A 284,042-nucleotide genomic window follows, 5' to 3' on the forward strand; every position below is an offset into this window, starting at 1 on the left:
AAAGCTGAGTGCCGAAGAATTGATGCTTTTGAACTGTGGTATTGGAGAAGACTCTTGAGAGTCCCTTGGACTGCAAGGAGATCCAACCAGTCCATCCTAAAGGAAATCAATCCTGAATATTCATTGGAAGGACTGATGCTGAAGCTGAAGCTCCAATACTTTGGCCACCTGATGTGAAGAACTGACTCATCTGAAAAGACCCTGATGCTGGGAAAGATTGAAGGCAGGAGGAGAAGGGGATGACAGGGGATGAGATGGCTGGATGGCATCACTGACTCGATGGACATGAGTTTGAGTAAGCTCTGGGAGTTGGTGATGGACAGAGTGCTGCGGTCCATGGGATCTCAAAGAGTCAGACACAACTGAGTGACTGAACTGAACTGGACTGAACCAGTTTCCCTGGAGCACAGAGTGCCTCATTCTCCAGTCTGAATTCCCCTCAGGCGGTGCCAAAGGTCAACAGCTGCAATAGCACAGGGCTCAGTCTCTGCAGAGGCAGATGGCAAACGTCCTTGCTATTGTTCAGTCACTGGCAGATGCTCTTGGCAAGTGCCAATGTGTAGTTGACACTTGTTCACCTCGGGATCTCAGCATCTAGCACCATGCAAAGAGCATGAAAAAAAAAAAAAATGTTGAATGAATTAGTCAGTGAAGAAAGAATTTACTGTCCAGGAAGAAAGGTAGATAGATAAGCTGGTGAATTTCAAAAGAAATGATGATGCTGTCTGTGATTCAATGCTGCACAATGTTCTCTAGGAACCACGGGAGAGTTTGGAAGGGAGGATGGAGGAAAGTTTTTGTGAGTTGTTGACATAGGTCATAGGTACAGAGGGTGAAGTCTCTGCAGATGCAGAACAGGGCACAGCATCCCTAGCAGAAGGATATTTGGTTCCTACTGTGAATCCACATGTAGCAGATACTGGGGGTGCCCAGCCCACCTCCCTTCGCGCCCACCCTCCTATTTTCACTGTTCCTTCCATCCCCCATCTGAATGCACCTGAGGTGCTTCACCTGAGGGCTCCCTCTAGGCCCACGTGCCCCCACCAGTGGTGGTGGGAGGTGGAAGATGAAAGCTGCAGCTTCCTGGCCCTCAGTCGCAAGGACTCAGATTCTTGTCCAGAGGTCTGATGGAGCCATTGCCCTCAGCAGGAACATGCTTATTAAGCTGCCCTTTCATTATTGGCTGCCTTCCCATCTCTGTCTCACTCCTCCACACCCCAATGGTATTTCCTTCCATCTTCGCCTAAATATGTTGTTTGCACTCAAATTCATGTCTCAGGGTCTGCTTCTGGGAAAACCCAACCTGGGGAAAAAATACAAGCAAGAGGGGAGAAGCCCTCACAGAAGCATGAGGCTGTGTTATGTAACTCAGGCTGCTGTAAGGAAATTCCACAGGCTGGGGGGCTTAAACAATAGACATTTTAATTTTCTCGTGATTCGGGATGTGGGGACTCCAAGGTGTCAGCAGGATTGGTTTCTCCAGGGCCTCTGTCCTCGGCTTGTAGATGGCCATCTTTTCCTGGTGTCCTCTGACCATCTTGTCTCTGTACACACACATCCCTGGTGTCTCCTCCTCTTCTTTTTTAAAAATAATCTTATTTACTTAATTTTATTTTTGACTACATGGGGTCTTTGTTGCTGCATGCGGACTTTCTCTAGTTGTGGTGAGTGGGGACTCTTCTTCTTTGTGGCCCTCAGGCTTCTCGCTGTGATGGTTTCTCTTGTTGTGGAGCACAGGCTCTAGACATGTGGGTTCAGTAGTCGCACTGTGATGGTTTATCTTGTTGTGGAGCACAGGCTGTAGACATATGGGTTCAGTAGTTGTGGGGTGTGGGCTTAGTTGCTCTGCCGTGTGTGGAATCTTCTTGGACCAGGGATTGAACCCATGTCCCCTGCATTAGCAGGTGGACTCTTATCCACTGGGTCACCAGGGAAGTCCTCCTCCTCCTCTTATAAGGACGCTAATCCTGTTGGATCAGGGCCCCACCCTTACGACCTCATTTGACCTTAACTACCTCTTTGAAGACCCTTATCCTCAAATATAGTTACACTGGGGAGTAGGGCTTCAACATATGAATAAAATTCAGGGGAATAAAATTCAGTCCATGAAGAGGGGAACTGGGGAAAAGCAACTCAGCTAAGGAAAGTTGGGCTTAGAGAGGCAGGTCAGTTGTCAAAGCTCAGTGCCCAAGATGACAGAACAGTAGGTCTGATTCCAAAAGAGTGTCCATAGCGATGGAAATGCAGATTTGACAGTTCAGAACTTGGGAACCACACAGGATGGGGGTTCTGAGATACCCCTATATATGTGCTGGGAGCCTAGCTGGCAGGTTGGAGGGGAGGGGGCAGGGCTTCAGCCATAGGGAAGGGTCTGGGAGGAAGAGTGGGATCCCGGGCCACCAGCCATGGACTGGCATTAAGGACACACTCAAGGCCCTGGCCAGATGGGCCTATTACACAAGTACCAAGAAGAAGAGGTTTCAGCAGAAGTCTATTTACAGACATGCTCCTTGTCTGGAGAGACCCAACTGCCTCACAGATACATAATTATTAGCCATAAGAGGGGAAAGTTGATAATTAGGACTACCCTGAAATTTGGAATTTATATTCACTAGAAGACACCAATAAGGGAGTGAAAAAGCAAGAGATTTTTGCAATACATCTAGAACGGCTGAATTGCACCCCTGCCCCAAATTCATATCCACTCAGAACCTCAAAATGAGGCCTTATCTGAAAACAGGGATTTTGCATATATAATTATTTAAGCTAGGAAGAGGTCTTCACTTGGACTCTGGGGGTGCTCCAGATCCAGGAATTATGGCCACTGAGACAAACTCTGGAGGGCAAGTAGGAGCCTGGACGTTGAAGTTGGGCATGATGCCTAGCATAGACTGCCAGGTTGAGGAGAGGCAGGACTTGGAAGAAGGAGGTTGAAACAGTGCAAACACATGTGACCTGAACCAGACTTGTAGACATACCAGGGGAAGGAGAGAGTTGATGAGTTGATGGATTGCGAGAGTGGAACGTGTGAAATAGCTAGCTAGTGGGAAGTTGTTATATAACACAGGGAGTTCAGCCCGATGCTTTGTGATGACCTAGAGAGGGATGGGAGGGAAATTCAAGAGGCAGGGGGCATATGAATACTTAATGGCTGATTCACGCTGTTGTGCGGCAGAAACCAACACAACATTGTAAAGCAATTATCCTCCAATTAAAAAATTTAAAAACAAAACAAATTAAAAAAAAAAAATGTGTGGGCTGATGTGACAGCCAGCCAGAACTTTTCCCTAAAATGAGAAAACATTCTCAATACTAAAGGAGGAGGAGGAAAGAAGGGAAATGAGAAGGTCATGACACTGATAAAACATTAACTGCAGAGGGATGTGTTTTATTTACCATTTCCTTTCCCTTCACTAATTTATCAGATCATATTTATTGAAATATAATACATAAATCCTACGGATACAGCTCAATGAATTTTCACAAGGATAAAAGGGTCCTCTAGCATGCAGATCACTCTGGTACTCTTGCCTGGAAAATCCCATGGACAGAGGAGCCTGGTAGGCTGCAGTCCATGGGGTCATGAAGAGTTGGACATGACTGAGTGACTTCACTTTCATGCACTGGAGAAGGAAATGGCAACCCACTCCAGTGTTCTTGCCTGGAGAATCCCAGGGATGGGGGAGCCTGGTGGGCTGCCGTCTATGGGGTCGCACAGAGTTGGACACGACTGGAGTGACTTAGCAGCAGCAGCAGCAGCAGCATGCAGATCACGGAATAGAGCCACTTACCAGTCCCCCAGGCCCCCAGCTTGGCCCTTCCTTCCTTCCAGTCACTATGCCCAAGGGGTGACCCTATTCTGATTTCCATCGTAAAGGGTTAGTTTTGCTTATTTGGTACTTTATATATAAGGAACCCTACAATGTTTCTCGTTCATGTCTGGCTTCTTTCCTTCAACACTGGTCATAAGATACTTTTCCACACGTGCTGGTTTAGTCCCTCAGTAGTGTCATCTTCAAAAGCAGAGACAGTACTTTGCCAACAAAGGTCCGTCTAGTCAAGGCTATGGTTTTTCCTGTGGTCACGTATGGATGTGAGAGTTGGACTGTGAAGAAGGCTGAGCACCGAAGAATTGATGCTTTTGAACTGTGGTGTTGGAGAAGACTCTTGAGAGTCCCTTGGACTGTAAGGACATCCAACCAGTCCATTCTGAAGGAGATCAGCTCTGGGATTTCTTTGGAGGGAATGATGCTAAAGCTGAAACTCCAGTACTTTGGCCACCTCATGCGAAGAGTTGATTCATTGGAAAAGACTCTGGTGCTGGGAGGGATTGGGGGCAAGAGGAGAAGGGGACGACAGAGGATGAGATGGCTGGATGGCATCACTGACTCGATGGATGTGAGTTTGACTGAACTTTGGGAGATGATGATGTACAGGGAGGCGTGGCATGCTGCGATCCATGGGGTCGCAGAGAGTCAGACACGACTGAGCGACTGAACTGAACTGAGTGTCAGACTCTGTGGCCCCATGGACTGTAACCCACCAGGCTCCTCTGTCCATGAGATTTCCCAGGCAAGACTACTGGAGTGGGTTGCCATTTCCTTCTCCAGGGGATCTTCCCAACCCAGGGATTGAACATGCCTCTCTGGAATTGCAGGTGGATTCTTCACCACTGAGCCAGCAGCCCTCATTGGTTATGTGTAATTCTCATTGTTGTATGGTATTATATTACATTCATAAACCATGATTTATTTTCCATTCCATGTTGATGGATACTTTTGGTAGTTTCCAGCTTGAGGCAATTACAAGCAATGTCTTTAGGTGCATGGATGTACACTTTTCTGATGGATATACACCCAGGAGTAGAATCTGTGTATGCTCATTTTTAGCAAATACTGCCAAGAATTTTCAGTCCCACTGGCAATACTTGAGTTTCCAGTGCACCATATTTTCATACTGAGTATATTCCATCTTTTTCATTTTAGTCATTCTGATAGGGGTGTGATAGCCCGTTCTCATTCTAGTTTGTTTGCATTTCACTAATGACTCACTTAAACAGCCCCTTTTCCTTCGCCATTAGGGTTTCCTCTTTTATAAAGAGTTTCCATCAGTTTTTTCTATTGGGTTATCTGTGTCTTCCTTATTGATTTATAGTGTTCCTTAGAAATTCTGAATTCTAGACCTTACAGATACAAGTTGCATTTGTTTCTCAGGGCTTCTGGAACAAATTATCACAAACCATATGGCTGAAAACAACAGAAATTTTTCCCTCATGGTTCTGGAGGCTAGAAGTTCAAAGTCAAGATGTCAAGAGGGTCATACACGCCCCTGAAATTTCTAGTGGAGAATCTTTCCCTGTTTCTTCTTATCTTTTGGAGGATCCTGGGTGTTCCTGGGCTTGTAATGGCATCATTCTGATTTTTGCCTTTGTCCTCATGTGGCCTTCTTCCCTGTATGTCTCTCTACCTCTTCATGTGGAACTTCTTAACAGGATACCAATCATTGATTTAGAGCTGAAAGGGGAAAAGAATCTTTGTTTCCTGTCTACTCAGTGAAACACTGTATTCTGCATACTTTACTTCTGATGAGGATGTGGGAGAGTTTTCCTCACACCCAGCGATTCTCAGACACCAGCTGAGTTCCTACAATTTACTCAGTTCTGACTGTCTACCTGGAGATCGTTTCAGATCCCACAGGCTAAGGGCTCAGTCCCACAAGATTGCACCCACACTTCAGATGCCCATTACAAGCCCAGGCTACCACCTTGTAACTGGACAGGACCCTATGAGGTCTTCCCCAGACAGACCCACCCCACCTCCATCCTTTGTCTGCCTCTTTTTAATTATTATTATTTATTTTTGGCTGCTCTGGGGCTTCACTGCTGCTCAGGCTTTTCTACATTTGCGGTGAGTGGGGTCTGCTCTCCAGTTGCGGGGGTGTGGGCTTCTCATCGCTGTGGCTTCTCCTGTTGCGGAGCACAGGCTCTAGACCTCGCAGGCTTCCGTAGTTGCAGCACATGAGCTCAGTAGCCGCGGTTCCTGGGCTCTAGATCACAGGCTCAGTAGTTGTGGTCCACAGGCTTAGCTGCCCCACAACATGTGGAATCTTCCAGAAGCAGGGATCAAACCTATGTCCCCTGCATTGGCAGGCAGATTCTTAACCACTGGACCACCAGGGAAGTCCTCTTTGGAGATGTTTATAGAGGCTTTACTGTGCAGGCATAATTCATTAAATCACTGGCCACTGGGGATTATTTCAACATTCCAGATGGTTGTGATGTTCTAACAGACTTTGAGACCCTCTAAACTGGATGAGATACCCCTAAGTGCCCCCCTCAAGCAGCCCTGGCACATCACCTATGTGAAGCACTGGGACGCTAGGAAGGGCACATCCCTGGAGCATCATTCTTGAACACCCATTGTGTAATCACACTGCTCTACGCTCCTTGCCTGAGACTGTCCAGACCTCCTTGAGAACAATCAACACTTCAGAAACCATAAAAGCTTTGGCCAAGAACCAGACATCTATCTGGAACAGTCATTGATTTATAAAAACAATTGAGGTCAATTCACTAGAATTCTTACTTCATTTCCTCTGTATTTGCTTCTAAAATCATCAGTGTTGATTCCAACCATTCCACTGGCTGAGAGACTTTCCTAGTGTGCTGGCTCCTCCCCTCCCATGATACCTCCTGACTTTCTAGTCTCCTTTTCACAGATATAAGGTTACTTCCCACTGAAGGGTCAAAAGAGCTGCTTTTGTGCTGAACCATAAAATTCTCTGGAACTACCTCCAGGGTCAGCTCAGCCCCATAAAAGAGGGTTCCTGACAAGACAGAGGAATTAAAAGGAAGGCTCTGAAGGACCCAGCTTGCAGCACGATGAAGAACTTCCCTATGGCTTCCCTTCTTTTCCTGGTTCTTATCTTGAGTGTCGATCTCGGAGCTGCCACACGTACGGAACTGCCCCACTCCCTTCCCAGGCTGACCAGGGATGGAAGCAAAGGGCCAGCTCCAAGACCCTTCCTCTCTCTGTGTTTTTTCCTCTAAGGTGGCAGCGATGTGGCCAAGTTCTGCTGTTTCCAGTACAGCCAAAAAACCCTTCCCTGGAAGCAGGTGCATAGTTATGAATTCACCAGGAACATCTGCTCCCTGAAGGCTGTGATGTGAGTATTTCTCCTTTGGGTTTTTGGGGTCCCTTACGAGTTATGTAGTTAGAGAGGTGCTGAGCAGACCACACCCCCCACCTCAGGGCCAGGATGAACCTCAGGCTGGAAACCTGGTCAGTCGGTTATTGTTTAACCTCGGGCATTAACAAGCGTGACCCTGAGCTTGCTTTCCTGGCTTGCAGACCATGATCCAGGGATCTGCCAGGCACTGTGCTAAGTGCTAGGTATAAAAGAATAAACAGCCCTTACAGACCCAGGTGGCACTAGTTGTAAAGAACCACCTGCCAATGAAGAAGAATGTGGGTTTGATCCCTGGGTTGGGAAGATCCCCTGGAGGAGGGCATGGCAACCCACTCCAGTATTCTTGCCTGGAGAATCCCCATGGACAGGGGAGCCTGGAGAGCTACAGTGCACAGGGTCCCATGACTGAAGCAACTTAGCACGCCTTCATAGATCTTACATCTAGCATCAGAAAGAGGGCATTAAAAGACACTTGCACAAAATAGGTAATCTCAATTGTATGAGTGCTTGAAAAAGGCAGAAGGAGAAAAGAGCAGGAGGGAGCATGTCATTGGAGAGGAGGTAAAACTTAATCTCTTCCCTCCTCGGGGCTCTGGCTGAGCCTGAGGATTAAATGAACATAAAACAGATTATTAGGAGGAAAGCATACAGATTTTTTCATGCACATGGAGCCCCCACAGGAAGATGAAGCCCCAAGGAAGTAGCAAAATCTACATGCTTTTGTCCAAAGCCTACATGCTTTTGAACAAAGAGGGAATTGTGGGAAAGTAATTAATATATATGGGGGTGAAGAAAGCCAAAGACTGATAAGGGTTATCTTAATAATGTTTGTTTGTACAGAGTTTTCTTGGCCTTGACTAACTCTGACGTTAAGAATAATTTTTCCTCCAGGTACAAGGAGGACATTTTTCACATGGGAATTTTATCTCCTGCTTTCAGGAGGCAAAGGGGAGGTCAGAATGCCCTTCTTGCACTTGCTGGTGTTTGGGTTTTTTTGTTTTGTTTTTTTGGGTTTTTTGTTTTTTGAGTTTTTTAGTGTCTTTAGCTCAAAATAATCCTTTTGTCAAAGTGGCATATTTGGGGGCAGCATATTTGAGTACCCTTCATCATAGTCACAGGAGGACCTCACTTAGCGTTGGGAGGCTTTCCTGGAGGAAGTGACATTTACACTGAGAACCCCCAAGGGCAAGTGGGAGCGGCCCAGGTGAAGGGGGCTGGCAGGAGCATGGTGGATGGGGGAAGGGTGAACATATTTCTGACAAGGGAGGCAGGTGGACAAGAGGCAGGTCACAACAAGCCCATCGGCAACAGGCGAGATGACACGTACCGGGAAGGGCCCCTGGAAGGACTAAACGAGGTTAACATATGCAAAGCACAGAGCTCTGAGCCTGCGTACAGTCAACGTTCAGCAGATGGAAGTGATGCTAAGTCGCCTCAGTTGTGCCCAACTTTTGGTGACCCCCATGGACCGTAGCCCGCCAGGCTTCTCTGTCCCTGGGATTCTCCAGGCAAGAATACTGGAGTGAGTAATGGAAGCGATCTTGAAGTGTAAATACACAAGTAGGGGCCGTCACTGCTCTCCAGGACTTGGGGTTCCTGAGCATGAGAGAATGTGCAGAAAGGTAGATGACAGGCTCCAAGGACAAACCCAAATATTGTCACAGTTAAGGGCAGGCAAGAGGCACCCCAGTGCCCAGGTACCCAGGGGGATGCTCCTGGGCTCAGGATGCGCTCCCTGGCTCTTCTCCTTTGTGACTTGATTGACTTTTTGGAGCTTTAGAGACATTAACACTTAACCAACAGCTGGCAAAAAGCCCCAAGCTAAGCTCAAAGCAGCGGCTCTGTCCCAAGTTGTATGACCTTGGACACAAGTCATTTGTAAAAGGAAGGTGAGGGGTCTAGATCAGCCATCTGTTGCTGCATAACAAATCACTCAAAGTCTAGTGGCTTAATCCAACAGTGATAGTCTTCTTATCTCTCATGGCTTCCCTGGGTCAGGAATTCCAGAAGGGCTCGGCTGCAAGGCTCTGGCTTGACATCTCTTATGTGGTTATGGCCAGATAGCGGCTTCCCTGGTGGCTCTCCAGTAAAGAATCCACCTGCACCGCAGGAGACACATGCAGGAGATGCAGGTCCGACCCCTGGGTCATGAAGATCCCCTGGAGAGGGAAATGGCAACCCACTCTAGTGTTCTTGCCTGGAAAATTCCATAGACAGAGGAGACTGGCAGGCTATAGTCCACGAGCTCACAAAAGAGCTGGATACAACCTAGCAACTCAACAACGGTAGACTGATGGTGCTGGAGCTGGGTCAGCTTGGGGGGCTGCAGGCATCTCTCTGCCTCCAGGGCATCTTTGTGTGATCTCTGTTGGGCTAATTTGGGCCTCCCCACGGAGTGGTGACCTGGGGTGGCAGGACTCCTTACAAGGAGGTCCAAAGCTCCTGCATGGGTGCTCAGTGAACCAGGCAGAAATTCTACAACCTCCTATGGCCTAGCTACCAAGTCACATAGCATCACTTCTGCCGTTCCTATTGGTCAGCCACCCCTAGGACTGGCCTGAATTCAAGGGGAGGAGACATAGATCCCCATTTCTTAATGGGAACAATGTCAAATGGATGTGCAAACATCCGTGAAGCCCTTTTTCTCCCTTATTTTCCCATCCTTTGGGCTCTTCTCCCCTGCACGTGCCAGGGCAGGAACCCCAGTAAGTACATGGTGCCCCAGCTTAGAGCACCCTTGACTTAGGCTCTTGTCACTTCTGAATGCTCTCAAGGAGCAACAGGTGAAAACAATTCAGGGACATCAACCACAACCCCCAGTCTTTTTTTTTTTTTTTTCATATTTATTTATTTGGCTGCTCCAGTTTTTATTTGCAGCATGTGGGATCTAGTTCCCTGACCAGGGATTGAGCCCAGTCCCCACTGCATGGGGAGTGCAGAGTCTTAGACACTGGACCACCAGGGAAGTCCTACAACCCCTGGTCTTAAGGAGCTCACAGTGTGGTAAGGAACATGGGAATCTTCTCCCCATGAACAGCTGTGGCAAACAGCCCACGGTAACGTGATTAAGAATTAAGTGGCACCACGTGTATGAGGTTCCTTTGTGCGGTGATGCAAATGTTCTAAAATTGATCGTGGCAATGGCTGTATCATCTACAGATATAGGAAAACCCTTGAATTCTAATTATAACTTGAAGTGGGCCAATTATACGGTGTGTGAATTATATCCCAATAAAGCTGTTATATTAAAACAGAAGAATTTCGAGGCATGGTGCAGGTTGCCTGCTTCAAACCAGAGCTGTTGGGACATGTTTCCTGACAAACGTGGGCGAGGAAGCATGGCTTCCAGTGGAAAACAGGCTACGGGAGAGGAGGGAAGGCAGGGCCGGAAGAGGGAGCTGGGAGGCTTCCCTGGTGGGTCCAGTGGTTAAGAATGCGCCTGCCAATGCAGGGGACACGGGTTCGATATCTGGTCAGGGAACTAAGATCCCACAGGCCTCGGGGCAGCTGAGAGCTCATGCCCTGGAGCCTGAGCTGGAGCCGGAACACCACAACTAGAGAGGGGCCCACATGCTGCAATAAAGACTCGACCCAACGCAGCCAGAAAGAAGGAAGAGGGCACAGGGACGGGGGTACAGCAAAGGGGGAGCGATCAGGAGATCATCTGGGGGGCGGGGGCTGCCCCTCAACTCCATCCTTTTCCAGGAGGCCAAAGTTCTTAGTATTGACTCTCAGCATCTCTTTTCCGCAGATTCACCACCAAGAGAGGCCGGAAAGTGTGTGCCCAGCCAAAGGAAGAATGGGTGCAAAGACACATTTCAAAACTCAGAGCCCAGCAACAACTGTGACCTGACCGCTGAATTTTCGCTCCAAGACTCCTGGATCCGGCTCTGCACTTGGCTCTGCTGTCCTTTGATGGAGCCTGAAGAACTTTTCCAACTGAAGGTTCTACGGGTCTGGTAGGGTGGAGAGGAGAGTTTTCAACCAGTCTTTTTTTGTTTTTAATAACGATTTGATTTGCTCAATAAACATTCTTATTCAATTAAAACCTGAATTTTCTTCAAAGAAAATAAAGGAGTCAATATTTGCAGCTGACTGCCTGGCCAGTCCCGAGTCCCTGATTGGACCATGGTATTGAATTCTCTGTTATGTTTTTGTTTGTAGGGGAAAAAAAAAAAAGCAGGGACAATGTTGATATATTTTGGCAAAATGCCCATGAACTGTTTTAACATTATATAGAGGGAAAAGTTTATGTTATATGGAAAATTAAACTGTACAGTACCTCGTGGCCTGTTTTTGCGGGATAAATGAAGTACATCCATATTGGGCAGGGTTTTCTCATAAGGTATTAATTAATAAGCTTCCCTGGTGGCTCAGCAGTAAAGCATCTGCCTGCCAGTGCAGGAGATGTGGGTTCGATCCCTGGGTAGGGAAGATCCCCTGGAGACGGAAATGACTATCCACTCCAGTATTCTTGCCTGGGAAATCCCCTGGACAGAGGAGCCTGGTAGGCTGTAGTCCACGGGGATCACAAAAGAATCGAACACGACTGAGAGAATAACATTTTCACTTCATATAGCATAAACAACCTAAAAAAAAATTACAGATTCACGGGAAGTTGCAAAAATAATATAGAGAAGTCAGGTGTACCCTCTAACCCAGTGTTCCGCGACAGTCACATCTTACACAATTATGGTGAAATAGCACACCCAGGAAATCGACAGTGGTGTAAGTGTCTGTATGAGTCTGTCGTTCTATCCCGTGCGAGATTCCTGAAGCCACTCGTGCAAACGAGAGCCAAACCTATTCTGTCACCACAAAGATCTTACGAGTGTCTTCTCTTCTCAGTCACTTCTCCCTTCCCCCACCATCCTTAACCCCTAGCAACTCCTAATCTGTTCCCCTTCAAAATGTTGTCATTTCGAGAATGTTATACACATAGAATCATATCATATGTGACATTTTGAGGTTGTTTTTTCAAAAAAAAACTTCACATAATGCCCTTGAAATACATCCAAGTTGTTGTGGGTTCCCACAATTTATTTTTTTTTTTACCAATGACTAACTAGTATTTCATGGAGCGATACGCTGCAGTTCATTTAAACTACCCTCTCATAGGTTTTTAGTTTGAGGTTACTACAGACAAAGCTCATAAGAACAATCACGTACCCACAAGGGTTTTTACATGGACATGGGTTTTCATTTCTCCGAGATAAATGCCCAGGCATGCAATTAATTGCTGGGTCATAAAATAAATGTATGCTTAGTTTTTTAAAGAAAATGCCAAGGGTCTTCTCTGGTGGTCCAGTGGGTAAGACTCTGTGCTTCCACTGAAGGGGGCATGAGTGCAATCCTTGGTCCACTGGTTGGGAAACGAAGATCCTGCATGCCTCCCGGTGCAGAGAAAAGAAACTGCCACGCTATTTTCCAGAGGGACTGTTGTTTTTACCTTCCCACCAATACTAAGGATCCAGGTTTCTGTGCCTCTGAGCTAGCATTTGGTGTGATCACTTACTTTTAATATTAGCTGTTCCAAAATTAAATCACTAATGAGTGTGTGCTGTTGTTCAGTCTCTAAGTCATGTCTGATTCTTTTGCGACCCTATGGACTGTAGCTTGCCAGGCTCCTCTGTCCATGGAATTTTCCAGGCAATAATATTAGAGTGAGGGGCTTCCCTGGTGGCTCAGAGGGTAAAGAACCTGCCTGCAATGCAGGAGACCAGGGTTCGATCGCTGGGCAGGGAAGAGCCCTTGGAGGAGGGCATGGCAATCCACTCCAGCATTCTTGCCTGGAGAATTCCATGGACAAAGGAGCCTGGAGGGCTATGGTCCGTGCGGTTGCAAAGAGTCAGACACGACTAAAGCCACTTAGCACAATATTAGAGTGAGTTGACATTTCCTCCTCCAGGGGATCTTCCCAATCCAGGGATCGGACTCATGTCGCTTGTCTCTTCTGCATTGGCGAGCTGATTCTCTACCACTGCACCACTGGGAAGCCAAGGCATCTTACTGTGGTCAGCTATGTGATATGGCTATCACTATGCAATATCTTCTCATGTGCCTATTTGCCATCCACATATCCTCTTTGGTGAACTAGCTCTCTTGTTTTCTCTCCACTTTCTAACTAGAGTGTTTGTTTTTTTCACTGTTGAGTCACCAGATATGAGTCCTTTGTCAGATATGTGGCTTGCAAATATTTTTTCTCGGTCTGTAACTTGTCTTTTCATCTTCTTAACAGCTTCTTTCACAGAGTTAAAGATTTAATTTTGATGAAGTTGAGGTTAATTCATACACCATAAAATTCACCATTGAGAAGTGTACAATTCATTGATTCCTTTGTACTGCAACCATCATCACTACTAACTCCAGAATATTTTCGACACCCCCAAAAGAAACCCCATCCCTGTTAGTATTCACTCCCTAACAGCCCTAGCAACCCCTTCTCCCAATTCTTTTCCATCTGAGTTTTGTTTTATGGCTCAGAATACGCAGTGTTCCTTGTTGTACGTTTCTCAGGCATTTGAAAGGAATGTGGATTTTGCTACGGCTGGTGGGTGGAGCCTCTTATAAACATCAGTTAGGTTCTATTGGTTGATGATGGTGTTGAATTCTTCTATATCTTTGCCGATTTCCCGAATCGCTGTTCTATCGGTTTTTGAGACAGGGGTCTTGAGATCTCCAAGTATGGTTGTGGATTTGTCTATTTCTCCTTTCATTCCTATCAGTTTTTGCTTCATATATTTGCCAGCTCTGTTACTTGGTGCATACATTTTGCAGAACTGCTGTTTATGACTGCTACACCTTCTTAAGCGTCTGTCTACAATGCAGAAGACCCAGGTTCAATCCCTGGGTTGGGAAGATCCCCTGGAGAAGGAAACGGCAATCCACTCCAGTACTCTTGCCTGGAAAATCCCATGGACAGAGGAGCCTGGTAGGCTACAGTCCATGGGGTGGCAGAGTCGGACACGACTGAGCGACTTCACTTCACTTCACACATTCTTGGTGGATTGACTTCTTTATTATTATCTAATGCCTCTCTCTGTCCCTGGTAATTTTTCTGCCCTGAAGTCTACTTTATCTGATGTTAAATATAGACCTGGCTGCTATCTTTTGATTAATATTTGCATGCTATATCTTTTTCCCATCCCTTTACTTTTCACATACCAGTGTTATTATATTTGAGTTGAATTTCCTATAGACAGTATATATTTTGGTTATTAAAAAAACATCTATTCTCGGGAGTTGCCTGGTCGTTCGGTGGTTAGGACTCAGTGCTTTCATCGCCATGGGCTGGGTTCAATGTCTGGTCCAAGTGCTAAGATCTCGAAAACCACGTGGTGCAGCCAAAAAAAATTTTTATCCTGCCCAATCTTTGTCTTTTGACTGGTACGTGTAATCCATTTATAGTAGGGAGTGATATCTAATTACCTGGGTGGGGATGAAAGTCTTGCCTTGGCCTTAAAAAAATGGCTAAAGGAAGTTCTTTAAACAGAAAGGAAAAGATAAAAGAAGGAATCTTGGAAATCTCACAGAAGGAAATCTGTGAGTAATAGTAGATGCAAAAACTCAGCCTTCCATAAGGCTTGGGCTTCCCTGGTGGCTCAGAATCCGCCTGCAATACAGGAGACCTGGATTCAGTCCCTGGGTTGGGAAGATCCCCTAGAGAAGCAAAGGGCTACCCACTCCAGTATTCTTGCCTGGAGAATTCCACAGACAGAGGAGCCTGGTGGGTTACAGTCCATGAGATTGCAAAGAGTTGGACACAACTGAAGTGACTTAGCACACACTCACACACATAGCAATATGTACCAGCTAGGAGCAGACTGGCTGGGAGATCCCCACACCACAAGAGAAAATGTCAGAAGGATGGCAGTTCATAAGACACCATCTGCAAATAACGTTCAGGATCTAACGGGAGAAGTGACACGCCAACAAATCATCATGGTGCGATTTGTACTGCACCATGAGATAAGAATTGTCAGAATAACCAACATTTATATCATGACTTTGGGGCTTCCCTGGTGGCTCAGATGGTAAAGCATCTGCCTGCAATGCAGGAGACCTGGGTTTGAGCCCTGGGTCGGGAAGATCCCCTGGAGAAAGGAATGGCAACCCACTCCAATATTCTTGCTTGGAGAATTCCATGGACAGAGGAGCCTGGCGAGCTACAGTCCATGGGGTTACAAAAAGTCGGACACAACTGAGCGACTAACACACAAATATTATGACTTAGTGTGAAGGAAGCCTTTCTGCTGGAAGTCCAATCTTCTTAACTTAGCATCCCAGGTCTTCCATGATGTTTTAGATTTACTTTCACTGGAAACAGACCTTGAGATTTTAAAAAACCTGAGTGTAGGACTTCCCTGGTGGTCCAGTGATTAGGAGTCCGCCTGCCAGTGGGAGGGACACGAGTTTGAACCCCGGTCCAGGAAGATGCCACGGGGCAGCTGAGCCGGTGCACCACAACTGCTGAGCCCGCGCTCCAGAGTTGAGCGCTGCGACAGGAGAAGCCACTGCAGCAAGAAGCCCGAGCACGGCCACTAGGGAAAGTCTGAGCACAGCAGCAAAGACCCCGTGCAGCCAAAAATAAAAACTGAGTGTACATAATATATTTTGGAAGTGATCAGAGGAGATACCAGTAAGAAATGGGGAAGTGAGACAGGAAAGGGAAGGCAAAGAATAAGGGTGTATTATTAGGCAAGTTGTCACTCTGGGCAGCTGAGCTTAGTCTTGTTGGGGACCTCTGGGAGGCAATGACTGAACAGCAGGTGTCTCAGAGTTAACCCGACTCAAGGGGAAGAGAGCAAGGCTGTTTATAAACCAATTCCAGTCGGTCAGAGGCTAATAGATGCTGGCGTCCAGGAGACATACGCATCCTATCTGCTGTGTATGAAGCCACAGTGGGTCATCAGAGAGAGCCCTCAAAGAGATGCAGATGCTGGCGGGCTGGGATACCAAGGTGAGGCCCGAGGGCTTATGCGCAGGGCACTGACAGCATTAGCTTCACTGGGCAAGGCTGCAGCCTACTTTTCCAGCTGACTTACCTAAGCAAACACACTGGGCCACTCGGTGCTTTCCTGAATAACGTGAGACAATCCCTAGCTCACTTCAGGCCAACCAGTGGTCATTTCCTCCATCTCCTGAAAGCTATTTCCTCCACCAGAACATCCCCTCTCCAGTTCCGTTCTCTCCCTGCCAAAATTCTATCTGCCAAACAAGATCCCCCCAAATGTCAAAATGCTTCTTCCATTTGCTGAGAACATTGAAAGTTTTCCATGAGCTCTTGGTGATTTTGCTCCATGCCCCCAAACAGTGTGTGCTCGCGTCATCGTGTCTGACTCTTCAAAATCCCTAGACTGTAGACAGCCAGGCTCCTGTGTCCATGAGATTTTCCTGGCAAGAATACTGAAGGGAGTTGCCACGCTCTCCTTCAGGGGATCTTCCCGACCCGGGGATCGAACCCGTGTCTCCTGCGGCTCCTGCATTGCAGGCAGATTCTTTACTGCTGAGCCACCTGGGAAGCCCCCTCCCAAACAGTTAGCAGATCTCTTGTGCCTTGGGAAGATGCTGGCATCTTTTGCTCATTTTCTATGGTACTCCTTGACAATTATAATTTTTTTAAAGATTTTTTTTGATGTAAGCCATTTTTAAAGTATTTATTGAATTTGTTACAATACTGCTTCTGTTTTATGTTTTGGATTTTTTGACAAGGTTTGTGGGATCTTAGCTCCCCAACCAGGAATCAAACCCACACCCCCTGCACTGGAAGGTGGCGTCTTAACCATTGGACCACTGGCGATGTCCCTACAATTGTAATATATTTAATGATGCTCTTGGATTTCTACCAGACTGTAGGTTCCTGGAGGTCAGGAGTTAAGTATAAATATCTTTGCAGAAATGAAGGACTTCTAAAACATTTGTGGACCATGCCAAAATGCTCCCAGACATTTTTTGCCCAGGCTCCAGTAAGAGTGGTATATATACACGCAAGCCTGCAAGACCAAGGTCATGTTGATGGGTCTAGTAGAAGGACAGAGTTTTGTGGAATTCCTTGGCGATCCAGGGGTTAGGACTCCCCATGCTTTCACTACTGAGGGTTTGTATTCAGTCTCTAGTTCAGTCTCTAGTGGGGGAACTAAGTTGGTCCCACAAGCATCGCATTCATTGCTCAGTTGTGTCGATTCTTTGCAACCCCATGGACTGTAGCCCACCAGGCTCCTCTGCCCATGGGATTTCCCAGGCAAGAATACTGGAGTGGGTTGCCATTCCCTTTTCCAGGGGATCTTCCTGACCCAGGGATTGAACCCCGGTCTCCAGTTTTGCAGGCAGATTCTTTAGGGTCTGAGCCACCAGGGAAGCCCAAATACAAGAAACGAAAGGGGAAAACACACACACACACACACACACACACACACACACACACACACACACACACACACACACACACACACACACACACACACACACACACACACACACACACACACACACACACACACACACTTTTGTCTGTAGTTCCACACATCGACCAGCAGATGGCAACCGTCACTTACCATATGTCAAGGACTCTTGTTCCCTCTCCCTGGACAATTCTCAGATAATGAGAAGTCCATTCTCTGAGTCTTTACTGAGGATCTACCTGAGGTCCTGGATCACATGCAGGCAGCTAAGAAGGAAGGCAGAGGAGAGACAGGAGAAAAAGGAAGACAGTTAAATTTTCAGGGATTGAGGGTCTTGGGGAGAGGGGAGCAATGAAATACAAAGTAATTAAGACCCCCTACAAAACACCCCACTCCAGTACTCTTGCCTGGAAAATTCCATGGACAGAAGACCCTGGTAGGCTGCAGTCCATGGGGTTGCTACGAGTCGGACACAACTGAGCGACTTCACTTTCACTTTCATGCGTTGGAGAAGGAAATGGCAACCCACTCCAGTGTTCTTGCCTGGAGAATCCCAGGGACGGGGGAGCCTGGTGGGCTGCCGTCTCTGGGGTCCCACAGAGTTGGACACGACTGAAGCGACTTACGGAGGAGGCAATGGCACCCCACTCCAGTACTCTTGCCTGGAAATCATGGATGGAGGAGCCTGGTAGGCTGTAGTCCATGGGGTCGCTAAGAGTCGGACATGACTGAGCAACTTCACTTTCACTTTTTACTTTCATGCATTGGAGAAGGAAATGGCAAGCCACTTCAGTATTCTTGCCTGGAGAATCCCAGGGACGGGGGAGCCTGGTGGGCTGCCATCTATGGGGTTGCACAGAGTCGGACACGACTGAAGTGACTTAGCAGCAGAAGCAGCAGCAGCATGAGATAAGAGTTGTCAAATACCTAACACTGATGTACCTATTGCCTTATCATTTATAAAACACATCAAAAGTATTTCTCAATCTGGCAAGGTGAAGAAGAAGAAAATGATTCCCATTTTCAAGGAAGCAGAGGTAGAGACAAGAGGTGGTAGGGTCAAGGTCACACTTCCGCCCGCAGTGGTGCATCGTCAGCTAACACCAGTTCCTCCAAATCCACGTCCTGTGGTTTTGTCCACTTCCTCATCCTGCTTACAAAAATATGACCCTGCTGATCAGCTACAGAATTGAAAAATATTGGTCCTCAGAGAATTGGTCCGCAGAGCTTCAGAAAAATCCTTTACTCTTTAATAATAAGGGAATATTCATTAGAAGGACTGATGCTGAAACTGAAGTTCCAATCGCCACCTGATGTGAAAAGCTGACTCATTGGAAAAGACCCTGATGCTGGGAAAGATTGAGGGCAGGAGAAGGGGGTGACAGAGGATGAGATGGTTGGATCGCATCAACAACTCAGCAGACATGAGTTTGAGCAAACTCCGGGAGAGAGTGAAAGACAGGGAAGCCTGGTGTGCTGCAGTGTATGGGCCACAAAGAGTCAAACATGACTGAGCGACTGAACAATTCTGGAATAAACAGATCTCTTGGTTTCTTGAGGGAAATCTGGGGCTATTGGGGTAGGATATGCTCCCAAAGCGACTGCCAGGAGCTGGTGTTCTTGCTCTGTCTCACGGTTACTGGCTCTCCAGAGCCCCTCAGACTCATCCCAGGTTGATGGGAATCTCATGAGACACTTGTCCTTCCCTGCTGAGCCCCGGAGGTCCGCAGGGAGTCACTCGGTCTCCAATTCCATTTGGTTAAAAAAGGAGCATACAGACTTCCCTGGTGGTCCAGGGGTTAGAAATTCACCCGCCAATGCAGAGGACATAGATTCTATTCCTAGTCTGGGATTATCCCACATGATGCTGGGCAGCTAAGCTCATGCCCACAACTATGGAGCCTGCCCCTAGAACACGCGCTCTGCAGCAGGAGAAGCCACTGCGATGAGAAGCTCACGCGACGCAACTAGAGAGCAGCCGCTGCTTGCTGCAACTAGAGACAGCCCGTGTGCAGCAACAGAGATCCAATGCAGCCAAAAATAAAATAAAATACATTTTTATAAAGGAGCATGCTCATGTAGGACCCTGGAGATCCATGTGGCTGATGCCCCCATGGAGATTTCCAGAAAGACTTCTCAGGATCCCTTCAGCTCTGGACAATTAAATCTCAAAATCCCAAGCTTTATACCTGGTTTGAGCTCAGTCACTCCATCTTTCTGAAAGTCGCTCAGTCGTGTCCGACTCTTTGCAACCCCGTGGACTATACAGTCCATGGAGTTCTCCAGGCCAGAATATTGCAGTGGGTAGCCTTTCCCTTCTCCAGGAGATCTTCCCAACCCAGGAATCAAACCCAGGTCTCCTGCATTGCAGGCAAATTCTTTGCCAGCTGAACCACCAGAGAACTCCATCTTTGGGGGCCTTTAATTTCTAATTTAGGGGTTTTTTTTTTTTTTCATTTATAATAATCCCTTTCATTTGCAGGTAATTTAAAAACTGATAAAGTCTTCCCACATCCTCATGATTGCTTTTATTCTTTACAACATTGTTAGGAAATTTTTTCCTCTAATTCAGAGATTAAAAATAATATCTATGGCTCCAACGGACATGAATTTGAGTAAACTCTGGGAGATGGTGAAGGACGGGGAAGCTGGGCATGCTGCATTTCATGGGGTCACAAAGAGCCGGACCTGACTTAGCGACTGAACAACAGGCTCCAAACATTTATTAGTAGCTCAAGTGGCAGAGTTTGAATTCAATAAGCCATGCCTTCAGCTCCCCTGCAACCTGCCCGTGGTGCTGTGTGCCTTCTCCAAACACACCCTCCCCTTCCCAGCTCCCGAAATTTCTGCATGTGCTCGCCTCTGCTTGCCAAGACCCAGCGTGAACACCAGCTTTCTTCAATCCTGACAGTGAATTAATCCTACTCTCTGCCATGTCCTGAGTTTTGCAAACTGCAGTGGAAAGAACACAGAAGGGATCGGAATTCCCACCTCTGCCAGTTGTTAGTTGGGTGACTTTGGGCAAGTTTCTTAACCTCTCTGAACCTCTTTCCTCATCTCTAAAGTATACTATTGAGAGATCATTTTCAGAAAAGGCAAAACCATGAATTCATACAGGCATGAAAAAGAACACTCGGTAAAGATTTTATTTTACTCATCACGAGGGAACCAGGAAAATGTTACGGCTGGTTCAAAAGAGAATCTGAGAAACAGACACCTTTATGGATCAAGAATATTGAAATGAATCAAATCTGTTTTTTAGAAAAGTGTGTCTGACATTTGTATGGAGAACAGGCTGGAAACACCATCAAAAGCAGGGACGTATCCATGTTCCTAACAACATCTTTCACAATGGCCAAAAGGTGGAAATGACCCAGATGGCCATCAACCAACGAATGGATACCCCAGATGTGAAGTGTATATACAATAGAATATTATTCAGCCTTAAAAGGAACACAGGCTGATACATGCTACATGAGTGAACCTTGAGAACATTATGCCAAATGAAAGAAGCCAGAAACAAAAGGATAAATATTGTATGGTCCACTTATAGGAGGTACCTAGAAGAGGCAAATTCATAGAGACGGAAAGAAGCGGAGAGGTTACTGGGGACCAGGAAGGAGGGTGGTGAGTTATTATTTAGTGGATTCGGAGTTTCTGTTTGACTTGATAGAGAAGTTCTGGCAATGGATAGAGGTGGTGGTTGTGCGACATTGCAAATGTACTTAACATCACTGAATTGTATACTTAAAAAATGGTGAAAAGGATACACTTTATGTTACTATATTTTAACCACAATGAAAAACAGCTTTTTAAAAAAGCTGTGGGGAGGCTGCTGTAGAGTTCCTATTGAGAAAGGCTGAGGGCCTCATGGAGGCAGGACAGGAGAGATGGGAGAGAGAAACTCCTGAGTTACCCAGGGCTTAAACCCAGAGGCTTTCGTTCCCCCCTGGGTACTCTCCTGGGCTCACATGCTTTGATTCTATTCTAAAATTGCCTGCATCTGTTATACTACCTCTATGAATTATCTAATACATCTTTGATATTGTGCCTGGGCTAATGTCTGACGCATAGTAAATTCTTAATACCAATGTACTGGATGAAGGAAGAAAGGAATAAAACAAAAGCAGTAGAACTCCACAGCAATGGCTCTCAGGGGACACAGAAGAGACAGGAGCATCTTAGAATCACAGGGAAGCTTTTCTTAAATGAATCCTGCCCAAGGGCCACACCCAAATACCAATACCCGGGGTCAGCTGGGACGCAGGCAGGGGATTAAGGAACCCAGGTGAGGCGGACTCCTGCCAGGAGTCCCAGACGTATAGATGGAAGAGGGTCTCAGCAAACACTGGGACCCTGACACAGAGGAGAGAGAAGCTGTGGGCGTAGAGACAGGAGCCGAGAATTGGCCAGAATGGGCTTGGATCCTTAGAAGCCAATCACAGCGTGTCCATTTCCCTGCTCTGGTCCTTAATGACCTTGCCTCCTCCATTATTAGTCCGGTGTTTCAGCTGAAGTTGTGACTCTGCGGATCCATTAAGGCTCTCCTGGGGCTGTCTGGCTTCCACCAAGTGCATTAGAGCGGAGAAGGCACAGGCGTAGAGGCAGCACTCAGCCCCCACCGCGCCCATCCGTTGGGCCCCTCCCCTCTCCTCCCCTCTCCCCAGCCATCAACCCCAACAAATTCAAGGTGCTTGATTAAGAGCATCGCTGCACTGAGCATGTTACTGGACCCTCCCACGTGTGAAGCAGTTCTCCCGTTAGGGGACTTTTGCACGTGATCGAAACATTGCAAGGGGCGGGGGTGGGGGCGGGGAGGCTGAGAGCGCCGGCTTGGACTCTGGCTGCCTGGGCTGGGAGCCCAGGGCCACCACTTATCGCTTTGGGGATCTAAGATAAGTTCCTGAACCTGAACTCGATCATTAATCCCGGTTTCCTTACCGGCAAAGTGGAGATTATAGTGATACCAAGCTCCAGGGGTCGCCCTGAGGTTTAAATGAGGTAATTGCATTAAAAGCTGAGAGCGCAGGGCCGGCTCTGTAGTCAGTGATTAACTCTGGGCGGTTGCTGCAGCGGCTTCTTCTGTTGTCTTTATTATTGTTACAGTGAGAAGGTTGGACAAGATAGTCTCAGGGTCCTCTCAGGGGCTAATGTTCTGTTCATTAAGTAAATGTTTATGGAGCGTGTATACTAGGCAAAGTCCTCTTCTAATAGAAGCGAGGACATAGGCATGAAAGAGAAAAATCTCTGACTTCACATTTCCGGGAAGGGTGGGGGGAGAGTGCAGATACGTGATAAAGGAATAAACATAATAAATAAGTAAACTAGATAGTGCATTAGAAGGTAAGAACTTTGGGAAGTCCACGTCGGTCCAGCGCTTAGGGGGCCTCCCAGATGGCACTGGTGGTAAAGAATTGGACTTACAATGCAGGAGATGTAAGAGACAAGGGTTGGATCCCTGGGTCGGGAAGATCCCCTGGAGGAGGGCATGGCAACCCACTCCAGTATTCTTGTCTGGAGACTTCCATGGACAGAAGAACCAGGCGGGCTACAGTTCATAGGGCTGCAAAAAGACAAGACTGAAGCGACTTAGCATGCATGCACGCCAATGGTCAGGACTCTGAGCTTTCACTGCAGAGGGTTCAAGTTCTATCCCTGGTCTGGGAACTAAAATCCCACAAGCCCTGTGGTGTGGCCAAAAAAAAAAAAAGGTAAGAGCTCTAAAAAAGTAGAAATGGTAGGAGATGCTCAGGAAGAGTCTCACTGAGAAGGTGACCTCTGAGCAAAGACTTGAAGGAGGCGAGGGCATGAGCCCTGCAGGTGTCTGAAGGAATAATATTCCAGGGAGTGACAATAGCCAGTGCAAAGGGCCTGAGGTAGAAGTGTGCCTGGCTTTGGTAGAGGACACAGTCTAATGAATGAGAAGTGAATGAAATGAAAAATAGCAGGTGAACCAGAGATAATGGGGTCAAAGCATGTAGGGTCTGTGACTTATTGTCAAGACCTTGGCTCTTAATGTGCACTGGTTATGACACTGAATTGCACAGGCAGTTTGGGGTGAAGTATCAGTGGGAAAGAATAGCTTTATTCCTTTGCCAGGCAAAGGGGGCCACAGCTGGCTAATGCCCTCAAAACTGTGTGTCCCGATCTGGAGTGGGGTTGGGGGTGGAGGAGTCTTACAGTCCAGGGGTGGGGTTGTTGATAAGGATTTGTGTGTGTGTGTGTGTGTGTGTGTGTGTGCTGGGCGTTCCTTCAATCCAGAGATCACCTGCCATCAAGTGGTGATGGGGTGAACTGTGATGTGGACAGATGATTTACGTGCAAATGGAAATCACCAGGAATTAAGACAGGAGTAATGTTGGCACAAGTGACAGTGAGCTGGAATCGTAAATATTTTAAAATGTAGGTTTTGAGACTTCCCGGGTGGTCCAGTGGCTAAGACTCCATGCTCCCAGTACCGGGGGCCTGGGTTCAATCGCTGGTGGAGGAACTTGATCCTACATGCTGCAACTAAGACCTGCAAAATATTTATTTAAATAAAATTTATTTAAACAAAAAAAATAAAGTGCAGGTTTTATTATTACTCAGGTGTGGTGAGGCCACCAGATCGGGAGATGACTGCCATTGAAAAGGTAGTTTGTTATACTCGCAGATCCCAAGAGCAGGGTCGTGTCACCCCACACAGAACCACACAGGGGAGCAGTGGGGTGGATCAGGAGACAGAGGGAGAAGGAAAACTATGAAAGCCTTTGCTGTGGTTTTAATGGGCGACGCAGGGTCAGCAGGCCTAGGGTTGGCTCCTTTAGATAACTTCAGCGGGTTCTGGGGTGTAGGGCCACCCCTAGTTGTCTGGTACCGGCCCGGGGGCTGATTATGGAAGGTGGGTTGCCCCCTGAAATGAGAGCTCCATAAAGGAGGAGTTAAGGTGTGAACCCCGGGGTCGGGGGGGGTGGGGGTGGGGGGGTTTGCATATGAAAGATACACTCCAGGGAAGTTGCGGTCTCTAAGAGTTAGTCGACCTAGGAAGGATAGTCCCAAGAGAAGATTTCAGACCCAATGTTTCCTTCGCTGTTGCCTGAAAATCCTTGAAGAGAGGTCGGAACCTCCCACCCCACAGTGATCAGGAAGGGCAGGAGAGGAGAAAGGGAGAGGGAAGGAAGGGATGGGAGGAGACACGATGAGAGGGAGGAAAGGAAAAGGAGGAGAGAGAAGGAGGCTGATTCTTTTGGTTTATTCTCTTTGATTTTTAAAACTCTAAACATCATAACTTTGATAAAATTTTTTTTTAATTTAAAGAAAAAGAAAGATAATTCCAGTATTATTTCCTTGGACCTAACAGTTTGCCGTGGCAGGAATTAGTTAAATCCTTATTTTACAGATGAGGAAGTTGAAGGTCAAAGAGGTTAAGTGATGAGTACATAGTTAGCAAGTGGGTCTGGCACTTGGCCCTGGTTAGGGCCGATCCCAAAGCCTGTGCTTTCCCCAGCTGCGCGGGCTCACTGTCTAAGGAAGAAATGACCAGGCACCTGATGCATGGTCGCTGGGAACGTTCCAGACCCACCGTCTCCTTCTTTGTCTGCCAAGGATGCTGGAAACTCCTCTAAGAGAGGACAGAACCTCCCACCCTACAGCCATCGAGAAAGCAAGGAGCTCGCCCTTGGTGCTCACCGGCCACTTATATTGTGACTCTTCCTTCTTGTCTTAAGAATCCGGGTTCCCTAAGTCGAACCAGCAGACACCTCTTGTACCTGGATCCTTTTCCCTTCCCCACAGCACCCCTCCCCCGATAGGGACAGCCTCAGAGAGGGTAAACCAAAGGACCTGCCCATCAAGACAGAAAATTGTCAAAGGGACACCTTTGAAACCCTTCCTCTAACTGTCCTACTCAGCCTGGCCTGAGCTCAGATCCTCTTGCCTTTTGAATCTTGACTGAACCTGAAAGCCCCATAGAAATCCTCTCCCAATCTCACTCCTCTCTAGACACAACCTGAGTGTCTTCCACCTGTCTTCTCTCTCATGGCCTGGGACCCCACTGTGCGCGCCCTCGTGGCAGCCTGCCTCTCTGCAGCCCTGTAGCCCCCTCTTCCTCTTTCTATTTTTCTTCTCATCCCATTTCTCCACCCTCGCTTTTCCTGACACATGATTTGGATTAGTGCCATAGAGCATAGTGACAGCTTCTCCTGCCTGTGTTTAATTCACTTCTCAACACACTGCAATTTAGCATCTGTATAGTAAAGCATTGACCTCACCTAAGGAGAGGGCTGGCTTTGCCTGCAGCTCCTGGGCGATGATCTCAAAGCCCTTCGAATATCCTGCCTGATAAGAGCATCTCTTTACCTGGGGGCCTCCAGGTCTGACAGTGTTCTCCTGCCTGGGCTCTAATGACACTGAGATCTGTTAGCCTCCCCTCCCTTTGACTTCTCAGTCCTCATTTTCCTTGACCATTTCTTGTGGCTACTTCTTAACACTTGCTCAAGTGATAAGCACAGTGAGGCTTAAGCTCAGACCCAGATCCCCACTGTGGTAAATCCCTAACTTGGTTCCCTACACTGTCCCCTTGCTCCTTAGTCATCGTGACTGGTGTGAAGGATTTAAAGTCAAACCCGAGAGCTGTGACGCTCCGAGGGCTTTAATGTCCGTCGCTCCAAATCTTTGTTGTGACGAGACAAAGAACCGAGGAACATACACTTGCGTGACATCTATGGTGCTGTGACTCAGGTTTAACCTGGCTGAAACAACCTCTGCGCAGAAGAGGCCAAGCACAGCAGGAGCCCAACTCAGAGAAGCTCCCTCGCTAGAAGGAAGGCAAAGAAACCCAGCACAGGGGAAGGCCCATTGTGCTGGAAACCGGGACAGCGAAAAATGAACTCAGCAGAAAGCTCACATGGCCCAGTCTCAGATTCCAGAAGACCTCTGGTTAAGGTAAGAGGTCCTTGCTCCTATGGCTGGAGAGACCTTTACAATCTCTCGTTTCTTGTTTCCTAGAACCTCCCGCAAACAGGCGGGTGGCAGGGGGCACACTTGAGGGACTCTGGAGAGGCCACTCCTCAGCATGTCCCAAAGGCGCTATCTGCTGAGCCCCAGTAGCTGTTACCCAAGCCGGTGGGGGTTCTTCTGTCCTTTCTGTTCTCTGTGTCAAGGATCAGAACAATGAAACTGTGAGCACCGGTCAGATATTTAGCAAATTTTCTGGCGGGCTATGAAGGGGATTCCTTGGCACATTTTTCCCATTGCTTTTTCCTCCTGTCCTTCAGCTCTCTCCTGGGATTCAAGCCCGGCCAAAACTAATGAAACTCAGGCTCTGATGTCTCATTGCAAAAATTCATTGAGAGACAAAGCGATAAGAGGTGGATTTGTTAGGATCCAGAGAGAAGCCACTCTTCTGGGTGTGAACCATTTGCGAGGGCAAGGGATGGGGCCATGGAATTAGGCCTGGCTAGATTTTGTGAGGACCCCACTCCAGTACTCTTGCCTGGAAAATCCCATGGACGGAAGAGCCTGGTAGGCTGAAGTCCATGGGGTCACTAGAGTCGGACACGACTGAGCGACTTCACTTTCACTTTTCACTTTCATGCATTGGAGAAGGAAATGGCAACCCACTCCAGCGTTCTTGCCTGGAGAATCCCAGGGACAGGGGAGCCTGGTGGGCTGCCGTCTATGGGGTCACACAGAGTTGGACACAACTGAAGCGACTTAGCAACAGCAGCAGGTACATGTCCTAGTGTGTCCACAGGTGAACTCATCACCTTTCCCTGAACGTATTCCTCATCTAGATCAATGGCATTGTTTGGCCCTGCAGACCCTAGACCCTGGTGCATCACTGGGATCAATCCAGTGCTATCTCCCCACTCCTGGCTTGTAGTCTGCTTGTCCAACTTTGGTTCCCGTTCCCATTTGGGCTTAGTTCCTGTCTCCTTGGTTCCTGACTTGACACAGCCCCTGGCTCCAGTTTCAGATTTTGCCTTAGGCTCCTGAGTCAACCAGGAGAGGTGTCCCCTTCCAGTTTAACTGGCCTAGTCAGGTGCGGGGCATCCTAGACCATTCCTGGTAGGTCTCTGCTGTCTTCTTACTGGTCACCACACTTCTCTTCAATCTATCCTGACTCCCTACAACTCACACACACACACGTACAAAATTAACATTCTGAGTACTGGCTTGAACATTTCAAGATCTGTCAAAGCCTTTAGACAATAAAGTATAAGTCATTGCTACATAACTAAGGGAAGCTTGCCATCTTGGAGCTTCTATTATGCACCAGCTAGTAATAAACTGAGAATCTGTTTTAACCAACATAAAAAGCACTTATTGGGATATGTTTTGTTGTTTCTATATTTATCAAATATTATGTTTACATTTTCTTAATTTTATTTTCTAAATTAAAAGATCCATAAGGGTGTTAGGGTTAGGGTTTTCTTACTGAAAAAAAGACAAGAATACATCTGGTATGATTCCATTTATATAAAATTCTAGAAAATTCAACTAATTTATGGTGGCAGCAAGCAGATCAGTAATTGCCTAGGCACAGGGGTTTGGGAGGAGGAAAGACCAGACTGGACTTCCCTGGTGGCTCAGTGGTAAAGAACCTGCCTGTCAATGCAGGTACGCAGGTTCGATCTCCGGGTTGGGAAGATCCCCTAGAGAAAGAAGTGACAACTCACTCCAGTATTCTTGCCTGGAAAATCCCATGGACAGAGGAACCTGGCAGGCTGCCCTCTATAGGGTCGCAAAGAGTCGGACATGACTTAGCTACTGAACACGCACGCAGGACTAGATTACAAAGAGACATGAGGAACTCTTTGAGGGTAATGAATATGTTCTTGATGTGGTGATGTTTTCATGAGTGTATATTTGTATGTCAAAACTCATCAAATTGTATACTTTAAATAGATGCTGTTTCAGATCAGATCAGTTGCTCAGTCGTGTCCGACTCTTTGCGACCCCATGAATCGCAGCACGCCAGGCCTCCCTGTCCATCACCAACTCCCGGAGTTCACTGAGACTCACGTCCATTGAGTCAGTGATGCCATCCCAGCCATCTCATCCTCTGTCATCCCCTTCTCCTCTTGCCCCCAATCCCTCCCAGCATCAGAGTCTTTTCCATGAGTCAACTCTTCGCATGAGGTGGCCAAAGTACTGGAGTTTCAGCTTTAGCATCACTCCCTCCAAAGAAATCCCAGGGCTGATCTCCTTCAGAATGGACTGGTTGGATCTCCTTGCAGTCCAAGGGACTCTCAAGAGTCTTCTCCAACACCACAGTTCAAAAGCATCAATTCTTTGGTGCTCAGCCTTCTTCACAGTCCAACTCTCACATCCATACATGACCACAGGGAAAACCATAGCCTTGACTAGACGAACCTTTGTTGGCAAAGTAATGTCTCTGCTTTTGAAGATGCTATCTAGGTTGGTCATAACTTTCCTTCCAAGGAGTAAGCGTCTTTTAATTTCAGGGCTGCAGTCACCATCTGCAGTGATTTTGGATGTTGTTTAATGTTGATTAATTATATCTCATTAAGCTATCAAAATATGTATACTTGGGCTCCAGGATCCTGTAGGAATAATGTGGTCAGCTTATGTGTTCTATAGTATTTGGAGAAGGAAATGGTAGCCCACTCCAGTATTCTTGCCTGGAGAATCCCATGGACAGAGGACCCTGGCAGGCTACAATGCATGGGGTTGCAACAGTCGAACATGACTTAGTGACTAAACCACCATCAACAACCACCACCACCACAAGGTATTAAATCAAATTCAAACTAGATGTGGGGTGGGGAAGATTTCATCAGTTACAGAGAGGCAGGTAATAAGACAACTATGACTCCCACAATGGGTTTCCCAGAGATAGATTCCGTATCTGGAAACCAGGCATCCCCAGAACATATAAAACAAGTGGTCCCAACATTGCTTGGAGAGACTGGAGGAACTGAAAGCAGCGAGCAGAGTCTTATCATCTACATCCTGGGGGAGGGTTTCCCTCAACCCTTGGCAAAGGGTTTTGCTGCTGCGGCAAGTGGGAAATCTTATTTTTAACTCACTCTTGAGTTTCACGGAGGAAGGTAACTCACTTGAGTCTTTCTCCACAGGGTGCCTCCAAACCACAAATTCCCGATTCCTTCTCTGATTTATTCTAATAAGAAGTAGGCTGATCCCTTAATCCCTGTTTAAAGGGCCCCTGTTTACTGAAGCTATAAACTCTGGGCTAAGGCTCACAAATCACTCTTTAGCTGGGTCCGGAGCAGGAGGTGGGCAGAATGGACAGAAGGAGGTGACACTGGTATGCAGCCTGTTTGTTTTCCTGGTAGGTACACTCTGGTGAGGGCCCCCTCCACCCCCGTCCCATGCTGGGAGCTCTAGATCTAGCCTCCACTCATATCTACTCTGCTCTGAGCCTGGAAGGAGGGCGGTACCTGACCCATCACCTTAGCCCTCTTCTTCCAGCTGGGTTTGGCCAGTAGGAGGCGCTAGTAGGAAGTGAAAGGATGGGAGGGGTGGAGGTTGGGGTCTTCGGTAACTGATCTTCTACCTTAGGCCACAGTTCTTGTCAGGTGCCTCGTCTCCATGACTAGAGCAAAGCCTGGAAAACTAGGTGCCAGCTAATCTCATCCCAGAGAAAGCCAAGGGGAGCCACTCCAAGGCCTCCCCTCCAAACACAGTCTAAGAGAAGGCAAAACCAATGTGCTTGCGATGCAACTGTAGCCTCAGTGCAGATCCCTCCACCATGGTGGTGGTTTAGTCCCCAAGTCGTGTCCGACTCTTGCGACCCCATGGACTGTAACCTGCCAGACTCCTCTGGCCATGGGATTTCCCAGGCAAGAATACTGGAGTGGGTTGCCGTTCTCTTCTCCAGGGGATCCTCTCAACCCAGAGGTTGAACCTACATTTCCTGCATTGGCCGGTGGATTCTTTACCACTGAGCCCCAGGGAAGAGCCTTCCATCATATGCCAATCCTTCTTCTATAGAAATTCTAGGGCTTCCCTGCTGGTCCAGTAACTAAGACTCAGTGCTCCCAATGCAGGGGGCCCTGATTTGACCCCTTGTCAGGGAACTAGATCCCACATGCCGAAACTAAAGGATCCCGAATGCTGCAACTGAGACCTGGTGCAATCAAATAAAGGAATATTTTTTAGAAAGAAAAAAAAATTCTAATTCTGGCCCCAACACTGCCTCCTCCCTCCTCCTCATTTCCTTTGTCCAAACCTATTCACAGAACCCATCACTTCATGGCAAACAGATGGGGAAACAATGGAAACAGTGACAGACTTTATTTTCTTGGGCTCCAAAATCACTGCAGAGGGTGACTGCAGCCATGAAATGAAAGACGCTTGCTCCTTGGAGGAAAAGCTATGACCAACCTAGACAGCATATTAAAAAGCAGAGACATTACTTTGCCAACAAAGGTCCATCTAGTCAAGGCTATGATTTTTCCAGTAGTCACGTATGGATGTGAGAGTTGGACTATAAAGAAAGCTGAGCATCGAAGAATTGATGCTTTTGAACTGTGGTGTTGGAGAAGACTCTTGAGAGTCCCTTGGACTGCAAGGAGCTCCAACCAGTCCATCCTAAGGGAAATCAGTCCTGAATATTCATTGGAAGAACTGATGCTGAAGCTGAAACTTCAATACTTTGGCCACTTGATACGTAGAACTGATTCATTTGAAAAGACCCTGATGCTGGAAAAGATTGAAGGCAGGAGGAGAAGGGGACGACAGAGAATATTGTTGGATGACATCACCAACTCGATGGACCTGAGTTTGACTAAGCTCTGGGTGATAGACAGGGACGCCTTGCTTGCTGCAGTCCATGGGGTTTCAAAGAGTCCCACCCAACTGAGCGACTGAACTGACTGATTCATAGAACCTCCCACAGGATTGAACTCTCTCCTGGCTTGCTAGTGGAGGCCCTCCTGGGCTCTCACCTACTGCCGGTGTCTCCCCATTGGTTCCCTTCCTTCCCGTCGCCCCCAGAATCCCATCCACACGATGCCAGCTGGCAAAGCCGGCAGAGGCTCCCCGGTGCCTACATAGGCCCACCCCCTCTACTGCTTCTCTATTGAATGTGTGAATTTTTTCAAAAGCTGTTAGTCAAAAAAAAAAAAAAGTAACGCCTTTCTTTACTTTGAGTTGCAAAAAAGCATTTATTTTTAAAACACCAAAATTGGCATTTGAACAGAAAACTTTTAACTTTCTTCAGCATCTCGGCTAAGGATCTTACTTCCACCCCCCTCCATCCCCCACACGCCTGTCGTCAGTACCTTGGCTGACGACGGAGCAGGATGGGAGGGGTGTCCCAGAGCCGGGGATAAATATTAAAATGTCCACATGGGTTTCTACCAACGAATACATCCTGACCAGATCCAGAGGGTGAGAGGTTTGGAAAGGTGTCGAGAAGTTTCCACTGACCCAGCCCAGCGCTCCCTGGTCTGCGAACATTACAAAAGGGATGGGCAGGGATTCGGGGCAGGGGCAGGACGAGGGAGAAGGCGGTGGGAGCAGGGTGGGAGCCGCCACCCACGGCGGCCAGGTTTGCGACCCGCTGAGCCAACCTGCGGAGGCCCGGCCTCAGGGCAAGCGCATCCTGGGACGCGGGCCGCCGAGCTGGTCCATCGCGCGCGCTCCTGTCTCCGGCCCGAAAAGAGTTAACAGGCCAGTCCCAAGCGGGCCCGGATTCCCTGCGGGAGGCCCAGCTCACCGCCAGCTTGACCCCCGCCCACCAACCAAGCCGGGACCTCGCGGCGCCCGGGGTGGGGTGGGGAAACCGGGAGAGTGCGGCTCGCGGGGAACGCGCGGGTGCAGCCAGGGAGCTCTGGGCGTCGGGGAAGGGGCGGGCTAGGGCAGGTCAGGCCCGCCCCCGCCAGGGGCGGTGGAGGCCGGTGACCGACAGGCCTCCGGGCCCGTCCCGGCGCGCCTGACGGTCCGGAGCGCCCGGCAGGGCAGGGCCGGGGCGGGGGCTCTGGAGAGGGCGGGGGCGGACGGGGAAGCCTCTGGGCGGGGGCGGGGCCTCGGCAGAGTAGCAGCGCTCTCAGCCAATGGGAGGCGGGCGCCTTCCCGTTAGCGCCGGATCCCGGTGGATAGGGAGGGGCGGGCGGCGCCGTGGGGATCCCGGGGCGGCCCAGGGCCCCTGACTCGGCTCCGCGCGGCGACATGGACCGGATGGCCAGCTCCATGAAGCAGGTCCCCAACCCCCTGCCGAAGGTGCTGAGCCGGCGTGGGGTAGGCGCGGGGATGGAGGCGGCGGAGCGGGAGAGCTTTGAGCGGACTCAGGTGAGGACCGGGGCGGGGTGGGGGGGACACCCCGGGTCGTGCACGGCTGGGGCATCCCGCAGTGTCTTGGAGGGGACTCGAAGGGAGTAGGGATCTTGCAGGCCCAGGGAAGGACGGAGCACGGGGGCATCTGTGTGGTGGTCAGGGCGATCCGGGAAGGTCGGGGACCCCGGGGGCATCCCGGCTGGCCTGGGGGAGAGGGCAGGGCGGCTCTGAGCAGCTGGCACGATCCGCGCGGCGCGACCGACTGGAGCCGGTCCCAGCAGGGCATGGCAGGGGTCACGGGGGCGGTGAGAGGGGAAGGAACGGGAAAAGGGGGCCGAATGGAAGGGGTGCCCCTAGGCTGGGGAAGGTCCCTGGGGTGGGGGCCACAGGGGGGTCGCATTTGTGGCAGCGGAGAGTGGGGCGCTGAGTCGGGAATGTGAAGGCTGGGGCGCCCTGTCCTCTCCGCTCGATCACTTAAGGACTACGTTGACATTCCCCCCATCCCTAGCATCCCCTTCCTTGTGCCTCTAGCTTGGCTCACACCACCCCCCAGCTGTCGGCCTCGGAGGACCGGACTGAAGGGGTCTGAGCCGGGAGGAAGGAATTTAGGAAATGCGGTGTGTGGCCGAGTTTGGAAGATGACCGGGGGCTGGAGGAGGGGGCCGGCCCAAGGACAGAAATTGAGGCTCTTGGACCAGTGGCCCCGATTCTGGTCAAGTTGAGTTGTCCCGGGGTGCCCAGAACCCTGAATCGGGGTTTTGATTTCATCCCCCCAAATGTGCCTGACAGCTAATAGGCAGCCTGCCCTATTTGTCCAGCCTGAGCAGGGCTAGGGGCCAAAATTCCTCACTGTCATCAACAAAAAGCCACAATCCATTTTTACCTCCGAGTTTTAATGCCTGGTGTATTGATTGGACTGAATAAAGCTGACATGTTTATGGTGTTCATCTGCTCGTTTGTATGCAAAATCCATTTCACAGGGCATAGCACTTCTTTTAATCCTACTGCCAAAGTTGTATGGGCAGGTTTGTTCCTGACTCGTGCTCACTCTTGCTCTTGGAGTGGAACCTTTGAAGATCCAGGGGGCTTCCGCTGCCAGAAGCTGGTTCTGCTGTTCTATTCTGCTCCCCATCCCCCCCTCCCCAAACTTAGTACCATGTGAGGGAAGGGCAGTGGGGTTTTAGATAAAGATTGTGAGGTCCTGATTGAGTGTTCTATGTAGGGAATCTTGCAAAGAAGGAAGGTTTTCATGAAAACCCAGGGGACTTCCTTCTCTTCTTTTTCCAGGCACCTCTGGCCCTTTGCAGGTTTGTCTGGGTGGTGTAAAGTAGGCAGCGTCCCCTCCCTAGGTCATCATCCTACCCCACATGTGATGGGAGAGAAGGCTCTTTACTTCTCTCTCCCAGGGTCTGGCTGGGTTTAAGCTTTATTTTCTGACTCTGTGGATTGGACCCCAGAAAGGAAGGAAGATACTTGTCTGCTATGGGCATTATGCCCTCGTCTAGCTGTCTGGGCACATAAGGCTTCTTGCTCCAGGAAACAGTGTAAATCTTTCTTGTAATGGACAAGGAAAATAAATGGTAATTCATTCCTTCTAGAGTCTCCAGTAAAAACTGGAGCAATAGAGAAATACACATAAGAGTTTGACCCATTATAGTGATGGAAATTAGGTTTGTGAAAGTTTCTCTAGCTATCCAGGGACGTCCCAACAAGGAGAGTCTAGGTCAGTGTTAGGCGGTATCTTACATTCTGTGGGACACTGATAATTGGCCAGATTTGAGCTAGTGGCTTGTGTGTGTGTATGTGTCTGTGTGTGTCTGTAAGGGAGGTAGAATGAATCAAGAAAAGAGTTTCTCTGTTGTTGAAACTATTAGGGGAATAAGAGAGTGAAGAAAAGGAAAGAGAATAATCCTAAAACCTCACCTTAGTCAATCTGCAAAAATGTGTATTGTTTAATGGCTACTTATCCAACGTATGGGTGTGCTAGTCACTCAGCTGTGTCTGAATCTTTGCGACCCCATGGACTGCAGCCTGCCAGGCTCCTCTGTCCACAGAATTCTCCAGCCAAGAATACTGGAATGGGTAGCCATTCCGTTCTCCAGGAGATCTTCCCAACCCAGGGATCGAACCCGGGTCTCCCTCATTGCAGGCAGATTCTTTACTGTCTGAGCCGTATAAACATGAGTTAGAAAAAAAATTTAATGAGTTAAGAGAGCATGAGAATCAGTGAAGGCAGACTGATGATTATAACTGATTATGTGTTTGGCACTGTTTTGAGTAGTTTATTATATCACCTTCTTTAATCTCAGTAAAGTGCTATGTGGTGATATTGACAAGGACCTATGAGGTGAGTATCAACCACATTTTACCTGGAGAAAATTGAGGCACAGAGAAGTTAAGTAACTTGCCCAAGGTCACACAGCATGTCGTGATCCCAACCTTTAACCGCATCTCTTTGTGGCCTCTGAGTACTGGGCAGAGCACTGGAATGGGAGCTGGAAGAGGCTGAAGTCTGATAGCCGGGCACATGGAGGGGCTGTGTGGCCCCAGGCAAGTTTTCCAACTTTTCTTAGCCTTGGGTTCCTTATTGCAAAATTGGGATACTACTTACCTCACAGGTTGATTGTGGGAGACTCGATTAAATGATATACATGGAGGCGTTTTGTAAACTGGGGAGCACTGTGGTGGTGATGATTGCTATAATCTGAGGGGGGGAGGGGGCCAGAAAAAAGGCCAAGTACTGGGGCAGGCTGTGATGAACTGGTCAGTAGAGGGACACAAGTGTTCCTGGTTAATGCAGTGATTACCAGGAGTGATTGCTTCAAGTCCAGGCTGCCAGGGTGCGAAGCGGGTGGGAGCCCTCCGAGGTCTGAACCCCATCCTTCAGCCTGAGCCGGCACTTGCTGGGTAGGGAGGAGGGATGGGGCATTCCAGGAGAGAAGGTATGGTCTGGAGGCAGGTGTGAATGAGATTCATCAGTTAAGGTGGACGGAGCAGAATCGGCTCCTCCCACCTTCAAACGCCTTGCGCCTTGCACCTGCTCCCTGTCCTGTCCCCGTTTCCCTGTGACCCCAGCACCCCGTGAGCTTCCTGAGGGCGGGACGGTGTCTCGCTCTAACTTCTGTCCTCATGTGCCCGGGGCTGGTGTTAGTGGTGAAGTGACGGTAGTCTTGGGTCCAAAGTGAAGGGCTGGCCCCGGCTGGTATGCCTGGCCTGGATGGGGAACTAAGCTCTGGGCCACAGGGCACATCTGTAATTACTTGATGTTCTTTCTTAATGGCCCCCAGTTCCCTCCTGGTCCTGCTTTGTCTCTGCACTGTCAGCCGGTGGCCCTGCCCCAGGCCCCTCCAAGGACTCTGAGTTCCCTACTTTCCTTCTGGTCGGGTTTGTGCTCCAGCTGTCTGTGCCCTCAGACCAGACTTGTTTTCCCACCGGTTGTCAGCCTCTTCCAGGAAGCCTTCCCTCCTCAACTCTCCTGGGATCATCCTTCTATTTCATGTGATCACTGTCCCTGCCAGCCCCCAGCTCCAGCTAGACCCCTGGTGTGCCCCCAACTCAGCCCATCACCAGCACCCTTCAGGCTCTGGGGACATAAAAAGCAGTTCTTGCCCTCAAAAAAGCTACAGTAATAATGATACGTAGCCTGGAGCACTTTACAGTTTATAAAGCTTTAGCACTGTTGGGACTGCACTGTGGTTGGGTGTTATCACCCTCATTGTATGGATGAGAGCTTGGTAACTTGCCCAGGACTGCCAGTTGGTGAATGAAAGGGTCAGAATTCAAACCTGAGACTTGGGGCTCTACTCCCTGGTTCTAGGTCTCAGGCCCTGTCCACCACACTGTCCTTATATCAGCCAAGAGGGCGATTCTGGAATGAATCAGGAGGGTTGCCACTCACAGACAAAATGTCCTGTCTGTATTTACTTAGCTGGCAAATGGTTTTCTCCATGGTTTGCTTGTTTTTTCAACATCCTCTTAGTGAGTACATACTGTGAAGGGGACGCAGAGATGAGTAAGATAAAGAGACTGGCCCCAGAGGAGCTCATGAGTCAGCGGGGAGGTGGACCGGCCACAGCGGGCCTCCTCCAAGGGGGACAGAGGACCCACGGCGCCGGCAGCACTGGAGCCAGTAGCAGGGCAGGACCTGCTGCATCAGAGCCTATATTTCAACCAGACAGGGAAGTTTGAGCTGCTGCACTCTGTGGCAGCTGAGTGCTGGGATCAGAAGAGAGCACAGGGCTCTGGAAACACAGAGGAAGGGACAAACCCTTAGTCACACTCTCTTGGATGGAGCCCACGACAGAGTAAAAGATGCTAACCAATCATATAATGAGAAGAGCCAGGAGACAGAAACAAATATTTGTAAAGGGCTTGCTGGGTCCTAGGGACTTGCTAGGTGATTTATAGCCATTATCTTATTTGATAGCTCAGGCTCAGAGAGGCCAAATGACTTTTCCAAGGTCACACAGCAAGCAAATAGACCAGCCAGGGCTTCAGAAGCAGATGGCAAGGCCTCTTCTCCACGTTTACATCATCTGCCATCTTGAACATGATCTTCAGCAGACGCTCAGCCTTCAGTTCACCAGCTGAAAAATTTTGGGGTTGGGCTGGAGGGATCAGTGGTTCTTAGACCTGGCTACACCGAAATCGCTTCTAACATAAAAGATTCTGTATACTGTCCCCTGCTTGCTCCCTTAGTCAGTACTGAAAACTAGAAAGGATGCTGAGAGCTTTCTTTGGCTCTGTGGTTTTGTTCTCTTCTGGTTTCCTCCCAATGATACTAATGAGAAAAGCCAGCATCGATCACACTTACTCTGCAAATATAGAGGCCTTGCACAGACCTCCCCTTTTAATCGTTACAAAAAACTTACAGATTATGAAGTGTTAGTCACTCAGTCACATCCGACTCTTTTGCGGCCCCATGGACTATAGCCTGCCAGGCTCCTCTGTCCATGAAATTCTCCAGGTAAGAATACTGGAGTGGTTGCCATTCCTTTCTCCAGGGGAATCTTCCCAACCCGGGGGCTCGAACCGGGTCTCCTGCATTGCAGCCAGATTCTTTACTCTCTGAGCCACCAGGACCCCACCCTGTTTTATAGATGAGGCAGTTGAGGTTGAGAGGCTTAATAACCAGCTCAAGGCTCTGAAGTGAGTAAATCACAGAGCTGGGACTCAAAGCCAGGAAGATCGGCCCGCGAGCCTGGTTTTTCCGACTGCCAGCCCTGTGGCACTGCCTGGGCCCCTCTGGCTCTCGTCCGTCTTCCTCCCCTTGGGGAAACTTGGGATCCCCAAGTCTCTGTCCTCACCCCACTTCTCTTTTACCTCCTGTCCACTTCCTCTGCCCTTATTTCCATCTGATGGTTTCTGTTCTCACCCCCATGACACCGACTTCCTGGCTTCCGTGACCACTTCCCATTGGACATCTGCTCCCTGATAAACCACTCATGCCCCAAACTCCACTTGGGCCTCCCCAGCCTGTGAATACCTGAGCCCTGCTGCCATGACTCCCATCATCTCCCAGGATCCGCCAGGAGCCCTCCCTGCCTCTTGCCCGCTCTTGCCCGGAGCCCTCCCTGCCTCTTGCCCACTCTGCCACACTGTATTCTATGATGTTTCTCCTATCCTTCTCTCCTTGGCTTATCGCTGTCCCTACCCTATTTCCTCTTGCCTGCATCTTTGTAATCCCATCCTTCCTGCCCCCTCAAAGAGCCTGATGACTGGTGGATTGTCCCTAATGCCCAGCACTGCCCGTATAACTCGCTCTTTCCAAAAACCTGTGCTGGCTGCCCAGAGACCCTGCAGGGTGTGGTGCCTTCGGGATCCCTAACCCCTGTCCTCTGCAGGCCTTAATTTACAGAGCATCCTCCACCAGGCAGCTCCTGTCATCTGGTTCAGGTGTGCAGGGGCCATTCCCTACTGTGTGTCTCTCCTGTTCATCTATGCTCACATCTTGGCTTCCCTTCCACACTGGAAGTTCTTTTTTTTTTTCCCAGTATTTATTTATTTGGCTGCACCGAGTCTTAGTTTTGACATAGGGGATCTTAGTTCCCCGACCAGAGATCGAACCCGGGCCCCCTGCATTGGGAGTGTGGAATCTTAGCTACTGGCCCAGCAGGGAAGTCCTAAGACTGGAAGCTCTTGAGGGCAGGGTCTGAGTCTTAGCGGGCCCTTGCATGAGGCAGGCACTGGGGCCTGTTTGCCAAACATGTGAATGTACAGCAGTCAGAGGATCTACAGCAGCCTGGGGCCGTAGGCAGGCCTCTGCTTGCAGAACGCTTTTCTTTGCACATTTCGGAGGTTCCCTCTCTGTCTCCTTCAGTTTCCCTGATAATTGTATCTCACTAGATGCCTGCCCTGTGTGCCAGGCCTGGGCACCCAGGGTACCGTGGAAGTACATCACTCAGCTCCTGAGAGCTTGGTTGGAGAGTTCACTCAGGAAAGAGCCTGATGGGGCTGGAAACAGAATTAAGGCTCACGGGTAATGATTTGAATTTCCATCAAGTTCAGACACTTGATAAACATTCCCAAACCGTGGTCTTGGACTTCCCGGGACTTCATTCTGCTTCAGGTCAGATCTTTCTGAGCTAGAAGAGGTTACCAGGAAGGGAGAGAATCCGGCCTGGTGTCCTGGGCCCCTGGACGTGGCCAAGGGCAGTGGCCTCTGTGCAGGCGCTGGAGTTTGGGGCAGAGCATAAAAGAATTTAGGATGGTTGTGGGAACAGGAAGTCTGGGGATGTTAGGATGAGTATAAGAATAGGAAGTCTGGGGATGTTAGGATGAGTACAGGAACAGGAAGTCTGGCTCTGCCCCTGCATCTCATTGCAAAATGAGGAGGCTGGAAAAGATTTCTGAGGGTCCTTCCAGGTCTCAAATATTTCAGCTTTAAAAAAATATATATTTCAGCTTTTAGAACTCCTGTAAGCAACCTTTCACATTAAGATCAGGACACTTGTTTCTTCTGAGCTGTCAACTGCTGCCTTGAAAGGGGTTCCCAAATGCCCCCTGTTTGTGGGATGGGGCTCGGGTACCAGTGATGTGGGGCTCACGAAAGGATGGTGCTGCTCCTTAGGAAGGGATGGGGTGTGTCCGTGTGGTCCAGGAGAGAAGATTCCCAGCCCCACTTGGGCTCTGAAAGAGTTGCTCGCTCGCAAGGCACTGATGAGGCTCGTTTTATGCTCCCCATCTGCGGGCCCACTAATTCCACTACCTCAGGACCAAGTGTGCAGGGGGCCTGGGTGGGGTGCGGGGCGTAGCCTGGCGCGGCAGCACCACGGGCCAGCGGCCAGGGCTTCTCCCGCATCCAGAAGGGTTGGCGGCCTGGAGAGGTGCCCACCTGGGAAAGGGAACTTGTCAGCCCCACCTCTTGGCAGGATGGTGACTGCTTCCTGTTTTCCTGTCTGGGCAGGCAGGGAGGAGCCCTGTTCCCAGCTGTGGGCAGTGAAGTTTGACGCTGTGGGGAGAGGGCTGGGGACCCAAGGTGTCGTCTGGCACAGCCTGCGGGGGAGACAGCACGCATCTTCTTGGATCTGAAAGGCCGCGCTTTACTGCCACCTCTGCTATTAGTGCTCAGAGAGCCCAGGAAGCTGGGCTATTCAGGAAGCCAGTGTGGCCAGTCACTTCTTTTAACTACCACTGTGTGAAGTTTTCAAAGTACGTTTACAAGTAACCTCTTTTCAGCCACGGAGCAACCAGGCAGTAGGTAATTTTGGTCAGTTCTCAGGCATGGACACTGAAGCCCAAAGAGCATCTGTGGCTTGCCCAGGAGCACCCAGGAAGTGGCTGAGGAGCTGAGGCTGGAACCTGGTGGGTCTGATCTCAGATTGTACACTTTCTTTTCCAAACTCCTAAAGCTGAAGCCTGGCCAAGGCTGGTAACTTCAAAAAAGTACAGAGGTTTTTTTTTTTTTTTTTTAACTCCCTAGATTTTGTTTCAATTGATTTATTTGGACATTTGAAATTCCTCCCAGAAGATATTTTGCAATACATCACATCCCAAAGACAGAGGAGCCTGGTGGGCTACAGTCCATAGGGTTGCAAAGAGTTGGACATGATTGAGTGACTAAGCATAGCACAACATAACTGTCAGATAGAGTAGGAAATGGCAACACACTCCAGTGTTCTTGCCTGGAGGATTCCACGGATAAAGGAGCCTGGCGGGCTACAGTCCATAGAGTCACAGAGGGTCGGACAGGACTGAGCACAGCACAGCACAGCACTGTCAGAAAAGCCTGTATCCAGAATATGTTTTAAAAAAGGAAAACCAGAAAGGACAACCCAATAGAGAAACAAGCAGGAGGAACTTCACAAAAGAGGATAAGCAAATGGCCAATAAACATATAAAAAGGTGGACAACTTTGTTAGTAAGCAGGGAGGTAAAAATTGAAATTACACTGAGATATTGCTATATGCCCATCAGGATGAAAGAAATGAAAATGGGGAAAAAATTCACAGTGCCAAGTGTCAGCAAGCATGTGAAGCAATGAACGCGCTCCTGGACTGCTGATGGGCCGGACACTGGGGCAGCTGTACTTCAAAGCAGCCTGGTTGTCTCTCTGGTCAAAGCTATGGTTTTTCCAGTAGTCATGTATGGATGTGAGCATAGCACCATAAAGAAGGCTGAGCATCGAAGTACTGATTCTTTTGAACTGTGGTGTTGGAGAAGACTCTTGAGAGTCCCTTGCACTGCAAGGAGATCCAACCAGTCCATCCTAACCTGAATATTCATTGGAAGGACTGATGCTGAAACTGAAGCTCCAATGGCCACCTGATGTGAAGAGCCAACTCATTGGAAAAGACCCTGATGCTGGGAAGGATTGAAGGTGAAAAAAGAGGGTGGCGGAGGATGAGATGGCTGGACAGCATCACTGAGTCATGGACATGAGTCTGAGCAAACTCCAGGAGATAGTGAAGGACAGGGGAGCCTGCAAAAGAGTTGGACACCACTTAGTGACTGAACAACAACAGCATTAAAGATTAGCACACTCAGTAACCCACCAAGTCCACACCAAGCAATATACCCAACAGAAATGTATGCCCACGCACCAAAAGGTATTCATAGAAGAGTATTATTCATAATCATGTTGTGTAATAACCCCAAACTAGAAACAACTCAAGAGCTCATCAGCAGTAGATGGATAAGTAAATCGTGATCTTGTCTCTCATGGGACTACTGTACAGCAGTGAAAATAAACAAACTATAGCTACCCTCAACAGCATGGGGCACTCTTTTTTTTTTCTGACAGGGACCATTTATTTTGAAGTCTTCATTGAATTTGTCACGATATTGCTTCTGCTTTATGTTTTGTTTTTTGGCTATGAGACATATGGGATCTTAGCTGCCCAACCAGGGATCGAACCTGCATCCCCTGCATTGGAAGACGAAGTCTTAACCACTGGACCACCAGGGTTAAGTCACAACATGACTCTTACAAACACAATGTTGGGGGCGGGGGGAGAGACGGACACTCAAAGGACAACTGTGAAGATTTCCATTTATATTAAGTTCAAAAAACAGGCAAAGCAAAACTGGAACTTAGGGGTGCTTGCATAGATGATAAAACTGTAAAGACAAAAGGGACTGATTATTCTAAGAGCCCAGATAAAGGTCACCTCTGAGTGCAGGAGAGATGAGTGAGGGGGAGGGTGTTCAGAGCAGGGGCACTTCTGTGGTTCTGCCATGCATCTGTGTCCTGGCCTGGATGGTGGTTTATGATAATTCATTAAGCTGTACTTTTTCGCTTCATGCAGTTCTCTCTATTTATATATTTCAGAATACAAAAGATTATAAAAAGCCTCTTTCCAGGGAGTAGGAGACTGTCTCGTGGAGGCTAAGTAAGAACCTGCCATTTAGATATCCACCCACCCTTTGAGGTCTCTCTCAAACACAGCCTCCCCCGTGAAAGTGCCTCTGACGCTGCCCTAGAGCTGGGAAGTGTTTGATTTATGAATCATGCGTCTACAAGCTGCACACTCCGAGCGCTGCTGTAACACGGAGCGGGGCGGGTGACACCTATCATTAGGCCACACTTAGCATGGTGCCCTCGGCTCCCGTTGACGTGTGTCTTGTGTCTCCCTCCCTCAGTAGCAAACAGGTGCTCGTTCCTCACTCATCTTTTGGTGAGTTGCCCCAGTGTCTTGCAGAAGGCTTTACACCAGCCCCAGCTCAGGATGTCTGTTAAATATGAAATATATTAGAGAGAAGTTCTCAAAGGAGAGAATGAGAGAAGAAAGTATGTCTCTAAGCTCAAAAGAAAGCACATTTGAATAAACCAAAGACCCAGATGGTAGGCACAGAACCTCAGACTTGGCTCCTGCTCCAAAGATTTAGATCAAGCCAGACATGATGAAGGAGAAGAGGAGGAGAGGAGGGCGTCAGAGGATGAGATGGCATCACCAGTGCAATGGACATGAACTTGGACAAACTTCTGAAGATGATGAGGGACAGAAAGGCCTGGCGTGCTGCGGTCCATAGGGTTGCAAGGAGTCGGACACACTGGGCGACTGAACAACAAGGCGTGATGAGCCACTGTGAGAACCTGGGAGCTTGAGGAGTGTCAACTGGGCACACGGCAGAGATGCTGACCTAACAGTGGCTCTTTTGAGGTCTCTGTCTGGCTGCGTGGTCCCGCGGCCAGCCCCTGGTGACTGCTCTGTGAGTTAGCGCGTCTTACCTAGGCTGCCACGTGCCCCTCTCCCATACTGGCCTGGATGCATATTCCTTCTCTGGTCTTCCTTGGATCTGGCTTAACTGATGCTATATTCTTCCCTCTCATTTTCCATAATCCATCAGAAAGATACACAGGCGTGAGTGCTGTGGTTTCCTCTCTGAGCAAGATCAGCTTCCCTTGGAGTCACAGGTGAGCCCAGGGCTCTCCCTCTCCAGGGTTAGCATGTGTGTGCTCATTTGCTCAGTCATGTTCAACTCTTTACCACCTCGTGGACTGTAGCCCACTAGGCTCCTCTGTCCCTGGGATTCTCCAGGCAAGAATACTGGAGTGGGTTACCGTTTCCTACTCCAGGGGATCTCCCTGACCCAGGGATTGAACCCACATCTTTTGGGTCTCCTGCATTGGCGGGAGGATTCTTTACCACTTGAGCCACCTGGGAAGTTTCCAAAAAGATATACGTCGAGTTCCTTTTCTTTGTCAGCTCAAGTTCCTGGTACAGCGTCTGGCCCTGAGCAACTCTCGATACAGGTTTGTGGAATGAAGGATAAAATCTTTTTGGTGAAGGACTGAGTGAGCATCAGCCATTTTTGGTCCCAGTTCTGAACTGTGAACCCTGATTTACAGTCCCTGAATCTGGGATCACATGAGCATAATTGGAGCCACCCAGAGGGACCCTGGAAACCTCGTCCCTTTGATGTAACTGTGGGTGGTCCTTGGGGACTTCCTGTTGATTGCCATCTCCCTGACTCATGCCTGGAAGTGACTTGCCATCTCCTGCTTCCCTTGAGATCCTTATTCCAGGATGGGACCTCCCTGTGCAGCCGAGGTCCTGTTACTGCTAAGAAAAATCTAACACAAGCAATGAAAAAAGAAAGAAGGAAGGAAGGGAAGGAAAACCCTGTCCATCTAAACCTGGACTCCACGTCCTGCCACAGACCTGCTCATTCTTCTTTGTTCTCAGTTTCAGAGAAACTCAGTTTACAAACCATCCCAGGCCGTTCCACTTGGAATTGTCCCACTCATTCTAAGAGACCCCTCTCTTCTGCATGGACCTCTCCAGCTAGTCATCGAGTCCTACTCTTCTTGTCTCCTTGACTGCGTCTCACATCACCCCAACTTCTCCGCCACCCTGCCTGAGTTCAGGCCTTCATCTCAAGACTTAGCTATTTATTGCACGGCCCACCTGGCCCTCCTGCCCTCCAGTCTTGACTGTCATAAGTTCTGCCCTTGCCTTGGCTGCCAGAGTTGGGTTTTAAGAGGTCCAAGTATTTATATCACTCCAGATTTTAAAAACCTCTGTTATGTGTAACTCTAAGCTGAAACCCAAGCTTGTTGGCATGACACAGAGCCAGGCTTTGCCAGCCTTAATGTCCAGCCACCGCCGCCAAGCACCTTAGAGTGCTCCCAGCATGACCCAGGCTTCTCCACTCCTGGGTTTTTCCAGGTGGCAGCCTTCTCGTCTGCCCAGAACGCCTCTCCCATTTTATCCACCTGCCAAACTCTTTCCATCTGGTAAGTCCCACCTTCGTGGCCACTCCTGTGGAAAGTCCCCCTCCCTTCTCCAAGCAGATTTAGTGAATGGTATTTCTCTTCGTCAGTCTTCCCAGGTGGCACTAGAGGTAAATACCCACCTGCCAATGCAGGCGATATAAGAGACATGAGTTCAATCCCTGGGTTGGGAAGATCCCTTGGAGGAGAGCGTGGCAACCCACTCCAGTATTGTTGCCTGGAGAATCCCTCGGACAGAGGAGCCTGGTGGGCTACAATCCATAGGGTCACCAAGAGTCAGACACAACTGAAGCGACTTAGCACGCATACATTTGTGTCTGTTCTGTGTTAGCATGTTTATCTGGGTGTCTGTCCCACACTGGACCATGAGCTCCCCTATAGCTTAGCTCTGCACCCCGTGCACAGGATTCAGCACCCAGAAGGACCTTGGGAGGTGTTTATTGAGTCAACTAATGATGCATTTTAAGGACCTGATTGTGTTTGATTGTTGTTGCAACAGAAGAGGGAAGGGGCCCAATTCTCACCCAGGGCAGGTGCTCCCCACCAAAGTGAATGCATTTGATCTATGTCATGTTGACCTGAAACGAAAGTTTTGGCAACACTGTTCAGATAAATGTGAGCATGTTTTAGGAGTGGAGACTTCAGTGGGAGGGACAGAGGTGGTTCTTTGTGCAGCCACAGTACACACCTGGATGGGAACTAGGAGCCAAGATTCCTGGTTTATGTTCTATTGGCGGGCTGACTGGTGTTCCTTCTGCATCTCAGAAGTGTGATGTAGCAGGTAGAAAATGCCCCCACCATCAGCATAGCCATATCTTCCGTTACATGGCAAAAGGGACTCTGTAGATGTAATTAAGGACCTCAAGATATGGAAAGAAGGGACTTGCCTAGCTGTTCAGTGGTCAAGACTCCCTTTTTCTAATGCGGGGGGCGTGGGTTCAATCCCTAGTCAGGGAGCTAAGATGCAACATACTGCATGGCATGGCCAAGAAAAAAAAAGAAACAGGAGCCTGGAGTGTCCAAGTGGGCCAGTCTGATCACATGCCCTTAAAAGCAGAGAATCTTCTCTTGACTGCCAAGTGGAAGGGAGACATGGCAGAAGGGAAAGCCAGAGGAATTCCAAATGGGAGAAGGATTCAACTTGCCACTGCTGGCTCTGATCGGGAGGGGCCCACATGCAAGGGCCCAAGGGACCCTCTCGGAGCTCAGAGTGGCCCCTAGCTGACACAGCAAGGACGCGGGGACCTCAGGTCTTAAACAGCAAGGAATTGGATCCTACCAACTACTGGAATAACCTTCAAAGTGAAATCTCCCCAGAGCTCCCAGTAAGGAATGTAGCCCTGCTGACACCTTGATTTTTAGCCCAGTGAGATCTTACTGGCCTTCTGACCTACAGAACTGTGAGATGATAAACAGGTGTGGTTTTTAGCTGTTCAGTTTGTGATAGTTTTTTTACGGCAGCGATAAAAGCTAATCCAAGATGGTATTAATAACAGGTAACTCGCGCTACAGCAAGAAGCCCAGTGGAACCCAAAGAGGCCACCCTTTAAACCTCCAGGGACACTTGTTATTTCATCCGTGCTTTCTGTGGCCATAGAGAAAACTTTGGATTTCCACACTTGGCGCTTATTCACAGACATTTTCTCCTGGAAAAACAATTCAGCAGCCTGTTCAAAACATTCTTTCCTGCTGGGCCATGGAGTTCTCTGGTGCAGTTCCAAGTTTGAAGATCATAGGTGTAAGTTACTTAACCTTAAAATTTTTTTTTGTTTTTGATCAAGTAAGTGCTGTGCTATTTAAAAAAACAAAAACAAAAACTCAGGTGGGAAATCCCAGAGTTACTATAGGATCCTGATGGTGTCTGCACTCGAGGGAGCTGACTGAAAGTCAGGAAGCGCAGGCGGGAATAAATGCAGGGCTTCCCTCAGGGTGGGCCTGCCCTGTCCTGAGACTTACTTAGGTTCACTGGTGGTTTGGAATGTTCCCCAAACTCTGGGCTTAGTCCCCGATGGGTCAGCAGGTAAAGAATCCGCCTGCAGTGTAGGAGACACAGGTTTTGATCCCTGGGTCAGGAAGGTCCCCTGGAGGAGGAAATGGCAACTCACTCTAGTATTCTTGCCTGGGAAATCCCATGGACAGAGGAGCCTGGTGGGCTCTAGTCCAAGGGGTCGCAAAGAGTCAGACACGACTGAGCACAGGGCCCATTGTAGCAAAGTTAATCTCTTCATTTTGATGATTTTTTCTAGGGTTATATAAGATGTTAGTTAATATAAGGGGAAGCCAGGCAAAGATGTACGGGAACTCTGTACTATTTTTGCAATTCTTCTGAAAGTCTAAAATTATCTCAAACTAAAATGTTAAAAAAAAAAAAAGAATGGCATGTTGCTTGGCAAACGTTAGGGCTGAGTAAATGTACATTCCACTGCTCCCTTGGGTCATCATGGGGACCCTGGAGACCCCACAGACGGAGGGATGGGACAGTGGGGTCTGAGGAGGGAAAGTGTGGAGAGTCTGGGCTGCATCAGGGGAGGCAGCAGGGCGGGGTGCCTTCTCCAAAAAAGACTTGCTCGGAGCTCCCCCCTCCCCTGCCCCGGCCCAGGTCTCAGAGGGAGAAATGGCCATGGAGGACCCTGTCTGTGGTCTCGCAGATGCGCTGCTGCCAGCCTCCACCTGCTGCAGTCAGACAAGCTTAGCTCCAGTTCCAGTTTGGTTACTTATCATGGGAAGGGGGCGAGGCTTGGGAAAGCTCCCAGTGCATGGGATAATGTACTGACATCTGGGCTCAGTGAGGGATTTGAATGGGAGGGCCCAGATCAGTAGCCAGTGCCAGTGGTGGCTTCCCCTCCTGGGAAACCTTCTCGATTGGCCCCCACAGAAGAGCCCATCACCCTGCAGGGCCCCCGCACCAGTTGCTTTGTGTCCCTAAGGACCCTCTCTAGGGATGCCCTTCTGAGTCTCATGGTTCGTATGTCTTGTTGGCCCCATGACTTAGAGCTTGTGCAAACCATAAGATTTGCCTATAGGGAAATGTACAAATCATTGGGTGAGCGAGTGAATGAATGGGTGAACAAGTGAGTAAATGAATGAGTGAACCAGTGAATGAGTGGAATGGGTGAGTGAATGAGTGAGTAAATGGTTGAGTGAGTGAATGAGTAAACACATCTCCCTCCTGCCCCTCTGAAAGAGGACAGTATTTACTATATATGATTATTGGCCCAAATGCTTGCCTGGTGTCAGGCTGTCCTCTGGGATGACTCTGGGAGTGTTCAGACCAAGCACCCTTTTATTAGGCTTTTTCTCCTTCTCTCTTGGGTGCCAGTCACCTCTCCAGAAAAAGCAGTCAACTCCTATCTTACACTGTTTGAACATCTCCAGCTCTGACGCTGTTTGTCAGTGCTTTGGAATTCTCCAGGCCTCTCTCCTTGTTGCTGAGAACTTTTTGCCACAGGAAATCAGGCTCATTTTAAGGGCCAAACAGTCACTAAATATAGCCTCCTGGCATAGATATTTAAAGAGCTGTGTTGGTGATGTTATGTCTGAACAAAGAAGAAGGAGAAAATAACTTTTTTTTCTTGATAGAAAAGTGAAGTTATATCAGATTTTCTCTGGGTCCCCAGGGAGCCGAGCACCCTGCGGGGGGTGTCAGTGTCTTAATTATGGAATCACCAGCTTAGGGCTTGGGGTTTAGATTTCTGTTGCCAGCCAGTCATTTCTTGATAATTCCTTCTCCTCTCCATTTAAAAATACCTCCTGCCCTGGTAAATTACCTTGGACAAGTGTGACCTCCCTGCCACGCCCAGGGGCAGGGAGGGGGCAGTGCACAGGGAGGTGTAAGAGATGCTCTGCCCACCCCAACTCCACCCCCCGGGACCGCAGGGGCCTAAGTGGAGAGCCCACCCAAGTGCTGGTTGACCAGACGACAGAAGTGGAAGGAGTGGGATGGGACCCTGGGATCTTTATTTGGTGAAAAGCAGAGTTTAGAGAACGCTTCCTGCCTCAGAGAAAGGTCTGGACTGAAACTCCACTCACACTGGTCGGGTCCCCAATGGCGTGGGGGTGGGGCTTCTGTGGGGGCTAACTGCATCCCACCTCTTCTTTCCTCTGGCTTCCACCTCGGGCTCATCGGGTGGTCAGGATAACATCAAGAGTATAAAGCTTCAGCGGTGATGCTTTGTTTTTTTGTTTGGTTTGGTTTTGCAAATGTTCCTTTTGGAATATATAAACAGAACTATTCTGGGAAGTTCTTCTGAACTTACACCTCTTTCTGTAAGAAGCTCTGTGCAGTGGGCTCTCATAGTCTTTATATGTGTGAAGATGTCTGTATTTCACCATCCTTTCCCCCCCATCCTGTTATAACCAAGATTTTATCAATACGTACCTGTTGGGTGGTCAGTACGCAAACATCAGTTCCGAGGCTAGTATTAAAAAGCCTACACAATGGAGCTACCAAACTGCCAAAGAATTACTCAGCCTCTGTTCCAGCTTAAAATTTAGAAACTCTTTATCCATAAGTAGAGGACACCAGAGCTCAGAATCTTCAAATATTGCTAACTTGTAAGCCTTTTGTGAGGAATGTCCTGATAACACAGGATATGATGTCTTTCACATTCTATCCACAGCACATTAACAGGTATGGGGAAATTCTGGACCTTTGCTTGCATGATATTGCCACAGAGAGTGTGCAGTTCTGATAAGGAGACAAAAAGACCATATAGAAGACACAGAGGTGATATAGTAGGGAAAAACACAATTACGAAAAATGGATCATTTAAATGACTGTCATTTGGGCTGTGTATATTTCAGGGGATTTGAATAATGCCCTTAACAGTCTATGGAATGTTAAGTTTACATCTAACAAACCTCCCAACATTCCACTAATTTCTGGTCTTGCTGAGATTAACCAGCACACAACTTTTACCTATTAAAAAGGCAGTTGCACTTTTGTATTTAAAGATGTATTTAGGACTTTCTCAGTGGTCCAGTGGCTAAGACTCTGTGCTGCCAATGCAGGGGGCCTGGATTTGATCTCTGGTCAGGAAACTAGATCCCACATGCCACAACATGCCACAAGAGTTTGCATTCTGCAATTAAAAAGATCCAGCTGCAATGAAGATCAAAAACGCATGCTGCAGCTAAGGCCCCGTACGGCCAGATAAATAAATATGAAAGAAAGATGTATTCAAACAAGGGATATGGTGGGACTCCAAGCTTCTTAAAAATATGTTTCCAGAATTCCAGAAAACTTGCCATTTCTACAATAGTTATGCAACTTGCTTCTTGGAGTTGTAGGAGAAAGGTTTTTAAGAACCACCACTAAGACTGGTCTAAGACTGCCTTGTTTCCCACCACTTTGGAGCCTAAAATATCTTCATTTTCAGATTCTGGCTCTGCTGTTAAGTCTCCTTTAGTCTCTACTTGATGATCCTCCTCTGCCCATTTTCTTTTGCTTCCTTTTCCTCTTTTGTTGAGACTTTTTTAGCCAGAAGATTTATCCTTTCCTATAGCCTTTTTTTTTTTTTTGCCTAAGATTCCATTTTTTTCCAAAGCCAGATTAGGTGACTATTTGCTGGTATTTTGGGTGTTTCTCCTTAGTGCCCATTCAGCAGAATTGGCTTTTGTTTTTGGTATCTTGGCTGCAAGTGGTGCCTGTGGACACGGTGGGGCAGGGGTGCTGGGCCAGATACCTGTGGGTGCTGTGCAGAGACATTCCCAGAGCCAGGGGCCTGATCATTCCTCCTCCTGCTACCTGAGCTGCTGGGATATAAGATGGAAGTGGAATAACAGATGGAACATGATTAGATTAGTTATTTTTCTTCAGTGCTCTGAAGCTGCTAGTCTGTTGTCTTCAGACAGTTAACCTAATTGTCAATCCCCTGTGGATAATCTCCCTTTTCTCTCTGACAGCTTTCAGGATTCTTTCTTTTTAATGTGGTGCACTCTGTACACTGGCATTTTAGTTTATTGTTCTTGGGACTTGTGTTAGCTTTTACTCTAATTCTGGATGTCTTAGCCATTATCTCTTGGAGATTTTTGCCTCTGACTTTTACCTTTATTCTCCCTTTTGCAACTCTTATTAAATGCATCGTGGAGCTTATTGTTCTGCTTGCCATTTTATTTCATCTCTCATTTCTATTTCCTGTCTGTTTTTCTGTGTTTTCACTCCAGGTGATTTTCTCAGTTTCATCTTCCCATTTACTAACTCTCTCTTTAGTTGTGTTTAAACATACCCTGATTTCTAGAATTTCTATTTAGTTCTTCTTAAAATTCACTTGCTTGGGACTTCCCTGATGGTCCAGTGGTTAAGACTTCACCTTCCAGCATGGGAGGCACAGGTTCAATCCTCGATCAGGGAGCTAAGGCCTCAGGTTCCTCTTCAGAATTCTCTTCAGAGTTCCCGCCTGGAATTTCCCAGAAAGGAACGCTGGAGGTAGAATCAAAGACCAGTGTCCCAGGGACTTCCCAGGTTTCCCAGTGGTTAAGACTCTTCGCATCCACTGAAGGGGGCACGGGTTTGATCCCGGGTCAGGCAACTAGATCCCATGCTGCAGCTAAGAATTCACATGCTGCAACTGAAGACCCTGCGTGCTGCAACAAAGATCGAAGACCCCACCTGCTGCAACTAAGACCCAGAGCAGCCAAATAAATAAATGACTAAATATTAAAACAGAAAACAAACAAAAACAGAAAGGTCAGTGTCCCAGAGACTTCCCTAGTGGTCCAGTGGTTAAGATTTCATGCTTCCACTGCAGGGGGCATGGGTTGGATCCCTGGTCGGAGAGCTAAGATCCTGCAAGCCTGATGTGGCAAAAAAAAAAAAAATCGGTGTCCCAGTTTTGGCTTCAAGTCACACTCTCTGTATGATCTTGGGCGAGTTACATCTCTATAAAGGGAGGACCACTGTACCAGTTAGCGTAAATAAAATGTATAAGAATACAGTGTGAACATTGACACAGCTCTGGGAGGGTCGATGGCAGTCATTCTCATTTAAGGGTAAAAGTTTGCATGTTTCAGTGAAGGGCCACGTGGGTGCTCCAGGGTCATGAAGCCCTGTGAGACTTTTCTCACCCTCTTCTTATTGGTGTCCTTCATACATCATTTTTTGTCTCTGCTGTGGGTGTATAGGTGGTAAGCATCATGTCTGTCAGCCAACAAATTTATTTTTGAGGGCTTGCTCTATGTGACAGGTGTAAAAACCAGATTCTGCCCTTGTGAAGGCTCTGCCTGGTCCCCGGAGGGACAGGGGCCCTGTTCTCTTTGGCTGGTTCTCCAGAGTTTGATCAGGGCTTTGACTGCGTGGGTTAGTTGCAATGCCTGCCAAGAAGATCTGCCCAGCAGCCTTCATCACTCAGCAGATAAGGTTTCCTAAGCGCCTGCAGTGTCAGGCGCCAGGAGTCAGGCATGAATCAGACTTGATTGCTGAGTTCAAGTTGCTCCTAGACCCCAGGAAGAACAACGGGGGAGCTGAACGGTCACCGGTCACCGCAGTCTGCTAGCCACAGAAGCAAAGGATGCTAGAAAGGGTGGGAGGAGCCCAGCGAGGCAGGATTAACTGTCTGAAGTTGCTTATTAAAGAGCCCAACTGGTTCTAAGACTGCCAGCTGGAGAAGAGTAGGAAGCCCTGTGCAGACTGGAGGAGCGGGGAGCCCTCGGGGGCAGGTGAGCCTGGAGGAAGGCTTTGGAAAACTGGGGTGGGGTAGCTGAGGGGAAGAGGGCGGAGGAAAGCATGAGTGAACAGGGACTACTGCAAGCAGAGGCCACAGACTGGCGGCCCAAGGGCTGGATTCTTTTGTGGGCTTGTTTTATTTGGCCTGCACATGATTTTTTTTTTTTTTTTTTTTAATGGAACTCAGTGTCTTTACACAGAGAATACACTCTTTCCTTCACCACCATCCTTACCATTCCTCATTTTCATCACTGGCCTGTCTGAACACATTTATGGAATGAGCCTAGACCCCTGCCCTGCCCTGGTCACTGAAAACCCAGAAGAGTCAATGGAAAAGAGTCTCCGTATAAGGAATACAAGTGTTGGGAGTGAGATTATAAAAATCAACAATATTTTGGCCTATATATCAGCAGCCAGCTTGAGACTGTACCACAGGACAGATCTTAGTCAGTGCAGCAGCAAGACCATAAAACACCCCTGGAAGAATCTGAGGGGCTTCCGTGCTCCCAGTGCAGGGGCCCATGCTCCATCCCTGGTCAGGGAGCTGATCCCACATGCCTTAACTAAGCATCCCAAATGCTGCAACTAAGACCCGACACAACCAAATAAGTGTTTTTAAATAAGAGATTCTGTGAAATCTCTACGCCTTCACTTACATTTACTGAGTGTCTGCTGTGTATTTTATTTTAAATTTAAAATTTTACTTAATTTTTGAAGAGATAATATACTTACTTGGTTAAAAAAAAGCAAAAAGGCTCCTTCCTGTTCCTGTCCCCCTATTGTTGAGTCCCTGCTCAACTCCAAGAGAGAGAACCACTCACTGATTCCTTTCTACATCCATTCAAATATTTTATTTTTATATATAAGCAAATATACATATAGTGGAATATTACCCTCTTCTCCACTATTAATACAAATGATAGTTCAGAATCTTGCTTTTTCAGGAACTTTCCTGGTGGTCCAGTGGCTAAGACTCCATGTTCCCAGTGCAGGGGGCCTCGGTTCAATCCCTGGTCAGCAAACAAGATCCCACCTGCCACAGCTAAGAGTTTGTATTAGTTAAGTTAAAGTCGCTCAGTTATGTCTTGACTCTTTGCGACCCCATGGACTGTAGCCCGCCAGGGGTCTTCCCAACCCAGGGATCAAACCCAGGTCTCCCACACTACAGGCAGATTCTTTACCATCCAAGCCACCAGGGAAGCCCAAGAATACTGAAGTGGGTAGCCTGTCCCTTCTCCAGGGGAATCTTCCAGACCCAGGAATCAAACCAGGGTCTCTTGCATTGCAGACGGATTCTTTACCAACTGAGCCACCAGGGAAGCCCAAGAGTTTGCATGATGCAAGAAAAAGATCGTGCATGCCCCAACTAAAAAGATCTAACGTGCTGCAACTAAGATCCGATGCAGCCAAACAAATAAATATATATATATTTTAAAGAATCTTGTTCACTTAACCAACCATCTTGGCAGTCTTTATATGTCAGCAGATAAAAGGTTTCCTCATTCTTTTGTACAATATCAATAAAAATACTGATTTGAGATAAGAGAATAAAACAGCTTGAATTTGAACCTGATTCTGTCTCTATGACCTATGACCTAATTGTTTCTCTATGCCACACTTTTTTTTTTCCCCATGTATAAATGGAAATGATAGGTACCAACTCAAACTGATGCAAGAATTTAGTGAGATGATGCTTATAAAAGGACTTAGGATAATGCCTGGCATCAAGTGAATCCCCCAAATATCAGCTGCTTTTCTTATTCTTCTTAAAGTGATGAATACTACACACACAGGGTAAGGTAAAGGAATAAGGAGTGACTTGGCGGGTGGTATTTGAGATAGAGGGGTCCTGTTGAAAATTGTAAGACTTTACTGAGAGATAGGAAGCAGATGAGTTAATGGAGAGACGTACTTTGTTTGGACTTTGTAGAGATGTCAGCTCTTCCTAGTATAATTTGTATTTGTCCTATTTGTAACCAAAGGGCTTCCCTGGTGGCTCAGTGGTAAAGAATCCGCCAGCCAATGCAAGAGATGCAGGTTCAATCCCTGGGTTGGAAAGATCCTCTGAAGGAGGAAATGGCAACCCACTCCAGTATTCTTGCCTGGGAAATCCCATAGACAGAGGAACCTGGCGGGCTACAGTCCAAAGGGTAGCAAAGTCGACTTGGCCTTGTTGACTGAGCGACTAAACATCTGTTTGTAACCAAAACCCCGGTAGAATTTATTTTGGAACCTAAGTTTTTCCAAAATTTATCAGGAAGTATAAATGAGAAGAATGTTAAAATTTTGAAAAAGATTGTGGTGGGGAGAAACTTTCCTTATGAAATACCAAAACCCATTTTAATGATTAAAACAGTGACTTCCTCATTTAAGAATAAGTAGATTGGGATTTCCCTGGTGGTCCAGTGGATAAGACTCTGTGCTCCCAAGGCCAGGGCCCCGGGTTCTGTCCCTGGTCAGGGAACTAGATCCCACATATTGCAACTAAAGAACCCACATACTACAATGAAGAAAGGTCCTGCATGCCACAGCTAAGACCCAGTGCAGCCAAATATTTTTTAAACAAAGGAAGTACAGATCAATAGAATAAATAAATAGGATAAATAGTCCAGAAACATACTTTGTACACATGTAAATTAAGTATATGTCAAAGGTGGCCTCACACTTCAATAGGAATGGAAAGATTACTTGATAAATCAGGTGAGACTTGTTTGGTTAGCTGTTGGGGAGAAGAGGATGTTTTCAGTGCTCACCTTAAGCTGCTGCTGCTGCTGCTGCTAAGTCACTTCAGTCGTGTCTGACTCTGTGCGGCCCCATAGACGGCAGCCCACCAGGCTCCCCCATCCCTGGGATTCTCCAGGCAAGAACACTGGAGTGGGTTGCCATTTCCTTCTCCAATGCAGGAAAGTGAAAAGTGAAAGTGAAGTTGCTCAGTCGTGTCCGACTTTTAGCGACCCCATGGACTACAGCCTACCAGGCTCCTCCGTCCATGGGATTTTCCAGGCAAGAGTTGTGGAGTGGGGTGCCATTGCCTTCTCCGACCTCAAGCTGCATGCCTGTATAAATTCCAGACAGATAAAATGGTTAAATTTGAGGGGGAAGAAAATCAAACCTTTAGAAAAACACTTGGAGAAGGTCAAAGGAAGTTTGGAGTAGAGGAACTTGAAGTTTTAAAGCCATCAAAAATATCACAGTGAGGATGGGAGCGGAGTCTAAAGGAGAATGGATACACGTGTATGTCTGGCTGAATCCCTTCTCTGTCCACCTGAAACTGTCACAACATTGTTAGCTGGCTGTATTCCAATACAAAATAAAAAGCTTTTACAAACGTCACAATGAAAACAATGTGAATTCATACGATCACAAGAAGTTAAGGGTTCTGTTTTAGTTCTCCAGGTTGGCTGTTATAAAGTGCCATATACCAGGTGGCTTAAAACAACAGAAATTTATTTTCCCACTGTTCTGGAGGCTAGAAGTCCCAAATCAAGCTGTCGGCAAGGCCATGCTCCCTTTGAAACCTACAGGAAGAAATCCGCCCTTGCCTCCTCTTAATAGTTTCTGGTGTTCGCTGGCACTCCATGTTATTCTGTGGTTTGTAGGCGCATCGCTCCAACCTCTGTCACACAGGTGTCTCCTTGTGGGTCTCTGTGTCTCTCTCTTCTTATAAGGACACTAGTCATCTTGGGTTAAGGACCCGCCCTTAACCAGTGTAGTCTCATCTCGACTGAGCAACAACCCTTTTTCCATACAAGGTCCCATTCTGAGGTACTGGGGTTTAAGACCTCAGCACAGCTCTTTGAGGGGCCGTCATTATATCACTGGCTTCGTGCATCAGGGCACAACAGGGAACTTCAGCTAAAGTAGTGGAGTGGCCTTCATCTCTCAAGACTTACGACAATACTAGTGAAAACAAGAATGATAAAGGCCCACCAAGACAAAGGATGAGAAGGGATCACTCGACAATGAGATACTTAACAGTTTAGGAAGAGTTGGAGAGATGGTAGCAAGAGGAGTGCAAATGTGTTCTGCTGTGTGCCAGTGCACTTGAACTTGGAAGCATCATGGTGGGGATGGGGGTTGGGGGGAGGCAGGACTGAAGTGAGAAGATGTCTGTAAGAACTGACACTCCCAACACTGCATTCCAGTAGGCAGGCATTTATCCTGCAGCAGTGGACCAGGTGGGAGAAACTGACCCAAGGGAGATCCTCACTCAGAAACACCAACCATGCTGGGAATTCCCTGGTGGTCCACGGGTTAGGACTCGGCACTTCCACTGCAGGGAGCACAGGTTCAGTTCCTGGTCGGGGAACAAAGATCCTGCAAGCCCGCTGCACAGCTGAAAACAAAAACAACAACAAACAAACAAACAAAAAGAAAACCTCCAGGTGGCAGAGGGTGCTAAGAACAAGGGATTATCCTGGAAGCAGTGCTCCATCCCGATGAGTCAAGTGCGTCCACCTCCTGGGCGGGGGATCAAAAGATGCTTCTCTGGAGAAATTCAAGTTCGTAAAGCAAAACCCTCCATAACCTGATCTCTGGGAGGCCCAGAGGTAGTCTGGCTCCCTGTCCACCCGCCCTAAAACAAAATTTGCCAGTTGATACATTCCACCCCCTGGCACTTCCACATGGACCTTTCAACTAACTTTTTAGAGCCTCACGGCTAATACAACAGCCAATCAAGGTTTAGCCAAAGGTAAGGAAAGGCAAGTCCCAGCACAAACAAAAGAACAGTTAGGAAAGAGCAGCTTATAAAAAGACAACGCCAGCTCAGAGGAAATCTGCAGAAACTTCCAAGTAGTATTCCCATAGAGTTCAAGAGGGCCGTGAACTCAAATTTCATTAGAAGGTAGAGGAGATAAAGGCAGAGAAATCTCTCACAAAGTAGCAAAATAGGACAAAGAGTTGAAAAGCACAGAAAATAGCTGAGAGTCATGGAGAATCAATCCAGAAGTGTCAATATAAATATATTTAGGGACTTGCTTGCTGGTCCAGGGGCTACGACTCCACAGTCCCAACGCAAGGGACCCAGGTTCAACCCCTGGTCCAGGAACTGAATCCCACATGCCACAGCTAAAGCTCCTGTGGAGCACAACCAGCATGGCCATATAAATAAATATTGAGAAAAAAACACTAGACTTCCCTGTGGTCCAGTGGTTAAGAATCTGCCTGCCAAGGCAGGGGACACGGGTTCGATCCCTGGTCTATGAAGATTCCACATGCCACGGAGCAACTGAAGCCTAGGTGCTCCAGAGCCCACCAGCCACAACTAGGGAGCCACAGACAAATAAACATTGAAAATAAAATGAAATTAGTAAATGAAATAGCAGGGTCATTATATTAATTGGACATCTCGAATTCATTAGGAGAAGGGCATGGAGATCAAAAGTGGGAAGTAGAGTTGGGAGGGTGGGACGGATGACGGCTCACTGATGATTAGAAGCTGTCCTTACTGCTTGGTTTTGGTGGTGGTGCTGTAGAATTCACACGGCACAAAGTGAACCATTAACCATTTGAAAGCATCCAGTTCAGAGGCATTTAGTACCTTCAGAGTGCTGTGCAGCCTCTACCCCTCCTCAGTTCTAAGGCATTTTCATTCCCCCCTGCAAAGGAAACTACATACCCACGAAGCCGCCCCTCCCTGGGACTTAACCACTGGTGGTCCAGTGGTTAAAACTCCACTCTGCCAATGGAGGGGGCCCAGGTCAGGGAACCAGAACTCACATCCCTCAGCTAAGGGTCCCACATGCCTCAACTAAGACCTGGCACACAATTCTTTCTTTTTTTAAGCAGCCCTTCCCACCTCTCTGTCTCCTTTCCTCCCCGCCACCACCCCCAGCTCCTGGCAGCCACTAATCCACTTTCTATCTCTACCCGTTCTGGAAGTTTGATTTCAGTGGAATCACACAGTATGTGACCTTTTGTGTTGGCTTCTTTCACTTAGCATGATGTTTTTGAGGTTCATCCTTGTTGTAACATGTCTCAGTATTTCATGCCTTTTTATGGCTGAATAACATTCTGTCCTGAGAATAATACCAGCTTTGTTTGTTTATCCATTCATTTAACTGAAGGACTTTGGGTTATTTCCACTTTGGGGCTGTTGTGAATAGTGATGCTATGAACATTCATTGTTCAAGGATTTGTTTGAATACCTATTTTCAATTCTTTGGGCATATACCTAGGAGTGGAATTGCTGGGTCATGTGGTAATTCTGTGTTTATATTTTTGAGGAATTTTCAGACCCTTCCAATGAAATTACACTGTTTTACATTTCCTACCAGCAATGTAAGAGGGTTCCAGTTTCTCCACATCCTTGCCAACACCTGTTATTTTCTGTTTTGCTTCTGTTTTTTTTTTCAGTTGACAGCCTAGTGGGCGTGAAGTAGTATCTCATGATTTGGATTTGCATTTCCCTAACGACTAATGATGAGTATCTTTTCAAGTGCTTTTTAGCCACTTGTGTACTTTCTTTAGATAAATAAATGTTCGTTTGTGTTCTTTATCTATTTTTAAACTAGATTGTTTTTCTTTTTGTTGCTGAGTTGTAAGTGTGCTTTATATATTCTGGATTTGTTGTTGTCTTAGTCGCTAATTTGTGTCTGACTCTTTTGCGACCTCATGGACCATAGCCTGCCAGGCTCCTCTGTCCGTGGGATTCTCCAGGCAAGAATACCAGAGTGGGTTGCTATTTCCTTCTCCAGGGATCAAACCCATGTCTCCTGCATTGGCAGGTGGATTCTTTACCACTGAGCCACCAGGGAAGCCCCTATATATATTCTGGATACTAGACTCTGATCAGATATATGATTTGCAAATATTTTCTCCCTTTCTTTGGTTGTCTTTTCACTTTCTTGATGGTGTTACCAGCTGACTTTAAAACTATATTCATGTGTGATTTTGATGATCTTTATTAAAAAACTGAAATCAGTAAAAGAATAAAATCATAGATAGTATTTTTTAAGATAATATGTTTTAAAATGATAGAGTATTTAGAGTATTTTTTTCCATTTTTAATTAACAAGCAAAATATTAATTAAAAAAACAACAACACAACAACAAAAATCCCTAAAGTTGGAACTGCAGTAAGTCAAACTGCTGCTGGAGTTCAGAGTAAATGTCTTAGTATATAAACAACTTATACAGACCTCTAAGAAAGACACAGACACCAGTAGGTGTCATGAATAGATGACTCAAAGGAAAAAAAAATTCAAAAACACAAGAAAAATGAGAAAATAAAAGATGCAAATTAATAAGATTGATACATTTTTTTCTAGTGACAAAATTAAATAATGGCAGGATATGCAAAATAGATACTCTTCTGATAAAGAAAGTACAAATTTATATGCCTTTTTGGTAAGCAATTTGGTACAGTGTGTCAAGAATCTTAAAAATATTACTCCTTTTGACCCAGTAATTCAAGCTCTAAGAATCTATCCTAAGAAAATAACTTGAAATATAAAAACCTCTTACATACCAAGATGTTTATCATGTTTGTGTGTTAGTTACTCTACTCAGTTGTGTCCGACTCTTTGGCACCCCATGGACTGTAGCCCGCCAGGCTCCTCTGTCCATGGAATTCTCCAGGCAAGAATACTGGAGTGGGTTACCATTTCCTTCGCCAGGGGATCTTCCTGACCCCAGGGATTGAACCCAGGTCTCCTGCATTGGCAGGCAGATTCTTTACCATCTAAGCCACCAGGGAAGCCAGTTTAATAATGGAAAATTGTAAGGTCTTCCCTGGTAATCCAGTGGTTAAAGATCCACCTTCCAAAGCAGGGGACGTGGGTTCGATCCCTAGTTAGGAAACTGAGATTCCACATGCCTCAGAGCAACTAAGCCTGTGCACCGCAATGAAGACCCAGAGCAATCAAAAAATAAATAACAAAGTTGTTTTTTTTTAAACAAAAGTAATGAAAAAATTTAAACAACCTAAACATTCAACAGATGGTGGATGGGTAATTTCAACTTCAAGGAGAAAAATGACATCTAAAAGTTTATCTAGGGACGTCCCTAGTGGTCCAGTGGTTAGGAATCTCCGTGACAATGCAGGGCAGGGAATTCCTGACAATTCCCTGGTCAGGGAACTAAGATTCCACATGAGGCTCAGCAGGTAAGCTAGGGCATTGCAGCTAGAGTCCATGCGCCTCGACCAAAGATACCACATGACCAAATGAAGACCCCCGCGTGCCCCAACTAAGATCCGATGCAGCTAAATAAACAAATTAAAAAATGTTTTAAAGTTTATCTGGAATATGGTCTAACCCTCTCTTTTTAAAAAAAACTTTTTGTTTTGTATTGGGGTTTAGCCAATTAACCGGAGAAGGCAATGGCACCCCACTCCAGTACTCTTGCTTGGAAAATCCCATGGACGGAGGAGCCTGTTAGGCTGCAATCCATGGGGTCGATAAGAGTTGGACACGACTGAGCGACTTCACTTTCATTTTTCACTTTCATGCATTGGAGAAGGAAATGGCAACCCACTCCAGTGTTCTTGCCTGGAGAATCCCAGGGACGGGGGAGCCTGGTGGGCTGCCGTCTCTGGGGTCGCAGAGTCGGACACGACTGAAGCGACTTAGCATAGCATAGCATTAGCCAATTAACAATGTTGTCATAGTTTCAGGCGAACAGCAAAGGGTCTCAGCCATACATACACACATCTAACCATCCCTTTTTAAAAGATTTCATTTATTGGTAAAAATAAAGATAAAAAGATAGCATAAGGAAAAGAAGGAAATAAATAAAAAGGTTACCTCTGGGTGCAAGTCGCTCAGTCGTGTCCGACTCCTTGCGACCCCATGGACTATACAGCCCATGGAATTCTCCAGGCTAGAATACTGGAGTGGATACCTTTCCCTTCTCCAGGGAATCTTCCTAACCCAGCAATCGAACCCAGGTCTCCCACACTGCAGGTGAAATTTGTTAGCTGAGCCACAAGGGAAGCCCAAGAATACTGGAGTGGGTAGCCTATTCCTTCTCCAGCAAATCTTCCTGACCCCGGAATCAAACCGGGGTCTCCTGCATTGCAGGCGGATTCTTTACCAACTGAGCTATCAGGGAAGCCCTCTGGGTGGTGGAATATTAAATAAGCCATCTCCCTAGCTGTTGCACAATCATTGGACCTGTCTCAGCTAGGACAGTTTTCCCAGGATTTCCTCATCTAGCAGGAAGAGGAGGATCAGAAAGTGGAGAAGACAGCTTGGAATGGGCTCTCGCTGCACCTGTGTGATGATTTAAGTAAAGGTTTCTGCCTTCCTTAGGGCTGAGGCATCTGACTCAGAATGCTGGGAAATGCAGAATGCATGAAATTTATTCCCAAGCTCTTCAGTCAGTTCAGTTCAGTTCAGTCGCTCAGTCGTGTCCGACTCTTTGCAACCCCATGAATCGCAGCATGCCAGGCCTCCCTGTCCATCACCAACTCCCGGAGTTCACTCAGACTCACATCCATCGAGTCAGTGATGCCATCCAGCCATCTCATCCTCTGTCGTCCCCTTCTCCTCTTGCCCCCAATCCCTCCCAGCATCAGAGTCTTTTCCAATGAGTCAGCTCTTTGCATGAGGTGGCCAAAGTACTGGAGTTTCAGCCTCGGCATCATTCCCTCCAAAGAAATCCCAGGGCTGATCTCCTTCAGAATGGACTGGTTGGATCTCCTTGCAGTCCAAGGGACTGTCAAGAATCTTCTCCAACACCACAGTTCAAAAGCATCAATTCTTCGGCGCTCAGCCTTCTTCACAGTCCAGCTCTCACATCCATACATGACCACAGGAAAAACCATAGCCTTGACTAGGCGGACCTTTGTTGGCAAAGTAATGTCTCTGCTTTTGAATATGCTATCTAGGTTGGTCATAACTTTCCTTCCAAGGAGTAAGTGTCTTTTAATTTCATGGCTGCAGTCACCATCTGCAGTGATTTTGGAGCCCAAAAAATAAAGTGTGACACTGTTTCCACTGTTTCCCCATCTATTTCCCATGAAGTGATGGGACCGGATGCCATGATCTTAGTTTTCTGAATGTTGAACTTTAAGCCAACTTTTTCAGTCTCCACTTTCACTTTCATCAAGAGGCATTTTAGTTCCTCTTCACTTTCTGCCATAAGGGTGGTGTCATCCACTGGAGAAGGGAATGGCAAACCACTTCAGTATTCTTGCCTTGAGAACCCCATGAACAATATGAAAAGGCAAAATGATAGGATACTGAAAAAGGAACTCACCAGGTCAGTAGGTGCCCAATATGCTACTGGAGATCAGTGGAGAAATAACTCCAGAAAGAATGAAGGGATGGAGCCAAAGCAAAAACGATACCCAGCTATGGATGTGACTGGTGATAGAAGCAAGGTCCAATGCTGTAAAGAGCAATATTGCATAGGAACCTGGAATGTCAGGTCCATGAATCAAGGCAAATTGGAAGTGGTCAAACGAGATGGCAAGAGTGAATGTCGACATTCTAGGAATCAGCGAACTAAAATGGACTGGAATGGGTGAATTTAACTCAGATGACCATTATATCTACTACTGCGGGCAGGAATCTCTCAGAAGAAATGGAGTAGCCATCATAGTCAACAAAAGAGTCCAAAATGCAGTACTTGGATGCGATCTCAAAAACGACGGAATGATCTCTGTTTGTTTCCAAGGCAAACCATTCAATATCACGGTAATCCAAGTCTATGCCCCAACCAGTAGCGCTGAAGAAGCTGAAGTTGAACGGTTCTATGAAGACCTACAAGACCTTTTAGAACTAACACCCAAAAAAGATGTCCTTTTCATTATAGGGGACTGGAATGCAAAAGTAGGAAGTCAAGAAACACCTGGAGAAACAGGCAAATTTGGCCTTGGAATATGGAATGAAGCAGGGCAAAGACTAATCGAGTTTTGCCAAGAAAATGCACTGGTCATAGCAAACACCCAAGCTCTTACCAGTACCCATTTTGCGCCAGGGACCAAGGGCGCAAAGTTCAAGAAACCTCTCAACACCGGGGAGTTCATATTCAAGATCAAATAAAATCCATTAGGTTTTCAGACCATCTTCCATGCATGCACCTGTCACAACCCACACAGTTGACATCCCTCTACCTGCAGCCGTTTCTAGGTTACCTGAGTGTTCATTTTGTGGACAGTCTTCACCCTCTATTTATTCTCATGGTTTGTGGCCTGGGCTCCTCCTGGACATACAGTCACTGACTGTACTCTAAGGAGACCAACTGCCCTGTTCCCACTGCCAGGGCCAGGGCATAGCCAAAATGTGTGTTTAGAGTGTTCATTCCTATATGTATGAAAGTGAAGTGAAAGTGCTAGTTGCTCTGAGTCCTGTCTGACTCTTTGCGACCCCATGGACTGGAGCCCACCAGGCTTCTCTGTCTATGGAATTCTCCAGGCAAGAATACTGGGGTGGGTAGCTATTCCCTTCTGCACTGGATCTTCCCGGCCCAGAGATCAGACTCAGGTCTCCTGTATTGCAAGCGGATTCTTTACCGTCTGAGCCACCACGGAAGCCCTTGGATATGTATAGATAAATTTATATCAGGTTGGCCAAAAAATTAGTCTGGGTTTTTCCAAAACATGCATGTATCTATCCCCTGGTGGAGGGAATGGCAATCCACTCCAGCATTCTTGTCTGGTGAATCCCATGGACAGAGGAGCCTGGCAGGCTACAGCCCAGGGGTCACAAAAAGTCGGACATAACTGAAGGGACTTAGCAAGCAGGCATGCACATACATGTATACATAGTTTTACAAAGGGTGTTGCCTTTGTAAAAAATTTTAAAAGAGTCTGCTTTGCACTTCCCTTTAGGGTTTCATTCTGTGTTTGCTCTGTTGCCTTGCTGTCTGTGTCGGCTGCAGGCTGTCCAGAAGGCTCTGAACAGAGGGAGGAGGGGTCCCGGGTGTAGCCACAGAGTGGAGCTGAGCCAGGCGAGCTCGCAGAGGACGAAGGGGGCCTTGAAGAGAGCTTCCAGTCAGCAGGTCTGCTGGAAGCACTAGCCCTTTGCCTGTCACTCAAGTCGAGTACACCCAGTGCCGTGGGGCCACTGTCTGGCTGCTGGCGGCCGGGGAGATTTCAGCGATTTGAGGTTGTTCTTAGGACCCAGAGCTGGGAGGGTTGTGATGAAGCCCCTCCCGCGCGGGTGCAGTGCAGCTGTCCTGGAGAGAGGGCCAGAGGCCACCGAGGGGGGAGGGAGGGCGGGCGGCAGCTGCTGGCGGCGGGCGCAGGGCCGGGTGGGCGGAGCCTGACAGGTGAAGCGCTGTGTCCCCGGTGCCCTCATGCGGAGGGGCCCTCATCCGGAGGGGCGGCCCAGCGCGTCTCCCCTCAGCCCAGCTCCCTCTCATCCGGGCAGCGCTTGGCTGCCTCCCAAGTCGTTCACCTCTTGAGAGTCTCTGCCAAGACCCCCGCCCTCACCCCCTCTTGCAGACCCAGCAAGGTGGGCACCCTGTTGGAGCCTGGACTCCACGTTCCCCGGGTCCTCTTGGCCTTGGACACTCATTGTGAGGCTGAGGCTTTTCTGTTTTTGTGGTGGGGCTGTCTCACTCTCCAGTCACAGAAAGTGCCAGCCATCTCATCCTCTGCTGCCCTCTTCTCCTGCCTTCAATCTTTCCCAGCATCAGGGTCTTTTCCGATGAGACAGCTCTTCACCTCAGATGGCCAAAGTATTGGAGTTTCAGCTTCAGCATCAGTCCTTCCAATGAATATTCAGGACTGATTTCCTTTAGGATTGACTGGTTTGATCTCCTTGCAGCCCCACTCCAGACACCTCCCAGTCCTTCTTAAATGTCAGGTGTATGATGAATGTGGATGTTTGCTGCTTGGGGTTCATTTGAATCCTGCAGCCTCACTCCTGAAGTCCTTGAATAGCATACCCCATCCCGTGTACCTTGGCCTTGCCTGACCGGCAGAGCGGGGATGGATTAGCAGCAAATCCTCCTACATTAGCAAGGAGGAAGTGGGTGCCCGGTCAGAATGGTTTGCTTCTGTTTATGAGTTTTGTAGCAGGTGTGTTCTGGAATGTACCAATGTGTGTCTATATGTATCTGTCAATGCCTCCTTAAGCATCCCAAGATCAAAGGCTTGTAGAAGCAACGAAAACTCATGTCTCCTGAAAAATAGGAATATTAATTTTCTCAGGGCTACTGGATTTGTTTGTTTTGTATTGGGCTTTGTGTGTGTGTATATGTATAAAATGAGGATTTTAGATAAAGAGTTGATTTAGATAAAGAGCTTATCTAAACTTAATAGGCATTATCTAAACGACAGGCATTTAATTTTTTAAAAGCTTAAAAATATACTAAAACCATAAGAAACTGAAATATACTAAAATGGGCTTCCCAGAAGGCTCAGGAGTAAAGAATCTGCCTGTAGGGAGGGGGGGTTCAGGTTGTGGAACACATGTACACCCGTGGCGGATTCATGTTGATATATGGCAAAACCAATACAATATTGTAAAATAAATAAATTAATTTAAAAAAATAATAAAAATAAAGAATCTGCCTGCCAATGCAGGAGACGTGGGTTCAATCCATGGGTCTGAAGGATTCCCTGCAGGAGGAAATGGCAACCTGTTCCAGTATTCTTGCCTGGAAAATCCCGTGGACAGAGGAGCCTGGTGGGCTGCAGTCCATGGGGTCACAGGAGTTAAACACGACTGAGTGACGGAGCACACACATGCATATACCAACTATCATAATTAAAGCAGTTTAGAGCTTGGCAACTTTTGGCTTAGTGACAGACAAAAGAGAAAAAATTAGTTTATTTAATACTCTTTCATGGATACAAGGAAATAAATGAGTTTTTCTGAAAGTATCAGTTTCTTGAGAGAGAATTTAACAGGCGTTTATTGATTGCTTGACATGAGCAGGTATTGTGCAAGCCCTGTTTGCACCTGTGGAGAGTGGACAAGGCAGGTACCACTTTCATGGGTCCAGAGGGTGGGCAGATTGTTCAACTGCCATGACAAACATGCTCTGGCCATAAAGCAGAACAGGTGCTGTGGGTGAATAATAGTAAAACCACCTTGGGGATGGCAGGAAAGGAAAAGATTGAGGCCAAGATTGGAAGGAAGAGCAGGAATTAGCTGGAAGAGAAGGTCAAGGACATTCCAGGAGTGGAGAAAACACTTCTCATTCCAGGAATGGTGTGGCATGCCTGCAGGGTAGACAGGGAGGGGTTAAGGGGTTTAAGGTGGGGATGAAGCCTCAGGATAGATGCACAGGATCTTGAGGCTGTGTTGAGAAGGTTATATCTTATCCCAAGGACAATGGAAAACCTTCAAAGGTCGATGAATGCCATGATTGCCCCCTGCACTCTTTAAAGACCTTTTTGGCATATAGTTGTGACCCCATAAATTTTTGAATGAAGTGGGTAGGACAGGATGAAAGGGAGGCCTCATTGTCAAGAAAGAAGGGACTTCCCTGGTGGTTCAGTGGCTAAACTTCCGCACTCCCAATGCAGGGGGCCCAGGTTCAAGCAAGCCCCGGTCTGGGAACTAGATCCCAAATGCCACAACTAAAACAGAACCAGTCAAGCAGAGATCCTGGGAAAGAGGTTTTCAGGAGAAGCAAACAGTATGTGCAGAGGCCCTGAAGCAGGAACCAGCTTTTCAAGAGTCAAGACTGCCTGAATATCTGGAGCAGAGTGAGTGAGGCAGAGAAGGATAAGAGATGAAGTTGAAAGTTATTGTGTATAAAATACATAAAGAAGAACCTACTGTATAACACAGGGAACTGTACTCAATGTCTTATAATAACCTATAATGGAAAAGCATCTATAGATATATATCTGTATATCTGACTTTGCTGTACTCCTGAAGCTAACACAATATTGTAAATTAACTATATTTCAATTTAAAAAAAATTTTTTAAAGAGAATAGGAGGAAATGAGACACCCTATTATTATGGCTCAGAACCCTGATTTTAATGTCTGTTTTATGAAATCAAAGTGACTGAGAATTCAAGAATTGGCCTTGTATTTTTACAATCACAGTTTAATTTTGAATTGGAGGTATGCCCATGCGTTAATAAAGTGTGTAAGGTGGTATGACTAATAATATTAAACTAACATGGTTTCACTGATGGACAGAGTTTTTTTTCATTTACAGTGTCTCACTTGATCTCTACAACAACAATAAAAGCAAGTTTTATTGTTTTCACATTTATTTTACATAAGGGAAAAGAAGCTTAGGGAGTTAATTAAGACTTTGCTAAGTAGCAAGAATCCACGTCTTCTAAATCTCACGTTCTTTCCAATATTACCCCATAAGTCAAGCAGACGACTTCATCTTTTGTTTATTCAAATCCTCAGGGTATGTTGCCAAGGTATCTTTTTTCAGAAAGTCTATTTTTGAAAAATATTAATAACTTGATGCTTTTCCTATTCCAGCGATTATTTTTAATAACCTTTTTCTATTAATAATACTAATGCTAATTGTAGAAAATCTAGAAAAACATTTTGAAATCCCACTCAGATAAGTGCTATTGATATTTTAGTGTTTCTTTCCACTACCTGCCTATAAATACACTGCCTATAAATCTGTGTGTATATATACACATTTGTTGTTTGGTCACTGAGTCCTGTCTGACTCTTTGCAATCCTTGGACTGTAGCCTGCAGGCTCCTCTGTCCATGGAATTTCCCAGGCGAGAATACTGGAGGGGGTTACCATTTCCTTCTCCAGGGGATCTTCCTGACCCAGAGATCAAACCTGAGTTTCTTGAGTCTCTTGCATTGGCACGCAGGTTCCTTACCGCCGAGCCACCAGGGAAGCCCATGTATACGAGTGCACTCAGCCACTTCAGTAGTGTCCAACTCTTTGAGACCCTATAGACTGTAGCCCTCCAGGCTCCTCTGTTCGTGGGATTCCCAGGCAAGAATACTGGAGTGGGCTGCCACGCCCTCCTTCTCCTTCCTGACCTAGGGATTGAACCTGCATCTCTTGAGTCTCCTGTACTGACAGGGGGATTGTTTTACCACTAGTGCCACCTGGGAAAGACCCATATATACACATACATATATGTTAATACATTGATAATTTTGTTAGGAAATTGTGCTCATACTGTACACTGTTTCATATGATGTTGTGAAAAGTGACAGGGCCTGACAGTGAAGGTTAATTAGGCCCTGAAGCCAGAATGTAGCAGCCCTGTTTGCTGTGCACCCTTGTCATGCTACTTAGTCTTTTTGGAACCTCAGAGCACTATGAGCTGATTGCAAACCTTCGTGCACTCTCCTCCGATCCCAGGTGATCTCTGTTCCTGGGATCAGGAGCTGGCCTGTGTCTGAAAGCCGCCCTCTCCTTCTCCCCTTGGCCAGCAGGGTCCTCGTGGTCAGTGCCCTCACTCATACCCTCTGATTCGTTGCCCCATGACCTCCGTAACATCCTCTCCAAGCAGCTGACTCCCAGAGCAGGCAGGCCCCTTCCAGTCTCTGGATGATCTCCCGGAGGCAGTCTGTGAGTCTCCAAGCATGTCCCCATACATACAACAGTCTACATATCAACAGTGTCCAGGTAACAATATACAGGCAACAAGGTGCGTATCAACAGCATCCACCTAAGAATGGACATCTTGATGTTGTTTATATCAGCAAACGGACTCTGCTTTTATTTGTTTATTTTGGCTTTTTTTTAAACTGCCATATAGAAGGAATGGTTTCTTTTTAAACAATACTTATTTATGGGTCTTCCTTGCCGCTCGAGGGTTTTCCTCTAGTTTTGAAGAGCAGGGATTTCTCATTGCAGTGGGTTCTCTTGTTGTGGGCTCAGTGACCTCTGGGCTCAGTGTTGATTCGAAAACACTAAACCACCAGGGAAGCCCCCAGGGAAAGGGTTTTTAAAGCATGTGTGACACCAAGAAGCTATAAAGAAGTTGAGCAATTTGGCTATGTAAAAATCAAAAGCTCCAATACAGGAAAAGATACCCTGAGCAGAGTCAAAAGACACAACACCCTCCACATGCAGCTGGGCCTCTAACACTGCTCTGTGACCCCCTTACTTGTTCAGCTTGTACTTTCCAAGAAAACCAAAGTCATTAGGTGTAAATGTTCTCTGCTTCCGCCATCGGACCTGTAAATGTATTGAACTCAAACCCGTCCATTCCACCTCCTACCAGTTAAAACCCATCCATTCCACCTCCTGTCTGAAGCTAACACCGCCTCTGTGCTGGGTTCCCATCCACCTTGCCCCAGCAAGCCCGTGGCTATGTTAATTGCCCCAGTCCCCTCGCCCTACCTGCTGCTCCCGGCCTGTCCCTTACCGACCGCCCACTGGGTGTCACCTCCTGGATACGTCCTGTCTCTGTCCTCTCCTCTCTTTCTTCCCTTCGCTGCTCGGGAGCAGGCCTCATCATTTCATGTCTGGACCATTGCAGCAGCATTGTCTCGGGTCTCTTTTAACCTGACCATCTTTTTTTTTGTTTGGTTTTATTTTGGCCAGAACTATTTTTTTTTTTTCCCCGACCACAACCCTCGGCTTACAGAATCCTAGTTCCCTGACCAGGAATGGAATCCGGTTCCTCGCCAGTGAAAGCGCTGAGTCCCGACCATCAGACTGCTATCTGCCCAGCCACCTTGATATTACAGGCGAAGCCTCTCACACTAAGACCTGCTCGTAGCCCCTGCCATCGGTCAGTCTCATCTTCTGCAGCTTGGGGATCAGAGCCCTGTGGAAGGAATGCCCTCCTGGGTGGGGGAGCACCTCTAATTTGGGAAAAACCTCCCATCCAATCGAGTCCCAGCCTTGATCTTGACATTGCAAAGCGCTCTCCTCCGTGACCTCTAATTGCCCAGCTCCCCAGACTCACCTGCCTTGGACTTTTTGCCTTAGTGACGACAGCCTGCCACACACCTCCCCACCCCTTCCAAGAACACGCTTGCTGCTCTCCTTCAGCAGGGTGGATTCTGGTCATCTTCCAGAACTCCACTCAGCCACCGTGGACCCTGAGCCCTGGGCTGGGTAGTGACACCGCCTCCTCCGGGCAGCCCTAGCATCCTGCACGTGCCTCGGTGGTTTGTTGAGCAGCCTGGTGGTCTGGGTGCCTTTTAGGAGGCTGGTTGGGAGCTGTCTCTAGAAGGTGGAGCTCATATCACCACTTGAGCCTCACTCAGCTTTGGGTTCTAGCAGCCAATTCTTGGGCGATGGGAACTGCCCCCCTTCCTTCCTCTCGAGCATCTGTCACAATATTGAAACTGTATTAAAATGATGTCTTTGTGTTGTCTCCACCCTCCACTGTAAGCATCTTGAGAACAGGGACAGTGTTTTTTTCACACTCCCTGGCATGTACCCAATGCTACAGCTGAACCGAAGAGGGATTTGGCAAAGCCCGGACAGGGTTTAATGTTTTCTTGGTCTTTGTACTGGAACAGATGGTCATAAAGACAGTTTATGAGATGTCATTAGGATAAGTGTAAATTCCTGTAGTTTCATCCAAAAGTTACAGGCATGTGAATTTCGGGCGGGCCACTGTGGCTTTGCAGCAGTTTGTGTGATAAGAGGTGGGGATTTTCACGGAGGAAGCAGCCAGGGTGGCGAGGCTGCAGGACGCTGCTGGGAGGTTGACCTGCCCAGCTGGTGTCCCTGAGACGTTGCTCTGTCATTATCCCCATTCTCTCTTGTGTCTTCAGTAATTTTCCCTCCCATCCGTCTGTCCTCTCAGCCTGTAAACATGCCCATGTGTCCCCCAACCTTTCTTTCTCTTTAAAATAGTTATTTATTTATTTATTTGGCTGCTCTGGGTCTTAGTTGGGCTTTCCTGGTGGCTCAGACAGTAAAGAATCTACCTGCAATGCGGGAGACCCAGGTTCCATCTCTGGGTCGGGAAGATCCCCAGGAGAAGGGAATGGCAACCCACTCTAGTATTCTTGCCTGGAGAATCCCACAGACAGAGGAGCCTATCGGACTACAGTGCATAGAGTTGCAAGGAGTCAGACAGGACTGAGCAGTTAACACTTTCACTTTCCAGATCTTATTTGCAGCATGTGGCATCTAGTTCCCTGACCAGGGATTGAACCTGGGACCCCTGCATTGGGACCTTGGAGTCTTAGCCGCTGGAGCACCAGGGAAGTCCCTCCCTTAACCTTTAAACCCACTTTCCCACCTGGCTTCTTCCTTGAGGTGTCCCCCCACTCCTGTCCTTTCTTTTCACACACCTCTGCCCTCCTTTCGATCAGAGAACCCTTTCCCACCTTCAATTCCAGGACACCACGTTCTCTTGATTCTTCCTCCCTGCCCAGAGCTAACTTCATCTTATTGGAAAGATGACTACCCTCCAATGCCAGCTGCTTCCCCATTTCTGATTTTTCCCACCATGACGCTGTTGGATACTCCCCCTCCCTTCCCCCAGCCATGGTTCACCGACTCCCTGCTTCCCTTAAGTCTGTCTTCTCCTCACGCCATCATCCATCTCTCTTCGGTTGCAATTCTTGTCTGCCCGTAAACAGGTGCAGATCTTCCCCGTCCTTATGCACCCTGTTGGCTTCTCAGGACTCTTCCATCCCCTTAGGAACCTTCCTGGGATTCTCTACTCTTCACCGTTAGCCTTCTCCAAAGAAAAGGCCACCTCCCTGCCTTCCTCTTTCCCCTCTCCCCAAATGTTCAGCATCTCACAATCAGACTTAGATCTGAGTTTGTCTGCTGTGGTTGCTTGCTAAATGACGTCAGAGACCTAGCCAGCAGCTTTTTTTTTTTCCAGCCACACCATGAAGTTTTGGGGGTCTTAATTCCCCCACCAGGAATTGAACCCGGCCCTTTGCAGTGAAAGCACCAAGAGCCCTAATCACTGGACACCATGCAATTCCCAGCACCTTTAATTGAGTGCCTTGCCTCCCCTGCTCTCCCTGGTTCCCATCCTCAGGGATCTGCCTGCAGGATTTGGCCAACTCCTCCTTCGAGGGCGGCGCCAGGCTTCATCTTCTCCTTCCACACTGTCTGGACTTTCTTGGGCTCTGGCAGTGGCCACTCCTCCTATCCTAGATGGAGACTTTGCCTGGGGCTCTGTCCTTGGTCTTTTCTCTTCTTAACACTTTCCCTATTGTTTATGATAATAAATGTATTAAATAAACATATTATCACGTCTGGGGACAGCCTGGAGCATTTAACAGGGATGCTTGCCTACAAGGGGTCCTCAGTGTTCCTCAGGAACATCAGCTAATGGGAAGAGCATGAGTTTTAATGTAGACAGACACAGATTCTGATGCCGATCCTGGCCTTGATCCTTGTCTGTTGCGTGATCTCGGGCACACTGATTACCTTTCTAATTACAGTACTCGTGAGGATGAAATGTGATAATGGGTGCTCAGAAAAAGCGGCTTCCTTCTCCTTCCTGAGATGGAAGGAGCTGGAAAAAAACGGAGTGGGCTGGGCACCGGCATGGGGGACCCTAGGACACCCAGTGAGATCAAAGCCAAGCATTTGTGTGGCTTCAGGATTCAGAGGAAGGCCATTGGCACGACTGTTCTCATCTGCCAGGACCCAGAATCCTTCCTGAACGATCTTCAGTTTTAGCCCTGGAACTGGCCGGAAGTAGGAGAAGACAAGATGACCTGAAGCAGCATCTGAGGACATGTGAGATCACTGGCTGTGTCCGCACCCATAAATGACCGGCCAGTGGTTGGAATTTTGCTGCACTTGCCCTGGCCCTTTTGGCCTGCACACTGGCCTGCCTTAGTTCACTCTCCTGCTGTTTTTATAGTTGTTTTCTCTGCTGTCCTTCATCCCTCGACCCCCACTACATGCATGAATACCAATACCCAACCCCGATGCCCCCTTCCTGACTTTCCCTCCATCGGAGTTCAGCTGCTGGAGTAGGAGATTCCAGGGTCTTATCACAGGTCTCTCAGCTCTTCAGATGTTAATAGCATCACACCCTGTCAGCTGGGAGCTGGGTAGATGTGTATCCCACCTGCAAAATCCATGTATACCTGTGGTGGATTCATTTTGATATTTGGCAAAACTAATACAATTATGTAAAGTTTAAAAATAAAATTAAAAAAAAAAAAAGAAAACGAGGAAGAAGCTGGTTAGCCAGCAAGCAGATTTATCTGGCAAGAGCCAGGGTGTCTTTCTCTCTCCCTTTTTTTTTCTTTTGAGCTTTTTTTTCTGTTAACATTTTTAGATCAGCCTCTTTCTTTTAACCTGCCGTGTAGTATTCCTTAGAATTGCACTTTTTTGTTTGGACTTTGTGCTGTTGTGGGAAGAGTTGAGTTGCTTTTGCTTTTTCCCTAGGAACACTGCTTCAGGGAGTGCCCTTGAACATGACTCATGGGAGTGTTTCTCTAGGACAGGTCCCAGGGCTTAGAGCAACGATCCCCAAGCTTTTTGGCACCAGGGACCGGAAGACGGTTTTTCCACGGACCGGGGTTGAGGAGGGGGGTTGGTTTCAGGATGGTTCCATTATATTTATTGTGCACTTTATTTCTATTATTATTATTACATCAGCTTCACCTTGGATCATCAGGCATTAGATCCTGGAGGTTGGGGACCTGTGGGTTAGAAGATATAAGTATATTTATGCGTATTTGAAATTTTATTAGATCCTGCCAGATTGCCCAAAGACTGTACCACCACAGGAAAAATGTTTCTTTTTTGGTGTCATCATTTCATGTCTTGCCTAAGAAGGTATTCTCATTGCTAAAGGTATAAACAGATTTTTCTGTATTTTCTTCTCTGTTCTTCTGAGTAAGTTCTAACAAGTTTTGCTTTTTACATTTGATCCCACACACCCTGGAGCAGGGGGATTTTTTTTTTTTTTTCCATTGTACTGGTACCTCCTGAAGAGTCCGCTTTGCTTTTAGACTTGCTGTTCCATTTCACTGACCCATACGTTTACTGCTGTACTACTACGTCATGTTTTAAGTGTTTATCCTTTAAAAATTTTTTTGATCATATAATATATATAAAACATATAAATAAATTATATATATAAATATAAATTTATATATGGATATAAATTTATAAAACATAAATTTTCCATTTTAACCAGCTTTAAGTATACAGTTTAGGGACTGCCCTGGTGGCCTAGTGGTTAAGACTTCACCTTCTAGTGTAGGGGCGCATATTCAGTCCCTAGTCTGGGAACTAGGAGGCTACATGCCTGGAAACCAAAAAGCCAAAACGTAGAAGCAATACTGTAACAAATTCAATGAAGACTTAAAAAAAAAAATCTTAAAATTATACAGCTCAGTGGCATTAATGACATTCCTTGTGTTGTTCAACAGTCGTCACTGTTTCCACAATTTTTCATCGTTCCAAATAGAAGCTCTGTACCTATGACACAGGAGTTCCCTTCTCCCCTCTAACCTTGTGCCCTGTAATGTCTACTCTACTTTCCGTGTCTGCAAATTTCTGTATTCTAAATTTCACATAAGTGAAATCATACAGCAGTTGTCCTTTTGGTCTGGCTTATTTCACTTAGAATTAGTTTACAGGAGTCATCCACGTCATATCATAAATCAGAACTTCATTTCTTTTTATAGCTGAAGAATATTCCATCGTATGGATATACTCCGGTTTATATATCCGTTCATCTGTTGACCAGCAACTTCCTTTTGGCTGTTCTGAATAATGCTGCTCTGAACATTGGCATACACCTGTCTGTTTGAGTTCCTGTCTTTCATGTTCTTGGGTACATACCCAGGAGGGGAGCTGCCGGGTGCTATGGTCATTCCACATTTAACACTTTCCCTTGGTGGTCACAAAGGAGAGGTCATTTCCTTCATTTTAGTAGTCGCTCAGTCCCTGAGCCTCATTCTTACTCCATTTTTTACATTCACCTGTCCCCGTTTCCCCCCACCTCCCAAAGCCAAGCACTGATATTGGCACAGGGTGGTACCAAGTGCAGGTCAGCCTGGGTGGACACATGCACTCTAGACCGTGGGAAGTGCAAGGTTCCCCCTGATTCTGCCACAAGACAGCAAGAAGCCATGGAAAGAGCCTGCAGTCTTAACGTTGTTCAGTTGCTAAGTCGTGTCCAACTGTTTGCGACCCCATTGACTGCAGCACGCCAGGCTCCTGTGTCCTCCACCATTTCCTGGAGTTTGCTCAAATTCACATCCATCGAGTCGGTGATGCCATCCAACCATCTCAGCCTCTGAGAAGCCCCCTTCTCCTCCTGCCTTCAATCTTTCCCAGTGTCAGGATCTTTTCAAATGAGTTGGCTCTTCACATCAGGTGGCCAGAGTATTGAAGCTTCAGCTTCAGTCCTTCCAGTGAATATTCAGGGTTGACTTCCTTTAGGATTGACTGGTTTGATCCCCTTGCTGTCCAAGGGACTCTCAAGAGTCTTCTCCAGCACCACGATTCGAAAGCATCAATTCTTCAGTGCTCAGCCTTCTTTATGGTCTAACTCTCACATTCGTACATGACTAATGGAAAAACCATAGCTTTGACTGTGTGGACCTTTGTCAGCAAAGTGATGTCTCTGCTTTTTAATATGCTGTCTAGGGTTGTCAGTCTTAATACTGGTGTGTGAATCCAACAGGAGACCTGAATTCTGTTTCTTATGTGAGCCCTTACTTTCTGTGTGTCTTGTTTAACTTATCTGTCAAAGGCAACAGCACCCTGATGTGCAGGACGTTGAGACAGAAGATCTGGCTGTGAAAGCCCTTTGCTAAAGTCAAAGGCACTCACCAGTAGGAGGGAGGGAAGAGTCCAAAGTATGTGCCAGTCAGAGTGGAGCCTGGCATGCTGGTGAACTGATTTCTTCCAGGCATTCATTCCCGCCTGCAACCACTCTCTACTGAGTGACTGCTCTGTAACAGGCGATGTTCCAGAGGCTGGGATTCAGCCATGAGCCAAGAGAGAGAAAGAGGCCCTAGCCTCATCAATCTGCTCAGTGATCCAGGAACAAACCCCAAGAGCCCTACCTCCCTTCCCAGTGCTTTTGGTACCAACTCTAGACTTTTTAAAAACACAGCATGACATAACATGGTGAAGAGCTTTATTTTAAAGAGACGTCTCTAGCTTTAAGGAGAAAAATGGGTTTGAAAATGTAGAACAAAGACTATGCCAGGGGACTTCCCTGGCCGGTCCAGTGGTTAAGACTCTGAGCTTCCACTGCAGGGGGTGCGGGTTGGATCCCTGGTCAGGGAACTAAGGTCCCGCAAAGATCCCACATGCCATGCGGCATAGCCAAAAAAAAAGAAAAAAATGAATAAGCCACCTATTGGCAAGTCACATCTGCTTGAGATGCCATGAGGAGAGCCTTCTGGGGTTTCTGCGTGAACCAAACAAAGAGAAATGATTTCAGCTACTCCCCCCCACCACCATGCCCTGGGAAAATTTGAGAGCTGTGGCCTCCAGGTCTCTTCTTGAAGGAGTTGAGAGATGGGAATCAGGGTGACTGTCACCAGGATCTCTGCAACACTAGGTCTAACTAGGAATGGTGCCAGTGACATTTCAGCCCTGTTTGGTCCCACTGGAGACAGGGATTGGCTTATCTGGTTTGGTCACTGAGCCCTGCCCCTCGGGAGCCCTTGGAGGTGACCCTTAAGAGTCCATAGGCTCTGAGCACACATGCCACGCCCTGACTGTCAATCAGCTCCTTGAACCTCTCCATAACCCTCTACCATCTCTGAAAAACAGACTTAGGCAGAGTTAAGGAGAGACTTCCCTGGTGGTCCAGTGGCTAAGACTCTAAGCTCCCAATGCAGGAGGCCCGGGTTTGATCCCTGGTCAGGCAACTAGGTCCCACAGCCTACAACTAAGACCCGATGCCGCCTAAATATAGAAATATGTATATTTTAAACAAAATAAAGTTAAGGGCCTTGGTCCAAGTCACACAGCTATGCACGACAGAGCCTCTTTCTGGGACACTCGTTGAGTCAGATTCCAGGAGCTGGGCAAAGGGAGGAGCAGGAAGGTTGATGGGGCAAGAATTGGCAGGAGATCCTAGGTGATAAAACCTGTTAGACTCATGAGGACAGGTTTTATGATTTATTAATAAACTTAGCAATAAAGGGACTTTTCTGGAACTTGGAAAATTTTATAGGCACTAATAGTTTCCCAAGTACCTTCCCATATGTTCTTTTTCACTTGATTATAACAACCTCTTTTAAGAGTGATTTTTAAAAATTTATTTATTCATGTGTAGTCGTGGCACATGGGCTTAGTTGCTCCGTGGCTTGTGGAATCTTCCCAGACCAGGGATTGAACTTGTGTCTCCTCCATTGGCAGGTAGATTCTATTTCCACCTATTTCCAGATTACCAAGTTGTTGGAAATAAATACAAATAACATATAATATACACACTATATATATCAATATATATACTATATACACACTATATTATAATAGTGTACATATGTGTAATATTAAACACTGGACCAGGGAAGTTCTAGGCAATTCTCCTTTTAACCTGCGTTAACTAGCTTCCTTTCATCCATGGGGAAATTGAGGCACAGAGAGGTTGTGGGACTTGCCCAAGGCCACACAGCACCAGGGTTGCAGCCCAGAGTCTCGTGATTTTCCAGGTAAACTGCCCAAGGCCAAGTGGCAGTGAAAACTGGAAGCTGGACTTGAACTTGGGAATTCAGGAAAGCTTCTGTTCATCCAGACTCTGCCTTCAGAATCCTAGGGTGTTTTTACTGGGGTGGGGGGGGCGGCCCTTGAAGACCCTCTAACTGTCCCTCCTTCTCGCGAGGGCCCCGTGCTCACGGGTGCCCCCTACCCCATCTGCTTGAGCAGCTACCTTCTGCTTTTGTACAGAGCCCATGTCCTAGCTCTTAAAAAGGAATGCGTGGGATGAATAAGCACCTAAAAATAACTCTGGATCAATTTTGGGTGGGGGGAGAGGGCTGTTTTCCTTTCTCTCCTCCTCCTCCCTCCCTCTGCCCCCAAGGCCCACAAACCACTGCTGGCTGACAGCTGGGCCAGGCTGGCTTCCTGTAAGGCTGTAATAACATGGAATTAACCCAGCAGCCGCCCTCTCCAGCACGGAAATGCCAGTGCTTGGTCACTACAGACGTCTCTGAGTTGATACCTTCAGGCCTCAGTCCACGCTCCCGGAACAAGTCTTTTTGCTCATCAGCTAAGACATTCCTGAATTTGTCCTCCTTGGGGAAGGAGCAGTGGAAAAACCCCTCCAAATGAGAGGCTGGCAGCTTCTTGACTGGGCCGTCTGAGGGAGCCCCAAATTCCTGCCTCCCAGAAGGGGCCAGGCAGGCAGGAGCAGAGCAGCCTGGGCCCCTGCGTTGAGGTTTCCAGGCCGTCTACTGACTCAGGGACTTGGCTGAGTGGCTCCCATCTGTCTCTGTGCTTCTAACAGACCCCTGACTTCCGCCGGTCACCCACGGGCTGATGGGAGAGGCTTTAGAAATCCAGCACATCTTTGTTGCCCAGAACCTACCAGCTTAAAGCAGCATCCTGAGAGTAGACACATTTCTTCCTCATAGGGGTCTCTCTTGGAAAATGGATTGGTTCTGGGGGTGTGCTAAGCATTCTCGTATAGCTCAGCCATGCTTGGGGGTCTCTTTCCCTGTGATATAAAATACATAGAGAGGGAGATCAGTGTTTAATGATGGTAAGGGTTGGGGGATGGAATGGCAATGTAAAGAAGGAAAAGAAATCTACCAGGGGCGGGACTTCTCTGGTGTTCCAGTGGTTAAAACTCCACGTTCCCAATGCAGGGGGCCTGGGTTCGATCCCTGATCAGGGAACTAGATTCTGCATGCCACAACTAAGACCCAGCCAAAAAAACAAAAATCTATCAGAGTCAATGGGTTCAGAGGTCCCCACTTAGGCTGAACCTTTGGCCAAGGGATGGAAAATTCCAGAATCCCCAGTGTAGAAGTGTGAAGGGAAGTGCCACACTTCCTAGTCTCCTGTACCCCTCATTTCAGCCAGGACTGGGGTGGGGCTTCCTGAGCCAGAGCTGTGTGGCCAGGGGTTGAGTTGTCCCCAGTCTTGGGTGCACATCTGCACATTCCCAAGAGGAGCTTTAAAATGTAGATGCCCAGGCTCTGTCCCCAGGCCATTTATATCAGCATCCCTGAGGTGGGGCCCAGGCTTCCCAGGTGACTGCAGCATGAAGTGAGGTTAGAGAGCCACTTCCAGCAATAACAACCTCCGTTTCCCTCTCTGCCACTGTCTTGCTTCTCAGCCTCTGATTTCTCAGATTCAGAAGTGGGCATTGCCATGCCAGGCATCGTGTTCTACATAAGAGGGGTTTGGTAGATCATGCTGAGGGCTGCTGCTGCTGATGAAGATGATGATGATTCTGGCTCCACTCTAAGGACTAGAAGCATTCTAAATGAACTTTTGTATGACTTCATTAAAAGGAGTCCCAGGATTCCCTGGTGGCCTAGTGGATAAGAATCGCCTGCCAATGCAAGGGACATGGGTTTGGTCCCTGGTCCAGGAAGATCCCGCATGCCTTGGAGCAGCAAAGCCTGGGCACCACAGCTACCGAGCCCGAGTGCTCTGGGGCCCCGGGGCCGTGACAAGAGCAGCACCACAAGAAAGTATCCCCTGCTTGCCCATGCACTGTGGGGGGAAGACCCAGCACAGCCAAAAATAAATAAAATACTTATTTATTTTATTTATATAAAAAAAGAAAAAGTGGGATTTCCTTGGTGGTCCAGTGGTCCGGTGCCTTAGATTCTGCACTCCCAATGCAAGGGGGCCCAGGTTCAATCCCTGGTCAGGGAAGCAGATGCCATATGCCTCAACTAAAGATCTCACATGCCACAACTAAGACCCATTGCAGCCAAATACATAAATAAATAAAATGAAGAAAAGCAACCCCATAAATTAAAATGCATACTAACAGTAACATAGTTCAAATTTCCTGCCAACCCCGGTGAGGGCAGGTTTCCCACGGGAAGGGCAGTGCCAGGTGCCCAGCATGATTCAGTGTGAATCTGGAGTAAAGGACTCTGGAATATACTGCCTATCTTCAATCCTGGATCCCCTGACTATTAGCTGTGGGGCTCTGGGAAAGGCGCTTAACCTCTCTGGGCCTCCCTCCTTATCTGTAAAAATATGGATAATAATAGAAACACTTAGTATAGGAGGTTGTTGTGGGAACTAAAAGAAATAATGCTTGTAAAGTACTTGTCACAGTGCCCAGCACCTGGTAAGAACTCAACAGATATTATCAGTTACTATTATTATTCACAGCATGACACACCCCTCCCCCCAAAAAAAACATTACACCCACCTTCCCTCATGCTTCCTGGTTCCCTGCCCTCCCTGCCCTCCAGTATCCTGACATACATTCTAGGTCCTGGAACTCTTATGTATCTTGAGGGTTTGTTTTTTTTTTTGTCTTTTTCATTAAAAAAAAAAAAAAAATTATTTACCGGGTCTTAGTAACAACATGTGGGACCAGGTATCCAACCCAGTGAAAGTGAAAGTCGCGGCCGACTCTTTGCGACCCCATGGACTGTAGCCTGCCAGGCTCCTCTGTCCATGCAATTCTCCAGGCCAGAATACTTCTCTAGGGGATCTTCCCAACCCAGAGATTGAACCCAGGTCTCCCACATTACAGATTCTTTACCATCTGAGCCACCAGGGAAGCCCAGTGAACCCAGGCCCCCTGCATTGGGAACTCAGAGTCTTAGCCACTGGACCACAAGGAAGCCCCTCTTTTTCAACTTTTTTAAGTGTCATCATCGCAGGGTTTTTCACAGGGTTTGATTCCTGATTGGGGAACTAAGATTCTGCAAGCAGCACAGCACGGCCAATAATAATGTTCTATCTGCCTTACTTGAATTGAATGAAATAATGGACAAAAAGTCATTTTGAAAAATTTATAAACTTTACAAAGTTTACAGCTCTCTGCATATGCTTGTTAGCAGTAGCAGGTAGCATAGTAACATATATTACATATGGCTATTTTGTAGGAAGTACTGCATAGTTTAAACCTCGTTGCTGCTGCTGCTAAGTCGCCTCAATCGTGTCCGACTCTGTGCGACCCCATAGACGGCAGCCCACGGGGCTTCCCTGTCCCTGGGATTCTCCAGGCAAGAACACTGGAGTGGGTTGCCATTTCCTTCTCCAATGCATGAAAGTGAAAAGTGAAAGTGAAGTCGCTCAGTTGTGTCTGATTCTTAGCGACCCCATGGACTGCAGCCTACCAGGCTCCTCCGTCCATGGGATTTTCCAGGCAAGAGTACTGGAGTGGGGTGCCATTGCCTTCTCCCTTAAACCTCGTTACTGGGAATTAATGAACTCTCAGTGCTCTAGAAGACACAGCCCTGAGCCGCTCAGTGGACTCTTCAGTGTGGTATTTGTAGGGCTAGGCTGCAGAATCACAGTTCTCCAGTAGGTGTCACCCTCCACCAGGACACATTCTCTGCATCTTCCGTCCTGACTTCCTGCATCCATTCAGCACTTCGTACATTGTGCAACTCCATGGATTGCAACACGCCAGCCTCCTCTGTCCTCCACCACTTCCTGGAGATTGCTCAAATTCATGTCCATGGAGTCGGTGATGCCATCCAACCATCTCATCCTCTGTCGTCCCCTTCTCCTGCCTTCAATCTTTCCCAGCATCAGGTTCTTTTCAAATGAGTCAGTTCGTTGCATCAGGTGGCCAAAGTATTGGAGCTTCAGCTTCAGCATCAGACCTTCCAATGAATAGTCCGGGTTGATTTCCTTTAGGATTAACTGGTTTGATCTCCTTGCAGTCCAAGGGATTCTCAAGAGTCTTCTCTAGCACCACAATTCGAAAGCATCAGTTTTTTGGAGCTCAGCCCTTTTTATGGTCTAGCTCTCACATCCGTACATCACTACTGGAAAAATCATGTCTTTGACTATACGGACTTTTGTTGGCAAAGTGATGTCTCTGCTTTTTAATACACTGTCGAGGTTTGTCATAGCTTTTTTTCCAAGGAACAAATGTCTTTTCATTTTGTGGCTGCAGCCATGATCTTAGTTTAAGTTAAGGGTGGAACAGTGTTGTGGGTGTGGAATTTAGGTTGAAGAGAGCCTGGAGGCAGGGAAGTAAGTATGGGGTAGGTTGCTCGGTGAGGCTCAACCTCTGCCTGAGGGAACTCAAGTGAGCAGAGAGAGCCCAGGGCAAGAACCATCCCCATCCAGGGTTGATGCAGGCTGTACCCAGAGGCTGTCCCTTGCTGGAAGGGACACTGAGTGACTGGCTGCTCAGTGTGTCAGGGATGCCTTTGTAGAGAAGCTGATATTTGAGACGGGTCAGAAAAGGTAAGAAAGAATCTTCCACGCTGAGAAGGTGGGAAGGGCATTCCAGGAGTATCCGGAGATTCACTGGAACCTCATTGATGGGGGTGGACAGGAGAGGATGGGAGAAGGTGGCCAGAATGGAGGGTGATGACGCCAGATGAGTAAGGACCTTGAAGGCTGGGTGAATTGTAGAAGGGTTTTTTGTTTCGCTTTGTATTCCATTTGGGGTTGGCCAGTAAGGGGTCACAATTAAAGGTGTAGAAGATGAACTGGACAGGTAGAGACCGGAGGGTGGGGAGGCCAGTTAGGAGGCTGTGATTTAGTCTTATCCAGTGCAGGAGCAATTGGTATTGGGATAGAAGATATAGACTGGAAACTATTGGCAAGAAAGAATCACATGGACATGGGAACTGATTAGATGGGGTGAGAGTGGGAGTTGTCAATGGAGGGATTAAGGCCAACCTTCATGTTTCTAGCTTGATGAACTAAGTGGATGTGGAACAGGAGCAGATGGTGAAAACAGAGGTAAAAGAAAATATTATCTTTGGATTCCTTGAGTCTGTGAGTCTGAAACCTCCAGGTGTTGATGTCCAGTGAAAGCCACTCAGTCGTGTCTGACTTTGCGACCCCATGGACTCTACAGTCCATGGAATTCTCCAGTTAGAATACTGGAGAGGGTAGCTTTTCCCTTCTCCAGGGATCTTCCCAAGTCAGGGATCAAACCCAGGTCTTCCGCATTGCAGGCAGATTCTTTCCCAGCTGAGCCACAAGGGAAGCCCAAGAATACTGGAGTGGGTAGCCTATCCCTTCTCCAGTGGATCTTCCTGACCCAGGAATCGAACTGGGGTCTCCTGCGTTGCAGGTGGATTCTTTACCCGCTGAGCTATCAGGGACGTCCAGTAGATAGCGGAATACAGTGACCTGGAGCTAATGATGAAAGAACACAGTAGGGGCTTCCCTGGTGGCTCAGTGGTAAAGAATCCACCTTGCAATGCAAGCCCCCTGCCCCTAATGCAGCAGGAGAGGAACAGCCGCTACTCCTGGCTCCTGCTGGTCTTAAGAGCAGTTCCCTGGCAAAGAAGTCCAGCAGAGAGGGTAGCCCTGAGGCCGGCGCTGTCTGGAGCCTCGACACTGTCCCTCGTTACCTTTGCCCAGTGTGTTAGTTTCTTAGTTGTATGTTAGTGTGTTAGTTTCCTGTGTCCAGTGAAACCAGTGATCATTAACTTGGTAGCTCAAACGACAGAAATGGATTCTCTTGTAGATCTGGAGGCTGGAAGTCTAAAATCTATTGAGACAAGATCAGGGTGTTGAGGGGACCCCTTCTTCCCACAGACTCTACGAGCGAGTCTGCTCCTTGCCTGCTGGAGCTTCTGGTGGCTGACAGCATCTCTTAGCTTGTGGCCGCATCTCTCTAATCTCTGCCTCTTCTGTGGGTCAAATCTCCTTCTTGCAAGGATGCACAAGACCCCATCAGAGGTCTACCCAGATAATCCAGTTCCTCTTCCCACCTGGGAATCCTTGCCTTAATCCTATGTGCCACGTAGGGTAGTATCTACAGGTTCCAGCGATTGGGACCTGATGTCTTTGGTGGTGTGGGGGCTAGGGGTGGGGGTGATGATTCAGCTTACTCCAGGCAAGGTTTGGGAAAGTTCTTTCATTGAACCCTTACCACCTGTATGTGAAGCAGGTGCCACTGTCCCCATTTTAGCAACAAGAAAATGAGCTTTGCCAGCTAAGGGGTCACAATCTATTGGGCGATCTTGATCAACCCCAGCTAAGGGTTCATAATATATTTCTTTAAAAGATTTATTTATTTAGGCTGCACTGGGTCTTAGTTGCAGCCCTCAGGATCTTTAGTTGTGGCATGTGGGATTTTGTTCCCTGACCAGGGATCAAACCTGGGCTCCCTGCATTGGGAGCACAGAGTCTTAGCTTCTGGACCACCAGAGGCTAAAAAATATATAATATTTTTTAAACATGAAATATATCTTTTTTTTTTTTCTAAGCTAAACAGGCTGTTGTGCATTTAGTCAGGTGGCTGCTGCTGCTGCTGCTGCTGCTGCTGCTAAGTCGCCTCAGTCGTGTCCGACTCTGTGCGACCCCATAGACGGCAGCTCACCAGGCTCCCCCGTCCCTGGGATTCTCCAGGCAAGAACACTGGAGTGGGTCGCCATTTCCTTCTCCAATGCATGCAAGTGAAAAGTGAAAGTGAAGTTGCTCGGTCGTGTCTGACCCTCAGCGACCCCATGGACTGCAGCCTACCAGGCTCCTCTGTCCATGGGATTTGCCAGGCAAGAGTACTGGAGTGGGTTGTTATTGCCTTCTCCGTAATCAGGCGGCAGATAATCCAAAACTCATTTCTGTGTCAGGTGGCTTGTGTCTGCTGGCTCACCTGGCCCTGATCTCCCTTGGGTGTCCATGTTGGAGGATGAGGAAGTGGTGACATGCTTCTCTCCTGCCTCGTCGTACCTCGTTGGGGTTCACCCTTGTGGACATGCGTCAGTAGCAGGGTCCATGTAGCCCAGAATGCCAGCACCAACCAGAGGAGCCTTCCTGTCTTCCCCGGCCGGGGCACAGTACAGAAGAGGCTTGCCAAGAGTAGCTGTAGGGTAGGGTGCGAGAGCCGGTGTGCAGTCCACATTTGGGGTTAGACAGAGGGACCTGAGCCCAGAGAGCCCTTTCCTGCAGCTGAGGGCCCCTGGACTGGGCTCCGGAGCTGGGAAATAAAAATAACCACTGCGACAAAAGCCCCTGACCCTCCTGTTCTGCTTTTGTATCTTATCTATATCATCCTTTATTTCACAGGGTTTTCACATCCCCCGAGAAGGCAGGCAGAGAAACAGCCCCTATGTCATAGATGGAGAACTCAGCTTTGAAGGGGAAGGGGCTGCCCTACTCAGCCCAGCAGGCCCTGGGGCCAGGAGTGCGGACTTACTAGCGCTCCTCCTCAGCCCCTTGGTGTGGGTCAGAGGGTCAGGAGGGTTGCAGATGCATGTGATCACCTATTCAGTAGAAAGGATTTCAGAAGCTGGACGCTCAGGGGCGCATGAAAGCTCTTTGCGGCTCAGGCTGCACTGTCCTTGGGCTTCCCAGGTGGCGCTAGTGGTAAAGAACCTGCCTGCCAGTGCAGGAGACGTAAGAGTTGAGGGTTCAGTCCCCGAGGTGGGCAGATCCCCTGGAGGAGGGCATGGCAACCCACTCCAGTAATTTTTGCCAGGAGAATCCCATGGACAGAGGAGCCTGGTGGAGTCTCAAAGAGTCGAACATGACTGAATCAACTTAGCTCCATGCACACAGTCCTTGGTGAGCTTTCTTTTGCCCTCATTTCCTGCCAAATGTGTGACCTGGGGCCAGTCACCTCCCTCTCTGGGCCTCAGATTCCTTACCCTGTAAAGTAGGCTTGGCCTCGGTGGGCTCAGGTTCCTGCTGACTCGGTTAGTAGGAAGCTTTCTTCTTCCTGCTCAACCAAGGATGCCGGTGAGGAGCCTGTGTTGAAACCAGAGGCGTCGGGCCTCCAGCCTTTTTCTGGAGACCTGTTTCCCCAGAGAGCATTTGCCAGGAGCCCATTTCCACCCCCAGCCGCATCTCCTTGCAGAGGGGCGTCTATCTCCCATTTCTCGTAGGCAGACTAGGTATTGAGTAAGGGAGGGGGCCCTGCGCTCAGGGCAGCTTCATTTAGAAGCCAATTTCTCGCACTGCAGGCAGGATTGGAGGGGGACCTCGAGCCTTCGGGGATACCTGTACCACTTCCTTCTATTCGTCCATCTGTTTGCAGACCCCAGACTCATCTGGGCGTCCCCCGCCCAAAGCCTCCCTTCCCGGGGGGGATGAGCCGCAGGAGGCTACCACTAGGTCTGAATTCTGCCTTTGTCCAGTGAAGCCAAGTTGGGAGGGGCAGAGCGGACCCCCTGCCCCCACTGGAATGTCGGCTCGGTGCGCGGGGTGGGGTGGGGGCAGTCCTCGCCCCCGCTTTACAGCCGCCTCCCCCGCTCACTTCCTGAGTCCCCCTAATCCCACCACCCCAACGCGCACACGCGCGCATACACTTCCCGGAGGCCCGGCGGCCTCGCTGCGGGCTCAGCGATCCCGGCCCCAGGCCTGGGGGGGAGCGGAGAAGCGCCCTTTTGTTATTCAAATCACACCCTCGCCGCGCGCCCTGGCCGCAGGCTCTCCGGCCCCGGGAATCCATCCCCCGATTACACCCGCCCCGGAGCTCCCGCACCGCCACGGCCACCGTCGCGGAGGCCCGGGCGCCCGCAGCCGAATCCGGGATTCCCCGGCCCCCGGGGCTCCGCCGGGCCGCGCCTCCCCCGCCCCTGGAGCGCGCTGCGGCTCGGCCCCCCGCCCCCGCCCCCTCCCGCCTCCCCTCCCCCTCCCCCTCCCCTTCCTTTCTCCGGACCAGTCTCGGTCCTGCCGCCGCCGCCGCCGCCTTCCCCGGTCCGCGGGGGCCTCGCCGGCCGCCCTCCCCGCAGCATGGCACCATCCAGGCTCAATTAGCCGGGAGCAGCGTTCGGGGCCCGCGGGATCTCCAGGGGCGGGGGGCGCCCCTGCAGCCTCCGTCATGGATGTGAACAAGATGGTAAGTCAAGAGCCGGGGCCACTGCCCTGGAGCCTCGGCGTCCCCGTCCCTCCCCCCTCCTTCCCCCGCTCCCTCCCAGTCGGCTGGATCCATTGAAAGTTTCTGTATTGTTGATCCTGCTGTTGGCCCCAACTCCAGGCGTGCCGGAGGAGGGAGCGGGGCCAGGGCTGTGGAGGCGGCTGGCGGACACGGCTGGGCTCCCCGGTTTCCCGCCGCGCTGCCGCCAGGGCTGCCCCGGAGACATCGCTTAAGACTCCGGGGAGAGACGGCCGTGGAGCTCGCCTCCCATACGGGGGAACCAGCCTGGTGGTGGGAGGCCCGGGCTGCGGGAAGGGGTTCTTCCTAGCTTCTCCAGAGCCCCCCTGCTTCACGCCGATTTCAGATTTAGGGGGATTTTTTTGGACTGAGCCAGTGAGCAGGGGGGCACAGGTGGGTGGCCTGGGAGGGCAGAAGCCAGGGCTTTAACCATCCTAGAGGGTGATGGGGCAGGGGTAGAATCCTTGGCTTAGAATCCTTGGAGTGGTGTTCTAGACTAGACGCTTGCTTGTAGACCCCCAACTGCCTTGGCCTGGGGGGCAGCAGACAATCCCCTGCCTCTTAAGCGTGTGATTCCCTGGTGAAACTGATTGTCTCCCAGGGCTTCCCGCCCCCCTACTCCTCCAGAGGCACCAAAGGAGCTGAATACCTTGTTCATTGACTGATTGAGGAGCATACCTGGGGCTGGGGCGGGGCGGGGGGGCGGGGCGGGGAGGGGCGGCAGCAGGATGTGATTTGGGGAACTCTGAAGGGAGGAGTTCCCCTGGAGCCTTGGAGAGCTGGGGCAGGTTTGCCTAGGGGTCCTTATTGGCTCCTACTCTGAATCTCAAGTGTTCTTCAGATCACTGACCCTGGCTTTAGACCCACACTCCTGCCTCATAGCCTTTGAGGGCTGGTGTGTCAGGCTGGAGAGGTATCCCCTGATATCCTGTGCTTCGTGGGGGGCCCAGGGCTTCCGCAAAGGACCTGGGTTGGGGTGTGTCTGGGGAGACGGGGTTCTGGATCTGCTGGTACCTTAGGGAAGAGAAGGTACTGTAATTTCAGTTCATCTTGTATAGAATTAGGCTAGCTATTTTTCCAGAGTGTTCTTTTAAAGTAACCATCACTTTGGAGAAGGCAGGTGAGTTCCTGGCCCTGTCAGGCCTTTGGCATTCAGTCTTAGGTAGGGCACTGTGGGCGAGGAGGAGATGGTGGGTGAGAGTCATTCCTTCCCACAGCAGGAGACCACGCTTAAACTGAGTGCTGCCCCTGGGGCCGGGGCCCCGGGTGAGGGACCTCACTGGCTCCCATCCTCATCTGTGGACGCATAACTGCCCATGGTGGGGCAGTGCCAAGAGGCTAGACCACCGTTCCCTATGAGTGTACCATAAAAGCTTATTTTCTTTGGCTAACTATTAGCTATACCTTTCTGACAGTCTTCTGTGCACCTGCAGGGGTGGGAAGGTAGAAGGCCTTTTCCTTGAGGTGTCTTAACCAGACCAGAGTCACCTGTCTAGGCTGTGGAGGAGGTGGGGGTAGGGAGGAGGACAGGGAACCTAGAGTTCTAGACCAATGGCTGCCAACAGATCACCTCTGAGCTTCCTTCTGTCCTCGAGCTTAGATTCTTTTTCCAAAGCCTGGTCTCTGAAGACCACCTTGCAGGGTTTAAGGACCTCTGTCTCTGGAGATCTCGTCCACTTCAGACACTACCACCTCCCTCCATCCATCCCCTCTTCATTTTATTTATTTCTAAAGGTAATTTGATTTTTTACTCTATTTTTAGCTGTGCTGAGTCTTCAACGCTGCGCTGTCTTCTCTCTAGTCGTGGCGAGTAGGGGCTTCTCTCTAGTTGCAGTGTGCAGGCTTTTCATTGCGGTGGCTTCTCTTGTTGCGGAGCAGAGGCCCCAGGGCACTTGGGCTTCAGTAACTGTGGCACGTGGGCTCAGTAGTTGCGGCTCCTGGGCTCTAGAGCACAGGCTCAATAGTTGTGGCACACAGGCTTGGTTGCTCCGAGGCAGGTGGGATCTTCCTGGATGACAGATGGAACCTGTGTCTTCTGCATTGTCAGGTGGATTCTTTACCACTGAGCCACCAGGGAAGCCCCCATCCATCCCCTTTTGAATGCAACAGCGTTTATTTAATTCCTGTCTTTCTATAGCAAGTACCGTGTGAAGGAGACAGAAACATAATGTATGGCCTCCCTGCTCCTCTGACCCTTAGCATTTAGGTGAGGGGTCCAGAGAGTGCAGACCCGGATCAAAAGTTCTCAGCTCCGAGAGCTGTGAGCTCTGAGAACAGAGGGGCTACAGAATCTGGAAGAAAGATCCTGGGTTGGGTCTTCAAGGCTGAATGGTTTCAGCTCTGCTGAGAGTAGTGAGGGGTGTTCCTTACCAGTGCGCAGAGTTGCAGAAAGAAAAATGGGCAGAACCCATTGGATGAGGCTGAGGACAGAGTTCTGAGATGAGAAAATGTTGAGATCGCTGGTTAAGGTCCAAGCAGAAAGGCGTTGAATGCCAGCCAAGGCATTCCAACCTTGGCCTGTCAGCAGTGGGTAACCTCTGGAGAATTTTGGGCACAGGAGAGGCACATATGTTGCCTCTTTCCTCCTTTAGTTAAGGGTCCAAACAAAAGTGATACTAGATTCTCATTAATCATTGAGCAGCCAAGCTCCCAGCCCAGAAACAGTTGTTCTCGGCTCTTTGTAAAGAGCACAGACCCTGGACTGTGGAGCAAGAAGAACCTTACCCACCCCAGGGAGTTGGCATCTGCTTCCCATTCCTGCTGAAGGCCAGAGTAGCTATTTGTTCTGACTGTGAAAACCCCACTCTGGTTTAAAGTTCTCATTCTGGGGGTCCTTAGTTCCAGGGTAGACCTCGAACCCAACATTGCAGCCACATCCTTGAATGAGCCTTGGAATTTCCTTGCTTATCACTGAATGAGAAAAAGCAGATTATAGTTTATCCCTTTTCAGCGTGTTTCTTAACCTTTTAGCCTCATGTGTAAAATGATCCTTGAGCATCCTCATCAAAGTTGGAAATAATTCTTCAAGGTGCAGGACCTAGCATAGTAAGTCCTCCATGTGTAGTGGCTGTTATGAGTTGTGTCCCACTCTTTGTGACCCCATGGACTGCAGCACATCAGGCTTCTCTGTCCATGGGATTCTCCAGGCAAGAATACTGGAGTGGGTTGCCATTTCCTTCTCCAGGGGATCTTCTCGACCAAGGGATCGAACCCAGATCTCCTGCATTCTAGGAGAAGAATCTGCCAGATTCTTTACTGTTTGAGTTACCCGGGGAAGCCCAATGAAAGTCCCCAAAGTCTCATCTAAGATGACTCTGATTCCCCCCTCCTCCAACATAGCCTTTATTTTCTTGATTGGCCTAAAAAGCTGAACTCGGGCTGTATTTCAGTTGACTTGCTTTGGGGAACCTCTTCTCCCAGGTCTAGTTATCTTTCTGAATGACAGTAAAAATGACTGGGGACAGTGGATTCACCAGCTGCTGTGACCTGATGAATTTTTGATAACATCAGATATCTGGCCAAGGGAGAACTGGTTTAACCCGACAGTTTAACCCAGAGTTGATAATGAGGTCTGTGCCTTTACTGAACACAGAGCAGAAATGCACAGTGCTGTAATTGCCAGAGCAGAGGCAACACTTGTCAATTCTTTTTTTTTTTTTTTAATATTTGTTTATTTTTAATTGATTGATGATTGGTTTATAATATTGGTTTGATTTCTGTCATATATCAACATGAGTTAACCACAGGTGTACATATGTCCCTTCCCTCTTGAATTTCCCTCCCACCTCCAGCCCATTCCTGCCCCTCTAGGTTATGACAGAGCCCCAGTTTGAGTTCCCTGAATCATGCAGCAAATTCCCATTGGCTGTTTACATATGTTAGTATATATGCATCCATGCTGCTCTCTCCATTCATCTCATCCTCCCCCTCTTCTTCGCTGCCCTTGTCCATAAGTCTGTTCCCTAAGTCTGTTCCCTAACTTTGTGTCTGCTCTTCAAGCAGATTCGTCAGTACCATCCTTCTAGATTCCATATACACGCATTAGTATACGATTTTGTTTTTCTCTTTCTGACTTACTTCACTCTGTATAACAGGCTCTAGGTTCATCCACCTCATTAGAACTGACTCAAATGCATTCCTTTTTGTGGCTGAGTAGTATCAATTCTTTTTCTTAAAAAAGTTTTATGTATTTATTTAGCTCTGCCAGATCTTAGTTGCAGCATGCAAGAACTTTGTTGCATCCTGCAGGCTCAGCAGTTGTGGCACGCCAGCTTAATTGCTCCGTGGCACGTGGCATCTTAGTTCCCCTGATTGGCAAGGCCCATTCTTAACTGCTGGACCACCAGGGAAGTCCCAAGTTCCTAACAAAAGGTGGTATAGTTTATATAACAATTTGTATTTGCATTATAGTGCTGTACAGCTTACAGAGCATTTCCACCCGTGTTCCTGCTCACCACAACTCCAGGAGAAACGCAGGGCAGAAAGAATTAATCATGCTTTACAGATGAGAAAACTGACGTTCAGAAAAGGGAAGTCTTGGAACCAGATCTGGTACCCCCAGTCCTCCACATCACCAAAATGGTGACAAAGTCGATAAAGGGTAAGGAAAAAGATTTAGGGACCAGATTCTAGAGCTGACAGAAGCTTATCTAAAATGATGAGCTGGAGGTGGTGGCTTTTGGCCTCTGGTTTCCCAGGGGAGAAGATCTAGGAAGAAGGGTTTAGCTCTTATGTGGACTGCGTGCCTATGTGTGTGTGTGTGTGTGTGTGTGTGTGTGTGTGTGTGTGTGTGTGTATACACATATATATATCCTGGAGAAGGAAATGGCAACCCACTCTTACCTGGAGAATCCCATGGACAGAGTAGCTTGGTGGGCTCAGTTCATAGCGTCGCAAAGAGTCAGACCCGACTGAAGTGACTTAGCATGCATATATATATATATATCATTTTGTTTATTTATTTTTGTTTTGGGCCATCCTGGATCTTCGTTGCTCGGGCTTTTCTGTAATTGTGGCCACAGGGGTTACTCTCTAGTTGCGGTGCACGAACTTCTTGTTGCGGTGGCTTCTCTTGTTGCAGAGCACAGACTCTAAGGCACACAGGCTGTGCCTTCCGTATTTGTGGCTCTTGGGCTCTGGAGCACAGACTCAGTAGTTGTGGCCCACGGGCTTAGTTGCACCAGGGCATGTGGGATCTTCCCGCATCAGGGATCAAACCCATGTCTCCTGCATTGGCAGACGGATTCTTTACCTCTGACCACCAACGAAGCCCGTATCGCTGTTTCTAAAGCTTGGGGTGTCTTTATGCATCTTGGCTGCCTGCTTCAGATGTCAGATTTCTGATTCCTGGGATCCTCCAGCTTAGGGGCTTCCCAGGTGGCTCAGCAGTAATTATTCACCTGCAGTGCAGAAGACATGGGTTCGATTCCTGGGTTGGGAAGATTATCCCAGAGAAGGAAGTGGCAACCCACTCCAGTATTCTTGCTTGGGAAATCGCATGGACAGGGGAGCCTGGCAGGCTACAGTCCAAGGAGTCACAAAGGGTCAGACGCAACTTAGCGACTAAACAACAACAGCAACAACGCTCCCGTTTACACATCAGGAAGATGGGAAGAGGTCAGGAAAAAAGTGGAGAAAAACATCTAGGTGTCCTGAGTGAACAATATTGATGGCAGGGCAGGAATTAGCTTCAGGCTGACCTGCTGTCTCCTGAGATTCGTGCAGACTTGCTGGATGGAGGAGAGGCATGGAGAAGCGCTGAGCCAGAGAGATCCCAGGGTAAAAAGATGCCCAGGACTCCACCCATAGCTCACATCAGCTAATAGCTGCGTGGAAAGGAAAGCTTAGTGTCCAAGCTGAATAATCAGTCAAAGCTGGACATGGATGACTGGCTTGGTGAAACCAGAGCAGCGTGCTCAGTTCTGGGTCACAAAATATCGGTTTAGTGGGTTGCAGCCAAGCTTTTGAAAGAGTGAAACAGACCAGAAAACATCCAAATGTCTTCCATGTAAGACGGTTCATGAAATTGATTGGGTTGTATACACACACACACACAGCGATCTGCCTTGTAAGATGTGCTTTTTACTGTGGTTAGTGTCAGAGAAGGTTTGAGGCGTCTGACCTAGAGACTGATCAGAGGGCAGTGAGGAGGATGTCAGCCTCGTGAAATGAGTAGTCCAGTCAGTGAAAGAGAAGGCTGATGGACAACTGAGGGCTGTTGGGAGGAAGGTGTAGTTTACCTACTCTGGGGGTCTCTGGGAGGCGGGGTTTTGGCTGGCCAGGACTGCCTTACAGCAGAGCGTCCATCCTGTGGCAGAATCCACTTCCAGATGAGAGAGCACACCTCGTGGCCATTGGAGGGGGGACCCTGGAGAAGCATGGCCCCCAAGTCCTTGCCAGCCTGGAGACTGGTTCAGGCTTTGGGAACAGTTCTGAGAGACCTGTGATTCCACATCTGTGGTGTGATGGGCTGCAGGTGAAAGGCAAACTCCTTTTCACACTGGGGAGCAGTTTCGGTGGAGTGAGCTTTAGGTACCACCAAGCACAGTTTCTCAAACTGAGCTGAGCATTACGGACCAGCCACTTTCTCAGGACAGCCTGTGGAATAAGATCAGGGATCAGAGCTGACGTTGGCCTCAGCCAAGTGGCAGCGGGGAAGGACATCTGTTATTTGCCTCTTTAAAAAATGCTTAGGGGGAAAAAGAGTTTTTGATTTACCACCTGATGTGTGTGTAAGAGAAGTCGCTTCAGTCATGTCCGATTATTTGAGACCCCATGGACTGTAGTCCGCCAGACTCCTCTATCCATGAGATTCTCCAGGCAAGGATACTGGAGTGGGTTGCCATGCCCTCCTCCAGGAGATCTTCCTGACCCAGGGATCGAACCTGCGTCTCTTACGTCTCCTGCACTGGGAGGCAGGTTCTTCTTCCCACCACCTGGGAAGCACTTTCCATCTGATTGCTGTTTCTTATTGTCACCAAACACAAAGATTTTGTCCTGCCCAGATGAGGTTCCTGTTTAATTCAGACACATGTGGGATTCTCAGTTTATGCGCAGGCCCCTGGGGATGGGTGTTAACATGCCTGGGACCCAGAGCTGAGGATGGCCGAGTTGTCTGTTGAAAGATTTGGAATCAAGGAGGGGAGGCAGATTTCCTGGAAATGCTTTGCGTGGGAGGACACCTGGACATTTGTGGTTGTAGAACACTCTTGGGTTTCCCTTGTGGCTCAGTTGGTAAAGAATCCTCCTGCAATGCGGGAGACCTGGGTTGATCCCTGGGTCGGGAAGATCCCCTAGAGAAGGGGTAGGCTACTCACTCCAGTATTCTTGGGCTTCCCTTGTGGCTCAGCTGGTAAAGAATCCACCCGCAATGTGGAAGCCCTGGGTTCGATCCCTGGATTGGGAAGATCCCCTGGAGAAGGGAGAGAATACCCACTCCACTATTCTGGCCTGGAGAATTCCAAGAGTTGGACATGACTGAGTGAATTTTTCATCATTTCATCATTATCAGAACACTCTTACCTGGATTATTTTCTCCCTTGAAATAGCCTTGAGGGGATTTCCTGGTGGTCCAGTGGCGAAGGCTCCACGCTCCCAATGTGGAGAGCCTGGGTTTGACCCTGGTCGGGGAACTAGATCCCACAGGCTGCAACTAAGACCTTGCATAGCCAAATAAATAAATAAATATTATGTATCAGTTCAGTTCAGTTCAGTTCAGCCACTCAGTCGTGTCCGACTCTTTGCGACCCCATGAATGGCAGCACGCCAGGCCTCCCTGTCCATCACCATCTCCTGGAGTTCAGTCAAACTCACGTCCATCGAGTCGGTGATGCCATCCAGCCATCTCATCCTCTGTCGTCCCCTTTTCCTCCTGCCCCATCCTCAGTGGACTCTAAAGTCACTCTGCCGATCAGGGACTAAATTCAGATGCACCTGCAGGATTTTTTTTTTTTTTTTAGTATTTATTTATTTGGCTGTGATGGGTCCTAGTTGTGGCACACAGGCTTAGTTGCTCTGCAACATGTAGAATCTTAGTTGGGATCTTAGTTCCCTGTCCAGGAATCGAACCCATGTCCCCACATTACAAGGCAGATCCTTAATCACAGGATCACCAGGAAAGTCCCCACATGCGTTTTAAGACAGCCCAGCTCACAGATGACCAGTCCTCCCTGCCGACCATTCCCACCCCTTACCCCCCACCCATACACAGCTGGGTGATTTTCTTGAAGAGCTTTTTCCACTCCACCTGTGTCTCCTTTCTGGGACCCAAGAGGTCCCAGTCCAAAGCCAGACGGGCACGTGGTCTGGCAGCTGCCCCTGGACCGAAGAATCTAGGAAGCCAGACAAAATTCATATTTCCCAGATCCCCAGAGAAATTAAGCCATTTACGAAGAAGGAAAAAACAAAACAAAACCCCTGTCTCCTCTAGATTCCCTGGTTTCTAGTGAGTCTTTGATGTGGAGGTGACTGCTGTGAGCAGGTAAGATGGTGATCACAGCAGCGGAGGCCTGTTTGTAAGTGGGAGTGGGAGCCAGCCCCATCCCTGCACACAGAGGTGACCTTGGTGTCCTGAGACCACCGTAGACGCTGACCCGGGGCTTTGGAGTCACAAAGGCCAGAGGCTGAGTCCTGATGCCACTCTAGTACCGTGGACAGGTTAGTTGACTTTGCTGTACATCAGCTAACTTTCGAAGATCAGTTGGTGTCTGCCGACTCTGGAGGGGTTAGGATGACATGTTTACAATTCTTGGCCCCTGAGAAGTGTGCATGTGATTGCTCAGCCGTGTTGACTCTTTGCGACCCTGTGGACTGTGGCCTGCCAGACTTCTCAGTCCATGGGATTCTCTAGGCAAGAATGTTGGAGTGGGTTGCCATGCCCTCCTCCAGGGGATCCTCCCCACCCAGGGATCAAACCTGCATCTCTTGAGTCTCCGGCATTGGCAGGATTCTTTTTTTTTTTTTTGGAAGGAGGATTCTTTACCACCCTGCCACCAGTCCATAATTATTAATATTGTTGCTCATTCATTCAGGCAATAAATAAAATCTTGAAACTTTAGTTGAGGGTGTAGAGTAGTCTTTCTTTTAGGATGACCTCTGCTGAGTGAGCTCAGTCTAGTGGGGCAGTAAGTAATTACAGGACTTGCGATAAAATGCACAGGGTCCAGTTGTGGGATGTGCTAGCATGGGAGAGGGTGGTACTCTGCCTGGCACTAGAGGAGGGGGGCTAACTGAGAAAACTGGAGGAGGGGAAGGAACGAGCCCAGAGGGTTAGGAAGGTAAGGGCATTCTAGGCAGAGAAAGCCACGCACGCAGAAGCACACTGTCGGGACTTCCCTGGCAGTCCAGTAGTTAAGACTTCACCTTCCAATGCAGGGGGTGCAAATTCGATCCCTGATCAGGTCCCACATGCCTTTCGACCAAAAAAAAAAAAGCATTAACTCAGACCCAGTGCAGCCAAAGAAAACAAAAACCCCAGCAAGGTCACAAGAGCCTGGGATTGGTTCAGGAACCACCTGCACTTTTATGCCAGACTAGGGGCAATCCCCGTTTCTGTGGGGCTAGTGAAGTTCCCAGGACATGGGGTCCAAAGCTTTATACCTTGGTGCTCCCTGAAAGAGTTGGTGTTTAAGCTGTGCTTTGAGTCCAGGGAGCAGCAATGTCATTGATGAAAAGACTTGACGCCCAGTAGATGCTGACTGAATGGGTGATTCAGTGAGAAGAGAAGACATTCCAGTTGGGAGCGTGGTACTGCATGCTGGCTAGAGGATGTTGAGTGGATCTGTCAGGAGCAGGGCCAGAGGAATGGGGGAGGAGAGATAACTGAGGGCAGGGCGTGAGGGTCCAAGTTAAAAATAATCCACAGGTGTCCTCGTAAGTGAGGCAGTCTCCACTGAACAGTCAGACTGGAATGTGCTCCACTGGCCAACAGGCTCACACCCCTTGTAGCCCCAGTGCCTGGAGATGGTCCTTACTAGTGCCAAGATAAGCGTGGGACCTGCATACCATGGGTAGGCGGAAGTTGTTTTGAAATGAGCATTTCATTAACTTTCTATCATGACCTCTCTTTGGAGCACTGGTTGCGCCTCATTTTCTGGGACCTGAAATAGCTTTTCTTTTGCTGGATTTCTCCCAAGCTGGATTCTTTGGGAAATAGTCTTCTTACCAAATCCGTGCCTGCTTGGCCCCGCCAGCTCAAAGATCTGTGTCAGCAGTTTTAGCGCCGGATGGCGATTTTCCCGGTGCCGTCACCCAGGGTCCTGGCCGTCATCCCTTTTGCCCTGTACATATGTCAGCCTTGCCCCCTGAGTCAGCAGACTCTGGTTCTGTCTCGTACAACTTTCTGCCCACGCTTTGACTTCTCAGCTCTCGAGGGGAAGTGGCCGTGAGTGCCCTGGCCTCGGGTGCGGTAGTTGAGGAGGAGGGCTAGGCTCCTGAACTTTTGGTACATTTTGTTTATTTTAAGAAATTATTTACTTACTTATGGCTATGCTGGGTCTTCGTTGCTGCTCAGGCTTTCTCTCGTTGCAGTGCAGAGGTTTCTCGTTGCAGTGGCTTCTCTTGCTGTGAAACACAGGCTCCAGGCTGCTGGGTCCTCAGTAGTTTTGGCTCCCAGGCTGCGAGCACAGGCTCAGTAGTTGTGGTGCCCGAGCTCAGTTGCTCCGAGGCACATGGGATCTTCCCGGATCAGAGATTGAACCCGTATCTCCTGCACTGGCAGGTGGATTCTTTACCACTGAGCCACCAGGGAAGCCCACATTTTATTTTTATTATTATTTTTTTTGGCTGCACTGGGTCTCCCTGCGCTGCGCAGGCTTCTCTATTTGCAGCGCTCTGGCTTAGTTGCCCCGAGGCACGTGGGATCTTAGTTCCTCCACCAGAGATGGAACGCCAGTCCCCTGCATTGGAAAGCAGATTCTTAACCACTGAACCACCAGGGAAGACCCCACTTTTGGTACAGTTTAATCTCATGTAGCTGTAGTGAGGAAACAGGTCATGCACAAGAAAACATTTAACTTGTGCCAGTCTTCAGAAAATATGAAGAAGTGTAAGGGAAAAAAAGCAAAGATCAGGCATATATATTCCCACTATCCAAAACCGCTGCTAACAGTTTGGTATAGATCCTTACAGACTTTCTTATCTGTAGGCGTGTAGGTATACATACCAACACACACGTACACGTGCAAGGTTGAACCGGCTGAAAGGACAGTTTTTAGAAGTAAAAAATGGCCAGATGTTCATTTGACTTGACCAAAAGTAAGCATATCCATGGGCTTCTCCGGTGGCTCAGAGGATAAAGAATCTGCTTGTGATGCCTAGGTTCAATCCCTGGGTTGGGAAGATCCCCTGGAGAAAGGAATGGCTACCCACTCCAGTATTCTGGCCTGGAGAATTCCATGGACAGAGGAGCCTGCGGGGTTGCAGTCCATGGGGTCCCAAAGAGTTGGACACGACCGAAAGACTAAGCACAGCATAGTACAAGCACATCCGTATAGACAGATACACACGCATATTAAACAAAATGGGGCCATGCCGTAATGCAGTTTTGTAAACTTGTAGTTTAGCTTTCACTGTGTCTTAGATCTGGAAACACACAAAGAGTGGTCAAGGTCATGGGTCCTGGGGTTCAGATTCTGTGTCCACCGCTTGCTCACCTGGACAGGCAACTGGGGCTCCCTGAGCCAGGGTTTTCCCGCATGTGTAGGGGAATGTGAAGGGCTGTCCTAAGGGCAGAGGAGTGAGTGTGTCTGAACGTGGTTTAGACCAGTGTCTGGTGCAGGACGAGCACTTAGCAACTGTCAGCGATTCATATTTCCAGACGAGTAGAGCCGTGTATCACTTCACTGTAATCATTCCTGTGCTAATAGACATTTGGCTGTATCCATTCTCCACAGTTGAGGTGAGATCCTTGTATACACATTGATGCGTGTCTATCTAGTCACTGCTTTTACACTTTAGTAACTTGGGCTTTAAGATTGGGGCTTTTAAGGGACTTCCCTGGTGGCTCAGTGGCAAAGAATCCACCTGCCAATGCAGGAGACATGGGGTTTGATCCCTGATCCGGGAAGATCCCACATGCTGTAGAGTAACTAATCCCGTGCCCCGCAGCTACTGAGCCTGTGCTCTAGTGCTCAGGAGTTGGAACTACCGAAGCTCACGCACCCCAGAGCCCATGCTCTGCGACAGGAGAAGCCATTGATGTGTTTCGGGCGGAGTGGTGCTTGCAGGGAAAGTTGCTTGGACAGTTCTCTTTTCTGTTGCCCTGTAACTCTGTAAACTGGACTCTCTGGTGCCAGCCTCCTCTTGGCTTTTTCACACTCTGGCAATACTGCCATTGGGCACTGACCCCCACTTTTGTGACCGGCACTGGCTGGCCTCTCCCCTGAATGCACCTTCTCTAGGCTGGCTCACTGGGTCTAGGGAAGGGCTGCCATGTCTGACTTGTCCAGCTTGGTGGGATGCTTACCCCCAGGCCTCCCTGTATCCTGCCCCCACCCACCCCTCTTCCCACTGGCTGTGTATACAATGCCACCATCTTTCTCCCCACCTAGATCGCTGTCTTTGAAGCCAGGACTTCTGACTTACTCCTGAGCTAACAGTGAGTTAACTGAGTGCAGCACTTGACAGAGGTGCTCAGTATTGTCTGATGGGTGAATTTATTGAATGAATACAGTCATGACTGACCAGTTAATGGCAGAACTTAAATACGCAGATGGTTTGGGGAAAGGGGGTTAATCTAGGTTATAAGGGTGGCTTGAAGCAAAGGCTTGAGGTGCTGCTGTGAGTCCCTGGATGTGTCTAGCATGGTTGGAGCTGTGCTTTATTTTTATTTATTTATTTTGACTATGCCATGCAGCTTGCAGAATCTTAGCTCTTTACCAGGGATCAAACCCGTGCCCCCTGCAGTGGAGTGCAGAGTTTTAACCACTGGAACACCAGGGAAGTCCAGGAGCTGTGCTTTCTTATTATTGCTTTTTAAATATTTATTTATTTGGTTCTGCCAGGTGTTGCGGCATGTGGGATCTAGTTCCCAGACCAGGGATCAAACCCGGGCCCCCTGAGTTGGGAGCCCTAACCACTGGACCACCCGGGAAATCCTCAGGAGCTGTGCTTTAGAATGAGAGGTCTGACCATGTCATGACCATCAGTAGCTGGTAGCCCAGAAACCAGCAGGGCATCAGGCCTGGGTGCCTGGTGCGGGTTCACCCTGCCTGGCCCCTTTGGGCATCTCCCTCTACACCCTGCACTTCTGAACCGTGTGGCTTTTCCCCAGAGGAAGGGCTCTCCTTCACCCCTCAAGAAACAAGAAGTGAACGTTTCTGGCTGCTCCGCTTTCCCAGGAAGTCACATCACAGCCCCAGAGCTGATGACGAAATCCGCTTCCAGAATTAGCAACCACCCCTCTCTCCACTTTAGAAGACCGTTTAGCAAATCCACCCCAGCTCGTTGTTACTGCCTGGGTCTGGGGCTGGAAATATCCATCAAGGTTTCCACCTGCCAGCTGGACAGTCCAAGGCCTCCCGAGGGTAGCTGGATCCTGCCTGCTCATGTCCACTGTCTTCTCTTTGGCTCCAACCTGAGTTCAGTGATGTCTGTGCTTTGGTTGTATGTTAATAGGCACGTTCCTGGAACCTCGAGCTTGACATTGACCGACGTGTTCTCTCAGTGGAAATGAGTCAGAAGGATTTCTCCCCAGGCCTGGAGCCATGTAGCTGGGATGAATGGGCCTGTGATGGGACTCCAGATGTTTTGTCCTTATATTTCCTCTGCTTCCCCCAGACTCCCATCCCTGCCTCCTGCCCCCCCAAACGGACACATCCACTGCAAGCTTCCTGGTGCCCATCTTCCCAAAGCAGGTCACCCTCCCTCCCCCTCCCCTCTTTCTTGCAAGGCCTCAGTGAAGAAGGATCACCAGACTGACCAAGTATATCTGAATATTGATTCCGTTAGGGTCTATCTATGCTGACGACTATCAAACAGATGTATCTAGCAAGAACTCATCAGTAAAGAATGTGCCTGCCAAGCAGGAGATTAGGGTTTGATCCTTGGGTTGGGAGGATCCCTTGCAGGAGGAAATGGCAACCCACTCCAGTACTCTTGCCTGGGAAATCCCATGGACAGAGGGAGCCTGGTGGGCTGCAGTCCATGGGGTCTAAAAGAGTTGGACATGACTGAGAGACTTAAGAGTGAGTGAGAAGCTCTATCAGACTCCAGGCTTGCACATCCCCTGGCTCATTTATAGCTCCATCTGGATATCCAGTGAGCATCCTTTATATAACATGTCCAAAAAGAAGCACCGATCTGCCCTGCCCCAAACCTGTCCTCCCATGATTCTCTGCATCTTGTTAATGGCAACTTGGGTCCTCTCATTACTCTGGCAAACAGTTACGGTGCCCTCCTTGACTTCTTGGACTTCCCTGGTGGCTCAGCCGGTAAAGAATCTGCCTGCGAGGTGGGAGACCTGAGTTCAATCCCTGGGTCAGGAAGATCCACTGGAGAAGGGCATAGCAATCCATTCTAGTATTCTTGCCTGGGAAATCCCATGGACAGAGGAGCCTGGTGGGCTGCAGTCCATGGGGTCTCAAAGAGTTGAACACTACTGAGCGATTAACACTTTCACTTTCCTTGACTCCTTCCTTCCTCACACCCCACGTCCAAACATCAGCGCATCCTGTCAACTCTGCTTTCAAAACGTATCCAAATCCCGTCACATCTCAGCCCATCACATCTCAGCTTCAGCCGGGTCTGAGCTCCCATCATCTCCGACATGAACTAACGCAACAGCAGCTTGACCATTGTCCCTGCTTCCAGGCTGGTCCCTGAATCCTCTTCTTAGCACAGCAGCCAGAGGGATCCTCTACAGAAGTGAGTCAGATCATATCACCATTTTGCTCAAAACTTCCCAGTGGTTCCTGTCTTGCTGAAAACAAAAGCTGGTCCTTAACAATAGTCCCTAGCGATTTGGCCCTTCCCACCTCTGACTTCTCAGCGCCAGCTACACTCTTGTACTTCATTCGCTCAATCATGTCCGACTCTTTGTGACCCCATGGGCTGCAGCACATCAGACTTCCCCGTCCTACGCTTGACCTCTAGCTATTTCTTACACCTGCCAGGTGGGCTGTGCCTGGAACTGTCCCTGAGGTGTCTGCCCGGCTTGCTTCCTCATCACTTTCTACTGCATGGCTGTGTCACCTTCTCAGATAGCCTCCCCTGATGACCTTGTGCAAGGTTCTTTCTAACGCCAGCCTGGAATGCCCCAGCCCTGTTGTTAGCCTTGTCTTTCTTCTGTAGATCACCATCTCATGTACTGTGTACTTTATTTACTTCCTCTCTCCCACTGTTATATAAGAGTCACAGGATCAGAGACATCATTTTTTTTTTGTTCACAACTGTATCCCTAGTTGAGTTTAGTTCAGTTGCTTAGTCGTGTCTGGCTCTTTGCTACCCCATGGACTGCAGCACGCCAGGCTTCCCTGTCCATCACTAACTCCCAGAGCTTGCTCAAACTCATGTCCATCAAGTCAGTATTGCCATTCAACCCCCCGTTCTCCTGCCTTCAATCTTTCCCAGCATCAGGGTCTTTTCCAATAAGTCAGTTCTTCGAATCAGGTGGCCAAAGTATTGGAACTTCAGCATCAATCCTTCCAATGAATATCCAAGACCGATTCCTTTTAGGATTGACTGGTTGGATCTCCTTGAAGTACAAGGGACTCTCAAGAGTCTTCTCCAGTACCACAGTTCAAAAGTATCAATTCTTTGGTGCTCAGCTTTCTTTATGGTCCAACTCTCAAATTCATACATGGCTACTGGAAAAACCATAGCTTTGACTAGATGGACCTTTGTTGGCAAGGTAATATCTATGCTTTTTGAGATGCCATCTAGGTTGGTGATAGTTTTCCTCCAAGGAGCAAGCGTCTTTTCATTTCATGGCTAAAGTCACCATCCCTAGAGTATTGCCCAACATATGATAGGCTTCAGGAAATATGTGTTGAATGATTGAGTATGAAAAGAATCCAGGGACTTCTCTGGCAGCCCAGTGATTAAGAGTTTGCCTTGCAATGCAGGGGGAGCAGGTCTGATCCCTGATTACTCAGACCCCACACGCCTCAGGGCAACGAAGCCCACACGCTGCAGCTACTGGGCCTGCGCACTCCAGAGCCCAGTGCCACAGCTACTGAGTCCGTGCACCGCAGCGAGGATCCGGAGTGCCCAAACCAAGACCGGACACGGCCAAATAAATAAATACTCTTTAAAAAAGAAAGTTCAGAGCGGGTTTTCCTTGAGTTTAGGGAAGATGAGAAGAGACTCCAGGGGCCCTTTAAGAATCAGTGAACCATAATCAGATAAAACAGTAGACGTAGGTCACGGAGAGCAGGGCTGGGTATCTTTTGGAAGAAGACAGTGACCTCTCTATTGGGCCAGTTCTATAGTTAGCCAGACTACATGGCAGGAGAACTCTTTTTCTGAGGTTTATGTAACAGGGGTTTTGTATAAATCACACTTCTGTAAAAGGAATCCTATTTTAAATGTACTAGCGGAGAGATTTCTATTTAAAGGCCTCTGATGTCAAATTCTTCTGTAAAACGAATAATCCCCTAATTTGTCCTTAGCGTCAATTCACATTTTCTGGAAAAAAAAGAAGATTGTATTTACTTTATATCAAGGTATGCGTGTCTGAGCTGAGGGGATCTCTTCTTTTTCCATTTTTCCACTGTCTATTATTTCCTTTTCCTTTGCTCTCATTCTTCCCCCTCTTCGTTCCCGATTTTCCCTTGGCTGAGTTTTTTCTTCTCCCTTAGGCTTTGACATAGAATGTTCTTCTGTAACATGGCTGGGCTTAGAGTATGATAAACGGTGGCCCCTTCTCAGACCAGAAGAATCCAGTCGTGGGTGGAGCAAAGGAATCTCTTAGGTGCATACTGGGATCCAGGGGTCGGCTGTTGGGTGATACTCAGGTACAGCCAGGTTGGAGAGCCACTGACAAAAAAACAAAAAACCATCGTGTGTATTTGTCCTTCTCACATGCATGCTTACTCTCTGTAGAACGAGGCTGTGGGCAACTTCCCTGGTGGTCCAGTGGCTAAAACTCCCCGCATTCCCAATTCAAGGGGCCTTGGTTCAATCCTTGGTAAAGGAACTAGATCCCTGATCAGGGAACTAGATCTCACACGCTGCATCTGAAGTTCCCAAGTGCTGTAACTAAGACCCAGTGGGCTTCCCTGATGGCTCAGCAGGTAAAGAATCTGCCTACAATGCAAGAGACACAGGAGACACAGGTTCAGTTCCTGGGTAGGGAAGATCCCCTGGAGGAGGAAATGGCAACCCACTCCAGTATTCTTGCCCGAAAAAATCCCATGGACAGAGGAGCCTGGCGGGGTATAGTCCAAAGGATTGGAAAGAATTGGACATGACTAAGCATGCAGCCAAGTAATTTTTTTTTTGTTTTTAAAGAGAGAATGAGGCTGGACAGGCATCCCCTTTGGGGCTTTGCAGAAGGTCGCTTCTATGAATTTGGCCTTAGACTGTGAGCAGAGGCTGGCTGACTTGTCTGGGGACTGGGGTTCAGGGCTCAGGAATGTCCCTTCTTGGTCTCCTCTCAGTACGTCACCCACCTGTCACTATCTCAGGTGAGAGCAAGCTCCCAGGGCCTCTGCCTGATGGAGTGTAGTCCAGGTGCTCTCAACAGTATCTGCCCACAGTGACCTTGGACGCCACAGGCCCAACACTCAGCCTGTTTCCCCTCAACCTGGAGCGAGTTCCTCTCGAGAAAGAGTGAAAGTGAAGTGAAAGTGTTCGTCGCTCAGTCGTGTCCGACTCTTTGCGACCCCGGGGACTGTAGCCTGCTAGGCTCCTCTGTCCATGGGATTCTCCAGGCAAGAATACTGGAGTGGGTTACCGTAGCACAACTGTGTATTACGGAGGTTTGGTGGAAGGTATGTGGACAATTGAGACCAGGACCTGTTTCCATGACAAGAGTACTAGTTGATTTGTTTAGAGGTTGTCTGACCTCGGGGAGGGTCTTCTTCAGGTAGCCTCTCTAGGTTTTCTGAAAGACTTTCTCCTTTTTTATTCTCATGGGACCAAAAGACCATAACAGATGTGCTAAGGTCAGAGCAGGAGTTTAGTAAACAAGCTGGCTCTGGCTAAGAATTCAGTTGTAACCATCAAGGTTGTACAGTGTACAGCCTGTGCCTGGCTGGTGTGGCTGGGTCTCTCCAAACCCACTTGTTTATAAAGTGTGCCCAGGGACGTCCCTGGTGGTCCAGTGGTTAAGAATCTACCTTGCAATGCAGGGGATGAGGGTTCGATCCCTGTTTGGGGAACTAAGATCCCATATGCCCTGGAGCAACTAAGCCCACGGGCCACAACTAGAGATCCCACGTGATGCAGCCAAGACCCAGAGTGCCTCCACCAAGATCGGATACAGCGAAATAAATAAATATTTATTTATCTTAAAATAAATAAAGTGTGCCCAGCTTCCTTGCCAGGGTTTCTCAGCATCATGCAAATGAAAGCTCTCTACAGACTGAAGGGCTAGACAATAAAGGAGAAATGCCGTTGCCATGATGATCCAGGCACACCTGGTCCACACGTTTGAATGAGCCGAACAGGTGAATTGGGAAGATTTAACGTGACCGGATTCACTGCTGGAGTCAAGTACCATATTTTCGCTCAGCCACCCCCTTGTGTAAAATAGGGCTCTATTTATAAGTTCTTTTGGGAAAATTGGGTCACAGTCATGTGGAGACCACCATCTGAAGTGAGAAATAAAGCTGAAGGAGGAGGTGTGAGGGGGCGTCGCTGCAGCCTCATCAAAGAGTTTTGATTTCACGAGATCAGTGACCCCATGATTTCTCAGCTGGGAGGACTCATGAGTTATTCTTGCTGCTATATTTGTGTCTGGGGTAGAGGAAAGTAGAGGGAGAAGGCTTTAGAGTAATATGGAGGTGAGTTTGCTTTGAAAGTTGTTCTGTCATGTCCGATTCTTTGTGACCCCATGGACTAGACATACAGTCCATGAAATTCTCTGGGCTTGAATACTGGAGTGGATAGCTGTTCCCTTCTCTGGGGGATTTTGCTGTAGAAATAGAACAAAAAAGCAGAGGTTTGGGGGATGGGGAAAGTGGCAGGCTCTGGCACTAGCAGGGTGTCCTGAGTGCCTCCTGACTCATTCATTAGACACAGAGACACTTAGTGGGGTCTGGGAGAGGCACGGAGCCAAGGGAGGGTGGTCCTGTGCTCTGCCGCCTTCCACACCCCCCTCACCCACCACGCCCCCCAATGTCCCAGCCCTATGTCTTGGGGAAGTCAGAGCAAAGTCACTCCTGTGCTGCTGAAAGAGAAAAGGCAAAATGAACCTCCAGGTTAGAAATCTGGGTGGAGAGTGCTGGAGGGCATGGTGAGGGGAGGAGAGGAAGTTGAGCAATGCGGGTGGTTTGGGGAAAGACACAGCTCAGGGTTTCCACTCGTGCAGACCAGCTGTTCCTCTGGAAGCCAAGGCCATTGCGAAAGGCTGCTCGAGCCCAGCTCGGCCCCTCCTAAATGACCAGGATGCATTGGACAGGCAGGCCCAAGGCATCACTTTCTAGGCAGAGTACTGGCCCCAGGAGGGACTCGAGTGAGTCCTCAGCGCAACCCCTGTGAATGTGGCGGCGTGGCAGTTTGGGTCACTTGGAAAGCAGAACGAGCCTTGTCTGTGACCAGAGAACAGAACTGGGGTGAGGGCAGGGCATGCCTCTCCAAAGCTATGGCAGCCTGCAGGTGGGGGAGAGGGAAGATGAGCCAGTGTCGCCTTTTTCCCTGAGACGCGGTGTCTCAGGATCTAACCCTCGTGCCCTCCATCCCGGGACCTTCTGAAGGCCCTCGTGGGTACCCCGCGGTTGTCATAGATGCCCTCCCCTGGGAGGGGAGGCAGCTGGTGTGCGGAGTGGCTGAGCCCCACAGGAGACACTGGGCTGCCCTCGGTGGGGGACGGGAGCTTTCGTTTGGCTGGGGGACAAAGTGTGAGGAGGATGCTGATCTTTGCCTGAGAATGTGCAGAATGGCCTGGTTGAAGGGGACTCTTCCATAGTCCTGATAAATAAGGGTGGGAAGGCGGAGTTTGTTGGCTCCCTCCCCCCATCAGGAGGATGCATTGGGCTCTCCGTTTCGGTAATCAGTCACCCTTGTGCTGGATGGTCTGATTCAGAGCCTGTCGGAAATTTCTGGGGATCTTTAGGGATACAGAGCTGGGGGGGCGTCTTTCCCATCATGGTAGCCCCTATTCTTTCTCATCCTTGTCTACAAGATGTTATGCGAGACTGTGTTAAGATCCTTGAGGACGGAAAGTCGGACGCACATCCCATCTGCTTGGTTTTCCTGAGATGCTGGCCTCACGTCTTAAAGGGGAAGGGAGGTCAGTCTCACAGGAGTTGCTTCCAAGAATGTAAGTGGGCTCCGGGTGATGGGTGCTGCCTCTTCTTTGAGGAATCTCTTGTGAATCGTGTGTGGAGTTTTGCCTTCTCTTCTGGTCAGTCACTTTATCCTCACCTGTGTCTGTTCCTTTGGACACCAGTCCGTTTCCCCAAGATCTCACCACGATGCCCGGAGTATTTGTGCATCACTGCTGTTGTTGTGTAGTCTCTCAGACGTGTCAGACTCTTGCGACCCCATGAACTGTAGCCCGTCAGGCTCCTCCATCCGTGGGATTCTCCAGGCAAGAATACTGGGGTGGGTTGCCATTTCCTCCTCCAGGGGATCTTCCCAACCCTTACTGTCTTAATGCCTTGTGTGTTGGTCGGAAGCTTGAGCTCACTCAGCTCCGGGGAGACTCCTGACTCACCTTGGGTTTGCTCTTTCGACACACTCTGACTCTTTCAGTTCAAAGATCATTCTGGACAGAAAAGACAGAAGCAACAAATAGGCGTTTATCATCAATATGGCATCATTGCTGAAAGCAGCACGCCCATTCCCTGCTTGTTCTTTTGACTTTTCACGTGATAAGGTAGCCCTTTTGGGGTCTCGAAACATTTTTTGGAATTCCCATCTCATCTTGGCTTTAGCTATCTGGTCTTGCTTGCACACATAGGCGTAGGTAACCTGTATACCCACGCTGCTTTCTTTCCTCACTTGAAATTGCAGAGTCAGGGCAAGGAAGGAAAGAATAGGAAGAGGAACAGGAAGAGGATGGTCTTTATCTCCCTATAAATAGTTAACTCTTAGTGACAAGATCCACTTTCACTCACATCTCCTGTGGCACCAGTATGGTATCCTGGACCAGGCAGTGCTGGTCCAGGTACATGGATCATCCCCATCGCCTGGGAAAGACCCACCGGGCTTTGTATAGCACAGTCCTACAGCCTACATGGCAGCCCTGCCCTGCATATAGTAGATATTCGGTCAAAATCACAGTTCTTCTGTATTTTCTTCCTTAAAAAAAATTTTGTTTTACACATCCCGTAATTCTCCATCAACCAATGTAAAGTGTATTAGTTCTGTAGCATTTAATACATTCATGATGTTGTATGACCATCACAGCCATCTAATTCAGCACGTTTTTCATCACTCCAAAAGGAAATACTGGACCTGTTCAGTTGCTCCCCTGTTCCCCCTCCTACCCGAATCTGGCAGTTAGTAATCTGCTTTCTGTCTCTGTGGATTGGCCTATTCCGGATCTTTCATATAAGTGGACTCATACAATATGTGGCATTTTGTGTCTGGCATCTTAGCGTCATGTATTTGAGATCCATCCCTGTTGTAGCATACATCAGTTCCTCTTTTTGTGTGTTTTATCATGGTAAAAATGTGTATACTGGGACTTCCCGGGTGGTTCAGTGGCTAAGACTCTGAGCTCCCAACGCAGGGGGCCTAGGTTTGATCCCTGGTTAGGGAACTAGATCCCACGCGCCGAAACTAAAGATGCCACATACCACAACGAAGATTGAAGATCCCACTAAGACCCAGCACAGCCAAATAAATAAATAAGTATGTATATTTTGAAATGTCTATATCATAAATTTTACCATTTTAACCTCTTTTAAGTGTACAGTGTGGTGGCACTGAGTACTTTCATATTTTTGCATGACCATCACCACCAGCCATCTCCAGAGCTTCTTCGTCTTCTGGAACTGGAAACTGTGTCCCCATTCAACCTTAACTGTCCGTGCCCCGCTCCTCACAGCCCCTGGCAAACCCTGTTCTATTTCTCTCTGAACGTGAGTCCGCTAGATTTCTCATAGACGTGGAATCCAGCAGTGTCTGTCCTTTTGTGACTGGCTGGGCTTACTCAGCCTGATGTCCTCGAGGTTCATCCATGTTGTAGCAGGTGTCAGCATTTCCTTCCTTTCAGAGCTGCATAATAGTCCGTCATGTGGACGCACCTCGTTCTGTATTCCTCTGTGGAGGGACACTCGTGTGGCTTCCCCAGCGTCTTCCATGTTGAACGCTTGTTTCTTCAGCTGTTCTGGGTGTTTCACAGCCCTGGCCACCCTGCTCCCAACACTGGTTTGTACGTCTCACCAGTCACAGAGCTGAGGGACATTGTGAATCCTTTCTGCCCTGCGTCTCGGGATCAGGCACTTGGAAAGAAGATTCTGGAAACTTTTGCAGGGTTGCAGACTAGGGTACGGGAGGTAGATAAGAGACCAAACCAAGTCACAGGCGCTAACCGGACCACCAGCCTCATCTGTTTATCCCAAGCTTCCAAACCTGATACAGTGAGGGTCGCAGTGTGTAACCACCCCCGCCCCCCGGCGCTCCCCCCCCCCCCCCCCCCCACCGCCCGCTGCTCATCTCCGAGGCCCTTGGTGGTGGCCACCTGTGGCTTTGCTGAGCAAATGCTTCCAACCCTCTGCGTGCCCATATCATTCCTTCTGTCTCCTTTCTGTCCCATTTCCCGCTTTTTCCTTCTGCCCTGCCTGGTCTCTGGTTTTCCTGTACTTGGCCCGGGCGGTGGGCCCTCTGGTCCCTGGCTTTGGGGACCTGCCACCACCCCCTGCATCCCCACCCCCACCCCCCCACCAGGCACATCCTCGGTGCCTGCCCCTGCCATGGAACCTTTGCGAGCCAGCCCGGCCTTGGCAGACCGAGCGCTGGGCCCTGCCAGCAGCTGTGTGCGTGATCCGACCATGGCCAGCTGCCCCCGCAGCCCCGGCCCGGGCCTGGCTCCCCACAGAAGCACGGCCTGAAGAGTTCCTGTTGGCGGCCACTGTCCTGAGGGCGCAGAGGACGGTGGGGGTGCCGGGGAGGGGGTAGGCTGGGGGAAAGCGGCCCTTCCTGCCGTGCCTGCTGATAATCGGCTCTCCGGAACCAGCCTGGGACACAGGGGCCAGCTGGGTCAGGAAGTGGCGTACAATGCCGCTCTTTCAGGGGAGACGCTGCGCGGTCTTAGGGCCTGTGTGATTCCAGGGGAATCTGGGAAACAGCCTGTTCTTGGAGGATGTTCTCTAACCTGGGCCGGAGGTGAGCAATGGAGCCCCAGACTTCCCACCCTCTGCCTGGGGTTCGGCCCCCCCAGGCATTGCCCAGCTCCAGACCCAATTATTTCCTTCAGAGGAGAGGGGAAAGAGAGCAGATTTCCTTAGGAGACCATGAATCACATTCCTGGTGCTTTTTAGAGGCAGGCTCACCGGGAAGCAGTCATTAAGTCCTTAATGATTTGATGATTTATTAAGACTCTGTCCTGCCTTAGCAGCTGTGGGCCCAAGAGGGCAGAAGCCAGGGTCCTCACCCTTGGGATTTTAATCTCGGTGCGGGAGGTAAGACGATATGCTTGTTGTCAAATGCATGAAGAGAAACGGGACTTCAAAAAGAAAAAAGGAATGAATTACAAAGGATTGGCCATCGATGCTTTGTGGTGATCTAAATGGGAAGGAAGTCTAAAAAAGAGTGGAATGTATGTGTACGTGTGGCTGATTCACTTTGCTGTACAAGAAACTAACACAATATTGTGAAGCAAGTATACTGCAATAAAAATTAATTTTAAAAAATTATTGGCCAAAGTGGCCTCGCAAATCTAAAGGAGAGATTCAAATTGCCGACATTCATTGTATCATAGAGAAAGTAAGGGAATTCCAGAAAAACATCTACTTCTGCTTCATTGACCATGCTAAAGCCTTTGACTATGTGGATCATAACAAACTGAAAAATTCTTAAAGAGATGGGAATATCAGACCACCTTACCTGCCTCCTGAGAAACATGTATGTGGGTCAAGAAGCAACAGAACATTACATGGAACAACTGACTGGTTCACAATTGGGAAAGGAGTGTGACAAGGCTGTATATTGTCACCCTGTTGATTTAACTTATATGCAGTGTGTCCACATGCATGCTAAGTCACTTCAATCGTGTTCAACTCTTTGTGATGCTATGGACTGTAGCCCGCCAGGCTCTTCTTTCTGTCCATGGGATTCTCCAGGCAAGAATAATACTGGAGTGGGTTGCCATGCCTTCCTCCAGGGGATCTTCCTGACCCAGGGATCGAACCTGTGTTTCCTACTGCTGGTGGATTGCAGGTGGGTTCTTTACCGCTGAGCCACCAGGGAAGCCCACATGCAGAGTACCTGTGTGAAATGCTGGGCTGGATGAATCACAAGCTGGAATCAAGATTGCTGGGAGATATGCAAATGATACCACTATAATAGCAGAAAGTGAGGAAAGAGCTTCTTGATGAGGGTGAAAGAGGAGAATGAAAAAGCTGGCTTAAAACTCAGCATTCAAAAAACTAAGATTATGGCATGTGGTCCCATCACTTCATGGCAAATAGAAGGGGGAAAATGGAATCAATGACAGATTTTTTTTTCTGGGGCTCCAAAATCACTGTGGACAGTGACTGCAGCCGTGAAAATAAAAGACGCTTGCTTCTTGGAAGAAAAGCTATGACAAACCTAGACAGGATACTAAAAAGCAGAGTCATCGCTTTGCCGACAAAGATCTGTATGGTTAAAGCTATGGTTTTTCCAGTAGTCATGTATGGATGTGAGAGTTGGACCCTAAAGAAGTGCCAAAGAATTGATGCTTTTGAATTGTGGTGTGGAGAAGACTCTTCAGAGTCCCTTGGACTGGAAGGAGATCAAAAACTGAAACTGAAGCTCCAATAAAGGGAGTGAAGAGCCGACTCACTGGAAAAGACCCTGATGCTGGGAAAGATTGAAGGCAGGAGGAGAAGGGGCAGAGGATGAGATGGTTGGATGGCATCACCAACTCAATGGACTTGAATGTGAGCAAACTCCAGGAGCGAACTCCACTGAAGGACTGAAGGACAGGGAATCCTGGTGTGCTGCAGTGCACCAGGTCTCAAAGAGTAGGACACAACTTAGTGACTGAACAACAACAGAGAGAGGTTTCCATGCCTCTGCCTGGATACTTCGTTTTTTTTTAACTTGTTTTTGGCTGTGCTGGATCTTCATTGCTGCCTGCAAGCTTTCTCTAGTTGCAGCGAGTGGGGCTTCTCTTGTTTCAGAGCACAGGCTCTAGGCACATGGGCTCGGTAATTGTGGCTCATGGGCTTAGTTGCTTTGCCACGTGTGGAATCTCCCCAGACCAGGGATCAAACCCCTGTCTCCTGCACTGGCAGGCAGATTCTTAACCGCTGGACCACCAGGGAAGTTCTACTTGTATACTTCTAATAATAGGAAATTCTCTTTCATGAGACAGCTTGAAACTTATCCAGAAACCGCCTCACAGTACTTCTACCCATTGGTCTAGTTTTGATCCCTGGAGTTATTCCTCCTTCCACATATCCACCTTTCAGAATATTGATATTCCTCTAAAATGTTTTCAGGCCCCACGTGCATCCCCGTCTAGGTCACTCTCTTCTAGAAGTAGTTTAGTTTGCCAGTTCCCTTGATAACGTACAAAGTCTAACAGTGAATAGATAGTGTTTTACATGTGAATTTATCTTCCTAGAGAGTTAGAACCATCCCCTCCCTCATTTTGAACACTGTGCTTCTTTTAATACATCTGGAACTCAGACTTGCATTTTTATCAGCCACAGCACAATGTTGCTTTTATTAAGTTAGCAGCCAAATAAAACACCTAAATCATTGTCACAAGTGCTGCTCTGCGTCATATCTCCCCTGTGCTCTCTTTAGACCTAAATATAGGGAACTTCCTTTTTACCTGCTGGATTGCATCTTATGAAGTTTCACCCATTTCTCCAGTCTGTGGACCTTGTCTGTGGTGTGGCTGGTATGGGGTTTGTTATCCAGAGCCTGAGCTGTGGAGCCCCACTTCCAAGTCTGAGTTCTAGCTCTCCACTGGCTGGTGGAGGGGTCTTGGCAATTTACTTGGCCTTCCCCCACCCCGCCCCAAATATTTATTTTCCTGCGCCGGGAGTCTTAATTGCAAATCTAGGTCCCTGAGAGTGAATGTGAAAGTCTCTCAGTTATGTCTGACTCTTTGTGACCCCATGAACTATAGAGTCCATGGAATTCTCCAGGCCAGAATACTGGGGTGGATAGCCTTTCCCTTCTCCAGGAGATCTTCCCAACCCAGGGATCGAACCCAGGTCTCCCGCCTTGCAGGTGGATTCTCTACCAGCTGAGCCACCAGGAAAGCCCGTGACCAGGGATCGAACCCAGTTCAATCAGTTTGATCAGGGATCAAACCCTAGTTCCCTGACCACGGGTCAAACCCAGGCCGGCCAGTCCTATTGTAATTGTTTCATAGCCCACCTTACGTCCAGTTCTTTCCATTTTCACGTCCACCCTTTAGATTGAGAGCTCCATTTCTTCTCTTCTCTGCTATTCATAGCTGCTTCCAGGACTTCCCTGGTGGTCCAGTGGTTAACACTCCGAGCTGTCAATGCAGTGGGCGTGGGTTCGATCCCTGGTCAGGGAACTAAGATCCCACATGGCCAAAAATATATATATATAGCTGCTTCCTTCAACTCTTCCTCCAGCTGCTTCCGTCCTTTTCTGCCCTGCACGAGGCCCATTGCCCTTTCACCCCCACTGAGTGCCACCTCCCCTTCTGCTTTTATCCCCCACTTCCGCCCTTGCACATGTGTGGCCCAATGGCCCAATTGGTCCTCGTGTTCCCGCTTTTCTGGAGCTGGGCTCCAGGATCTGGCCACTTGAATAGAATGACCTTGGGCAAGTGGGTGACTTAGCCTTTCTGGGCAACAATCATAGATGCCCCTCGAGTTCGTAGGCAGCGTCACTGAGAGGAGTCTGAGTGTCAGGGGAACACCTGGGAGACAGGTGACCCCCTTCTTCCTTTGTTAGTTTCCCTGAGCAGCATCACAGTTTCACAGGACAGGACATTTTCAGTTTTCTTACACACCAGTCTAGAGTTACAGACTCATGAGATATTCTTTAATGTGGCTTAAGGGAATTTAAAGGTTGTTTTTGTTTTGTTTCTTTGTTTTGTAAGTGAAGCTCATACTGAGCACAAATTCGGACAACTGGTCTTTGATCCGTCAGTATAAACAGATATTTGTGGACTAAATCTAAACCCCACCCATCTCAGCCCTCTCTTGAGACCCTGACTCAGTTTCTAGCATTTCCAACCAACAAGGATTTCTCTTTTTCCATCACAGCCCTTACAACACAGCCCTTAGAGCTGGCTATCTCTCCCGACCCTCTAGGACCTGGCCACGTCCAGTTCACACCGTCCTGGATTTGAGTCTCTGACTGTCATCTTACATTTATTAGGTCCCTTATAATTCCTTATGAATGCAGGCAACCTTTAACGGCTCAGCAAATGTGGTCACTTTGCCCAGAGGTCTGTCTGCAGCCAGGATCCCATCATTGTGTCAGAGCCAGGAGAGAAACATAGTTGAAAGCGTGTGACTCGCCTGAGGAAGTCTGAAGAAAAGGGAATGGCCTGGGACAGGCCTGGAAGCAGAAGCCGAGAAACAGGTTCAAGGAAGGACTTGTGACGAGAAAGCTGGAAGCACTGGCCTCCAGAGGACACGAGTACTGCCTCAACGGGAGATTTGGGGCAATAAACTTTTTAAGCCAAAGATGCTGATTAAACACCTGAGATTTACTTATTTTCTTAATATTTTATTTATTTATTTGGCTGTGAAGTGAACTGAAATTCGCTCAGTCGTGTCCGACTCTTTGCGACCCCATGGACTGAATTCTCCAGACCAGAATACTGGAGTGGGTAGCCTTTCCCTTCTCCAGGGAATCTTCCCAACCCAGGGATCGAACCCAGGTCTCCTGCATTGCAGGTGGATTCTTTACCAGCAGAGCCACAAGGGAAGCCCTTATATGAGTCTTAATTGCAGCATGCAGGATCTTTTTTTTTTTTTAAAGAGTCAAAGAGAGAAGGCTTATTTTATATTTTATTTATTTTTGGCTGTGCTGGATCTCCGTTGCTGCACAGGCTTTTCTCTAGTTGTGGCAAGCCAGGGCTACGCTCTCGTTGCAGTGCACAGGCTTCTCGAATCACGTGGGATCTTTAGTATCAGAATGCAAACTCCAAGTTGTGGCATGTGGGATCTAGTTCCCTGACCAGGGATCAAAGCCGGGCCCCATGCATTGGGAGCTCGGAGTCTTAGCCACTGGCCCACTAAGGAAGTCCTGGGAGTAAACTTCTTACCCCTTTCTGGCAGCATGTCTTACGTGAGATTCCTTCTGAACTGGTCTAACCATTGCACCTAGAGCCAACAACTGTGCTCAATGGCGCCCCCTGCCTGTGCCGTAGAGAAGAGGGAAGGAAGTGTCTGCCCTCTCCTGGTCTTCAGGGATGACTAAGCCTGTTGGGGAAAGGAGCCTGTGTTAGTCTCTTGGGGCCGCCACAACCAATTACCACATATCGGGTGGCTTAAAACAATAGACATTTGTTGTCGCAGTCCTGGAGGCAAGAAGGTCAAAATCAAGGTGCCAGCGGGGCCATGTCCCCTTTGGACATTCCATCCTGGCCTCTTCCTAGCTTCTGTTGGTTGCCGGCCATCCTTCGCATTCCTTGGCTTGTAGGCACATCCCTCTGGTGTCTGCCTCCATCTTCACATGGCTCTCTTCTCCCTGAGTGTCTGTGTCCCTGGGTTTTCACGTGGTTTTCTTATAAGTACACCAGTCATACTGGACTTGGGACCCACCCTAATTCAGTACGACCTCATCCTAACTATCTCTGCAAAGACCCTATTTCAAATGACATCATGTTCACAGGTGCTGGGGGATTTGAACTCCAACGGATCTTTTCTGTGGAGACACAATTCCACCCGTAACAGAGCTTATGCTGTTAAAGAATTTGAGTCTGGCTCACAGACCTGTGTTTGTGAAACAAACTTATGGTTACCAAAAGGGTTGCAGGGGTGGTGGGGGGAGAGGTAAACTAGGAGTTTGCAATTAACATGTACACATTACTATATATAAAAATAGGTAAATAAGGATTTCTCTGGCAGTTCAGTGGTTAAGACTAGGCGCTTCCAATGCAGTGGATGCCAGTTCGATCCCTGGTCAGGGAACTAAGATCCCACATGCCACGGGGCAACCAAGCCCATGCCGTAGTGAAGACCTGGTGCAGCCAAAAGTAAAAATAAAAATAAAGAAATTATCCTTAAAATTTTAGGTGTGATCATAATAATATGATGGTTAACATTCAGTCTTTTTTTTTCTTTTTCCCTTAGAGATTTTTACTGAAATATTTGCTGGTAAAATAGCATAACACCTGGGATTTCCTGCAGATAATCCAGGGAGCAGGGGAATCAGTAGCCAATGGTAAAAAGCCGAGGTCAGCACACCAGGCATGTGCTCAGTTGCTCAGTGGTGCCCAACTCTTTACGACCCCGTGGACTGTAGCCCAGCAGGTTCCTCTGTCCATAGGACTTTTCCAGACAGGAATACTAGAGTGGGTTGCCATTTCCTTCTGCAGGGGATCTTCCCGACCCGATCAAACCCACCTCTCCTGCTTTGGCAGGTGGATTCTTTACCACTGAGCCACCAGAGAGGCCCCAGGACACGAGAGGTGCAGGCCAAATCCAGACCACCTCCTGATTTTGTAAATAAAGTTCTATCGGAATGCAGCCACAGTCATTCATTTCTGTATCTCTGAGGCTGCTTTTTCACTCCAGTGGCAGAGTTAACAGTTGTGACGGAGACCATGTGACCTGCAGAGGCTAAAATATTTACTAACTGCTTTTCACAGAAAATGTTTGTGACCCCTCATCCTTAAGAAAGTGTGTTTGGCTACAAGTTCATAGTGCTGGGGACTGATTATATGAGGACTTATTAGACGGACCATTGCATTTGTGTGTGCTTGGACTTTTCCATAATGAAAAGTTAAAAAAAAAAAAAAAAACGTGGAGCCAGTAATCTCACTCCTTATACTCTATTCCTTGGGAATGAAAGCATTGATTAATAAGGATATATGTATAAGAATGTTTACTAAAAGAGTTTAGTGGAAATAAATTGCTTCCCAGTACCAGTTGCTATATATCACATCCACCCACACTGTGGAATATTATATCTTCTTAAAGAATGAGCCAGAGTTTTACCAGTTCACTTGGAAAACATATCATGGGATATTTTCAAGTGATATTTTCAAGCAAGATGTAAAAAAGTCTGTGCATGACAGTCCCAGTTTTATAGGACAGTGACAAAGTTAATCCTTCAGAATGTGGGAGTGTGTGTGTGATTGTGTGTGCACGCTCACACTGGGGTACGTGTAGGGTGTACACGTGTAGGGTACATAACAGGTTGTTAACCTGAGTTGGAATAGAATGACATTTGTGGAAGGGAGCAAAACAGAAAAAGGCTGTTACTTCAAAAACCAGGCTACCTGATACCATCCTGTGTGTGTATGTAGAAATTATATTCATATGTGTAATGTGCTTTGTTAACTTCAAGAGAGAATTATGATTCTGAAAACAACCGGAAGGAGTGAATGTTTGTCATGCCTTATAAATAAAAGGGAGTTTGGTTGGAAGTTGGAAAGTGCCCAAGAGCAGGGAGACAAGAGAGGAGAGTGACCACTGTCGACCCGAGCCAGCTAGGGGAGGCTCCATGGAAGGTTCTAGCCGGGCGGGGGCCGCGTCCGGATGGTCTTTGAGCCACAGCCCCTCCCTGATCTCAGCGCCTCTTCCTCCTGCTCCCGGAGAAATAATGTTTCCCTGGGGGATGAAAGACATCCCTTTGTGCAGGCTTTAATTGCCATGTTGTTGTGCCAAGTGAATGAGTGGCAGGCGGGTGCAGCAGCTGGGCACAGCCAATGCCAGGCAGCAAAGCCCGCTGCCTTAGGACAGCCCGGGCCAGCTGGCCTGGGAGCGCTGCCCGCCTCTGCCCCCCACGGTGGGGGGTGGGGGCCGGGCCTGCATGGGGACAGGGGGACACGGGGGTCTGCGGGGAGAGAGGAGTCATTGGAGGGAGGGGCAGGGGCGGGGCGTCTGGAAGGGTCTCAGCCACGGTCAGAAGCTTATTCATCTCATCCTCCTTTCCCCTTCCCCACCCCCACTTCTTGTTTTTCAGACTGTCAGCATCAACAAGGCCATTAATACACAGGTAGTGGCCGTCAAGGAAAAACATGCCAGAAATATCCTTTTGGAGGTTGTTCTGAAGACCGACCCCGAGGAGCATCAACTTGTGGGGACGGAGGTCAGGGCAAGACATCCTTGCTCAGCTGAAGGAACAGGCATCCCCCCACTGGCCAGGCCCCTGCAGGGTCTGAACAGTGTGGGTTGGCAGCAGCTGGCTTCAGAGCCCACAGCCCGTCGGGGTGGAAGGGACTGCAGCAGCCATCCAGCCTGGTCCCGCTCCTCTCCTGTGACTTAGCTTTGCAGAACTGCCAAGACCTTTGAAGTTACTCTCCTTTGAGATGTTTCCTCGGGGCACTGGAGGTCTTTTCCCTTGTATCATCAAAGGACTCTGGCCCTGCACTTTGCCACCCTGACCACCCCCTTGGGGACCTGATCAAATGCCTTTCTCTGAGCATGAAAGCAAAACAGCGATCTGGGCAGCAGCGGTTGGCCTTAAGCCGACACAACGGCTCTACCATGGAAATATGAGCCTCTTGAGTGAGCTGGTTCAGCCCAAACCAGAGGGAAGAAGATGGGAAAGTCAGGGAGAACTAGGGCAGTGGTCCCCAACCTTTTCGGCACAGGGACTGGTTTCATGGAAGACGATTTTTCCACAGATGGGGCAGGGGGTGGTTTCAGGATGATTCAAGCACATTACACTTACTATGCCCTTTATTTCTGTTATTACATCAGCACCACCTCTGATCATCAGGCAGTAGATCCCTGAGGTTGGGGACCCTAGGGTTAGGAAACTGATGATTTGAGGGTTTTCACCAAGTGCCCCCACCACCAACGCAGAGTTGGCAGAAGCCTCAGCTTCCCCTATGGCTCAGTGGGTAAAGAATCCGCGTGCAATGCAGGAGCAGCGGGTTCGATCCTTGGGTCTGGAAGATCCCTTGGAGGAGGAAGTGGCAACCCACTCCAGTATGCTTGCCTGAAAAATCCCATGGACAGAGATGCCTGGCGGGCTACAGTCTAAAAGGTCACAAAGAGTTGGACAAGACTGAGCAAGCGACTTAGCAGCAGCAACAGATCACGCACGATAGGCCTACTGGGCAGCCACCATCCCAGGTCTGTGGCTTTGGAGAGTAGTACAGGCAGCACTCTGGCCAGTGGATCCCTCAGGAACTGCTCATGAAGTCAAGTCCAGGTGCTGGAGGGCTATTCCCCAGAGGCCAGAGGAGAGGCTGCCAGTGGGGAAGCCTTTGTGTTTGCTGGGACGGAGTACGGGGCAGGGAGGCTGGGTTTCCATCTGGGCTGGGAAGCTGCTTCTTGCCAGGGTTCAGCAAGGTGGCTGCCCCACAGCTAGTCAGGTTGGCATAGCCTGTCTTGAAGCCGTCCCACCCCAGCCCCTCTGTGCAGGAGACCCGCCAGGTTAGAAGGCCAAGGAAGTGCAATACTGTCAGGGCGATGCCCAGGAGAGGTCAGGCCCTCGGGAAATGTCCCTGGCAGCGTGTACTGCTCTTCAGTGGCAGGAAAGCAACTGTCTTTAGTGGAAGATGCTTTCGTTGGAATTAGGGCTTTGCTGCGGGATGGGGCTGTTGAACCCCTACCGGGTACCCCAGAAACCTGGCCCAGCGGTGAGCCCCGCCAGACCTTGCCCTTTTACTCCCTTGACACTTTACTGAGTCAAGAAAACCAAACCAAGAAAAGCCTTATTATTAGTGTCTTCCCAGATGGCTCAGCGGGTAAAGAATCTGCCTGCAATGCAGAAGACGCAGTAGACAAGGGTTTGATCCCTGGGTTGGGAAGATCCCCTGGAGAAGGAAATAGCAACCCACTCCACTGTTCTTGCCTGAGACATCCGATGGACAGAGGAGCCTGGTGGGCTACAGTCCATGGGTTTGCAAAGAGTTGGACACGACTGAGTGACTAATGCGTGAATCAGATTAGTGTCCCAGTTGGTTGTCTCAGAGAGTTACCCAGTCCTGACCCTTCTCTGTGAACAATACCAATCCGTCAGTCTGGCGCGAGATACGAAGTAAGAGACAGCTATCCTGGGCCAGTGTGCCCTTCTGAATGGGGCATGAACACAGAGAGGGCCAGGGCACACCTTGCCAGGGAGGCACCCTGGGGCGATGGAAGGGACCTGGAGGCAGATTCCAGAATCCCGTCACTGGAGCTCTCTGACTTGCTCTGGAACCTTGAATGGGCCCAGTGAGGCCTCTGCAACCCTTAACTCCCTTGTCTGTCAAATGAGAGTGTTGGCCAAAGAAGCTTCCAGAAGCTAACATTCCAGCTCTGCCTTTCTGGGAGTCTCTCTGCCTCCCAGTTGCTAAGGGGTGAATAAACGTTGAAAAGATCCCCTCCACACAGAGTTTTAAAGCCTAAAGATCTCACAGAACATTTATTCTCTATAGGTACTTTTTTTTTTAATTGGAGTATAGCTGCTTTATGTACTTGTCTTTGTTTCTGCTGTACAGCAAAGTGAATCACCTATTCAGTTCAGTTGCTGAGTCGTGTCTGACCCTTTGCGACCCCAAGCCTAGCAGCACGCTAGGCTTCACTGTCCACCTTCTGCCAGAGCTTACTCAAACTTGTGTCCATCGAGTTAGTGATGCCGTCTGATCATCTCTTCCTCTGTTGTCCCCTTCTCCGCCCGCCTTCAATCTTTTCCAGCATCAGGATCTTTTCCAGTGAGTCAGTTTTTCGCATCAGGTAGCCAAAGTATTTGCATCAGGTGGTCAAAGTATCAACTGTATGTATATGTATAGCTTTAGCTTTTTTGAGCTTCCTGGCCACTTAGGTCACCACAGAACTTTGAGTGGAGTTACCTGTGCTGTGCAGCGGGCTCTCATTAGTCATCTGACACAGAGTCGTCTGTATGTGTCAGCCCCCATCTCCTGATTCATTCCACTCCCTCATCCCCCATCCTGTGTTCACATGTCCATTCTCTAGGTCTGTGTCTTATTTCTGCTTGGCAAATAAGCTCCTCTGTATCACTTTTCTAGAACCACATGCAAGTGATTTTATACAGTATTTGGTTTTGTGTGTGACTTATTTCACTCTGTATGACAGTCTCTACTACTACTACTAAGTCTCTTCAGTCGTGTCCGACTCTGTGCGACCCCGTAGACGGCAGCCCACCAGGTTTCCCCGTCCCTGGGATTCTCCAGGCAAGAACACGAGTGGGTTGCCATTTCCTTCTCCAATGCATGAAAGTGAAAAGTGAAAGTGAAGTCGCTCAGTCATGTCCGACTCTAATGACCTCATAGACTACAGCCTACCAGGCTCCTCATCCATGGGATTCTCCAGGCAAAAGTACTGGAGTGGAGTGCCACTGCCTTCTCCGTGACAGTCTCTGGGTCCACCCAAACATGTGGAAGCTAAACGACTGGCCTGTCATCGTCGTGCAGGGGCCACGCTGTCTTCTCTGTATCATTGCGCTTTTCCTATGTGTGCTGCCACAGTGCGCGCTCTTTATCAGTACATTCATAGAGCATCATCTCCCCTCGTTACCAGCTAAATAAGCATTGGGAAGCCTGGCTTCATTTAGAATTGCGGTTCAGACAGTCGTTTATCCTGGGTGCCTGACAGGTGAACAGGTTGGCATCCCCGACTGTGGTGTCCACTCCTGGAGGGCGGGGGGGTGAGTCTTATTTTTCTTTATATCCCCGAGTGCCTGACATGAATTGGATGCATTAAGATGCTTTTGAAATTAAAGAAAGACAGAGGGATGTGCTTGCTTCTTTCCACGCCGGTGTGCACAGCCAGCTCCATGCCTGCCCTGGCTCCTGTTTTGGCAGATTGCTCTTGGGTAAATGGCTTCCCTGGTGGCTCAGATGGTAAAGAATCCACCTGCAATGCAGGAGACCTGGGTTCAATCCATGGGTTGGGAAGATCCCTTGGAGGAGGGAATGGCTACCCACTCCAGTATTCTTGCCTGGAGAATCCCCATGGACAGAGGAGCCTGGTGAGCTACAGTCCATGGGGTCGCAGAGTCAGACATGACTGAGCGGCTAAGCACAGCAAAGGAGCCACAGTCTGCCTTGAGAAGTCATCTCAAGAGAGGGTAGGGGACCGTCTTATCTCTCCTCTTGGCTTCCTTCTAGTCCAAGGGGGCTGTGCTTGAGGTGAAACTCTTAAGTTATTTCAGAAATCCATCTTTAAGAACAAAGGCTGGGGGACTTACCTGGTGATCTAGTGGCTAACACTCGGAGCTCCCAATGCAGGAGGCCCAGGTTCAAGCCCTAGTCAGGGAACTAGATCGCACAAACCACAACTGAGACCCAGCACAACCAAATAAGCAAATTAAAAAAAATTTTTTTTTAATATTAGTTATTTATGTACTTATTTTTGGCTGTGCTGGGTCTTTGCTGCTGCTTGGGCTTTTCTCCAGTTGTGGCAAGCGGGGGCCGCTCTACATTGAAGTGCATGTGCTTCTCATTGCAGTGGCTTCTCTTCTTGGGGAGCACGGGCTCTGGGCATGTGGGCGAGCTCTGTGGCTCTAGAGCTCAAGCTCAATAGTTGTGGCGCACGGGCTTAGCTGCTTTGAGGCATGTGGGGTCTTCCCGGATCAGGGATCGAACCCGCGTCTCATGCACTGACAAGCAGGTTCTTTACCACTGAGCCACTAGGGAAGCCAAAAAAAAATTTTTTTAAAGGGTGATTTCAGCTTCCAGACCCAAAATTGTGTGTTCAAGTAACCCCTCTCAAAATACAAATATCAGTCCCAGGAGGGAATTTTACCACACCTTCCAGCTCAGAAGCAAAGTAGCATGTCTTTTGGGTAAGTCCCATAGTTTCTAACCTGAGGCAAGGCTTTCCTAAATGGTGCAGTGCCTCTTACTAGAGCCTGAATGTGCTGTGCTGTGCTGTGCTAAGCCGCCTCAGTCATGTCTGAGTCTGTGTGATCCCATGGACTCTAGCCCACCAGGCTCCTCTGTCCATGGGATGCTCCAGGCAAGAATACTGGAGTGGGTTGCCATGCCCTGCTCCAGGGGATCATCCTGCATCTCTCATGTCTCTTGCATTGACAGGTGGGTTCTTTATCACTAGCTTCCACCTGGGAAGCTCAAGACAGGATTTGTACTTGGGGTTGATTGATGCCCAGATACTGGGTGTGTGAAGCCTGTACAAGCTTCCATCACAAAAGAAACGTGGAAATCCTCTACTTTCCTCCAAAAGGGTTCCCTAATTACGGACGCTTGGAGGTCTGTTAAAATCACTCAAGGCCAGAAGGACATTTATTAAATGCAAACCGTGGCAGGTGGTCCGTGGGTGGCAGGTATGTTTGAAATTGGATCTAGGGGGCAGAATTCCGCACACAGGGAATTTAGGTGTTAGAAGATGACGGTACCCCTGAGCGAGGCCAGGAAGATTTTTAGAAGATGCAGAGTGAAAGAGTCGTTTTCTTTTTTTTTTTTTGGTGACCCACAAGGCATACGATATCTTAGTTCCTTGACCAGGGATCAAACCAGCGCCCCCTGGAGTGGGAGCACATAGTCTTAACCCCTGGAGTGCCAAGGAAGTCCCAAGAGTCATTTAAATTTAGAGAAAATATTAATACATTTTAAACAAAGACTGCCGCTTTCAGGGTAAGAGCAGAGTGGCTCTTAGAGGAATCAGGTGCTACTTGGAAGAGGAACCAAGGTGTCAGTAGCCAGGGCCCTTGAAGAACTGAAGCACGCCCTTGCCTTTGAGTAGTGGATAAGAGGGAATTTTCAGAAGCCGTATTGTGTTGGTAAAATATTAGCTGCAGTTATGTTCCCCTCACAGGCCCCATCACAAACTCAGCAAATCTAAAGGGCAGAGTCTCCCTTCCCACAGCAAAGCCTTAATTCCAACCAAAGCATTTTCCCACGAAAGGTCAGCCAGGACCACTGCTGGCCCAGAACTTACTTTGCAGATTAGAAAAAGTCACTCCTCCCAAGAGACCGCCGTTTCTGGGGAAATCATCTAATAAAATGAATATTAGAATAAGGTGCCTTTTTGCCATCTGTCAAAAAATTGCCAAGATACCTACCCAGATCCTCGGTGCCTTTGTTACGAGCGGCGCCCCCTGCTGGAGAGTGCTGAATAAGGCACCACCCCCGTGGCGGCCTGCTGCAGGCCCCACCCGGGGTTGGTGCCCAGGCAGGCCCCATCCGTGCCTTTGTTTTCCATGACCCTCCCTCACCGTGCATACTGGGCACCCACCATGAGAAGGGAGCGCAGACCTTTTGGTCTGTTGTCAACCGGCTGCCCCTGTCCAGCAACGCAGTGCTCTGCTGGAAGTTCTGCCACGTGTTCCACAAACTCCTCCGGGATGGACACCCAAACGTGAGTGCCTGCGGCTGCAGTGGATGGGCGGGGAGCCTGGGACCCACGTGGGGGAAGTGCAGTTGCCTGAGTCACAGGGGCCACTGTCCACTCTGGCACTAGGGATGGCAATGGCCCCATCTCCTGGCCTTCTGGGTACCAGTCTCAGAGATGGGTTCACCTCTCGCATCCCCTCCTCTGCCCCACCTCAGGCCCGGCTTTCACCATCCTCTTTCTCCTCTCCTTGTCTTCCCTCTCCAGGTTCTCAAGGACTCTCTGAGATACAAAAGTGAATTGAGCGACATGAGCCGGATGTGGGTGAGTCTGAACCCGCTCCTTGGGGCCCCCTGCACCGCCTCGTCCTTCCCCAGAGGCCACAGAACAAGGAGTGTGGGATGAAACAAAGTCATCTCTTTCACCTTGTTTCGGATTTCTCTCACAAGCCTCAGGGAGGGGTTCGGGGATGCCCGAACATGGAACCATGATATTCAGTCTTACCTGGAGTCCCTGGAAACTGTTGGAAGGTTCCAGGGCCAGGGAGTTTCTCCTGCCAATGGAAGCTCATGTCCCAGTGGTCTGTGGGCACTGGGATCCCTTGGCAATGGCACTGTCATAGTTCCTGCTTCTTTCCTTGTCCTGGTCCCATGGGGGTCATAGCACCTTGAGAACTGGCATTCCCAATCTGAATGCCAGTGGATTTTCTTTCCTGGTTGGGGATTCTCGGTGCCTTAGGAAGAGGGAAGAGGTAGGTGGCAAGATCTGGGTTTAAAGAGTGTTTTTGTAAACATACCATAATCTCTCTGGATTCAAGGAGTATGTGTAAGAACAGGAGGTAACCTGCTCTTTGAAGAATCTCCCCAGTGGACGCTGATGTGTCTTTTTGTCCCACTGGATAAGAACTGCTGTGTTAGCCGTTTCCTTAAAATTCTTACCTGTCTCTGTCTGCACTCACAAAATGTTAGCAATTATGTAGTCCAATCTACCCATTATAGATGAGAAATACAGACCCAGAGAGAGAAAGCAGCTTTTGTCTCCCACACTGCAGGCAGACGCTTTACCATCTGAGCCACCAGGGAAGCCCTTCCTAAGTCACAAGACTAGTTAACCTGAACAGAGCAGAGTTTTATCCCCAAATCTCCCACCTGTATGCTAGAGAGTTTTGTTACATTTCTGTAACATGGAAAGCTTAGGTCTTTTTCTTTTTTTGTAGAATATATCTGGTATATATTTTTCCATCCTTTTACTTATAAGTTTTTATATTTTAAATATTTTTTACATGTATATGTATTGCATTGTGGCTAGAGAATCAATATCATATTGATATTTCAAAGTTTTTTGAGCCTTGCTATATGAGCTAGTTCATGGTCAGTTTTTCTTTAATTGAACTGTAATTGATTTATAATATTAGTTTCAGATGTACTGCATAGTAACTGACTTTTCTGTAATCTTTTGTCTTAGAAATATATTTGTCAATAGCATTTAGTTGGATTCTTTAAAAATTCAAGATGGCAGTCTTTGTCTTTTAACAGGACCTTTACTCTGTTTACATTTATTATAATGGATAATATCTTTAGACTTACATCTCCCATCTTATTTTATGCTATTTGTCCTATCTGTTTTGTTTCTATTTCTCTCATTGTTTACCTTCTTTTGGATTGATTGGGTATTTTCTTTCTCATTCACTTTCCCCCTCATTACTAGTGGGAAGATACAAAAATAAAAGCAGAGGTTTTTTTTTTTTTAATCTGTTGACAATTTATCTAAAAATGAAAAGGGTCTGCTTAGGTTATCATTGTCTAAAATTCATGTCTTTGTTTCCTGTATAGCACAAAGACCTTAGAATATTTTAACACCATTGGTTCCCTCGAATGCTGTTGTCGTATATTTTAAATTTTGGTTGTTTTTAGACCCCGTATTTTATTTTAATTGTTGTATTTGGTGCTCTTCATTTCCTGTTACATCTCAGAGCATGCATTTGGGATCTCTTTCTTTCTGCTTGAATTATTTCCTTTAGAACTTCCTTTAATGAGAGTCTGCTGGTGGGAAACAAGCACTTTTGCCTGATGGAGAATGTCTTTATTTCACCCTCATTCCCAGGAGATATTTTCTCTGACTTAAGAATTCTGGGATGATAGTTCTTTTCTTTTAGTACGTGGAAGATATTAGTCAAGATACCCTTGCATTGGCTTATGGCTTCCTTCATTCTTATTAAGTCTGCTGTTAGACTCATGATTATTCTTTGAAGCTAATCTGTTTTTTTTTTTTTTTTTTTTTCTGTTTATAAGTTCTTATTATGTATCTAGGTGTGAATTTAGTTTCTTTGGACTTCTTTAATCTGTAGATGATTATCTTTAATTAGTTTTGAAAAATTCTCATTGTCTTTTCAAATATTGCCTTTGCCTCATTCTGTCTTTTCCTCTGAGACTCTGGTTAGCAGTATTTTCACCTTTCTCACCCTATTCCCCGTGCCTTTAAACCACTATTTCATTTGTTTTCTCCCTGTTCACCTCTGTACTGCATTCTGGGTAATTTCAGTCGATCTAGTGTTCATTTCACTTATTCCCCTTTCAACAAGGTCTAATCTGTTGCTAAACCTCTCCATAAGGTTTGCAGTTTTGTATAGTTCTCATTTCTTGGAATTTTAGGTTTTGTTTTGTTTTCAGATCTGCTTGGCATTCTTTATAATTTATTGTGCCCTGCATATATTTTAAAACAGTCTCTAATTTATTTAGGCTTATTAAATACATGATTTTGTATATCACTTTTTATACTTCCAGTATCTAAAGTCCTTAGAGATCCATCTCTGCCATCTGTTGTTTTGGTGAATTTTGCTCATGCTATGTGCTTTCTTCTTGTGCTGAGTTATTTTTCTACTGTGAGTTGCTCATTTTCCTGGACACTTTTTTTTGGTGGGAATTCTCTGAATTCTAACAAAGGCAGGTTCCTCCGGAGAGAATTGGCATTTGCGTCCATTGAGATCACTCTAAATTAAATTCTCAGCTTAAAAGTTTTATGAATTCTGAGCAGATCCCCTTGATAACTGGCTCACGGTTCAGTTCTTGGAAGCAGTTTTCCCCTCCCTCTGATCACAACAGTGGTTTCGGGCAGTGGATTTTCTTTGCAGTCCTCGGGGGTCTCCTTCAGCGCAGAGCATGTGTGTTATTTCCAGTTCACCCTTAATTTCCCTGCACTAGGAAGGCAGTCGGCTCTTCCACTAGACTCTTGAACTTGGGCAGGTGAGAGCCCTGCCTCTAGTTCACCACCTGGCCCTGGAGACTCAGAAAACCAAAACTCGGGTTCACTTGGTGTGAGAAAGTATCTCCCCACCCCCCACCCCTGCCCCCGCCCCCATTTTGACCCCATCAAGCCATTTGCTCTCTGAATATCTGAATTACTCAGTTCCTGGCCTGAAGATTCCTTACTACTCTCCTGCTAGTTCATTAATACCTTCAAAGTGTTTTTAATGTCTTACTCAATATTGTTAGTCGTTTTCAGTGGGAAGGTCAGCCCAGGTACCTAGCCGCCCTGCCTTATCCAAAATATAATTCTTCTGTGTGGTCTGTCTCTTCCATTTGACTAAGACTTTCTGAACTTAGAAGCCTCTTTTACTTGTTTTTTTTTTTCAAAGCAGCTTTGTGACCCCATGGACTATATAAAGCAGTTTTAGGTTCACTGAAAAATTGAATGGGAAGTACAGAGATTTTCCATGTACCCAGCATCCAGACATGCATATAGCCGCCTCTGTCATCAGCATCCTCCGCCACAGTGGTGAATTTGCTGCAATGAATGAACCTGCTGACACGTCCTTCGTAATCACCAAAGTCTATAGTTTACAATACAGTTCACTCATGGTCGTTGTACATTCCTTGTTGTCGCAAAGTCGTGTCCAACTCTGTGACCCCTTGGACTGTAGCCCCCCAGGCTCCTCTGTTAATGGAATCAGTTCGGTTCAGTGGCTCAGTCGTGTTTGACTCTTTGTGACCCCATGGACTGCAGCTCGCTTCCCTATCCATCACTAACTCCCGGAGCCTACTCAAGCTCATGTCCATCAGGTTGGTGATGCCATCCAACCATCTCATCCTCTGTCACCCACTTCTCCTCCTAACCTCAATCCTTCCCAGCATCAGGGTCTTTTCCAGTGAGTTAGTTCTTTGTATTAGGTGGCCAAAGTATTAGAGCTTCAGCTTCAGCATCAGTGCTTCCAGTGAATATTCAGGACTGATCTCCTTCAGAATGGACTGGTTGGATCTCCTTGCAGTCCAAGGGACTCTCAAGAGTCTTCTCCAACACCACAGTTCAAAAGCATCAATTCTTTGGCTCTCAGTCTTCTTTATGGTCCATGGAATAGCTCTATAATTTTACCTTTTCCAGATTCCATATTGTTGAAATCATATAGTATGTAGTCCGAATTTTCAGACTTAGGTCCATTTTTTTAGTTGAATTGTTTGGTTTTTTATTGTTGAGTTTTAAGAGTATATTTGTACATTTTAGATAACTGTCTTTTATGAGATACATCCTTGGCAAATATTTTCTCCCAGTCCGTGGCTTATCTTCTCGTTCTCTTGACAATGTCTTTTGTAGAGCGGAAGTTTTTAATTTTAATGAAGCCCAACTTATCAATTATTTCTTTCATGGTTTGTGTCTTTGGTGTTATGTCTAAAGAGCCTTTGCCATACTCAAAGTCACCCAGGTTTTCTCCTCTGTGATCTTCTAGGAGTTTTATAGTTTTGTATTTGACATTTCAGTCTCTGATCCGTTCATCCTTCACTTTTCAACCCTTGTGCATTTTCCCATGATGATCCCTGGTGGTTAGGCTGAAGATGACTTGCTTGCAGTGTCCTTTTTTATATTTTCCAAATTTTCTTTTTTTGTTGTTTTTTATTTTTATATTTTCCAAATTTTCAACAGGGGATATATGTTATTTTCATACTCGGGGAGAGAAAAAATATATTCTTTTAAAAAGACGTCCCAGCTGTAGGTCTTTCAACCCAAAGTTCTCAGTGTTGACAGCCTGCTTTCTTTCCTCTTCGTCAAAGGGCCACCTGAGTGAAGGGTATGGGCAGCTTTGCAGCATCTACCTCAAACTGCTGAGAACGAAGATGGAGTACCACACCAAAGTGAGTCTTTTCAGCAATTCTGCCGGCCCTGCCAGCCACCCCTCAGAGACCACCCCGCCCCCACCCGGGCTGTCCCTTCTCCTCACACCTGGCTGGGCTTTTTTGGTTTGTTTTTCGGCCATGCTGGGCCTTGGTTGCAGCATCAGCTTCTCTCTTTGAGGCACAAGGACTTCTTTTGTGGAGGACAGGCTCCACAACGTGTGGGCGTCGTTGCCACAAGACAGTTGGGAGATTAGTTCCCCGACCAGGAATCGAACCTGTGTCCTCTGCATTGGAAGGCAGATTCTCAACCAGTGGACCACCAGGGAAGTCCCCCCTGGCCACGCTTAATTGTCAGGTTTTCCAGGTAATAAGACAGCCTGGCTTCTCAGGGAACGTTCACAGCGTATCCCAGCTGTGTGAGAGGAAACATTTTATAGAGTGACCACAGTCAGTGGGATGTGACTGGAATGTGGCCTGGGATTTTGGCCCAGATCCTCTGCACCTTTTGTTCCCCATTTTGCAAAGAGAGAATCCTGATTCACAGAGTGTGTTCATTTGCTAAGTCACGTCCAACTCTTTGTGACTCTGTGGACTAGCCCGCCAGGCTCCTTGCTCCATGGCGATTCTCCAGGCAAGAATACTGGAGTGGGTTGTCATTTCCTACTCCAGGGGATCTTCCCAACCCAGGGGTCAAACCCACGTCTCTTGTGTCCCCTGCACTGGCAGGTGGATTCTTTACCACTAGCGCCATCTGGGAAGCCTGATCCACCAGGTGGCCTTATGAAAATATTTCAGAAGCACTGACTTGACTGGTAATAGAAATAACTCCTTCCATTCATACAGTATGTGTCCACACAGGACCTTCTGCTCAAGATATGACTTTAGTTATTATTTCTTACATACCTAATGCATATAAAAGTATGTGCCAAGTGGCATATAAGGATAAGGAGAAAGGGTCTGCTCTTTAGGAGTTGACAGATCCACTGGGGAGAGAAGCTTGCACACTTGCAGTAGCTGTATAATAGTGCCAGGTGTGTGCCTGCAGAAAAGTGCCAGGGATGTTTCGAAAAGATGGGGGGGGGTGGGGCTTGATGTGGTCCCTGAAGGGTGGGCATGGTGGCAATAGAAGGTAAGGAAGAATGGCCCGCCAGGTGGGAGGGGAAGCGGCCTGAATTAGGGAGCTGGCAGTGGAAATAGAGAAAGGAAGAAACCTAAGAAGAAATACCATAACTTGGTGTATTTATCTCCAGTATCTTTTATATACTCAAGGGGTATCTTTGATTCATGCAAACCATCCTTAGTTGATTCAACCTTTTTTGAATATCATTTAATCTTCACAACAGCCCTATAAACATGTATGATCATATCCTAGGAAAGTGAAACTCAGATGGTGGCTGGGTCCCTTAAGGGCCTGAGTCAGAAAGCTCCTCGGTGCTGAGGTGGGATTCTAACCTCAGCCAGGTCAGTGTAGAAGCTCATGGTATATCACTGAGGGTCTACCCTAGGCTAGGGCGAGGTGAGGTTCTGGAGAGAAAAAGAGGGATAGACTTTGCTGCTGCCTTTGGGGGTCACAGTCTGGTTTGGAGGGAAGAAGGAGGGCCCACAGAAGTGAGTCAGGGGGTGTCTTGCCCAGGTTCAGGCAACCAGGTGGGCTTCTAGGAGGTGGTGACACTTGAGCTCAGCCTTAGGGCATTACAATTACCTGTGCTGGATACACATCACCCCAGAGCTTAATGACTTAAAACAACAGCAGTCTTTTGTTGTCTCTGACATTCTGTTGGTCTGGGGTTCCACAAGGGCTTGCCCAGCAGTTCTGCTGGGAGTTTCCTATGCGGTTGCAGTCAGATGCCAGCTGGAGCTGAAACGGTGGGGGGCTGGCCTGGCTTCTCTTCACGAAGTCTCAGCACTAGTCAGGGCTTCCTTGCAGCCTGGTGAGTTGGCCAAGAGAACAGGTAGAGTGCATGGCATTTAGATGACCCAGCCTCTGAAGTCACAGGGTGTCCCTCCCACCATCCTATGTTGGTGGAGGCCGTCACAGACGTTCCTAGAGTCACAGGGAGGGGACTGTCATCACTCCAGGTGGAATATCAGGGTCACATCATAAAGAGAGGGTGTTGACTGGGATATGTCACTTCAACCACAGTTCGCCCTCTGGTCCCACCGTTCCCATCTCTCTCTGCCTGCTGTGGAGTACTTTTTCCCCCTTCTCCAGACCCGAGGCTGCCACTTAGCAGGTAGAGAGGAAGGGGCAGTGAGGAAGGGCAGGATGGGTGTTCCTGGCAGTGGATTAGCTGAAGACATAAGGGCAGGAGGCCCAGGACACTGGCGTCCACGTGGCACTATCGGGAGACCCACGTTAGTGCGAGAAGCAGGCAGGGTGGAGAGCGACAGGTGCCTGGGCTGTGAGGTCATCCATTCAGTGTGGAGGATGACTTGGGAAGAGCTGGGCTGTCGGTGTGAAAGATGGGGAGAGCCAGGTTTAGGCAGTTATCTCTGGGACAGACAAGGGTCAGGGACTTCCTGAAGATTGGCAGGAAAGGGAGGAGAGGTGGGGACAACAACTGGAGGAAGATGTGGGGCCGTGGGAAAGACCTGGAGCACGGGACGCGGGCAGGAGCCTAAAAGGCAGTTGGAGTCGTGGGCGCTCGGCACTGTGGGTTCCTGGAGGACCAAGAGTGGGAGTGCGTGTCTCCCTTGTCCCGTGTGTGGCCCAGCATCTAGCTCAGAACAGGGGCTCAAGCAGGATTTGTTGGGGTGTGCATGAGAAAGAACCAGAAACTGCTGCTGCTGCTGCTAAGTCGCTTCCGTCGTGTCCGACTCTCTGCGACCCCGTAGACAGAAGCCTACCAGGCTCCCCCGTCCCTGGGATTCTCCAGGCAAGAACACTGGCGTGGGTTGCCATTTCCTTCTCCAATGCATGAAAGTGAAAAGTGAAAGTGAAGTCGCTCAGTCGTGTCCGAATCTTAGCGACCCCATGGACTGCAGCCTACCAGGCTCCTCCGTCCATGGGATTTTCCAGGCAAGAGTACTGGAGTGGGGTGCCATTGCCTTCTCCAACCAGAAACTAGATTGGTTCAAATAGCACACAGGGAGGGGCTGATCCTGAGTCAGGAAGGAGGTGGCGACTCCTCTTTGAAGCTGGAGGAAGGGCAGGGCAGGTGGGTACCTTTGAAGCAGGGAAGGGAGTGGGAAGCAGGATGCCGAGTTTTGATATAAGAAAGCGAGCACGTGACGTGGTGAGGTGCCGAGGGTGATGGCATGGGATCTGGGTATCAGGTGCAGAGTCGGGCAGTCATTGATGGAAAGGGGAACCAGTGGGCCAGTAGCAAGGACTGTTGGTTGCTCAGTCGTGTCTGACTCTTTGCCACCCCATGGACTGTAGCCCACCAGGCTTCTCTGTCCTTGGAATTCTTCAGGCAAGACTACTGGAGTGGGTTGCCATTTCTTCCTCCAGGGGATCTTTCTGATGCAGGGATTGAACCCAGGTGTCCTGCATTACAGGCTGATTTTTTTACCATCTGAGCCATCAGGGAAGCCTCAGCAAGGGCTGTTAAGCGGCAGTGGGGCTAGAGAGCAGGCTTCCCCGCTGGCTCAGTGGCAAGGAATCCCCCTGCAGTGCAGGAGCCTCAGGAGACATGGGTTTGACCCCTGGGTAGGGAAGATCCCCTGGAGGAGGAGCACGGCAACCCACTCCAGTGTTCTTGCCTGGAGAATCCCACGGGCAGAGGAGCCTGGCAGGCTGTAGTCCATAGGGTCGCAAAGACTCATACACGACTGAAGTGACTTAGCAGGCACTCACGCAGAGCTATAGAGCACAGTTACATAGTGATGAGTTGTGAGTCATTCTCCAGGGAGATGGGTAGCTGGTCTGAGACACAGAGCATGCGACAACGATCCAGACTCACTGGGCTTCACGGCTGTGTGGTGTGAGGACAGGCAGGAAGAAAGACGAGGGCGAGGTACCATACATAATGTCCAGACCCAGTGAGGAAGTGAACACAGCCAGAAGGGGGCGATAAAGGAACCGGCTTGGGGACTTCCCTTTGATCCAGTGGTTAATACCCCGCGCTTCCAATGCAGGGAACGTGGGTTCGATCCCTGGTCAGGGAACCACGTGCTGCATAGTGCGGCCAAAAAATAAAATCGATTAAAAAAGAAAAAAGCAACCGGCCTGAGTCTCTGAGGCAGAGGAGCCGGGGTGGTGGGCCTCAGGACAGGAGGGTGTTACAGCCAGAGACGGAAGTGCCCAAGTGGAGGATTTCTGTCTTCAGAGCCTGAAGAACTCACCCTGGAATTTAGAGCCCCCTTGTGGACTGGCCACCATCTCTCTGTGCTCCTCTCCACCTGCCGGCTGCCCTGTGTTCCCTCCGCTCCGGACAGACCACACTGAGAAAGACAGGAGACTATAGATACTCAACAACTGATAATCCCAGATAACCTCCCCTGACTGCGGGGGTGCTTTCTGTAATCTTCTCCAACCTTCAAGTTTCTTTTACTAATTCTGTTTTGCTGAAGTTAATGTGAGAATCGGTTTGCCTGGCCCTGAACTCACAATAGAAGCTTCCAGAAGTGGTCAGAGGACAGTGGGACGCCTGGATAGGGTTCAGAATGTACTGGGGATAAGCAGGGGCTACACTGCCTGCCTGGTGGGGGTGTCAGGTTGAGGACCGCCAGCAGTCACGCCCTGGGTGTCCTTGCCCCAGGGAGACGATGTCCGTGGTACAGGCTGTGGGGGTGGGGCCCTCCTTGGGGTCCCAGGGGTGGGATGGAACCTTCCCTCTAATGACGGGTGGGGGGTGTTCTTTGCTGTGAGCCAGCCGATCACGGGACCTGTGTGTGTGTGTATGTGTGTGTGGTTGTGAGCGTGGCCACACTCCCCAGGGAGCATGCAGGCACCCACACCAAGCAGAATCCAGCCTGTTGCTGCCGGAGCTCAGTGGGCCTTGGTGTGCGTGATGTCCGCTGTAGAGCTCGCTCTCAGGGTGCCCTGTGCTGACTTCCTCTGCCTCCCTCCCAGAACCCCAGGTTCCCAGGCAACCTTCACATGAGTGACCGGCAGCTAGAGGAGGCTGGAGAGAGTGACGTCAACAACTTGTAAGTGGCCCACCTCACGCCCTGGACAGAGGGGTTCGGGAGCTTGTGTAGGTCTCCTCACTTCCGGTTAGGGTCACAGAGGGCCTGAAGGCAGGGCCGGTAGCCGAGGTGGGGACAGAGCCGCTAAGTGACTTGACCTAGGGGCCACTTACTGCTGGTGCCTCGCCCAGAACCCTTCCAGGGTGTTTCCTGCTCCAGGCCTCCCTTCTCTGTGCCCCTCTGCCCTCCCAACACAGCGTGGAACCTGCCCGCTTTCTCTACCGCTGTCACTGTTGAATTCGCCCTGCTTGATCTCCCAACAGCCTTAATATCCACTTAGGTGGGGGCTGAGACTCAGAGCTGGTATGTGTGTTCATGCGTGCACACCTGTGCACACATGCTTTGGCGGCAGCACAGGTACACTGGCCTTTGGGCCGTGGAGTATAAGCTCTCTTTCCTCTTGGGTCCAGTTTCCAGCTGACAGTGGAGATGTTCGACTACCTGGAGTGTGAACTTAACCTCTTCCAAACTGGTGAGTCTCTCCCTCCCGTCTGGCCCAGGCTTTCCTGGCCATCACCTGACCCCCCCAGACTGGTTCCCTCCTGGGAACAGCCAGCCCAGCCCCCGCTCTCCGTACAAGTTGTGCAGCACAGGCCAGGAGGATGGAGCTGCCCCACCGCGTCTGTGCCCTCGGCCCTGGTACAGGGAGAGGTTGAAGCCCAAGAGCATTCTCAGAGTCACGTGACCAGAAGGGCTGCAATTCCCCACCACATTGGCCTCCCTGCTAAGCCCAGGCCTCCGAGAGTACAAAGACACTTCCAGCCTCTCTGACAGTCCCTGGACTGTGGCCCCAGCACTGGCTGGTCCTTTAGCCCAGACCTGTCTGCCGCTCAGCTGGGCTGGCCCTCTTTCTGCCCCAGCATTCCATGATACTTGGCTCTGTTTCCGTATGCCTTGATCCCTTGGGTTATTAGCAATATATGTTGAGCTCCTCCTCAAAAATCAGGAACTAGGCCCTGCTCACCTCTGTTCTAGCCCTGTGCCTGCCACTGCAAGTGCTCAACAACCAAGTTCAAGAACACTTGCTTTCTAGATGAACAGCAGTGAAGAAACAGCAGGTGAACAGAGTTCATAAACTGGTGTCAACATCCATCTGAATGCTCTGGGGTGAATTAGCTAGAGTTTTCTAGAGAGAGCTACCCGAGTCTTTGCACACACTCCTCCATGGTTGAATGCTGGTGGTTTTCTCATCCTGGAGAGGGTGCTGATTTGGAATCAAGAGCCTCCTCTGCACGTCTCCCCACCCGCCTCCATCCTCATTCACCTCTTGGTGGTGGTGGTTTAGTCACTAAGTCATGTGACCCCACGGACTGTAGCCTGTCAGGCTCTTCTGTCCATGAGGATTGTCCAGGCAAGAATACTGGAGTGGGTTGCCATTGGCTTCTCCAGGGGATCTTCCTGACTCAGAGATCAAACCCACATCTCCTGCATTGGTAGGCGAGTTCTTTACCAGCCACCAGGGAAAAGCCCATTCACCTCTTATGAGCCCAGAAACTGAGAGAAATGGGATCGGAAGTCTATCCAGCTTCTAAGTTTTAGTCTATGCCCTTGTAGATTTGGATCAGAACCTTCGGAAGAGGGTGCCCCAGGTTTTCAACTGTGGGAAACGTAGGCCAGTTACAAGGAATGTTGACTGGATGCACCTGCAATGATTCTCACAGTGTGGTCCCTGGACCAGCAGCATCCGCATCACCTGAGAACGTATTAGAAGCACACGTTCTCAAATCCCACCCCAGATCTTCTGAATGAGAATCTCAGGGGGTGGGACCCAGTCATCTGTTTTAACGAGCTCCGCAAGTCTGCACTGTCCAGTATGGTAGCCAATAGCCACCTGTGACTATTTAAATTAATTACGATTAAATAACATTAAAAGGTCAGGGCCTCCATTGCACTCATCATAGTGCAGGCACTCTGCAGGCACACGTGGCCAGCAGGGGTGGACAGCCCTTCCATCACCGCAGAATTCTCCTGGAGTGATCCCTCCAGGGGACGCTGATACATGTTACAGTTTAAGAAGCACTGAGTTAGAAAATACAGTTTCCACCCTGGCTGCTTATTGGAATCACCTGGCGGGGGCACGCTTTTGACCCCCCACTAATGCCCCAGCCTTGCGGGCATGCATGGGTGCTCAGTCGTCTCCGACTCTTTGCGACCCCATGGACTGTAGCCCACCGGGCTCCTCTGTCCATGGGATTTCCCAGGCAAGAATACTAGAGCGGGTTGCCATTTCCTTCTCCAGAGGCATCTTCCCGACCCTGGAATCGAACTCAATCTCCTGCATTGGCAGGCAGATTCTTTATGGCTGAGCCACCCAGGAAGCCTCGCCCCCGCCTTAGCCTGGACCAATTAAAACAGAAGCAGGGATGAAGGAGCTGTAGGCAGACATGAGTCGTCTTTGCGTTTCCCTGGGTAATTCTAATCAGTCTCCAAGCCAACCCGAAGAACCGCTGCAAGTTGCTATGCCACTTATAGGACATTCTCATTTAATCCTTACAAGACCTCCTTATGAGACCCTTATGAGGAATGTGCCATTAGAACCATCTGCGTCTCACGGAAGAGCGCCTGGAGGCACTGAGAGGTTGAGTAACTTTGCCCCGGGTCACACCACTCTAGATGTTACTGGATGCCAAGGGGCATTCCTGGAAAGCAGCAGACCGGCCAGGAGTAGCCTGGGATTCCCTGCCAGAGTGGAGCCTAGGGAAGCCAGGAGACTTGGGGATGGCCGCCTCACAGTGACAGCTGCTTCTAATTTGTGTCAAGAAGAAAAGCTGCCTTTTAATTAGAACTGTTTGGGATTTTTTTTTTTCTTTTCAGTTGCCAGACTTAAGCCCGTTAACAGGGATTAGTGTGGCCGGGGAAGGTCAAGCACAGTGGCTCCGGGCTTTCCTCCGGGCTGCCCCACGCACTGAGGGCCTGCGGGGGGAATTTCTCTCAGTGCTGGCCACGTGCGGAATCTCTGGAGGCGGTGGCAGCCACTGCGGGGAGATCAGTCTGCCCAGTGGTGTGCACTGACGGTCCACGGCCAGGCATCTAGTTGCTTGGTTTAGGGGCATCTGGAGCCTGGGAGAGTGGAGGGCAGGTCACCCACTCCCCCCAGGGACCTCCATCAGCCTTGATCCTGATGGTTCACCCTCTTCCTGGCTCCTTGCCCAGTGTTATCGAAGCCTCTCTGGTTGTCCATCCGAGGGTTCTGCACATCGCCCCGTCTGGTGTTCCAAGAACACTGGGACAAACCACCAGGAATCCCGGGCTGAATTATCTGCTCCTTTGTGTTCTGATCGTTTGATATTTTCCCCACATGGTTTCTATTGCCACACCCAGACTGGGTGTTTCTTAGGGTCAAGGTCACCATGAGACCGAGCTCATGCCTGAGACAGAGGGCTGGGTGGGGCTGTGTGAACAGCCCCTTCCCATCCTGAAAGTCTGAGTCCCCTTAAAACTGAGAGCTTCTCTTGAACAAGAATTCACCTCCCACATTAGATCAGAAATCTGCCAGGTAATGTGTTTTTTCTGCCAATGGGGGGCAGGGAGTGTAAAGCTCCTCAGACTGGAAGGAGGCATTTGGGGTGCTCCCCCACAAATCCCTTCTTTCCTGGGCTCCCACTGGGCTGTACACGGCATAGAACCAGTTCATTTCACTGGTTTGTGACACAGGGAGCCAGTTGACTGCCGGGGACACAGGCTCCTACTCTATTCGCTGGCCACGGGGGCTCTGGCTTTTAACTCAACATCTCTTAAGCAAAACCACTTCTGGCTTTGTGACTGCCTTCAAGTTGCTTACCTCCAATTTCCTCTCCTGAATAACAGGGATGCTTTTAGCTACCCCGTAGGAGTGTTGAATGGAGGAGGAAATAGCCACCCACTCCAGTATTCTTGCCTGGGCAATCCCATGGACCCAGGAGCCTCCATGGGGTCACGAAGAGTCGGACACGCCTGAGCACAGCACAGAGCAGAGGAGTGCTGAAGGGTTAAACATATTAACACGAGACCATGGTTGCACAGAACAGGTCCTCTGGTGCTGGACGCTTGTCCTCTGCCCTCTGAGAAGGTGCCTCTCATTCCCCAGCTCTGCTCACATCTCCCCTCCCTGTCCCCTAGTATTCAACTCCCTGGACATGTCCCGCTCCGTGTCGGTGACCACAGCCGGGCAGTGCCGCCTCGCCCCGCTCATCCAGGTCATCTTGGATTGCAGCCACCTCTATGATTATGCTGTCAAGCTTCTCTTCAAGCTCCACTCCTGTGAGTACTCTGGACTTGATCTCTGGAAGCTTCTGGCCGCAAGGCCGTCCCTGGAGAGAGGCAGCTCCCCCTGCCCCGGTGCCCTTGGCTTTCTGCTCCTATTTCAGAAGGCCCGCGGAGCTCCCAGCTGTGTTGATAATAAAAGATCGGGACCAAACCTTGCTGTGCGCAGGGACGCACCCAGCCTGCCCCAGCAGTGACCCAGGATGTCCCTGCCCTCCCCCTCCAGGCTACCACGTTGTTCGTGAACCGATAGTGATACGTTATTATTCACCGAAGTCCATGCGTTATGCACATTTCCAGTTTATGCCTAATGACCTTTTTCTGTCCCAAGATCCCACCCGGGTCACGGTGTTACATTCAGTCATCAGGTATCCCTAGGCTCCTCTCAGCTCTGACGGTCTCCTTGGACTTGCCTTGTTTTTGATGACCTCGACAGTTGTTTTTATTACTTTTTTCTCCACTTTATTTTTGGGTGCCCTGGGTCTTCGTTGTTCCACAGGGGCTTTCTCTAGTTGTGGCGAGTGGGGGGCTTCTCAGTGGGGTGGCTTCTCTTGTTGCAGAGCATAGCCCTAGGCCCAAGGGCGCAGTAGTCGTGGCTCACGGACTTAGTTGCTCCACAGCCTACGAAATCCTCCCAGACCAGGGATCGAATCTGTGTCTGTCCCTTGCGTTGGCATGTGCATTCTTAACCACTGACCACCAGGGAAGTCTTTAAGGAGTCCTGGTCGGATACCTCGTAGGATGCCCCTTTGAATTACTATACTTTATATGTGTACTCCCTGTTTATACCGAATGATAGTATCACATTCAAAAATTACTAAAATTGAAATTTAAGACACTGTAGCTGAACTGCACAGAACTGTACAATCTGGGAGGTGAATGGTCCCCACTCTGCCAGGGAGGAGGCCGGCCCTAAGAGGCTGCTTGTCCAGCATCATAGAGTCAGCAGTTACCGAGCCAGTGCTAGACTGGATCCTGTGGGTCTCAATCCTGAGGTGTTTGGTCCCCGAAGCAGGCTCTCTGGGTCTCTCCCAGACTCATGTCTGCACAAGGCCTCACCCAGGGCATCCAGTATACACGGCCCCTGGGAGAGAGCCCCCCTCCAGGGCCTGCTCTGGTCCACCCTGCTGCTGTGCTCAGGGGCACAACTTCCAGCCCTCTGTGCCCAGGGAGCTCACACTCCAGGAGCAGATAGAAGGAGAGTTGGCTGATAAGCACCTCCAGAGTCCCTGCTGGCCCCAGCTGGGCCCAAGAGGTTACCAGTTCCCGGGCAGCTCTAGGTCAGGAATGCCTTCCCCTGGGCTGACCACTGGCCCCAGGGAGGATGGTCCCCTCCCCTCCCCTGCCCTCTGCCCCTCTTCTTCCCTCTCACTCTTTGCCAATTCCTTCCAGGTCTCCCAGCCGACACCCTGCAAGGCCACCGGGACCGCTTCCTGGAGCAGTTCACAAAGTAAGCGGCTTGAGTGACAGAAAAGCAGTGAGTCTAAAAGTGCTGTAAATGCAACCCATCCTTGCAGGAGCACTTGCTTTGATTTTTTTTTTTATATTTTATTTTTGGCCACACCATGCGGCAGCCACGTGGGATTTAGTTTCCCAACCAGGGATCGAACCTGCACCCCCTGCCTTAGAAACGTGGAGTCTTAACTGCTAGACCACCAGGGAAATTCCAGGAGCACTTGCTTTTAAATCATCGAGGGACAAGGGTACCTGTTTTATTGCTTTAAAGGCGAAGGAAAAGAAGGTGTGGGCAAAACTGCCAATGACTGCGGAAGCCATCAGTTCTCTAATAAATCTCATAGAGGAGGGTGATTCTATTTATTCATTCATTGCCTCCCTTATGCCCAGGACTTCATCCTCTTCTCCTTTTCTTTACCTAAATTCTCCTGGTCTCATGCCATGTACATGCTGACAGCTCCAAGAGATGTATCTCCAACCAGACCTCACCTCTGAATCCCAGGCTCACATCCCCAGTGGTCTGTTTGACATCTCTACACCAAATTGGGGCTTCCCTAATAGCTCAATTGGTAAAGAATCTGCCTGCAATGCTGGAGACCTTGGTTCTATTCCTAGGTCGGGAAGATCTGCTGGAGAAGGGAAAGGCTACCCACTCCAGTATCCTGGCCTGGAGAATTCCATGGACTGTATAGTCCATGGGGTCCCAAAGAGTTGGACACGACTGAGTGACTTTCACTTTTCACACCAAATTTACATCAAACTGAACTCTAGGCTTTCTTCCCAAAACATTTTCTTCCCGATCTTTTTTATCGCAGTAAATACTGCCCACCATCCGCTTAGGAGAGAGATCTGAAACTCACCATTCTCCTCATTGCCCATGTTTAATCCATTAGCGAGTTCAGATGATACTTGGTTTATCTACAAACAGATCTTGGCTCTCGTTCTGCCTCCCACCTCCTCTGATTCTTTTGCTGTCTACCAGGACCCTCCAGCATGGGCTCAGTGCTCTGCTCCTGCCCCCTGCAATCCCATCCCCACCCTGCAGTTAGAATGACCTTGTAAAAACGTAACCCCCTTGCTCCCAACCTTTCAGTGGCTTCTGAAAACAAATCCAAGCCCCTCTGCGTGGTCTGCAAGGTCCTTGCATGGTCTGGCCTCTGCCCGTCCTTGCTGACGCCTTGTCCAGCGCTCACAGTGTTTCAGGCGCACCTTGTGGGGTCCTCTTCCAGTTCTTGAAACGTACCCACAGCTCGGAGGCTTAGCACTTGCTATTCCCCCTCCTCATGATGCTCTTCTTCCAGCCTGGCCAGCTCCATCCAGGCCATCTTCAGTCACCTCCACACAAAGGAAGTCTCTAGCCGCCTTATTTAAGTGGGGTCTTTCCCCTCGTCTCCTGTTCCATCCCACCTCCCCACCCACCCACCCTTGTATTCTCCATTATAGCAGCTTTCTAGTTCTAAGAATGACCTTATTTTTGTTCGACTGTCTCGCCTGTAATTGTATCTCTAGCACCTGAATTCATAATAGTTCCTTAAGACTGTAGTGTTCAGTCAGTGTTTGAATCAATTGAGGAACTAAGCCCGCTATCCAGTCTAGAAGAGGAAGAGCTTGTCTGACGGGGGCAAATGATTCTGCTGCGTTTGGGGAAGAAAATTGGTGATGAGATGACAAGTCCACTTCATCTTTCAATTAAGCTTGCCCAAGAAGAGGGGCCGGAATGGAGGAGAGACGGGAAGGAGGGAGCCAGGAAGGACACTAGCGTGATTGTTTTCCTTGTTAATTTCTTCATCCTTGACTGCAGGAAAAGCATCTCCCCCAGAACCCAAGCCCAGGCTTCTCTTGCTGGTTGCTGAGTAGCAATCAGAGGGCAAGTTCAGAGTTGTGAAACCACCCAGTTCCTTATTCTGTTTGAAAAGCCTTGTATGTTTATGCTATAAAAAATGACTTATTAAATCCTAGGAGACAGGCCCTGGGGCTGACTTCCTGGAATGTTAAATTCCAGTAGCTTAGGAAAGCAAGAGCCTATTACTGTTGGCTCCAGCCCAGAAAGCGGGGGGCGTGTGGTCAGGTGATTCAGTTTCCCTTCATTCTTCAAGCTAATGAAAGCATCACCTTCTCTCTCGCAGACACAGCGGCTGAGGCCTCGGTGTCCCCAAATTCGGGGAAAGCAGCAGTGAGGTCACAGGGACAGTCCTAACCTTGGGGTCTGATGGGCTGTCCTGAGACCCCAGGGGTTTCGTTTTTTGGGCTGAGCAGGAGAAAATTCCGTGCTGCAGAGCGAGGGCTATCACTAACCCGCTTTCATCTCAGAAAGAATGTCTGATGCTCTTGGCCTTCGATGCTTTGATACAAGATGGAGACTTGAGGATGAGAAAAAATTGGAGTTTCTTCATTCCCATATCCATCCAAGATTATTTGTTGTTGTTTTAGTCACTAAGTCGTGTCCGACTCTTGAGACCCCATGGACTGTAGCCTGCCAGTCTGCTCTGTCCATGGGATTCTTCCAGGAAAGAATACTGGAGTGGGTTGTCATTTCCTTCTCGGGGGAATCTTCCAGATCCAGGGATTGAACCTGCATCTCGTACATTGGCAAGTGGATTCTTTACCCCCGAGCCACCTGGGAAGGCTCCACATGGAGTCGCAAAGAGGCGGCCACGACTTAAAACTAAGCAACACCAACATTGCTCACCCCTAGATCAGTGAGGGCTGGCAATACATAATGTCTCCAGCAGCGTCATAATTGCACCATAGAGGCCGTCTCCTTGGCAGCCTGTGCCCGGAGCTGGGCAGGCAGTAGGAAAGTGGGGTGTCCCCTCCTCGGGGCTAGTGAAGGCCCCCAGCAGCCCTCCAACCTCTCTCCACCCCTAGGTTGAAAGATTTCTTCTACCGCTCCAGCAACCTGCAGTACTTCAAGCGGCTCATTCAGATCCCTCAACTGCCAGAGGTAAGCGTGCCAGGAACTGCCGAGCCCAGGGGGCCTGTCCTCGAGGCTGGCAGGCGGGCAGGGTTCAAGAAATGTGTCTTCCCTCTTCAGAACCCACCTAATTTCCTACGAGCCTCCGCCCTGTCAGAACACGTCAGCCCCGTGGTGGTGATCCCAGCCGAGGCGTCATCTCCCGACAGCGAGCCGGTCTTAGAGAAGGATGACCTCATGGGGATGGATGCCTCCCAGCAGGTGAGGACCTCGTGGGAGGAGCTCACTCAGCCCTTCCCAGTGCCCTCCGGGTGCAGGGAGGCGGGCGGAGGACCGTGGCCAGGCTCGGCCACCTTCTTATTTATTTATTCATTTGTTTGACTGCACTGGCTCTTTCTATTTTTTTTTTTTACACTTTGTTTATATATGGCTGTGCTGGGTCTTCGTTGCTGTGCAAGCTTTTCTCTCGTTTCAAAGAGTGGGGGCTACTCTTCGTTGCGGTGCAGGGGCTTCTCTTGTTGCAGAGCACCGGCTCTAGGGCACACGGGCCCAGTAATTGCTGTTCTTGAGCTCTGGAACACAGGCCCAGTAGTTGCAGCACACGGGCTTAGTTGCTCCGAGGCATGTGGTATCAAACCTGTGTCTCCTGCGTTGGCAGGCAGATTCCGGACCTGGGATCGAACCTGTGTCTCCTGTGTTGGCAGGCCGATTCTTGACCACCGAGCCACCAGGGAAGCCCCTGCAGCAGGTCTTTGCTGTGTCACATGAGATCTTTTTAGTTTGGCATTGGGGGTCTTTGGTTGAGGCATGTGGAATCTGGTTCCCTGAGCAGGGATCAAACCTGGGCCCCCTTCACTGGGAACAGTCTTAGCTACTGGACCACCAGAGAAGTTGAGGCACATTCTAACCCAACCGCCGACCTAGACAGATCACGCTGCCCTGCCGTTCCTAGGAGGCGCTGTACTTAGATTTGAACCAGATTAAGAAAGCATCTGTTCCCACGTGTGGCTGTTGAGACCCACACAGACCCCTCTGGGTCTCTAACTTTGTCTGCACTCCTTTCTGGTCACAGCAGAATTCATTCGACAGCAAGTTCGATGACATCTTTGGCAGCTCCTCCAGCAGCGATCCCTTCAATTTCAACAGTCAGAATGGCGTGAACAAGGATGAGAAGTGAGTCCAGGCTGTGGGGTTAAAGCAGATGGTGTGGGCCCTGTGTTAAGCCGAGCTTACTCGCCACACCCAACTGAAGAGGAATTCTCTGGCTTCATAGATAAACGTCTTGACCTTTGAGTTGTTTAGTTAATAAGTTGTGTCTGACTCTTTTGCGACCCCATAAACTGTAGCCTGCCAGGCTCCTCTGTCCATAGGATTCTCCAGATAAGAATACTGGAATGGGTAGCCATTCCTTTCTCCAGGGAATCTTCCCAACCCAGGGATTGAACCCATTGGCAGGCCGATTCTTTACTGCTGAGCCACTTGGGAAGTCCTAACCTTTGAATACTGACCCCTTTCAAATCCTAGAGGAGTAGCCAATGAGGCTAGGATACCTGTGGGCCCGTGGGTAGTAGATTAGTATCTGGAGACACTGCGGGTCTTAGAGTTTAACTTACAGGATTTCAAAGAATTGTTCCCAAATGAACATCGGCTTTTAACCTCCTCCCCGGGTCTCCCAGCTCGAATTTCAAAGGAAAGAGAAGCACAGTGGAAGCAAACTTGCTCTCCTTCTCTTCCTAGGGATCAGTTAATTGATCAGCTGTTTGGAGAGACCAGAGAACTGAAAGCACAGCTGGAAAACATGAAGACTGAGGTATGAGTTGGGCTCAGATCCACCTCTGGGCTTCACCGGCACATGATAGCTTTCAATATTAAATTCTCTTCACATCCACTCTTGTTGAGCCACATCTTAATGGAGGGTTAATTAGTAGAAATGCCAAAGCCAGAGCACCAGGTTGTCGTGTATTTCCAGTACACTTACCCTTGCGAGCAGCATTTAAGCCACACTCCAGGGGCCCTGTGATACTTGGAGAGAATCATGACCACCAGCTGGCTGTGGTGATACCTGTTCTTGTCACGTGGTGATGAGAAGGTTTGGCTTGTAGCTTTGCCGGCTATTTGCAGTATCTGCTGCTGACTCATGGATGATCAGATCCTTTACCTGGGACCAGCAAGCATTCCAGAGAAGGCAATGGCAACCCACTCCAGTACTCTTGCCTGGAGAATCCCAGGGACGGCGGAGCCTGGTGGGCTGCCTTCTATGGGGTCGCACAGAGTCAGACACGACTGAAGCGACTTAGCAGCAGCAGCAAGCATTCTCCCCTTCCTCATTCTAGCTGGTCTGTCATTGCCCCCAGGCCCCTCTAACAGGACCGGAACTCCCCTGCCCTCACCCCCTGTTGGTGGGTGGATGGCTTGTAGTGACCTCTCTTTGAGAGGCCTTGGGAGTGAGCTCGTTGGGAAACCCAGGTGTTTATTTGGTTGGCACTAGAGACGTGGTAGGTGGGACCTTCTCGTCCCACCCCGCGCTCTTGCTCATCCCTGGGCCCTCCCCACAGAGCCAGCGGGCTGTGCTGCAGCTCAAGGGCCGCACCAGCGAGCTGGAGGCCGAGTTGGCCGAGCAGCAGCACCTGCGGCAGCAGGCGGCCGACGAGAGCGAGTTCCTCCGGGCCGAGCTGGACGAGCTCAAGAAGAAGCGCGAGGACACGGAGAAGGCTCAGCGGAGCCTGACGGAGATCGAGAGTGAGGAGATGTCACTGGGGTGGGCATGAGGGTGGGGCCGGGGAGGGCGGCACCCCGCCAGCCCTGGAATGCAGGCTGAGGCTGGGCACCAGGGTCCCTGCCTGGCGTCTGTCCAGAGGGGCTGTCGTGAACGTCAGCATCAGCGGTTAGGAGGAGGGGTTGGAGTTCCCCATGAGGCCCTGCTGGGAACACAGAGATGGGGAGACAAAAGAAAAACAGCTTATGAAAAATCGTGGCGTAGCAGCCAGTAACACTGATTTTAAAATGCCAAATTTGGAATGCTCAAGGGGCATGAATCAGTGGAGGGATTTGAATCAGGTGATTCTTTGTTAAAGCAGACGTGCCAGAGGACTTTAATTTTAAGTAAGAATTTTATGGGAGAAGGAGGTATAGATGCTTGTGGAAAAGCAAGATAGTCTTCTAGGGACTCTGGCTTATCAGAAGAGCAGAGGGTGCCCTGCCAGTGCAGACGCCTCACCTTGGTCCTTGACAATTCAGGGAAAGCCCAAGCCAACGAGCAGCGCTACAGCAAGCTGAAGGAGAAGTACAATGAGTTGGTGCAGAACCATGCCGCCCTGCTGCGGAAGGTAGGAGCCTCACCACCACCATCACCAGCACCCTGTCCCCCATGCCCAGGGCCCCCTGCCCAGGGGAGATGTCGACCCAGGCTGGATGGCTTCTCCAGGGCCAGTGTCCCCACCATTTCTTGGAAACCAGAGCTCCCTGGCTGTCGTAGCTCAAGCTCCCCCTTAGGTACCAGCCCTACTTGTGATAGTCCCCATCTTGATCATTTTTGCAATACAAAGAGTCGAGCATCTGAAGGCAACAGCTTCCTCTGGGTGGGGAAGCGATGTCTGTGTTCATCTTTAGGGCACTCGCAGTCTGAGTGCCGTCCTTGGTTCTACAGGGTAATGGCCTGTAAGCGGGAGGTAAGCCAGTTTGAGACACCATTCTTCTCTTGCAGAATGCGGAGGTGACCAAACAGGTGTCGGTGGCCAGACAAGCCCAGGTGGATTTGGAACGGGAGAAAAAAGAGCTGGAGGATTCTTTTCAGCGCATCAGTGACCAGGCCCAGCGGAAGGTGAGTGGAAGGAGAAGTAGGTGGGAGTCGAGGAGGGGTGCCGTCCATCGAGATGGAGGGGGCTTTGAGCACTGCACAGAACTGAGGGCCTTGTCTTCACGGGCGGATCTGTGGGGAGGGTAGCAAGGGGCCCTAGGGCACAGGACATGGTTACTCACGTGTACGCTGTTAGGGGCATGACGTGATGAAAGGTCTGAAGTTGAGTGGGGCTCGTCAGCTAAGATGAATCTCAAGGAGGTTTTGAAGTGGAAGCAGGTGGATGTCAGAGAGAGGATCGGCATTTACAAAGACCCACAGCCAGGAGCTGTCTGCAGTCATGCCTTGGGGTGGAGTTGGCATTAGACGGCAGGTTCCGTTGGCATAAGAGATGGCAGGTGGATAAAACAGAGTGCCTTCCACTTAGGAGCAGGGGCTTTCACACTTCTCTGTGTCCCAAAGTAAAAACAGCATCTGATGGAGAACTTCCCTGGCAGTCCAGTGGTTAGGACTCTGTGCTTCCAGTGCAGGGGGTATGTGTTCCAGCCCTGGGCGGGGTGCTACGATGCCACGTGCCGCATGGTATGACCAAAAAGTTAAAAAAAAAAAAAAAATCTAATGAAAATCAAAGTTTCACAGAGCGATACTTTACCTTATTATGTGGGTTATTTTTTGGCTCTGTTTATTGCATTTAAAAAAAAAATGTTCGTTATGAATTCTTACTCATGGGTCACAACCTGCTCTTTGAAAAAAATACCACTTAGAAATCAAAGAAGGGGATTGCTTCAAGATGGTGAGATAGGGTGAGTCAGCAGAATACCTACCAGGTGTTGGGATGCCTGAATTAAAAATCTGGTTCTGCTTTGATTAGTGTTATTTGTGGGCGCAAGCATGACATTTGAGTGTGGTGCTCAGTTGCTCAAGCATGTCTGATTCTTTGGGACCCCATGCCTAAAGCTCCCCTTGACATTTCCTGTAACTGGAAGAAAAATTATTGGTTCATTCTGACCTCTCTTGCTTCTATATAAAAATTATACAGGGACTTCCCTGGCAGTCCAGTGGTTAAGACTTCTTCAGGGGGCATGGGTTTGATCCCTGGTCAGGGAACTAAGATCCCGCATACAATATGGCATGGCCAAAATTTTAAAAATAGTTAAAAAAAAAGATTAAACAAATCTACATTTATAGCTTGGGAATTTTTTTACACGTATTTATCCCTTGAAGCCACCACCTAGATCATAGTACTCCTGTTTTTCTTCTCATTCAGACTCAAGAACAGACAGAAGTACTAGAGAATTTGAAGCAAGAACTTGCCACCAGCAAACAGGAACTCCAGATTGTCCAAGGCAGCCTGGAAAATTCTGCCCAGGTTAGTGTCGCCTGTCTTTCCCTTCCTCATTCTCTTCCCCTTGGGCTTCGGGGTTGCTGTCAGCTAGGGCTTCCCAGGTGGTGTTGAGGAGAAGATACAGGAGATGCAAGAAAGATAGGTTCGATCCCCGGTTGGGAAGATCCCCTGGAAGAGGGCATGATGACCTACTCCAGTATTCTTGCCTGGAGAATCCCATGGACAGAGGAGCCTGGTGGGCTACAGTCCGTGGGGTCCCAGAGAGTCGGACACGACTGAAGCAACTTAGCACAGCATCCGTCCCCACCGGCACGTGGTCCCCTTGGTCCCATCCAGGATCAGTCCGCACTCGGGGATGCGGGTGACAGATTCCTGGTGGCCCGGGAGAGGGTTTGGATCTCTGGGAAGGGGACAGTTTCATTCTCCCAGCAACTCCCTCTGGGCCAATCCATCCCCATCACAGTCGGAGGCAAAGTGGACTGCCCAGATCACAGACCTGGAGAAGGACCGGGACAGCCTGATGAGCGCCATGGCTTGTCGGGAGGAGGAGCTGTCCGCTCTTCGGGAGCAGCTGGAGTACACGCAGCTCAAACTGTCCAGCGCACAGGCGAGTACCAGGCGCTTCTGGGGCAGACCAAGTCCAGTCTTACACCCGTGGGCGCTGGGTTGTGGGTATTGGTGGAGGCAGGGGGGCTGTGAAAGGGAGTCTGGGGCCTTTGGCCAGATTGTGAAGGTGAATACTCAGCGAGCATAACTTCTGATGCCTCGCTCGGGGCAGATAAGAAGGGACCTGGGCCTCTCTCCCAAGGACCACCGTGGTCCAGCGCCATAGCGTCCTGGGCTTGGTGGCACACGCCCGCGGACAAGGTTAAAGGCTTTTTCTCTGTCGAACCACGTGGCTTGGGCCTCATGAGCAGCAGCTTGAGCTAAGGTGCCAGGAATCCCAGCTGTGTCACCGGTGGATACTGGGTGGAGGCTCATTAGGGAGGTCTGTGGCCGACCCTCACCCCCCGGGACCACCATCTCTAGGAATCTATATGCCGGCTCGAGAAGGATCAACACAAGATGCTTCTGGCCGAGGCGAGGAGGGCTGCAGAGCAGGTGGTGCAAGAGGCCCTGAGGCTGTTTGAGGAGCCCACTCTCTCAAGCTGCGCTGGATCTGCAGGTGCCCCTCCCCTCGCCTGGCTTCTGGGTGTCATCCCCCCTGCCCCTCCGCACCGATCCTCGTGTTGGCGTTGAACTCCGTGTGACTCTGACTCAGGCTCCCAGCACATCTGTGTGTTAGGATCGCCTGGGGAAAATGGGCAGTGCCTATGTCCTGGGCAGTAGGACTTTCCACACCCCCAGCCACCTCCTACAAGGTGGGACACCTACAGTTGTGGATCACACCCATGAAATGCCTTCTGGGCACTGTGGCCTGAAACACCTCTGAATGCCAGGACGGGGAGGGACAGGCAGCCCTGTGTGCCTCTAAGAACAGTGTGGTCTCAATCCAGACACGGCTGCCGTGAGCTTCAGATCTAGACGGGGAGGCATCTTCCTTAAGCACAGAGGGGCAGAAGCGATACCCTCCCCCTGCACACCCCCAAGAGTCAGCAAGGGCGTAAGCCAGGGCCCACTGCTCTAGCCGCCAGAGTCCTCAGGGCATGCCGTTGGAGTCAGAGGGGGCCCCCATTGCAAGAGGATGGGGCACACATTAGACAGAAGAGCATCCGGGCCCTGGGGGATCTGGGAAGGCGTGGATAGCCATGAATAGATTCCAGCTTGTTTTGAAGCAGAGGGAGCTTGTTGGCAAAGTCCTGAGAGGTCCCATTGAGGACAAGGCAGAAGGGAGGGAACAGATGATTTTTAGTATTAACTAGAAAGGTCTCGATTTGGTGAAGTATTTCAGGAAGGACTAGGATATCTTGTTCAGCGGGGAACCCATCTGTAAGGAAACCCCACAGTTACAAAGGAAGGAACACATGTGGGTACCTCGTTGACTGCAGAAATGCTAGGAGAGCAGGCAGCTGCGGAGGGGTTCCTCAGGAGATGGTGTGAGCTGGGTTTTGAAAGAAGAAGAGAAACGTGAAGCCATGGAGAGGAAGAAAAGTGGGGAATAATAACCCATAAAAACAGCCGACGTTGCGGCATGCGGGATCTTTAGTTGTGGTGTGTGAATTCTTAGTTGCAGCAACTAAAGATCCCTCAGGCTGCAATGAAGATCAGAGATCCCGCGCGGCGCAACCAAATTAAAAACAAACAGCAGGAAGAGCTGACGTTTACTTCGAGCTCGATATGCTCTGTGAAGGCAGCATTCTCAGTGCTTTACGCGCCTCGGTCCAGCGATCCTCACCGTGATGCTGGGGCATGGTACCATTATCCCTCCTTTGTCGGGTGATGAAGCAGGCGCACATGACCTGAGAACACAGCCAGTAGTGCTAGAACCAGGGGCTGCAACACCTGTGCAGGGAGACTGCACTTTACCTCTTACGCGATGCAGTCTCTGGATCAGAGCACAAAGGCGCAGCCATGGGAATTGCTGCATTGTGGGCAGAGCGTGAATGTAGATTCGCCCCACGGAGCCAGGGCTCTGAGCTCGAGAGGAATGAGAATCCAAGAGCCTTTTTTTGTTGTTTAATTGAAGTAGAGTTGATTAACAATGTTGAGCGTGGGCTTCTCAGGTGGTGCTAGTGGTAAGGAACACGTCTGCCACTGCAGGGACCGTTAAGAAACACAAGTTTGATCCGTAGGTCAGGAAGATCCCCTGGAGGAGGAAATGGTAATCCACTCCAGTATTCTTGCCTGGAAAATCCTATGGACAGAGGAACTTGGCGGGCTGCAGTCTCTGGGGTTGCAAAGGGTTGAACATGACTTAGTGACTGAACACAAAGTTTCAGGTATATAGCAGAGTGAATCAGTTACACATATACTTTATAAATTTTTTTTAAAGATTCTTTTCCTGTATAGGCCAATGCCTAGGGCCTTGAAAGACTTAATAAGAAGGCCGGGTTAGATTCAATTGGCAGTGATGGGAAGTTAGGGGTGGAAACAAGGCCGTGGTGTGGTTGCCGTGGTTCTTGGCTAAAGGACCAGATAACTCCAAAGCAGAGCCTTTGAAGCTACAATGAGAGAATCACGTGTCAGCATAGCCAACGACCTCTCCTCCCTCCCCACTCTCAGGGCAGCTCCTGCAGGGCAACACGCCTCCCCCGTCCACCACCACCCTCCGCCCCTCAAGGTCATCCATGAGGCAGATTAACTAATGGGGATGAAGCGAGCTGTGACTATGGCTCTGACTTCACCCTGTCTTCCCTTTCACAGATCATCTGCTGTCCAAGGTCAACTCCACTTCCAGCTGCATTGAGCAGCTGGAAAAATGCTGGAGCCAGTACCTGGCGTGCCCGGAAGGTAAGAGCTGAAGGATAAGTAGAGTATACTGCTAGCAACAGCCAGGTGACGTTCAGAAATGTTGGAACATAGCAATGACCATCAGTTCCTTCGCCCCCAGAAAAGGAGTGTGTGTGTCCCTCTTGCAAAGTGGGGAGGAAGGAGGGACCGAAGTGACACCCCTCCAGCAGGACTGAGAACGTTCCCTTTCAACTCCTGCAGATATCAGTGGGCTCCTCCACTCCGTAACACTCCTGGCCCACCTGACCAGTGACACCATCGTTCACGGCAGCGCCACCTGCCTTAGAGCCCCGCCGGAGTCGGCCGACTGTGAGTACCGGAGGGGAGGGCCCGCCCCAAATGCACAGGGAGCCGGGGGGACCTTTGAAAAGTCTCCGTCACCTTGCCTCTGCAGCTCTGATTGACGCCTGTAAGCAGTACGGCAAGGAGACCCTCACCTATCTGTCTTTCCTGGAGGAAGAAAGAATCTTCGAGAATGCCGACAGCACAGCCATGAGAAGCTGCCTCACCAGGATCACAGCCATTAGCGAAGTATGATCAGTGTTATTTATTCCTGCGGAAAGTAGTTCTTGGAGTGAGGGGTGGGGGCTTCCTTGGGAATCGGTGATGTTCTAAGCCAGTTCTTTCTACACTTGAAACTTGATTTAAAGTAAGAGGACTGTAAAATCTGACCACCTGATTGACTTTCCTGTTCTGCCTAAATCACTGGCTGTTAATGGAGTCTGTTGTGTGATTATCACCATGCTCAGCAGCGCAAAGACGGCTTTCCTGTTTTCAAGGGTTTTTATCTGGTTGGGCAGGTAACATCTGAAATGAAGACAATATATTTATTCACTCAGTGAGTGGTTAACACCCAGCAAATAGTTGAATTCATTGAATATGTATACGAGAGAGAGCAAAACGGCTAAGAAGAGAGCGATCACATGGGGAAGGCAGGTTCCCATGGGGGAGAAGTGGGCCTTGAGATGGAGAACCTAAAATGTGTGGATGAAGGATGACTATGGTGAACGAGAAGCTGCCAACCTTTCCTTCTAGACAATGACATAGTCATAGGATTTTTTTTTTTTAAGTTTTTTAAAAATTTATTATTTATTTGTGACTGCACTGGGTTGGTTGGCGAGCAGGGGCTACTCTGTAGTTGCAGTACGTGGGCTTCTCATTGCAGTGGTATCTCGTGTTTTGGAACACGGGGTCTAGGGCATGTGGGCTTCAGTAGTTGGAGCTCACGGGCTCAGTAGTTGTGGTGCGCGGGCTTCGTTGCCCCACAGCATGTGGGCTCTTCCCAGACTAGGGATCCAGCCGGTGTCCCCTGCCTTGGTGGGCAGATTCTGAACCACTGGCCCACCAGAGATGTCCCACACTGTGATCATTCCTGTATATACCTCCTCATGCACACACATAAGAGTTTCTGTATAAACCCAGGAATAGAATTACTAGGTCATAAAATGAATCTCCCACACAGAATGGTAAGTGCAAGAGCAAATCATAGAAAAATACTTGCAGTATCAGTTCAGTCGCTCAGTCGTGTCCAACTCTTTGCGACCCCACGAACCGCAGCACACCAGGCCTCCCTGTCCATCACCAACTCCCAGAGTCTACCCAAACCCATGTCCATTGAGTCGGTGATGCCATCCAACCATGTCATCCTCTGTTGTCCCCTTCTCCTCCTGCCCTAAATCTTTCCCAGCATCAGGGTCTTTTCCAATGAGTCAACTCTTCGCATCAGGTGGCCAAAGTATTGGAGTTTCAGCTTCAATATCAGTCCTTCCAATGAACACCCAGGACTGATCTCCTTTAGGATGGACTGGTTGGATCTCCTTGCAGTCCAAGGGACTCTTAAGAGTCTTCTCCAACACCACAGTTCAAAATCATCAATTCTTCAGTGCTCAGCTTTCTTTATAGTCCAACTCTCACATCCATACATGACCACTGGAAAAACCATAGCCTTGACTAGATGGACCTTTGTGGACAACGTAACGTCTCTGCTTTTTAATATGCTATCTATGTTGGTCATAACTTTCCTTCCAAGGAGTAAGTGTCTTTTAATTTCATGGCTGCAGTCACCATCTGCAGTGATTTTGGAGCCCAAGAAAATAGTCAGCCACTGTTTCCCTATCTATTTGCCATGAAGTGATGGGACTGGATGCCATGATCTTAGTTTTCTGAATGTTGAGCTTTAAGCCAACTTTTTCACTCTCCTCTTTCACTTGCAATATGGTTCCTTTTAAATAAAGACCAAAACATGTAATCTTTAGTTTTGCAGCCATATCCAACTCTTTGCAACCCCATGGACTACAGCCCACCAGGCTATTCTGTCCGTGGGATTCTCCAGGCAGGAATACTGGAGTGGATTGCCATCTCCTTCTCCAAAACATTCAGACTCAATATTATATTGTTTAAAGATACATTCATAGGGATTTTAAAAACAAACCAAAAAAAGACATGGTAAGTATTCTACTGAATTGTTTGTCTTTAAATGGAAAGTAGGAAGGAAGGCAGATGGAATCAGGGCAGGATATACAGGAGATTTCAAAGTATTGAGGATGTTTCTTAAGCTCTTCCTTAAGTTTGGGTGGTGGATAATATGGGTCATCATATTCTTGACCCACTCATATCTATTTTATACTCTTGTGTGTATAACACTTACTATTTCTAAAGATCACAGGCTTTGCCATCAGACCAGAGTTTAGATCCCTGCTTCTTCATCTGTTAGCAGTTACTGTGGTCAAGATGTTTGACCTTTCTGAGCCTTGGCTTCCCATCTGTAGGACAGAAATAGTAACTGCCTCGTATGATTCCCCTGGAAGCAAAGTTAAATAAGGGACAGACTGTCTGGTTGGAAGACATCATCCCCATTTGAAGATGTTTTTGAAGTACCTCCCAAGCAGCAAATTCAATCAATGCTACTTTGGGTGGGGTCAGGATCTGAGCAGCTGCAATTGAGTGGCCTTGTGGGGGTCAATGGAGATGACCTTTTGGAAGGAGATAGGCTCTGAGTGAGCATAGAGTTGGGAGGAGTGTGGGGTTGCAGAGCTCACTCGGTAGAGAGAATTCCGGACAAGCCCCTCCCTGGCTTGCAGAAGTGTTCCGTGGCGGGGTCTTCGTACCTTCTGTCATGTGAGGTTTACCGGTCTGCCTCGGGAGGATAAAGAGGAAGTCTGAGGGTGGTCTCAGCGTTCGTGATGCTGTTCACAGGATCTCCTGCCCAGAGGCCTGGACATCAAACAGGAGGAACTGGGGGACCTGGTGGACAAGGAGATGGCTGCCACTTCCGCTGCCATTGAAGCCGCTACGGCCAGAATAGAGGTATGGGAGTGTCTGCGAGATCACCTAAAGTGATGGTTTGCAACTGCTACCCGTCTGCAGCTTTGTCCGTTGGGTATATCTCAGTCATTCTCTGCAGAGACCCATGTACGTGCATGCATGCTAAGCCACCTCTGTCATGTCTGACTCTCTACGACCCCATGGACTGTAGCCCACCAGCATCCTCTGTCCATGGGATTCTCCAGGCAAGAATATTGGAGTGGATAGTTGTTCCCTTCTCTAGGGGATTTTCCTGGGCTAGGGATCAAACCCAGGTCTCCTGCATTGCAAGCAGATTCTTTACCATCTGAGCCACCAGGAAAGCCCCCTTCTCTGCAAAGCCCCCTACAAAACAAACCAAAACCCAAACCCCCTAGGGTCTCTGAGAAACAGAAAATAGAAAGTTCTAGCCAAGGGAAGATGAGCAGTTTCTGTAAGGATCCCATACTTTGGTGTCAGGCCATCCAACCTCAAGTTCCAGACTGATCACTCACTAGTTGTGTGGTTTCCAGTCAGTTACGTTAACCTCGCTGAGATTCAGATTCTGTCTCTATATGACGGTGATGACACTCGTTCCTTCCTCAGAGGGAGGAAGCAGGGGTTCCCAACCTCCGGGCCATAGTCAGGTACCTCCTATCAGATCAGCAGCACCATTCGATTAGAAATAAAGTGCACAGTAAATGTAATGCCTTGGAATCATCCTGAAACCACCCCCCCCCCAACCCCCCACTGCTGGTCGATGGAAAAATTATCTTCCACGAAATCGGTCCCTGGTGCCAAAAAGGTTGGGGACCACTATTGTAAACAGTTCTGCGTGATAACGTACAGGTGTCTTGGGGCCAGGTGCTCAGGAAATCGACAGTAGCTGTTGTCTCAGGGAAAAGCTGAGCGGGCACCTTGGACAGGTCCTTTGGTGGCAGACTCAGGCCATCCGCCTTGGTAGGAGGACCTGGTGCAGTTGCCCCTGTTGGCATGGTGCCATACTTCTCAGAATTCTGGGCTCATCAGCCCAGTACCAGGATGTTAAGACACTCACAGGCCATAGGTCACACCAGCTGCCTCCTACTGAGTAGTTTGGAGCTCTGAGTTGTTTTCCTGCCCTCACGAGAACATGGGTGGGCACTGCTAGGTCTCTCGGCATCTGCGGGATGTCGGACCCAAGATGTAACAGGCCACCGGTGGGTTCTCAGTCTCTGTGATGTATTCGGAAACCCTGCTTCTTTTTGAATAGGAGATGCTCAGCAAATCCCGAGCTGGAGACACAGGAGTCAAATTGGAGGTGAACGAAAGGTCAGTTTGAGCAGCGTGGTGGCACCTGGGTGATGAGGATCCATCTTGTCCTGCCTTGGCTCATACCAATTAGAGCAGAACATTAAGCCGCCACAGGGAACAGCCGAGTCTGTGAAATTGTCAGTATCAGTATGATTATTATTTTTTGGCCATACCACACCCCTTGGCATGTGGGATCCTAGTTCCTGGACCAGAGATCAAACCCGCATCCCCTGGATTGACAGTGTGGAGTCTCAACCCCTGGACCACGAGGGAAGTGTTATTATTAATACCATGATACCACTATTGCATTACAGGGGAAAGGAACCCCAGGAGTCACCACTGTTCTGTTCCTTATGGTGGTGATCCCCATTCCAGTCTCCTCTCTCACACACCTTTCCTTCAGGGCTTCACCTCCAGAATATTCCCTTTCCCATCCCAGGTCTGCCTCACTTTAGGCAAGAAAACAAAAACAGTCTTTGGCATTGTGGATCTCTGTTTTGCACCCTTGACGATTTTGTTGTTCTTGCTCTTTTGCAGAATCCTTGGTTCCTGTACCAGCCTAATGCAGGCCATTCAGATCCTGGTCCTGGCTTCGAAGGAGCTGCAGAGAGAGATAGTGGAGAGTGGCCGGGTAGGCGTGGGTGAGGGCCCTGGGCAGAGCGGGCGTTGGTTACACTGGGTACTGAATCCCAGCTCGCTGAGAGGCTGAGTCTACTCCCTACGCCTTCGGCTAAGTCTTGGTGTATGCCATCCAGCTATGCGTGTCCACCCGAGGGTCCAGCTGCCACTCCCATGGACATCAGCAAATGCCATGGAAAGAAGCTGGGGCGCAGCCAGGTCCCCTGAGGGCAGTGAGCAAGAGCCTCCAGCGACAGGCTCATCACCCCAACCGATGTCACTGGAACCTCCCAGGGAAGCTCAGTGTGCGTTGCACGTCCGAGCCCCCAGAGAAGGAAATGAGGACCTTAGTTGCCAACTGTAGGCTCTGCCATGCCCCTCTCTCTTATTTTTGGCTGTGCAGCATGGCAAATGGATTTAGTTCCTGACCAGAGATCTAACCTACAGCCCCCTGCAGTGGAAGCTCGGAGTCCTAATCACTGGACCCCACCAGGGAGGCCCCCCCCCCCCGTCTTCTAGCAGCAGTTTACTGGGTGATGCAGACAGATTCTCTCCGTCACTTGTTGACAGCGTCCCTTCAAGTTTCTCATTCCTTTGCTGGCATCATCACCCTCTCTTCTCCTTTCTCATATCCCTGTGTGCAGCTGCTGCTCAGGAGACAGTGGTCCAGGGAGGGGTTATGAGCCTAAAAACAGTCCTGTAAGGAACGAAGGCACATGTGCTTTGGTAGTGCTTTTTATCAGTCTGAGAGGTGATTTTCTGTGTGTGCTCAGTTGTGTTCGACTCTTTACGGCCCCATGGACTGTGTAGCCTGCCAGGCTCCCCCGTCCCTGGGATTCTCCAGGCAAGAACTGCCGGGGTCCTGCCCCGGCTGATCCAGGGTATTCGAAGCGGGGACGGCGTCGGCGACCTATTTATTTAAATATTTTATCAAAGATATAAAGAGTAATAGGATGAGGATAGCTCAGTAGGAAAATTCAGTGGAGAAAAGAGGCTGAGTAGCTTGGTTTACGCGGGAGACCAATAAAACTTCAAGACAAGAAGTTTGCACCACTTACGTAGGCCGCAGGCGTCCTTCCGTTCTCCCGAAGGAGAGGAGACACTGAGGCCTCCCCGGTCGGATCTTAGAAGCCCAGGCATAATTAGTAAGCATGGTGGGTTCCGCGCTCCAGATGGAGACTCAACCAGAGTGAGAGAGAGAGCGACATGGGGAGACCAGTATTTCGAGAAACTGATCCCAATTCTTTATTTTCCAGAGTCTGTTTTTATACACTAAGATGTTATACAAAAGTCACGTGGGGACAGCAGTCCTGACTTTTATTAAAGTCAGGTGCTTCACACAAATGTATACAGAGGTCTTAGGGGTGTTACATCATCTTCTGGCCAGGGGGGCCTGCTGACAATTTACGACCCTCTCCTTGTGACAGCGGTCAGTCAATCAGGACACTTATTTCTCCAGGGCTGATTATTCTCAAAACAGACGCCACCCAAGTAAAGTTACATTCCTACAGGGTGAGGGTGTAGTGGGTTTTCGTTAAGGAAAGAATTTACTTAGCCTAAGGTCTAACGTGATTAATATCAAAGGTTAATACTTATTTCTTCTATATATTCATTAATGTGTGTAAGGGCAGGGGATGTGGAGACTTAGCAACAAACATTGGCTCAACAAATGAAAAACCCTTCACCAACACAATTTCTAATTAGCCCACTATACTTATAGTTTTCTAACTTTTCTAAGGAACCTGTTTTTAGAGGGTTTAAAGCATCTTGTGCCTCTCAAGATTGGTTGGGAGGCTGTGAGCAATCACATGTGGCCGGACAAGCCTGTCAGGCAGGCTAGAGAACCTTCAGAGGAGTTTGTAGGTTAAAACACTCTTATCACGCCCAGGAATTATTATAAACTGGAGCTCTAAGTTAACTCCTTCTCCAAAAGAGGTGGTGGGGGACAGCCCCCCGTAAAGTCAGAAGTGTAGGTGAGCACAAAGTAGTAAAGTAGGCAGGCTCTGGTTATGGGGGTAGATGCTCGAGGAGTTCCAGGGGGACTCCTGAGGCTCGATCCCGCCTTTGCCTATGTCGAGCCTCCTTCCTCATGACCTTTGTCACAGGCGGAGTACCTCACTCTGGCCCCCAACAAAGAACACTGGAGTGGGTTGCCATTTCCTACTCCAGGGGATCTTCCATATCAATCGTATATCCCTGATTGATATATGACGCTGTGTAAATTTAAGGTGTACAGAGTAATTGGTTGACTTACACATATGAAGTGATTATCACAGGAAGTTTAGTGAACAGCCATCGTCTCTTATAGATGCAAAATGAGAGAAACTGAAAAAAACTTTTTTTTCCTCGTAATGAGAACTGTTAGGATCTATTCTTGAAAGTAAAATGAAAGTGTTAGTCGCTCAGTCATGTGCGACTCTTTGCCACCCTATGGACTGTAGCCTGCCATGCTCCTCTGTCCATTGGATTTTCTAGGCATGAATACAGTAGTGGGTTGCCAGTATTCAGGGGATCTTCTCCAGGGGATCGTCCCAATCCAGGGATCAAACCCAGGTCTCCTGTATTGCAGGCAGAATCCTTACCATCTCAGCCACCAGGGAAGCTTTGATTTAGTAGCTTTCATACCTAACACATAGGTATATGTTCACCATATTTATCATGTGGTACATTATATCCCTAGTACCTTTGACTGCCTTCCTCGAATTCCCACTCCTCCGACCCCTCAGAAATAATTTTGTTTTTAATATCTATTCATGTGACTGGACTGGGTCTTAGTTGCAGAATGTGGGATCTAGTTCTCCAACTGGGGATCGAACCTGGGCCCCTTGCATTGGGAGCGTGGAATCTTAGCCACCAGGGAAATCCCAGAAATTTTTTTTTTAATCACTGACTGTGTACTCACTGTCCTCTTCTGGCAAATTGCAGAGAGCAACTAGACTCCCTGAAATAAGTTATTTGTATATACATATATTCCAGTACTCTTGCCTGGAAAATCCCATGGACGGAGGAGCCCAGTAGGCTGCAGTCCATGGGGTCGAGAAGAGTCAGACACAACTGAGCTACTTCACTTTCACTTTTCACTTTCATGCATTGGAGAAGGAAATGGCAACCCACTCCAGCGTTCTTGCCTGGAGAATCCCAGGGACAGGGGAGCCTGGTGGGCTGCCATCTATGGGGTCACACAGAGTCGGACATGACTGAAGCGACTTAGCAGCAGCAGCATGAATAGTATATTTTCTTTTCTTTTGATGTGGACCACTTACGAAGTCTTTATTGAATTTGTTACAACGTTGCTTCCGTTTTACGTTTTGGTTTTTTGGCCACAAGGCATGTGGGGTCTTAGCTCCCTGAGCAGGGTTTGAACCTGCACGACATGTATTGGAAGGCAAAGTCTTAACCACTGGACCACGAGGGAAGTCCCATTATATATTTTCTTATATGTACAAGATAGAGATATTGGGATGTAATGGAAATGCTGTCAGCTTTGGAGTCAGAAAAGCCTAGGATTTGTTTCTGTTTATTTTCTGCGTATCCTAAGTGAAAGTATTTTTGCCTCTCTGAATCTTAGCTTTCTCATCTGTAAAATGGGAATAATAATGTTCACCCCCCTCAGAGTTACTGTGAAGATTGCATGGGATAATACATATAAAAAGTACTTGGCAGGTAGTGGGTACACAATAAAAGGTCGCTATTATTACTTCTCTCTTCCCCAGGGTACAGCATCCCCTAAAGAGTTTTATGCCAAGAATTCTCGATGGACAGAAGGACTTATCTCAGCCGCCAAAGCTGTGGGCTGGGGAGCCACTGTCCTGGTGTAAGTATCTGTCCGACCCAGGGCTCCTCACCTCCACCCCCATTCCAGTGATCCACCCCAGGGAACAACTGAGGGGAAAAATCTGGCCCCTAGAAATGGATTGCTAATAAGGACGTTAATAGAACTGAAAGTTTAAAAAGGAATCTGGGTCTCCTGGGGCATCACAGGAGTGGGGCAGGCAGGCTGGGTTCCCGGTCTGCCAAGGTGATGGAAATCGTCTCAGTGAGAACAGAGGGGTTACAGCTGTCAGTTTCATAACCCGTCTGGTCTCCTGACTCTCAAGAGACGCAGCTGATATGGTGGTGCAAGGCCGAGGGAAGTTTGAGGAGCTCATGGTGTGTTCACGTGAGATCGCTGCGAGCACCGCCCAGCTTGTAGCCGCCTCCAAGGTAGGATCTGTGATGGGCTCCCCACGAGGGAGAGGGGTCCCCAGTGTCCAGATCGAATTCCTGATGATCTGAGGTGGAGCTGATGTAATAATAATAAAGTCACAATGAACATAATGTGCTTGAAACATCCCTGAAGCCACCACCCCGCCCCTGCCCAGCCTCTACCCTGATCCAGGGAAAAATTGTCTACCGTGAAACCGGTCCCTGGTGCCAAAAAGGTTGGAAACAGCTGCCCCAGGGCACTGTAAGGTCTGGCTAAGTTAGAAACCCGAACCCTGGCGCTGGCCCCAAGAACAGACGGTTTATCCAACATCCAGGTAGGTGGAGTCTCAAATTAAAATTCTGCCTCCAGGGGTCTCCTAAAAGCCTTCGTTCAGCAGGGCGCCCTTCTACCCCGCTCTCCACATGCACTCCTCTTGGTTTCCTCACTTTTATTGCAAATGGCCTTTAAGGGTCCAGCCATGCCTACCCCTGAGCAATCATACGTTCAAGGAGTGCTCAAGTAAGCACAACAGGTTCCACAACCAATGTCTGCCTCTCAGAAGGCTCCAGATTCGAACCATTGCTCCAACTAATCCCAACACAAAGCTCATCACCAGCATCTTTCCACGGGGTGTATAGTTCCCCGGGGAGTGTTCTTTTACTGTCCTTGTTTATGGTCCCAGAGTGGTTTTCACAACTGGAACACTTTATCAAAATAGAGGGGAGAGAGAAGATGGGATGATTTGAGAGAGTAGCACTGAAACATATGCATTGCCACGTGTAAAGTAGAAAGCCAGTGTGAATCTGCTATATGACACAGGGGACCCAAAGCCAGTGTTCTGTGACAACCTAGAGAGGTGGGATGGGGAGAGAGGTGGGAGGGCGTTTTAAGATCTAGAGAGGTTTTAAGGTCTACAGCCATGTGTATGCGTATGGCTGATTCATGTTGATGTATGGCAGAAAGCATCACCATATTGTAGAGTAATGATCCTCTGATTAAATGTAAATTTTTCAAAAACTGATACAGTTAGAGTTCAAGGCCACCAGGCAAATAAGCCAGAAATGATTTTTGATACTAGAGGGTGATGGCAGCGGTTGACCCCCATAGGGAGTGATTTTCGAGAAGTTCGTGGGTGGCCACGGCAGAGCCCATACATTTGTCAAGAGCCGTCAGTTGACTGTTGCGTGACCCTAAATCTGCTTGGTCCTGGCAGGTGAAAGCTGATAAGAACAGCCCAAACCTGGCTCAGCTGCTGCAGGCCTCTCGGGCCGTAAACCAGGCCACTGCCGAGGTTGTGGCCTCAACTATTTCCGGCAAATCACAGATCGAGGACACAGGTAGGCTTTTAGAAGCCGAGCTTTTCTTCTCCATCGTGTGTGGGTGGGTACCTTCTTCTCCACCATCCCAATTTCCCACAGGCTGGCTTCCAAATTCTGTCTCGTTTTTCGTCTTTGTACATTCCAACTTATTTTCTTGTAAGTTGAGACACCCCATGGGCATGCTATTGATAGCACTATATGGACAGGCCTTAGCTAGATTTTCCATTGAGTCATTCCTCTGAATTCACAGAAATGACCCCCCAGGCCTAATTGTCCATTAAGGGAGCACGGAGCAGTTCCGATCCTGGTTACCCTGTCTTCCTTCTACTCTGCCCCTTACTTACATCCACGCATTTCTTGGTAAATGACAAACCAGGCATTTCAGCAGAACATTGGCATCGGCCACTTCTCAAGTAAATGTCAGCTGGAGTATCATTCAACAAGACCCTCGTTTTCCCATTCTTACAGACAGCATGGACTTCTCAAGCATTACGCTGACCCAGATCAAACGGCAGGAGATGGATTCCCAGGTAGGAACTCCATCAGTAAGTTTAATCAGACTATTGCCTATGACACTGACCCCAAATATTATTTCCATGGGGAGAAGTCAGAGACTTGGAGAAATGAATACAGATATACATATCACCCCAAGAATGAACATAAATGATGCTGGAAGAAAACAGTGGAGGTGGAGATAGTTGATTAGGAAAGATCAGAATCTTGGGCAGGTAGCATTGACATATATACACTTATTGTTTAGTTGCTAAGTCGTGCCTGGCTCTTTGCAACTCCATGGACTGTAGCCCACCAGGCCCCTCTGTCCATGGGTTTCTCCAAGCAGGAATACTGGAGTGGGTTGCCATTTCCTTCTCCAGGGGATCTTCCCGACCCAGGGATCAAACCCTTATCTCCAGCATTGGCAGGAGAATTCCTTCCTGCTGAGCCTCCAGGGAAGCCCATATATGTACATAGCCATGTGTAAATTTAATAGCCCGGGAAGCTGCTGTATAACACAGGGAGCTCCGCTCAGGGCTCTGTGATGACCTAGTGGAGTAGGATTGGGGGTAGGAAGGAGGTCCAAGCAGCAGGGGGAGATACACACACACATACGGGTGATGTGTGTGTGTATATATATATACACACACACACATACAGGTGATTCACTTCATTGTACAGCAGAAACCAATAAACATTGTAAAACAATTATACTCCAATAAAAAAAAATTCCTAAAGTTAATGAGAAGGAATAACCAAGAACCAACCCTTCCTTTAGTGAGATTGTACCTTTTCCTCCACAGTAGTAACCCTAAGTTATCCCAACACCTCAAAAAGACCAGAACCATTGTATTTGGTTTCTTCCTGGACTTACAGAGAACTGGGATTGAAAGATGGGTTGTAACTGGATTAGAATATATCATACAGATAGACTTAACATTAGAGTTGTCCTTCCCCCACGCCATGTTTCCCCCCCATTTCTTTCTGTTTTTATTTATTGAACAATGTTATGTCAGTTTCAGTGATTTGATGTTTACATATACCATGAAATGATCAACTTCAGTCTAGTAACCATTTATCTCCATACAAGTTATTACAATAATATTGACCATGTTCCTTAAGCTTTATATTACATCCCTATGACTTATTTATTTTATAACTGGAGATTTGTACCTCTTAATACCTTCACTTATTTCCGCCCCCCTTCATTCTTGCAACTTCTGTTCTCTGTATCTGTGAGTCTCTTTTCGTGTTGTCTTGTTTTTTAGATACCTCATATAAGAGAGATTATACAGTGTTTTTCTTTCTCTAGCTGACTTATATCACTTATAAGACCTTCTAGATCCATCCATTTGTTGAAAATGGCAGGATTTTTTATTTAATAGCTGAGGGTGGCTCAGCAGTAAAGAATCCACCTGCAGTGCAGGAGACCTGGAGTCGTAGGTTCGATCCCTTGGCCGGGAAGATCCCCTGGAGGAGGAAATGGCAACCCACTCTAGTAATCTTGCCCGGAAAATTCCACAGACAGAGTGTGGCAGGCTACAGTTCATGGGGTCACAAAGAGTCGGACACGACTGAGCAACTTTCACAAACATTCAGTAGGTTTTTAGTTAGTGATTTATCAGAGCAATATGAGATAAGTTCTTCTCTCGTTTAAGCATTGGTCGTAAAGCATCATTCATTTTCAACAGAGGATCCCAGTGAGAAAGACCCTGGGATAGATGGATGAACCAGAGGGTGGAGAAATCAGAGCAGAGACAAGGGTGAAATTGAGGGCTGGTTGAGCTATGGAAACAGCGTGCATAACAGAGAAGTAGTCCCAGACCACAGAGGAAAGGGATTAGTCGACGTGAGACCGTTCTCAGGTCCCTGCTCAAAGAAAAGGCCAATTTTCCCCACAGGTTAGGGTGCTAGAGCTGGAAAATGAACTGCAGAAGGAGCGTCAGAAACTGGGAGAGCTTCGGAAAAAGCACTACGAGCTGGCTGGGGTTGCCGAGGGCTGGGAGGAAGGTGAGCCTGGCCGAGGACTGCGCAGCCCGTGGGGGTCGGGGAGGATGTGATGAGGGCCTTCCCCCTCCAGGAAAGCTGAACCAGGAACTTCTCCCTCCTCCCTGTACTCAGAGCCTCCCTTCTCTCTAGTGTTGAACAGCCTGAGAGCCCCAAACTGGGGTAGACCGTGGTGAACAGAAAGCTTTTGTAGTCACCTTTCAAGACTTCCTGGTGGCTCAGACGGTAAAGCGTCTGTCTACAATGTGAGAGACCTGGGTTCAATCCCTGGGTTGGGAAAATTCCCTGGAGAAGGAAATGGCAACCCATTCCAGTACTTCTTGCCTTGAAAATCCCATGGACAGAGGAGCTTGGTGCAGGCTACTATCCATGGGGTCGCAAAGAGTCGGGCACGACTGAGCGACTTCATTTCAAGACCTAAATGTTGACCAGTGGTTGGCCACTCACCACTATAGCCTTTCGGGCTCAGTTAACCTGGTTTTCTCCCCCAGGAGTTTTGTTTTAGGTCAGCATCCAGTTGAGTAGTGAATGGATGAATAGAGAATGGTGAAGACCCCAGCAGACAGGGTTAGTGAGTTCCAAGCTTCCGGCTGCCTAGAACCAGTGATGGGTAGCCATGGCCAGAAACTGAAAGGAGTCAAGAGCTAGAAACAGGGTGGAGTGGAGGAAGGTTTGGCCCACCAGCCCAGGAACTCCCGGTCTCCCAGAATCTGAGCGGACTGCTTTTCTACACGTCCAAAGAGGCCAACTTGATCAACCAAGATCGTGATTCTTGTTGGGCTCGCCAGCTCTGGGAACCCACCACAGATGCCTCCTTGGACACTTGACCCGGGAGATTCACTTACGATCACATGCATTTTAGAGCCCAACCTGGCAGCCGTGGTTGTTGGTTAGATGAATGCATGCGTGTACGAAACACTGTGAAACAGAAGTAACTTGTCTTTTAGGAACCGAAGCACCACCATCTACACTGCAAGAAGCGAAAACCGAAAAGGAATAGAGTCACACCGATGCCCCACATGTCAGAGTGTAAATCCTTGCTGCCCATAAATGCACGCGCGCGCGCGCGTGTGTGTGTGTGTGTGTGTGTGCGCGTGCACTCTGCCCCCAGTCACGGGCCAGACCGTGGGGGTCTACCCCAGGCCTACCAAAGATTCCTTCCACAGGGACACCCTCTGTGTTCCAGCCCATGATCTGGGTTCTGTCACAGCCCCTCCCCCAGAGGAGGGGGGACTAGGGCCACCCCAACAGAGGGGACCTTCTTCCTGGAAAGTCCTGCTTTACCCCCAAACATCTGATGTCCTTTTTGGCGGGGGGTGGGGGCGCTGCTGCTGCTGAGCTGGAGAGGAAAGATCTTACGGCTTTTCTGTCTTCCTTTCAGTCTTTTCCGTTTCATCATTTGCACAAACTTGTGAGCACCAGAGGGCTGATGGATTCCAAACCGGGACCCGACCCTGAGTCTGCGCAGAGTCGGAAGTGGAGCAGAAGCGTCCTGGCAGAGAATGCCAAGGCTGTGTCCCCTCTTTGGGCAGTTCCATGGATTCCCACTGCTTCTTATGGTGGTTGGCTGGGTTGTTTTTTTCTTTTTTTTCCCCCAAGTTCTACTCACATAGCCAACTCTCCCAGGGGATACCCCTGAAGCCCTGGGCTATTGCGGGCCCCCTAACCACAGCAGCTCACAGCGACGGTGCTGACCAGGCTTCGCCGTGGTGCTCCCCGCCAGCCCCCGAGCCGAGTGTCCTGCTGAGCGAGTGTGGGTCCACTGAGGCCACTCCCCGGGGTTGAGCGGAAGGAGAGCGAGTGCCTTGCCTTCTAAAGCTGGAGCCCAGCCGAAAGCCTCTGCCCACCTTCACAAGGGAAGGGGATGACAGAGAGAGGGAGAGGAAGGATGCATACAGCCCAGGTCTTCAGGAGTCCCGCCCATCTTAGAAACTCCCTATGACTGGGCTAAAAAACCTTTACCCCATGCTTGAACCCAGCCGGTGAGAGTTGCCACACTTCCTGCCCCCCCACCCCCAAAGGAATGTTCCATGGTCCCTCAAGTTGGCACCTCCCTTCAGACATAGCCAGGGCCCTAAGGGGGAACATGTGAGGGGTTTCCAATCCCTTTCTGCCTTGGCATCCTCTTGAATCTCAAGGAGAGAGTTCCATGTTCTACCTAATCAATAGACCCAGAAGATCAGGCCATCTTGCTTCCAACAGGAAAGAACCCTGGGCTTGGTTTGGTACCTTGAATATTTATGACTAACCTCCGTTAGCAGCAGCAGCAATCGCAACCTACAAAAAAAAATGCTGGCAGCAACTGAGATTTCAGGTGTGACTATGGCAAGGCATGCATCACTGCCCTGGGACATCTGTCTTTAAGAGGCAGAAACAAGGTCAAGATCTGGTCTGTTACCAGTTTGGATCTCGAAGCAAGAAAGTTCTCAGAGAATCTGGGTCAGGGAAAACCAGAGGGGGGAGGGGACCCCTGGCTCCGACCCCTTCCAACCACACGTCCCGGGCCCTTGCTGCCTTGCGAACAGAATGAAGGAGGAAGATGAATGAGAAGGAGGAGCGTGAACAGTGTCCTGGAGACGGGCAGCTCGCCAGCACTTCACCTCCAGATGGACTCCGGAGTTTAAGTGACCTTCCCATCTTGGACAGATGATGTCTTCCTTCCTTTATCTGTAGCAGCTCATAGATTGTAGCCAACAAGCACGTCCCAGGACCTGTCCCCAAGGACCATAGCTGAGTGCGGCTACGTGACAGGTTGTGAGACCCCTGTTTGATCACTGTGAATCCACTCTCCTTCCTACCCACCCACCACCAACTCCCTCTCTCTCCGTTTTCTCAGGCACTTGAAGAGCTGCCTCCCATTAACTCAGATTATCAGACTCAAATGTGTGCTCTCCAAACTGGGCTAAAGAGGCGGCAGCCATAGAAACTGACCCGGTCTTATGTTGACTGCTTCTTTGTGCTCAGCTATGGATATTTTTCCATCCAAGGCTCAGATGGAATGATGTGTATGTAGCTTCCTTAGCCCCGCTGTACCAGTTAAGCCGATTGGTGTGTTCTCAGCGTGGGTCAGCATCCAAAGGTAGCTGGTCCTTGCTTCCAGCATCCCAGCCATTCAGATGATGTGCTCCAGATTACCAAGGGGCAGAAAATCTAGTGTATTGAGCCACATTAGGCTTCTCTAAATGACTCTCCCTCTAAAAAGCCACAGTAATTTTTAAAACTTGGACGAGCTTTTCCAGAGTAATAAAACAATTATGAAATTACTTACACAGGAACACAGGCTAGTTCAGTCTCCCATGAAGAAATATATGTCGGAATTGGTATAATTACTTTCATAATCACTTGACTTAGAAGCTAGCCCGTTCTCCAGCTGAAATCAAAATGTCGTACCTTGGCTGTTCTAAAAATGAGCGTGTTATTCTGGGTGTGAAACACCTTGATTAAACCATTAATCACATCCTAGGGCTAAAGATGAACCTCACAGTCTTTTAGTCACTGAGTAATATCATTCGTGACTGGAGTCTCATGGGTCAGTGTAAGTGGGTCACAGCAAGGCAGGACAACAACAGAGATGGCTTAGGGCTGACGAGAGGTCGAAATAGAGCTGTATCCATCATCTTAATTCTGTGACACAGTGTCTCTCATCTCTAGAATTAGGATATGAGTGCACCCGATAAGGGAAAAAAAAATCAAAAGACCTGCTTTTGTGGGGTTAAATCTGTATCTGAGCGCGGAGTGTAAGGGAGACTCGAATTTAGATTGTTTGCTAATTCTGCTGCACACGGGAGGATCCCTGGGATCCCACCTGATTTTGAGTCCCTAGCCCAGTGGCTGGAAGAACCACTGCCCAGAGCATCCTTTCTTGGAAGTGTCTGAGCTGCCAAGGCAGACAACAGGCTTTACACTGGGTACCGTGGGGGTCACGAGCACGTGTCAGTCCGGTTGGTTTGCTTCTGCCTCCTGCTAAGGAGCTGGTTCTGAGCTCGCACCTGGCTGGTGCCTGCTTCTTAGCCAGCTCCTTAGTCTAGAGGGGTCTCCTGGCTCCACTTACCTTGGTCTTTAATGAGTGGTGAAGTTCTTGCTACCTTCTGCCACCGTTCCATGGTCTCTGGAAATCCTTCCCACCAATGAAAGCCTTCGGTCCTGGCATTGGCCTTCCACCTAGACCGGCTTTGCCCTCTCTCTGCCATCCTCGGTCCTCCAGAGACCACACTGCCTGTCACAAAGAAAACCACCACCTCGGGCCTGCCAGCCATCAACTTGGAAAATCGGGCCAGCTGTCTGCTGCTCACGTCTCCCAGGTCCAGACCAAACGGGATCAACAACCCACAGTGGTGACTCAGTCTCTTACCCCAGGAGCCAAAGCAACACAAAACAATTGGTCAAACATCGTTGGGTCCGATTCTGAGAGTAGGTGATTTCTAGACATGTCTTTCAGGTGACCCTCAACTACCTCAGGTTTGAAGGCCCTAAATTAAGCTGATACTACTCATGGGGACAGACCGAGGAGGGTTCGGAGAAATCTTGGTGATAACGCACTTGTCTCAAACTTACAACAAACTCTCACGTTTCGGTTTGCAGGGGTGGGGTTGGGTTTGTTTTTCTTCTGTTTTTAACCTTTCCCCCCAATTTTCCATTAGAATAGTTCCTACAAATGAATTTCATTTCTCACTGAGTGCCTACCTTCCCAGGGCAGGTAGCCACTGGCTTTGTTTCCTTCCAGCAGTACTTTTATTATGGGTATTAAGACTTTTCTTTGTATAATACATTGCATCTGTGTTTTCAATTTTTCAATAAATACTTCAACCTGGCAATGGAGAGTATTGATAACTGACCAACCAAACTGGTTTTGAGATCTGGAATTCCAATGAAAAGCCGCCATTCACATCCCAAGGTTCACTGACGCATACAACGATCACATTTCCTTTGCTCCTTTATTTATTTATTGGCTGTGCTGGGTCTTTATTGCTGCCCGCGGGCTTTCTCCAGTTACAGCGAGCAGGGGCTATTCTCTAATTGCAGTGTGCAGGCTTCTCAATGCAGCGGCTTCTGGTTGCAGAGCACAGGCTCTAGAGTATATGGGCTTTAGTAGTTAGGGCACACTGGCTTAGTTGCCCCACAGTATGTGGAATCTTCCCCGACCAGAAATCAAACCTGTGCCCCCTGCATTGACAGGCAGATTCTTAACCATTGGACCACCAGGGAAGTCTTCCTTTGCTACTTTAGAGAAAAGAGACTTTAATTCGCACCCCTTAGAACTTTTCCATCCTCTCTCTGCTCTCTTGACCTTGGGAATGGTCAGAGAGCATCAAGTGTGCAATATAGTACTGGAATTTATTTGGAAGACCAGGTCTCTGCCTGAAATCTCGGGTCTCAAGCTATGGATATTTTTCTTCTTCATCCTAGGATAGGTTATGTTCAGGCTCTTCTGCCCATGGAATTTCCCAGGTAAGAATACTGGAGTGGAGTACCACTTCCTACTCCAGGGCATCTTCCCAACCCAGGGATCAAACTTGATTCTCATCTCCTGCAGCAGCAGGCAGATTCTTTACCATTAGCGCCACCTGGGAAACCCCTGTCCATCCTAAACCTGTGAAAATCATCTGCCATCTTAAAATTGCATGGGATGAATTCTGCTCAGGGCCAGAGCTGCCAGTCATAAGGGGATTGAGAGCAAGCCAGTCACAGCTACCAGAGGATTTACAGAGGGAGCTGACAGAATGGGACCGACTGCATGAGGACTTTCCTGTCTGTAACTTAATGCTGCCAGTGTATTAAGCCAAGGGGACCTATCAGGGAGGGAGGAAGATGGGGAAGACCTGGGGTCGGTAAGGAGGAGAATTGCCCAAGATGATTCATCAAGAACAGAGAGAAGGAAGCAAGTAGTTTTTGTGTTTAGTCAATCTGTCCAACTCTTGGCGACTCCATGGACTGTAGCCTGCCAGGCTCCTCTGTCCATGGGACAGGAGGGCAAAGAATCAGGATAAGAGGAGGAAAGTGGTGGAAGTGCACAGGGTGGGAGATGATCTGGATAAATACAGAGGGACCCTTGCCTATGAATGTTTTGTGGTTTTTGCTGCATTTTTGCAGCATTTGCATGCTGGTGGCCACACAGTGTGGCCAAAAATTTTAAAACAAAGCCAGTGAGGCTTAATCTTGCTCACCATGGTTGTCATCAGCCTCTAATACATTACCCAATGTAAGTTTAAGCATTATGGAGTGAATGAACTCTCTTTTTATACCACTCTCTTGCACACATTTCCTGTATCCATTCATTGTACATGCTCTGAAATGCTTAATGAAATGCTTAATGAAGCCTTTATGTTCCCTGTCGTCAAAAGTTACTTTCACATGTTCATTGTTCCCTTTTCAAGGATCTACTCTACCAGGCGCTGGGAACACCATGGAAAGCAAAACTAGATGTGGTCCTGCGCTACTGGAGCTTACAGGCTATTGTTCAGTCACTCAGTCATGTCCGATTCTTTGCAGCCCCGTGGACTGCAGCATGCCAGGCTTCCCGGTCCTTCACCATCTCCTGGAGCTTGCTCAAACTCATCTTCATTGAATCAGTGATGCAAGCCAACCATCTTGTCCTCTGTCGTTCCCTTCTCCTCCTGCCTTCCATCTTTCCCAGCATCAGGGTCTTTTCTAATGAGTCAGCTCTTTGCATCAGGTGGCGAAAGTATTGGCGCTTTAGCTTCAGCATCAGTCCTTCCAATGACTATTCAGGGTTGATTTCCTTTAGGATTAACTGGTTTGATCTCCTTGCAGTCCAAGGAACTCTCAAGAGTCTTCTCCAACACCACAGTTCAAAAGCATCAATTCTTCAGCACTCAGCCTCCTTTATGGTCCAACTCTGATAGCTCAGTTGATAAAGAATCGGCCTGCAATGCAGGAGCCCCTGGTTTGATTCCTGGGTCAGGAAGATCCGCTGGAGAAGGGATAGCCTATCCACTCAAGGTAGCCCAAGCCTATTCTTGGGCTTCCCTTGTGGCTCAGCTGGTAAAGAATCTGCCTGCAATATGGGAGACCTGTGGTCAATCCCTGGGTTGGGAAGATCTCCTGGAGAAGGAAAAGATACCCAGTCTACTATTCTGGCCTGGAGAATTCCATGGACTATATAGTGTATGGGGTTGCAAAGAGTTGGACACAACTGAGCGACTTTTACTCACATCTCATACATGACTACTGGAAAAAACCATAGCTTTGACTATATATTTTTATATATTTATATAATTTATATAATATATAATGTGATTATATAATATAAATATAATCTATAATATATAGTATGTATGATTATGACAATATATAAATGATATATATAATATGGAAAACCATAGCTTTGCCTATATATTAATATATAATACACATATTATATGCCGAGGTCCAGCCCCGGCTGATCCAGGGAATTCGAAGGGGAGATGGCTTCGGCGAGTTCACTGGATACAATAGCTTTATTTAAATATTAATTAGAGATATAAAGAGTAATAGAATGAGGATAGCTCAGTAGGAAAATTCAGCGGAGAAAAGAGGCTGAGTAGCTTGGTTTACGTGGAAAGTCAATATAACCTGTGACATCAGGTTAGCTCTGACCATGGAGGCTGCAGGCGCCGTCTCGAGTAGCGGAAGGTGCCCCACCTTAGGCACCTTCTCGAATGGGTCTTAGAAGCCCAGGCAAATAAATGGTCGCAGAGGACCTCCGCGCTCCAGATGGAGACTCAGCCAGAAATCGAGAAGAAGAATGACATGGGGAGACCAAGCTTCGGTGAGCAAGGCCCGTAGCTTTATTTTCAACAGGGGCTTTTATACCCTAAGTTGCACATAGAGGATAATAGGGGATGTGAAATCATGCAAAGTCAGCAGTCTTTGATCCTTATCAAAACCAGGGTTTCTTTCCTGCAAATTTATCATATACAAATGGTTTAGATGATTTACATCATCTTCTGGCCAGAAGGCCTATTAACATTTTATGACTCTTGACAAAGGTTTGTCAACCGTAAGACTTATTGTCTCTAAGAGTAATTATTTTAAGGTTTGGTGCCATCCTCCGAAGGTGTTAGATAAAGTTGCATTCCTACAGGGCAGAGGTGCAGTGGGTTTACAACAAAGGAAAGAATTTATTACCTTAAGGGTCTAAAGTTGCTAACACCAAGGCCACTACTTATTTTTTCTACATACCAAGTATATTAATTACTACACATTCAAGGATACAATACAGGGGATGTGGAAACAGGGCAGCAAGCATTGGCTCATCAATGAAATCTTTTATTAGTTTTATTCTGACAGTTTCTAACTCTGAGAGGCTCTAAGCTATTTGAATATCTTAAGCTTCCCGTGCCTCTCGAGGCTGGGAGACTGTAAATAATCATATGCATAGCTGTAGGAGTCCGGGTAAACTTGTCAGGCAAGTTAGAGAGCTATCTGAGGGGTTTGGATTTAAACACTCCTAATGCCCAGGAACTTTATTGACTGGAGCTGTAAGTTAACTCTTTATCAGAGAGAGTGAGATGGTGGTGGGAGACAGCCCCCATAAAGTCAGAGGTGAGAACACAAAGCAGTAAAGTAGGCAGACTCTGGTTTTTGGGAGTAGATGCTCGAGAATATCCAGGGGGACTCCTGAGGCTTGATCCCGCCATTGCGTATGCCGAGCCTCCTTTCTCATGACCTTTGCCACAGGCGGAGCTCCTCACGCTGGCTCCTGGCAATTATATAATATATAGATAGTATATATATTTATAATATATTATATATTATATAATATGTATTTTGTATATTATATATATAATATATATTAGCCATGCCAGGCATCTTGCAGGAGATATATATATATATATATATATATATATATATATTAGCCATGCAGGATATATATTATATATATATATATATATAATATATATATTAGCCATGCCAGGCATCTTGCAGGATTTAGTTTCCTGACCAGAGAGTGAACCTGGGTGCTCTTCAGTGAAAGCGTGGAGTCTTAACCATTGGACCACCAGGGAGATCCCTCCTACATTGTTTAAAATGAAAATTATTACAACAGGTACATCCTCTAGAATCAGCAAACATTGCTGTGTTGTTATTGTACACAAGAGACTACAGGAGAGGGAAAAATAAGAGATGGTTCCTTCTTCAAGAATCTTCCAAACATGGGAAGAAGACAGACACATACATTAGAAACTGAAGTGTGGGAGGGCTGAAACATTATTGCAAGAAACCTAGCATTCTCCAAAGAGAAAAATAGGCAATAACTTTAGGAAATAATGGCATCAAGAGAAAGCTTTTAAGAAATAAGATGTAAGCATGTTTCAAGGCTCAAAAGAAGTCAGAGCAGGTAGAGACTGAAATATGGCAGAAATCAGAGACCCTGATGCTGGCAAAGATTGAAGGCAGGAGGAGAAGGAGACGACAGAGGGTGAGACAGTTGGATAGTATCACCAACTCGATGGACATGAGTTTGAGCAGCTCCAGGAGCTGGTGATGGACAGGGAAGCCTGGCGTGCTGCAGTCCATGGGGTCTAAAAGGGTCAAACACAACTGAGTGACTAAACTGAACTGAGAAGCAACTTCCTTGAGGTGCAGATTCACTTATTCTTCCCACAAATTCTGACTCCATGTCTACTGCATTTAAGGCACAAAGGATACACTGCCAGGGACAAGCCATCCTCCTGACACTGAACAAATGTGATGCATGACCAAAGCGTGCGTGTGAAGGACATTGAAAGGGAGCTAATACATTCAAGGAGGTCAGAGGAAGCTTCCATGTAGAAATGACTTTTAGGCTAAAACCTAAAGATAAGAAAAAGTTGGCAGGGGAAGGATACACCAGGCAAAGCTAACAGCAGTGAATGAGAGTTTGAGGAATAACAGAAGCCCTTACCAGCTGAGAGTGACCAAGTTAGAGCCCAATTATAGAAGTCCTTGAATGCCATTTGAAGTATGTGGGACGTTACGCTGGGGATCTTAAGCACAGTGTAATATAACACTTCATCGTCCTCATAGCTTCATAACCTCAGTAATCTCCTAAATCTTCCACCTGCCTGAATTCTGCCCCTCTCACGCCATCCTCATTCTGTAGCTGAAGTAATCATCCGCCCTCCAAGTTACATCTGATCTTGTCAGCCTCCCTCCAAGTTACATCTGATCTTGTCAGCCTCTGTTGTTCAGTCACTCAGTTGTGTCCGACTCTTTGCAACCCCGTGGACTGCAGCATGCCAGGCTCCTCTGTCTTTCACTGTCACCCAGAACTTGCTCAAACTCAAGTTCATTGAGTTGGTGATACTAACTAGCCAGCTTCTCCTCTGGCCTGCCCCTCCCCAGTCACCCTCTCTGCTTTCTAAAACCTTTCAATGGCCTCCCATTGTAGTTTCATAAAATTGAGGTGAAATTCACATAACATGAAATTAACTCTTTAGAACATTTATTTCATTCACATTTTATGTAAACAGCACCTCAGTCTATCAATAGTTGCCAAACATTGTCATCACCCCAAAATAAAGCATGGTACCCATTAAGCTGTCAGTCCCTATTCACCCCTCTCCCTAGCCCCTGGCAAGCATCAATGTGTTTTCTTTTCCACGCAGTAGTGTTCAACAGATGGCATTATAAACCAGCAAGGAAATATGAGCTATCTAAACACTCAAAACATTAAGTTTTTATGGATGATATATATTTAGGTTGGGCTTCCCAGGTGGCGCTAGTGGAAAACAACCTGCCTGCCAAAGCAGCAGACATTAGAGATACGGGTTTGATCCCTGGGTCAGGAAGATCCCCTGGAGAAGGGAATGGCTACCCACTCCAGTATTCTGGCCTGGAGAATAATCCCGTATAGTCCATGGGGTCCTGAAGAGTCAGACACAACTGAGCGACTTTCACTTTCTCCTGTTGGTCAGTTCCTGCTTTCCTGTTTGTCTCATTTTGTATCCTGGGAGCTTGTCTTGGCTTTCCTCCTGCCAGAGTGTGAAAACTGTCAGTTCTTTCCTGTGCAGGAGGCCAACTATTGGGTGGGGATCCCCAAGAACATGGCTGTACAGAAATGTGGGCTGCACCCCATTTGCAGCTGATGTCCTTCCAATTGTTCCCAGCTCTCTGGGGGAAACTCTCTTTCTCTGGGCTCTCTTTGGGAGTGGCTCCAGTTCTGTAGAGGACTGCATCTTTGGCACCCTCTTTGGGGAGACCCCTGCTAAATCATATAAGTCTTACTGGTTTTAGTTTTGAGTCAAGACTTCCCTGGTGACTCAGATGGTAAAAGAATCTGCCCACAGCGCGGGAGACCCAGGTTCGATCCATGAGTTGGAAAGATCCCCTGGTGAAGGGGATGGCTACCCACTCCAGTATTCTTGCCTGGAGAATTCCATGGATTTGGTGGGCTACATGGGGTTGCAAAGAGTCAGACATGACTGAGCAACTTACACTTTCAGTGGGCATACACATGCCTTTGGTTTTAAAAAAAGAAAAGGAGGAGGGTATTCAACACTGCCAGGAACATTTGTTGTTAAGCTGGGCTGATAGTAAGATATTTGAAATAATTCAGGGGGTGGAGGGGCGGGCAGAGGAGTTCCCTGACGGCCTAGTGGTTAGGATTCGGCACTTTCACTCCCGTGGACCGGGGTCAATTCCTGGTCAGGGAACTGACATTCCCACAAGCCATGAGGCACGGCCAAAAAAAGAAAAGTTTAAGAAACTTTTAATTAAAATTTAAATGTAAAAATTATTAAAAGAAAAAATTTTAAAAAGCGTTCTGTGGTCAGACATTGGCCTTGTAAGCCAATATTCAGTTCTTGATGGGAGCTATTTTTTCAGGCTTCTCTGGTTCTATGTGGTCCTGCTCCTTCATGGGAACTTCTGTCAAGTGAAATCCCCTTCTCGAACTGCTGCCAACTATGGTTCACCAACCTGTCTTCCTCTCCCTTGCTGACATGATTCTACTGAGGATAAGAGGAATGTCATTGGTTTCTTTGGGAAACTTCCACCTCCCCACACTGGCTCTGCTTCAACCTCTTCCCTGCCACTCAGATGAACTTTGGAGACTTCCAAACAGTGGCTAGATGTTTCCTCAGTCATCAGTCACTAGCCTAAAATGTAGTTCTCAGCCTCCATCAGATTACCTATCCAGGGCAAACAAAAATCTTAGAGACCTGCTCCATAAATAATGATAAAAAGAATTAGCCCTCATATTGAGTACATAACCTCAACTTGTCCCATTTGCCATGGGATAAAATTTGGGTAAAAATATAAAGTGGGTATAAGGGCTTCCATGGTGGTCCAGTGGTTAAGACCCTGTGCTTGCAACGCAAGAGGTGCGGATTTGATCTCTGGTCAGGGAACTAATATCCCACATGCCCCATGGCCAAAAATATAAAATGGGTATAAACCAATGAATTTGTATTACTAAGTTTTACTAACTCATGGCTAAAATTTTTAAATGAAAGCTATAATATCTCTGCATTTGCTTATACATGCATGTCTATGCATGTATATTACAAAATATTTAGGTGATATTTTTCTGCCTTTGGATGCTATTACCAGGTTAGTTACAAAATCCCTTAAAGGAGTTCTATTTGAATTGATTTAGACATAAATGTTCATTAGAAACATTTTTTTAGATTGTATGACGGCTGTCATAATAGCATGTGTTTAAAAAACCTTATCAAAACTCGTGAATTTTGTGTAGCCATTTTGATATTGAAGATGGAAGGAAATAAAGCAACATTTTCTGCATATTATCCTTTGTTACTTCAAAAAAGGTAAAAGCATAATTGAAATGCAGAAAAAGATTTGTGCAGTGTATGGAGAAGGTGTTATGTGACTGATCAAACAGGTCAAAAGTGGTTTTTGAAGTTTCATGCTGGAAATTTCTCACTGGACAATGTTCCACAGTCAGGTAGACCAGCTGAAGTTAACAACAATCAAATGGAGACCTTAATTCAGATCAATCAATATTTTACCACACCCCGGAGAGAGCCGACATACTCAAAAAACCCAAATCAAGCATGGAAAAATCATTTGCTGTCACAATACAACCTGGCCCAAATTGAAAAGCTAACACCTGTTCTATTAGTATGAGCAGTAAAGAAAAGTCCTTTTGGCTCCTCACCACCGCTCTTCACGGAGCTTCTACCTAAAACCACAGGTTCTCTAAGGGAAGGCAGCAACCTACTACCGCGGGCTACCACCCCTCTTCCCAACCCCCGGTTGCCTAGCAACCAGCTTCCTTCTGCCCCTCTCGCGTGAGTCGCCCGCAGTGACGCGAAACAGGCGCGGTGCATGTTGGGACCACGCGGGTTCGTGTCCTTCTGGGCCCTCTGGTCAGCGAGGCTGACAGGTCTTCGCGGCCTAGACTGGCGAACGCCGGAGCCTCGCGGGCCGCAGCTGCCTGGGCTGGCTTGTTACCGGGGCCCTGGCCAAACCGTCCACCCTCACCTGGAAGTGCGCGCTTGGGTAAGCCCCTTCCACGCCCTCAGGCCGCATAGGTGTCTCAGGCTTCCCTCTGAGCTGGTCACCAGCGGCTTCCGACTCCGATGATGTGGTGGACAGAGCAGTGTGTGTTGGGGTTTGCCAAGCACGTCATAATTACGAGGCGACTCGATGGATGTGAGTTTGAGTGAACTCCGGGAGTTGGTGATGTACAGGGAGGCCTGGCGTGCTGCGATTCATGGGGTCGCAAAGAGTCGGACACGACTGAGCGACTGAACTGAACAGAACTCAGTGCTTAATAGGTGCACAGCGTTTGTCGCTTAGTGAGGGCTCCAGCCGTTCTTTGTTGGTCTTCCTCACTGGGGTTTGCACCCGCCCTCATGGGTCCCACGATGCTGGGACATGATTCTGCTCCTCATCTCAGCAACATCTCTCTCTTCAGGATTCTGTTCCTGGCCCTCTTTTAACAGATGCTGGTCTGCTACACCGTCTTCTCAGTTACAAGGGTGGTTTTAGATGGTTTTTAGTTCTCAAGTAACAGGACTTCTAAGCTCTAAGACAGCATTTTGTCTGTTTGTAGGGACTTGTGTGCCTTTTTTCATATCTCAGACTCTTTCTAAAGTGAAAGTAAAGTCGCTCAGTTGTGTCTAACTCTTTGTGACCCTATGGACTGTAGTCCTCCGTCCGTCCTTGGGATTTTTCCAGGCAAGAATACTGGAATGGGTTGCCATTTCCTTCTCCAGGGGATCTTCACTACCCAGGGATTTAAGTTGGGTCTCCCACACTGTGGGCAGACTCTTTCCCATCTGAGCCACCAGGGAATCCCTTGTGTGCCTTTTTTCATATCTCAGGCTCTTTCTAAACCTGAAGTCAAAATAGTTCACTTTCTTTCCCATTCCCCCACCTTTTGTGTGTTCACTAAATTCCCGTAGTTACCAAGGCATGAAACTGTCAGATTTGACTCTTAACCAGCCTTGTAGCCCCATTGTTCTGTGAGATTCCAGGTTCTATATACAGCTGTCTCCATCCTTTGCATTTTTTAGCCCACTTTCTTTCTTTTTATTTATTTGGCTGCACCAGATCTTTGATCGTCGTTGCAGCATGCAGGGTCTTCTGGTTGTGTCATGTGGGATCTAGTTCCCTGGCCAGGGATCGATCTTGGGCCCCCTGGGTTGGGAGCACCTGAGTCCTAGCCACTGGACCACCAGGGAAGTCACTGTTCTTTGCATTCTTATTGCTCCTCCGCAGGCCCCCCAGGGTCTCTCTGATGTCTTCCCTTAGTTTTCTTTCCGCTCGTCAGGCTGGATAACTTCAAAGGATCTGTTTTGAAGTCTGCTAGTCTTTTACTTCTCAAATCCGCTGTTGAAACCTTCTAGTGAATTTTTCATTTCAGTCAATGTATTTTTCAGTCCAGGATTTCTGATTGCTTCCTTTCTATCATTCTTTTTAGTAATGTTCTCATTTTGTTCATCCGTTATCTTCCTGATTTTCTTTAGTTTCTTTGTCCATGGTTTCCTAAGCTCATTGAACTTAAGATGCTTGATTTAAAGTTTTTGTTTAGTTAGTCCAGTGTCTGGACTAATTGTTTTCTTTTTTTTCTTGTGAATGGCCCATACTTTCCTGTTGCTTTGTTTTAAATTTTTTTGTTGAGAGCTGTACATTCTAAGTGTTGTAATGTGTCATCAGTGGCTCAATTGTGTCCAACTCTTTGTGACCCTGTATACTGTAGCCTACCAGGTTCCTCTGTCCATGTGATTTCCCAGGCAAGAATACTGGAGAGGGTTGCCATTTCCTACTCAAAGTGTTATAATGTGATAAGTCTCAAAATGTGATTCTTACTCATCAGGGATTGCTATTTTTTGCTTGTTGAGGGCTGGAACTGTTACTTTTACAAACTATTTTTGCAAAATGTGTATTCCTTGTTTTCCTGTGGTCACTGAAGTTTCTGTTCCATTTTCTCTGCTGTCTGTCAGTGACCTGACATAGGACCTGATTTTCTTAAATGTTTGACTCTAAATAGGGAGCTAGGGGAGGTGTATTCTGTCTCTTAATCTGATAGATGCTCAAGGAAAAGCCAAAGAAAACAGAGATTTGCCAGTAGGGTCAAATCCAAGTTAAGCATCAATGCTGATCTTCCGGGACCCATCCAACTGATCAAACTGTGTGACCCCAAACTTTGGGAGGACAGTGTTTCCACTGTCTACTCTGGCATCAGCCAACTTCTTCAGGAACATAGGCTGCTATCCTATACAGCTGCAGCATATCTGAGGAATGACGGATATTGACTAGTTTGCACATGTTCTTCACTTGTGAAAGACCAGCAACCTTTCCCTTCATTGTTAGAAGGACTCCTCAGGTTGTTAAAAGTTTCTGGTCATGTTCCAAGTTACAAAATAGTTGATTTCAGTCATTCTTTGTAGCTCAATGATTGCTTTGGTGAAGAGACAAACCTCTAGTTCCTCCTCTGTCATTTTGTGTGACATCACTCTGATTCATAGTTTTAGAACAATATATTCTGATAATCTCTGTTTTCTTAATTGGTCTGTTTAGATGATTTACATTTAATATAATTTTTGATTGGTTAGGATTTAAGTCTGCCATTTTACTTATTTTCTATTTGTTCCTGCTTCTTTGGTGCTTCCTTTTCCCTTTTCTTGCCCTCTTATGGGATGGATACTTGAACATTTTTTAGTACGTCATTTTAATATAGCTGTGAAAGTGAATGTGTTAGTCACTCAGTCACATCCGACTCTTTCTGACCCCATGGACTATAGACCACCAGGGTCCTGTGTCCATGGGATTCTCCAGGCAAGAATACTGGAATGGGTTGCTACTTTCTTCTCTAGGGGATCTTCCTGGCCTAGGGATCGAACCTGGGTCTCCTGCATTGCAAGTATATTCTTTACCATCTGAGCCACCAGCTACCCTCCCTAATATAGCTATAGATTTTTTTAATGTAGCTTTTGTTGTATAGGTTTTCAGTGGTTACTGTTGAGATTATGTTACACATACTTACGATAGGTTACCAGTAGTATCAATCTTTACAAGTTCAAGCAGAATGTAGAAACTTTACCCCCTTTAGGTCCCTCCCTTTTCTTCCCTTTATGACATTGTTTCAAATTTTACCTCTACATTCGTTGAGAGCCACATGAGACAACATTATAATTTTTTTTTCATCTATCAAACATAACTAAAAGTTCAAGAGATTGTATTCACACAGATATTTGCCCTAAAAATTGCTTGTTCTTCTTTCATGATATTTCAAACTTCTGTTAATTTCTTTTTATTTGGAGAACTCTTCTTTCGTCACTTTTTTAGAGCAGGTCTGATAGTGGCAGATCACTTCACTTTCTCCATCTCTTGATATTTTTAGTTCACCTTCTTTCTGGAAAGATATTTTCACTGGATATAGAATTATGCATTGTCATTTTTTTTCTTTTGGCACTTTAAAAATGTTTTGTTATTTCCTTCTCCCCTCCATGATTTCTGATGAGAAATCTGTAGTATTTCAAATTGTTCTTTCTCTGTAGGTAATACTTTGTTTTTCTCCACCTGTTTTTGAGATATTTTTTCTTTATTTTTAATTTTCAGACATTTGATTATGATGTATCTGGGTGTTGACTTATTTGAGTTCATTCTTTTAGGGTTTGCTCAGGTATTTGAATTGGCAGGTTTATGTCTTTTGCCAAATTTGAGAAGTTTTCAGCCATTATTTCTTCAAATAGTTTTTGTGTGCTGTACTCTTTCTCCCCTCCTTCTGTGACTCCAGTGACATGAGTATTTTAGATCTTCTGTTATTGTCCCTTAATGCTTTTTTTTTCTGTTTTGTCTCTTTTTCTTAGATTGGATCATTTCTACAGATACATCTTTAGATTCACTGATTCTTTTCTCTGTTAAATCTCCATTTTGCTATTGAGTCCATACAGTGCATTTTTTAACTTATTGTAATGTTTAAATACACAGAAGAACTGTACAAAAAAGATCTTCACGACCAAGATAATCACGATGCTGTGATTACTCACCTAGAGCCAGACATCTTGGAATGTGAAGTCAAGTGGGCCTTAGAAAGCATCACTACAAACACAGCTAGTGGAGGTGCTGGAAAGATGCTGCTGTGAAAGTGCTGCACTCAATATGCCAGCAAATTTGGAAAACTCAGCAGTGGCCACAGGACTGGAAAAGGTCAGTTTTCATTCCAATCCCAAAGAAAGGCAATGCCAAAGAATGCTCAATCTACCACACAGTTGTATGCATCTCTATATGTATGTGTATGTATGCACGCTAATAAAGTAATGCTCAAAATTCTCCAAGCCAGGCTTCAGCAATACACGAACCGTGAACTTCCAGATGTTCAAGCTGGTTTTAGAAAAGGCAGAGGAGCCAGAGATCAAATTGCCAACATCCGCTGGATCATTGAAAATGCAAGAGAGTTCCAGAAAAACATCTCTTTCTGCTTTATTGACTATGCCAAAGCCTTTGACTGTGTGGATCACAATAAACTGTGGAAAATTCTTCAAGAGATGGGAATACCAGACCACCTGACCTGCCTCTTGAGAAACCTATATGCAGGTCAGGAAGCAACAGTTCAAACTGGACATGGAACAACAGACTGGTTCCAAATAGGAAAAGGAGTACGTCAAGGCTGTATATTGTCACCCTGCTTATTTAACTTCTATGCAGAGTACATCATGAGAAACGCTGGGCTGGAAGAAGCACAAGCTGGAATCAAGATGCCGGGAGAAATATCAATAACTTCAGATATGCAGATGACACCACCCTTATGGCAGAAAGTAAAGAGGAACTAAAAAGCCTCTTGATGAAAGTGAAAGTGGAGAGTGAAAAAGTTGGCTTAAAGCTCAACATTCAGAAAACGAAGATCATGGCATCCGGTCCCATCACTTCATGGGAAATAGATGGGGAAACAGTGGAAACAGTGTCAGACTTTATTTTTGGGGGCTCCAAAATCACTGCAGATGGTGACTGCAGCCATGAAATTAAAAGACGCTTACTCCTTGAAAGAAAAGTTATGACCAACCTAGATAGCATATTGAAAAGCAGAGACATTACTTTGGCAACAAAGGTCTGTCTAGTCAAGGGTATGGTTTTTCCAGTGGTCATGTATGGATATGAGTTGGAGTGTGAAGAAAGCTGATCGCTGAAGAATTGATGCTTTTGAACTGTGGTGTTGGAGAAGACTCTTGAGAGTCCCTTGGACTGCAAGGAGATCCAACCAGTCCATTCTGAAGGAGATCACCCTGGGTGTTCTTTGGAAGGAATGATGCTAAAGCTGAAACTCCAGTACTTTGGCCACCTCATGCGAAGAGTTGACTCATTGGAAAAGACTCTGATGCTGGGAGGGATTAGGGGCAGGAGGAGAAGGGGACGACAGAGGATGAGATGGCTGGATGGCATCACTGACTCGATGGGCGTGAATTTGAGTGAACTCTGGGAGTTGGTGATGGACAGGGAGGCCTGGTGTGCTGTGATTCATGGGGTCGCAGAGTCGGACACGACTGAGTGGCTGAACTGAACTGAACTGAATGTTTAATTCTGAAATTTCCATCTGGATCTTTAGGTATTTTTCTTTGATGAGACTTTCTATTTCTCAGTAAGTTTCAAGAGTGTTCATAATTATTTCTTGCAATATATTTATAACAGCTGCTCTAAAATCCTTGTTCAACAATTTCAATATCTTTGTCACCTTACAGTCAGCATCTGTTGATTGTATTCTCTCATTTGAATTCTTTTTCTTAGCACTTAGTATGAGGAGTAATTTTTAAATTTTATCATGGACATGTTGAATATTATGTTGTGAGGTTCTAGGTTTTTTTTTTTTGGTAAATCTATTTTAGGAGGGAATCAATTTCCATATATTTATATTCAGAATGCACATTCTCATCTAATTTTGTGGGCTTTGGTTTGGAGATCAGTTTCATTTTCACAGTGTTTTTCAGAGCTGTTCTGGCCTGCCCATCTGTCTACTACCCAGACACTGACTTGGAACCTCAGAGTATTCCTCATTGTAGTTCAGTTCCCATAGCTTTTGCTGTGTTGGTACTGAATGGTTGGTTTCACATATGCACTGCTTAGGAAAGCATGACCAATCCTTCGTAGACATGTTTAAAGAACGCCTTTTTCTAGCTCCCTCTTCTGTATTTGGGAGGGGATTAGGTGCTGCCTTTTTACTGTTATTCAGTTAGTGCAGGTTGTGGCTCCTCCCCACAGTCTCCAGGACCTGGTGGGTAGGGGAGAGGCCTCACCTCTGCTTTGTTGGTACCAGGTGGGCATGGCCAACAGGGCTTTGTCTTACAGCCTCTCAGTACCTGGTGGGGAGGGAGAAAGGTATGAGTTCTTTTGTGGCATTTGCCTAGAGTAGGGTGACTGTAATCAAAAGGGTACCTACCATCTTGCAGAGCTCCCCTCCTCATGATCATTTGCTGGAGAGTATAGGCTTTTCTTAGGGCTTGGTTTTATGGGTTGTTTTGCTTTGAGAAGGGCTCAGTGCCATTTTCTAGTTGCAGACTGCTCTAACACCCAAGCCAAAATATATAGGAGTCAAAACAAACAGACCACACAGGGCACTCACCACTGAGTTACCCCTTGAGTCTCCAGTCAGTTTGCCTTCTTTTCTCCACCTTTTGAGAGGTTTTTCTGATAGTTATGCCATGTGTTTTGAATAGCAATTTTGGTTGTAAGTTGTGAGAGGAAGATGATGGAATGTGCGTACTCCATCTTCTTTGCACCAGGAAACAACATAAGGCATTTAAAATAGTTTTCTTGGGACTTTTCTTGCAGACTGGTGGTTAGGAATCTGCACCCCCAAAGCAAGGGGTGTGCGTTTCATCCCTGGTCAGGGAACTAAGATCCTGCATGCTGTGCAACCAAAAACAAAAAAAAAGTAAAATTGGTTTCTTGGTAAGTTTTAGAGCATAACTTCTCATTTTAATAACAATACACTTGTTCCTGTGTGATGAAAAATCCTACCAGTTTTGTGTATTATGTCTCATGGTCCCATACTGCAGCAGCTAAAACTTAAGTTTTAGGCTAAAACTTAAAACTTAAGTTTAAGGCTAAAAGTTAACTCCAGTATACAACCCAGACCTTCTTCCTAAAGAGCTCTGTTGTTCAGCCCCGCTGCCTTTGTACTCTGGCTTATGAGACCTCTCCCAGTCTTCTTCCTCATTCCGTCTATCCATTTGGGCCCTCTCCTCCGGTTGGCTAGCCTCAGCCTTTCAACCCTCGCTGAACTTACAGTAGGACTGTTGGGAAGATTAAATAGACCGATACATGTCAAGCACTGAGAGCAGCAGCTGGCACAGAATAAGTGGTCCTGACATCATAGTAGTGGTTGTTATACCCTCAATTTTGGCATAGCCTCAGGTTTAGGTAAAAGAAACCCCAGCTGTCTGTGGTCTACCACCAAAGTAGGAAAGTCAGATTCTTGTCAGCTTCAGTTTAAAGATGAAATTGACTCATGCAAACATTTACTGAATGCTCACCATGTTGAGTATTGTGAACAAGACACAATGTCTGTCTTCAAAGAGTCCAGAGACTATAGAGTAGGGAGTAATATATATGTGAATGAGCACAATTAAGTAAATAAATGCAATGTAAATAGTCCGTGCAAGATAGTGGGGACACCAGGGTGGTAGTGGCCGTATCTTTGGGACTAAGGAAGGGTTCACGGAGGTGGTAACACTTAGGGTGAATCTTAGAAAATAAGTAGTTTTTCCCCTGAGGAGTAAACGCATTTCATACAGAAGCAGGAAGAACAGAATTTCAGACACATGAATCAGTCTGGCAGGCAGTTTAGTACTCACATAATTTGTCGTGTGTCTACCTTTGGATTGAAATTGTACGTTTAGAGAAGCACACAGGCCAGACTCTAACCTGAATTTCAAGGTCCCTTATGATCTAGTCCCTACTTTCTAGGTTTTTTTTTCATCTCCTCCATTTTTTCTCCCAATTTACGTGTAGTTGATTTACAGTGTGTGTGAGTTTCAGATGTACAGCAAAGTGATTCCGTGATACATATACTATATTCTTTCTCAGATTCTATTTCAGGTAGTCCCCTGTGCTATACAGTAGGTCCTCGCTCATTATCTATTTTGTATATATCTAGCGTTTTCTCTTGGCATTGGCATACATATGTTTATAATTTTGTCTGATATAATGTGTTAATACCTGCACAGTGATCCACAGTATCCACTCTCTTATTTTTGATTAGTTGATTGATTTTGGCTGTGCTGAGTCTTCGTTGCTGCATGAGGGCTTTCTCCAGTTTCAGCAAGCCATGGCTACTCCTTGTTGCTGTGCCCAGGCTCCTTATTTCGTTGGCTTCTGTTGCTGCGGAGCAGAGGTTCAGTAGCTGTGGTGTACAGGTCTAGTTGCTCCGCAGCATGTATGTGGGATCCTTCCAGGGATCCTTCTTAACCACTGCACCACCGGGGAAGTCCTAGTATCCATGGGATCTGTGGATCTTAACACACCTCTTGGATCTTGACTCTTGAGACAAGACCAGCAAGGGAGACACATTGAATCCAAAGTATAAAATGAGAAAGAAAAAAAATTCAGTCACTAACCTGAATTGAGGTCGAGGGAAAAGAGTACAGGACAGCAGATGTTTATGTGATAGCAACTTAGGTTGTTACCTGTAGCCTTGCAGGGTCGCCCCACCTCCACTGTGTTGCTGACATGTCCTGTGCAGTTTCTTTTTATCCACAGCTGCCTCGGGCTTAATTATTTCTCCAGACTTTCCTTATTTTATCTGGATGAGAGTTAGGCAGATTCAATTTTATCTTCCATGCAGGGACTGCTGGGGCAGGATATCTACTAAACTACGCAGCTTTCCCCCACTTTCACCAGTTTGGGAACAGCCATTGCCTGCTCTGTCCTCTCCAGTCTCTCTTTTCCTGAGACACTGCTGACTGGAGGCTGCTCCTGTTCTCAGGGGTCCAGCACGGAGGACATGAGCCAGGCCGCTCGGTGTCTCCCGTCTGGACCCTCCCCTGCAGCACTTTTCTCTCGCCTTCCACGCTCTTGTCACATGAACATGCAGCATTCAAGTGCACCAGCCTCTCTTTGGACTGCAGCCATTACAGCTGTGGATTCCTCTACCTAAAGCTCTTCCCAAGGCTCCTCTTAGCCCTTCACCCCCTCAGCCAAAGACAAGACTGCCTCACAGAGGCCTTGCTGACTGACCCTGTCAGCTGTTATACCCCGTCCTGTGCTATCACGACAGCCGGTGGCAGATCGAGTTTTCCGAAGATGGCCACAGAAACGTTTCCCATCACACGTGCTCATCTGACTATGTAACCTTACAGCTTCTTCCATTGAGGGGTGGGAGGTCTGTCTCTGCCTCTTAAACCTGTGCATATCTCAGTGATTGCCTTGACCAAGTAAAGTAGGACAGAAGTGACTATGTTAATTCCCAGGCTAGGTCATCAAAACGCTGTGCACTTCCACCTTTCTCTCTGGGCACGGTGGCTCTCAGAACTAAGCTGCCATACTCCAAGGAAGCACACGGTAATCCACATGGAGACCCAGCACGGAGAAGAAATGTGTACGTGTTCCCGGCCCGTAATTCAGCAGATGTCCCAGCTGACAGCTGTTAGCAATGTGAGTGAAGAGGCATCTAAGTGACGCCAGCCTCCTACCATCGGTCATTCCTAGCCTTTGGGCCTTCCTAGTTGACCTTTCAAATACTGAGTAGCAGAAACAAACCAGTCCACTAGCATCAGACAATCTCTGAGGATAATGATTGGTTTTCGCCACTGCACTTTTGGTGGGGGGGCTGCACTTGTCTTTGTGGCTGTGCCCAGGCTTTCTCTGGTTGCGGCGAGCGGCGGCTGCTCTCTAGTTGTGGTGTGTGGGCTTTTCTTTGTTGTGAAGCACGGGCTTCAGGAGTTATGGCACGTGGGCTGTCGTCCTGTGGTACGTGGGGATTCCTGGACTAGGGATTGAACCGGTGTGCCCTGCATTGGCAGGCAGATTCTTAACCACTGGACCACCAGGGAAGTCCGCCACTGCGTTCTTTATTGGTTTCTTATACTATTAGTAATCGAAACAGTCTTTACTATTGAATAATTTGGTACTTTCAGTGCTTTTCTACTTAATGTCTGACTTCTTTGTTAAACTACATCCTCCTTGAGGGCTGGTACCATGTCTGTGGTCCGCATTGCTGTATACTGGGTAGCACAGAGCAGGTAGGGGGTGCACAGTAAATGGTGAACTAACAACTGGAAGGGATGCATGTCTTCTCTTAATGTGGTAGACACCAGGCACGTGTTCCTACCCCCAGAACCACTTCTGACCTGCGGTTCTGTGCTTACCAAGTTATCTCCATCCCTCGCAGGCATCCTCTCTCTCTCCCCACCCTGACTCATCTGTTAGTGAGAGGCGCACCACACTAACAGTGTGTTGTCTCAACCACGTTTCTAACTTGCCAGCGGTGCCTATAACTGTTCATGCCACCTCTGCAGGCGGAAGGGTGGGAAGGGTGAAAAAACAGGAGGCCAGGAGTTCCAGAGACAAACTGGATACATTTTAAAATTCTGTTGAGAGAAGAAATGCACATCTTGGGTAGTTTGGTGTTTTGTCCTTAATGACAGTTCTTCACTGACAGTATTAGATTGTTGGAGTTAATAATCCACTGGGGACAAGCTTCAGGCTGCCCTCTAGTGGGAAGCAGCACAATAGAGTCCTCTTTTGGCTCAGATGGTAAAGAATCTGCCTGCAATGCAGGAGACCAGGGTTCTACCCCCAGGTGGGAAGATCCCCTGGCGAAGGGAATGGCAACCCACTTCAGTGTTCCTGCATGGAGAATTCCGTGGGCAGAGGAGCCTGGTGGGCTTCAGTCCACAGAGTCGCAGAGTCAGACACAAATGAGTGACTAACACTGTCACTTTCATAGCGCATTACACCCTAGGCAACCTGGACCTCTGCAATGAAGAAACTCAGTGTAGGAACCAGCTGTCTTGTTGGCTGTGTATCATTAGCACTTATGATATTACCTGGCATTTAGTATAGGAGCTCAGCTAATACTTATTGAACAGACTAACCAACATGTACTGTTCATGAGCACTAGCACGTTTCTTGAGAACCTACTATGTTTAAGACACCAACACAAGCACTGTAGGTTATGCAGATCACAGCTGGGTAGTAAATATTTTAGGTTTAGAGGCCATATGGTCTCTATTACAACTACTCAACTCTGCTCTTGGGGTGGAAAAGCAGCCACAGACAATAGAAAATCTAATGAGTGTGTCTTAGTTCCAGTGAAACTTGATTTTTAATGATAAGTTTACAGTACAAATGTTGATGTGAGACACAAGATTAAGGCCTAAAAGGCCTTGTGGCTTCCCCCCTTCCTTGCTCTGGATTAATTGTTCTGTGGGAAGCCAGCTGCCATGTGATGAGGACACTTAAACAGCCCTGTGGAGAGGTCCATGTAGTGAGAAAATGAGGCCTTCTGCCAACAGCTGGCAGGGAACTGAGGCCTCCTCCAAATAACCAGGCAGGTCTTGGAAGCAGACCCTACACATGACAGCATAATGTCTTGACTGCCACCTCATGAAAGATCCGGAGCCAGAACCCCCACTTAAGCCACTCCCAAATTTCTGGCTCTGTAAGATAAGAAAGGTTTGTTGAGTTAAGCTACTTAGTTCAGGTCAGTTCAGTTCAGTCGCTCAGTTGTGTCCGACTCTTTGCGACCCCATGAGTTGCAGCACGCCAGGCCTCCCTGTCCATCACCAACTCCTGGAGTTCACTCAAACTCACGTCCATTGAGTCAGTGACGCCATCCAGCCATCTCTACTTAATTGTGGGGTAATTTGTTATGCAGTAATAGATAACAAATACATTCCAGCATCTTTCCCATTGAATTACAGTGGTGCCAGTATAGAACACTGGTTGACCACATGTATGCTAGTCTTTCTGGATTCTCTCTTCTGTTCCATTAACCTGTACGTCTATGTTCATGTCAACATACTGTCTTGATTACTATAACTTTTGCTGTAAGTCTTGAAGTCAGATAGTATAAGACCTCCAATTTAATTATTTGTCAGTTGAGTTGACTGAGCTATTCTGGGTTCTTTGCACAGCCATATAAATTTTAAACCACCTTATCAATTTCTAGTTAAAAACCTGACATTTTCATTGGGATTGCACTGAATCTATAGATCAATATGAGCTCTAAAAATTATTTGCAGATTTAGTGTAATGTTTTAGTATTGAAGTTTTGCATGTATTTTGTTACATTTAAATTTATCTGTAAATATTTCCCACTCCAGTATTCTTGCCTGCAGAATTCCATGGACAGAGGAGCCTGGCAAGCTCCAGTCCATGGAATTACAAAGAGCTGGATAAACTGAGCAACTAATACAGACTGTTTTAAATTATTATCAAATGTTGGCAATATTCTATGTGCCGTATCCTTGTAGCAGTTTGTACCTACATAGTAGTTTGTTAATCTCCTACCCCGTCCTGCTCCTCTTCCCACTGGTAACCAGTAGTTTGTTCTCTATTATCTCTGAGTCTGTTTCTGTTTTTGTCAGGTATTTTCTGAGTGTGCATCTTGCTCTGGGCATTCTCGTAGCCTTCTAAATATTCTATTATACATAGATGATTATAAATGCCCTGCTTACCCAAAGAAACTCTACCCAGCTTTTCCTCCCAGACTTTAGGTAGCCTGCTTTAGTCTGTTATGAGGGTTGCCATAACAAAATATCATGGACTGAGTGGTATACACAGCAGAAATTTGTTTTCTCACAGATCTAGATGATGGAAGTCCAAGACCAAAGTGTTGGTACGGCTGGTTTTTCCTGAGTCCTCGCTTCTTGGTTTACAGATGACCACCTTCCTGTATATTCCTGTGGCCTTTTCTCTGCATCTCTGGTGTCTCTACCTCTTCTTATAAGGACACTAGTCATATTGGACTGGGCCCCACTCCTATAACCTCTTTTAACCTTAATTAATCTTTAAAGGCCCAATGGGAATTAGGGTTCAGTATTTACATTTTGGGAGAACACACTTCAGTCCGTAACAGTAGTCCATTGTTTATCTCAACGGTAGTCTTTTGCCCCAGGCATCTGTGGTTTACTTACCCTGTGATATTTTCAAGCAATGTCCACTTGCTTTTCTGGCCTAAGTGAGTTCCAAGTTCAGCAGAAGAGAAAAAGTGCATGCATAATTCCTTCAGGTAGTTCCCATTACAGGTTAGAGCAGAAATATAGGATAATTTGCAAATAAGATCTCTGCTGCCTATGAAACAGGGACCAGATTCCCACACTGGGAATGCAGGTTTCTATCTTCCTGATTGCTGCCAAGCTGGAGAGTGGGTGGGAGAAAACAAAGTAAAAATGCCACAAAGCTTTCCACCACTTTAAAATGGCTGTTTTCTTGACTTAGCGTTTGTTTGGTTTTTGTAAATCTTTGATTGTTTTCCAGAGTTCTTTTTTTTTTTTTCCCCAGAGTTCTGATAAAGTTATTTCTAACAGTTACTGCTCTGTTTTTTGATGTTTATGTGAGAGGATGGGAGCTTGAAGATGCCGCCTCTGCTATTTTGCTTATGTCAATCTTATGTTTTTAAAAGATTTAAATAACAAGAAAAAAAGTCATAAAAATTTACCTATGTTACCATTTCTGATGCTCTCTGCTCCTTCATGTAGATCTAGATTTCCATATGGGATAATTTTCCTTGGGCCTGAAGGACATTCTTTAACATTTCTTATAGTTGGTCTAGTGGTGATGAAGATATTAAAAGATATTTTTCACTGGGATATAATTTTAATTTTTTTTCTTTCAGTACTTTAAAGTTATTACTCTACTTTCTTCTCTCACTTGCATTGTTTTCAACAAGAAATTTGGTATCATCTTTATCTTTGTTCCTCAGAAACATTCTTTTTTCTTTAGAATTTTATCTGTATTGCTGGTTTTGACAGTTTGACTTTGATGTGACTTGTTATAGTTTTCTTTATATTTCTTGTACTTGGGATTGAGCTTCAGAATTGTGGGTTTTTTTTAATTTTTTTTACTGTGTTTGGAAAGTTTGGGGCCATTATTTCTTCTCATACTTTTCTATATGGGAGGCCTGGCGTGCTGCGATTCATGGGGTCGCAAAGAGGCGGACACGACTGAGCGACTGATCTGATCTTATCTGATACTTTTCAAATATTTGAAATGTAATTATATTAATGACTTCTTTATTCTTTTTTGGCTACACTGGGTCTTCGTTGCTGCTCGCAGGCTTTCTCCAGTCGAGAGCGAAGGCTGCTGTTTGCTGGAGGACTTGGGCTCCTCACTGTGTGGCCTCTCTCGTCGTGGAGCATGGCCTCTGGGTGCTCAGGCTTAGTACTTATAGCAGTAGTTGCCGCGTGCGGGCTCAGTATTTGCAGCTCGTGGGCTCGAGAGCATGGGCTGCAAGAGCTTAGTTGCCCCACAGCCCGTGGGATCTTCCCGAACCAAGGATTGAACCCACGTCCCCTGCATTGGGGACTGGACTTCCCCAAGCACTGGACTTCCAGGGAAGTCCCTAAGGTAACTTTTAATGTCATTCTTTGCTAGTTTTAACCTCTGTGACCGTTCTGGGTCAGTTTTGCTTATTCTCCTTCTGACAGGTCATGTTTCCCTGCTTGTTTGTATGCCTGGTAATCTTTGGATGTCAGGCACTGTGAAGTTTGCCTTGTGAAGTTCTGGTCACTTTTTATTCCTGTAAGTTTTCTTGAACTTTGTTTTGGGATGCAGTTAAAGTCCTTGGAAAAGTTTGATTCTTTCAGACTTTGCTTTTTGATCTATTAAGTAGGTTGAGAGCAGTGTTCAGTCAAAGGAGGATCGTTTCCTCTGTTGAGGTAGCAGTGCCTTCCTGAGTACTCTACCCAGGGTCCTGGGAATTATGCTTTTCCCAGTCTGGCCAGGGGAATAGATACCTTTCCTAGCCATTCTTTAGTGCCAGATCCTGTTTCCTCTAATGCTTTTTCTTTGGCTTTGGGTAATCTCCTCATAAACATATACTAATGAGTACTGTGCTGAATACTCAAGGAGAAACCTCTGTAGACCTCTGGGATCCTGTTACAGTTCTCTTCTCTCTGGTATTCTTTTATTATTTTCTCTGAGCTACTTGGCATGTGGGATCTTAGTTCCCCAACCATGGATCAAACCCATGCCCCCTACATTGGAAGCAGTCTTAACCACTGGACCACCTGGGAAGTCCCTGGAATTCTGTCTTTTAAACTTTACTGCTTTGGTAAACTCTTAGCTCCGTCACCTCCATTTCAGATAGGCAGGGAACTGACAACAGCCCAATAGACTCCCTGAATCCTTTCTACTGTTTCAACTGGATGCCAAGGGTGTTAAAATGCCTTTACAGGATGCCTCCACTTTGGCATGGCCACAACTCCCTTGACAATGTTCTTATCCAAGGACTGCTCTAACTCTGGTATCTCTGTTCCAATCTTAGCCCCATATAGTACCCACTTTCTAGTGAGCATCGGGTTGTCTCACTCTGCATATACAGCCTGGCTGTATTATACAGGGTTCTCCAGAGAAACAGAGCCAATAAACTAGAGATAAACACACATATTTATTATTACTAGGAAGAATTAGGAATTGGTTCATGTCATTATAGAAAACTGAGAAATTCCAAGATCTGTAGTCAGCAAGCTGGAGACCCAGGAGAGCTGATGGTGTAGTTCAGTCCAAGAAGCAGAAGAGCCAGTAGTTGGAATTCTAGTCCAAATCCAAGTCTGAAAGCAGGAAAAGACTGATGTCCCAGCTCAAAGACAGGCAGAGAGAATTCTTTCTCATCCCTTTTGTTCTATTCAGACCTTCGGTGGTGGATTGGTCGAGGCCCACCCACTGTGGAAAGAGCAATCTCTTTACACTGTTCATCTCATCCAGAAACACTCCCATAGACACACTGAAAAATGATGTTTAACAAAACATCCGGGCACCCCATAGTACAGTCAAGTGGAGACAAAATTAACCACCACACCAGCATTCAGCCATAGATCTGTGGGGGTCCCACTCCCTGTCTGCATGGCACCCTCCTTTTTCTTGCTCTGCCCAATGGTTTCCAGCCATTTCAGTTGTTTCAAAGTCTGGCCCCTGCCTCCTGAGCCCAGTGGCTTCTCCCTATCCTGCTTAGACTCTAGCTCTCTGCAATAGTTGGAGAAACTGTCCCCAGGTAGAGGAGCTAGATCTGGGGGACTCACCTTATGAGTTTCTGCTCAGGGATCAGCTTTGTGCTTTCTGTTGTCCCCTGTCTGAAAACAGTTGCCTCAAAAATTGTGCCCATTTGTGTAGTTGTCTATGGTAGGAGGACTATTGTATCACTTAATCACAGTCAGATAGGTGGTTAATTTCCAACTGTTTTTTATAGTATTTTGTTATATGAATTATACCACTATTCATCTGTTCTTGTGTTGGTCTACATTAGACATTTGGATGTATTCAAATAGTCAGTTATACAAATGATGCTGCAGTAACTACCTTTGTACCCAGAAATGGAATTGCAGGGTTACGAGATACATTATTTCTTCAACTTTTTGTGATACTGCCAAACTGCTCTCCAAATTATATTGTTTTACATATCCACATATAGCACACAGATTCCGTTTGTTGCACATCCTTGCCAAAACTGGATCTTGTTGAACTATTACATTTTTCTACTTTTGCAAATAAATGCCAGATGTTACCTTGTTACCCTGATGAGCGTGTATGAGTGCTAAGTTGCTTCAGTCACGTCTGACTCTGTGGGACCCTATGGACTGTAGCCTCCAGGCTCCTCTGTCCATGGGGATTTTCCAGGCAAGAATACTGGGGTGGGTTGCCATGCCCTTCTCCAGCGGATCTTCCCAACCCAGGGACTGAACCCACGTCTCATGTCTCCTACATTGGCAGGTGGGTTCCTTACCACTAGTACCGCCTGGGAAGCCCTGTTACAGCAGTAAATCCTTCTTAAATTACCAGTAAGATTAAAAACATATATGTGTGTATGTACATACATATATATACACATATACATGTACGTATGTATATATTTATTACTGGCTATTTGGATTTCCTATTCAGTAAATTGCATTTGATATCACTGTCCTTCTAAACAATTGAGTCATCTTTTTGTTACTGATTCGTTCCTAATAAATTTTAGTTACCAATCCTTTTTTGGTTATATGAGTTAGAATCATGTTTTCCTAGTGGCTTAATATAGAAGTATTAAATTTTAATGTAGTTATATTCATCTGTATTTTATTAAATGATTTGTGCTTTGAGTGTGTTCATTTCTTTAACCTCCTAACACTGGGGTGCCCAGCGCTTGGGCCTTGAACCTCTTTATCCACATTAATTCCTAAGAAATCTTAGTCTCGTGGCATCTGTACACTACTGATGGTTTTTACCTCTCTGGAACACCACTAATACATGATAATTTAAAAGACCCTTGCCGAGCTATTAATAAATCCATCTTTCTTCTTCCCTTATCATTGAAGTTTCTGGAATGGGAAGTCTGTATCCACTGCCTCCATTTCCTCATCTTCTATCGACTGTTTAACCCACTGCAGCTTGGCTTTTGTCCCACTATTCCACCTATACTATTGAGCTTTTTTTTTTTTTTTTCTCTTTTCTTTTTTTGGCTATGCACTGCAATTTATAGGATCTTAGTTTCCCGACCATTGAAAGCACAGAGTCCTAACCACTGGACCTGCAGAGAATTCCCAGGATTTTTTCTTAAGTAACCCAGCCCACACTCTTTCCTTTTCAAATGAAGTTTTTTATGGCATCACAGTATATTAAACAGATAGAAACAGAATTGCACAGGCTATGGGCTGGGGAGAAAACTGCTTGCTTTTCTCATGTCTCCACATTGCTCCACAGGCCTCTTTTCTGAGCCCCTCCAGTCTTTCCAGCCTCCCTTTTGCCCTAAACAGCCTAATCTCCAGCCATAACAAACTGTTTGCAGACTCTTGTGTCATACTCCTTTCCATCTCTGTGCTTCTGCAAAACACTTCTTCATCCTTCTTGAACCTGCTTTAATTTTTTAAGTCAGTTCTCTCAACTCAAGTAGCACCTCCCAACCCATCTTCCCCTTTATCATTCCTTCCCTTTGTATGCCTCTGTTATCACAGTTACCACAATGAATCATAACTTTCTATTTATACATTTTTCTTCTGAACTAAACCAGGGGCTTCTAAAGATGAGAGACCCTGTGTGATATACATTAATCTCTTTAATGTATATCAGTAATAGAATGAATAAATCAATGAATGAATGGCTGAGGAAGCTGAGCTAGGCCAAAGCCTGAATTGGCAGACCAAGTTTTTTTTTTAAACAGTTCTATTAAGATATAATTTAAATACCATACAATTCACAGGGCTGTGCAACATCACTATAATCTAATTTTTAAACATCTTTGTCACCCCCAAAAGGAAACTCTACCCTTTAATATCACTCTCCATCCCCTTACCCAGTTCAGTTCAGTTCATTCAGTCGAGTCCGACTCTTTGCAACCCCATGAATCGCAGCACGCCAGGCCTCCCTATCCATCACCAACTTCTAGAGTTCACTCAGACTCACGTCCATTGAGTCAGTGATGCCATCCAGCCATCTCATCCTCTGTCGTCCCCTTCTCCTCCTGCCCCCAATCCCTCCCAGCATCAGAGTCTTTTCCAGTGAGTCAGCTCTTCGCATGAGGTAGCCAAAGTACTGGAGTTTCAGCTTTAGCATCATTCCTTCCAAAGAAATCCCAGGGCTGATCTCCTTCAGAATGGACTGGTTGGATCTCCTTGCAGTCCAAGGGACTCTCAAGAGTCTTCTCCAACACCACAGTTGAAAAGCATCAATTCTTCGGCACTCAGCCTTCTTCACACTCCAACTCTCACATCCATACATGACTACTGGAAAAACCATAGCCTTGACTAGACGAACCTTTGTTGGCAAAGTAATGTCTCTGCTTTTCATAACTTTCCTTCCAAAGAGTAAACGTCTTTTAATTTCATGGCTGCAGTCACCATCTGCAGTGATTTTGGAGCCCAAAAAAATAAAGTCTGACACTGTTTCCACTGTTTCCCCATCTATTTCCCATGAAGTGACGGGACTGGATGCCATGATCTTCATTTTCTGAATGTTGAGCTTTAAGTCAAATTTTTCACTCTCCACTTTCACTTTCATCAAGAGGCTTTTTAGTTCCTCTTCACTTTGCCATAAGGGTGGTGTCATCTGCATATCTGAGGTTATTGATATTTCTCCCGGCAATCTTGATTCGAGCTTGTGTTTCTTCTAGTCCAGTGTTTCTCATGATGTACTCTGCATAGAAGTTAAATAAGCAGGGTGACAATATACAGCCTTGACGTACTCCTTTTCCTATTTGGAACCAGTCTGTTGTTCCATGTCCAGTTCTAACTGTTGCTTCCTGACCTGCATACAGATTTCTCAAGAGGCAGGTCAGGTGGTCTGGTATTCCCATCTCTTTCAGAATTTTCCACACTTTATTGTGATCCACACAGTCAAAGGCTTTGGCATAGTCAATAAAGCAGAAAGAGATGTTTTTCTGGAACTCTCTTGCATTTTCCATGATCCAGCAGATGTTGGCAATTTGATCTCTGGCTCCTCTGCCTTTTCTAAAACCAGCTTGAACATCTGGAAGTTCACGTATTGCTGAAGCCTGGCTTGGAGAATTTTGAGCATTACTTTACTAGCGCGTGAGATGAGTGCAATTGTGCGGTAGTTGGAGCATTCTTCAGTGTGTCTGCCCTCTGATGCCCTCTTGCAACACCTACTGTCTTACTTGGGTTTCTCTTACCTTGGGCGTGGGGTATCTCTTCACGGCTGCTCCAGCAAAGCGCAGCTGTTGCTCCTTACCCTGGACGAGGGGTATCTCCTCACTGCCTCCCTTCCTGACCTTTAACGTGGGATAGCTCCTCTAGGCTCTCCTGCGCCTACGCAGCCACCGCTCCTTGGACATGGGGTAGCTCCTCCCGGCTGCCGCCCCTGGCGTTGGGCGTGGGGGCGTGGGGTAGCTCCTTTCGGCCGTTCCTGCACCGTCGCAGCCTGGCACTCTTGGCCGCTGCCCCTGACCTCGGACATGGGGTAACTCCTCTTGGCCCCCGCCCTTCGGGCATGGGGTCCTCTCGGCTTCTGCCCCTGACCTCGGATATGGGGTAGCTCCTCTCGGCCGCACTTTAGTGCGCCAGTCACAGCCAAAAACTAGTCAATCTAATCACACTAGGACCACAGCCTTGTCTAACTCAATGAAACTAAGCCATGCCTGTGGGGCAACCCAAGACAGGCGGGTCATGGTGGAGAGGTCTGACAGAATGTGGTCCACTGGAGAAGGGAATGGCAAACCACTTCAGTATTCTTGCCTTGAGAACCCCATAAACAGTATGAAAAGGCAAAATGATAGGATACTGAAAGAGAAACTCCCCAGGTCAGTAGGTGCCCAATATACTACTGGAGATCAGTGGAGAAATAACTCCAGAAAGAATGAAGGGATGGAGCCAAAGCAAAAACAATACCCAGCTGTGGATGTGACTGGTGATAGAAGCAAGGTCCGATGCTGTAAAGAGCAATATTGCATAGGAACCTGGAATGTCCAGTCCATGAATCAAGGCAAATTGGAAGTGGTCAAACAAGAGATGGCAAGAGTGAACGTCGACATTCTAGGAATCACCGAACTCAAATGGACTGGAATGGGTGAATTTAACTCAGATGACCATTATATCTACTACTGCGGGCAGGAATCCCTCAGAAGAAACGGACTGTAGCCATCGTGGTCAACAAAAGAGTCTGAAATGCAGTACTTGGATGCAATCTCAAAAACGACAGAATGATCTCTGTTTGTTGCCAAGGCAAACCATTCAATATCACAGTAATCCAAGTCTATGCCCCAACCAGTAGCACTGAAGAAGCTGAAGTTGAATGGTTCTATGAAGACCTACAAGACCTTTTAGAACTAACACCCAAAAAAGACGTCCTTTTCATTATAGGGGACTGGAATGCAAAAGTAGGAAGTCAAGAAACACCTGGAGTAACAGGCAAATTTGGCCTTGGAATACGGAATGAAGCAGGGCAAAGACTAATAGAGTTTTGCCAAGAAAATGCCCTGGTCATAGAAAATACCCTCTTCCAACAACACAAGAGAAGACTACACATGGACATCACCAGATGGTCAACACCGAAATCAGATTGATTATATTCTTTGCAGCCAAAGATGGAGAAGCTCTATACAGTCAACAAAAACAAGACCAGGAGCTGACTGTGGCTCAGATCATGAACTCCTTATTACCAAATTCAGACTTAAATTGAAGAAAGTAGGGAAAACCACTAGACCATTCAGGTATGACCTAAATCAAATCCCTTATGATTATACAGTGGAAGTGAGAAATAGATTTAAAGCCTAGATCTGATAGATAGAGTGCCTGATGAACTATGGAATGAGGTTCGTGACATTGTACAAGAGACAGGGATCAAGACCATCCCCATGGAAAAGAAATGCGAAAAAGCAAAATGGCTGTCTGGGGAGGCCTTACAAATAGCTGTGAAAAGAGAAGCGAAAAGCAAAGGAGAAAAGGAAAGATATAAGCATCTAAATGCAGAGTTCCAAAGAATAGCAAGAAGAGATAAGAAAGCCTTCTTCAGCTATCAATGCAAAGAACTAGAGGAAAACAACAGAATGGGAAAGACTAGAGATCTCTTCAAGAAAATTAGAGATACCAAGGGAACATTTCATGCAAAGATGGGCTCGATAAAGGACAGAAATGGTATGGACCTAACAGAAGCAGAAGATATTAAGAAGAGGTGGCAAGAATACACCGAAGAACTGTACAAAAAAGATCTTCACATCCCAGATAATCATGATGGTGTGATCACTGACCTAGAGCCAGACATCCTGGAATGTAAAGTCAAGTGCGCCTTAGAAAGCATCACTATGAACAAAGCTAGTGGAGGTGATGGAATTCCAGTGGAGCTATTTCAAATCCTGAAAGATGATGCTGTGAAAGTGCTGCACTCAATATGCCAGCAAATTTGGAAAACTCAGCAGTGGCCACAAGACTAGAAAAGGTCAGTTTTCATTCTGATCCCAAAGAAAGGCAATGCCAAAGAATGCTCAAACTACCACACAGTTGCACCCATCTCACACGCTAGTAAAGTAATGCTCAAAATTCTCCAAGCCAGGCTTCAGCAATATGTGAACTTGAACTTCCTGATGTTCAAGCTGGTTTTAGAAAAGGCAGAGGAACCAGAGATCAAATTGCCAACATCCGCTGGATCATGGAAAAAGCAAGAGAGTTCCAGAAAAACATCTATTTCTGTTTTATTGACTATGCCAAAGCCTTTGACTGTGTGGATCACAATAAACCGTGGAAAATTCTTCAAGAGATGGGAATACCAGACCACCTGACCTGCCTCTTGAGAAATCTGTATGCAGGTCAGGAAGCAACAGTTAGAACTGGACATGGAACAACAGACTGGTTCCAAATAGGAAAAGGAATACGTCAAGGCTGTATATTGTCACCCTGCTTATTTAACTTCTATGCAGAGTACATCATGAGAAATGCTGGACTAGAAGAAACACAAGCTGGAATCAAGATTGCCGGGAGAAATATCAATAACCTCAGATATGCAGATGACACCACCCTTATGGCAGAAAGTGAAGAGGAACTAAAAAGCCTCTTGATGAAAGTGAAAGTGGAGAGTGAAAAATTTGGCTTAAAGCTCAACATTCAGCAAACGAAGATCATGGATGGCATCCAGTCCCATCACTTCATGGGAAATAGGGAAACAGTGTCAGAATTTATTTTTTGGGTCTCCAAAATCACTGCAGATGGTGACTGCGGCCATGAAATTAAAAGACACTCCTTGGAAGGCAAGTTATGTCCAACGTAGATAGCATATTCAGAAGCAGAGACATTACTTTGCCAACAAAGGTCCGTCTAGTCAAGGCTATGGTTTTTCCAGTAGTCATGTATGGATGTGAGAATTGGAGTGTGAAGAAGGCTGAGTGCTGAAGAATTGATGCTTTTGAACTGTGGTGTTGGAGAAGACTCTTGAGAGTCCCTTGGACTGCAAGGAGATCCAACCAGTCCATTCTGAAGGAGATCAGCCCTGGGATTTCTTTGGAAGGAATGATGCTAAAGCTGAAACTCCAGTACTTTGGCCTCCTCATGCGAAGAGTTGACTCATTGGAAAAGACTCTGATGCTGGGAGGGATTGGGGGCAGGAAGAGAAGGGGACGACAGAGGATGAGATAGCTGGATGGCATCACTGACTCGATGGATGTGAGTCTGAGTGAACTCCGGGAGTTGGTGATGGACAGGGAGGCCTGGTGTGCTGCGATTCATAGGGTTGCAAAGAATCGGACACGATTGAGCTCAACTGAACTGAACTTGAGCATTCTTTGGCATTGCCTTTCTTTCGGATTGGAATGAAAACTGACCTTTTCCAGTCTTGTGGCCACTGCTGAGTTTTCCAAATTTGCTGGCATATTGAGTGCAGCACTTTCACAGCATCATCTTTCAGGATTTGAAATAGATCCACTGGAATTCCATCACCTCCACTAGCTTTGTTCGTAGTGATGCTTTCTAAGGCCCACTTGACTTCACATTCCAGGATGTCTGGCTCTAGGTCAGTGATCACACCATTGTAATTATCTTGGTCGTGAAGATCATTTTTGTGCAGTTCTTCTGTGTATTCCTGCCACCTCTTCTTAATATCTTCTGCTTCTGTTAGGTCCATACCATTTCTGTCCTTTATCGAGCCCATCTTTGCATGAAATGTTCCCTTGGTATCTCTAATTTTCTTGCAGAGATCTCTAGTCTTCCCCATTCTGTTGTTTTCCTCTATTTCTTTGCATTGGTCACTGAGGAAGGCTTTCTTGTCTCTTCTTGCTATTCTTTACCCAGTCCTCCACAAACACTAATCTACTTTCTTAGGCCACCAAACTTAACACAGTTAAATTGATCACAAATCCTAAGGATGATGGGAAATTTGGTAGGTAATTGCCCCAATTTATGGGGCTTCCCTGGTGGCTCAGATGGTAAGGAATCAGCCTGCAATGCAGGATACCCATGGATTGAGGAGGCTGATTGGCTTTGGTCCATGGACTCCCAGAGAGTTGGACACAACACTTTAATTAATTTTGTCCCCATTTATAAATGTGTACTGCAGAAACGCAAACTTATTTTATTACAGCTTCAAGTCTGATCCGCAGTTTATTAGACTTTTAGCCTGTTCAATCGAGAATTTACTAGTACTGCGTGTGTGCTCAGTCGTGTCCGACTCTATGAGACCCCATGGACTGTAGCCTGCCAGACTCCTCTGTCCATGGGTTTTCCAGTCAAGAATACTGGAGTGGGTTGCCATTTCCTCCTCCAGGGAATCTTCCTGACCCAGGGATAGAACCCTCGTCTCTTGCATTGCAGGCGGATTCTTTACCAATGAGCCGTCAGGGAAGCCCTTTTATTGGTACTATCCTATGCTATGCTAAGTCACTTCAGTCGTGTCCAACTCTGTGTGACCCCATAGACGGCAGCCACCAGGCTCCCCCGTCCCTGAGATTCTCCAGGCAAGAACACTGGAGTGGGTTGCCATTTCCTTCTCCAATGCATGAAAGTGAAAAGTGAAAGCGAAGTCGCTCAGTCGTGTCCGAATCCTAGCGACCCCATGGACTGCAGCCCACCAGGCTTCTCCATCCATGGGACTCTCCAGGCAAGAGTACTGGAGTGGGGTGCCATTGCCTTCTCCTTATTGGTACTAGATCCACCTTTAAGGAGGATGGTTAATGTTGGCCTTGCTTCTTTTTATTGCTGTTAAAGTCAACTCCCTTTAGCAGTTTATACTTTGGCAGAAAACAGAGTAACTCAAAAAACTCTCAACCTCAGGTAGCACTTGTGAAGAGTGGCTGATAATCTCTTACAGGGTGTTTAACTTTCTTGGAAATAAACATTACGTGAGTAGTCGTTTTCCGGCGCTTTTATTCTTAACGTGATTCTTCTGAAAGGCTCATCTCTGGCTGGGTGCTGTGCGGACAGGCGAGAGACGTTCAGAATCAGAACTCGCTGTAGCGCCAGGCGGCGTTTTCTGAAACTGGTCGGGTCTAGCGCGTTGCCAAGCAGTAGCGTTTCCCGTCGCAGTCGCGCGTCCGCGTCGCGTGCGCAGTGACGTAGTCGGCGCGCGGCGACGCGGCGCGCGGCGCGGTGCACGCTGGGATATTTAAGTCTTCTCCGCGGCGCGGAGCCGCGATGTCTCCGGCGGCTACGGCGGCTGGAGGAGGCAACCGACGGCGGCCGATAGCGAGTGTCAGGGAGGGCCGCGGCTGGGGCTGTGGCCGGCCGGCCGGGGCGGCGCTTCTCGGCCTGTCGCTGCTCGGCCTCGTGCTGTACCTGGTGCCGGCGGCGGCTGCCCTGGCCTGGCTGGCTGTGGGGGCTACTGCGGCCTGGTGGGGACTGAGCCGCGAGCCCCGAGGTTCGCGCGCGCTCTCCTCGCTCGTTTGGAACGCGCGGCGTCAGCGAACACTGCTCGCCTCGCCTCCTGCCAAATCGGCAGCAAACGGAAATCTCTTAGAGCCGCGGAGCCCGCTCGAAGGACCCGACCCCGCTGAACTGCTCCTCATGGGCAGTTACCTGGGCAAGCCCGGCCCCCCGCAGCCTGCCCCCGCCCCGGAGGCCAGGGACCTGCGGGAGAGGCCGGGCCGCCGCCCTCCTGTCCGCACCGCGTCGCCGGCTCCGTCGGCGCATCCCCAGCGTGTTCAAGTTCACCCTTCCCTTCCCACTTCTCTTCTCCGACCCTCCAGGAGGCCTTCCTACCGGTAAGATAACCCTGATCTTACCCACAGCCTCTCCTCTGTTGCCTGGCTTTGAGTTGAGGACTTGACTTTTAAATCCGATTTTCTTTTCCGTTAAGTCCAAAGTGGATTCTGTGTCGTTTTGTCCTCTTAGTCACCCTGATGCGTGTCTACTCACTCCTGTCCGCCTTTACCTTTGGAGTGAGATGTAATGCCACAGTGGTTCCCTTCCTTTCAGTTCTTAAAACCATATGAATTTTCATGCAGTATAGATTTAGCAGAATACTTGATAAACAATTAACTATCCCTGTCTCTCGTGAAAATATATTTATTTTTCAAGTGTAGTTAAAAATGATTTGTTAGATCCATTCCCCCCCCCCCCCCGCTTTAGATCACTAATTGAAATTCTGTGGTTTAGCCAAGATCAAAGAGGTGTTCCCAGGAAACATCTCTTTGATGAATAAAAGTTGATAAAGATGATCCAGAAGAATACAAAAATTTGATGAAAATACTAGTCATGAAAAGTACATTTAGTTGAGAAGATGAACATTTAGGTGTTTAAAATGTTTGACTTTGAGTATATATCACTGACATTGCATAAAAGATTGAAGCATCTTGAAAAGTTCCTCCCTGCATCCCACACTTTTCTTCCATTGTAATTTACTTGTGTGGGCAAGGTTTTCAATTTCCCTCTCCAATTGTTGGAAGTCCTAGTAGGGACAGCTGTTACGCAGCTGTCACTTTCTGCCCTTAGATGAAACGAGGGAAAGTTGCCATGAACATACTGTGTGTTCTGTGTTGCCTAAAAAGTTTAAAGCGTCTGAAAAATATCTGAACCCACATGGTTCTTCAATCATTTAAATTTTCTGATGTTTCTTCAAGTTTCTTTGGTATCTCCCATTCTCCACAGGGACTGTGGGACTTTATCACATCGGTTTGTAGTAACACCTCGAAGGCGCTATCCAATCCAGCAGGCCCAGTATTCCTTGCTGGGGGTGCTTCCCACAGTATGCTGGAATGGTTGTCACAAGAAGACTGTGCTGTCTGCTCGTAATTCCAGAATGGTGTGCAGCCCCGTGACAGTGAGGATTGCGCCTCCGGATAGCAAGCTGGCTCGTTCTCCAGTGTGAGTGTTGTCAAACGTCTGTATTTCCTTTATTCTTTTCCGGTTATTTCTCTGACAAAGGAGAAAGAGAAATAGCTGCTTATTTGAATGAGAAATCCCAGATTCTAGTAATTGAACCATCTTTTGGTTTCGTTTGCCTTAGACTGTATCTTTGATTGCCTAGGGTGATTTCTGTGAGTGTATAAAATTATACTTTTGTTTACTGGTTAGCTTCTGATGTCCAGTGACTGAACTCTGTGCTGTGTGGCTTGGTAATTAGAATACCTTGATGTTGGAATCGTGTCTTTCATTCCAGACCAGAACAGATGATCAACTCAACACTGTCTTCACCGTCGACCAGTGCCCCAGATCCGTGTGCGAAGGAGACTGTGCTGAATGCCCTCAAAGAGAGAAAGAAGAGGACAGTAGGGGAGGAAGACCAAATGTCTGCTGATGGCCAGGAAAATAAAAGAAGGTAACAGGACCAGCAGAGTAATTAACAGGCTTCTCCCATGGGCTTCCAGGTTTTGTTGAAATATAGGGTCACTCTCCAGAAATACACAAACCAGCTCCAGTTTGTGACCCTTAGTAGATTCCCTTCTTTGGTTTTCATAGAAGTGGTTGATAATAAGGTCTTAAATTAGTGCTGTTCATTTTCTGAGACACGTGTTAGATAAATTTTGTAGTTTGCTTTTTCCGTAAGTACTAGAGATAAGCCGGCAACTATTAGCCAGGTTAACCTTGTACTTTTGATACAAACCAGTTAAACTTTATTTTTGAGAGCGCATGCTTGCAGTCTTCCCCTCAGAGTCTCCTGGTGTTTAATTATTTGGGTAACCACCAATTTCACTGTTGTAATTGTGCTGAGGGGAATGCTTGGCAAACAGAAGTGAGGACTAGAGTATGGTAGATATGTCAGTAATGGGACTAAAACCACCTTCATTATTTGCTTTTCTGTATGGATGATGCAGTAAACAGTTTATTAAGGCTTTAACAGGCTTTGCAAGGAGTCAGTTAAGGATTCCAGTCGTTTTTTTAGTTCAGTGAATGGAGCACCCACTATATGTCAGAGCCTATTCCAGGTACAGTGGATAGAGCTTTGAACAAGATAGAGTCCTCATGGGTTTGAGAGAGACCAGAGAAAAAGGATAATAAAAATAAACAAGGTAACCATAGATTATAAACAAGTAGAGATAAACAGAGGGTAGTGAGAAGGGGGCTTCTTTATATACGGTGGTCAAAGAAGTGTTCTCTAAGGAGACAGCAGCCTCACACTAAAAAATCATTGGCCCCATTACCTAGAGAAGATTGTTCATATCCTACAGGGTAAAAATTGGTCAGCTTTGATACTTCAGATAACAAAATTGAGTAGGGAAATATTAATGCAAGTGTATTTATGTCATAGAAAGATCAGGTAATGATGACTAGAAATAAATATGATTGGCATGTGAGCAGTTTGACCTAAAGTCAACTAGCTAAGCAGGAGTGGCAGGGGGTGAGGAGGTGTGGAGGTGGGAGAAGAAATAACTTTATGGTTCATCTAGGTTTCTCATGTTCTCCAGGGGGTAATTTTTCTTGACCCTAGTGAGCCTATACTTGAGGATTCTATATTACCTTTCCCATGATAGGAATAAGTGATAACTATGTGCACCATGCAAAGCCCTTCTATGTGATAGGTCAAGTTTTTCTTTAACAGACTTGTCATATTAACCTGTAGAGCACCACAGGAGTGTGGGTTGACCCCTAAAATGTTGTTTTTGTTTTTAATTTGGGTATGGTAGGATGGTAAATTTGTGATTCTGATACTTCGGTGAGAAATTAGCAAATAATTGAAACAACTTAATAGTTCAAAAGGTCTTGAAATATTTTCATATTTTGCTTACTGCCCTAAATCTTAGGATAAATTTAACTTTTGGAATCTTTGTGGTTGAAGCATCCCTCTTTTTGTCTCGCAGGGAACCTGCGCTCCATAGAAATAGTATAAAAAGAATATGGGAATATGATTTGGGGCCGAGGGAGAAGTAATTCCATTTAATTGAGAGTTTTTTGATTTGTCATAGACGCCATGATAGCAGTGGGAGCGGACATTCAGCGTTTGAGCCCCTTGTGGCCAATGGCGTCCCTGCTTCTTTTGTGCCTAAGTAAGTGAAAATCCGTGGATGAGATGTACACTGTTTGGAAAAGGGGCTTTATCAGAATTAATTGTCCCGTTGACTTTCTTCTTTGCTTTTGTATTGCTTTATTAATTCAGGTTCACATCTTTGAAATCAGAGAGGAACGTTTTGAGTAGCTTGCCACAATTATCTTCTAATTCCTTTTAATGTTTTTTCACTAGTATGGACAAAATATGCTAAAGCTAAGAGGGTTTATAAATATATTTAATAACCAAGTGTATGAACAGATGCTGACAAGGTTGGTGCAATGGATAAAATGCGATGATATGAAATTGAAGATAAAATATTACATCTCTACATTTGAGTTTAAATACATTTGAGAAAGAATTGATCCGCTTAATCTGAGCTAGTAGTACAGTATGGCTGCCCAAAAAAGCTAATGTGCTCCTATCTATGCTGATAGAACAGAAACTGACATGAGGCTGGTTAGTGATAGTCCTGCTTCTCTAACTTCTGCTTGGATTGTCAGTGGAGTGTATTTGGTTTGGTGTACTACACTGTAAGAGAGGATGTACACCAAAATCTTATGGGGTGGTGGACGAAGGTGTATAAATACTAGCCCAGAGATGAACAGTCTCAAGGAGAATAAGGAAATTTGGATATTGGTGGCTCAGAGGGTTAAAGCATCTACCTACAATGCGGGAGACTGGGTTCAATCCCTGGGTTGGGAAGATCTCCTGGAGAAGGAAATGGCACCCCACTCCAGTACTTTTGTCTGGAAAATCCCATGGACAGAGGAACCTGGTAGGCTGTAGTCCATGGGGTCGCAAAGAGTCAGACACGACTGAGCAACTTCACTTTCTTCACTCCAAAAAATGGAAGGACTGTCAGGTCAAAAAAGAAAAACAACTTGCTCAGCACAACTCCAAGTAGTATCCATTGGCGAGTGTATCCAAGTTAGAGGGAAAAGCATTTTCATCCAGTATAAGAATAAACTGGTCTGTGGTTTGGTATCATAACAGAGATTGAATGGCTCTTCCATAGGAAAGAGGTATAGGGAATTTCTGTTTAGTTGAAAGTTTAGAAAAGATAGTTCATTCCTCTTAACTCTGATGTTTTTTTTAAAAGTTTTATCCAGTTATAATTGGCGAATAATCTGCCTGTTTAAAGTATACAGTTTGATAAGTTGTGACATGCATACAGCTGTGAAACCGTCACGACAGTCAAGATAATGAACATACTGTCACTTCCAAAAATTTTCCTGTGTCCCTTAGTAATACCTCCTTTCAGCTTGCCCCGATCTCCAGGTGTCCGCTGATTTGTTTTCTGTCATATAGATTAGTGTGCATCTTCTAGAATGTTAGGCAGTGGACTCACACTTTTGATTTTTAAAATACTTGACTTTCTTTTCCTGACTGTCAGATGTATTTAGCCAAATTGTTAATAATAAAATTAAGAGCATTTTTTTTAACTGATTTTTTTTTTAAAGAAAGATTCTATGTCCATGGACAAAACCTTAAAAAAATGTCTTTAATAATGCATCCAACTGTCTTCTCCCCTTCTTCTTAGGCCTGGGTCTCTGAAGAGAGGTCTTAATTCACAGAACTCAGATGATCACCTGAATAAGAGATCCCGCACCTCTTCTGTGAGCTCCTTGACAAGCAGCACGTGCACAGGCGGCATCCCCAGCTCCAGCCGCAACGCCATCGCCAGTTCCTACAGCTCCACGCGTGGTCTCTCTCAGGTACATTCACCCTGTGCTGTGGGAGACATGGGTTCCCAGCACTAATTAATCGATCAGCCAGTGTTCACTCCCACCTTCTACCATCAGATAGTGGTATTACCACTAACAGATACAAACACTCGAGTGATAACTACGGCCCAGTGGAGCAGAATAGAAAGCTCCAAAAGTAGAGCAGTCATGTGTGGGAACTGGGTACAAGACAGAGCTGTTACTGCAGATAAATGGGCGAGAGGTGCATAACTCAGTGGATGATACTAATTTTATCAACAGGTAGATCAAGTAGTCCAGATTGCATTGGACCATAAAAGAAATTTATCCTCTGGGCGTTGAGAATTTGATGAAATTTTTTAAATGTTATCATTCTCTTTTTTAGAAAGAGAATGTAGGATATAGCTTAGGGAACAGAGCAAGCTTTGCTACCACACAGATATCCAGATGTGGGTTCCAGTCTTGGCTCTGACAGTAGCTCTGGGGCTTTGGGCTAATCAGTATTTCTCATTTCTGAAGGATTATTGTAAAGACTGAAGGTAGTGTTTGAAAAGTACCCATTTCAGTGCCTGTTTAATAATCTATAGTAGCCAAGTAAAAATAAAGCTTATTGTGGAGGAAGATTTTCGAGGGGAGAAAAATTTTGAGTTAAGTTAATCCAGAAGGCTCTTAGAGTGATGTAAATGAAAGATGAAGGTCTCAGTTGTAGGGATGCTAAAAGGACAATAACAGCCTTTACCTTGAGCACTTTCTCTGGGCCAGCCCCTCTACTAACCAAGCACTTTACATACACTTCCTCATGTAATCATGACAGCAGGCGTATTAAGTATACACTCATTATCCCTATTTTAAAAATCTTATGTCAGATTTCAAACGTACACAAAAAGAAAATGCCATGACAGACCTCCATGTAGCTTTACTAGTTAACAGCATTTTGTCAATCATGTTCCATCAACCTCTGCCCCCCATTTGTTTTGCTGTTAACGTTTTAAAGTAAATTGAGGACTTCCCTGGTAGTCCAGTGGTTAAGAATTTGCCTGCCAATGCAGGGGACATGGGTTCAGTCCCTGGTTTGGGAAGATTCCACATGCCGCAGGGCAACAAGTCCACACACCACAGCTAACAAGCCCTGCTCTGGAGCCCGCCAGCCACAGCTAGAGAAGTCACCACAAGGAGAAGCTTGTGCACTGCAGCAAGACGAGTCCTTCAGAGCAGCGAAGACCAGCACAGCAAAAATAAATGCACAGACATGAAGACAAGTTAAAATAAGCAAAAAACAACAAACTGCAAACATGTCATTTCAGCTATAGGTCCTTCAGTATATTTTTAGATTTTTTTTCACATTAATAAGTACAATACCATTATTCCTCTTAAACGATTTATAATAGCTATTTAATATTAGCTAATATCACTTCACATTTAAATTGCACTTACAACCATAAACTGTCTTATTGCAGTTACACTGTTTGAATCAGGGACCAAAAACCAATTGATGACATTTGGTTCATATTTCTCTTAGGCTCTTTTAATCTATACTACTACTGTTACTATTTTTTTTTTTTTTCATGCTTTTGAAAAAAGTAGATGGTTTTGTTCTGTAGGATTTCCCATATTTTGGATTAAGTTTGCATCATCATGGTGTCATTTTAACTTATACTCTATCCCCTGTTTTCCGAGGCTTAATTACATATAAGTTCAGTTAATTTGGCAGAATATTGCACAGGTGGTACTGTGTACTTGGATTTTTTTCTTTTTTTTGGTACTGTGTACTTTGGGTTAGGGTTTCCCAGGTGGCTCAGTGCTAAAGAATCTGCCTGTCAATGCAGGATACCCCAGAGACATGGGTTCAATCCCTGGGTCAGGAAGATCCTGGATCAGGAGGAGGAGATGGCAACCCACTCCAGTGTTCTTGCTTGGAAAATCCCAGGAAAAGAGGAACCTGGGGGGCTACAGTCCATGGGGGTCACAAAGAGTCAGAGATGACTGACTAACCACACACACACGTATTTTGGATTGCATCTTGTCAGGAACAGATGAAGTCTGGTGGTTTCCTTTTTGATGTTAGTATCAGTCTGTGGGTATTGCCACTCTAGTCTGTTTTAGAAGGTTTAGCAGGTTGCAAAATGGGGATTTCCTTGGTTGTTCAATGGTTAGGACTCGGTGTTTTCACTGCTGGGGCCCCAGTTTGATCCCTGGTAGGGGAACTAAGATCTAGCAAGCCTTGTGGCATGGCCAAAGAAAGAACAAGAAAAACGGGCTTCTCATGCATTGCTGGTTGGGAGCATCACTTGGTACAGTTCCCTACAGGGTGGGGTGGCAGCGTTATCAACAGTAGAGATGCACATGCCCTTAGATCCGGCAGGTTTACTTTTAGGAATTAACCCTACACATACAGTCAGAGACATGCATGAGGATGTTGATTGTGCCATCGTTTTAATAGTAGAAGCTGGGAAGCAATGTAAGCATGTCTTTTTCAGGGACTGGTTGAATAACTTACCATATTTCTGTAAGTTGAAATACTATATAACTGTTAAAAAGAATAGGGCAGTTTTAATAGGTACTGCTGTAAATGGTCTCAAAGTATATTTTTTTAAAACGCATAGTGCAGAGCTGTGTATAGTGTCCTCTATTCATCCTGCGATTTCTTTCATCTTTTGATGTGTATAGAGTAATTTTGACAGGATATATTAGAAACTGGTAATAACTGTTGAAATAGGAAGGAAATTTTTACTGTGTACTTGTTGGAATTTATTTTATTTTTTGGCCATGGTGGGTCTTCGTTGTTTGTGGGCTTTCTCTAGTTGCAGCAAGCAGGGGCTGCTCTTCATCGCTTCTCATTGCAGTGGCTTCTCTTATGTGGAGCACAGGCACTAAGGTGCATAGGCTTTGGTAACTGCAACACATGGGCTCAGTGGTTGTGGTGCACAGGCTTAGTTGCTTCACAGCATGTGGGATCTTCATGGACCAGGGATTGAACCAGTGTCCCTTGCATTGCAAGGCATATTCTTAATCACTGGACCACCAGGGAAGTCCCCAGACTACCCTTGATATCAGGGAACTCCGCTTGGTGAGGAGACAGATGTATGGATAATTATCATATAATGATAAATACCACTAATGTTACAGAAGTCATAAATGTCATGATAATGTATTTTTAAAAATAAAGTTAATGAAGTAAAACTGAAAATTTAATGAGACCAAAACTAAACTAGTTTACTAGGTTGTCTTCGTTGGAACAGTTTCTTAGTTGACTTTTATTGTTTCCATAGATAATATGGAGCAAACTTATACGTACATCTTAGCTCTAAACTGTTAAGTGATTGTGACATCCTTTTTTGTAACATAATGCCAAAAGTACATTCTTCCGTTCTACTTTTATTAGTTAGCATGCCATTAGTTCTTCATACTTTTTCTTAAGTTACTTAAAAGGAGATGTTATATGCAGTGATGAACAGAACTTTATCAAAGGTCGGATGATAAACTATCAACCAGGGTCAATCTTACTTGTATTTGACTTTTAGCTGTGGAAGAGGAGTGGTCCCAGTTCATCTCCATTCTCTAGCCCAGCCTCATCCCGCTCCCAGACACCAGAGAGGCCAGCAAAGAAAGTAAGGTAAGGTAATCAGGTCCATCTAGTCAAGGCTATGGGTTTTCCAGTAATCGTGTATGGATGTGAGAGTTGGACTGTAAAGAAAGCTGAGCACCGAAGAATTGATGCTTTTGAACTGTGGAGTTGGAGAAGACTCTTGGACTACAAGGACATCCAACCAGTCCATTCTAAAGGAGATCAGCCCTGGGATTTCTTTGGGAGGAATGATGCTAAAGCTGAAACTCCAGTACTTTGGCCACCTCATGCGAAGAGTTGACTCATTGGAAAAGACCCTGATGCTGGGAAAGGTTGAGGGCAGGAGGAGAAGGGGACGACAGAGGATGAGATGGTTGGATGTTTCACCAACTCAACAGACTTGAGTTTGGGTAAACAGGAGGTGGTGATGCACAGGGAGGCCTGGTGTGCTGCAGTCCATGAGGTCGCAAAGAGTCGGACACAACTGAGCGACTGAACTGAATCCATTATTATTTGCTGCATGGATTAATGAGAGGGGCAGGAAAGGAGGGACATTTACTTGGCTCTTGGGTTTTCCTCAGCTCTGATTTGGAGGACTGAAGAAATCAGCATGTAGAGGACAGTGAACTGCCCACCTGAGTCGCTCTCATCTCTTACCATTCTTCTGTTCCCAACTGTAGAGGCCTCTGGCTCTCTCCCCGACACTGTACTGTGAGTGATGGGGGTGCAGGAGTAGAGACCGTACGGAACAGAGCAGACAGAGTGGATGATGTCAGTGGGCAGCAGACTTCACATTCTGGACTCCAGCCGCCCCTCTGGGTACCTGTGGTCAAATTTAGGGATCAGACGTGTGACTAGAACTTTTAGGAACTTGGTGGGCTGTAAGTAAGGTTTTGAAAAGTGTTGATGTGTGGTTGTTTTAAGACAAAGCTTTCTCCATGGCTTCCATAAACTGCCTCCATTCATTTCTATTGGGATTTTCTTTTGACTTCTATTTTTTTTTTGTCCTGGCCTACTGAGGTCCTAAATCATGGTAGTTCTAGACCAGTTGGTAGGCAAGCAGGTATAGGAAGTTATCCAGTACTTTCTGTCAGCAAATCTTTCTAAACTTAATTGTGCCTTTTTCTCCTACAGAGAAGAGGAGCTTTCTCATCATTCTAGTTCTTCAACTCCATTGGTAACAGACAAGGAGTCCCAGGGAGAAAAGAGTAAGTTGATGAGTGCACTAGAGCGGCTATTGGTGGAAGTATTGAGCATTGCTTTGTCAAGGGCCTGGTGGATACAGAGAGAGATGTTTCTGTCTTTCAGAGGTTTATAGTCAGGTAAGGGAGAAAGGTGACTCAGAGAAATACAGTATAATATGTGATAACAGTAGGCTATGGATAAGTTTAGGTTGAGGTATCTGTGAGCAGTCCAGATGACTATTGTCCAGTAAACAGTTTTCTGGGCTTCCCTGATGGCTCAGTGGTAAAGAATCCACCTGCTAATACAGGAGACACAGGTTTAATCCATGGGTAGGGAAGATCTCCTGGAGAAGGAAATGGCAACCTACACCAGTATTCTTGCCTGAAAAATCCCATGGACAGAAGACCCTGGCAGGCTACAGTCCATAGGGTTGCAAAGAGTTGGACATGACTGAACAACAGAAGTAGTTGTATACTTTGATTTGGAGCAATTCTCCCTTTATATCCTCTTGACTATTAGAAGTAGTCTAGCAAACACCATCCAAGAGCCCAAATCATGGAAAATAGAATCTTTCAGAGATACCCAGTGAGAATTCCGTGTTAAAAACAGGAGATAGATAACCTGTCCATTTCTGGCAGAGAAGAAGATTAAGTCTTTCTTTAGTTGCAGATCCAACCACAGGGAAGAAGCAGAACTCATGGAATTCCCCATCAACACCTGGCAGCTCCGGGCAGCGTAAACGGAAGGTTCAGCTGCTGCCCTCCAGGCGAGGAGACCAGCTGACCTTGGTATGGTCCTGTCCCTCTACTTCTGCCCACCCCAGCTTAGCTCTACCTTAGGAAGGCTAAATACAGGATTCTTACAGTTTCTCCTGATTAACAACTTCTTTTTCTCTTTGGTAGCCTCCACCTCCCCAGCTTGGTTATTCGATCACTGCTGAGGACTTGGACTTGGAAAAGAAAGCTTCGTTACAATGGTTTAACAAAGTCTTAGAGGATAAGACTGGTAAGGAATATAGATCAGTTTCCCACTCCAGAGAGGCTTTGTCTCCTTGGGTTTTATTTTGGTCTTTCTCATGTGGGAAATCCATTTGGGCCCTCAGTGGAATCTGGAGAATGGTGAGCATTGAAGGGAAACCTTTGTGAGTTGTACCGAGGCCCCAGACTTCCCGTGCTCCGTGATACGCAACTGGAAAGAGTTCCCAAACAGTGTCATCTTTTCTTTCGTCCCTAGACGCTGCCTCGACCTCTGTTACCGAGGCCCCACCTGCCGGTCAGTCTTCCTTCACTTTGACCCTGCCTGCCGCTGGGACTGCTTCATCCCCAACCACCCTCCAAGCCCCTAGCGCTAACCCACTTTTGGAGAGCTTGAAGAAGATGCAGAATTCCCCGGGGCTACCTTCCCTCCCTGGTGAGTGGGAGAGCTTACTTTGTTTTGTTTGTTTTTTGGTCACACCACACAGCTTGTAGGATCTTAATCCCCTGACCAGGCATCAAACCCAGACCGCTGCAGTGGAAGCGTGGAGTCCTAACTACTGGGCTGCCAGGGAGTTCCCAGGAGAGCTTGCTTTGGCGCGTGTGATGACATCAGCCTTGGTTTAGGTAGAAGTATAAGTGCCAGCACTTCCCTGGTGGTATATGGGTGGGAAGAGTCTACCTGCCAGTGCAGGGACTCAGATTTTTTTTTTTAATTAGTTATTTTAATTGGAGGCTAATTACTTTACGATATTGTGGTGGTTTTTGCCGTACATTGACATGAATCAGCCACGGGTGTACATGTGACTGTACTCACATGTACAGGGACTCAGATTTGATCCCTGGTCCGGGAAGATTCCACATCCTGCAGGGCAGCTAAGCCCACGTGCTCTAGGACCTGTGAGCCACAGCTACTGAAACTTGGGTGCCTGGAGCCCCTGCTTCACAGCAAAAGAAGCCACCACAGTGAGAAGCCCACGCACCACAACCAGGAGTAGCCCCCGCTCGCTGCCACTAGAGAAAGCCCAAACACAGCCAAGTAATTTAATAAAAAAATTTTTTAAAGAAGTAAAAGCACCATGCTCATCAATTCCTGGGAATTGTCCTAAAGGCTAACCCTGTTCTAGCTCCTCCAACCAGAGCTGGTGCAGGCCTAAGCGCTTTAGAAGTTGTCATCAGTTTTAGGGAAGGGCTGCAACACTCAGAGCTGAGGGAGGCAGCTTAGTTTTGGTCGCCAAGTGGCTCTTGACTTGAAACCCAGTCCCTCAGCTCCTCTGAGCCTTGTTTGTCATCATCTGTAAGATGAGAAAATAACGCTGACCTCGTGAGGTATCCCGGAAGTGTCAGTGATCACATGGTTAGGATGTCTTATCCCACGCTTAGACTACGGTCACAAGGTAATATTACTCTTCTCGAAGTTGCCAAGGTCTGTTGCTGTTCAGCCTTCCTGGCACTGCATATACACACACTCCTCTGCCGCACTGTATCGTATCGTAGAATGTGTCAGGTATCAGATGGCTCAGAGACCACCTCCTCATTCACGTTATATGCTCTCTACTTGGACCTGGCAGGTGAATACAGGCCAGTGCATCTTTGTTAGCTGTATAAGGTGTATCTAGATTATTAAGTGGACTTAAGTTCAGGTGATTGGAATTTTCTTCATTTCTGTACATGTCATCCCCAACAGGGCCCACTTTTTATCCTCTTCTGAAGTCTTTCTTATGATCTGTGAAGGGTGGAGATTACGAACACTGGCCTGTTTTCAGGAATGAACACTTTTAAGTTCTGTGACATGGATTTAGTCGTAATTGTTGACTGTTGAATCCCGAGCACTGTGCTGGGCTTTGAGCACCGTCACATGTGAAGTATTCCAGATTTGCTTTCTCCACTTTCTTTCCCACAGAGCCTGCTGGAGTGACCACCACTGTGGCCGATTCGCCACACTGTCACATCTGAAGTATTTCAAATTTGCTTTCTCCACTTTCTTTCTCCACAGAACCTGCTGGAGTGACCAGCACTGTGGCCGATTCGCCCCCGAAGACACCCAGTCCTCTGGCCTCTCTGAGCTCCTCACAGTCAGGAGCCCTTCCAGCCACCTCCTCCGACTCCAGATCCACCACTACTGTCTTGGGGCTGACCCCGGCTTCTTCCCCAGGACCCGTCACCGATGCCGCCAAGTCCCCTCCGGCCCCTTCGGCTGAGACGTCCACCAAATCCCAGGCCCTGTCCACCCCGCCTCCCAGCCCCAAGCAGAGTATCCTGTTTGGAATGCTGAGCACCCCAGCTGCCAACCCTCCTGCTTCTGTAGCCCCTGCTGCGTCTTCAGCATCGCCCATGTTCAGGCCCATTTTTGTGGCCCCCCTGAAAAGCGAGAGTGGGGACCCCTTGCCCTCTAGCCCTTCCACGGTCACGGCTGTGACATCTTCCAGCTCGGCCCTCCCCACGACTGCCAGCAGCACAGCCCCCGCTTTCAAGCCAATCTTTAGCAGTGTGGGGCCACCCACATCTGTGCCCGGGCTAACTCCCTTCTTGAAGCAAACAGCTACTCTGGCCACTACCACGAGTGCCCCTCTCTTCACCGGCCAGGCCACTGCCACCTCCACAGTGACTTCCGTGACCACAGCCAGCACCTCCACAGACTCTGCTCCGAAGCCCTCGTTCAGCTTCGGTGTGAGCAGCGTGACCAGCACCCTCAGCAGCGTGACCAGCACCACTGCTTCCGCCTCCCAGCCCTTCCTCTTTGGGACTCCCCCGACTTCTGGTGCCAGCTTCACCCCAGCTGGGGGCTCCATATTCCAATTTGGCAAGCCTCCCGCCATGCCCGCCTCCACATCAGTCACCACCTTTGGCCAGTCACTTCCCAGTGCCCCTCAGACAGCCCCCAGCAGCAGCAGCAGCAGCAGCACTGGCTTCGGTGGTTTTGGCAGCAGCCTCAGCACCTCCGCTCCAGCTACCACCGGCCAGCCCACGCTGACGTTCAGCAGCACCACCACCCCAGCCTTCAACATTCCCTTTGCCTCGGGTGCCAAGCCCCCTCTCCCATCCTACCCAGGCGCCAACCCCCAGCCCACCTTCGGGGCCGCTGAGGGGCAGCCTCAGGGGGCTGCCAAGCCGGCTCTCGTGCCCAGCTTTGGCAGCTCTTTCACTTTTGGTAACTCTGCGGCCCCAGCCCCGACTGCGACCCCAGCGCCGACCCCAGCCCAGCCAGCGTTCGGCGGCGCCGCGCAGCCGGCGTTTGGCAGTCTGAAAGCCACACCCTCCGCCTTCGGCACCTCCGCCACCACCCGGCCGGCCTTTGGCAGCGCCACAGCTGTTTTCTCCTTTGGTGCGGCCACCACCTCTGGCTTTGGCGCTACCACCCAGACTACCAGCAGCGGGACCAGCGGCTCGGTGTTCGGCGGCACGACACCATCGCCCTTCATGTTTGGGGGACCAGCCACCCTGGCTGGGAGCGGGGCCTTTGGGATGAGTGTGGCCACCCCGGGCACCGGCGCTGCCTCTGGAGCGTTCGGCTTCGGGGCAGGACAGAGTGGGGCCACTGGCAGCACAGCACCTTTTGGGGGAGGCTTGAGTCAGAACAGCTTGGGCACGCCCAGCCAGACCACGTCCTTTGCCTTCAGTGTGACCAGCACGCCGGACAGCAAACCTGTGTTTGGAGGTATGATCACGAGTTGACTTGGCCCACTGGGCAGCGTCCACTCTTTGGAGCTTTATGTAGGGGTAGTAAGGGGATGGGCATTAAATGCATCAATACAGTATCAGTTTCTTGGTAAAATACGTGATTACTGAGTGCAGAGGAATGCCTTTCTGAGAAAGTAATGGACTTAATCTCCGAGACTTTGACGAGGAGGGTTTGGGGTGTGGGTGGAGGCGGGTGTGAGAGGGCCTCGCAGGACCTCCCAAGTAGTCGCTTCGGAGCTGGGGAGAGGGTGTAGCATCATAGGCAGCGTCACACGCTCATGATGTTGTGAGTGAGGCCCGTCAGCACTGCTGTTTTCCCAGCCATGTTCAGTTGTGACATGTAGGCCTGAATTAAGTGGTAGCTGGTGAAGCCAACCTGTTGAATCTGAAGCAAGTACAGTGGGATGGGTGGTGGCCAGGTGTTCTGGGGAGGTGGGCGCAGAGTCAGTGCCCATGGGGGAGGTGGGGTCTGGAGCAATGGTGGTGATGAGGTGGGAGAGGGAGAGGAGGGAAAGCTTGAGTGGCAGAAATCTGCCTTCCACCCCCCCACCACCCCCCAGCCAGCCTCCCCCTACATGAGAAGGCGAGGCTGAAGGGACAGCAGGACTGGGTGGGGAGTCCCAGTGGGCCTCAGGGGACCCATAGGGCAGAGAGGGGAGGACAAGCGAACAAGGGGAGAGACAACGCATCTAGTCCTCAGGGGGCAGGTAATCGGGCTCAGGCTAAAGGCGGAGGTCCACTGAGTCGGCCCCTGTGCTGGGTTTGCTGGCCGAGGGAGTGCAGGGGCCCTGCTCCTTAGGTGGCCAGAAGCCAGCCCTGCCGTGGCACCGCTGGCAGCCAGCTGGGAGGCTCGCCCAGCGTAGCAGGTGTGAAGCTCGGTGCTGTCCTTCAGTGGGGGGACCCAGAGCCCAGATATCCTGCGGGAAGGCCCTGCCAGGAGCCGAACTCCCTCGAGGCTCCTCCCCTCTGCTCCCCAGCCTGGTCCCTACAGCTCTCTCTCTCCATCCTAGGCACCTCCACGCCCACCTTCGGTCAGAACACCCCAGCCCCTGGGGTGGGAGCAGCTGGCAGCAGCCTCTCCTTTGGGGCGTCCTCAACACCTGCCCAAGGCTTTGTCGGAGTCGGACCTTTCGGTAAGTGGCCAGTGTGACCTTGTCTCCTCTCTGGAGAGGGGTGGGGCGGGCTGGCAGCATCCAGCTGTCTGAGGCCGATCCAGGAGTCCAGCACCGCCCACGTTTGGAGTTGGGCAACTGACCACTCGGAAGCCAGGTGAAAATGTTGGTCCAGGCCTTGTTCCCAGACTGTCTGTGGTCTTGTGATTTTGCATTTTTAACCCGTGCCTCTCCCAGAGGGATTGCCTTTTTCCAGCACCCAGTGTTCTTTAGAGAAGTGCTCCCGGGTCCCAGCCGCCCTCATGAGATCTTGTTGAATCTTTCCAGGATCGACAGCCCCTTCCTTTTCCATCGGTGCGGGATCCAAGACCCCAGGGGCTCGACAGCGGCTACAGGCCCGGAGGCAGCACACCCGCAAGAAATAGCCTTCGTCCCTCCCCCAGCCCCCCACCACCCCTTGCCCAAATCTGGACCTCGGCACCTGCTAGGAAGAGCCTCTGATCCTTCTAGTTCCGTCAAGCAGACCAACCCCAGGCCTCTGGCTTCAGCCCCCAGGGAGGTAGTGGCAGCATCCGGGGCTATTTCCCTCTTTCAGGAAGCAGAAGCCCCAGGTTGGGGGGCCATGGGGGGAGGGACGTGGCAGGGCAGAAGCCTGTTACCTTACTTGAACAGTTGAACTGGTGAAGCTGGAGAGAACTAAAGAAACATCTGTACATACTGCCCACTTCCTTCCCCGACGCTCGTGTAGTGTGTGAGCTCAGGCAGGCAGCCTGCTGCCCGCCTTCTCCCCCGAGAGCCATCTTGGCCGGAGGCCAGAAGGTCAAGCCCTGCCACCTGCATCTCTGTGCACTTGATGGGTTGGGGTGGACCGTCCCTGAAGCCACACCGGGCTTGGCTTGGCTGTACAAGTGGCTTTCCCCCTCCAGTCCCATGAGGGGACTCTTTCCCCACTTCTTGCTGCTTCATCCCTCACCGGTTCCTCGCAGGGTCGATTCCTTTTAAAATGGTCCTGAGTCTAGCTTTGCCTTGGAGACCCCAGCTCCAAGGTGCAGCTCCTGCTGTTCCACTTCGTCCTGCCAAGTCCGAGCTGACCTTTCACCTCCAGCCCACTCTGCCAGTTTGGCCCCTCAAAGCTTGGTGGCTCAAGACTGTTAGCCTGGCAGACCCAGGGGTGGTGCCTCCCTTGGGAGAGGGAAGCTCTTGGCACAGGCAGGACACCCCCACACAGCCACCCCACCCTGCTGCTTTCAGCTGCCGGCTCCCCCATCATCCCCGTTGACCTCACTGGGCCCGTCTGCCTCTCCGGGATCGTCTGTTTAAAGCTTTGTCCTGTGTTGTTTTGTCTGATGCTCACGTCTGTTGCTCTTTGAATCGAGTTTGGAGGAAGAATTGAATTGTGTGAGTGGCGGCATGTTGGTAGTGCCGGACTTATTAACTGTTGCTCGTTTCTGGGGCCTTGCTAAGCGACGTGGACAGTGGCGCCACTGCGGCTCCAGGTGCCGAGCCTTGAATTCTGACATGGTGTTTCGACTTTAAGGGCTGGCAGCCCAGGAGCATGGGGCCAAGGGGAAGGGCTTCTGCCCTGTGCTCGCCCTTTCCCACCTACCTAGCCTCAGTGTCTGTAGTATACGGTAGAAACCCTAAATTAGTGAACCATTTTAAAATTGTTGTCTTCCTCCCTCCATCCCTTCCCTTCTCCCTTTGTTCCCAAACCCCTTACCCCAGGCCCATGAGCCTTGCTGCCATGCCCATCCTCTTTGGGAGAAGTATGAATGCGTGTGTCTAAATTAAAAGAAAAAAAAAATATTTAAACATTTTTTAACAATAAAAATTTATTTTTGTATTTAAGCTAAATTGCCTTTTAAATTCCTTCAAGCTTGGTTCATTGAGGTGGTTCAGTATAAATGCTATTTGACTAGAAATTAGTTGTGTAGAGTTAAGTTATGCCTGTGTGAAGAGGAGGCTCAGGTGCTGTCCCAGCAGCATTCCTGAGGGACTTGAGCTCCTTCTGGAAACAAAATGTAATTCTTATTTTATGAATAATGTGATGTAGGTGTAACTAGTCCCCTCCCCTTTGTGACTGAGGGTGAATGGTTCGTGGCGGGGGATGCGCCTCCACACCCCGAGAGCTCTGTTGTGTGTGGAGCTGTGGGGGGCCTGAGTCCCGAGTACCTGCTCGGATGGGAAGGGGCGGGCACGGGTCTAGAAATCAGGCTGCTGCCTATACCTCACGGAAGGTAGACCCTCGGCTCGATTACCTCAGCTCCACAGGCAGGACAGCTGGTTCAGGAGCCCCCCGTCCCGAGTGTGAGCGCGGAAATGTGGGTGTGGACACGCACGTGCACTGGACAGGGACGGGAGGCTGGGACTTTCCATTATACACGAAGACTGAATTCCTGTGAGTCTAGTTGGAATTTTTAGTATGAATGTGAGATTTTTCTCCTTGCTTATGTCATTAAGAATAAAAAAAACTGTGATCTATCGTAGACCATGTCCTGCGTTTTATTTTTGTGAGCAGCAGTGCGTCACCCACAAAAGCACAGCCCAGGGAAGGGGACCCAAAGCAGAGGAGTGTCCTCTCTCCAGCTGGAGGAACAGGGTTCCCGGTCTTCTTCCTCTAGCCATGACCAGACTGCCATCTGGGGCCTGAGAGGAGTCGGTGCTCTGCGCCCACTACGTGCCAGGGGCAGCCGCCGCTTTCCGCCGCCTCTTCTTCCCCTTTGGGGCTGGGCTGGGCGTCAGCTCTGACGCTGCTGCTTTGGCTTGTGAGCCGGAGCTAGAAGAAAAGTAAAGGGAGTGAGATGTGCCCCAGTCCTCCAGCCTCTTCCAGGAGGCCCCCCGGTCACTCACCTTGGCTCCTCTACCCGCTCAAGCACCGCGATGAAGAAGCCACCGGTGAGCGTGGTCTCAGGGGAGGCCCGGAGGCAGTGTTCAGCGCCTGGAAAGGCACTGAGGCCTCGGTGCGGCCAGGAGGGGAGGACGGGAGCCAGCCTGCAGGCAGGAAATGGGATGGGCTTCTAGGTCAGAGGCGGCCCCCTCCCCCAGGCCCTGGGGGACACCCACTACCTGAAGGCCCCCGGGCTCTGCTGCAAGGCGGCTCGCACCACGTCTTCATTCTCTTCTTGGCAGACAGAGCACGTGGAGTAGACGAGGCGTCGCAGGGCGGGAAACGTGAGCGCGTGGCTCAGTGCCCGCTGCTGGAAGGCAGCCAGTGCTCGCAGGCGCTCCGGGCTCGGCGTGCAAGACTTGGGCTCCTCCAGCTGCCTGCTGGGCATCCCTAGGGAAGAGTGCTTTCAGCACAGCCAGCCCGGAAGAGCAGATTCCGCTTCCAGGAGAGCACGTCTGTCAAGCGTCACAGGAACCAAACCTCAGGCCAGGACACCCGACCACCCCTCATGCCCCAAGGTTGCTCTGGGTCTGTGGGGCCCTGGGCCGTGCTCCCCGCCATCTCACCAGAGCCGCTACAGGAGGGATCCAGCAAGATGTACTGGACCTGACAATAACGCTGGTCCGAGGGCGAGACCGCCAGGAAGTCCTGCTCGGCCAGCTCGCAGCAGGAGACCCCCGCCCGGGCCAGCAGGGTAGCCATAGACGCCAGTCGCTTGGCATCCTGGTCAAAGGCGAAGATCTTCCTAGGGAGGGGAACAGAGTTGAAGTGAACTGAGAACTTAAAGGAGCGTGTAAGAGCCCACAACTCTGACACAGTAACACGTACTTGAAGTCAAGACACGCTATTTAAATGTCTTTAAATTCTAAATTTAAAAGCTCCGTGGTCAGAAATAGCTGGCCTGGGCTCTGTGCTCCGAGGGCTCAGGGACTCACAGCTCATACCTGCCGCCCACTGGGAAGCTTAGGGAACTGCCCTAGGTCCTGAAGGGAACACTGAAAGGCAAGGCCTCCTTTCAGCCTGCAGGACTTCCTGGAATAAGTGTTCCTTATCTCTTCCTACAAAGTACGGGATCACATCCCACCCCGCTCCTGTCTGACCAGGGCACTCACCCTTGGTTCTTGAGAAGAGCAGCCAGGTGACTGGTCTTATTGCCTGGGGCAGCGCATGCATCAATGACGTGGGACCCTGGGGGCGGAGCCAGCAGCATGGCCGGGAGACAGCTTGCCTGGCAGCGCAGAGCACAGGGGCTGGGTGAACGGAGGCCCCAGGCTGACCACTCCCCACCTGTTTCCCCCCTTTCCACCCATCCTCCCTACCTTGTCTTGCAGGATGAGGTGACCAGCTTGGTACAGTGGATGGTTGTGCAGATCTGTTTGGGCAGGAAACACAAGCAACTCTGGCAGCAAGGGATCCAGGAGAAAACACTTCCCTTTGAGGGCCCTGATGTCGTTGAGGCTGCCAGGGAATACGAACTGCTTATTCCACATTTTATGCATCCTTCAAGGCCAGGTACCAGCCAGGCACGTCACACGTCACCTGACTGCTTACTGATGCGACAAATGCTTAAAACTGCTCTACTTTTAAGTATATTAACACGCTGATAAGATAGAGGCAGCAGGTAAGAGAATGGGGTTCTCAGGTCTGACTCTGTGTCCAGAAGATCCCAGAGGTGAAGGCATGGGCGCCTCAGCCTCTGTACTTCTGGAAAACGGTAGGTGGGTATTAAATGGCATGTAAACCTCGTTAAGAAAAGACTTTGCACACATTAGGCTCGCAACAGCCAGTACTATCAGAACATAACCCTGGGGAGAGGGGCCTGGTACAGGGAGGTGAGTACTGAGTTGATTCCTGATGGAAGAATTAGTACCCTGAGGAGCTGAGGTGAAAACTTTGTTCTCTAAACTATGGAGAAGGACTGTCCATTCACTTGCTCCATGTAGAAAACATGAAAATAACTCGAGAGTAACAACTCAAATGAGAAAGCTAACAAGTAGCAGAAAGAAAGAGTGAGTCGCTCAGTCATGTCTGACTCTGAGACCCTGTGGACTGTAGCCCACCAGGGTCCTCTGTCCATGGAATTCTCCAGGCAAGAATACTGGAGTGGGAAGCCATTCCCTTCTCCAGGGGATCTTCCCAACTCAGGGACCAAACCCAGGCCTCCCACATTGCAGGCACATTCTTTACCGTCTGAGCCACTAGGGAAGCCCAACAAGTAGCAGAGCTGGTATCCAAACCTACATACAGCCATCCTCCACCACCCTGGTCTCTAAGCGACACGCTGAAGGCTGACAGGGAGACATCTACAACAGATGAGAGCGACGGAGGGAGAGGAGGCCACTTCCCAGAGCTGTGGACGGACAGAACAGGAGGCAGGAGAGTGCAGGGGCGGGGCGGGGCGGTGGGGGTGGGGGTGGGTGGCTACTGAGCAGCAACCACCGTGGGAACACAGGTGCACAGCAGGCGGGCCTGGAAATGGGGCAGGGAGGCACAGCCCAGCGGAGGGCCAAGGGTTTCTAGTGAGGGAGTAAAGCGTCAGATCTGCATCCAGAACTTTCTGCACCCAACACAAAGAGGATGAGCGTGACAACAAAGTCTGGACGTGGGGAGGCCGGCTGAGGGCTCTCCTGCCAGTCACGGCAGGATACGCTGCTTAAACCCAGGCCGTGTCCAGAGAAGAGAGACACCAAAGGCAGAGCAGTAAACGACCAGACAGACAGCAGGGAAGCATGTACGATAACTCCGTTTATACTCTGACCAAATGGGTGTGCAACAGTGACATCTGTTCAAACAAGGGATGCGCAAGATGCCAAGTTCAGGGATGCAAGGGTGGTTCCATATCCACAAAGTAATCAACATGTGATATACCGCAAACGACAAAAATCACATGACCATCTCAACAGATGCAGAAAAGCCATTTGAAAAATTCAGCATCCACCCATGATAAAAATTCTCATCAAACTTGGTACTGAAGGAACATACAGCAACATAATAAAGTCTGCATATGACAGACCCACAGCTCACATCACACTCAATGGGGAAAGGCCGAAAGTTCTTGCTCTAAAATCAGGCACAAGACAAGGACACCTATTCTAGTCACTTCTATTTAATACAACATTCCATGCTCAGTCACGTCTGACTCTGTGTGACCCCCACTGACTGCAGCCCACCAAGCTGCTCTGTCCAAGGGGTTCTCCAGGCAAGAATACTGGAGTGGCTTGCCATTTCCTCCTCCAGCGGATCTTCCCGATCCAAGGATCAAACCTGGATCCCCTGCATTGGTAGGCTGATTCTTAACCACTGAGCCACCTGGGAAACCTATTCCATGCTCAGGCAGGGTTCTAAACTCACCTGGAAGCCCGACCCTGGTAGGAGAAACCTTGTCTCTTAAAATAATCAATGGCATCTTCAGCACAGGTCTTCAGAATGTTCACTCGCACAAATCGAGGCACCTGGGAGGCTAGGAAGCAATCAGCAGTGAGTGAGCAGGAACCGGGCCCACTCCCGAGGGCCTGATGGCTATCCCCTATCTCCACAACACCTCCCAGCTCACCTGAGCCAGGCTTGGATCCCACTTCCAACAGGTCCTCATTCCGGCTCACACCTTGACGAACCTTGAGCCGCGCCAACTCAGCCTTCAGCCTGGCCTGGTGCCGCTCCAGCAGAGGTTTCCATCGGCCCCCGCGCCCTCTAAAGCCTTTTCCCAGCAATAAGTCATATACTAGCACCTGGGATGGAGAAAGGAGGCGAGAAAACCTTGAGTATGAAGATCCTGGAACTCCACAGTGCTGGAACTGGAAGAGTTGAACAGACCACCTATCAAGATAGTAACGGGTAAAAGTGAGCTACCCTGTTCAAGATCACACAAGAAATTAACGGACAGGTCACGATTTGAACCTGGTGCCTGGCTTCCCAGTCCCGAACCCCTTCCCCATGGCTTCTCACCAGGAAAAGCTCTGGATCTGAACCCTCCTCCCTTGTCAACATCACCTTTTCGTTTTACCTAAACAGAGCTTGCTGTGCTATCAACACTTTGGTCTTCTGTTCTTAATCTTTCACACAAGGCTCAAAGTTAAAGCATGTGCTGCTGCTCCTGCTAAGTCGCTTCAGTCGTGTCCGACTCTGTGCGACCCCAGAGACAGCAGCCCACCAGGCTCTCCCGCCCCTGGGATTCTCCAGGCAAGAACACTGGAGTTGGTTGCCGTTTCCTTCTCCAATGCATGAAAGTGAAAAGAGAAAGTGAAGTCGCTCAGTCCTATCCGACTCTTAGCGACCCCATGGACTGCAGCCTACCAGGCTCCTCCAATCCATGGGATCTTCCAGGCAAGAGTACTGGAGTGGGCTGCCATTGCCTTCGCCTAAAGTATGTGCCCTGGGATTTCTTTGGAAGGAATGATGCTAAAGCTGAAACTCCAGTACTTTGGCCACCTCATGCGAAGAGTTGACTCATTGGAAAAGACTGATGCTGGGAGAGATTGGGGGCAGGAGGAGAAGGGGAGGACAGAGGATGAGATGGCTGGATGGCATCACTGACTCGATGGACGTGAGTCTGAGTGAACTCCGGGAATTGGTGATGGACAGGGAGGCCTGGCGTGCTGCGATTCATGGGGTCGCAAAGAGTCTGACACGACTGAGCGACTGAACTGAACTGAAAGTATGTGCACCTCCTCTCAATTCTTAAACCAGCGAGGGGCTGCGCTCCTCATTTCGGGGGAGCGACTTGCTAGCATCACACAGTGGACGGCGACGGAGCAGAGACCCTAAGGTTAGGAGGGGCTCACCCTCCTGTTGGACAGAGATACGGCAACCCACTCCAGTATTCTTGCCTGGAGAATCCTGTGGACAGAGGAGCCTGGTGGGCTGCTGTTCATGGGGTCTCACAGAGTCAGACACGACTGAAGCCATTTAGCACGCACCCTCCAGTTACCTTGGCTAGGTGCGGCCGCAGCTTCTTCTCGGCTCGCAGGAGGCCGGCGTTGGCGATCACGGCGTCCAGCACGGCGGAGTAGCGCTGCGTCTCGCACACCAGCGCGTACAGCTGCTTCACGTTCTGCGCTCGGCCGAGAGAACCCAGGTGAGACGCGGGCCGGGCCGAGCTAGCCCCCTGCCGGGGCCCCCCTCCCGGGCACGAACCCCGAACCCTGCTACCTGGAAGTTGCTGGCGTATACCAGCCCCTTGAGCGAACCCTGGCGGCTCTCCACGCCGGCCAGCACGGCCGCCGCCGCCGAGTACACAGCCATGCTCCGTGCCCGCGCGAGCGCCTTTACGGCTCTGTCGCGAAGCGCGCGCGGCTCCGCACCGCCCCCACCTGACTTCCGGGGTCAAAGGGCACGGGTGTTCCGGACCCGGAAGTCCCAGCACCCATTGAGGTGGTTCCAGGGCGTGTGGCAGTTCACACTCCTGTAAGGGTCTGGAGGGCAACGCAGAGACCCCGGCTGACCACTTCTTCGCAGTTCTTTGCGTTTTTCTTTCAATCCTTGCCGATATCACAGGCAAACAATGAGATCTTATTGATGTTTTAATTTCTGTGATTGAGGTTAAACATTTTCCCGTTATTGGTCGTTTGTATTTCTTCTGTTATGACATGCAGATGTCTTTTGCTTACCCCTCTACTGTCTCTTCAGTTCAGTTCAGTTCAGTCGCTCAGTCGTGTCCGACTCTTCGCGACCCCATGAATCGCAGCACGCCAGGCCTCCCTGTCCATCACCAACTCCCGGAGTTCACCCAGACTCATGTCCATCGAGTCGGTGATGCCATCCAGCCATCTCATCCTCTGTCTACCCCTTCTCCTCCTGCCCCCAATCCCTCCCAGCATCAGAGTCTTTTCCAATGAGTCAACTCTTCGCATGAGGTGGCCAAAGTACTGGAGTTTCAGCTTTAGCATTATTCCTTCCAAAGAAATCCCAGGGCTGATCTCCTTCAGAATGGACTGGTGGGATCTCCTTGCAGTCCAAGAGACTCTCAAGAGTCTTCTCCAACACCACAGTTCAAAACCATCAATTCTTCGGCGCTCAGCCTTCTTCACAGTCCGACTCTCACATCCATACATGACCACTGGAAAAACCATAGCCTTGACTAGATGGACCTTTGTTGGCAAAGTAACGTCTCTGCTTTTGAATATGCTATCTAGGTTGGTCATAACTTTCCTTCCAAGGAGTAAGCGTCTTTTAATTTCATGGCTGCAGTCACCATCTGCAGTGATTTGGGAGCCCCCAAAAATAAAGTCTGACACTGTTTCCCCATCTATTTCCCATGAAGTGATGGGACCGGATACCATGATCTTCATTTTCTGAATGTTGAGCTTTAAGCCAAATTTTTCACTCTCCACTGTCACTCTCATCAAGAGGCTTTTTAGTTCCTCTTCACTTTCTGCCATAAGGGTGGTGTCATCTGCATATCTGAGGTTGTTGATATTTCTCCCGGCAATCTTGATTCCAGCTTGTGTTTCTTCCAGTCCGGCGTTTCTCATGATGTACTCTGCATATAAGTTAAATAAGCAGGGTGACAATATACAGCCTTAACGAACTCCTTTTCCTATTTGGAACCAGTCTGTTGTTCCATGTCCAGTTCTAACTGTTGCTTCCTGACCTGCATACAGGTTTCTCAAGAGGCAGGTCAGGTGGTCTGGTATTCCCATCTCTTTCAGAATTTTCCACAGTTTACTGTGATCCACACAGTCAAAGGCTTTGGCATAGTCAATAAAACAGAAATAGATGTTTTTCTGGAACTGTCTTGCTTTTTCCATGGCCTTTATATATTAATAATATATACCTTTTATCTTAGGCTTTGCCGTTTTTCCAGTTTTTTCTTTTTTAATGTGGTTTATAATTGTTTTGGACACCATGAAGTTCTCATTTTAAATATATTTATCTTTATGGTTTCTGCCCTTGATGTCACACTTGAAAACCACTTCACACCTGTACAATATAGAAATTATCTATGGCTTCATCATTTCACACTTAAATCCATTGATTGCTGCACCGCCTGTGGGATCTTAGTTCCCTGACCAGGGCTCCAACCTACCCCCTGCAGTGGGAGCGCAGAATCTGAATCTGGGCTTTCATGGCACTGTTGAACACACTTTCTTTCTTGGAAAGCTTTGGCTTCTATGCCTCCTCTGCTGGCATTCCCTCCCATCTCTGCCAAGGTCTAAGTGTCCTTGGCCACCCTGCCTAAGTTGCTCCCCTAGGTTCTGGTGTTCCATTCTCTGACCTCCTTTCCATCAGTCTGATATTTTCTCCCCTGGGGCAGACTCAGCCTTTTCCACACTTGTTCGTACAGGACAAAGTTAACATCCACTAAAGTAGCATAGATGCATACCCTCCACCCCAACCAACCCCTTCCCTCATCTCCAATCCCAGCTGCAGCATCCCATTTTGTTTTGCTGGCTGCACTGCATGGCATGTGGGATCTTATTTCCCAGACCAGGGATCGAACCCTCGCCCCCTGTATTGGAAGGCAGAGTCCCAACCACTGGACCGCCAGGGAACTGCCCCCGCTGCAGCATCATCCTTTTTGAACCTAGATCCCTGCAGGCTCTTCTCTGCTAGTGTTCCACTTCTTTCAGTTTAAATGCCAATTCCACATGAAAAATTAACTATTATTTCCTCTGTCTCTTGCATATTAGATGTGTATCAGTTAAGATCTTCCTGTTGCAAGCACAAACACTTACTCTGGTTAGCCAACTGAAAGAGAGGATTTATTAAATGGGTGCAGAAGTATGCCATTATGTCCATCATGGTCTGGCTGAAGGCAGGGTGGTGCACACAAGGGAGTCACTGAGGAGAGTTTAAAGAAGGGAATTTTCTAAAAAGAACGGTCAGAGATGAGGAGGCCGACAGGTGATGGCACAGAACTCAGGGCTGGCGACAGCACTGTTCACCACCAGGAATATAGGAAGAGTCGCAGAGAGAGGGGGGACCTTGCAATGCAGAGCCCAGCAGGCAGAAAAGCAAGAAAATAAGTACCTCCAAGTCCCTTCTCCTGTCCTGGGATCTCCTGCCAGCCCCTCCCATCAGCTGAACCCAACAGGAAGCCAGAAGTTTGTGCATTCCAGCGAGGCCAGCCCCCTGGGCCATGCAGGATGGAGAGCAGAGGTAGAGTCATGAAATTGAAGGAAGAGCTACACAACCAAACACCAAGTCTGGAAAGCGTCAAGCATGCAGCAACCAAGGCCAAGGCCCAACAGATGCAGCTGATCAAGAGACAACAAGCAGGACTTCCCTGGTGGTCCAGAGGTTAAGAATCCACCTGCCAATACAGGGCACAAGGTTTGATCCCTGATCTGAAAGATTCCACATGCCATGGAGCAACCAAGCTTGTGCACCACAACTCCCGAGCCTGTGCTCTAGAGCCCAGGAACCCCAACTACTGAGCCCGTGCACCTAGAACCCATTCTCCACAAGAGAAGCCACTGCAGCGCGAAGCCTGCCCACCACAACTAGAGAAAGCACGCGCACGGCAATGAAGACCCAGCACAGCCAAGAAGGTTAACAAGTAAATTTTTTAAATTTTCAAAAAAAGAGACAAGAAGCCGCTTTTGATTATTACTCACACAGACGGCAGGAGGAAGATTAGCCAAAGGCAGCAGCTCACGTAGGCCTTGTTGCCCACGCCAGAAAGGATAGTGTGGAAATCAAAGGGCTCATGGCTGTGAGATGCGGCCCCACCAGAGGCCGGAGCTGCTTTTAAAGACCCGAGCATAAAGCAGCGTGCACGTGCGGCAACTGATCACTGCAAATCATTTGACAAGGGAGAAATGACGTCTGTTTTATTATCCTTAAAGTTCACAGTGATGGGGAATTATGTGTGGGAGTGTTTCCACCCTCAGGGGGAAGAGTGATCATGGTTAGGAGGGGCTAAGGGAAGCCTGGTCTTCCCAGGTGGCACGTGTGGTAAAGAACCTGCCTGTCAATGCAGGAGATGTGAGACGTGGGTTTGATCCCTGGGTCGGGAAGATCTGGAGGGGGGCATGGCAACCCATGCCAGTATTCTTGCCTGGAGAATCCCCATGGACAGAGGAGCCTGACGGGCTACAGTCCATAGGGTCTTAAAGAGTCGGACACAACTGAAGTGACTGAGCATGCATGCAACAAGGGAGCCCAGCTTGATCCTTGGACCCCAAGGCCTGGCTCTGCTGGTTAATAAGCAGGTTAATAGCCCAATAGAGGTTAATAAACATGCCCATGGCTACCATAGTTATTCTCCCAATAATAAATGTTTCTAGGGGCACCCAGGCAAAGACCTCCCCAAAAAAGGAAGTCATTGCCTTCGCTCACTGGAGTCAGCAGGACCCCTCAAGCCCCCATGCCAAGCGGAAAGGCAGCCCTACAGCTTGGTGGGCTGCAGTGGGGAGAGGTGGCCGGGCCCGCTGGGTGGTGGCAGCACCATGGGCAGGGAGTTGCTGCCCCTCTCATGCCAGCACGTGTCCAGGATGGGGTACAGCTTGCCCTGGAAGTCAGCCTGGAACGAGTAGAGTGGCCGAAGGTCGTCAGGGCGGTCGGCGTCGAAGAAGGTGAGCTCCCCCTGCTCATAGTGCAGGTAGATGCCGATGCGGTGGGGGTGGCCCGCCACGGGCAGGGGCACCCGGGGGCAGCCGAAGGCCTCATACACTCGGCCCTCCTTCAGGCCGATGAGCCACACACCATGCTCTGGGGACTTGCTCAGCTTGCCCTTGCGGCTGGCCGTGCCCTTGATGACCCCCAGGCGCCAGTCGCTCTTGCTGCCCACCACCACCTCCCAGTAGTGGCGGCCGCAGGAGAAGCCTCTGCTGGTCAAGACGCACGTGCTGTAATCGAAGCGCTCAGGCTGGCTGGCGCGCCGCTGGGCCAGGAGCCCACACTGCACTACCGTGTTGCCCTTGGAGAGCTCCAGGAGCGGGTGGGCCGTGGCTGGATCCAGCTTGAGGGACTCTGGGGCTGGGGGAGATAGAGGGGAGGTGTGTTCAAGGCGGCCAGCCCTGCCCAAGGGAGGCCAGCGGGAAGCCCTGAGCTTCTTGGAAGAACTGAGTCCCTCATCCCTGTATCAACAGGGCCTGGAAAGGGTGGGGCCAGAGCAGGCAACCCCAGTTCTCTGAAGCAGCAAGTGATGCCTGAAGGGTGGAGAACGGGCCACTGTGAGCCCAGGTGTTCCAGCCAGGAACATGGTGAGGTTGGCCTGCCTAAGGCAGAGGTGCCGATGGAGGAACCTGGGAGACAGCCTGTTACGTGGGTGCCTCAGCTCCGCTCCCCAGGGTTTCTGGAGATTCTAACAACTGCAGTGGCTTCTGTGGGTACGCCAGCAGTGCAGTCAAGGACAAACTATCCCAAATGACCTCTGTGCTCGCTGTCAGCTGACCAGTCTCTATCCAAAACGTGCAAACTATGTTCATGGTTCAGAGATTATCTGCAGGTCTTTCTTCTCTCCCCTTTCTTAAAATATATTTATTTATTTGGCTTTCCTGGGTCTTAATTGTGGCACGTGGGATCTAGTTCCCTGACCAGGGATTGAACCCAGGCCTCCTACATTGGGAGAACAGTCTTAACCACTGGACCACCAGGGAAGTCCCCCTTCTCCTTCTCTTATAGCGATCCTGTTTTTGCCTTTGTTGGGTGAAATCAGTCTACTGACTGACTTCCCTCATATGCTAGTAATGAAGGAGTTAAATGTCTGAGTTATTTTTTGGCAAAGCAGCAGCTGCCATTTATTAAGCATTAAACTACACACACCCTCCCAGGTGGCAAGGTGGTAAGGAATTCGCCTGCCAATGCAGGAGACCCAGGTTTGATCCATGGGTCAGGAAGATCCTCTGGAGTAAGAAATGGCAACCCACTCCAGTATTCTTGCCTGGAGAGTCCCATGGACAGAGGAGCCTGGCAGGTTACAGTCCATGGGGTTGCAAAGAGTTGTACATGACTGAGCACACGAATTGCACACATCTATTTAGAATACACAGCCCAGCAAGGTGAGCTCCTTACAGACAAAGAAACTAAGGTTCAGGGACTACAGATGAGGAAACAGGCTTGGGGGCTTCTCTGCCTGCCCAGTGGTTAAGGCTCTGAGCTCCCAATGCAGGGGGTGAGGGGAGGGGTTCGACCCCCGGTCAGAGAACTAGATCCCCAGGCTGCAGCTCAAAGATCCCACAAGCTGCAACTAAAACCCAGCACAGCCAAATTAAAAATAAAAAACAAAAAACAGGAAACCAAGCCTCAGAAATTACACCACTCACGCAGTCACCACTTAGAGATGGAGCTGAGCTTGAGCACCCCCTGCTGGCGGAAGCCCAGCCCTGCGCCCTCACTGTCAGCTGCCCCAGCCTCATACAATGGAAGGTTAGGGTTAGGGCTCACCTGGCAGAACCTTTCGGAAAAGCCTTTTCCACACTGTCAGCTTGATGTCAGCCTGGTGCAGGCCTGGCTTGAAGGAGATGGGGCTGAAGGCACCTTCCGAGAGTCGGGCCTGCTGGAGCTCTGGTCTGAAGTCAAAGGTTCACAGTGATGACAGAGCTGCTCACCCAAGTACCCTAGCCTTGTCACCCATGTATAGGTCCGACCGGCTGAGTCCCTGCTCAGAAGACCATGCACTTGAGAGGCCCATCATGTCCCCCCACCAGCCACAATCTGGGGCCCTACCTCCATCCCGGAAACACTCTGCATTACGCTACACTACGCTAAGTCACTTCAGTCGTGTCCGACTCTGTGTGACCCCATGGTCTGCAGCCCACCAGGCTCCTCCATCCATGGGATTTTCCAGGCAAGAGTACTGGAGTGGGGTGCCATTGCCTTCTCCGACACTCTGCATTGGTAGCTCTCAAAGGGCAGGTCTGGGACCAGCAGCATCACATCACCTGGGCCTTGTCAGAAATGCAAGTTTTCTTGGGTCCCACCCCAGATCTGCTGACTCAGAACTGATGACTGGGGTCCAGGGATCTATGGTTAAAGAGTCCTCCAGGTGGCTCTGATGAGCTGCTTGAAGAGCACGCCTCTGAATCGGGGGGGAACCCCGCCCCCAGCTCCAGCAGGAGTGGAAACCAAACTCAGCCAATCAGATCCTCTGGCTGTTCACTTAAGCCAATGCTTCTAACCCAATTGTCCTTAAAACTAAGGGAAATTGGAAACAAACAAACAAACAAACAAAAAACAGGGAGACACTCATACGGCTCCGAGAGTGCACGGGGAATACCTGGAGGCCATGGCGTGGTACTTCTGGAAGACAAGAGGGAGGCGGGTTAGGGCACCGAGGAGGCCGTACAGAAGCCGTTAGGAAGGGGGAGGCTCTTGGGGACACTGGGGCCTCGTCCGCTCACCCGGATGAACTCATGGTGACTCTCGCTGCCAAACTGCTCCAGCACACCCGTGGCCTGGACCAGCCGCTCCTGGGCGCCCCGGGCCTGCTCCAGCTGCATGTCCAGGGAGGCCACGAGGCCGCGGGTGTGGCCCTCCACCCCCTCCAGGCAGCGGGCCTTCTCCTCGTCCACCAGGTGGTGGAGCTCCTGGAACTCACGGCGGATCACCCAGCTGAAGACATCGGACTCATTCTGGGACAGGGAGGGGCCAGTCAAAGCAGGAGCCAAGGCTGACCTCGTGTCCCCAGAGCCTGGCAGCTCAGGCCTTCCTGGGCCCTTCCGACCGTTCTCGGTCCTCATCCCTGAGTCCGAGGGCTGACTCCTGCTAGGGTGTTCACACCAGGATGCAGCCCCGGGGGAGGGCAGCAGTGGCAGGGGAGAGGCTGGGCCCCTGGTGCCCAGTTCAGGGCAGTGACTCTGACTCCCTCAGATGGAGTGGTGCTGTCTCCCTCCCCGGGGTGAGGAAGATTCACTGAGCTGACTTTCAAGGACGCTGGTCTCCTGCTTCTGTTTCATGACGACCTGTAAGGCCCAGGCTCCACACCCTCTCAGCCCCAAGGGCCCCTCATTTAGGAAAGGCGGTCAGGCTGTCAAGGTCAAACAGACACAGGTGGCAGGGGCCAGGCAGTCATGCCCACGCGTTAAGCTGTTTACCTCCGGGACTTGGGCTCTGAGTTATCTCTGTCCCAAGGACGTGGAGGACATAAGCCAACTTGGAGACAGCCCTGACAACTGTGGTGAATTCCCCCAGGAGCCTGTGTGCTTTTTCCCACCCCGCCTGGAATGCTTTGAAATTCTGGCCTTATAGGGAAGGCGTGGGTTCCTGTAAAGGACAAATCGGAGCTGGGCTCTGCAGGAAAGGGGAGGTGGTTGGCCCTGGGCAGAGGGGCACAGAGGGCAGGGGCACTCACCACAATCCGAGTCCTGTTGTTCACCAGTTTGGCGATTTGCTCATCTACCTTCTTCTGCTCCTGCTTCAGGTCGGAGATGAGGGCTGCTAGCTCCTCCTGGAGGCAAACGGGCCATGGCCCTGTGAGCCACGACCCCTTCACCCTCCCAGCCCCCGTGTCCAGGGCAGGGGGCTGCCCCATGAACACAAGCACTCCCAGTGGAACCAGGGAGCCACCTGGGTACCCTCGACCCCCAAACAGGTAAGACTATTCAAGAATACTCCAAACTGATGGCAGCAACTGCCCAGAGAGAGGAGGGTCTCCTCGTCATCCTTTTCTGTGACATTGACAGAGACGCTAAACGTGGTTATAGCCACCAGAAGTCACCACACAACATCCATGCCGGGCGACTGTCAATCTTAGGTCAGCACTCCCTGCATGGAATGCTGCCCGTAGGGTACCCACCTGGTAAACCTGCTGGGCACCAGCAGGTCCAGAGTTAGTGAGCATTTGATCAAGAGTTATCACAAACAGGCTGGCCCCAAGTGAAGTCAACGGTGTATGCAGCGGCCCAGGTTACACCTGGTGACCCCTCACTCCCTGTGAAACCTGAATCCATCTCTGGCAGCCTTGGGCCCAGCCTGGATTTAGGGCCTCCAGGATGCCATAAACTCACTTCCTCTGGGCTGCCCTGGCCCCATATCCAGCCTAACTTTAGGGGTCCACCAGAACCACCGAGACCACCATGTGGCTGCATGACTTGACGGGAGCCCAGCTGGCCTGTGCCCGTGGGCCGTGCAGAGTATTTGGCTTAGATCGTGCCTAAGCAGAAGTCGGCTGCAAGAGTTTCCGGAAGGGAGCTGAGAAAAAAATAAAACCAGCCTGGAGATGAAGGAACAGAGTCCTTGCTCTCTGTAACAAGACAGCCGAGCTCACAGGAGTCTGAGAAGGGCGCGGCAACAGTAACCCTCCCAAGGCAGAGAGAGATGGGACTAGTTCCTTCTCATCAACTGGGCCACTGTGAGTGGAAACAGATGGCACAAATAAAGTATCTCAAGATCTCAATCCACAGGAGGAAACAGGAATGCATGAAAGAGATCTGAGGGGACTTCCCTGGTTGTCCCGTGATGAAGACTGCACCTTCCAATGCAGGCGGTGCGGGTTCGATCTCTGGTCTGGGCGCTAAGATTCCACATGCCTCATGGCCGAAAAACCAAAACATAAAACAGAAGCAATATTGTAACTGATTCAATAAAGACTTTAAAAATGGTCCATGTCAAAAAAAATTTTTTTTAAAAAGATCTGATAAAGGAACTGAATTTAGTTGCATCAGAGAGGAGTCTTGAAATCATAAAAACCTACATCCAAAAACTAGGGTCCAAGCCCCCCCAGCTCCGAGCCAGAGACGACAAGCTCCCAGCAGTCTCCTTTTCTGCCGGGCAGCCCTCTACTCATAAAACTGGACTCAGTTGCACTGCACTGCAATTTTGCTTCCTCCTTTCACAGCCCCCTACAACTACTCTTGCCAAGGTAACCGACTCTTACTGCAAAATCTGACTGGTTCTTTTCAATCCTGAGCTGCCATTTCACACAAGTGACTTCCATCTTGTCAAAATGCTCTGTTCCTCCAGTTTCCAGAAGACCACATGCAGCCAGCGCTCCTGAGTCCTCTGTGGATTCTTTCTGTTCCCTTCGGGGTTCTCTGCTCAAATCTTAAATCCCGAAGCTCCTGGTGGGCATTCTCAGCGTCTTCCCCATCACCCTGCAGACTCGCTTGGTCAGTCTTCTCTGCACCTCAGACTGCAAAGACCACCTGCATGTAGGTTACCCCCAATCTCTTATTCCCAGCCTCACTCTCCAGTCTACCCTCAGGCAGAGATTGCGCCACATCACGACTGTTTAAACACTTCCAACACTGGTCGTCTGAATAAACCCCTGATCCCTTCTCATGTAACACAGGCCTTTTCATGAGCTGGCCCCTGCTTGGTTCCCCTCACTCCCACCTCACTCTCCCTTGAGCTGCATGGAATAATGTCTAATTCCTCAAATGTGCCATGCCGTTTGCTCCTTGGTCTTTTGCCCATGCTCTTTTTATACTCAGAATGCTTTTCCTCCCCTTCCTTTCAAGTCCTCCTGAGGGTTCAGGTCTCAGCAGTCCACTTCCTCCAGGAAGCCTTCCCTGACCACCCAAGACCATGCAAGAGCCATGTTCCAGCTGGGCTCACCTTTGCCTGTATTGAACCTCAACAGCAGCACCTGACACTCGGGATGGTGTCAGACCCCCAGACTGTGAGTGCTGGCGAAGAGTGAGCTTCTTGCCCACTACTGTATCATGGACACCGGCGCCGCCCAGAGCACATGCTAGAGCTCCTTCCCCACTTGTCTCCCAGGGTTGAAGGGGCAAAGAAAGGCTGCCCAGAGCACCTGGCCAGGAAATCCCGGGAGCAGCTTCCAGGGGCCGCTCTGCCTACACACGCTGATGCACTTCCCTCTTCCTGCCCCACCCGCACCCTCGTCTCTTGAACATTGTCATTCCTTGTCCTTACTCCCCCTGTCCCACTGCTAAACTCTAGGCCGTGTACCCTATGACAATTTACCTCCAAGAGCCCTTCCTTGATTGGTTGTCTGGGGAATAAAAAACTGGCCTTGGTTTGAATCCTAGCTCTGCCACTGACAAACCGCATGACCTTGACTAAGACCCTCATGCGTTCTCTGAGCCTACTTCCTCATTTATAAATACAACAGTAACCCCACTCTTCATAAACCTTAGATAAACAGACTAACTTAAGACGATATCATTATTATTACTCATCTTAAAATGGTGATCTGCTAGTTCTGAGGCAAGGGTCCATGAGGGCAGGAATCCATTGATTCCACAAAGACATTTTGGGCATTTACTACCTGCCCAGCATGGTTCTAGGTGCGGAAACATCCCAGGGGATGAAACTAAGTCCCTGCCCTCACCTGCCTCAGGGTGAAGTCCCTGGAGGGCTCAAGAATCTAACGAGAGCAGCAGAGGAAAATAAAGCTGGAGGTGGAGGGCAGTAGTTTGCGATGCAGAGCGCTCTCTGTCCCCCAGGGCGGCCCTGCCCCTCGCCCACCTGCCGCCCCCAGCGGCCTCGCTGCCCACCTTCATGCGGCTGTAGACGGTGGAGACGGGTGTGACCCGGTGGTGCTGGTGGGCGCCCAGCAGGCCGCAGAGGCCACAGATGAGCTCCTGGTCCTTCTCGCAGAAGAGGCTGAGCGGGTTCCGGTGGTGTGCGCACACCTGGGGCTCCGGGTCCCCGGGGAGCCGCAGGGCTTCGATCACCTTTGCCAGGGAGACGTTGGGTGGGGAGCTGCTGTAGTCCACCTCCTGCCTACACACGGGGCAGCGCAGCTCCGAGGCCAGGTGGTGGGACAGGGACACCAGGCAGCCCTTGCAGTAGGAGTGGCCGCACTGCAGCATCAGGGGCTCCTTGAAGACCTCCAGGCACATGGGACACTGCAGGCGGTCCTCCAGCTCAGGCACGCTCACCTGCCACGCCATCCACGGCGCCCGCGGGGCCAGGGCAGCCTCCCTGGAGCCGGCTCCCTCCACTCCTTTGGCCCCCAGCCCCAAGGGCCCTGAAAGGAGAGGCTGCTAAGGACGACAGCCTTGGGTCTGTTTTCCCATCTTTAAATCAAAGGGCTTAAATGAAAAGAGCGGTCACTTGGAGGTCCAGGTGCCTACATTTTAAACTCAGATTTGGAGGTAAACGTGAAGTGACACTAACAATGCAAGCTCCAGCCCAGCAGGCGTCCTGACCTAGAACTGGGCAGCAGAAACAAGCCAAGGTCTTTCCCAGTTTCTAGATCAGTTCTCAAACCCGTGAGCAGCTGGTAGAAGCAGAGTTACAACAGAATTCCTGAGTCACGCCATCACATATCTCCAGTGAGCCCCAGAAATCTGTGCTTACAAGAGACACCCCCCAGGCCATTTTGAAGCAGAGTTCTGTCTTAGAACAATACTGTCCAGGAGCTGGGACCTTGGAGCTCTCTCCTGGGCTCCCACCCTGCTCCCCTGTAAAAACTGATTGGGACTGAAAAGCATCTCACCAGAAGTCAGCAGTGGCCCCAGGGAGAACCCCCGCACTGGCCTCTCAGGATCCTCCGAGCCCTCCAGCGGGGCCTCACACCAGCAACACTGACTCGGTCCGCTCGGCCTTCTCTTCTCCCCAGGATGGGATGGCAGGTGCAGAGACCTGGGATTGTGGCTGGACACCTGTTCTACCTAGTCTCTGCCCCTTTCCTCCTCCCTTTTCCCAGAAACGCCCCATGCCCTCAAGGTCGCTGAGAATCAGGTGGAGGCTGGGCCACATCACGGGACTAGGGAGGGAGCCTCTGCTCGGCCAGCTCTGATAACGGCGGCACTCAGGTAGTCACCTTGGCCAGGCCTGGGGGAGGGTCGGAGACAGAGGGACCAGGTACCCGCTCACACCTCTCAGACCCCAAAAGGGAGTGGACTCGTGCTTTGACTCAATTCTTTCTAAATCTGCATGTCTCCCTCTCTCTCTTTAGAATTCTGAAGATGTTCTTGCTTCCCTAGATTTTAAAATTGATGTATACCTTCTATAAAGTGCACAAATGTTAACCATACGCTTGAAGTACAATTTATACACGTGCATGCACTCTCAAGGTCAAGATACAGAGGACCAGACTTCCCTGGTGCTACAGTGGACAGGAGTCTGCCTGCCAATGCAGGGGACCCGGGTTCTAACCCTGGGCCGGGAAGATCCACGTGTCACGGAGCAGCTAAGCCCACGCCCCACAACTACTGAACCCGCATACCCTGGAGCCTGTGCTCCGTGCACAACAAGAGAAGCCACCACAGCGAGAAACTCGGGCACCACGAGGAAGAGGAGCCCCTGCTCACCATACCTGGAGGAAGCAACAAAGACCCAGAACAACAACAACAACAAAACCGAAGTAATTAATTAAAAAACAAAGATACAGAGAAGGTTCTGGGTTGGTGACCGTACCCACGTGCTGGGAGGGTGCTGCACCCCGGTTCATGGGAACCCAAGTACCTGTGCTCTGGACTCTTCTGGATCTCACCCTACATACCTCTTCATCTGGCTGTTCATTTACATCCTTTATAATAAACTGATAAACAATTTTTTTAATATCAAGCTATAGAACATTTCTAGCACCCAGAGGCTTTATCACATGTCTCTGAGTCAGAACCCCTAACAAAGGGAGCCGCTATCCTGATTCATATCATCACAGATTAATGTGGCCTGGTTTCCATTTTTTTTTTTGTCTATGCTGGGCCTTAGTTATGGCATGTGGGATCCAGTTCCCCGACCAGGGATCTAACCTGGCCCCCTGTATTGGGAATTCAGAGCCTTAGCCACTGGACCACCAGGAAAATCCGTGGCCTGGTTTTGAATTTCAAATAAACAGAATTATCAATATATTCTTTTGTGTCCAGGTTTTTAGTCAACATATTGAATAATTATTATTTGGTTTTTTATTTTTATTAAATGCATTTTAATTAAAATCTTTCAATGGTTTAACACAAACATAAACTCAAAATGGATTAAAGACCAAAATGTAAGACCAGAAACTATGAAACTCTTAAGAGGGAAATATAGGCATAACACTTGACATAAATCAAAGCAAGATCCTCTATGACTCACCTCCTACAGTAACAGAAATAAAAACAAAAGTAAACAAGTGGGACCTGATTAAACTTGAAAGCTTTTGCACAGCAAAGGAAACGATAAGCAAGGTGAAAAGACAACCCTCAGAATGGGAGAAAATAATAGCAAATGAAACAACTGACAAAGGATTAATTTCCAAAATATACAAGCAGCTCATACAACTCAAGACCAGAAAAACAAACAACCCAATCAAAAAGTGGGTAAAAGACCTAAACAGACTTTTCTCCAAAGACACACAGATGGCTAACAGACACATGAAAACATACTCAACATTGCTCATTATTACAGAAATGCAAATCAAAACTATAATGAGTTATCACCTCACACCAGTCAGAATAAAGTTGATAAAGTGAAGTCACTCAGTTGTGTCCAACTCTTTGGGACCCCATGGACTGTAGCCTATCAGGCTCCTCAGTCCATGGAATTTCCCAGGCAAGAGTATTGGAATGGGTTGCCATTTCCTTCTCCAGGGGATCTTCCCGACCCAGGGATTGAACCCAGGTCTCCCACATTGCAGGCAGACGCTTTACTGTCTAAGCCACCAGGGAAGCTGGTCAGAATGGCCATCATCAAAAAGTCTACAAACAATAAATGCTGGAGAGGGTGTGGAGAAAAGGGAACACTCTTGCACTGTTGGTGGGAATGTAAATTGACAGCCACTATGGAAGACAGTGTGGAGATTCCTTAAAAAACTAGGAATAAAACCACCATACGACCCAGCAATCCCACTCCTAGGCATATACCCTGAGGAAACCAAAATTGAAAAAGACACATGTATCCCATTGTTCATTGCAGCACTATTTACAATAGCTAGAACATGGAAGTAACCTAGATGTCCATCGACAGATGAATGGATAAAGAAGATGTGATATATATACACAATGGAATATTACTCAGCCATAAAAATATTACTCAGTTCTAAAGAGGTGGATGAACCTAGAACCTATTATATAGAGTGAATTAAGTCAGAAAGAGAAAGATAAATATTGTATTCCATTATATATACAGAATCTAGAAAAATGGTACTGAAGAATTTACTTTACAGGGCAGCAATGAAGAAACAGACATAGAGAATAGACTTACGGACATGGGGAGAGGGGAGGAGAGGGTGAGATGTATGGAAAGAGTCACGTGGAAACTTACATTACCATGTGTAAAATAGACAGCCAACGGGAATTTGCTATATGGCTCAGGAAACTCAAACAGGGGCTCTGTATCAACCTATGGCTTGATACCTATGGCTGATTCATGTTGAGGTTTGACAGAAAACAACAAAATTTTGTAAAGCAATTATCCTTCAATAAAAAATACATTAAAAAAGTCTTTCAATGGTTTAGAAAGATAAATATTTTCTAAATATTTGTTATACAGTCAATAAATATTTTGGTTATACCATATTATGCATTTCACAGGAGTATGGTGGGAAATCACTGAATGGAAAAGACAGAGGTGGGTATTAAGAAACAAGGATCTTTGGGCCAAAGATGCCACCGCCACTGCAAGTCTAAGCACTCATGTCTGTAGGAGGGGTAGGGCTGCTACTCCAGTGACAAGCTAGACCGAGGGCTGGTATAGGCAGGTAGAGAGTCAATTTTATTGAATTCAACAAATAGTTATTGAGAACCTCCTCAACTGTGCTCGGCTTCAGCACAGTTGAGCACTGTGCTGGGTGGCTCAGATGGTAAAGTATCTGCCTGCAATGCAGGAGATCCGGGTTTGATCCCTGGGTTGGGAAGATCCCCTGGAGAAGGAAACAGCAACCCACTCCAGTATTCTTGCCTAGGAAATCCCATGGACCAAGGGGCTCCATGGGGTCACAAAGAGTCATGACTGAGCATCAAACACAGAAAACAAGACAAAGCTTCTGTCCTTTTGGAGTTTATAATACATAGGGGTAGGCCACAAATAAATGAGATAATAGAATAGTGTTATATATATATATATAATAAAATGCTTTGCAGGAAGTAAATGGTGTGATAAGAGGCAGATGGGGTGGCAGAACTGTGAGGTACATTTTATTTTTATTTTTTATTCAAATTTATTTAATTGGAGGCTAATTACTTAACAACATTGTATTGGTTTTGCCATACATGAACATGAATCCGCCACAGGTGTACATGTGTTCCCCATCCTGATCCCTCCTCGCACCTGCCTCCCCATACCATCCCTCTGGGTCATCCCAGTGCACCAGCCCCAAGCATCCTGTATCCTGCATCAAACCCGGACTGGCGATTCGTTTCTTATATGATATTATACATGTTTCAATACCATTCTCCCAAATCATCCCACCCTCTCCCTCTCCCACAGAGTCCAAAAGACTGTTCTATACATCTGTGTCTCTTTTGCTGTCTCACATACAGGGTTATCGTTACCATCTTTCTAAATTCCATATATATGCATTAGTATACTGTATTGGTGTTTTTCTTTCTGGCTTACTTCACTCTGTATAATAGGCTCCAGTTTCATCCACCTCATTAGAACTGATTCAAATGTATTCTTTTTAATGGCTGAGTAATACTCCAGTGTGTATATGTACCACAGCTTTCTTATCCATTCATCTGCTGATGGGCATCTAGGTTGCTTCCATGTCCTGGCTATTATAAACAGTGCTGTGATGAACACTGGGGTACACGTGTCTCTTTCAATTCTGGTTTCCTTGGTGTATATGCCCAGCAGTGGGATTGCTGGATCATAAGGCAGTTCTATTTCCAGTTTTTTTAAGGAATCTGCACACTGTTCTCCATAGTGGCTGTGAGGTACATTTTAAATGCACCTCATTTAAAATGTACCTCAGGCAAAGGGGGTAGCAACTGCAAAGGACCTGAGGCTGCAAAGGGCTCAGTACAGCTGACCCTTGAGCAGGATGGGGGTTAGTCTTGACATATTTTAGTCGGCCCTCTCCATCCATGGATTCACCCAACCACGGATGGTGCAGTACTATGGTATTCACTGTTGAAAAGTATCCCTGTATAATTGGACACTTGCGATTCAAATCCCTGTTGTTCAAAGGTCAACAGTATTTACGAGATCCACCAGAGAGGAGGCTTGGGTGGCTGGATCACAGTAAGTCAGAGGGAATCCCAGAAGACGAGGTCAGAGGGGCTGGCAGGGAAGGCCTGGTAGACCAGAGCAAAGGTTTGGATTTAATTTCAAGGGCGGTGGGAGCTATTGGTGGGTTTAAAGCAAGGGAATATGATCTGATTTATATTTTTTAAAGATCTCTCTGGCCACTGTATAGATATGGATCATAGTGGGTTGAGCACCTGGGTGGATGGACAGTGATGCCAAGAAGATCAAGGTGAAAAAGGCAGATGGGCGAGTCCAGAGTCAGATGCCTGAGAACAAACAGGTGGATCGACTGAGTAGCCCAGCGGTCTGCAGACTTCAGTAGAACTAAGAATCACCTGAGGGCTAGTTAAAACAGAGGCTTCTCGACCCGGCTCCAGAGATGCTGATTCAGAAATACGGGGATGGACCCACTTCTGTCCCAATTTTCAAACGTTCCCAGGCAACACTGCTGCTGCTGGTCTGAGCACTACACTTTCAGAGCCACTGGAAAAGTCAACTGGACTCAAACACATGGAGCCCTGGGGCCTGGGGCGGCTCTGGGCTGGCTGGGCATATCACATATGTAAACCTGTGGGAATGGTTGGGCTCTCAGGGATTGGGAACTGAGAAGGGTAGGGGTCCCCAGACAGGGCCCTAAGAAAGCTAATATTTAGAGATCAGGAACAAGAAGATGACTGAAAAGGGACAGCTGGGCTGGTAGGAGGAAAATCAGGAGTGTGTGGTGACCAGGGAAGTGTGGCAGGAAGAATGACTGCCCCAAGGACGTGTGTGGGTTAGTCGCTCAGTCGTGTCCAACTCTTTGCGACCCCATGGACGGTAGCCTGCCAGGCCCCTCTGTCTGTGCAATTCTCTAGGCAAGATCTCCTCCTCCAGGGGATCTTCCTGACCCAGGAATCAAACCTGCGTCTCCTGCATTGCAGGCAGATTCTTTACCATCTGAGCCACCAGCCAAGCCCCCTGGATGACCATGCCCTAATTCTTAGGATCTGTGAATATGCTTCCTTAGACGGCCAAAGGGACTTTGAAGATGTAATAATTACAGTCATGGAGCTGAATTATCATGGTGGGTCCAATCTAATCATGTTGCCCCTTAACATAGAACGTGCCCTGGCTGGAGTCAGAGATGCAGCAGGAGAGGAGGCAAGCTTATAAAAACATCAACCAGGTAATATTCCCTCCCAGCCTAAGAAGGAATCAGCAAGCTGTTGCTGACTCTCAGATGTATAGGGCCCACATGCAAGGACCACAGAGTAGCCTCTAAAAGGTAAGGGTCACTGTTGGCTGACAGCAAGGACACAGGGACCTCGAGCCAAGAGCTTCAAGGACCTGGATTAGCCAATGATCTGAACGGGCTTTGAAGTGGATTCTTTCCCAAAGCCTCGAGTGAGGCTGATGCCTCCATCTCAGCCCAGCAAGACTGGTGTCAAGACTTCTACCTCCAGACCTGTGAGATAATAAATGTATTGCTTAAAACAGTTCCTTTTGTGGTCATTTATTACAAGAGGAAAAAAAAAACCCCAAAAAACTAAATACAGAGGCCAAAAGAAAACAGGCAGTTAAAGGTCAGGTCAGCTTCATCAAATGCTGCCGAGAGTCCAGTAACTACAGGACAAAGAGGGGTCTAATGGATTTGGCAACAACAAAAGTGAATGGTGGCCTGAACCCCGGGAAAGTGGTATTGGAATGGAAAAGAAAATGAAGAGTGAGGAGGTGGAGACAGGATAGTTGAGAAAGCCTTTGCAGCAACCCTTTTGATAAGTTTTTCCCAGGAAGAGGAGGAATGAGGCCACCTGTAGCAGGAGGGAGATTTGGGACAAAGCGAGGCCTGTTTGTTTTTAGGTGGGGGACTTAGGGACACACCTAAGCGAAATAAAATGATCCAGTGGCCAAGGCAAGATGGGTGCAGGAGAGATGGGATGCTCAGTGGTGCCCAGTCCTCAGCTTGGCAAGAGTGGGAGGAGGTAAGGAACAGGTTGGAGCGGGTGGGATCCCGGGCGTTCTCCCTTTGTACCAGGAGCACACAGGTGTAGCAGACTTGCTGATAGCCAGGGGCAGGCCCAGCATCGCCTTGCTTTTGCAGGAACTGGGCAGTTTGACTTTAAAGTGCTGTCTGCCTCTTACGTATCCCTGGAGCCGGAAGGAGAAGGAGGGAGGGTTGGAATCACCCACATCCGTGGTCCTGACTGTTCCAGCAGCCCCGCCCCCACCCCGCATCTGAAGCCTTGTCCTCTGCTGCGTGTCCTGCCGGCCACGTGTCCGCAGCTTGGCCATCACGTACCCGGTGGCTGATCCTCAGCACCTGCACATCCCGTTCCCTGTACCCTCGCCACAAGCTGCGTCATGCTCCCCGGGCCCCGCCACGTGTCCCGTGGTGCGCCACGTGTCCCGTCATGCCCCACGCGGCCTCAAGTAGCGCGGGATCCAGCTCTGTGCGCGCCCCACCACTCCCCACTCCCGCCACGTGCCCGGTCACGTGACCTGCCAGGCGTCCGCACACGTGGCCTGGCGCACTCCCCTAGCGCCCACTGGCGGTTGGCGGCGGTTGAAGCTGAGCGATGAGCTCCTCGCGGCCCCTGAACGGATTGTCACGGTTGGACGCGGAAGACCGGGTATAAAAGGGCGACCGCGTCGCTGTGGGGCATCGGGCGGCGGGGCGTAGGGGCAGGTGGCGCGGAAATGGGGGGCAGCACCCGGAACCCGGGAGTCTTGCAAAGAGACGACTCCCCCAGCCAGGTGAGGGCCCGGGCGCTGGGGAGTAAGGGTTGGTTGGAGCCGCCAGAGTCAGCGTGCCCGTTCAGGCTCTGAGGTGGTGTGTTTCATCCCCCATAAGTCTCCATACCAGCGCTTAAGTCAAAGGATGCTGGACATTTCGGGGGACCGAGGCGTGCTGAAGGATGTCATTCGAGAGGGAGCTGGAGAGCTGGTGACACCGGACGCCTCCGTGCTCGGTATGTATGGCGGCCGGGCCCGGGTGCCGTCTGCCCTGGAAGGCTGGCGGTGCCCAAGGGCTGCGTTTCAAGGGATAAGCGAGGGAACCCATTACCCCTTTGTGTGAGACGGCAGTGAACAGGGGCTCTGGGAGGCCCAGCAGCCCAGCTCTTGAGCCGCGCCGCCAAAGGGCAGGCATCTAAACGCTGAGGCAAAGCTTTTCCCAGTCATGGGATGAGGGGTGGGGGTCAAGTTTAAGGTACTTAACGTTGTTTCTGTGTGACAAAGAGATTTGCTATGGAGGCATGAGTGTCTTGTCTTTTCCTAGTGAAATATTCTGGATACCTGGAGCACATGGACAAGCCTTTTGATTCTAATTGCTTTAGGAAAACGCCTCGGCTCATGAAACTTGGAGAGGGTAAGTTCAGATGAAAGTGTTGGGGACTCAGCCCTGTCAGACTGCGACTTCTTGGACCTCTGTCCACGGAATTCTCCAGGCAAGAGTACTGGAGTGGGTTGCCATTCCCTTCTCCAGGGGATCTTTCCCACCCAGGGATTGAACCCAAGTCTCCTGCGTTGCAGGCACATTCTTTGCCATCTGAGCCACCAGGAAGCCCAAGTTCAGATAAGGAGCTGGGAAAAAAGAAGTTGCTTGGGGGAACTGATGCAGGGCAGTGCCCGAGGACCGGAAAACTGTTCAGGGCACTTGAGTCTGTTTTTCTGAGGCTGGGTTTTGCTAAACCAGCCATGTTGTCTTCCACACTCTCCTCTGAGACCTAGGTATTTGGGAGATGGCTTACCTGGCAGGGTTATCTTTGCATTTGTGACGTAACCAGGGGTGCTACATATTTCTTGGTTTATTATGAAGACATTTGTTGAATGATTATTCCATAAGGCAGAGCGAAAAGAAAGGATGTACTCATATGGTTAGAAAGGCTGTGACCAGTGTTGTAGAGATTGACACACTCCAGACAACTAAGCTGGTGAAATTTGGGGGCGGTATAAGCAGTGTTTGGTGGGAATGCTTAATGAAGGCACAGTTCGTTCCAGCTGGGAATAGTTCACCTCAGATGGGATATTTGAATGAGCCCTGAAGTTTGAATAAGAGCTCAGAGTAGAAGCTGGGCATGAGTGGGTAGGAGAACACATTGCAGGAAGAAGGAACCACGTGAACAAAGATGTCAAGGCCAGGACACTGCAGAGGTAGGAGGAGTCTGGGGGTGGTGGCGAGTTGGGACGACAATGCAGGAGGCTTGGGGATGCCTCTCGGAGAGATGTGGATGTGAAGGGGGAGGCCGTGGGGGGCAGTGGGCCAGCTTCCACTGTGTTTTTTGTCACTTCTTCCAGATATCACACTGTGGGGCATGGAGCTGGGCCTTCTGAGCATGCGGAGAGGGGAGCTGGCCAGGTTCCTGTTCAAACCCACCTATGCTTACGGAACGCTGGGCTGCCCTCCCCTGATCCCCCCAAACACCACCGTCTTGTTTGAGATCGAGTTGCTCGACTTCCTGGACTCTGCTGAGTCAGACAAGTTTTGTGCCCTCTCAGCCGTAAGTTCTGGAGCACAGATGTTAGCACTTTGATAGAGGGATGGGTTTGTGTTTCAGGTAATTATCCTACCCCACTGATGATCATCAGCCCCAGGGTCTGACCAAGGCTCCGGTGTGGAGAGGTGGAGGGGAGGAGTATCTTACCACTCGCTAGTGTGCGTCTAAGTGCTGCTGGCCCTTATGTGTGGGTGCCTGTGCTCGGCCAGGGTTATGGACCAGCAGGTTGAGCTGACCTTTGTCACCATTTGCCTAGGTCTCCCTGAAAGATAGTATTTGCTTCTCAGTGCTGTTTGGTTTTCAGCAAGTCAAGCATTGGTAGCTCATAACTGGGTTGACCATGTAATTTGTTGTCCAACCCAGGACCCTTGAGAAGGAAAGCGACTACTAACTTATGGGATACGAGGACACAGGGTATAAACTGGGATAGATGGCCTCTGTCTTAATGTAACTTTAAAACCGCCTTTCCTCTGTAGCCTCACATATAACTCACCCCGTACAGACGGGGCTTCTAATCATCAGCAGTGACGTGAGCTCCTTGTCCTGTCTTACCCTGGCTGTACATGTGGCCTTAGATGTCCACCCCGGGTTCACATCTCTGTATGGTGTCTCCCTGGCTAAACTGTCACCACCGCAAGGGAGAGACACTACCTTTTTCTCATCTTTTCACAAAACAGAGGTTCTTGCAGATAACCTGGGTCCCACCTCTTGTGTGCTGATTTAGAATGTTTAGGGGTGGGGCCAGAGAAGGCAATGGCACCCCACTCCAGTACTCTTGCCTGGAAAATCCTATGGATGGAGGAGCCTGGTAGGCTGCAGTCCGTGGGGTCGCTAAGAGTCGGATACGACTGAGTGACTTCACTTTCACTTTTCACTTTCATGCATTGGAGAAGGAAATGGCTACCCACTCCAGTGTTCTTGCCTGGAGAATCCCAGGGACGGGGGAGCCTGGTGGGCTGCCGTCTGTGGGGTCACACAGAGTCGGACACGACTGAAGCGACTTAGCAGCAGCAGCAACAGGGGTGGGGCCAGGACGTCTGTTTAAAAAGAGGCTCCACTGGTGATCCTGACGTGTACCCAGGGTAGAGCATCATGGTCGGAAAGACGGGCGGAGCTCTGGGCAGACCAGGGCTGTCGAATGCTTGCTGGATGAGTGGTTGCCATGAGACCTGAACTTTGTGCTTGGCAAGTTCCATCAGTTTCTAATTCTTTGAGAAACTGTTTCTTTAGGGAGCATCTCTGGGTAGGTCTAAACTAGTGGACTTCCCATTTGGCCCTCATCCGTAAAACAGCAGTAATGGCATCTACCTGCTGTGGCTTCTGTTGGGATTCAGAGATGACTTCTACCTAGGCCCCTAGCCCAGTGCTCAGCACACCTGCGGCAGCAGAGGTCATAGTCTAAAGGAACAGACCTAACAGCTGTAGTGACCCTGGCGTTGTGGCCGTGGGGCTTTCAGTTTCCTTGCTGACATCCTTGTCTTTGATCCTTAGGAGCAACAGAGTCAATTTCCACTTCAGAAGGTCCTAAAGGTGGCAGCTACTGAACGAGAGTTTGGCAACTACCTTTTCCGCCAAAATCGTTTCTATGATGCCAAAGTGAGATATAAACGGGTAAGACTGCTTCAGAGTGTGAGTTTAGACCCTGGAAACTTCCTTCTTTAAGAGAGAGAGACTTTATCTCTGTCCCTTCTTCTCCCCTACAACGTTAAGAAAAATCTTAACCTAAAAATCCTCATGCCAGAGGGCTAAAAACTGGGGGAGAGGATGCAGGGTTTAAGGGAACCTGGTGATGTTTGAATATGGATGTGGTTTACATGAGTGTGTTCAGGTTGTGATCATTCATCGAGCTGGACGCTTGCTTTTGTACTTGACTGTGTATTTCAATACAAATTTTTTAAAATTCTCTTTCTAGTTTTGGGTCCTCTACCAACTGACTTCTCTACCCCATTTGCCATGTTCATTTCCTGTCTTTTTGACAGTGGACATTCATCTGAATCTAACGCCATTCTTGCCAAGCTTCTGATTGTCATTTGGCTTCCTGTGGAGGTTCTGCTGACAGGAATCCGCTGTTTGCTTTGTAACGCGGTCACGAATATTATGAGTACTTTCTGTGTGCCCAACTCTGCCCCCTAGGCTATAGAGGCAAACAGGATACAGTTTAGGGGCATTCTGATTTTTGTCTCATTTGCATAGTGAGCCTAAACATTCAGGATTTGCATTCAGCTGTAAACCACAAAATCCTGAAAAAGTTTTTCAAATAAACTAGTGATGTAATTTTTCTCACATAAGAAGGGAGGCACTTCAAGGACAGCATAAACAGCTGTTACACAAAGCCATCAGGGAACATTCCAGAGATCTCTCTGATCAGCTGCCCTTAGTGTGTCTTTGTTGTCTTTCTCCTTCTCAAGATGGTAGTTCAACCTGCAGTGTCATGTGATCATCTGGGCAGGAAGAAGGGAGGGAAGAAGAGTCTGGTGTGTGTATTCATATTACAAGCTTTCCAGAATTTCTCCTAACCCGACTTCTCATGATATCCTATGGTGAATGTCCATTTGCCCTTAGCTGTATGCAGATAGGAAGCTGCAAAGTATGGTTTAATTAGTACGTTGCTGCTTTGAATGAAACGGAGGCTCTGTTGGAAGAGGAGGGAAATATATGTTCTCTTTCTCTCTTTCTCTTAGCATAATACCCTCTAGGTCCATTTGTGTTGTCATAGATGGTGAGGTTTTGTTCTATCTTATGGCTAAATAATATTCCATTATGTATATATACCACATCTTTAAATATTCATCTGTTGGGCACTTGGGTGGTGGTGTTCAGTCACTAAGTGGTTTCTGACTGTTAGCGACCCCATGGACTGCAGCACGCCAGGCCTCCCTGTCCATCATCAACTCCCAGAATTTGCTCAAACTCATGTCCATTGAGTCGGTGATGCCGTCCAACCATCTCATCCTCTGTCACCTCCTCTTCCCTGCACTCAATCTTTCCCAGCATCAGGGTCTTTTCCAGTGAGTCGGCTCTGGCTACTGTAAATAATGCTTCAGTCAACATAGGGTGTATATATCTTTTCAAATTAGTGTTTTTGTTTTCTTTGGACAAATACCCAGGAGTGGAATGCTGGATCATATAGTAATTCTGTGTTTAATTTTTTGAGTAACCATACTGTTTTCCGTAGTGGCTGCATCAATTTATATTCTTGCCAGCAGTGCCCAAGGTTTTCTTTTCTCACATCCTGCCAACTCCTGGCTATTTGCTGTCTTTTTGATAATAGCCATTCTGACAGGTGTGAGGTGATACCTTATTGTGGTTTGAGTTCCATTTCCCTGATAATTGGTGGTGTTGAGCATCTTTTCATGTGCTTCCTCACTGTATATATATCTTCTTTGGAAAAATGTCTATTTGGATCCTCTGTTTATCTTTCAATCAGTTGTTTATTTTTTAATGTTAAGTTGTATGAGTTCTTTGTATATTTTGGATAATAATGCTTTATTGGATATATTGTTTTGCAGGTATCTTCTCCCATTCATTGGTGGCCTTTTCTTCTTGTTGATAGTTTCCTCTGCTATGCAGAAGCTTTTTAATTTGATGTAGCTCCATTTGTTTATTTTTGCTTTTGTTTCCTCAGCCTGAAGAGACATACCCAAAAAAGTATTCCTAACATGGGTGTCAGAGAGCATACTGTCTGTGTTTTCTTCTAAAAGTTTTTTGGTTTCAGGCCTTACATTTTAAGGGCTTCCCTGGTGGCTCAGATGGAAAAGAATCCGCCTGCAATGGGGAGAGACCTGGGTTTGATTCCTGGGTTGGGAAGATCCCCTGGTGGAGGAGGGCATGGCAACCCACTCCAGTATTCTTGCCTGGAGAATCCCCATGGACAGAGGAGCATGGTGGGCTCCGGTTCATGGGGTTGCAAAGAGTTAGACACGACTGAGCATAGCACACAGCCTACGTTTTAAATCTTGAAATTGTGTGTGGTCTGAGTAGGTAGTCCAGTTTGATTCTTTTGCCTGTAGCTGTCCAGTTTTCCCAGAGCCATTAATTGTTTACTATTGTTGAGATATAATTCACGTAGCATAAAATTCACACTTTTAAGTGTACAGTTCAGTAATTCTTAGTTTATTCACAAGGTTGTGCAGCCATTACCACTACTGAATTCCGGAACACTCCATCACCCCCAAAAGAAACCTGTTAGCAGTTACCATTCCCTCCTACACCCCCTGTTTTACTCTTTCTGTGGATTTGCTTATCTGGGATATTACGTGTAAATAGAATTATGAAACATGTGATCCTTTGTGTTTGGTTTCTTTCAGGAAGCAAAATGCGTTCAGAGTTTATGTTGTAGCATGTATTAGCAGTTTATTCCTTTTAAAAAATTTATTTTTCAAATTGTGGTAAAATGTGCCAAACATAAATTTTACCATTTTAAGCATTTTTAGGTATACAACCCAGTGGCATTAAGTACATTCAGAATGTTGTGCGACCATTGCCACTGCCTGTTCCAGAACTTTATCATCATCTCAAACAGAAGTTCTTTATCAGTAAACAGTAACTCCCACTTCTCCTGCCCCCAGCTTCTGGTAACCTTTATTCTATTTTCTGGCTCTATGAATTGATCTATTATGGGTACTCATGTAAGTGGAATAATAACAACATTTATCCTTTTCTGTCTGACTCCTTTCACTTAGCATGATGTTTCAAGTGTCATCCACGCTGTAGCATGTATTAGTATTTCATTCCTCTTTATAGATGAATAACATACTCTTGTGTGGATCTTACTGGGGCTTCCCTGGTGGCTCAGACAGTAAAGAATCTGCCTGCAATGTGGGAGACCCAGGTTTGATCTCTGGGTCAGAAATTGCTTTTCCTTGGAGAAGGGAATGGCTTCCCACTCGTTTTCTTGCCTGGAGAATTCCGTGGACAGAGGAGCCTGGCAGCCTGAGCCTGTCGGCTGTAGCCACGGGGATCTTGCTGCCTCTTGTTTATGTTCATCAGTTGGCGGGCATTTGGGTTGTTTCCACTTTTTGGCTATTGTGAATAATGTTTCTATGAACACTTGTTCACCAGTTTTTGTGTGTAGACTGATGTTTTCAGTTCTTTGGGGTGCCTAGCTAGGAGCGCAATTGCTGGGTCATATGGTGAATCTGTTTAACTTTTTGAAGTACTGCCAAATTGTTTTCCACGGTGGCTATTCCCACCAACAATACAAGGCCCCAGTTACTCCACATCCTCACCCACACTTACCTTCCTTTTTTTAAGGTGACAGACATCCTCGTGGGTGTAAAGTACTGTGTCATTGTGTTTTTGCATCTCCCTGATGGCTAATGATGTTGGGTGTCTTTTCATATACTTATTAGCTATTTGTGTATCTTCCTAGGAGAAATATTCATTCAAATTCTTTGCCCATTTTAAATTTGGTTGTCTTTATTGTTGAGTTGTAAAAGTTCTTTATTCTGAATACTAAACCCTTATCAAATGTGATTTGGAAATATTTTCTCCTATTCTGTGATTGTTATTTTACTTTTGTACATTGCTGAAAAGGAAAAGATGTCTTTTTATTCAAAAGTCAAAATAAATCATCTGAAGGCATGGACAATGACCGCAGTAAACCATTATATGTTGTCAACCGAAACCGGTAACTGCCTGTTATAATGATTTTTCTTAAACATCAGTCAACCTTCAGTCATTTTGTTCTTTCACTTTTTTGATAGTGTCCTTTGAAGCACAAAAGCTTTTAATTTTGATTAAGTCCTGGTAATTTATTCTTTAGGTATTTGTGCTTTCGGTGTCAGAATTTATCTAAGACTACAAAGATTTACACCCATGTTTTCCTCTAAGAGTCTTTCTTACAGTTAAGCTTTCAGGGCCTGTGGTCTATTTTGATCAATTGTATGTTGTCTGAGGTAGGAGTCAACTTCATCCTCTTGCTTGTTGACGTCCATTTGTCACAGCACTATCTGCTGAAAGGCTACTCTTTCTCCATTGGGTGGTGTTGGCGCCTTGTTACTAATCAGTTGATTCTGGATGTACATAGGTTTGTTCCTGGACTCTCCATCTGCCTTGTTGGTTCTGTTCTCTTGACCTATGTGTCTGTCTGTATGGGTACCACACTGGCTTGGTAGTAAGCTCTGAAATTAGAGAGTGTGAGTCTTTCAACTTGGTTCTCTCTCTGACCACCCCGCCTTCACCCCGCCTTTTTCAAGTGTTAGGATCCCATGAATTTCTGTATGAATTTTCAGATCAGCTTGACCATTTTTGCAAAAAAGGCAGTTGAAATTTTGGCAGTGGTTGAACTGAAAATGTAGAGTAATTTGGGCACTGTTGCCGTTTTAACAGAATTAGGTGTTTGGATCTGTGAACATGAACTGTCTTTCCATTTACTGAGATCTTCTTTAATTTATTTCAATAACGTTTTATAGTTTTCAGTCTATAAGTATTGCACTTTACATTTATTGCCACTTATTTTATTCTTTTTGGTGCTATCATAAATGGAGTTTTCTTAATTTCATTTTTGGATTGTTGTTAAAGAAATACAGTTAACTCATATATTGATCTTGTGTCTTGCAACTTTGTGAACTCATTTTTTAGCTCTGATTGTGTGTATTCTTAGGGTTTGCTGTACATAAGACCACCTTCTCTCGACCACCTGTCTCTTCCTTTCTGCAGGCCTTGTTGCTCCTCCACCGGCGAACAGCGCCCCCTGAAGAGCAGCACTTGGTGGAGACCGCCAAGCTGCTTGTTTTCCTCAACCTGTCCTTTACTTACCTGAAGCTGGAGCGCCCCACCATGGCCCTGCGCTATGGAGAGCAGGCTCTGATCATTGACCGAAAGAATGCCAAGGCCCTCTTCCGCTGTGGACAGGTGAGCGGGGGCCGGGGGGCAGGGACCTGGGATGGAACGCTCGAGGAACGGCCACAGTGGCGGTCAACTGTGTTACTGCCTCAGTGCTCTTCCCTAAAGTGTACTTGTAACATGTTGTCCTTTGGGCAGGCTTGTCTCCTTATGACTGAGTACCAGAAGGCCCGGGATTTTCTAGTCCGAGCCCAGAGGGAGCAGCCCTTCAATCACGACATCAATAACGAGCTGAAGAAACTGGCCAGGTGAGACCACTGTTTGCAGGAGTACAATCAGAGAAAGAAATGTGTGGTGTATCTGCCGCTCTGGCCTGTTCACTTGGGTAAAGAACTGTTTGATGTTGCCAAGCCCATGTGAGGAGGCAGCGCCCCCTAGAGCTGGCTTTAGGAAGTGCTCAGCTCTCTAAACCTGCAGCTCCGGAGAGGGGGCGTAGGACAGACCTCCAAACCACACATGTCTGGACCGTTGCCCACCTCCCTGTCCTCCTCACCAGGCAGAACCCTAAAGAGGTGGCCAGTGTGATTTTTAGAAAGGGTAGCATTCTTCAGATTTTCTTCCCTGCCGGCTGAGAACCTCTGTTCTCAACTGACTGCAGGAAAATGTCTTAAAGATGCTGGTTTGATCTGAAATGGCTCTTTCAGATCTGAGTCATTCCCTAAGATGACTCTCTTGTTACCCAGGTGATACCGATACCAGTATCTCAGTAATGTAACTTTTTCTGATTGTGGAAGCTACATATTCATTGTAGAAAACTTTGAAAATTTCAACATAATTCTGTCGCCTCATAACCACTGGTTTTGTTTTTTTTTTTTTTTAAGGTGTTCTTTTGTTTCTCTTTATTGGTGAGGTTTCTCTACTTATGTTAACATTTTTAAACGTTTAATCCAGATTGCTATTTTTGGTTGTGCTGGGTCTTGTTGCTGCGAGCAGGCGTTCTCTAGTTGCAGCGAGCGAGGACTGCTCGCTAGTTGCAGCACGAGGTGGTCTTTGCAGTGGCTTCTCTCGTTGCAGACACAGGCTGCAGGTGTCAGGCTTCCGTAGTTGTGGCACACGGGTTTAGTTGCCCTGAGGCATGAAGGGATTGAATCAGCGTACCCTGCATTGCAAGGTGGATTCTTAAGCACTGGACCATCAAGGAAGCCCTGAAGCTTTCTTGACATTAAAAAAAAAGCACAAGGTGTGTGTACCTCCTGCTTGGATCCAGCTATTTGCATTTCAGGCCTTGAAGACTTACAGAAATTTCCTTTCTGGTATTTATAAATATCCTGTTAAGAAAGGTGTAAAAATTTTGGAATCTGACCATTCTTTAGCAGGAAAATCTCAAGATAAATGAGAGATCTCTGAGTATGAGGTGTTGCTCAGATGGACGCAGCCGACAGCCTCTCTGACAGCAGCTCCCAGCCTTCGAGACTGCTGTCTTTGCAGATGGTGGGCTTTTTGTCCAAGGGTTTCCTGAATAGCCGTCTGGGGAGCCCCGCCATTCCCCTCCTCCTCCAGCATTGTTTCCACCCCCTCCTGATTGGGTTTGAGGCCTGCTGAAGTTGTGGTGTTTCTGGCCCTGAGTGGAGAATTCTAGCCGCCAGGTGTCATTTCCCATAGATACTGTGCGTCTCTAACGACTGGGTATTTCTCCCTGCAGCTATTACAGGGACTACATGGACAAAGAGAGAGAAATGTGTCACCGGATGTTTGCTTCTGGTGACAATGGCTCTACAGTAGGAGAAAACTAAAGGTAAGCTGACACACAAAAAGCTTCAGGATGAACCCATCGTCAGGTGAAAATACCGTTAACTCAAAAATGCATTTAATACGTCCTCCTGGAACATTGTGGTTTAGCCTCAGCAGTCTTAAAGGAGTTCTTTTTTAAAAATAATTCTGTGTGTTTCTGGCCGTCTGGGTCCTTGTTGCTGCATGGACTCTTCGTTAGTTGTGGGAGTGGGGCTACCCTGTAGTTGCGGTGTGGGCTTCTCCTTGCGGGGCATGGGTTCTCGGGAGCATGTCTCTTTGGTAGTTGCAGCCTGTGGGCTCAGTAGCGGTGGCTCCAGGGCTCTGGAGCACTGGCTCAATAGTTGTGGCACACATGCTTGTTTGCTCCACGGCACGTGGGATCTTCCTGGACCAGGGATCGAACCCGTGTCTCCTGCATCGGCAGGCAGATTCTTTACCCATGGATCATCGGGGAAGCAAGCCCCAGCCTCTCCGGTCTTAATCACTCTCAGAACACTAACGTTAGGCTACAATTGGGCCAAGTCAATCCACAGAAAACCTGTTTTATAATAAAGTGTTGACTGGTAATTTATTGAACACTGTACTTACAGCAAGCCAGAATGGTTGTCTGGGTTCAGAATGCTGTCAGGCTATCGGTTGTTTACCCTCATGATCACGGGACCGACGGGAGCTCTGGCTCACTGCCCCGCATCAGGAGAGCCCATGGGGCTGCGTGCTGCCAGGCCAGGAAAAGATCTGAATTCAGAATTTCATGTATAAACATCACTGCTGAATGAGTATCGAATTTGCACCATCATATGGTAGAGAGTTGTGAGTCAGATTGTCGTAAGCCAGGGGCCATCTGCTGTCTGAGTGAGAAGGTGGGCCGTTCTCCTCGGTCCCCGAGTGACAAATGCTGCCCACTGGGAGGAGAGGAGCCCTCCCTCCTGGAGCCATGGGCGGCTGTGGTGCAGAGGCAGGCCCGTGCTGTGGGCCTTCTCGGAGGGTCACAGAAGCCTTGGAAGGTCCATCCAGGGCTTGGGCTAGATTCATAGGTTTGAGAAGCCTTAAGCTTAAACATCCAACCGGTCCATCCTAAAGGAAATCAGTCCTGAATATTCATTGGAAGGACTGATTGAAGCTGAAACTCCAATACTTGGGCAACCTGATGCGAAGAACTGACTCATTTGAAAAGACCCTGATGCTGGGAGGGATTGGGGGCAGGAGGAGAAGGGAACGACAGAGGATGAGATGGCTGGATGGCATCACTGACTCGATGGACATGAGTTTGAGTGAACTCCGGGAGTTGGTGATAGACAGGGAGGCCTGGTGTGCTGTAATTCATGGGGTCACAAAGAGCCGGACAAGACTGAGTGACTGAACTGAAGCCTAAACATGAAAGCAGAAATGTTTCATGGCTTTTATTCACCTCCTTCGCAGTAGTGAGGCTATCCTTATAGTTATTAATGTGATGGTTTATCTGGGCAATGAAGATGATGCTTTATCTGTTTTTTCCCCCAAACCTGAAAGCCTCCAACCTCACCTTCCATTGAACACATTGTTAATGATGATTGATCCAGATGTCGAGGGTGGGGACGGTTGGTGACCACTTACTCCGAGAACTAGAGACAGAAGGTGCTGGGGCAGCTGGGGGCGGACGCCCGGTCCTTCAGCAAACACACCCCACCGGGGGTTACACACCGGGTTCTGGTTTCTCCAGGACTGCATGACGTAACTCTCTTGTCTGGTTTACTCTTACTTCAGAAAATTAATGGAAACAAAATCACCTGCCTTAAACACCTGCTTGGCTTGAGTAGATAGCTCTGCTCTCTTGAGAGAAGTCAAACAAGAGGCAACAAGAAAACAGCTGCCGGACAGGCTCATGGTGATAAATCTCTTCTTTGTTTCCTGCTCTGTCTCTCTACAAAAGAGGCCTGGGAGAAGGCAGTGAAAAGGCCCATTCAGTCCAGAGTTTTCTCACGAGTGATCTGTACACTCTTGTCTCTGCTCCATCAGAAACAGGCAGTCGGTGTCACACGTCAGCATCACTGTCACTGCTGACCATGACCCTGTGACCCTGGCCTTCAGGCCTTGTGGGGACACTGGTGTATTCGCAGCTCCCCTGAGCTGAGATGTGAGCCAGATGACCATTGGTGTCTGGCAGAAATGGAGGCGCAGTGGCTTTTCACCATGACATTTTGGACCATGAGCTGGCAGGTCCTTCTGCTTAATGAAGATCCTGTTCTTCCCAGGTCTGTCCTAGAAACAAGGCCTTGGAAACCCAACAGGACAGGTTTCCTCTCTGTTGCCCTCACCTCCCACCTCTCTGCATCTGGGAGACCTTTTTTAGCTGCCGCTTCTGAGATGGCTTCTGGGGTGTCCCAAAGTCTCGAGCCTGTCTGTATCACCAGCAGATTGCCACTGCCATTGAGACTGTAACGCGTTTTAACTTTGTGTCGTTCGTCGTTTCTCAGCCCGCCTTTTGTGTGTTGTACTTGTAGCTGGCTAGTCACTTCAGACATCTAGCTACTGACTTTTCTCTGTCTTGTCTTCTGAAATGTTTGTTTCTTCTGGTGGAACAAGAGTCCCCTCAATTATATTCTCTCAGCCTCTGGTGATAGTAGACTTAGTTTTCTGAGGTCAGTGGGCCATGTCTCTTTCACCTTTGTGTTTTCTAGCATCTGGAACCATGCCTAGCATGTGATTGGCACTCAGTAAAGGGTGGCTGGATCAGGTATGAAATAGCCGAAACACTGGCCTCACCTCCTTGAATCCTTGCCTTCCCGGCTGACTCCTGTATTGGCTCTCAGGATTCATGTTCTTGCCAATAGCAGAAAACCATCCTTAACAGTGTTCACTGCAGAAGAGGTTTGCTGAGGGGACCCTGGGGGAGCCTACAGGATTTGGGCAGAGGCTGAGCACTCAGAACTCCTCAGGTAGAGATGGAGGGCCTTGGGGAGTCCGTCCTTCTTCGCTGCCTCCTCTCCTGCCCTGAGGAGGCCCAGGCGTCCGTCCCCACAGCCTTTCTATACAGAGGGGAATTCCTAACCCACACTGCCCTCCTCTTCCTGAGCCAACGCAGCTCGTTTGAAAAATCCTGAAGCAGGACTCTGGCTGGGTTTGGAGGGTGTGGAGTCCCAGTTATCATGTCATTTCATCCACAAGGATTTCCCTGCGTATCTCTAAAAGATAAGGGCCACTCTTGAATTTTTCTTTCATTCTCAAATGCTTGTCTTTCTGCTCATTTGCTTTTACTTTTCTCTTTTCCATGTTGCAGACTTTCCACAAATGGTTCGTGTTTCTTGGCTGCTTATTCACATTTAAGAATGAAACAGTAAGACAATTTGACCAGGGGCTCTGTTTACCTGGGCAGGTCTTCTCAACTCATCCTTCTTAATTTAAGGCTGAATAGATGGGTGCCAACCGAAATGCTTTGAGATCCTTAAATACCACAGGGAGGAGCTTTGCATTGGGTTCCAACTCCTGCTGCTGCTGCTAAGTCGCTTCAGTTGTGTCCGACTCTGTGCGACCCCAGAGACGGCAGCCCCCGAGGCTCCCCCATCCCTGGGATTCTCCAGGCAAGAACACTGGAGTGGGTTGCCATTCCCTTCTCCAGTGCATGAAAGTGAAGAGTAAAAGTGAAGTCGCTCAGTTGTGTCCAACTCTTAGCGACCCATGGTGGGACTGCGGCCCACCAGGCTCCTCCCTCCATGGGATTTGCTAGGCAAGAGTGCTGGAGTGGGGTGCCATTGTCTTCTCCCCAACTGCTACACTAGCTTATAAATTCTGTATTATTTTAATCTGCGTATCCTCAATTTCTAGTGAGACTGAGCACCTTGGCGTATTTATTGGGCCATATATTCTTTGTGCATGTTTCCTGTTGTCCTTTGCTCACTCTTGGGCGTTTTCTTCACTGGTTTGTAAGAACCCTTTTCCTGTGATGGCTGTTTACTACATGTCTGTTACGTACGGTCACATATTTTCCTCTGGTTGTTTTGAGTATCTACACATTTCTGTGTTTGGCTGCTTTCTGTGTGGTCTCTGGAATCCACCCTGTGCTCGCACTTGGCCTGTGGGAGTAAGCAGAGGTCTGTCATGAGTGAGCAGGAGAGCTCAGGGTGTGACGGGCTTGCTGATAGCTTTTCTTGGAGTCTGAGCATCAGTCTGTGTCCACAGTGCTTTGTAATGTCCATAAGCCCATTTAATCTTCCCAACATATTTTAAGGGAGAAATTATCTCTCTTTTACAGATCAAGGGGAGGAATAAAGCTCAGAAAATCAGACCCTTTCCCTGTGAAGGTCTTTGTGTGTGTGTAAACAACTGTGACCATTTTCATTTGATTTGAAATGTAAACCCCCAGATGCTGTCCAAGGCTTTGAGTACATCCAGCTTCTCTCTCTAGCTGGGGTGTAATCACTGATTGCTCAGGGATCTTTTTTATTCCTTTCTTAGGTGTTTATGAATTTCCTCCCTCTTCTCTGCTCTCCATACTTAAGAGAAGCTGAAGCCTTTGGGCTACAGAATTAAGAAGATCGAGCCATGTTGCTTGGCCAGCCTCAGGGAAAGAATATCCTAACAGATTTTTGAAAGTGTTTTCTGGAAAGTCAGAGCAGCTCCCGAGAGGCTCAGGTAGAAGTAAAGGCTAGTAATAAGCTCCTGTAGTTGAGGTTCTAGGGTTCCTTTAGTCCTGGTTCAGAGAGTGTCGGCCAGAGTGAGCCCTGGAGCTGCAAGCTCCACAGAGCTCAGTGCCGAGGCTCCGGGGTCCTCTGGGGTCAGGGGTTCCCTTGTTCCAAAACAGCCTTCCTGTGTCCGGCCAGGAAACCCTAGGAGCAGATCATCATCCCTCATAGTGTGTGACCAGATTCAGACAAGAATCTGCTTGATCCTGTTCTTCCGAAAGGGATTAAGGAGAAACTCAAATCCACTGTAGAGTCTATAAAGGTATTTCATGCCTCCAATTAGACGCGTCTGAGTCCTGAATAAATAGGAACTTGCTTCAATGTATTTTTGTGATTTTGTATGTTGTCAGTTCTGACTGACTTTCCCTGCATCTCCACTTCTTTTACTCCTCCCAACAGAGGTGTGTTTTCCTGGGAGTAACTGGGCATCCATCCTCTTGTTGGATGAGGGTTGTGCCATTTTCCAGGCAGACTATTAGGTAGTCTCCTGATCTTTAGGAAATCTGTGAAATGCTTTTTCCTCCAGCTCAGGAGATCTCTGACGTCATCCCTTTGTTGTGTGGACTATAAATACTCCACATGGGTTGGCACCTTTTGACGGGCCCCTTCCTGGGCAGTGCTTCCGCTGGTGGTTTCTTCGGCCCCTTCGCCCTCTTCGTAGCCCCTTTCGGCAGCCATTGTTGTTGCTGTTGTTCAGTTGCCAAGTCATGCCCGACTCTTCGTGACCCCATGGACTGCCCACGGCAGCCTTCCGTGTCTCTCACCATCTCCCAGAGTTTGCCCAAGTTCATTCATGTCCATCAAGTCAGTGTGATGCCATCCAGCCATCTCATCCTCTGTCGCCGTCTTCTTCTGCTTTCAGTCTTTCCCAACATCAGGGTCTTTTCCAGTGAGTCGGTTGTTGTCATCAGGTGGCCAGAGTATTGGAGCTTTAGCATCAGTTCTTTCTAAGAGTATTCAGGGTTGATTTCCTTTAAGACTGACTGGTTTGATCTTCTTGCTTTCCAAGGAACTCTCAAGAGTCCTGACAGCCATAACAGGCCCCGAACCCCATTGCCAACTGAGGTTTACTTCTGGGCTCTTAGTGAATGAGGTATCAAAGAAGACTAGTTAAATTCAGGAGATAAACTACGTTCCTTTTTCTAATCTTCAAATCAGTGATTTATTGAAGTGCCCTTACCTTTCCGTATGGGGGCTGAAAAACGGGAAATCTGGATTCTCAGACTTAGCTTGTTTTCTGCGACATCAGCCAAGTCATTGAAGCCCTCTGGGCTGCAGTCTTGCCATCTGTACAATGTAGCGATCAGATCTTTAAGATCTCTCTGTACCTCCTTCGTTCCCGTCAGATGTTGGCTCAGTCTGTTTTTAATTTCTTGGATTCATGATTACCTAATTTTGAATAAGCCATGTCTCTAGGCCTGTGTAACCCAGAACCTGACTTAGATAAATAAGGATACAGGCACATAGTGAAAGAAGCGAACATCAGTAGCAAAGAATTAATGTGAAGTCACCTGGGAGGAGATGTGGAGAGAGGATGGACTCTGGGAGCACAACATGGAACCAAGAGGACAGGCTGGGAGCCGGGGGACGAGTGGGAGCTTTAGCTGGGAAGGCTCTGGTGGGCTTCAGGGAGCCACGCACCAGCCCCTGAGTAGTTGCGTGTCCTGCACAGAGATAAGCGGCAGCTGCTGTCGGCTTCACAGCGGGGTCTCTGACACCAGGAGAGGCAGAAACAAAAACAGGACAAAAGAAATCCTCTAGGGGGTGAATTTCACAGAGGAGTGACCAGCAGTGTCACGCCCACCAACACAAAGGACAAGGACTGAGAAATAACTCGATCATTCATCCGCCAGTGTGGATGGTGGGAATGCAGGCAAGACCACGAGCCTACCCCCTGGGCGTACTGAGAGCAGGAAGTGCAAGGCGGGAGCAAGCCAGTACTGCTGGCTCAGCCGCCTCAAAACCATTGGTGGGGCCCTCCCCAGGGACTTGGACTCAGCAGCTTGGCTGGGGCCCCACACTTGCTGTTTGTAACGAACTTCCAGGTGATATGGACCAGCTGGTCCGTGGAGCACAGTGAGGTAGATGGCCTTCTCAAGACATCCTCATGAGAAGAGGGAAGGAGTGGGTGCAGGGCAATTAGAAACATAACACAGTGGATTTGTTTGGAAACGAGGGTGGCCATTGGGCAGCACTTCTGACCCCAGTTTGTCACGTATTCTGCTGTCTTCCATTCGTGCTGTGGCAGCTGATGGCCGTGAGCGCTGACAGGTGTCATCGGAGGAAGTGTGCTGAGTCCGGGGCCACCCCCAGGTCAGGGCAGAGGCCTGGGCGCACTTGGGTTCAGTTTACACCTAGAAAGGCTGGGCTTCGGGGGACCACTCAGCTCGATGCGTGTTCCCAGCAGGAAGGGAGCGCTCCATGATGCCTGTCTCCCACCAGTGCTGAGAAGTAGAGAGAAGTAGTTGTGTGGGGGTGCGGACCAGGGACGCTGAGGGGACTACAGCAGGAGGAGGCCGTGTGGAGCAGGCCACCAGCGGCCGGACCAAGGTGGGGAGAGGCAGATGAGGCGGCCGGCAGTGAGGACTGGCTTTGCATGGCGGGGGGAGGGGCAGGAGGGGGACCGCCGAGGCCAGAGGGCACAGCCAACTGGTGGGGTGGCCGAACATCACATCGTGGAGTACGTGAGGGGGCTCGGGCTTCTGGGAAAATTCTTCTCTCTCAGTTGGATGTTTGAGATACCCAGACTAGGTTATTCCGATTGAGTGATGCATTTTGAGTTAGAGAACTAGTTAAGTGGATTCAGGGAGGGTCTAGGAATCTTCACCTTTTTGTGCATTATCTGGGACTTGAAGAGGGATCTACAGCTTTTACCAGTTTTTCAAAGGCTGTATGACCCACAAGAGGTGAAGATCCATTGTTCTAGAGGTTTCTCAAGACACTGTTCACGTTTGCCCGCTCACTGTGGCTCACAGGCTCTAGACCAGGGCTGTGGATGGGCAGGGCTGGTCCACAACGCCGTGGGAACTCCTTGTATCTGCCTGGCCCTTGGCCCTTTACCCTAGGGTTTCAGACAGAGACACCCCAGGCTCTGCAGCCTCCGGCTCCAGGTCCCAGGATTACATCACTTTCCTGTCTTCTCGTTACTTTCTCACACTCTTCTCTGATTACTGCCCACTATTCTGTGCAGCTACTGTGGACACCGATCATATCATTGCTGGAGTTTCTATTTCACAGTGACTGTGCCTTTTCCCCAGGCCTGGGGTTCACTCTCCTCAGAAGCAGCTTGTTTAGTATTAATATATTCAGCTGGAGTCTGCCCTCCTGGGCCTTTGTCTGTGTTCCCTGCCCGAGTCTGACTTCTGTCTTTGTAGGTCTCCTGGCTGATCTTTGCTTGACCCCCGGGTACATGATGGCTTTCTCTTTGCCTTTTGCTCCTTAGTATGCAATGAGTATTGGATTTTCAAAATGAAACATGAACTTTTTTATTTTGATGCATTTTCGTTCATGCTAAAGTGTCCCTTTTTATTAGTTTCAAATTGAAAATTCTGTTGACTAAACTTCACAAACCCCAGTGTCTGATCTTGGACATTCTCCTTGCCCACCTGCATCCTCGAGCGCACATGTTTGTGCTGCGTGAATATTGAATACAGGGCTGATTTCTACAGTCAGTGCATGGGACACAGACTGGATTGAGTTTTTGTTTTCATTGATGATTAGTAAACTTTTTATTATGGATATTTTCAAACCTATTCAGATTTAGAAAGAATAGCATGACAGTGTGGTCACCAGCATTCTGCTCTTCTGTTTCTTCTACCACCCCCCTGCCCTGTAACTTTTTGTCAGTATTTTAATTTAAATTATAAAAATGCTACGTGCTTATGGTTTTAAACCAGAAGGTGGAGAATAAAAGCTCCCTGTCCCCAAACCTGTTTTCTAGAGGTAACCACTGACGTTTCTTAAGTGTCCTTCCCAAAGCATTGCTGTGAATATTCAGGATTGTGGGTGTCTGTGTAATCTTCCACACAAATAGAAGTATACATTTTGTACCATAATGCAGTTTGGGTGTTTTCTAGGTTAGCATACAAAGAGCTGCCTCATTTTAAGAAAACAACTCGGTGGCATTCCATCCTAGGAGGGAATCATCATCTTCCTAACAGTGATTGATAGGCGGACAGACAGATGACATGGTTACCCCTCAGCTGAGTTTTCTCTGATGTTTGTTTAAATGTCATGTCACTGGGTAATACACGTGTAAGTTCAACTGATCCAGGAGTCACTAAAGTGGCCGCTCAAGCGTCTGTACCAGCTTATATCCCCTTTGGCGCTGTTGCTATTCCGTTATTTAGCTTTGCCATCATGAGTGCTGTTAGATGTCTTAATCTTTGCCAGTTTGGTGCATCCAAAATGAGATCTTGTTATTAGTGTTGACATGTCCGTGGTCAAGCTTCTTTTCAGATGTTCAAGTATCCTTTCTATAAATTGCCTGTTTCTCTGTAACCAAACACCTTTCTGAGTTTTTCAGGTTTGGGGTTTTGTTTGGGGTTTTTTTTTTTGATAGTAAAATGTCGGTTGCTTCCCTGGATACTCTAGGCATATGATCGTCACATTCAAGTAATGGTAACTTTGTCCTCTGATTCCCACCTTGTCTCATCTTACTCAGAGCCCATCTCCCTCTGTGGGCTGATACTTCCAGAATAGCGTTAGATGGTGGTGACGGATCAGCACTGCATCTTTCGTGACCACAGTGGGTGGACCAGTTGCTGCTATACTGCTCAGCATGATCCAGGCTTTCAGTGAAGATACAGTCTTCTTTCTGTCATGCTAAGGAAATGTTTTTATACTCAAGTTTCTGTCAGGAATGATTGTTATCAAATGCCTTTCTGTCACAAAGATAAACAAGCTTTTTTTTAACCTTTGACCTATTATTGTGGTTTATAATGTTGAATCTTTGCAGTAGGGCCTTTGCACTGACATTCCTCCAAGCCCGAAAGCCCTTCTGACTATTCAGAGCTCAGTCTACTTAAATGTCGCCTCCTTGGAGAGGTCTTTCCAGTTACTTTATGTTAAATAACAACTGACGTCCTTCTGTGTCCCCATAGCCTGCTGATTTTTCTTCACAGCAGTTACGTGTTTTGGTTTATCTCTTTATCCCACTGAAGAACGTCCCAGGAGGTTTGTCAGCTTCATTTCACTGGTGCCGTGTTTTTCTGTAATGTACTATAAAGGGCAGCCAAGCAGGCTTAGTCAGCAGGGTGCCACAGCACTTAGAGGCACAGACAAGCACTCTTCCTGGTAGATTTAAATGACCAGCAAGATGGACATCCTAAGAAAGCACTGGCCTCCTCTCCTGCCTGCACTGGCCCACCTGCTTCTTCCCAGGGCTTGGCTTGAGGGGACTGTCTCAAGCAGGTGTCTCTCCCCCACTCAGAAGCTGCTGTTCAGCAAGACGGCAATGAAGGATGTGTTCTTAACTGTGACCCCTCCCCCAGCCCTGGACACCCACACACACCAGGGCCCCAGGCTGGGCCGGCGCGTCAGCCAGCACCCACCTCTGTGTCCCAGCATTTCCCACGGCTTTGGGCCCAGCTGGGAGGCAGTGATGCAGAGCCATCACCGCAGAGCCCTCAGTGGGTGGTCCTACCAGCTTTCGTTGTGTTCCCACCTTCAGTCGAGGTCATACTGGTCTTGCGACAGCTCAGTGAAGTATATCCTATAGGAATGTTTGATAGGTGAGGAAGCAGGAGATACAGCTGGCCCAGGATCACAGAGCTGGAAATAGTGGGACCGGGAGTCCACTTGGATCTCCTGGCCCTGGATAAACTACCACACTATGTCCCTGCTGCCAGCGCCCGTGTTACCCGCCTCTGTGGTGAAGCCAGCTGTCCTGTGGAGCTGTCTGGGTGAAGCCTGTCCAGGCGTCTTGTCTGGTTACATCCCTAGTGGTCAGTGCTGCCCAGTGTGTGTCCCAGGGGTTTCACGTGTCCCCCTGAAAGCAGCCGCTTGTACGTTTGGCCCTTTGAGAGTGCTTTTGACATCCTCGAGTGGTTGAGGATGTGTAGCCCTTGTGGAACAGTCGAGATGGACCAATGAGGAGATTGCCCACACTCAGGAGTTAGTCATCTGTTTGGGGGCTTCATCTGAACAGTAAAATTGATCTGGATGGTCTCAGGGGCCCTTCTGTTCTGCTTTTCTGAGATGGTGTTCTTGAAGTTTCAAAGCCACCTTATTGACAGGTCACCATTTCCCTGCACCCACCCCTTAGGGCCCTTGCCCCCCCAGGGGCATCTGTCTGTCCCTGGTTCCCGCCTGGACTCAGACCCTGGACTGGCTCTGGCGCCCTCTGGGACAGCTGAGTCCCACTCTGTTTCTAACTGCTGTGTTTGATTCCTAGATTTCGCAGCTAATGACAAGTGAGAGAAGCGAGGCTGCCCGGAGTTCTCCATCGTTATGGGAGGTGGGCAGAGCGCTTTCCGGAAGGATCTCCTCAGGGCAGACTGTGTGCTCGACCTGCTTGGAAGAGGGGCTGAGTTTCTGCAGTCCAAGGCCACGGCCCCGTCTGTGACTGACGCTGCTGAAGTGTTTTCACAGCTGCTGCTTTCTGTTTCACGTTTTCATGCAAAGGAGGTGAAAGGGTAGCTACTGACAAGTAGGAGAATGCTATTTTTTAAGGCAATTGCTTGTTTTTTCAAATAGAATTAGTCCTTGGCTTTTCTCCAGTCCCAGCCCCCTTCCTGCTGCTCTTGTCCCTAGGTGAATACAAATAGGGATTGCTTTGTGTATTTTGTAGGGCTCTCAGTTTTGAAAAGGGAGAATTATGTTACAGATGTTTTTTTTGTTGTAAGTAAATAAAACACTTCCTTGTCTTTGCAAGATCCAGTGTAAATTGTGTTGAGTTCAACTAAACTTACGAAGTCAGTAGGTAGGGTAGAGGGACAGCTACTCACTGAGACCAGTTGGATCAGCGAGAGTGCGAGTTGGGTTTATTTTCTGGAGCCACAGCAGTTCTTTTTGACCTAAGGGTAAATGCTTGTGCATTTGCATTGGGGTTCCCTTGAAATCTTCTCCCTTCCATGGGGAGCTGTTTCAAGAGAGTTAATTGGAAACCTGGGAGCCAGCCAGTCCTCCTGCCCTGTTGTGGACTGTGAGTCTTGCAAAAATGTGTGTGTGTTGAGGTGTCACAAAGCCAGCCTCCCCGTGGTGTCTTGGACAGTGTGGTGCTGGGTGAGGACAGCTGCCACCTGAGGGTCCGCCTGGGCCCCTCACAGCATTGCTGCCGCTCATTCTTGGTACAAGTCTGGGAGGTGAGCAGTGGCCCTGCCCTGACCAGGAAGGAACAAACTGGCCTCGAGGGACTTTGACACTGCCCCAGGGCTCTTCGGAGTCAGGGCCGCCTCTCCCCATCATGGGACAGCAGGGCTGGTTTGGACAGGCCTCTGGATCCCAAAGGGCTTGGCTGTCCCCACCCAGCCCCAGTGCTCAGTCCTCCTCTGTGAGCCTTGCTCTCCCTACCCTGACCCTCACTGACAACTTACTGTCTCGTTCAGAGCCATGGCCCGAGCCCAGGGAGGAAGGTCTGGGCCTGGGTCACGCGGTGAGGGCCGAGCTGGAGTGCTCCTAACTGAGAGGGTGGCCCGTCCCGCGACATGCTCAGAGACCTTTCCCCGCTCCCCACGCCCGCAGGCTGGTTGCTGCCTTCTGAACAGGGTCTGAGCGCTTTTCGCTAGAGACAAGGCCTGGAGCCCTGGCTGACTTTTGCTGAGCAAACTGGGCGATAGGTGGCGACATAACCCACTCTATGCTTCCCGGCGAGCCCTGCGGCCCGCCTGCCTGGGCTGCTGCAGGTGCCCCATCCTGGATGGGGTGGTGACCTTTGGGACGGCTCTCTGGCTCTCTCTCTTGCCTGAGCTGCTTCACCCAGCCTAGCTGTTCAGAGAGACTGGTCTGTGCTGGGCGTTGGCTCAGCTCCCGGGCCCCTGCCCTCCAAGAGGAAAAGGTGTTGAGTGTGGTAAGTTCTCAGCCTAGAGGGAGAGGCTCTGCAGACCGGTGAGTTGTGACAAGGGAGCCTAAGGGACCCGCTCCAGCCAGTCGGGAGCACAGCAGGGGCTGCAGCCAGGAGGGGACCCATATGCCCGTCTGAGAAAAGACGTCTTTGCATTTATGTCATGTGGGCAGACAGATGGCATGGGTCCAGCAGAGTGTGTGTGTGTTGGCTGGGAAATCAGACCCTCCTGTAGGCCTTGGGGAGCCCGGCAGGCCCCTCCCCAGGTGACCAGCACCCCAAAGACGCCTGTTCTCCCTGGATCTCAGGAGCCAGGCTGGGCTCTTGGCTGCTTCTCTCCTGACCTCGTTAAGCTTACCTTGACCTCTCTGATCACTTTGGTCAACCCAGTCACAATGAATGACCTAATAACAATGAGTAGTCATACTTAATCCAGAGCATCAGTTAAGCAGAAATGCCTGTGTGTGTGTGTGTGTGTGTGTGTGTGTGCGCGCGCACCCATACACTTCTGTTTGTGGCCTAGGAGGCAAACATTTTAGAAAGAGAAATGCCAGCAGATGGATAATAATGCGATATGATATAGTGTACTAAGCCAAAAATGTGTTTTCTTTCTTACAAATGTGGTTTTCTTCACTACCCTTCAGACTAAAAGTGCAGCTGCCTATGGGGAAGGACCTGAGTCAGATCTCCACTCCCCCCTCAGCCCCCTTTACCAGCCCCCTCCCCGCAGCTCCCCCTCACTGATGCTCAGAAGAGGGAGGCACACCCTTCTAGGGAGAACAGTCGGACCCAGAAAATTCACCAACCAAAAGGGGAATTGACTTGGGTGGGAATGGGGGCGCTTCACGGCTGCTCTTTGAGAAATGTCAGGAAACAAGAACAGTACCAGGAGACAGGTTCCAGACAGACGGCCAGTTTGGAAAAGGTGGATTCCAGACAGAGGTCACAGACCCCAGAAAGCGCCCCGCACTTACTCCTGCTTGGTGACGTGGTGTCTGCAGTGACCGTGACAGGTGCTCACGGGAAGCCCATGCACCCGGAATCCAGGTTCCCAGTGCAGGACCTGAGCTGGTTTCTGAGAGCCTCTGGAGGAGAGCTCTGGGACGGATAAGTGGGTGGAGATGCGCCAGAGTCATCGTCACCTGGAGGAGGCTTGCCTGACTCCCACTCCCGCTTGTGCTGGAGGGACTCCCGCGTGACTCCTGAGATCCTTGGCACAAGGATGTGAAAGTCGTGTCCCTCAGGCTGCTCCCCCTACCCCGGGCCTGAGCCAGCCCCTCGGGGCTGCTGCCCACCCTCTTCCTGCTCAGCCTTATGCCCTGGCTGAGGGGTGTGCCTCCTGAGCGTCCCTTGTATCAGCCCCTCGTGCTCCGTGTCTCTGCCCTGCCTGGGTCAGAGGTCACAGCTTCTCACCTTGCTCGCTGGACACCCTTCCCCTGGCCTCCAGTCCTAGTCTCCAGACCTTCTCCACCTGCTTGCCCTGTCCTGCTCCAGCTTAAATGCTTCAGTAGCTCCCAGTAGCCTTTGAGATAAAGTTCAAACTCCCTAATTTAGCACAGGAGGCCTGGCCTGCCTCCAGCCACTCCCTGCCAGGCACCCTGCCTTCCGGCCAGGCGGAGCCACCTGCGGCTCCCACAGCGGCCCACACCTTGTGGCCCCGTGTGGTGCTGTCAGATCGGACTGCATTTCGACTCCTCTTCCAAAGCTTAAGACAGCATCCTGAGTCGAAGCTGCCAAGGCTCAAAGAGGCAGGGCGTGTGCCCCCAGCAAACCGAGGTCAGCCCAACAATCACGGGAGATGGGCCATTCAGCATAAGAGTAAACTTCTCTGCCCCTCGTCTGGTAAATAAAAATCACAAACCTTCCTCTTTTCTTGGTATTAAAATACTTCTCATATTTTAAAAAATCATTTCAATTTTTTAATACAAGAACCACAAGATAGTTATAAATATATGCATAGACCTGGAGCAAGAGAGAAAAAAAGGCTACCTCCTCCAGGCAGCCTTCCCTGACCACCTAGATGGACATAGCTGCCTCCAAGATAACCAAACCCTTGGTTCCCAACACCCCACAGTAACCACATGGTCTGACCTGACTTCCCCAAGGTTCTGAGCTTCCAGGGCAGGGACGGGAGGTCACCTGACTGTGGTCCTCCATTCCCCAGCACCGAGAAATAAGATCCTCGCTTTGTTGAAGGAATAAATGGAGCTCACTTAGGACCTATGTTCACATACCTCATGAAATCCTTATGGACAAGTCAGGAAGTTAATGGGGGATAGGTCTGCCTGGGCTGGCTGTATTGAGGAGTCTGGTTCAAGGACCCTTGATGGGAAAAAAATAAACCCAGGTCAGACAGAAGACTGGACTCGCATAAGCCATGGGGGACGGTGACTGCTAAAGAGGGCAAGGCAAGCACAGGTGAGGGGCGTGGGACCCTGGAACTCCTGGCAGATCTGCAGGCTGCAGATTTAGAGATGGTTTACCCACCCAGAGAAGGGCCGAGGGCACACCACGCCTTCACAGCAGGGCTGCGTTCCTCCGAGGTGGCTGCGAAAGCCAAATAATGATGGCATCTTCAGTGTCAGAAAAGCCCTAGGCGCCGACAGCAGACAGCAGCTAGTTGGAAATGCGGTGAGGGTTTCCCACTCGGTTGGGAAAAGTTGTTGGAAAATGTGCGGTTGACAGGGAGAACTAAAGGCCATGACATCGTCAGCCCCTCTTCTCCTGGCTTGACTCGGTTCAGTTGTCCCCACCCCAGAGATGGAGTGACTCCCCAGCCCAAGGGTCACCCCCAGGGCACCCTCGACCCTGTACCCCTCTGCTAGGGCAGGCATGCCCCCCCCCCCTCAGCTTCTCCTGAACCCCGGCCAGGCCCACTTGCCCCACCCTGCTCAGCCACGCTTGGAGTATAAGGCAGACTCCCAGGTGGGCTGACCCCTGCCTGGCCACAGCCGATAGCTGCCCGCCATCAATAGCACAGTGTCCCCAGCACACAAAGAGCCTTACTCAGGCTCCGTGGAGTGGCTGTGAAAATCACCGAGGTGCAATTCCAACCTCAGAATTACTCAGCAGCCCTTTCCTGCGTCACTGGTTCCTTTTTGGATTCCGTGAGGGGCCTGTCCTAACCTTGCCCTTGATTCTCAGGCCCCCTCTTCCCTTCCATGCACCCCCTTCTCCGCTCTCCAGGCCCAGTCACCTGGCCTCTTCCTCCACGGAGCCAATAAACGTCACTGGGCATGAAATAAGGCGCCCCTTTCCCCTCACCCCTCCTTCTGTATCTTTGCCCACCTCACCTCCTCCCCAGGGTCTTCAGGGCAGGAGCTGGGGGTGGGGGAAGTGCCCACCCCTTGCCCGTCTCTGTGCCATTGATCCTGGCCCCAGTGGTTCATCAACCATCCTCTGTCTTTGAAACACAGGCTTCTCTCTTTCTGCCTCCAGACATGGTCCAGCCTCTCCTTCCTAATAAAAGACTTCTTCAGTCCTGCCTCCTCCTCTTACCCATAGCCAGACCCCTTTTATTTTATTCTATTTATTTAATTATTGAAAAATGTAATGCATTCCTATGACATTTGATGTACAAATACGGTCCCTCCCATCCTTGCCCTCTTCCCTACTCCTGATCCCTTTACTCTTGGCAGTTTCCTCATTATTCTTCTAGGAGAGTTAACTTTTACATGAGACTATCTTCATATAATTCTTCCTCCTTTAAACAAATGGGACATAATTCACATGCCATGAATTTCACTCTTTTAAGTTATATAATAAAGTGGGTTTTTTTTAAAAGCATGTTCACAAGTTGTACAACCATCACCCTGTCTAATTCAAGAGTATTTTGATCACCCCAGAAAGAAATGCTGTACCCATCGGCCGTCACAACCCACTCTCTCCTCTGAGACCCTGACAGCCATCAGTCTCCTTTCCGCCTCTGACTTTACCTCTCCTGGATGTTTCATATACATGGAATCGTATAATATGTGGCCTTTTGTCTCTGGCTTTTCTCACTTTAGCATAATGGTGTCAAGGTTCATCTATGTTGTAGCACGTTTCAGTACTTTATTCCTTTTTATGGCTAAGTAGTGCACCTTTTTGTTTATCCACTGATTGGTCGATAGACATTTGTTTCCACTTCCTGGTTATAATGGATAATGCTACTGTGAACATTTGTGTATATTTTTGTTTGTTTCAGTTCTTGTGGCTATACATCTGGGAATGGAGTTGCTGGATCATATGGTAATTCCACGTGTCATTTCTTGAGGAACAGTCATCCTGTTTTCCACAGCAACTGCACCATTTTACATTCTGCCAGCCATGTATGAGGGCTCTGATTTCTTCTTGTCCTTGCCAACACCTGTTACTTTTGGGTGGTCATAACAGTCGTGGTGTTATAACTCTTCTAGTGGGTGTGAACAAGCATCTCATAGTGGTTTTGATTTGTATTCCCCCGAGGACAACTGAAGTCAAGCATCTTTCATGTGCTCTTCATTCGAGGATCTTCTTAGGAGAAATGTCTGTTTAGATCCTTTGACCATTTTTTAAATTGGATCATTTGTCTTTTTGTTGTTGAATTGAAATGAGTTCTTTATATACTCTGGAAGTAGTCCCATGTCAGATTTATGGTTTACAAAATTTTCCTCGTGTTCTATAGATTGCTTTTTCACTTTCTTGATAGTGTCCTTTGAGGCACAATTTTGATGAAGTCTTATTTGCCTGTCTTTTCTTTTGTTGCTTATGCTACCGGTATCATAAAAGAAACCACTGCCAAATCCAAGGTTATGAAGATTTACCTCTATGTTTTCTTTTAAGAGTTTCATAGCTTTAGCTCTTAAATTTAGGTTGATTCAGTTTGAGTTATTATTTGTATATGACACGAAGTAAGGGTACACAGCTTTATTCTTTTGCACATGGATATCCAGTTTCCTAGAACCATTTGTATTGTATGTAGAGAATATTCAAGACCAGAGCTACTGAATGATCTTGGTATCCTTGTCAAAAACAACTGGTCATAAATGTGTGGGTTTGCTGCTAGACTGTTGCTTCTGTTTCACTGACCTCTGTGTACGTCTGTCCTTGTGCCCACTACCCAACAGGCTTGATGACTGTAGTCTTGTACTAAGTTTTATAATTAGGAATTGTGACTCCTCCAACCTTGGTCTTTTTCCGTTTTGTTTTAGCTATTCTGGATTCCTTGCATTTTTCCATGTGAATTTTTGGGTCAGCTTGTGAATTTCTTAAAAAAAAAAAAAAAAGCAGCTTTTGAGTAGGATTTCAGTAGGGATTGCATTGAATCTGTAGATTCATTTGAGGAATACTGCTAATTTCATACGGAGAAGGCAATGGCACCCCACTCCAGTACTCTTGCCTGGAAAATCCCATGGACGGAAGAGCCTGGTAGGCTGCAGTCCATGGGGTCGCTGAGGGTCAGACACGACTGAGCGACTTCACTTTCACTTTTCACTTTCATGCATTGGAGAAGGAAATGGCAACCCACTCCAGTGTTCTTGCCTGGAGAATCCCAGGGACGGGGGAGCCTGGTGGGCTGCCATCTATGGGGTCGCACAGAGTCAGACATGATTGAAGCGACTTAGCAGCAGCAGCAGCTAATTTCATAATGTGCGGTCTTCTAATCCATGAACATGGATATCATTCTGTTTATTTAGGTCTCTAATGTCTTTCAGTAACATCTCATGGTTTTTAGTATATCTTCCTCCTCTCTGTTAAGCCTGCACCCGCCTGGCTTTAGGCTGAGTTGTCTGCACTTGCTTTTCAGCGTCCCCTCCATCGCCTGCCCCTCAGCCCACTGCTGTCAGATGTCTGCACCACCACCCCATGGGACACAACTCTGATCCAGGTCCTCAGTGACCCCGGAGCTGACTGTCCAGGGGAGCACCTTCCTTCTGGAAAGAAGTCTTCTTCCCATGGACCTCTGAGATCACTTGCCACTTTGGAGCAAGCGTTTATTAAAACGCCTTCGCACATAGCTTTCACAATGCCCTTTCCTGTTCTGTCCCCTCACTGACTCTGCTCTCACCCCTCCTCTACCCCTTCCTCCGCCAGCCCCATAGATACTGGGGTTCTGTCCTTGACCATCATCTCTTCCGCAAGAATGCATTCCTCTCAGGTGAACGCATTGACCCTCCAAGGGCTCAGTCCTACTTTTACCTTGGAGCCTCCTAAACCTCTTCCTCCAGCCCTGCCCTCTCTGGACTCAGGGGCCTTGAGACCTCCCCTCCCCAGTCTCTTCTGGGCAACCCGGCCTCCTCTCGTGTTTCTGAGTTCAGTTAGCGATCACATTCAAGCCAGAAACAAACCTCGGGGTCACCATGTTTGACTGTCCCCTCTTGCCCTCACTTCCCAAATCTCACCCATCATCACATCCTTTGCTTTCTGCCCCCTCAGTATTCTAAAGGCACATCTAGAGCCGCATAGAGCAGACTCCTGCCTTCAGCCTTGACTCCGTGCCTGAGGGAGCAGAGTGGGAATGCAGCCACCTACCCACAGCATCGGAAGCAGGAATGCCACATGGCGGATGCAGGCTGCAGGCTCAGAGGAGGGGGAAGGGAGGCGGGCGCACACTGAGCTGTGACAGATGGAGGTCAGCAGAGGAGGAGGGAAGACCACGCCCGAGTGTGGGGTTCAGGAGCAAGTCAGTCCTAGGTGAGGAAGGAGGGAGGGCGCAGGAGGGCAGAGGGAGGCTGGCCAGTGTGGCTGGGGGGCTGGCTGTGGTCAGACACAGCGAGGCTGTAATTCATCCTTATTATGCCCCTGTGACTCTGGATGCTGCACTCAGCTTCTTTACCCGACACCTGGGGTATGGTGAGGATCACCCCCGATCACGCTTGTGCAAATCCTCCATAAACAGTAAGGAGGCCAGACAGGCATAAGGCAGCCCAAGGCCAGAAAGGGAAGCAGTGAAGGTCACAAGGACCAGGTGCAAGGGCTCAGGCTTCACTGTTGAGGTGTGGTGAGGATATTAGGTGGGGCTCTCAATTCCAGCAGACAGAAGCCAAAAGAGAAGAGATTGGTTGTTGTCATGGGTGGCTCTGTCTGCAGCAGAGCTGGGCCCTGTGGGGACCCAGGAGGATGCCTGTCTCTCTGGGTTTTCCTGTTTCTCTCTCCCCATCCCCCACCCACTGCATCTCTCACCTCCACTTCCCTCTTGGCACTGGGGAGCCTGTGGCCACCACAGCCTCACTTCTCTCAGGCCCCAAGACCCAGAGCCTCCCTGCTGGCTTTCACAGCAAAGCTTTGACTTCGGTCAGATGGGTCACTGGGCATCCAAGAACCAATCAGGCAGGTGGGTGGCGTTCTTTGATTGGCCAACAGCAGCCTGCCCTCCTCCTGTGTTGGGGTGGGAGCCAAGTGGTGGGGTGGGTTTGGGAGGGAAGGTTCACAGGAGCCAGGCTGTAGGCCAACATAACCTCTCCCCCTGCAGGGTGTCTTGGGGCTTCTGAATAGAGTTGATTAATCCTCCTGTGAAGGTCCGGGAGGGATGAGGAGGGCAGACCTGGGCAGTGGCCAAGGGGGCCTGTCTCATAGAGGAAGGCCCAGGCACCCCGCAGTTCTCAAGCTGTTCTTGCCTCTCCACAGAGCCTCTGTCTTCAAGCTCACAGGAGTCCTGAGAAGTAGGGAGGGCTGACGTGGCTGTGACCGAGGTCAGGGTGAGCAGCTTTCCCAGCATCCAGGGGAGTAACGGTCCTGGACTCGCAAACCATTAGGCTGTCCTCCAGGGAGAGACCTGTGTGGGAAGCACACAGCAGCAGCCCTGGGGCCAGTAGCAGGCATGGACCCTCTCTCCGCACGCCAGAAAGAGATGGGATGGGAGAAGCTCACACTGGGTGAGGGGCTGCAGGAGCAACACGCAGAGTCTGCTCGGGCCCAAGAGGGGCGTCGAGGAAGGACCAGGTACCAGTCGTGGGAGGCTGGCGCAGGGATGATCCCAGCGGGCTTCACGGAGGCGGCTGCCTGGAGTCCACTGAGCGCCCAGGATGCGCTGGGGGCTGGGATGAAGACGCGCAGCCCGGGAACCAGAGGGGCGGCCCCAGCGAGGGCGGCGGGCCGTGGTGTGGACCAGAGCGCTCGGACGGGAATCCCCGGGCCCCACCTGGGGTCTCCGGGCGCGCAGGTGAGGTTCCGGCCAGCAAGCGCGCCGCCTGCCCGGCCCGGCCCGGCCTCCTCCGGCGCTCTCCCTGCGCGCGGCCCCGGGATCCCCGCCGCCGCCGGGCGATTTGGGCGCGTCAGCAGAGCGGAAACGGGGAGCGGCGCCAGCCCGGGGCGGCGGGGACGCGGCCTGGCAGCGGCCGGCGGCCCCGCAGGTTCTGTTCCGCCCGCGTTTGTGTTGGCAGCTGCCCGCGGCGCGCGGCCGGGCCGATGAAAGGGCCCTCTGTCTGCGCCCCAGCGGCCCCGCTCGCCTTTCATTCTTAATATAATCTTCACTTCATTTTTAACCGAGCAGAGGTTCTCTTGGAATTCTTCCCCTTCTTCCAAAAATACATGTGCGTGTGCCTGTGCATGTGCGTGTGTGTGTGTGTGTGTGTGTGTGTGTGAAGTTCCTTCACGGTGAAGGTCGGGATTGTCCCGGGGAAGGGAAGTGCGAAACCCGAGGCGGATTCAGAGCGAGACACAGAAATGCCTTTCTTCCCGAGCAGGGGCCTCTCGGGATCGCCGCCTCCGCTGGGGTGTCCCCCGTCCCGGCCCTGGGGTCTGGAGCGAGAGGATGCTGTTCCTTCTCCCACGACTGTCCACACCCCAGCCCGAAAGAAAATGGGCTGTTTGGAGGCAAGGACAGTGGGCAGGGGGTGGGGTGCTTCTCCAGGGGTCCCTGCCCAGAGCTGGCCGGAAATCACCGTGGTCAGGAGTAGCCAGCACGGACTATCCTCCCAGAAATGGGTTCAAAGGAGACAGGGCCCCAGGGTTCGGGGTTCTGGTTGGGCAGACTTTACTCTGCACTGAGGTCTGTGGAGAAACCGAACAATGACTGGAAAACTGTCTCTAGCCAGCCCTCCATTCACCTGGCTGGGCAGATGGGGATCATTCTAGATTTTTCCTAAGGGAACATTCTAGACTTCACCAAGGACTGCCATTTGGAGAGGCTCCCACTTGAAGCAGCACAGGGCCAGGGCTGTTGATGCATGTGTCCAGGTTCTGGGCATTAGGGATGGTCATCCATACAGAAGAGAGACTGAAGGCTTAGAGAAGCCAGGTGACTTACCCTAGGGCCAGGAGCGTGAGCCTGCAACGGCCAGAACTGTGGGAGCAGGTGGCAAGGATCCTGGGTTCGCCCTTCTGTGTCAGTGTTTTGAGGGCCAGGAAATTTTTATTCCAATTCTTAAAAAAAAATTAATTTGTGCTTATATTTGGACTTGTGATTTGAGCAGTATAGCAGATTATATAACCTGAAAACTAGCCTGCCTTAAACATCTAGGAAATCTCAAACAAAAACAGAAAAAAAAAAAAAAAAAAAAACCCACCACCAGTATCCTTTTAAGTCCAAGAAATTAAGAACCAAAAGGAAATCTCCAAGAGCTAGAAATGAAGAGGGTGACAAAGGTAAATTGAGCAGAGCTACCCTAACGGAGGGATACAGGAGCAGGGAGGGCACAGGCAGAACGCGGGCGGGCGGGCGTTCAGAGAAGGTGATGCTGGGGGTCTCCCCAAAGTGGGCTTTGAAACAGAGACCTCAACTAAAGCTGGGCCTGCCTGGGGCTATGCCTGCAGTGAAACAATGTGCTGGGCCAAAAAGGAAAGGGAAAACAAGACCTTTAGGCACAAAAGGACCAGAGGAAGTTGGTCTGTGTCATCGTGGCTGGTAGAATATTTTTAAATCAGCCTCCTGAGAGTTTGTCACCAAAAGCCAGTGCTCTCGCACGTTTTAGATTCGGAGTGACTCGCCTGTTAGCCTAAAACTAAGAGACTAACTTAGGTTACATGTAACCAGTGTTTATGCATTGGCCCGAGGCTTAGTAACATCTGTGGGGTACTTAACAGAAACAAATACAAAACCTGCTCTAAAAGAGCAGGTCCTCAAATGAGGTCTGCAGGACTCTCACAGATAAAGCCCTGATGAAGATGAGTGCATAGTGCATAGGAGAAAACTCAACCCCAGTTACAAGTCTGGAGATGCAAAAACAGCAAGATTAAACATCCAAAACCAATCTGATAGACACTTTAAGCATATTTTGTTTGTTTTTTTGACCATGCCATGTGGCATGTGGGATCTTAGTTCCCTGACCAGGGATCAAACTGGTGCCTCCTGCAGTGGAAGCATGGAGTCTTAACCACTGGAGCTCCAGGGAAGTACAAAATAAACATGTTTAAAATGATAAAAGAGTAAAAAACATGAGCAAAAATTATACAAACATAGAAGTATAATATTACTTACTTCTTGTTTAGTTGCTCAGTTGTATCTGACTCTTTGCAACTCCATGGGCTGTAGCACACCAGGCTTCCTTGTCTTTCAGTATTTCCCAGAGTTTGCTCAAACTCATGTCCATTGAGTTGATAATGCCATCCAGCCATCTCATCCTCTGTCACCCCTTCTCCTCCTGCCCTCAATCTTTCCCAGCATCAGGGTCTTTTCCAGTGAGTTGGCTCTTCACATCAGGTGGCCAAAGTTTTGCAGCTTCAGTCCTTACAATGAATATTCAGGACTGATTTCCATTAGGATTGACTGGTTTGCTCTCCTTGCCATCCAAGGGACGCTCAAGAGTCTTCTCCAGCACCACAATTCGAAAGCATCCATTCTTCGGCGCCCAGCCTTCTTTATCACTTTCTTACTTTTATTATAAAATTCCGTTTTCCTCCACGTGGTCTTGCCGCTGCATCTCCCATCATCAACAAGTAGAGTCTTTTCCTCCACCCCTTTAATCTAGGCTTCCTTTGCAACTTCATTTGACCAATAAAATGTGGCAAAGTGATGTTGGTTCTGAGCTTTGACCCCAAGAGGCCTCGGGCACTTCCATTCACTCTTTTGAAAACCTTTGTGAATAAGCCCAGAGTAGTCTGCTGGAGGACGAGGGGCAATGTGAAGCAAAGAAGTGCAATCCTAACTGAAGCCATCCCAGACCAGCGAGTCCCTAGCTGACAACATATGCATGAGTGAGCTCGGCCAAGACCAGAAGAACCACCCAACTGAGCATGGCCCAAACTGGTGACACAAAGAATCATGAGCTAAATAAATGGTTGTTATTTTAAACTCATATATTTGGGGGTGATTTGTTATTTACACAACAGAAACTTACTGATACCGAGAGTGTAAGAGACATGAATAGAATGAAAGGCTCTGTCCCACATCTGAAAGGAGTTTCACAGTGGAGGAGAATAGGCAGATGGTGGAGAGGATGTACTCAAAGAGATAATGTCTACAAAATTCCGTTTGTGAAAAATATAAATCCTCAGTTTCAGAAAGCACTGGTTCCAGTAAGATGAATAAATTCAGAATTGCATACATCACTATGACACTGCCACACAATAAAGAAGATCTTAAAGACAATCAGAGAGAAAGACAGATTTCCTTCAAAGGAATGACAGGGACACTGCCAGGAGATGTGTTAATGGCAGCATTAGAAGTCTGAAGACTGTTTCAAAGAGTATCTTCAAACTACTGAGAGAAAATAAGAGTGTATCTAGAAATTCTCTAGCTAAATCATTATTGAAGAGCAAGGATAAAAATAAGATATTTTTTTACAGAGACCAAAAGAGTTTACTATTAACAAACTTTTTACAGACTGACTATATATCTATATAAAAATCTGTGTCCTATATATCCTGTGTAGCATATACATATCTCCTGTATACGGTGTATAACCCAGGATGAAATGGTAATAAGAAAGAAGCAATGATAAACAAAAACACAAATAAAACTTAGTGTGAGTAAATTTATTGATAACAGTAACCAATCTGAGGGTATAAAAAGATGTGATTGAAGTATTAAACACCATTTAGGTGACTAAATATTCAAACACTTGGAAATAAACCAGCTTGAATAATTTATGGGCCTGAAATGCCCACTTCATTCTGTGAGGCCAGTATTACCCTGATATCAAAGTCAAACAAAGGCATACAAAAAGGAAAACTGCAAACTAATATCCTTTATGAATGTAAATGAAAAAAATTCTCAGTAAAATGCAAGCAAACAATGTAGCATCATATAAAAAAGATTATACACCATGACCAAGTGGGATTTATCCTAGAAATACAAGAGGGGTTCAACAAACAAAAATCGGTCAAAATAACTCAAATGTATAAAAATATATGAACTAAATTGATAAAACTCTTATAAGAAAACAGGTAATTTTTTTGACAATGGTTTCTAAGAATGACACCAAAATCATGAGCAACAAAAGAAAAGAAAAATAGATGAATCGGACTTTATCAAAAGTAAAACCTTGTGCTGCAAAGGATACCATCAAAGTGAAAAGATAACCAACAGCATGGAGAAAACATTTACAAATCATATCTCTGATAAAGGATCCATATGCAGAATATATGAAGACCTCTAAGGAATACCCTGCCGGTGCAGTGATCAAGACTCTGCATTTTCACTGCCGTGGCCCCAGGTTCAATCCCTCACTGGGGAACTAAGAGCCCACGAGCCACATGGTGCAGCAAAAAAAAAAAAACAACAATGAATAAATCAACAACCCAGTTTAAAACAGGCAAAGGATCTAAATGGATATTTCTCCAAAGCAGACATACAGATGGCCAGTAAGCACATGAAAAGATGCTCAACATCATTAGTCGCTAGGGAAATGCAAACCAAAACCACAAAAACCGCTTCACACCCACCAGAATGGCTATGATTTTTTTAAAAAGAAAAAAACAGTAAAAGGATACGGAGAAATTGGACCGTCATACATGACTGTATGGGAATGTAACACGGGGCAGCTTCTGTGGTTACAGTGACCTGTTACCTATGATCTAGAAATCCCACTTTTAAGTGTGTTACCAAGAGAACCGAAAACGTGTTCACACAAAAGTACATACATAAATATTCATAGCAACATTACTCATGATAGCCAAAACTCAGAGGCAAAACTGATGCCTGAAGAAATAGAAAGGCTCAATAGACCTAGAGTCATGAAATAAATTGAGCTGGTAGTTTCACATCTTCAGAAATAAAATGCTAGGTCTAGGTGGCTCTAGGCGATTTCTTACAGGTATTCAAGGAACGTAAA

At 48.4% G+C, this 284,042-nt stretch overlaps 6 protein-coding genes and 1 long non-coding RNA gene across 12 annotated transcripts; 4 read left to right on the top strand and 3 right to left on the bottom strand.

Annotated features, from left to right (window-relative positions):
• Positions 1-6,703: 6,703 nt before the first annotated feature.
• CCL26 (C-C motif chemokine ligand 26) lies at positions 6,704-11,283 on the top strand. Its single transcript, XM_027527082.1, has 3 exons — positions 6,704-6,953; positions 7,050-7,164; positions 10,940-11,283. The coding sequence occupies exons 1-3, from the start codon at positions 6,881-6,883 to the stop codon at positions 11,034-11,036; spliced, it is 285 nt and encodes a 94-aa protein (XP_027382883.1). The 5' UTR covers positions 6,704-6,880; the 3' UTR covers positions 11,037-11,283.
• Positions 11,284-32,589: 21,306 nt separating this feature from the next.
• HIP1 (huntingtin interacting protein 1) lies at positions 32,590-170,455 on the top strand. Of its 4 annotated transcripts, none has more exons than XM_027528230.1 (32): positions 32,590-32,846; positions 118,781-118,844; positions 124,946-125,088; positions 125,329-125,385; positions 130,104-130,184; positions 135,184-135,260; positions 135,710-135,771; positions 139,398-139,538; positions 140,934-140,991; positions 143,865-143,940; positions 144,031-144,171; positions 144,986-145,083; positions 145,648-145,720; positions 146,466-146,649; positions 147,148-147,236; positions 147,614-147,730; positions 148,974-149,075; positions 149,515-149,658; positions 150,081-150,216; positions 152,355-152,441; positions 152,643-152,750; positions 152,836-152,972; positions 155,637-155,747; positions 156,976-157,034; positions 157,554-157,647; positions 161,348-161,448; positions 161,732-161,837; positions 163,034-163,157; positions 163,608-163,669; positions 165,536-165,644; positions 166,589-166,670; positions 167,023-167,115. In XM_027528230.1, the coding sequence occupies exons 1-31, from the start codon at positions 32,727-32,729 to the stop codon at positions 166,639-166,641; spliced, it is 3,114 nt and encodes a 1,037-aa protein (XP_027384031.1). In that variant the 5' UTR covers positions 32,590-32,726; the 3' UTR covers positions 166,642-166,670; positions 167,023-167,115. The 4 variants fall into 4 exon arrangements, with proteins under 4 accessions (XP_027384031.1, XP_027384029.1, XP_027384028.1 ...); XM_027528229.1 differs by having other exon boundaries at positions 32,666-32,846; positions 144,983-145,083; positions 167,023-169,767; XM_027528228.1 differs by lacking the exon at positions 166,589-166,670 and having other exon boundaries at positions 167,023-170,455.
• Positions 170,456-194,621: 24,166 nt separating this feature from the next.
• Positions 194,622-202,533, bottom strand: LOC113883179. Its single transcript, XR_003508587.1, has 2 exons — positions 202,492-202,533; positions 194,622-194,915 (listed from the first exon to the last, which is right to left on the bottom strand). It is a non-coding gene; the product is annotated as an uncharacterized LOC113883179 (long non-coding RNA).
• Positions 202,534-204,232: 1,699 nt separating this feature from the next.
• On the top strand, positions 204,233-222,791 carry POM121C (POM121 transmembrane nucleoporin C). The gene is made up of 13 exons (XM_027526593.1): positions 204,233-204,861; positions 205,748-205,963; positions 206,259-206,417; positions 208,003-208,083; positions 209,626-209,800; positions 213,310-213,401; positions 214,488-214,561; positions 215,202-215,326; positions 215,441-215,543; positions 215,772-215,948; positions 217,509-219,170; positions 220,204-220,326; positions 220,633-222,791. Exons 1-13 carry the CDS (start codon positions 204,296-204,298, stop codon positions 220,728-220,730), a joined length of 3,651 nt encoding a protein of 1,216 aa, XP_027382394.1. The 5' UTR covers positions 204,233-204,295; the 3' UTR covers positions 220,731-222,791.
• Positions 222,785-228,474, bottom strand: NSUN5 (NOP2/Sun RNA methyltransferase family member 5). 2 transcript variants are annotated; one of them, XR_003508586.1, is made up of 10 exons: positions 228,341-228,474; positions 228,120-228,242; positions 226,746-226,920; positions 226,544-226,652; positions 224,512-224,650; positions 224,305-224,420; positions 223,759-223,933; positions 223,372-223,647; positions 223,156-223,296; positions 222,785-223,081 (listed from the first exon to the last, which is right to left on the bottom strand). XR_003508586.1 is itself a non-coding variant. In XM_027526594.1 (10 exons), exons 1-10 carry the CDS (start codon positions 228,431-228,433, stop codon positions 222,979-222,981), a joined length of 1,389 nt encoding a protein of 462 aa, XP_027382395.1. In that variant the 5' UTR covers positions 228,434-228,472; the 3' UTR covers positions 222,785-222,978. The 2 variants fall into 2 exon arrangements, 1 of the variants encoding a protein (XP_027382395.1); XM_027526594.1 differs by having other exon boundaries at positions 223,372-223,582; positions 223,759-223,937; positions 228,341-228,472.
• A 3,736-nt stretch (positions 228,475-232,210) lies between these two features.
• On the bottom strand, positions 232,211-240,182 carry TRIM50 (tripartite motif containing 50). Its single transcript, XM_027527924.1, has 6 exons — positions 239,536-240,182; positions 236,427-236,522; positions 235,477-235,707; positions 235,353-235,375; positions 234,521-234,645; positions 232,211-233,110 (listed from the first exon to the last, which is right to left on the bottom strand). The coding sequence occupies exons 1-6, from the start codon at positions 239,932-239,934 to the stop codon at positions 232,521-232,523; spliced, it is 1,464 nt and encodes a 487-aa protein (XP_027383725.1). The 5' UTR covers positions 239,935-240,182; the 3' UTR covers positions 232,211-232,520.
• Positions 240,183-247,644: 7,462 nt separating this feature from the next.
• FKBP6 (FKBP prolyl isomerase 6) lies at positions 247,645-269,741 on the top strand. Of its 2 annotated transcripts, none has more exons than XM_027528034.1 (9): positions 247,645-247,767; positions 247,989-248,106; positions 248,415-248,504; positions 249,434-249,636; positions 251,125-251,244; positions 256,294-256,488; positions 256,618-256,727; positions 258,122-258,214; positions 269,263-269,741. In XM_027528034.1, exons 1-8 carry the CDS (start codon positions 247,714-247,716, stop codon positions 258,210-258,212), a joined length of 981 nt encoding a protein of 326 aa, XP_027383835.1. In that variant the 5' UTR covers positions 247,645-247,713; the 3' UTR covers positions 258,213-258,214; positions 269,263-269,741. The 2 variants fall into 2 exon arrangements, with proteins under 2 accessions (XP_027383835.1, XP_027383834.1); XM_027528033.1 differs by having other exon boundaries at positions 247,764-247,891; positions 269,263-269,727.
• Positions 269,742-284,042: the final 14,301 nt, after the last annotated feature.

This window comes from Bos indicus x Bos taurus, chromosome 25 (assembly GCF_003369695.1).
Source record: "Bos indicus x Bos taurus breed Angus x Brahman F1 hybrid chromosome 25, Bos_hybrid_MaternalHap_v2.0, whole genome shotgun sequence".
Taxonomy (NCBI): Eukaryota; Metazoa; Chordata; class Mammalia; order Artiodactyla; family Bovidae; genus Bos; species Bos indicus x Bos taurus.

Excerpts from the sequence above, each read along its gene's own strand:
- FKBP6 (XM_027528033.1), top strand. The coding sequence starts at position 247,835 with ATGGGGGGCAGCACCCGGAACCCGGGAGTCTTGCAAAGAGACGACTCC. Across the intron at positions 251,245-256,293 it reads CCAAAGTGAGATATAAACGG|GCCTTGTTGCTCCTCCACCG; the intron begins GTAAGACTGCTT and ends TCCTTTCTGCAG. Across the intron at positions 256,728-258,121 it reads GAGCTGAAGAAACTGGCCAG|CTATTACAGGGACTACATGG; the intron begins GTGAGACCACTG and ends TTCTCCCTGCAG.
- TRIM50 (XM_027527924.1), bottom strand. The coding sequence starts at position 239,934 with ATGGCGTGGCAGGTGAGCGTGCCTGAGCTGGAGGACCGCCTGCAGTGT. Across the intron at positions 236,523-239,535 it reads CCGTCTACAGCCGCATGAAG|GAGGAGCTAGCAGCCCTCAT; the intron begins GTGGGCAGCGAG and ends GTTTGCCTCCAG. Across the intron at positions 234,646-235,352 it reads TACCACGCCATGGCCTCCAG|ACCAGAGCTCCAGCAGGCCC; the intron begins GTATTCCCCGTG and ends CTTTGACTTCAG.
- POM121C (XM_027526593.1), top strand. The coding sequence starts at position 204,296 with ATGTCTCCGGCGGCTACGGCGGCTGGAGGAGGCAACCGACGGCGGCCG. Across the intron at positions 215,544-215,771 it reads AGTCTTAGAGGATAAGACTG|ACGCTGCCTCGACCTCTGTT; the intron begins GTAAGGAATATA and ends TTTCGTCCCTAG. Across the intron at positions 219,171-220,203 it reads CAGCAAACCTGTGTTTGGAG|GCACCTCCACGCCCACCTTC; the intron begins GTATGATCACGA and ends TCTCCATCCTAG.
- HIP1 (XM_027528227.1), top strand. The coding sequence starts at position 32,727 with ATGGACCGGATGGCCAGCTCCATGAAGCAGGTCCCCAACCCCCTGCCG. Across the intron at positions 32,847-118,780 it reads AGAGCTTTGAGCGGACTCAG|ACTGTCAGCATCAACAAGGC; the intron begins GTGAGGACCGGG and ends CTTGTTTTTCAG. Across the intron at positions 145,721-146,465 it reads TGGAAAACATGAAGACTGAG|AGCCAGCGGGCTGTGCTGCA; the intron begins GTATGAGTTGGG and ends CCCTCCCCACAG.
- NSUN5 (XM_027526594.1), bottom strand. The coding sequence starts at position 228,433 with ATGGCTGTGTACTCGGCGGCGGCGGCCGTGCTGGCCGGCGTGGAGAGC. Across the intron at positions 223,938-224,304 it reads GCTCTTCTCAAGAACCAAGG|GAAGATCTTCGCCTTTGACC; the intron begins GTGAGTGCCCTG and ends TCCCCTCCCTAG. Across the intron at positions 223,297-223,371 it reads CAGAGCCCGGGGGCCTTCAG|GCTGGCTCCCGTCCTCCCCT; the intron begins GTAGTGGGTGTC and ends TCCTGCCTGCAG.
- CCL26 (XM_027527082.1), top strand. The coding sequence starts at position 6,881 with ATGAAGAACTTCCCTATGGCTTCCCTTCTTTTCCTGGTTCTTATCTTG. Across the intron at positions 6,954-7,049 it reads CGATCTCGGAGCTGCCACAC|GTGGCAGCGATGTGGCCAAG; the intron begins GTACGGAACTGC and ends TTTTCCTCTAAG. Across the intron at positions 7,165-10,939 it reads TGCTCCCTGAAGGCTGTGAT|ATTCACCACCAAGAGAGGCC; the intron begins GTGAGTATTTCT and ends TCTTTTCCGCAG.